Source organism: Marmota flaviventris, chromosome 2, assembly GCF_047511675.1.
Source record: "Marmota flaviventris isolate mMarFla1 chromosome 2, mMarFla1.hap1, whole genome shotgun sequence".
Taxonomy (NCBI): Eukaryota; Metazoa; Chordata; class Mammalia; order Rodentia; family Sciuridae; genus Marmota; species Marmota flaviventris.
Genome location: NC_092499.1, coordinates 95,811,432 through 96,077,204, shown reverse-complemented (window position 1 = coordinate 96,077,204; position 265,773 = coordinate 95,811,432). Strand labels below are relative to the sequence as shown.

The 265,773-nt window shown below is 38.3% G+C and overlaps 2 protein-coding genes and 1 pseudogene across 3 annotated transcripts; 1 reads left to right on the top strand and 2 right to left on the bottom strand.

Moving 5' to 3' along the window:
* Positions 1 to 23,570: 23,570 nt before the first annotated feature.
* Myef2 (myelin expression factor 2) lies at positions 23,571 to 60,457 on the top strand. Of its 2 annotated transcripts, XM_027925658.3 has the most exons (17): positions 23,573 to 23,846; positions 32,950 to 33,158; positions 34,407 to 34,459; positions 35,654 to 35,661; positions 35,767 to 35,860; positions 39,256 to 39,447; positions 40,117 to 40,270; positions 40,777 to 40,826; positions 40,947 to 41,010; positions 46,578 to 46,679; positions 48,153 to 48,203; positions 48,495 to 48,563; positions 48,877 to 48,975; positions 49,285 to 49,356; positions 51,332 to 51,540; positions 51,621 to 51,672; positions 58,979 to 60,457. In XM_027925658.3, exons 1-17 carry the CDS (start codon positions 23,686 to 23,688, stop codon positions 59,140 to 59,142), a joined length of 1,803 nt encoding a protein of 600 aa, XP_027781459.1. In that variant the 5' UTR covers positions 23,573 to 23,685; the 3' UTR covers positions 59,143 to 60,457. The 2 variants fall into 2 exon arrangements, with proteins under 2 accessions (XP_027781467.1, XP_027781459.1); XM_027925666.3 differs by lacking the exon at positions 49,285 to 49,356 and having other exon boundaries at positions 23,571 to 23,846.
* On the bottom strand, positions 49,959 to 50,059 carry LOC114085149 (U6 spliceosomal RNA; annotated as a pseudogene).
* Positions 59,724 to 244,216, bottom strand: Slc24a5 (solute carrier family 24 member 5). Its single transcript, XM_071607414.1, has 10 exons — positions 244,060 to 244,216; positions 81,757 to 81,906; positions 80,868 to 81,047; positions 67,430 to 67,513; positions 67,239 to 67,342; positions 66,789 to 66,889; positions 64,890 to 65,170; positions 62,504 to 62,710; positions 60,519 to 60,620; positions 59,724 to 60,046 (listed from the first exon to the last, which is right to left on the bottom strand). Exons 1-10 carry the CDS (start codon positions 244,214 to 244,216, stop codon positions 59,724 to 59,726), a joined length of 1,689 nt encoding a protein of 562 aa, XP_071463515.1.
* Between the last annotated feature and the right edge of the window lie 21,557 nt (positions 244,217 to 265,773).

Below are 265,773 nucleotides of genomic sequence, written 5' to 3'. Positions count from 1 at the left end.
TTTCAATCAGTATTGTATTTTATAATGATTTGGATTAAAAAAGATCACTATCTTCAAACCTTAAATTTCAGAAATATTCAATATATTCTGGAGTATGCTAGTTATTTGATCCTTTGTTTAATAAAAGAAAAAAAATGTTTCAAACTCTTCTGTTGAATTTTTCTGCCAAATCATTTTTATGCCCTGATAAGAATATCATGAAATTACTATTGTTAGAGTCTGTAAACAAGTCAGGATGGCACCTGGCATTTTGCCATAGAAATGTTAGGGTCTGTAAACAAGTCAAGATGGCGCCTGGAAAAATGCCAGAGGGAGTGGTTTGTGAAGTAACGCCAGCGAGCCATTAAGTGTGGAGATTCCTTATTGGTTGACTGCTGTATGGACTTTATGTTAATTAAGATAAGCTATGTGGAATGTATAAATACCTTTGTTGTCCTACAATAAACGGCTCCCACTCCTGCTGTATCAATGTACACAAGTTGTTCGTTGCCCCCTGGTAATTTTGCTGCAGCCGGACTGCAGCATACTATAATTTTTTTTTTTTAATTGAGTTCACTTAAGTGGTTCAGAATAATCTTTCAGAAGACCAGTTCTTGGGGCTGGCATTGTGGCTCAGTGGTAGAGCACTCACCTAGAACGTGTGAGGCCCTAGGTTCAATCCTCAGCACCACATTAAAATAAAGGTATTGTGTCCAACTACAACTAAAATATAAATATTAAAACAAAAAGACGAAGTTCTTGAATTATCTGTTGTGTAAAAGGCACAGGAGAGTGTACTGAATATCTAATAACCCTGAGACTTAACAGAACAATTTTTTTGTGACAATTTTGCGCGCTCTCTCTCTCTCTCTCTCCCCCTCTCCCTCTCTCTTTGCTTTTGTCAATTAAAGGTCATTTGTTGAGACACATAAATAATCTGGTCTATTTGTTAATGGATGGAGAAATTGAAAAGGAGAATGTCTCTACATGGAGATGTAGACCAAGCTTTGTAATAACTGACTGAATGTTTTTTCATTAGAAAAAATTCTTGCTATTTGATATTTCAGGGTATATGTGGTAAGAAGAGGCAATAAATATGGATTATTGGTGGACACTGTGGTGCACCCAATAGATTCTCTTCAATGAAGGATTCATTGCCCAGCAGCCAGAAATGTTGTTAGCAAACAGTCTTCAATGTCTTGCTCCTTTCATGGATTGTGTCAACCTCAGAGTCTACCTCACTTTAGGTCATGGCCATGTCCAGGGAAGGCCATCTTCAGTGACTGATTGTTATAATAGTATGAAGGCATGGCCATCTTGACTCAAAGGCAGGGTCAGTGCTGGAGATCCACATGGGATCAGCTGAGTCTGTCACTGGGTCCACATCACAATTCAGCTTCTGCCCACTCCTGCTTAATTCTCCATGCTTCTACAGGATAAACCTCTGGCACACTACCTTTGTCTCAGGGTCTGGTTTCTGGGGAACCCAGCACACAATAATTTGTGCTATTGAACCACCTGGGTTTTTTAAAATATCAGTTCATTTTCTGCTAGTTCATTTCACTATCATGTAGAAATAGCTTAAACTGATTGTTTTTATACTAGTAGCTAACTTTATTTAAATGTTTTTAAAAGATCATAGTACAGACTCAAATTCAGGGTCACTGAAAGAGTTGAATCACTGGAAGAGTTAAGTCAGTTATCTGTTGGCCAGTAATTAATCAACTATACTCTAACATTCTAAGTAAAACTTACCAATTGACAAAACAAACAAGCCAACAAAAAGAAGCATTTTCTAGATGTAGCAAAAAACCACTCATCTCATTTACTTCTATTAAATTAAACATATACCAGATAATGCTCTATTCTTAGAGTCTTAGACAATATGTGAATTAATGATATATATATATATATATATATATATATATATATATATATATATATATATATACACTAGAGACTTAACCCAGGGGCATTTTACCACAGAGCCACATTCCCAGCCCTTTTTTTGAGACAGTTTCTTCCAAAGTTGCTTAATGCCTTGCTAAGTTGCATTTTTAATGGAAAAATAAGTACTTCACATGTACTGAAGTACAGTTCCTGATAAGTAAGTACTGACTACAGTTCCTGGCACATTGTAGATACTTAATAAATATTTGAACTGGATTCAAGTAAATACATTGAGGAACATAATGCTTTATGTATAAAATTATCCTTAAAAATCAATCTAGGCCAGGCATGATGACACTTATTTATAATCCCAGCAACTCAGAAGGCTGAAGCAAGAGGATCTCAAGTTCAAAGCCAGCCTCAGTAACTTAACAAGGCCCTAAAGCAACTAGAACCTGTTTCAAAATAAAGAAAAAAAGGGCTGGGGATGTGGCTCAGTGGTTAAGTGCCTCTGGGTTCAATCCCCAGTACCGCCCCCCAAAATCTAATTTTATAATATCCAAAAAACACACACGCACACAAAAACATTTAGTTTAAAATAAAACAAATGAAAGAATTTGCATTTAATTTCAAAAATCTATCTTGAAACCAGGCGTGATGGTGTACTCCTATAATTTCAATGACTTGGGGATCTGAGGCAGGAAGATGACAAGTTCAAGGGCAGCCTTAGTAATTTAGTGAGGTCTTAAGCAACTTAGCGAGATACTGTCTCTAAATAAAAAATAAAAAGAATTAATAAGAACTAGGGATGTAACACAGTAGTAAAGTACCCCTGAGTTCAATCCCTACTTAAAAAAAATAGTCTTGAAGATTCATATCAAAATTCAACAGCTTTTTCAGAGTTCAGTGTTTCTGCTCTTTTCTATCAAATTGATTAACATAGCATTTACAGAATGTGATTTTTAGTTTTTAAAGGTAGAGAAAGTAAGTCTTTCCTAATAACTTTGTAAGTTTTCTTCTGTTTTTTTTTTTTTTTTTTTAAGGAAAAGTATGTAGTCATTATATTATTTTGGTGTTAATCTGTACCAGGCATTCTATTGTAGCAACTTTGGTTAGCATAGATTTCTGGCATAATTGTACCTCCCTTTGTTTGCCCTGTCCTTTATAGTACTTGGCTCTTCCCTTAGGCAAGAGGATTATTTTTTTGTAAGATACTTCCAAAATTTCCAGAATCAATAAATGAGTATACAGAATCACGTAGTAAATAAATAAAGCCACTAGTTTTGTTATTCCTTGGAGGAATAGATAAATGGCTATTTGATGACATTATGTATATTTATAAGCACTCAATCTCTATTATTGGTACAAATACAGAAAAAATGCAGTGTAACTAGGGTAAATACTGAAAAGTGACCAAAAATTTTAAATGTTTTAGGAATTCTAAAGAGTTGAATGAGCTTAAGGTAACAAATAATATGTTTTAAAACTTATTCATTGAACAGATAGATGTTGAGTTTCTGTTATGTGTCAATGCAGTCCTTGGTGCTAAATAGTTATGAACTTGATAACAATGTATACCTGCCATAATGACTGTTACATCCCAGTGGAAAAGATGAACACAATTTAAAAAAAATCTAACTCTATATATCTATATCTATATATTGTGCCAGGTGGTCATAGTTGTAAATGTGAAAGAAAGAAAAACAAGTTAAAAGGAAAAAGAATTGTGGTAGTGACCAAATGTCATTCTTTTAGTATCAAGGGTTACAAATATCTCTCTAGGGAGATAATATTTGACCTCAAACTTGAATAATGTCAAGGAAGGAGACATGAAAATATAGGGGGTGAAGAGCATTGAAATTTCAGGAAACAGCCATTGCAAAAGAATTGAAGTAGGAGGGGCGATTTCAAATATGATATGTTCAGATCAAGAAATAACTGATACAGGCTATGGCTCTCAGCATAGGCCCCACTTCCTAAAGGTTCCATCATATTCCAATAGGCCCACCATCTGGCAACCAAGCCTTTAACACATGGGCCTTTGGTTGACAAATGGGCTCTAAACTATAGCAAATGCCAAATTCATTTCCTCTGGGAAATTTTACTACTAGCATGGTGAGTCAGGGAAATAGCATGAACATGATTTAGAATTTTTGGCAATGCACTTAGCAGTCTCCCATGATCTTTGCAAGGAACATGGGAGATATTCCTGAATAATAGCATTTTTTATATAGATTCATACTTCAGTGTACTACCCTAATAAATATTTGGTTCTATAATCATGGAGATAGGTCTACAATGTAGTATCACAAAGGACTATCTACATCCTCTTCAGTGTTTTTGAATAGTAAGTAGGTTGAAGACCTAGAAGTGATGATTATTAAATTTGATACAATTCTTAGCTGAAACTATATGATAGCTCACAGAATCAAAACTTAAAAAACAATTCTGATGAAAAGAATTCTGAGTTGAAACCAGAAAATAGAATTTAACATTTCTAAAAATTCTGTGTTTATGTGGGAGGAACGAAGAGGTACCATTCTTAAATGGGGGAGACACAGCTTGGCCGTTTATGTGAAATAAGTCTGCAAGTTATCAAATATATTAGTATCAAATACTAGTATAAATTAAAGCTGTGAGGTGATTATTTAAAAAGCAGACGCTGGCCAGGAGCAGTGGCACACACCTGTAATCCTAGGAGTTTGAGAGGCTGAGACAGGAGGATTGCAAGTTTGAGGAACTTAGTGGGGCCCTAAGCAATTTAGCAAGACCCTATCTCAAAATTAGAAATTTTAAAAAAGGGCTAGGCAGGTAGCTCAGTGGTAAAGGGTCCTTGGGTTCAATATCTAGTACCACCACCACCATGGACAATAAATGCTGTTTTAAATTGAATGGAGATACAAATGATAGAAAGTAGCAATACTGTAATTATGCTTCAGTCAGGCAAGTATGAAATAATATATATGCACTATACTTTTACCCCCAAATATTTATTGCATTGCTACTATGTTGTACTAGGAAGGATACCTCTACTCAAAGACATTCCAACCAGGAAGGGAGAGGAGCCATGCTCAAACAAGAATAAAACAATGCAGGTTTCTACCAAGACAATAAAAAAAGGAAGAAAACTTGTATCCAACATGGACTGCGTATCAAATAGAGCTTTACGTCTATTATTTTATCCACACAACAACCATATGTGGTTGATATTATCTTCAACATCTTGATGGAAAAAAAGAAAGAGAGAGAGAGAGAGAGAGAGAGAGAGAGTCCAAGGGGATAAACAAAATATAGAGAGATCCGGGCACACTCCTGTAGTCTAGTGCTCAGGAGGCTAAGGCAAGAGGAAATCAAGTTCAAAGCCAGCCTCAGCAAATTAGTAAGGCGCTGAAGCAACCTAGAGACACCCTGTCTCTAAATAAAATATAAAAAAGGGCTGGGCTGTTGCTCAGTGGCTTAGCACCCTGGGTTCAATCCCTAGTACCAACAAAACAAAACAGTATTCTCTAATGTCGTGACACTAAGTTGAAGGGTATTTAGGCATGATAAGCAATGAAAGAATGGAGTCAGGTTGGTGGAGGAAACTTGACAAAGTAAGTTTTACTTGCACAAAAGTTAAAGGTGCAGAAGCTTTAATCATTAGATTTATCATTTTCAATAATAAAGACATGATCATGTATTCAGTTTTCAATAAAAAATCAAAGCCAGTCGTGGAGGTGCACATCTGCATTCCCAGCTACTTGGGAGACTGAGGCAGGAGGATAGCAAGTCCAAGGCCTGCCTATGCAATTTGGTGTGACTCTGTCTCAAAATAAAAAGTGCTAGGATGTAACTCAGTGGTAGAGCACTTGCTTAGTATACATGAGATTCCAGGTCTAATCGTAGGGGGGGGAAAAAAGTCTAGTACCTAAGGTTCAAAGGGCTATAAAATTTCCATTTTTAACATAAAATTGATTTGGGAAAGAGCAGATGTTTTATTAATACTTTAAAAACAAAAACTTAGATTTCTATTTCATCTTAAAATTATATTCCACACTAAAGATGAAAACAAAATACAGGTCAAGGAAAACAATTGAAAAGTAATATTTGAAGGTTGAAAAAAGGTCTGGCCATTGCTTCAGGCTGCTTCTACACAAACAAATAAAAGTAAAAAGTTAAACACTTGCTTAATAATAGAATCAGTAAATAGATGTTCTTGGTAGTTTAAGACAAGCATGTAGCAATTGAAATACTTGTATTTGAGGTCTAAATTTTTCAACTAATTGCCCAAACTTTTCATTTTATTTGACTTACGAAATGAACAACTTGTCTAATTTCAGCATGAAGTCTACAGTTTCTGAGAATATGTTACTAAACAGGGTCAGCTTTGTGCCTTTCTATTGATATGGAACATAATACAACATAAAAATACTGTTAGTAACATAAGTAAGTCTTTAATTACAACACTCATTCCTTAAAAATAAATAAGGAATCCAAAATATTTGACAATTATGGAAGTCAGATACATTTTTACTTTCTCTAGTTGCTGAAAGAGATCGGAAAGCAAAACATCATTAGGTTCTGCACAACAAAGATTGTAATGCCTACCTCAGGAGGAAACATCATCTTAACATCCTGTTTACTAGGAAATAGAAAAATGAAAGACATATGAGAGAAATTCAGATTATGAAGTAACAAAACCATAAATTTAAAAATATGAGAAAAATTAGTTGAGAAAATTTGATGAATAAAAAAGATCAAATGTAAAATTAAATAGTGGTAAAATTATTTTAAATATGCTAGACAACAAAAAAATTGATAAAATTATCAACATTGCACAGCTTAAATATCAGGGTTTCTACATATATTGATTAAAATGTTTTAATACATTTTTATAATACTACTAGAAATAATAAACTACTGCTTTGAGCCATGTTCATTGAAATTAATGTTTAGGCATTTTTGAAAGAAGCAACTGGGTTGAAAGTACAACATTTCTTTCATGGCAAATGTCAGGAACTGACATTTGAAGTTCTGATGAGTCATAGGATTAGGCCAAGGGTATACCTGTAGATATCAAAAGGCCCAAATTTCATGGAGGCTGCTTCATAATTGCAAATCACCAAATGAAAAAAAAAAAAAAACTAAATCCTCTGATTAGTCATACAAATCATATCATTGTAAGTAGTCAAGCAATGTTAATATTTTTATAGATATTTAGTCTTTCGTATACATGAATGTTGAAGGTGATGTTTATGTCTTCTGTGAAATATATTTACTGATAAGCAGACAAAAATTCATTTTTCAGAAACATAGTTATTAAACTTGCATGCAATACATAATTGTGGAAGCCAATGGTAAAAACATGGATCAAAAAAAAAAAAAGAACCACCTCCAGTATTTTAATTTTAATCAACAGGTTCCCCCCCCCCCTCTTGTTTATTTATTTAGTAATGGTATTCCAAACAGCAAATCTGAAATAGATATTATTAAAGTGAAGTATGATGTTCTGGATAATAATTTCTAATACCAATGATATGACATTCATAATTTCATGAAATGACATATAAGAAAACCCAAGCTTAAAAAAAATGAGCCCTCCCATGCATAGACACACACACCCTGCACCAAATATAAAAAGATTATTAAGTCCTGTTAAAAGTAAAGAGGAAAAAGACGCATTATTGAGGCCACTTTTGCATGGAGCTAGCTAATCATTAGTAATGGAATGTGTTGGAATTGAAAGAAAATCTTAAATTACAAACCCAGATGTCTTCATCATGGTGCATAGATTTCAGAGTTTCCCAGATAGCCATACCTTGGGATCTTCCAGAATTCACCCTTAAACCCTTCAGATTTCAATCTTAAGAGAATTTCTCTCTTAAGAGACCTTTTGGATGGCTCTTTTGACATTCCTTCCAAATTACTAGACAATCTGATCTGAAAATTCTCAAAATGTCTCACTAGAGAAGCCTAGACCATCATTATTATTCTACGTTGTTTGTCTCTAGTTCTCTTTCTAAATATTAAACTGAAGAAGCATGGAAACTTCCTACCAAATATTATGGGAAAAGCATCAACAATCCATACACACACACATTTTTTTTTTTTTTTTTTTTTTAAACAAGAGCATCAGCAGCTCCAGAAGCACTAGGGCCCTTTCCTCCTAAGAATTTGAACTCACCAGACCCGCAGGCTCCCCCCACCACCCTCCTCTGGCTCTCCTGTCTCAGAAAAGCAAGAGGATGAGGACAGGCTCCTCATCTGGACCTGTACTGGAACCCTGTCAGTTAATGCGGGGAGAAGGGAGAGAAAGTTACTTCGCAGGCAGCAATGTCTCACCTTCCATGCTTGTTGTCATGGAGATGAAATCCAGCGAGTAGACTTAAGTGTTGGCAGGTTTGTCTGTGTTCGCTGATCGGTTCAGTAAAAATGTAAAAGGCGTATTCTGGGAACCTGCGTGGAGTCACAGGACCGTGGTTAGCGCTTTCCTGGCCTACGAGTGTAAATGCCTGTGTCTGTCGGTGAGAGAGGACGTGGGCTCTCGCCGAAGTACGTGTGTGCGCGCGTACGGTTTGTAGGAAAATGTGTGTTGATTTCTTCGGTGTGTCACTGTAAATATTTGCGCGCGTGTGTGAATGTGACAGCGTCTGTGTATGTGTGTAAGACTGAAAGGAGGTGGCAACGAGAGGGGGAAGGGCATCAGCTACAGCAGCAACAGGCTCTATTCTTCAGGTCTGCTAAAAAGAAGAAGGAAATAAAAGGAAACAGGCGCTCATTTTCCCCCACATTACATCCTAAAGGTTAGCAATCAGGATTCATCATCATTTTTGCTTCCTAAGGCCGTGAGGATTTCATTAATTTATTGTGAAAATCCTTGATTTTCTCTCTTTGCTGCATCCCTAGCTATGCCGCGGGCATTTTGCTGCGCGTGATGACAGCAGTCTCTGTGGAACGGTAGTCTCTAGATTTTTACATTACATTTCATTTCATCGGATAAAGGAAAAACGGGAGTGAAGGGTGTATTGGTATAACTGGGGACTGAATGCGTCACTTGGAGTTTTTACCCTTATCCTTTCGGTTTTCTCTAGGAGAAACAAACCCAAACGGATCCCCTCCCATTGCAGGAGTAGGCGCCTAGGCGCTGTCCGTAGTCCTGAAATACTGCGTAGTGAGACCTTCCTCCTAAATACTAGCTAGAAAGCACCAAAATAGTAGTCAGGAACTCTTCAATAAAATCTTTAGGTAGCCGAGAGTCACGTTTTCTAAACAGCGTTGAATATGTAGATTGCAAGCACTCTGCTTTGAAAGCAAAGCAAAACAAATTTAAATAACAGAAATCTCCCTTATCCCTGATTTAGGTCTCTATTTGTTTCTCCAAACTCAGTTTTAACGTTTCCAATTTCTTTCCTGTTTTGCTCTATATCTAGAACCTACAATTTGCAAGCACCTGTAGGTTTCCTACAATTTATTAATCTTTTTTTTAAGATTAAGAGAGAGAGAATTTTTAATATTTATTTTTTAGTTTTCGGCGGACACAACATCTTTGTATGTGGTGTTGAGGATCGAACCGGGCCGCACGCAAGCCAGGCGAGTGAGCTACCGCTTGAGCCACATCCCCAGCCCCACAATTTATTAATCTTATGATCTAGTAAATTGTTGGCATTTGGGGGAAAATACAGATACAGAATTAGGACATAAACTATGTTAATAATAATAATTCTTTAAAAAACTGAGAATATATAATGTGTAATGAGTTTTAATTAAAAAAAGAAGACATTTTAATGGTTATTTAGGGTATTTAATAATTTAGGAAATGTAATAGTCTTAAAAAATTGGGCAAAGTATACCTGGGAGTTCATAAAAGGCCATACTGGAAAAAAACAAAAACAAAAACCAAAAAACAAAACAACAACAACATCAACCTGTTCTTTTTCATTTAAGACTATTAAAAATCCTGAAAAATAGGTGATGTCATTGCTTACTATGAAAGAGAGAAGAATATCTATCTTTTTCTAGTGACATTTTTCTTACTATGGTTTCATGAACTTGTTAAGGGCCACATACTTTATTAGCACTGTGGGCTAGGACAGTGCTTTTTGAAATTTAATGAGCAAATGAATCCCCTGGGGAATCTTGCTAAAAACAAGACTCTGATTTAGTAGGTGCGCGGTTTTGGAGTCTCAGATTCTTCATTTCTAACAACATTGTAAGTGATGTAAAAGGTTGCTAGTCTTGGGGCACTTCAACTAGCAAAGTGCTAGAAAATGTATTCTGGCAACAAAGTTACTCATACAGTGTGAGAAAGAAAGTAATTTTCTTCTATCTACTTTTCTACATTTCTAGACTGTATCAAAAATAAGCCATTCCAACCACTCCAGAAGTTAATCCTGGAATTATTTTTGCTAGCTACAACTGTTTATGAGTTTGATTCATTGGACTTTGATTTTGACACTGCCTAGACCCATGCTACAGTTGACTACATTTTATAATTCCATATTATGATCTGCAATTATCTATTTGTTTTGGAATTCTAGCTCAAGGGAACAGAGCCAAATTACATGATTCTGCTGTTGATTTATGGGCCCCATTCCAAGAATTTGTTACTTTGGTTAGGGATTTTGAATTATCATTTTATGACTTTAAATACAGCCCCATGATAAATGACCATAAGTTGATTTTTTAAAATCTAGAAACTACAGACCTAATTCTCACTTGGTTTAGAAAGAGGAATAGGGCTAGTTTTTCATAAATAATTAGTGTGAACACTGATCTGTTAAGTCACTGACATCATATGCACATACATAGATTTTGAAGTTTGCTCAAATGGATAGTTTTGTGCTTTTTTTAAAAAATTGTTTTAATTGTAGTTGAACACAATACCTTTATTTTATTTTTATGTGGTGCTGAGGAGCAAACCAGCACCCTGCATGTGCTAGGTGAGCACTCTAACCTTGAGCCATAACCCCAGCCCCAATTTTGTGTTTTTTAAAAAAATCTGTAACAATATCACTTTATGTTGTTCTTCCAGTTAATAATTTTGAATTGATGCCAAAGGAAAGCTTTAACTATAAATTAGGCTCCTTTGTGTTAGTACATGACCTTCACCTTTTTAAAGCTACATGAAAGGTGGCAATGTTCTCAAAAGTCAGGAAAGTATAATGGATTAAGAAATCCATTATGTTCTACTTCTTTAGCTAGGTGCTGGGATTCAAAGATAAATGAGATTTGTTCTTTGCCCTTGAGATACATTGTAGACCCACATGGCAAGTTTTACAAAGTTCATAGAAACACAGAAATTAATGTGTAATTTATATTTTATTCTCCATTGCTAAAGTAGTGATGAAGAATTGTATAAAGATAAAACACAGAACACTTGCTTGCATTTCAAATGCTTGCTCAATTTCTATAAAAAATTTCTAAAATGTATGGACTATATGAACGTTATTCTAAGGCACATGTGGTTTAATTTATACTTCCAGAGAGTCTATGATTTATTTTCAGAGCAATACAAATTATTAGAAAGGTAAATATGTGCATTGTTTTAACCTCCCAGACAGAATTGTCTTTCTTCTGTTTTGTCATTACATTCTTAGTTTATATACAAATATTCTACATAAAACAAGTCCCAGTTTATACAACCTTCTCTATGCCTATTACAACGTTGTCACTAAATCTTGGTCAACATATCACTTACCATTATGATTTGAATATGAGGTGTCCAAGCTCCTATTAATGCAGGAATATTTAGAAGTAAAATGATTATATTACAAGAGCTGCAACCTAATTAGTCCATCCAAGTTTGAATGGACTGACTGGTTAGTAAGTGTAGGCTTTTGGGGTGTGGCTAGAAGAGGTGAGTCCCTGGGGGCAGCCCTGGACAATTGTTCTTCTTGTTCTCTCTCTCTCTCTCTCCTTCCTTGTTGTCATGAGAAGAGCAGCTTCCCTCCACCATACCCTTCCTCTATGATGTGTTGCTTCACCTTAGTCCCAGAACAATGGAGTCAACTGTCTATGGATTGAGACCTCTGAAACTGTGAACCAAAATAAGTGTTTCGCCCTCTAAGTTGTTCTCACTGGAAATTTTAATCACAGGGACACAGAAGCTGATTGAATCAATCTAGTGCTTATTTGACTTTAGATGACATTAAGCAATTAGCTAAGTTAAAAAGTTGACTGCTTATATTTTTAAATGCACTCCTATTTTGAGTGTCATTTTTAGCTACCCATGCCTTCTTCCCACCTCTGTTGTTTTAATCTTTTTTTTTGGGGGGGGGGGGGATTAAAAGTGACTTTGAAATTTTAGTAAAAAGTATATGCCACCTCTCTAAAAATACATACATACAGAAGTTTTGCTCAAAACTCAGGCATTCATGGACACCCCCCATAAGAAGTTCATTTCTGTAATCCAACATAATCCCAAGAGAATACTTCAAAACTTCTTCTATAAATGAATGGACCATGATCTTATTCTCAGTTTTGCATTTAGATATAGAGTGGTTAAAGTCCTTTGTTTTGTTTTAAGAAAAAGAAGAAAAACATAAAAGTAATAGAGCAATTTAAAAAAACAAAACAAAACTCTGATATCTCAAGAGTAGCCAATGCTGAATGTGCTGAAATAGGATTAGAGAGGGTAGTAATAGCATGATTAGATATGATTAGAAAATGACTGTGCTGGATTTTGTCAACAGTGAAGAAATTATCTAAGTGAGTGGACTCATAAGTGAATTGAGCATGATGATACTTCAGTGCAGATAATGATCTAATGCCGGACTATTTGATGAATCCCATTGAAAATGAGATTTTATGTTTTGCTGGTAAACTTTTCTGCAAAGAAAAATACCCTAAGTGTTTCATTTCAGAGTGACCTATTTAAAATAAGTTTCATTTAATTGGTTTCAATTTTATGACACATAATCCTTAAATTGTTTCCTAAAAGTGTACTTCAAACCCTCTGCCACATTCACTGTTGAATCTAATTCATATGATAGGGTATCTTGAGCTCAATGTCCACAAATGTGTGAGTTGTCACCACAGTATAATATATAGAAATTGGCTTAAATTATTTTGCTTGGTTAAAGAAACAGAAACAAAAGCCATTATTTTTTACTCTGTTGCAACATATTCTTTTGTAATATGAGTCAGTTAATGCATAATTGAAAAATAGAAATGTGAATAGAATGTGGAAATCAATTGTTTTATGCACAATTTTACCAGTGTAATAATGTTTTGATTATCAAGCAGCAGCAGCAGAAATCCAAGTCCACTAAGACAGCTAATGCAGTAAGTTGTGGAAGAAAGCAGTCTTGTACCCATTGCCCATCCACTCCCCTTTTTATCTCTTGGCACATGCTCTATCTTGAAAGTGCAGGTTCTTCTTGATCTTTGTTTATTTGCCCTTGTTTTCATACTCAGTCTTTCTTTATATTTTCCTCTCATTTGTTCTTAACTAAAACAAATTTTCAGTTTTACATATATTGTAAATTATATTTGAACTTTTATTCTTAACTTTGCTAGCACTTTCAATAGGTTTGTAAATGTTTTTGTAGTGCTCTAGTTGTGATGTGGCATAGCTTTTTCATTGTTATGGTTTGGACGTGAGTTGTCCTCCAAAAGCTCACGTGTGAGATAATGCAAGAAGGAAGGTTCAGAGAAGAAATATTGAGTTATGAGAGCCTTACCCCAATCAGTGAATCAATCCCCTAATGGGATTAATTGAGTGGTAACTGAGGGCAGGTGGGGTATGGCTTTGAGGTATATATTTGTATCTGGCAAGTGGAGTCCCTTTCTCTGATTTCTGATTATCACGTGAGCTGCTTCCTTCCATCACACTCTGCGGCCATGATGGAGCCTGCTGTTCATGCACTGAGATCTCTGAAACCTTAAGCCCCCAAATAAACGCATCCTCCTCTACAATTATTCTGGTTGGGTCTTTTAGTGACAGTGAGAAACTGATGTGACTACATTTTTGAAAACAGCTTCTACCTCAAGGATTGTCCAGAGGGAGGGGGTGTGATCCTTGTCCTTGGAAAAACCCAATGCTGAGTTGTTTGTCTGCAAATAATAGGAGAGATCTGTGGCACCATGTGTCTCTGACTCAGGCTAGGTGAGGACCCATAGCAACCCCCTAGCAACCACCAATCAGCATGAGACAGTGAAAATACTTGGGATGCCAGATGACCCCCCCAGTAGTTTATGGTGGTTGATAAGATTTAGAAAACCAGGTAGTTTAGCATTACACCCCTCCCGGATTAAACCAATCAGTTCAAACGAATCCCCCTCTTGTACTAACCATATGATAGGGTATCTACCCAACTTGTTTCTGCAAGTGAATGTGCTAATCAATGTTAAGAGTTGTTGTTTGATTTTCCCGTGGTGTGAAATGATTTTCTGTGTGATGTTGTGACACATAGAGTATCCCCCCCAAACTTATAAAATCTCACTGAGCAAAGGACCAGGGCTCACTCCTTGGGACTGCTGCGTAGGAAATGGTTGTGAGTCCAGGCTTGAGCTTGCAATAAAGACTCTTGTGTGATTGCATCGGATTTGGCTCTTGGAGGCCTATTGGGGTCCCACAAATCTGGCATTACAACAGCAGTGAAAAAACTGACTGAAATATTGATTTTTCTCCTTCATGATTTTCCCCCCAAAATCTTTTCAGTTATTTTATAAATTAAATAGACTTTAGTTTTTAGGTCAGTTTTAGGATTACAGAATAGTCAAGAAGAGAGTACAGTAAGTTCACATGTATCTCGCTTCCCCTTCCCTCATAGTTTTACCTATTATTAACATTTTGCAATAGGATAGTGTATTCGTTAACAGTTGATGAACCAATACTGATACATTATTATAAACTAAATTCTGTGGGTCATGTTAGAGTTTATTCTTTGTGTTGGTCAGTTCTATGGGTTTTGACAAATGCCTAATGTTATATATCCACCATAATATTGTCAAGCAGAGTAGTTTCACATCCCTAAATGTGCTGTATTCATTCCTTCCCCTCATGAACACTTGGAAACTATTGAACTATTTTTTTAAACTGTCTCCATAGTTTTGTCTTTTCTAGGATGTATTTCTAAAGTCATAGAGGTTTTGTTGCATTTTCAGATGGGTTTGGTCATTTAGCAATGTGCATTTAAGCTTCCTCTATAACTTTTCACAGTTTGAAAGCTCATTTCTTTGTATTGCTTAATACTCTTATATTGTATGGATATACTGCAGTTTATCCATTCACCTAATAAAGGATGTTTTGGTCGCTTTCAAATTTCAGCCATTATGAATAAAGATGCTATAAACATTTGTGTGCAGGCATCTGTTTGGACAGTTCTCAACCCACATTGGAAAATAACTAAAAGAGTGATTGCTGGATTATATGGTAAGATTATATTTTGCCTTGTAAGAAAATGTCATATGGTCATCCAAAGTGGCTGTATTAGTTTGCATTCCTGTCAGCAACAAATGAATGAGAGTTCCTGTCACTGCACAACCTCATCAGCATTTGGAATTTTCAGTGTTTTGGATTTTAGCCATTGTAATAGGTACATAGAGGGATCACACTGTTCTCTTAATTTTCAATTCCCTAGTGACATATGAGATTGATGATTTTTTTTTTCATATATTTTTCATCTATACCTTTTCTTTGGTGAGTCTGTTTGGATCTCTTCCTAATTTTTTAATCTGGTTATTTGTTTTCTTATTGTTGAGTTTTAAAAGTTCTTTGCATTTTTGGGCCAGGGCAGTGGTGCACCTGTAATCCCAGTGGCTCAGGAGGCTGAGGCATGTGGATCATACAGGAGGCTGAGGCAGGAGGACCATGAGTTCAAAGCTAGCCTCAGCAACAGAGAGACGTTAAGCAATTCAGCCAGTCCCTATCTCTGAATAAAATACAAAATAGGCCTGGGGAGGTGGCTCAGAGGTTGAGTGCCCCTGTGATCAATCCCTGGTAAACCCCGCCCCCCCCCCCCCCCCCAAGAAAGCAACAACAACAAAACATATATAAATTTTGTAAAGAATTTAATACCTGTCTATGGCTTGTCTTTTCATTTTGTTATTTTTGGTTATTTTTAGTGCATGATTTTGTAAAATATGAGGGTTTTTTCCCCCTTCTTCAGGAATGCACACATTGTTAAAGAAGAAACATTTGAGTACTTGATATCAGTTTTCTAAAACTAGTCATATAAAACTCTCATATTTTAAGCAATGTTAAGCTAAATTAATACTTATCTAGTAAGATACAAAATTAATTGAGGTAACTATAGAAGACAATTAAAAAGGCCTAAGAAGGGGCATCATTCAATACTATCTAAAAATCAGTATAAAATAAGTTGAAGTTATTGGCTACTGTTTAAAAGAGCATTTAAAAATATGACAATTTTGAGGAGAAATTATAAACCTAATGTTTTGAGGACCAATTAATTTTCATAACTGTCATAAAATATTCTATATTCACAGTAGTTCTTACATGACTGTCCCTGGGACTTCAGCAGATTCTCAAAGCAATAAAAACTTGGGTAGAAAAAGGTCTGAGATTTCAGAAATGTTGACACTAGTATTCAGACAAATTAATAGTGCACATGCAGAGGTCTGGTTTGAAGTATGTGGACAACTAGCACCTACCTTTTCTCTGTGACTCTGGGGCTGTTGGAGAATCTATCCTACTAGTGCTACCCTGCCAGCTCCTTAGTGACCTGAAGGATATTACAGGGAACTCACTAGAGATTTGTTAGTGCACTTAAGAGAATAGTGGGTCACAAGTGTTGTTACATGTTTTACCTTACTGGAAGGTGCAGGTATTCATTTCTAAATCTAAAAGACACAATGAATGAATGGGTGGCTATAGCAAAGTATAATGGAGATCAGGCTTGAGAATCCCTGGAGAAGACCCGTTTGACTTCCTAAACAAAACATTACTTAGGTTGTTTCTTGTAAATGGCTCTGATAATCATAAATGAAACTTAAGTTGTCTTTCAACAATGTATAATAAAATCACTTTTAACAAATCTTCTGCCATCTGGTAATACCCAATCATTGAAAGAATGATTGAAAAAACTTTCTTGGGCTGGGGTTACAGTTAAGTGGGAAAGCACTTGTCTAGCAATGTGTGATATCCTGGGTCTGATTCCCAACACAGCAAAAAACAGAAATGACAAAACCTTTTTCTCATTTGTTTTATAAACCAGCCTGTGATGCTATGCCTCTGAGTTTCCTCTTACCATTTTCAGTTTGAGATCTCCCAGTTTGCAAACTGATTTCTGTTTGCATAATAAACTATTTTTTAAAATTTGATCTTGTTTTATTTGACAGGATAAATGAACAACTGAATAGAATAACTCCCTTTGTGTTTGAATACCTCAGAAAGTATGCTAAATGACTTAGGAACTATGCCATATGTTAACTCTTGATACTCAACATCATCCTTACACTTCCAAGCTTTCTCTCTTATGAGACCTTTCTCAAAATCTGTTATCAATTGTATTCCAACCTAAATTCTGCCAATGAGAGATACTGTTGCAAAATTTGGGAGGAAGAAGAGAAGGAGAAACCAATAATCTCAGCAGGAGCCACAGGTAACTTTGTGGGTATCAGCAAATGGCAGATGGGACCATTCTGCCAGCCTTTTCTGGATATCAGGAGTCCTGAGACCTACCTTGCTGCTGCTGGTCACATGAATTGATGTTGCTGGTTCCTTGTGAGTCCTGTATTTTGTAAATTTTTAAAAATCAAGCAATAACTCCTAGGCTGTGGTTCACCCAGTCTAATTGTTATAAAAATCTTTAAAACATTGTGCATTGAATCCTTTCTCACATAAAATGCATAAATGTTTGATTGAATTTAAGGGCAACCCCCATCTCTGACTACTTAAAAAGTTAGAAGTAAAAAAAAAGAAAATATATGTTATCAAGTTTGTTTCTATATGTATTATATGTATAGCATATACTTTCAACACTTTTTAACAGTTTGTGAATTGAAGTATATTGACATGAATTTCTTCAGTCTGTACTTCTGCAATATATTATGACAAAATAAATAACATTTTTATACTATTGAAAAACCACTACTTCCAAAATCTAGGCTGATAAGCAGCCATCAGGAATGGTGCAGTCCTTGCTGAAAAGGGCTGCAATAGTGCAAAAGGTTCACTTTTCTTGGAATTGAAATAACAAAACCTTTTTCTCATTTGTTTTTATAAACCAGCCTGTAATGCTATGCCTCTGATTTCCTCTTACCATTTTCAGTTTGAGATCTCCCAGTTTGCAAACTGATTTCTGTTTGCATAATAAACTATTTTTTTTTGAATTGAAATAACAGAAATCCAACAGCACTGCCTAAAGGCAATGGAGGTCATTTTTCTTACCAAACATGAAGTTTGGTTATGGGCAGTCCAGGACTGATGCATTCTTTGATGTCATCAGTTTTTCAGTTTCTTACCTTCCTCTCTGTCATCCTTAGCTTGTTTGTCCTTATACTGGTTGACTCAAGGTTTCAAGATGTATTATCCATCTTTGGACCTCATAGGAAGCAGGCAGGCAGGCAAGGAACTTATACAGAGGGCTGGGGATGTGGCTCAAGTGGTAGCGTGCTCGCCTGGCATGCGTGGGGCGCTGGGTTCGATCCTCAGCACCACATAAAAATAAAATAAAGATGTTGTGTCCACCGAAAACAAAAAAATAAATATTAAAAAATTTTTTCTCTTTCTCCTATCTCTTAAAAAAAAAGAACTTATTCAGAAAGCAAACACCTTCCAGAATCCCTAGTATAATACTCCTTAAAACTCATTAGATTTGTGTCTTGTGGTCACTACTGGTATTTCAGCTAGGCACATTTCTACCCTAAACAAAATTGTGGTTCTGTTAGTAAGGAAAATAAGAAAAATGGATATCAGACAAAAAAAAAAAATATTGTAGTGTTCTACAGCATAAAGCAAAGGAGCAAACAAAAACAAATGTAAATGATGTCTTCAGGACATTTTTCTTTTCTTTTTTTCTTGGTAGTAGGGATTGGGCACTTTACTACTGAGCTACATCCCAGTCCTTTTTACTTTTTATTTTGAGACAGGGCCTCAATAAGTTGCTTAGGCTGGGTTCGAACTTGTGATCCTCTTGCCTTAACCTCCCCAGTTACTGAACTTACAGGCATGCATCACTACACCTGACTTTTAAAAAGTAGTATTTGTTTGACATAGTATAGAAGAGACTTTTAAGCAAGTCAATCATTTCGATTAAAAATGATGGTCATGAGCATTAAGTTCAGCTGTGTATAATAGAAAAACCCTGCATCCAGAGCGAAAACCAGTTGGGGATAAAAATGTCAGGGTTGTTACTGTGGCTTCATGGATTCTATTTTCCTCTACCATCAGTAGCATAGCTTTCCATTACAAGTTTACTTCATGGTTCAACCTGGTTGCTGTTGCTTATAGACATCATTTCTCTACTCTAAGCTAACAGCAGGAGGAGGCAAAGGAGGAGAAGGAGTTGTTCTTAAAAGCTAAGTCAGTTTCTTTTAAGGAATCTCCTACATGGTCCTCACAACATTTCTGCTTATATCTTGTTGGCAAGAACAATTGTCACATGGGCAAGTGAAGGTAAGAAACATGGAGTTTAATAATATTCATCACCACTTATAAATTGGTTTCCAATCACCACATAAAATGGGGAAGATGGAGTGTGTCTGTTATTTTCTCTGTCATCATCATATAGGATTATTTTCAAATATGCAGAATGTATTAGGTTAAACCCTATTAATTCATCACTTTAAGAAACCTATTTTTTCTCAAATATTATAATTGAAAATAGAGAATAATGTTGCTAAGATGTGTAATTATTTAGGTTAAAAACAATATTTGACATAAAGCAAAATCTTAATACTCTTTGAGTTGGGATACTAAACTGAAGATAGTTTAAAAATGCTGCTGCAATATCCATGACTTTGAACAGAAAATATTCAATTCAAGGATTACTAAGGAGGAGGGCAGTAGCTACATAGGAAGAAAAATAGAGCAGGGTTCTTAGAAATTTATTCTTCTAATCTGCCTGTTAATTGTGTTACTAGGGTGAGACTGAGAAAAAGGCAGGGTTTTTTAAGCTAGGAAATTAGAAAGTAGTTAAAAAATGGAGACTCAAATAAATATCTAGGAATTATGTAGTCCTTCATCTTCAAAGAAAAAAATATATACTATTATTGCTTACAAAAATCAAATGTGAATCTATTACTGGATAATGATGCGAGGATTATAAATCTGAAAACAAAATAATAACCTAAAGAATTCAAGCAGTAACCTTGGGATCATCTGAAGTACTTGAATAATTGAAGTGAAAGTGGCTTTAGCCCAGATCATTCAGATGATTGTCTTAATTCTAAAATCATTTGGCTGATAGAGACCTTTCTTTAGGATGCATTTTTGGAATACTGAATGTTGAAGAAAAAAACCTCCTAAATTAAGCAGTGTGGTGGTGGTGGGATGAGGAAAAGACAGAGAAAAGAGAGATTTGATTGTCAGAATAAGATAAGATTTTTCTATCGTTATTATTTTTTCAATAGCTAACATCCACATTTTCATCATAGAATAAATAAACTTCTTAGAAAAAAAGGAAATCCAAATGGAGTTCAATATACCCCATAGTATTTTTAAAAATTGTAAAGTCTTTTTAAAGCTTTAGGAGCCTTGCCACAAAACTGTTTGCCAACCTCCCCTATAGCTGAATATGTCATGTGACTACATTCCAGTCCATCACTGGAAGTGCTATGTTTGACTTCTAAATAAGATGCTTTCTTCTTTTTTTTGGACAATTTCTGACCTACAATACAGACAAGGTGCCTGCATCTCCAGTAGCCATCTTGGATCATGGCACGAACTTAATAATGGGAGGTTTGCAAGAGAATGGTGGAAGAGGAAGAAAGTAGGAACCTGAGTCCATGATGACTATGGAGCTGTTATACCTTCCCTGGGGTGCTCCCTCTGCACTTCTTTTTTACTACAGAGAGTAATAAAGTGTATCTTGTTTAAGAAACTTTTGTTTCCAGTCACTGTTACTAGCAGGTGAACACATAAATCCTAAATGATGCATATATTAAGGTATGAACTGAAAAGATTTTGGAATTTTAGGGTTAAATTTCTTGATCAATGCCATGGTGTCTCTCTCTTTCCTTCCTTCCCTCCCTCTCTCATAAACACACATTCCAATTTGTAAGAAAGAAAACCAAATTGTTAGGTGACACTGTACCAGAATACATTTTGTGAAATTGTAAAGGAAAACAATTTTTAGTGGGAACTTCAGGAAGTGAAAAAAGTTAAGCATTATTTAAGAAGTTTTCAGTGTGCATACATACAGTAAAATAACAACAAAACATTGGGGAGGGGAGGAAAATGTAGAAATTGGATTCAGCAATAGATTATTAATAACTATTTTTTTTAACTTTTGCAGATTTAGTTTAATAGCAAGGGAGAAAGGAAATCAATATATAGATTAATGTATAGCGCAATTTATCTTCTCATCAGAAGCTTCCCCAATTCTCTCTACCTTTCAGGAGCCAGCTCTTCTAGTAAGCCCTTGATGATTCCACAGTAGGAACTACCTCTGTTCTTCCTGCATTTATCAAGACCAGAACTAAGATACAGCAAGTAAAGCATTTGTCTTAGGCACAAAATTTAAAGGGAGTGCCCCAAAGCTCAATAATCAAGATAAATATTTTAATTGGCCCACTATAATATGTGGTCCAGTCTCTTGTTTTTCTAAATAAGTTTTTAATTATATTTTGCTCTTATGGTCTATTACAGCACTCAAATAGTGCTTTTTATAAAAGCCCTCTCCTGGGGTTGGGGTTGTAGCTCCATGGTGAAGTGCTTGCCTTGTAGGGGTGATGCACTGGGTTCAATCCTCAAGAATACATAAAAATAAATAAATAAATAAAATAAAGGTATTGTGTTCACCTACAACCAAAGATATTTTTTAAAAAAATCCTCTCCCAGCAGAGCTCTACTTCTTTTGTGTTCCTTATGTATCTATTACTGTTTTAAGCATAAAGACTTCTTTAAAAATATTGAATTAAATTGATTAGAGGAGTTTTGCAAGAATCTACTGGACTGGGGACTGTGAGATCAAGTTTCATTGTTAAATTCAACCACAGCAAAAGAATAACAGAACGATGAATATTTTGAAAGTACTTAAATTTTAGTATCATAGGATCATTACCTGGTTTCTTTTTGACTAAAACCCTTCTGGATCCTTAAGATATAAAAAATTGTAATATTACAGCACTTTGCTCTACATAAAGTACTTCTTTTAATTCTCATATTATCCTGCAAGGCAGGTATTGTTGCCCTTATTTATCCTGAAGAGAGATTGAGAAGGAGTTATAGGCAGAAGTGGCAGAAGTGGGGCTCGAACCTGCATTCACTCTGCCAAACTCCAGTGCCCTTTCTACTACTCCAAATACTTTGTCTCAGAGATGACTGAGAAGAAACAATTTTTGTAGCAAGTACAATAGCATTTGTTGTGTTTATGAAACAATGTAGGCTATACCCCAACTGCAGCATTTTACCAACCATTCTAATAGATTAAAATGTTGTGATTGTGTGCCTATGGTTTCATGAAGTAGTTTAAGTCTTCAGGAATAGGATCTGATGTTTAATGGTATTTTTTTGGGGGGTAGAGGGCAGGTACCTATCTATTGAGGAAATTAAGTGTTGCATATTAGTTTCTAGCTACAACTTCATCGATAATGTGTGTGTAATATTTTGCAAGGCACACAAACTGTATGTTTGTTCCTTTATGAAAGGAAACGTTTGGGAATGTCTTTGAACTTTTCAGTGGAAAAAGGTTATTTTAGTGTGAAATGTAATTATAGTACTCAAGAGTTAGGAGTTAAGTTTAATGGGTTTTTCTCATACTTAGGGGGAAAAAATCTATGACTATATTTTAAAATCTCACATGATAATTAGATTTGAGAGCCTATAAGTGCTTCACATATAATTTCCAACAGCATATAATAAACACATAACCCAAACCCCAAATGTCCATTATCAGCCAATGTAGTAGAAGATTTCTTACGAAAATTATGGATTCCTCCCATTGATCACCGCCCAGAGAATTAAAAAAAAAAAAAAAAAAAAAAAAAAGCAAACACCAAACCAAAAAACTACTTCAATCTTATTCTAAACTGAAAACTGAGTTCCAAAGATTTTTTTTTTTTTTTTTTTTCTCACAAGAACCACCAATCCTCAAAGAAATTGAAAGCCATTCAATTTGGTGAATTGCAATCAGTGACCAATAATTACATATTGAATATCCACAGGGTGCCTGGGTATTGAAATGATAAGTGATTTATTTGCATCATTCAAAGGACTTCCAAAGGGGTCTGAAGATATGCAGATGTCTTTAGATATGGTAAGGTGTGTGCTTTTCTAATTAAACTTCCCCTACTCGAATGAATTGAATAATCTGGGTGTCAAGGTTCAGAGACTTCTAAATCGGTTTTGTAAGCGAAGACCCCATTGGGTGCCAGGTGACAAGCGGGATGGTGGTCAGAACTTACTTCCTTAGGGGCTTCGGGACTGGTCAATCCCTTCCTGCTAGTGCAGGGTCGAGGCAGCGAAGGCGTCCCAGACCCGGGTTCCAACCTCCTCTCTCATCCTCCCCTCCCCCACCGCACTCCCACCCCCCGCACCCAGCTCACACTATCTCCCAGTCGCCCAGCCTCGACCGGATCTCGCGAGATCCGGGCAACTGAGCGCTCGGGGCCTTTTCAAATCGGGATCCGTTACCGCTTCCCCGGCCGCCGCCATTGTCGCGTTCGGAGCCCCTCAGCGCAGGCGGCCGAGGCGGAGCCAGCGGCGGCGGGATGGCGGACGCTGACAAGCCCGAGGTGGTCGGGGCCGCTGGCGACGACAGCCCTCATCAGCTCCCCGCAGAGTCTCAGGGTGAACCGCGGCGAGAATCGCTCCCCCCGGAGCCGGAGAAGCAGCCTCCGCAGCACAGCAGTAGCTCCAATGGCGTTAAAATGTATTGTCTTTTCCTCCAGGGGCCGGGGCGAGGTGGGGGGCGGGGAGGCGGCCGGGGGGCCCGGAGCCGAACCGGGCCTGGATGGGGAACACCTGCCCTTCGGCCCGGGTCCGCCCCTCGGCGGTCGGCGGCGCGAGGAGCAGGTGCAGCGGGCCGCTCCTAGGCCCTTCGCTGCCTGCCAGGCCCCGCGGTTCGCGGCCCGGGAGTCGGGTTGGGGGCCGCGGTTCGCTCCCCTGCCGGGTTTGTTTGCCTTAACTTCGCCTGGAAAACCGTTGAGCAAAGCTCGGTGACCGCCATGGGTTTGCAGGAAAATGGTCCCCCTATTAAAGGCCAGTAGTTAGTGTTCATCACTAGGGAGTATCTAGGGATGACATCATCGGACATTTCCTCTTAACCACATACGACAAATTTAAAAGGAATATCTCCTCTCTCCGGCCCCATCCCGAGTTTTTCAAGTGTACTGATTGTCGTTGTTTTCAGAAGTGTATATTCATTTCTGAAATGTTTTGTACCGAGAGTAAGTTTAATAATGTGTAGTTATTGACTCCATTGTGTTAACATGGAGTTGACTCGAGGTGCTGTAAAGGGGAAATGTGCTTCCCTGCCCACCTGGTGATGTTTGTCAGTTGGGCAGGCTATTTTAAAAAAACTCAGTGTTTGGTGGCCTTAATTTTGGTAAATAAACAGTGGTAAAATAAGATTTTTTTTTAATTGAAGAAAACCCACTACTATAAGGTTGAGTCTATCATTAGTATCTGTAAAGAATTGAGTTGACTCAACTCCACCACAGTTTCAGTTTATAAGAATGATACAGAGGCATGTTATGCTCACCTCTTGTCATGTGGGGTGATATGAAGTCAAGCATTTATTTTCATATTCCTAGCTCTTTAAATCTGAAGTTGTAAGTACGTTAATAATTTAATGAAAACGCCCTTTTCCTTCTCTCAGTTCTGCCTTAGAGTAGAAAGCAGTAAACATAAGCTCATGCTAAAACAGGAAAGGTAAATTCTGACTTTTTTCTTTTGTATGAAAATGTTTGAAACAGTATGATCCTACCTGGACCAATCTGTGTTGGGGTTGATTGCAGATTAGATGGGATAGGTTTCTCCAGCTTCATTATTACAGCCTGGCTCTTAAGTGGGTTTGAATAGGCAGTATCTTCTAGACAGAATAGAGATGGCAGGTGTAAGAGATTGCAACTCTTGAATTTGTTTCTGCAAAGAAAGAGGGCAGGCACCTTGAGATATCAAGAAGTGAGTGAATCTCTTTCTCCATGTCTGCCTAAGTGTGGACTGTCAGGTGCTTGCATTAAAAATAGAATTGAAAAACAATAAACAGTAAACTTAACAAGTTGGCACCCAATATTTTTGGGTTGTGCCTTCATACATTTAACCAATGGTGAATTGAAAATGTTACTCTCCTCCACAGAAATGTTGTATCTGTATTGAACATATAACTTTTCTGGACATTATTCTTTGGACATTATTCCCTGAACAGTATACATCCTATACAACTGTTTACATTATATTAGGTATTTTAAGTAATCTAGAGATGATTTAAAGTATATGGGAGGTTTGTATAACTTACATACAATACAGTGCCATTTTATATAAGAGACTTGAGCAGCTCTGGACTTTTTAATCTCTTGGGGTAGAGTCAGGTCCTAGATCCAGGCCCACTTGGATACTGATGAATGACAGCTTAACATGGGTGTGCCACCCTTTTCTTCTTTAAAAAAAAAAAAAAAAACAAAACCCTTGAATTACAGAGAGTAGCACTAAAAATAGAATTGAAAAAAATCTTACACTTGGGTAAGATTAGTGTAGTGTTGGTACCAGTGAAGCTGACTTCTAAATCTCCATTAGATAAAGAACTCTAATCCTTTTTAAAGTCTATTGAAGGGTAGGAAAAAAGAGGGGAGAGGTGGGAAAAAGAAGCTTTTTCTAATTTAGGAAGAGAAAAAAAATAAGATAAAGTACAGGAAGTACAGGCCAATTTGTTCTATTTCTTTATTTTGTGGTGTTGGGAATTGAACTCAGAGCTCTCAACATGTTAGACAAGTTCTCTTCTACCAAGCCACATCCCCAACACACTCTAAGGGATTTCTTGCAGTGTCTATTCCATAAGAAGGTATGATGGTCCAGCATGAATCATTCACACTTAACAACCAGAGATCTCAATCTCTGAACCAGTAGGATTTGTTAACAACCCACTACCATGTTTTCAATGATAGAATTTCTTATGTTGTTGATAAAAATGACCAATATTGCCTTATAATATATTTGTTTAGAAATGAGAGTGCTATTTGTCATCAGGATTTAAATGACTTTTGCTTCAGTTAATTCATGGTCATTGAGGGTAGAGACTATGTATTATATACCTATGTACCTCAAAATCTTACATTTGGAAAGTTCCAGTGAATATTTGTTGAAGAAATGCAGAAATGAACCTTTACGATCATGGAACTCATAGAGAGGATTTGAATGGCATGTTTACATCTTTAAAGAAGAATTTGAAGTTATGTTTCCCTAGATTTATTCTTTTCCTTTATGCCAAATGATACAAGCTTTTCTTTTCTTAAAAGTGAATGCAAGGAAAACACTGATATTGTTAACATTGATTGTTATAACTCTTTATTATATATATATTATTAATAAAACCTGGAAGTATATGGAGATTTGAGAGTTACATTAAAGAACTTATAAAATATTAGGCATTAGGGCAAAGTGAAGTGTTTGCCAGTAGAATAACAATTTTTATCATATTAGGATTAAAGATTAGAACTGGGATTAGTTTTTTCTACCTTTATTTAAATATAATTGAAAAAATAAAAATTGTATTTAATGATGTTTTGATATACTATGAATACATTGTAAAATGGTTACCACAAATTAACATATCCATTACCTCATAGTTAGCATTGTGTGTGTGTGTGTGGGGGGGGAGTAAGAACACTTATAATCTACTCAGCAAATTTCAAGTGTATAGCAAATATATTATTATTAGCTATTATCACTCTATACTAGGTCTCCAGAATTTATCTATTTATCTTATAACTGAAAGTTTGTATCCTTAGACCAACATGTCTTATTTTCACCCATCCCCTGATGTCTGGAAACCATCCCTTTACTCTCTATTTCTATGAGTTAAGATTTTTAGATTGCACATATAAGTGATGGTCATGCAGTATTTGTCTTTCTGTGTCTGGCTTAATATCATTTAGCATAATGTCCTCCAGGACATAATATTCATCTAGGTTGTTGCCAGTGACAAAATTTTCTTTTTAAAGCCTGAATAATTCATTTGTGTGTGTATATGTGTGTGTTTACACACATATTCTTTAGCCATTCATTCATTAGAAACACAACACTTTGGGCTGGGGATGTGGCTCAAGTGGTAGCGCACTCGCCTGGCATGCGTGTGGCCCGGGTTCGATCCTCAGCACCGCATACAAACAAGGATGTTGTGTCCGCCGATAACTAAAAAATAGATATTGAAATTATCTCTCTCTTTGTCTCTCCCTCTCTTAAAAAAAAAAAAAAAAAAAAAAAGAAAGAAACACAACACTTAGGTTGTTTCCAAATCTGGCTATTGTGAAATAGTGTAGTGAGCATGAAAGTGCAGATAACTCTTCAAGACAGTGTTTTTTTTTTTTTTTTCCTGTGTATGGGGTTACTGGGTATTGAACTTAGGGGGACACAACCACTGTGCTACATCCCCAGCCCTATTTTGTATTTTATGTAGAGACAGGGTCTTACTGAGTTGCTTAGCGCCTTGCTGTTGCTAAGACTGGCTTTGAACTCTTGTTTCAGCCTCCTGAGCCTCTGGGATTACAGGTGGGTGCCATCTAAGGCTAAGACAGTGATTTTTATTTTCTTTGGATAAATACTCTGACATGTATGTAATTGCTAGGTCATCTGATAGTTTTATTGCTTACTTTCTGAGAAACTTTCATACCGTTTTTTCCATAATGATTGTACCAGTACACATTCCCACCAGTAGTGTATAACTTTCTCTCTTCCCATCCTTGCCAGTATGCATCATCTTTTGACATCTTGATAATAGTCTTCCTAACAGGTTATGTGATGCCTCATTGTGGTTTTGAATTGTATTCCCCTGATCATTAGTGTTGTTGAGCACCTTTTCATATACCTTTTAGCCATTTGCATGTCATCTTTGGAAGATTAATCTGTTTAGGTTCTTTATCCACTTTTTAATTAGGTTGTTTTTTGATGTTTATTTTTTGCTATTGAGTTGTATGAGCTCCTTATATTTTTGATACTGCTCTTTAATAAATGGTTTGTGAATACCTTCTCCCATTCAGTAGATTGCCTTTTTGTTTTGTTGATTGTTTCCTTTGCTGGTCAGAAACTTTTTTGTTTGATGTAGTCCACTTGTTTATTTTTGCCTTTATTGCCTGGACTTTTGGTGTCATACCCAGAAAAGTCATTGTTAAGGCCAGTGTTATGGAGTGTTTTTCCCCTCTGTATTTTCTTGAGTTACATGGTTTCAGCTGTTATGTTTAAGTTTTCAATCTAGTTGGTTTGATGATTTTCATGTATGTTGTAAGATAAGGATTCAGTTCCATTTTATTGAATATGGATATCCTCTTTTTCAGCACTATTTATCGAAGAGACTCTCTTTTCCTCAGTGTCAAGTATTAGTTGACTGTATGTTTGCATGTATTTCTGAGCGTTCTATAATCTTCCATTGATTTGTATGTATGTTTTTATGTCAGTATCTTATTGTTTTGATTACTCTGGCTTCATAATATAATTTAAATTAGGAAGTGTGATGTCTCCAGCTTTGTTGTTGTTCAAGATTGCTTTAGCTACTTAGGATCTTTTGTAGTTCCATATACATTTGAGATTTTTTTTCTGTTTCAGTGAAAAATAGCATTGGAATTTTAATAGGATTGCATTGAATTGATAGGTCATTTTGGATAATATGGACATTTATAACATCAGTTCTTCTGGTCCATGAACACAGAGTATCTAACCATTTATTGGTGTTGTCTTCAGTTTCTTTCATCATTGTTTTATAGTTTTCAGTGTGTTTCATTGCCTTGTTTAAATTTATTCCTAGGTGGTTTTTTGTTTTTGTTTTTCAGTGCCATTATAAATGGGATGTGCTGTTAATTTTTTGATAGTTTATTGTTGATGTATAGAGAGGCACATTCATTTTGGTATGTCGGTCTTGTACCCTATAATTTTACTGAATTACTTTTGGTGGACTCCTATTAATACATATTAATTGTACAAGTTAATTGGTTTCACTGTGACATTTCCATACATGAATGCATCATGCATTCATATGTCCACCCTCCCTTTTCCCCTGATTCCCTAACTGGTCCCTTTCCCATTGCCTAATAGTTTCTCTTCTACTTCTAGCATCTTTTTTCTTTTTTCGAGGGCCACTGGGGACTGAACTCAGGGGCACACAACCACTGAGCCACATTCCCAGCCCTATTTTGTTATTTTATGTAGAGACAGGGTTTCACTGAGTTGCTTAGCACCTCGCTGTTGCTGAGGCTGGCTTTGAACTCGGAATCTTCCTGTCTCAGCCACCTGATCACTGGGATTACCGGTGTGCCCCACTATGCCTAGCTCTTTTTTCTTTCTTTTTGGTGGACTCTATAATGGTTTTCTGTATATAAGATCACATTATTAGCAAACAGATAATTTTGGTTTTTACTTTCCAATTTGGATGCCTTTTGTTTTTCTTGCCTAATTGCTCTGGCCAGGACTTTTAATAATAAAAAGTTGAATAGTAGTGGTGAGAGCAGGCATCTTTTTCCTATTCCTGGTTTTAGAGGAAAGTTTGAAATTTGTAAAGTTCTTTTCCCAGATCTATTGAGGTGATCATTTGTTTTTTTTTACCTTCACTTTGTTAATGTGTTATATCATGCTTACTGATTTGCATATGTTTATCCAGCCTTACATCCTTCTAATGTGCTGTTGAATTCAGTTTGCTAGCATTTTGTTCAGGATTTTTGCACCTGTGTTCATCAGGGATATTGGCCTATAATTCTCTTTGTCTGACTTTGGTATCAGAGTAATGTTGGCCTTATAAAATGATTTGAAAGAGTTCTCTCATTCTGGTTTTTTGAAATAGTTTTTTTTAGTGTTTGGTAGAATTTTCCCATGAAGCTCTCAGGTCCTAGACTTTTCACTGATGGGAGATTTTGAGTACAGATTCAGTCTCCTAGTCTTCCTTCTTTTTATTGGTGGGTTGGGATGTCTGTTTCTTTAAGATTTGTTTTTGGTAAGTTGTCTGTTTCTAGGAATTTATTCATTCTAGATTTGCTCGTGTATAATTGATCATAATAGGTTTGTATTGTCCTTTGTAGTTCTATGTGGTCAGTTGTAATTTCTCTTCTGTTTGATGTTGATTCTTCTCTTTTTTCCTTAGTGTCTGACTTAATATTTGTCAATTTGTCTTTTTTTAAAAAATAACTTTTAGTTTTGTTGATCTTCTATTTTCCTAGTATATTTATTTATGCTTTGATGTTTGTTATTTCCTTCCTTTTATTAACTCTGTGGTTAGTTAATTTTTAATTCCTTAAGGTGTGAAGTTAGATTGTTTTGAGATCTTTCATTTTTTCTGTGTATAGGCTTTTATCACTATGAATTTCCCTCTGGTGTTTGTCCTAGAACTGGGATTAATTCTGGATCTCATTATAGCATTATGCTTTTAAAATCACATATTAATACTATGTTTCTTCATTCAGTGTTAGATATTAATTTTTTTCAGAAATTTGTTATTTGGGAAGGAATAATTTAGTCTTAAGAGCAGATAAATTTTTGTTTATTCTGGAGTCTTTTAAGAAGGAGGGGCTTGCAAAAGTGAATAGCTTGAGAATTAGAACATGGAATTCAGGAAATATTCTGGTAGCATCATTTCACTTTTTTTTTTTTAACTGTCTTTCTATAGTGTATTTATGGCATAAAATTCAGGACTGATATAATTATGACTTAATTTCTTAATCAAATTGTCCCTCTAGCCCCTAAACTAGTATGCCTTCCATAGATAATTTATGTGTTGCAGATGAACAGCTTAGTGGTATTTTAAAGATGCTACAAATTGGGGGAAAATTACCGAAATTGCTCTCTTTGGCCATCCTTTAAGTAAATATTTTAAAGAAGAGATATAATATTACTACTTTTAAAATGGAATTGTTAGATTATTGTAAGCAAATGTTTACCACATTCATTAACCTCCACCTAGAACAGAACATTATATACCAGAACTTCATGCATTTTCACAATTGATTTCCTTCAGGAAGAAAATAGGGGGAGGGATATTTATCTAGAGATTTTATGGATAGCTGCTCTCCTGAACAGAAATTTAATTATTTTAAAAACATACATTGAATTCAGCCTAAGCCTGTTGTGTAATTGGTCCTTTGGGGGATTAAAATGAAGGGGTTGTTGTTTCTTCTGTACCCAGGAACCAGAGAAAAGACTTTTAACCTCTCACTACCATTTTCAGAATGCCACTGTGTTCTGACAGGGAGGTACTTTTCTGAAGTTGAACAGTTAAGAAGACCTTCTAAGTATTGCCATTGCTTGCTCTTCCCCCAGCCCCATTTTTACTGGCAAATTATAGTTGTACATAATGGTGGTATTTATTGTTATAAATTTGTACACACATACAATTATATTATAATTCAGCCAATATTATTTCCCAGTTATTCCCTCCCCACCTTTCTTTTTCTTATTCTTCTCTGTCTTCTACATATGAGAGAAAAGATATGTAGGTCATGCTATTTCTGATGAGGGAATATGTTTGACAGTGAAGATATCCCTATCAAGGTCTGAAAAGGTGTCAAAATATGTTTGGTACTAATGTGTCTTTTTGATTTTAGCAACTTTTCTGGTAGACCATTTGTGGTGGATTTTTTTTCCAGTACTGGGGGATTGAACCCAGAGGTGCTTTACTACTGAGGTACACTCCTGGCTCTTTTTTTCCCCCCCATTTTGAGACAGGGTCTCACTAATTGGTGAGGCTGGCCTCAAACTTGCCATCCTTCTTTCTCAGTCTCCTGAGTTGCTGGGATTACAGGTGTGCTCCCTCATACTGGTTCCTGGAAATTTTTATTAGTATGTTTATAAAAAGTGCTTTAAAATTGATGTTTTGTTAATTAAATAATTTTAAATTCATCAGAGTAATGCCTTAAAAGAAATTTATTATAACTTCTGTAAAAAAGATCCTTTTGAAAAGTAAATTGCATTTTAAAATATAAATCCAGATTTATATCTATAGGGTTTGTCTTAAGTATATACCATATCTTAAGTTTGATATGTAGCATCATAATAGTTGCATTGTGATTATAATCTCATAAATGAAATGCTTTTCCAGTTAGGCCTCATGAAAAAGATTTATCAGTCTCGCTCATTTTGCATTCAGTGACTGCCTCTTTCCTCTACCCTATGCCCTCATCATAGGTAATCTTACTAATAAAAAAAAATAATTCTATGAAGTGCCTATTCTATTTTATTGTTTAAAACCCAGAAAAATTTTTAACATGAAGATATTAGGATACTTTATAAATTCTGCTTATCAGAGTTGGGAATAGAAAAATTTTGAATCTAAGTGAATGTATAATATGTATATATGTAGATATATAGCATAGCTATACATTTAGAGGAAGGTGAAATGGGAAGAAATTGTTAACCTTTAAGAGGTAAACTTTTCCAGTATCAATTTTAGAGTTTTTAACGAAGCCAGAAAGTTAATTTTTTATTAAAAGTGGCAGTTTTATATACTGTAGAATCACCCCCCCCCCCACAGTGTCCAATAACACTTTATTAAGTATAAGTACATGGAGGGGAAAATTGAGTGATTTGAATGATTGTAGCTATTTACTGTGTGTGGGGGGGGGGGAGTGATCATTGTTGCCCTCATGCCAAATCCTTGCTTTGAAAAGTCTTGGGTAATATCAAAGCTGTCAGGCTCACTTTCTAGTTGCTTTGCTAAAGTCTAGCTTAGTGGAAAGTTTTATGAAGTGATAAATATGAATTATTTAATATAGACTTCCATTCTTAGAAGCACAAATGAGGGTGTTTTTTGTTTTGTTTTGTTTTGTTTTTAAAATTCTTAGGGAGAATGATGAATCAGTGAAAGAAGAAAAATCTGACTTAAAAGAAAAATCTTCAGGAAATAAGAAGGCCAATAGATTTCATCCTTATTCAAAAGACAAGAATTTGGGCACTGGAGAAAAGAAGGGTCCAAATCGTAACAGAGTTTTCATTAGCAACATCCCGTATGACATGAAATGGCAAGCTATTAAAGATCTAATGAGAGAAAAAGGTAATTATCTCTGAAATAACCCACTGCTGGATGATCTTCATGTAGGAAGGGGAAGAAACTATGCAAAACTTTTTTATTCCTCTTAGCCACACAGACTCAAAAAAATTGATTTTTATTTCTTGATGTATGAATTAATCTTTTCCTCTTCTTTCACTTGACACAATTTCATTACACACTAGTATGGATAAAAGTATTTTTTTTTTTTTTTTTTTTTTGATATTTTAGTGGGATAGTAGTGAGCCAGCATTTGCATGCCACCAAGAATTTTGTTAAAGCGATTGCTTTGTCTAGTTGAAGTTTTTATAGATTTTTAAAGGATTATTGCATTAGTTAAGTAATACATTTAGAGTGTTAATGTATGAATAATAAGGTCTGATTATTTTTTTTCCAAAAGCTGTTTTGTTATTATCTTGATGGAGTCTGGAATCTGGCTGTGGAATTCATTTTGTTTGCATTGTCACGACTGCCATGATGCTGTCTTTGCAGTTCTATATTAAAATTGCGTTACTGCTGTTGCAGTTTTGTTTTCAGAATAATCTGAAAACCTTCATCTTATATACATGGTTGGTTTTGGGGAAAAATAACTTTAATACTTGATCTTGTAAAAGATAGTTCTGTTATCTCTTGAAAAATTGAGTTTCAACAGTCCTGCAAATTATGTACTTGGCTTTGAGGCTGATCTCTTCTAATAAATTAAAAAAAAATTGCATTGGTGTATTATCTGTTGTAAGGTGACAACTATTTGATTGGTTTTATTCATTGACTTTATTTAGAAAGTGTGTGGCTTGCTGTGAAGCATGACTTGTAAATTTAGTTTACTGATGGCAAACATGATTGAAGACATTCAGGTAGAAAGTCACCTTAAAACAGCTGTTGTGTGTAGGCTGATCAAAGTTATTTGAAAAGTGCCAATGTTGATGTTTTTTTTTTTAATATGATAGGCTAAGGGGCCATTTGTATGTATATGTGCATTTGTTCACCAACTATATCATGCTGGCCAAAATATGATCTGTAGTATGAATTAGGTTAATATGGTTGTTAGCTTTTTTTAGAGAATGTGGATGATGTACATTTCTGAAAATCAGTCAAATTTACATAGCCATTTGAGGAGGTATGTTGGTCTGGTTTTGATTGTTGGTGAATAATAGGTGCTTTTCTGTAGAGTTGTGCACAGGTGTGCAGTAAAGCAAGATATTGGTGTTTAAATGTATTGTTTCTTGGTATCTTCCTTTTGTATGTCTTATGTAGTTGGTGAGGTTACATACGTGGAGCTCTTTAAGGATGCGGAAGGAAAATCAAGGGTAAGTGCTGTGGGCAATATCTGCTTGAGGTGTAAAAGTTCCTCAGCAGTTTACTTTTTGTATAATACTTGTACCAGTTTTTGGAAACTTAAGTTTCATTTTGTTTTACTTTATTATGCAAGATTTGAGGCTTTATACTAGCAAGTTTGACACCTGTACCAACCAAACTAGCTGCCTGGAAGGGATGGGTTTTGTAAATGCTCATAAAGGGCATTCACTTTTCTAATGCTCTTAAGGTAATGCTTCTTCCTAGCCAGTAAGATTTTAATATAGGATTTTTTTTTTGTTGTATTTTGATGTCTTCAAGGATCTTTTAAAACTCACTGAATTGATAATATTCCTTAAGAGATTATGAGAGACCTATAGCTAAAAGGTGTTAATTCAGAATGTATTTTTGAAACTTATTGAAAAGCTTAACTTGGTAGCCTGCAGGACTACATAAGAGGCAGTGTTCTGCCAATCAGTATGAATGCTGTTGATGATTAAATTGATAGAGAAGGATTTGGTTGATAGTAGATTTTGATTTTTAGCAACAAGAGTGCAATGTATAGAAGAATACAGTGAAAAGCCCTTAACAATGTTTAACTATATTAGCATAAACCAGTTTGAATACATGAGAAATAAAAACTTTGTCATTACAATCAAATGGAATTTTTTGAACAGTAATGACAAGGAATTGTTTTTAAAAAAATGATTCTCTTCAGCATAGGTGATTTTTAAAAAAATATTTATAACTGGTTACTATTGTGTACAGCCAGTTTTAATCTAATGGAGAACTTTACTAAAATTATTATTTATTTGCGATTTTGATGTGATTAGATTTGAAAAATATATTATGCCCAGTGTTTCTATTGAAAATATTTGTGACTATGTCAGGTCATATACATGGGAAACTGGAGTTCCTTGAATTACTGTTGATTAATTTGTACAGAAATACTAGTTTTAACTTTTAAGAAATGTCCTCTGAAAGTAAAAATGTACTCCAAGTTTTTACATGTATTCTGTTGTTTCAATAGTTAGACTTAAAAATTTACAGAAAATTTATGATCACTTGCCTGGTGGTTAAAAAGATGAAAAGTGATTGTATTATTGATTATTTTTGGTAACTTAAATGTTAGAATCTGCCATTAACTTCATCTACTGATTGAAAACTTTTTTTCTTTTGCATATATTGACAAATCTACCTGGATATAGGGTTGTGGGTAAGAATTTTTTTTTTTTTTAAAGTATCTTAAGTCAAATTAAACTTCTGATTGGAAGCAAATCTTAGTACATAAACATTTCTTATAATCTTTTTCTCCATTAAGTGTTGTTGAATTCAAAGATGAAGAATTTGTAAAGAAAGCACTAGAAACTATGAACAAATATGATCTTAGTGGAAGACCCCTTAATATTAAAGAGGTAAGATTTCTTATATTTGAAATTTAAACATTTGACTATAGGATCATGCTTTCTTTGAATTTTCATTTTTGATAATGTATTTGTAATGTAAGCATAGATGCTTATTAAAGCATTATCTGTTAATAGTAGTCTTACTTGTATATGACTTCTTTTTGCCCTTAAGTAGGTACCTGTATTTGATTTATTCCAAGTTGTTACAGAGGTGCATAATTTTAGAAGAATTAAGAACTCAGAAATTTAAGCATGATAGACTTTAGTTGCTGACTTTAATTGATTTAGATATTTTCAGTTTTTAGATTCTGTTGTTTGAGAAATAGAATAGATATTTTTGTAGTTGACAGTGAAATCTTGCTTAATAATGCATACATTATGGATTTGAATAAAATTGTTATTCACTCTTTAGAATGTTTTTATTAGTGCATTATAGATATACATAATAGTGAGAGTCATTTGACATAATCACATATATGTGCAGTGTAATTTGCTCCATTTTGGTTTCCAAACACTCCTTCCTCTACTCCACTGGCCTTCCCCACATCTATTTATTGTTTTTATAAATTAGTACTTTATAGATATATGTAAAGGTGAAATTCATTGTGTTACATTCACACATGTGCACAGCATAATTTGGTCAACCTTATTGTGCTGTTCTTTTTTTTTTTGGTAACAGGGATTGAGCTCGGGGGTTAACGACCACTGAGCCATATCCCAAGCCCTATTTTGTATTTTATTTAGAGTCAGGGTTTCACTGAGTTGCTTAGGGCCTCACTAAGTTGCTGAGGTTGGCTTTGAACTCAAAATCCTTCTGCCTCAGCCTCCCTAGCCACTGGGATTACAGGTGCGCCATGGTTCCAGCATGGTATTCATTTTAATAAAGTTATTTAGAGATTAAAATTCAAGAGGAGTTATAATTCTATTATTGAAACCTGAACTAGAACCCTAAAGTGGAAGTGTTCTTTTTTATAGAATTTAGCAGTATAAGTTGAGGAAAGAGTAAGCAAAAGATACATTAAAAAACTACTTAGTTAGATGTAAGTGACCTTGAGAATAATTAGCTCCAACAATTAATATATGTAAACTATTTAATTAATATTAGCTATTTCTTATACTTGTGATACTATTATATAAAGCCCTTAATGCAGTGTTCAGAATACTTAACTATCTCATATATATTAGCTGTAAAAATAATGATTGTTATTAGTCCCGTCCAGGACTCATTGTTCTCTCTCTCTCTCTCTCTTTTTTTTTCCTTTCTGTTTTTGGTTTCCTGTTCTTGAGTTTGATCATAGATTGAAATTAAAGGCCATGCTATCAACTATATGTGTATCTCATGTCCCTTTATTGAAATTAGCTTCAATATTCTGAAATTGTTTAAGCCTAAGGGTTATTATTTAAATTTTTTTTTTTTTTTTTTTTGACAGGGATGTGGACAATTGATAGAGAAGGTTTAGATTTTGTAGTTTGTGCCAGCCATTTATTTGGTGGCTCTTTTGCATAAGTCAGTCTCAGTGCTTCAGAATTGTTAGCATCCTAAATAATTTTCCTCAATTTGGTGTTTGATTTTTCACTATCTCCTCTGGAGACAAATAATGGAATCTCAGTGTCTTCTGCTTTTAATTGAAAAAAAAAAAAAAAAGAGTATTTTGCATGCTAACGTGAGACCATATTATTGTGTTCTTATAAATTTTAGCATATTGTAGATCCTCTATATTTCAGATCCCAAAATAGAATTATATGGTCCAAGTTGATGTAGAATGCCTTTATTTTTAACTATTTTTCAGAGGAAAAAATGGTCAAATTTGGCCTCACTAAGTGATGGGGGATTTATTTAATTAAATTTTTTTGGATTAAAATCACTAAAGGCAGTCCCTTTTTTGGGAATATCTAATTTACCATGGGTGGTTGGGGTAAGTGATTAGAATTACTACTGGAATGGAAGTCCAAGAAAAGTATATATCCATGCTCCTTAAAAAAATCTAAAAATTACTTTTTTCCATTTAATTAAATAGAGATTAGTTGCAGTTGTAAATGTATTTATAGACCCTCTATTAGGTAGACAATAGCAATTAGTGATCGGCAGGAGGACAACAAGAGGAAAAGAGGAATAAAAACCAAGTTATAAATAGTAGGTGATTTGTTTTATATATACACCTGTATATAAAAGACAAAATATAGCCATATGTTTTATTAATGTTAAGCCCAAGCAACCTAACTGTAATAGTTCAAGAAGCATCTTCCTTCCTGTTTTTTTTATCCCATATAGATAACCACTATTTTAAGTTTTGTTTTTGTGTATATTTTTGCATCTTCAAACCTGAAACATTTTCTAACTTAAATTTTATTAGCATTGTTTGATAACATGTCTTTACTTTTGTAATCTTTTTTTATTTTTTAGTAGTGAAGTAGTTTATTGTAAGCCAGAAAAATTTTATTCTTGCATTTACTTTCTGGCCATCTTAGGGAATTTGTTAAAGTCATCCAACTTTGTTTTTATTAATATTTTCAGAGTGAGGCCAGCAGAGTAGAATTGATGGTCGTTTAACATAATTATTTGTCATTGCAGATGGTTATCTATCAGTGTGTTCATGTGTTTTTTTTTTTTTTTTTTTTTTTGTTGTTGTTGTTTGTTTGGGGTATGTATTGTTTGTATCCTACCTAGAGGGATGAGTGAGAAGTATTTTTAAACTTCTTGTTTTGTTTTACAATGGGATATTACTCTTATAAAATTAATGAATTTAAAGAAAAGTTTTCTATCATTCTTCACTGGACACTAGCCTTCTTTTACCTCTCCCTTGCTCCAGTCTCAGATCATAATCGTTGTTGAGGAAGATAAGAGGTTAGAAGGTGGATACTTGTATTTTGTTCAGTAATGAAATTTGCCAGTTATAATACCCTCCCACCCTGAGTTTTGTTCTGTTACACTACTGAAAGTCTTGTTTTGTAAGTCTATTCCACTACTGAAAGTTTTGGATTGTCAATTTGACATTCCATTGGTCATCCAGTGGTGAGACTTCACCATGATTGCATTTTGGAAAGAAAAGAATCATAGTAAGTATTTTGCTTCTCTTTGAGTTATGTGCATTTATGTGTATGATGTGTATATGTCATACTTGTACTCTAGAATGAGGACAAAATTAAACTAATTTCAAGTTCTTAAGTGACTTTAGTGCTTGGAAAGAGGTATTTAATTGCCATTCCTGGAGACTGAAATCTTTTGTCTGTCCACAGGTTTTTATGGGACTCAGTTCTCTGGATGAGAAAACAAAACAAAAATCTCACTTCTCAAGAGGGTCAATAATATGAGGGTTAGCTAATGTCAAATTTGAAGTTGTTATTTTAATTCTGTAGATTTACTGATATATTTAGTGGCATTTAACATTCAATGTGTGTTATAGGATCCTGACGGAGAAAATGCTCGTAGGGCATTGCAACGAACAGGAGGATCATTTCCAGGAGGACATGTCCCTGATATGGGATCGGGGTTGATGAATTTACCACCTTCCATTCTCAATAATCCAAACATTCCTCCTGAGGTTATCAGTAATTTGCAGGCTGGTAGACTTGGTTCTACAATTTTTGTTGCTAATGTAAGTTTTAGTCTAAAATTTTATTGTTCAGATGCATAGTTCCATTTATGAGATTGTTTAATTAGATGAGTGGTTTATAGAACATTTTGCTTATTTTTAACTAAAGTAAATGAAGTTAATTATTTTAAGCTCAAATCCAATTTAAGTCTACATGTGTGTGATTAGTCTAAATACAATTTAGAATTTTTTACACAGAGAACTGTGGAATTTATAATCATTTGAGCATTTCTTGAAATTATGTACTTTAATTATATGCCTTTTTATTCATATTGGTAAATGGATTTCATTCTTGTGGCCTTGATATTTGTGAATGTGCATGTCGCAGTTGGTTTATTTGTTCTAAGCTCTTGAAAGTCAGTGACATGGACAATAATTCCCAAATCTGAATTTCTCTTGGTAAAAGTAGATGTGCAAGTTTCATATGTAGAAAGCAGGATTGAGCAGTTGAGAGACAATTTTGGGAATTAAAATAATAAGAATATGGAATAATGTAGATGTGACTGAACTGATTTTTAAGCAACTCGTGTTTTATTTGAACATCATTGGTCTACTATTGAATGTGAATTATAGTTATTTATAGTTTGGGAGAGTTTAGAAAAGATTATTTTGTATATATAAATGGGGAAAGAGATTTATTAGGTGTGTAACTTTATACAATTTTATGTTAAGCTTGACTTCAAAGTTGGTTGGAAGAAGCTAAAGGAAGTGTTCAGCATAGCTGGAACTGTAAAGCGGGCAGATATTAAAGAAGACAAAGATGGAAAGAGCAGAGGAATGGGCACTGTCACTTTTGAGCAAGCAATTGAAGCAGTTCAAGCAATTTGTATCCTGATTTACACTTAGCATTGTTTAAAGAAGTTGGAGAAGCTTGATACCGTTTTGTGGGGGTTATGGAATTTAAGGTTGTTTAGCTTAGAAATTTGTTAGACTTTAGTCTCCAGCTCATAAAATATTTAGTATGTCCAACTACTAAAGTCACTCTTAAAACTTGAATTAGCCATATTGTACAGGACTGGTGTGAACTTTTTTCTGCTTTCCCTTCCTACCAACTAATTGTATGTATATACACATGCTTTTGACAGTTATGTACTACATTGTACATTAATGAAGTTGATTTAGATGAAGCCTTATTTTCTTTTTCAGTTAAAAGAATATATTATTTATAAAAATAAAAGAATTAGAGTTTTCTTTGTGTGGAAGAGACTAGTATGAATAAATATTAAAGACATTAAAACGTTAGAGCTAGTTGGAGACTCCTTTAATAATATAATTAGTTTGTGTTCAAGAATAATTTTACAGTCATCTGTCTTTCCTTGACTGAACCAACAGCTATGTTCAATGGGCAGTTTTTATTTGATAGACCTATGCATGTGAAAATGGTGAGTTCTTATATATCACTTTAAACCTTCAACATTTTAAAATCTTTTATCTGCTATCCTCAACATTACAGTCCTTATTTTGTAATATATTAATCATATAATAAACTTTTTTGCAATTAGGATGACAAGTCTGTCCCTCATGAAGACTACCGTTCACATGATAGTAAAACACCACAATTACCACGTAAGTAAAAGGAATTATTTAGAGACAACACACTCCATTGTTTTTCAGTTTTATTATGTACTAAGCAAAACTTGGTTTTGGGGCCTACATCCATATTGTTCCCTTGGGATTAGTTTAGAGTTTTAGAGATTAGTTTGGTGAAATTGATTAGGAGGACAGAATATAATGTTATGGTCCTTTTTTTTTTTTTTTTTTCTTATTTGGTTGTGTTTCCTGACTATATAAGCAGTGCATATTAAAATATTTATTAAGTTTATACATGTGAAGGAAAAAAACTCTTCTGTAATATTACCATGTTAACTCAGCCACAAAAATATTACCTTTTTAAAATATTTTGTTCCACTCTTTCCTTCTTTGTGTATATTTTTTTATATAGTCAAATTACTGTATAATTTTTTTTGTTGTTTAACAATAAGGTATAAGCATTTTTTTCATGAAAATTCTTCCCAAATGTTTTTATTGACTGTTAATCTGTTATATAGATTCTCTATAACTGCTTTACTGTTATATATTTTGTCTGCTTTGGCTTTTATTTCTCTTAATAACTAACAGAGTAACATGTGCCTTTTTGTATACAGATCTTTGATATGCTTTTGGTTACTTCCTTAAGATAGGTATCTTTTAAGTAGATTTATAGGTGTTTAGTTCAAGACATGCCCATCGATTACTGTTATCCAGTTGTTTTCCAAAGGATTATAAAACAATAGTGTAATGTACTTAACATCTTGTGTCTTAATGCCCTACTTGAACAATGGGGATATTAATGCTGTAGTACTTTCTTCAGGGGGTAGCATAAGTAGCATGTGAGTTAATATGTGTAAAGCACTTAGAATAGTTTTGACACAAGGCAAGTACTCAATAAATACTAACTATTGTTCTTATTTTTCACTACACCTTCTATGGTTATTTTTAAAGTTTTTAATATAAAATATTTACAATAAAATTATTCTTGTGACTGTTAGATGCTTTGTGTGTGTGTGGTATTAGGGATTGTATCCAGGGCATCGCACATACTAAGCAAGTGCTCTACCACTGAATAACACCCATAGCCCTTGATTTTTTTTTTAAACTAAATAAAATTTTTTAAAGCTTAGAATCTCCCTCCTCCCTAACTTCCTTCCAACATACATCTTGCCCAAAGGAAATAACTTAGGAATGCCATGATTATCATTTAGATTTTAATAATTTGTCTACACATTTATACATTCATAATGCATAGAATTGTTTTGTTGGATTTAAAATTTAGTGTGATTTTTGGTGCTATTGATACGGAAGACTTAAGATAAAATATATTGTTTCTTTTTGGTAGTTTTATCAGCTGTATATATTATTAAACCTGTGTTTTTTTTTTGTTTGAAATTGTTTTTGAGATTTTATTGATAGATATAGCTCTAGAGTCTTCACTTTAATTGCTAATACTGCATTTTATACATTTTTCTGCTTTTTAGATTATTCTAATTTTTAATGATTAGAAATAACAGAGTTGGGGAGTGCTTGCTTTTTTTTTCCTGGTAGATTTACCTGTTCTTAGTATTTGCTAAAAATTATGAGTAAAACTTTCTGGCCTTCATATATGTTTGGGGGAAGATTTTTTAACTACAGGTCATATTTTCTGTTTCTTCTTAAGTCAGTTTTGGTAATTTCTATTTTTCTTGGGATTTTTTTTTCCATTTTAAAGTTTATTGATCTAAAATTGCCTCTTAAAAGTTTTGCTATATCCATAGTTCTGGGTCCTTTTGAATTCTGAAGATTTATAATTTCTCTTTTTCTGTGTCAGTTTTACTAGAAATTTGTCATTTTTAGTTAGTATTTTTAAAAAGCAAAGTTTTTAGTATGTTTAATTTTTCGTTTTAGCTTTATTGTTTCCTTTCTTATAATTTTTAGGGGTTTATTCTTTTATCCTAACTAATTAAGTTGAAGGCTTGATTCAGTAATTTCTAGCCTCTCTTTTCTAATATAAGTAGTTAGAATTATAAATTTAGTTATTGTACCAGTTCTGCTGTGGACTATTTTTATAATAGTTCAATTTTTAAAGTATTTAAAAATTAGCACTATGACTTTTGTGGGAGAGGGGTGCCAAAGATCGAACTCAGGGGCACTCAACCACTGAGCCACCTCCTCAGCCCTATTTTGTATTTTATTTAGAGACAGGGTGTCACTGAGTTGCTTAGCACCTTGGTTTGCTGAGGCTAGCTTTGAACTCACGATTTTCCTGTCTCAGCCTCCAACTGCTGAGATTACAGGCGTTTGCCACCATGTCCAGTGCACTGTGACTTCTTGAGTCATTTGAAAATAAGATTTTTGAATTTCCGAATGCATGAGTTCTTTTTTTAAAAAATCTTATTAATTTATAACCTCAGTGTGGTGAGAGAGCATGGTCTATATGATTGTGATTCTTTGAAATTAATTTGGACTTACATTATGAATGGCCTATCATGTGGCACATTTTTATAAATATTCCAGGTGTGATTGGTAAGTACAGTGTTCTGTGTCCATTAAGTCAAGTTTGTTAATTTAATTGTTTCAAGTCCTTACGGGTAATATTGTCTGCTTGTGCTAGCAATTACTGAAAGATGTTTGTCATAAAATTCTCTCATTAGGATGACAGTTGTCTTTTTTTTTTTTTTTAATGTTTTGAAGCTAATTTAGTAGGTCCTTCCAAGATTAGAACTGATAATATTTTCTTAGTGAATTAATTTATCATTATAGCAATTTTTATCTTTAGTAATTACCTTTAAGTCCTCTAAGGTAAGTACAACAATTTTGTTTCGTATTTGTTATCTTTTTCTTGCTCTTTTATTATTTACTGTGTTAGATATACCCTTTATAAGCAGTATTATATTTAGGATTTGATTTTTAAAAATATTATTTTGAAAGTCTGTTCTATGAAATTGAATAGTTTAAATTATTCACATTTATTGGTTCATTTGGATTAATTTTCATTATCTTATTTTGTGTTCTGTTTTACAAATAAGTAATTTTTCTCCTATTTTTTTAAAGTAGTTATTCTAGATATTTTAATGTGTCTATATAAAGCTGAAATTAGTTTAACTATTCTCTAAGTTGTGGAATAACCTTAGAGTACTTTGTACTTGTAATCACTTTTTATATGCTATTGTTGCTCAGTATTTTCATTATATTTCTTTTTTTTCCCCCTTAATCCAACAAATTAGACATTTTTCCCCCTATTTTCTTGTCTCATCATTGCTCTGTTTTCACAGACCCTGGTACTAACTTTTTCCCTTTGAAGTGTATATTTTACAAGTTCTTTCAGAGAGGATCAGTTGTTATTAAGTTCTCTCAATTTTGATTTGCCTGTAAATGTCTTCCAAGATAGTTTAAGATTGATAGTTATTTTCCCTTAGCACTTTAAAAAATTTTCCAGTCTTCTGGTTTCCATTGCTACTCTTAAGTTAGCTATCTGTTGAATTATCTTTTCTTTTTGGGTGATGTATGCTCTTCATGGAGATGATTTTTAAGATCTTGGTTTTCAGTTGGCAGTTTTACGACATTGTGGGTCTGGATTAAGATTTGTTGGGCTTTCCCAATCACAGCATCAAGTTTTTATAAAGTAAATTCTGGACAATTCTCAGCCACGTGTCTTTTGAGTATTACCCTTTCTTTATCCCTTTATACGGCAGTCCTTCCCCCAAGTTTACCTAGTCAGTCAGGTGTCATCTTTTAAGATCCTTGTTTTGTGTAAGGGCTTCCAATTCACTTCTCCATTTTTGGTATTCTTCTATTTGTTTAGATCAAAAATGTCCTATTGTGTTCATACTTTAATATTACATTTATTCTTTTAGGGACTTAAATTTTTATATACTGTTTTCTATTAATATAATGTGAACTCGGATATTGACAGAATCCCTTTCTTTTCATTAAGCTAATTATTATGGGGGGATATATTCCAGATTTGTTTTGTCTCTACCTTCCTCTCTTCTACTCTTTCTTTGTTCAAATTACTGTAACTTGGCATGTGGCATCCTCCTCATTCCCCGTGCCTCAGATAGTCTTACTTTTTTTAAAAATATTTTTTAGTTGTTGATGGACCTTATTTATTTATTTATTTTTAATTTGTGTATGGTACTGAGAATTGAACTCAGTGCCTCATGCATGCTAGGCAAGCGTGCTACCACTGAACCATAACCCCAGCCTCTGATAGTCTTTACTTTTTGATAAAACAGTTTCCCAGATTCATTCTGATTTTTCTTATTCCAAAGAAATGGGACAGGGCTGTCTTTAAGAAGTCCTGGTTCCTTTTAGTGAAGAATGACAATAGAGATGAAAAGATGGTGTGTGGATAGGCATTGAATGAGGGTGAGATGTGCTGTTGATTTCAGGTAGACCATTTTTTAGGGATTGAATGAGAAAAGAATAATTTTCCTTATTTTGATCTTTACAATTTAATATGACATGCTTCTGTACTCTTAATTTTAAAAAATTAAATAGAGCATATGGTTTTCTCAGACCCCAAGACTTAGTAATTGCTACTTTGACTTAGCAAGAATGTTTTAAAACCATATCAAGATTTAGTAGAATAAAACAATCCCCATCCAAATGTTGTTAGTATTGTTGTTCATAAGGTCATCAAATTATACTTCATAAAGTGAATTTTCAATTATTTTAAGAGATGTAGTAGAAAAAATCCTGGATTTAAAGAAAGAAGACTTTAATTCTAGTCTTAGCTTAATCATATTGCTAAATGAAAATGATAAGTAACTTAAAATTTTAAAAAATTGCTAGTCTGTGGATAATAGATGTGAAAACACTAAAATACCATGTACACGTAAATAAATATTTATGTTGAAGATAAAACCAGGTAATATTTGCTTTATTCAATATTTTGCTTTCATGGTATTTTAATTTTTTTAATGCTAAGATTTTAAGTACTTATACAAATTTGGACAAGATGCTCATTTTCAGTATGCCATTTATAAAGTGATATTATTAAAAAATTCTTATGGCATTTTGTTGTTCCTATGTTCATAAAATATTTCTCATTAATAAATGATACATGGCTGGGGATATAGCTCAGTTGGTAGAGTGCTTGCCTCACATGAATCAAGGCCCTGGGTTCAATCCCTAGCACCACAGAAAATAAATGAATGAATGAATAAATGATATAGTAGTCAAGGCTTCAGTATGCGGTTTTCTAAATGAAACAGAACCAGAGCTCTTATTTACAAATTTGCAAAATTTTAGAAATACTACTATAGGTGTATATCTGTTTTTGAATATTGTGTGTGTATGTGTGTGTATGTATGTACATATGTGTGTATATATGTATATTTATACAGGTACACACACACATACACATGTATGTAATATTCTTTTCTTTTGGTGGGGGTAGGGTACCAGGGATTGAACTCAGGGGCACTTAACCACTGAGCCACATCCCCAGCCATATTTTGTATTTTATTTAGAGACAGGGTCTCGTCTCACTGAGTTGCTTAATACCTTGCTTTTGCTGAGGCTAGCTTTGAACTACTGATCCTCCTGTGCTGCTGAGACTATAGGAGTGCACTACTATACCTGGCTTACATGTAATATTCTTATTTGTGTTTTAGGTGGTCTTGGAGGCATTGGAATGGGACTTGGTCCAGGTGGACAGCCTATTAGTGCTAGCCAATTGAACATAGGTGGTGTAATGGGAAATTTAGGTCCAAGTGGTGAGTATTCTTTATTTCTTTTTAAATGATATGTTTGCTATATTATGGCTTACATTTACTGGTTTGTCATAATGTTTAAAGGACTCCTCTAGAGCTATTTAGGATGTCATTTCAGTGTGAAAAAGAAATGAGACCTTGAGAGCAGTTAACATGCAAGAGGGTAGGCAAAGTTCAGGAGTGCTTCTCTGGGACCAGTCATGTTATAGCTAGCTTTTTAGCACTGTGGATATTGAAATATGTTTAAGGCAGAAGGAGAGTTCTCAACATAGTGCTGTGTGTATTCGGGTATCTGGGTATCCTTTTTTTTTTTTTTGCAAGGGCTGAAATGCTGTTATAGGCAGTTTAAATTTGTTTATTTAGTTAGGAAGGTCGCCTTTTAGGTAGCTCTTTGATTGCTTTATTTGGGCTAACTTTTGTTTGTTTTTAAAGATTGGTTTTCAAATTTTTTGGTATCAGACCCTTTTATGCTTTTAAAATTTGTCAAAAACCCCCAGGTGATTTTGTTTATGTGGTTATGTTTCTCAATATTTACTATAAAACCTAGAAATTATAAAAATTTACATATTTGTTTAAAATAGCAATAATTAACCCTGACTGTAAACTTAACCTTAAAGATTACATTTACTATGTATAATACATACAAAAATATAATATAGCACATATTTAACAAACTATTTCCAGTACAAAAAAAAAAAAAGCGAGAAAAGTGGTATTTTTGTTGTGCATGTTTAGTTTAGTATAAGACAGCCATGCTATTATATCTATTTCTGCATTGTTTGCTGATCTATATCATCTAGTCTCTAGATATTTACACCTTATGTTATGCACATGAGAGAATGAGAGTAAAATTAATCAAATGATGTCAGTATTTGATGACTGAAGTGGTTTTGACCTGTTGGACCCTTGGAGGTCCCCATATCATACTTACAGTATTACTTTTTTATTTGATGGACTTACAATTGCTGTTAAATTCCTACTTTTGGTGACATGATAAAATTACACTTTAAATTATAAGGGTAGGTATGATAATCATTCTGATCCAGATTTTCTCCTTTACCCTTAGACTTATCATACCCTCACCTTCTTAAATACACACTATTTGTATTCTTTAATTTTTTTACTCTATTAACTATCTTCTTTAGAGGAGTCCTTACTTCCTCACCTGATCTCTAAAGCTATGGTAATATTTCTGTGTTATGAAAAAGTAAATGATTGCTCATTTATGAATAAACTGAATATTGTAGGTGTGATCACTGAATTTTGGTTTCTTGTCTATTGTTCAAAGAGGCCTTTTGGGAGACCTATGATTAGATAATCTACTCTGGCATAGCACTTTCCATCTCTTTGTATCAGGCTCCTTCCCTAGTGTTCCATTGTGACTAGTGATATCTGTTTTGCTATATAATACATTTTGTCACTCTTAGTCATAGAAATAAGATGCACTGAAAGTACATACTGTGTATTTTATTTGAGGTATGGGAATGGATGGTCCAGGTTTTGGAGGAATGAATAGAATTGGAGGAGGTATGTATAAGTATTTGTTTTTTGCATGTTCCCATCACCACTTTTTAGAAACTAGAAACTTTGTTGAGAATTCTAAGAAGAAAAGTCACAATTTATTTTTGGCTCATATCCTAAAGGATGCTAGAAGAAATTGAGTCAGGTGTATACTTAAGAGAAGGCAATCTATTAAATGAAGTAGCTACACAAAGTAGGGTGGATAAAGAGCTTATAGGTGAGACTTGACATTTATAAACTGTACCTTTCAGCTATATAACTGACAGTCAAATCTTAGAATTAATCTTTATTTCATAGGAATTGGGTTTGGTGGTCTGGAAGCAATGAATAGCATGGGAGGATTTGGTGGAGTTGGCCGAATGGGAGGTAGGTAAATATATATAGAAGGATGTATATACTATTTTACTTTTACTTATTATTGAAATTCCCCCCCTCCCTTCTTCACTTAGGAATGGGTGCTATAGATGTCTTCAGAAGGCATATGGGCACTAGGGGATAAGGACAGGCATGGCAGGAATGGGGATTGTATGTGTGGTGTGTGAGGTAAGTTGGGTAAATCATAGACTATTTTGTATTTATGACTTTTGCTTTTTTCAGTTTAGTTTAGATATGTTCCTGAATGGTTTACCATGCATTGATGTACTTGAAAAAGAGTTAATTTGTTGCACAATCTTTTCAGAGCTATACCGTGGCGCGATGACTAGTAGCATGGAGCGAGATTTTGGACGTGGTGATATTGGAATAAATCGAGGCTTTGGAGATTCCTTTGGTAGACTTGGTAGGGCTGGCTGAATGCTTCCTTTTCCTTTTTTCAGGTTATATTTTAAGAAATGGGGGTTCTCTTCATTTTTGTGAAAAATCAGAAGTTTATAATGTTCCATATAATTTATTACCTGAAGAAAACACTTTAGGGATTTTAATGTACTAGCTCTCTTTTCTCAGTATCTTATATATCTTAGAATCTATTTCTGAAATAATTTTTTATACTTTTCAGTTATTGTGTGTTTTCTGAGAGCTTAGTACCTTAGGAATTTTAAAATATGATTATTTAAATTAATTAGTATATTATCTTTCCATCCTTGTTTAGGCAGTGCAATGATTGGAGGGTTTGCAGGAAGAATAGGAGCTTCTAACATGGGTCCAGTAGGATCTGGAATAAGTAGGTTTAAATTTTACTTGAGTGCTTACAAAGACTTTGTAAGAGTTGTGATTATAGTATAGAAATACTTTGTTCTTATGTTTGTGTCTTCTTGTAATTTGAGAAACGTTAATAATTAATGAGCTAATAATAAGCCTCTCTGATCACTGTTTGAAATTTGTAAATTAACTGTTTAAATTTTACTTCTTTGATGTCTCCAAATTAACACCAGATTATGTGTTAACTATAAGCCAGTCCAAGAATCATCTTTCCACCTAAGGAATATGAGTTTTTCTCTGATTGTGTATCAGGAGCAACTTTTGCTTTAGTGACAACCTTGTTTGCATTTTATTTTCTGTAGCAGCTATTAGTGACTACCTTATTTTATCTATAAACATCTTGTGTGTTTTGGTAGATGCAGACATAATACTTGAGGGATAAGGTTTAAGGAGTTATTATTTCTTCTTTTCTTAAACCTTTTCCCATGATAGAATCAAGAATTCTGACAATACTGGAGAATGCTGAATATCTCCCATCTGTTTAAACTACCATATTTTAGGCCTTATAGTAAGCCTTAACACATGGCACATGGCTTATTTTTTGTTGTTTATTTATTTATTTATTTTTATATGGAATGCTTCACAAATTTTTATGTCATTTTTGCATAGGGACCGTACTAATTGTTTTGTTCCAATTTTAGTTTATGTGCTGTCAAAGCATGCACTTTTTTTTCTTTTAGGTGCTGGGGACCAACCCCAGGGCCTTGTGATTGCTAGGTAATTGATCTACCACAGACACACACCTCAACCTTTATTTTTTGAGATGGGGGTTTTACCTAGTTGCCCAGGCTAGCCTCCATATTGGGATCCTCCTACCTCAATGTCCTGAGTGCTGGAATTATAGGCATGTACCACTGCACCCAGCAAAGGCTTAGTTTTTTAACTGTGTTGCTGCCTGAACCTTCCCTACTTTATTGACTTTCTTTAATTGATTAAATTTCACAAGCAGAAAATACAATTTACTACACCTATTCTGAGAGAATTCTAAAGACCTGTTAGCTAAATACATTTAATTCATTGTACTTTCTTCTCGTTTTATTCATTTTTTTCATCATTTTTGTAGCTTTGGCCCTTTTTCTGTTAATTGTATCATCTTTACCTTCTTCTTTTATCTCAGTCTTTTACTTCTGTTTCCCTGATTTTTATACTTGCTACTAACTGAAAAAAGTAGTCAATTTGAAGGTGACATTTTTACATTTTTCATGTGTTAGATACAAGAAAGAAAAGATAAGTTTTAAGAATGAATATGAGTAGAATATTCAGTGAATAAAGTCAATGCTTAAAAATGAAGAAGGGATGAACCGGGAGCTAAATTCCCAAGCTTTGGTTAAAAGGAAACAATGCCAATTCTTGTTCTCACCACGTTTTGTATAATAGTGAAATTGAAAGTTTTTCTATATTGAAATTTGAATTGATATTAAAAGAATGATTATATGGGAAACAGAGGTGAAGATACTGAGATGAAAAAGTTAAAATTATGTAGGAGAGTATGATAAGACATATGCTGGAATTATAATAATTGAACTTATCTACTTAAATCTTTGTTCTAAGTTGTTATTAGTATGATTGGAAAGTAAAAATAAGGAGTAAGAATAATATCTAATAAAGCAATAGAATATTTACATAATATACTTTTATGATCAGAATATAATTTTATAGAGATATATGTAAATGTATTTATATGGTAGTTAGAATTAAGATGTCTCAACTAACCAGATATATATACCAAGTTAAATTCTATTCCTTTGAAAATTGTTATATTGTCTGTCTGAAAATAATTTTGTTTGTATATTATCTAATTATGTAAATGAATTTTTCTCTTCCCTTTTTACTCATAAATGATTCTCTCCTTTTCCCTTCCTTTCTCCTCCTGCTTTTGTTTTTGAAACAAAAACACAAAACTCTTAAAATCCCCCCTGCCCTTCTTGAAAATCCAGGTGGTGGAATGGGTGGCATGAACAGTGTGACTGGAGGAATGGGGATGGGACTAGACCGCATGAGTTCCAGCTTTGATAGAATGGGACCAGGTATAGGAGCTATACTGGAAAGGAGCATCGATATGGATCGAGGATTTTTATCGGGGCCAATGGGAAGCGGAATGAGAGACAGAATAGGCTCCAAAGGCAACCAGATATTTGTCAGAAATGTAAGCAAATAAATGGTAAAGGATACTTAAAATTCTTTTTTCCCCTGTATATGTGTTACTAATACCTCTTTTCATTCTAGCTGCCTTTTGACTTGACTTGGCAGAAACTCAAAGAGAAATTCAGTCAGTGTGGTAAGTATGCTAATGACGTAGATATGTTTAATTTATTGTGAAGGAAAAAATTGTTTTGAAATTTTTGAACATTGTATTAAGTCCTTTACTTGACCTAGTATCTATTCCTGAATAGTATGGATAGCTAGTATCTATTCCTGAATAGTATGGATAATGTTCCAGGTCTAACTTGATTTCAAATAAATGAATTATTTTCCTATCTTCTGACTTAAACAAGTGAAAATTACTGGTAAATACTGAAGTTTAGAGAATAGCCTGTTATCCTGTCAGTAAATCTTTTTTTTTTCTTCTTCTTCTTTTTTTTTTTTTTAGTTACCCAATTTTAAAAAGTTGAATATAGGGGTTGGGGTTTTAGCTCAGTGGTAGAGCGCTTGCCTCTCATGTGTTAGGTACTGGGTTTAATCCTCAGCACCACCTAAAAATAAATAAATAGAGTGTATCCATCTACAACTAAAAAAAAAAAAAATTAAAAAAAGTTGAAAATGTACCATTGTTTACATTAAAAGTTTTTTCCTCATGAAATATATTAATAAGCAGTGTATTAATTTCCTTCTTTAAGAGTAGAGTCAGAATGACCCACTCAGATGCTGATATCCAGTTGATATGTAGTTAATAAGTGAGAGCCATTCTGTACACACTGTTTCTACAAGACACAAGACACTTAGCTGGTAGTATTGAATCCACTGCTAGTAATGCTGTAAACACCATATGTTCTGGTGGCTCTTTTGTAAATCATTATTGGCTATAATGACACTACCTATCCAACCTTAATGTATTCCTTAAGTCTGTAGAAGATTAGATGGATTATTACTTTTAAAAGAGAGCCTTTTATATACCATACTTATTTTTGCTATCAAATTTTATTTGATAAAATTATCATTTTTGTTTTTGTAAATTATGATGAACGAATTAGTGCAATTAGCACAAAGAAATAGATTTCCTGATGTTACATGGAATCCCAGAATATATACTCCTAATAGTAAGATATGTAGGTAGCAAGTAATGATGAAAAGGGCTAAATATTTGGAATATATCTTTAATTTTTTTAAGGCCACAAAGGGACAAGTTTAGTGTTCTTCCATAAAAATAGCCTTTGTGAGCTACTTTCAGAGATAATAGTATCTACTGGATTCTTGATCTAACTTTTTACAGCTTTTATTGTTTGTTCACATTTTCTTCCATTGTAGATGGAGATCTTGAGGGCAAGAACTGTCTTTTTATCCTAGCACCTTTCATTGCCTCTGTACATATATTAAGAGTTTATGAAATGTTTTATAAGATAAGCATTCTGAGAAGATCTTTCATTTATTAATTATTTATTCATTCACTCTTTAAGCCTGAAAATATTATATTTTTGGCAGTCTGCTAGGCACTTTGAAGGTGAACAAAGTCAGATACCCCAGTCCTCAGAACATACAGTGTGAATTGTTTAGGATGTTCGGTTGGCTCCCTTTGTTAGTTGTCCTTTTATTTTGGACTAATTTAAAATTTATGGATGGGAAACTTAATATTTATTTTCATAAAAAAGTTGTTAAGAACAAATCAACTAGTAAATACAGCCAAGAGAAAGCAAAATAGTAAAGTTCTTTCAAGGTGTTCATAGTTTTTAGGAGTAAGTACATTTATCAGAATGAGTAAGTAGCATCTGGCCATGAATCCTATAGACCACAGTGACATGAACATATTAGGGCCTTAGTGTTATGAGGAACAATGGCAGCAGGTATAGGTAATCTCTGTTCTTGTATTTTCAGGAAAAGCAAAACAAAACAAAAAAAAAACTCCAAATACGACATCTTAAACAGTAGACATGAGTAATAAGATAAAGAGCAAAGCAAGGCAAAGAAATGACAGTGAAAATGTGAGCAGTATTGAGGTGACTGTTCTTTATCCTTTATAGACACATGTTCTTTTGTTTTAATTTTTTTAAATTTATTTTTATTTTTGCATTACAATTCTTAATACACCATTATACCATAATTTATCATATCTCTGATTATATATAAGGTAACACATGTTCTTTTGATGTCAGGTATAAGCAAGGCAAGGCTTCCAGAAAACTTTAGGGCTCTTGGTGGGCTTCTGGTTGGAGTGGCATTTTTTTTTTCTTCCTGTGACCAAAGGTCAATAATATATGTTAAAAATGGTTACTTTTGCTCAAATACATTCAATTAAATATTTATGTATATACGATGTTTGTGTCAGAATAAATTTCTATAATGGTAAACATTTTGGAAAATAATTGAAAGGGGTTGGCAAGGATTTGACCTATCACTTCCTATCCTTGAACCTAAGGTTGCCTGATTTGGATTTAGAAAAAGCAAAATCATATTACTGTAGGTGGCACAGTACAGAGGAAGAAACAAGGATGGGAAAAATTGATCTACATAATCTTTTTTTTTTTTTTAAAGAGAGAGAAGAGAGAGAAATTTTTAATATTATTTTTCAGTTTTCAGTGGACACAACATCTTTATTTTATTTTTATGTGGTGCTGAGGATCGAACCCAGGGCCCCGTGCATGCCAGGCGAGCGCATTACCGCTTGAGCCACATTCCCAGCCTGGACATAATCCTTTTATCAAGAATGAGACCAATTTTCTGTGCAGTATTAGTATTGCAAGTTGTTTCGTTATTCTGTTATACCACATTAATAGATCAAGGGTATTAGTAATACCTTAATTATTATTTCAGAAAACTTATTAAGTCAATAATAGATAAAGCAGATTTAGTGATGGAGTGGCATTGTTTTGACATGAGGTCAGCAATTGAAAGACATTTCCTGAAAAGAAAAACTATCCAAATCTACATTAAAAAATTTTTGTACAATATTTTGTTTATATAGAATAGTGGTTATAAATGATTATTTTTTATTTCATTTTTTAAAACTCTGTTATTTTTGTTTGTTTTAATTGTAGATGGACAGCATGCCTTTTTTTTGTTTATTTATTTTTTATACAGTGGTAAGGTTCAAACCCAGGGCCTCACACATGCTTGACAAGCAACTCTGCCACTAAGCTATAGCCTCAGCCCTTAACTCTATTCTTACATCCCTTTTTTTGATTAGTCTGTATATAAGACTAATGATTTTTACATTTTCAATTCTTTTGTAAAAGCTTCTGACATTTCTATTTTATAGTAAGCTGATGCCATACTTATAAATTTCCTATCATCTTCTCTATTTTTAACCTTAAATTGTATTGATAGCAAAGAAAATAAGTTATGATTATATGGAAACAAATATACAGATACTGACAAATATAGATATTACCCGTCTTGTTTGAATTGAACCATCCTTTTTTTTTGTTCTTTGTCTTTTTCTTCTTGTAGTATGAGAAGTTTCTTTTAACTTGCCTCAAGCCAGTAATGGCCTTTTTGACATTAAAAGGCAGCTTTTTTGTTGTTGTTTTCTTGAGCTTTGGGTGAATAAGTTTATACTTTTGCTTGCTTCTGAAAAACAGGTTAGTGGTATTCTATGCATCTCTCCCAAAGAATATCTTCCAGTAAATGAACCTACTGGCAAGCCCCTCTGCTATTAAAATGTCTCTAGTAGTTAATTCTCTTTGATGGAGCAATTATAAAGGCTGAGGAAATATTATATTATGGGTTGTATTACCCTCAATATATAATTTTCTCAGCTTTTATAATTCAGGAAAAGTTTTCAGATCTTATATTTAACAAGGGGAGAAATAAATAAGTATAATGGCTGTTTCCCAGTTCTTCCTCCTAATTCCAGTAAGCCCCTAAAAGGTGATGTTTTTGAGCACAGGCCAGTAAGACACACATTATTTTGTAGTAAAATCTCTTTTTATCCTGCCTTATGTAACATGCATTTATAAAGAAATGCATAAGAAAGTTGAGTATCAATAAATTAACTAACCTATTTAGAGTTGGACCTCACATTAGTTTGGTTTGTGCACATTTTCAGTTCTTGTTCAGTTAATGAGGTCAAATAGGTAGTTTTCCAAACTTGCTCCTTTGTTGTTTATATGCTTCTTTGGCTCAGTATGATGCAGGACTCTTAAAATTTTAGACTTGCAATGCAGGGAAGGCTCATTCTCAATTTTTCCTTCTAGAAACCATGTAAACAAATATAACTTTGTTCTATAGATTTTCATTGTGTAACATTTCTACTATTAGTGTGCTGGTTAACTGCATAGAATGGTGACTTGTGGTAGGTTTTATTGACTACAACATTTACTTTTTTCAGAATGATTAGTGGATTTTGTAAAATAATAGTAATAACAATCCAATAATAGTAAAAATAATAATAAGTAAAGAAAATTCATTGGTGGAAGCACTTTTTTTTTGTTGTGAAGAAACACCCAATTTTTTTTTTTTTTTTTGGTCCCTTGTGTCGTAATTATGCTTTCTTACGGAAGAATGTCTGATTTTGTTTTTTTCTCCTGTGGTTATGTTATAGCTTTATTTATTCAGATTTTGTTGAACTATTTGCTCATTTATAGCTGCTTTAATTTGATCTATATTTAGATATGCTCTTATCAGCAATTCTGAAAGTATACTGACGTTAATAGATTGGGTTAAATAAAGTAGAAGTTTCTTTTAATGTAAGATAAATAATGTCTAGAACTATTGTATATAACAGCAATGAGTTTAATCGTGTTATTGATTTCTCTAGGCATACTATTTTGTCCTACACTCTTATTAAAAGTATCAGTTTTATTTTTGTTGAGTCCTTAGAGCATTTAAAAAGTTAGGTCTGATTTCAATTGATTATTTGAAATTAACTTTTTCTTTTGAATTAATTAACTTTGGAAAATACCTCAATTAGCATTTTTATAACAGTAGAAAGAAACTTGGAAAACTTAACAAACATTTCTGCTTCTATCCTACTGGGATTTTGGGGGGATACACTAAACTGTGACACAAGTATCTGTGGGTCATGCTATATAGCTTTAATATCCAAACTGTAAAAAATTTCAGGTATCTTAGCTGAGGGGTCTTGTCATCTAGAAAGGCTGAAGATCATTATGAGGTCATTGTGTGGTTCCTAAACTTGAGGGACATAGTTTAAGAGAATTGTTTAAAAGAGTCTTGTCCTGGAGATGGAGAGACAGATTATGCAAAAAATAGGACACATTTTCCTTTGAAGTTTTTAAGATTTCTTCCTTGATTGAACCCTACTGTTGCTTAAAAATCTGTGTGAAGTACTTAGAAAAACCCTTAATTTTTAGATAAAATTAGAATAAAGAAGAACCTTTAATCTTAAAGCCCTTAAATTCTCTACAGTCCATTTCAAAATCACTATAAAATACTGCCATTTACCAAGGTGTGCTTCTGTAATTAGACTTGCTTTTTTTCAGTTACCAGCTTTCAAGGTGTCATAAGGACTGTGGAAATAGTACTACATCTTAAAGAGATCTTCATATATATGTAGATATATGTTTATTTCAATTTATGTGTGTGTGTATATATATGTAGATGTATACATATGTATACATATATCTATTACATTTATCTATCTCCCAGTTTAATTTTGTGTTTACTAAAAAGTGTGGTTACTATTTTTTAATTAATTTTTTTTTCATGTTATCAGTTGTGCACTAAATATTATTTGGATCTACTTTAACCATTAAAACATGATTTCTCTAGATAGTAGTTTTGTTTTATCAAAACTTTGAGGGCACATTAAGAATTATCTGACCTATGTTATGGTTTTAGCTTCGTGTAACAATTATCATTTGTTACATATTTATCATCATAGACCATTTAATTAGTGCCAAGAAGATGAGCAACTGACAACTAGTGGTTTTAAAAGGAAATGCAATAATATGGGGTAGGAAAAAAAAAAAAAAACAACAAAAGTAAAAAAGTAATTCAGGGTGCTACAGATAGGAGATAATTCAGATCAAGATTTCAACAAGAAAATAGTCTTAACCATGTATTAAGATTAAAAATTGATTCTCTCATCTGAAAAGGGATCATGCAAGTGTTTGACAGGCCTTTTTTTAAAAACAAAAAACAAAAAACCTTTACTCTTCTTCAATTTTTGCCCCTTTTTAGAGCTAAATATGTCTGGCTGTATGTTTTTTTGCCAGATTAAAATTAACTCATACTGACCTACCAGCTATAATATTTGAAGTCCTCTAGTTTGATTTGTTTTGACATATACATCTTGAGAGGAGGGAAATACTATTGTAGTCACATCCTAAATTTAAGACCTGTTCGGATTGGGTCATCATGACTCCCAAGTTTGCCTCAATATAGTCTTACTTTACATTTTTTATTTATGTATAATTATTAATAATTCCCCCTTTTACTTGCTAGTATTCTGGTTTCAAGTACAGATTTCATGTTTGCTTTATTTGGATAAAGGATATGAATTTATTTCAAATGCCACTTAAAAAAATATTTTTAGTTGTAGATGGACACAGCACCTTTATTTTTTTGTTTTTATATGGTACTGATGATCACCCAGTGCCCCACGGGTGCTAGGGAAGCACTCTAATGCTGAGCTACAACTCTAATATTGTACTCAAATGTCACTTTTTAGAATTAGCAGTCATATTAACTGTGTAAGGAACAATTGTGAAATGTCTGATTTTTCTTATATTTTGAGAAACTGCTCTGAGGTTTTTTCTCCTTTGTGTTATTAACATCATTGTTTTTACCTTTGTTAATTTTAATCAGTGTTCTCTTTCATAACTGCTTCCATAACACATATGATGCCATTCTTAAGATTTTTGAGTCCAAATTGTGTTAGTGAATAAATGGCTTTGGTATTGCTGTAAAAGAACAGATTTGGTGGGGCTTTTTGTGGCCTGATAGAAATTAGATTTTCAGCATTCACTCTTATTTCCATGAGATGAAGAAGCAAAGTGAAGATAAAGAGAAGGATGATTAGGGATTCTGGGCAGTGAGAAACTCTATTCTAAAGATAATTTTGATTAAATATATGTTTGGGGTCATGATGAGTTAATATTTTAAGCTAACTAGTCTTTATTACTATAAAGTTAATACTAGAAGCTAGGAATTTAACACAAATAAAACATATTAAGTCCTAAGGAAATTTATCTCAATTCCAACTTTATATATATTAATATATATGTACATTAGTATACATATGTTCATTACTCTATATGAATTGTATTCATAATATAAAATATGATAATTTCTTTATGAATTGTATTATATTCATAATACAAAATGATCTCATGTTTTATTGTTTTTATAACATTAATGTTTTAAGCCACGCTACTCATTACTTCATTGGCTATGAGGAATTTCAAATATGTATAGTAAAATGGAACCCATTTAAACTGACTAGTAATTCTGTAACTTTTCTTTTACAGGTCATGTAATGTTTGCAGAAATAAAAATGGAGAATGGAAAGTCAAAAGGTTGTGGAACGGTCAGATTTGACTCCCCAGAATCAGCTGAAAAAGCCTGTAGAATAATGAATGGCATAAAAATCAGTGGTAGAGAAATTGATGTTCGCTTGGATCGTAATGCATAATTTCAAACCACGGTTGGAACATTCCTTCATCTGTTTTGCTGAATCTACTAGTAAAAGTCATTTTTTTAGTAATACTGTATGCTTACAAAAGCTGTAAAAATGAACTTTTAAAATTCCCACCAGCTTTTAACAGTATAATGTTAAAAATATACTGTGATTTTTGTTAATCTCAAGTTTGGGTTTCCTAAAGACAGCAAGTCTGGTCATTCAGTTTAAATGAATGGTTATACTGTTTTTAATGAAATAAGCCATTTTCTTGTTGTTTTCAGTATGACATAGTAGTGTTTGTTCTAGTTTCCCCAGCCTTTATCAACTTATTGTACGGTAAATGATAAATGGTTTTTTCATAACTTGTGTTTTATAATATGTAATTGTTCATGAAAAGAAAGGGCTCAGACAAATTAGGATGTGATTTTGGTTGGTTTTAAATTGCTTTTCTGTGGTGATAAAGAATTACTATTAAGTAAGTTTTAGATTCTGAAATTTAGGATGTTTTTATTTGACTTAAATGAAGAAATGGGTTTTTCCTTCTCTACCACCCCCACCATTCACATTTTCCACATTAACACTATTAAGAATAATCAATCTCCACAGCCCCTTATTTTATTATTTCCAATAATTCCAAGTTCATATAGAACTGATAATGAAGCAAGCCCAATGTATAATAACAGGCAGACAGCTCCCAACCTTCTGTCTAATTTCCAACCATTAAAGTGAACTGCTAAAAAAAGAAAAATAATGGAAATGTTAAGAGAAATGGTTATATAAGTGAGTCCTTTGCTGTTTACTTCTACAGGAGCTGATTCATTTATAAAAGCAGTTTTAATAAGCCAGGGAACACCTAGGCATAGCATATCAAACACATTGGATCCTACAATGTTAGACATAGCCATGTCTCCTTTACCTGCAAAAGAAAAGCATGTTGTTAAAATGTGCATATAATACTGTTTTATTAATAATCTTCATAAGAAAAAAACACTGGATACTTTTTTGTTGTTGGTAGTTTTGGAAAATTGTTAGAGCAAGTCTTATTGAATTTGTATTTTTAAATTTTTCTTGGGTTAGTATTTAAGTTTAACATTTATTTAATAATGATTATCTTTATTTATTAAACCATTTTCAATAAGATATGTAGCTTACTCGTTGCTTTTCATTTTGATTTAGTTAATTACCATTTAATGCACAATTCAGTTAAATCATTTGGGGAATTAGATTGAATGAAATTAATTTGCTATGATATAATAAACTTGTCCCTTGAGTCAATTTTTTTTTCTTCAAAAGTATGTTACTGAAGAAATAAATATTTTCCACATTACCTTGACTCAAGTGTATTTAGCTAAGCTTAAAGAAAGGGCACTGCAGCTTCCAGGTCTTACCTTTTCTTGCAACCAGCACACTTGCAACTGTATCTGGTATGCTTGTTCCTGCTGCTAATAGAGTAAGGCCCATTACTGTGTCTGGAATTTCTAGTGTTTCCCCTGTAAGACACCATAGATATTATAAGTTATAAATCTTACAGATGAGCTAACCACTCTCTTAGATATTTCAGATATTTCCTCTTTGTTCAAAAACAAAATAGGCATGTTTAGATTTCTGAATCAATGTGTATTTACTTAGTTTTTAGCTAGCAAAATATTTGAATTGGGTTGGTAATTTGGGTAACCCAGGTAGTACAGATTTTTAATGACATTTGTAAAGATATTTAGCAGCCACAATTTTACCAATGAGAAATGTTCGTTCTCCATTTGGTATTTTTATAGAAGTTGTAGATGTTCACTGTTATTGGGGTTGTTGTTTACTTAATATATGCTAATGAGACTGATAATTTTCTTTTTTTAAAAAATATTTTCTTAACATAGTGAGTTAAGCCAACTCTCAATTTGAGCTACAAATGAGTAAACATGTATGTATTTTAAAAGTCCTACTTTAAACATATACCTTAATTTGGTGTTTTCTTTGGGAAAGTCCAACAATCTTAGAAGAAAACAAAAACTTTTTGTTTTTGAGTCTAACATATAGTCCCAACTCATTAATAATTTCATTATATTTGATGTCAGTTTAACATTTTTTCAGGAATGTGCTCGTTCTGGGAAACAGAACCAAAGGGTAGTTAATATGAAAAAAAGAAAGGGACATGTAACTAACTGAAAACACAGTTTAGAATATTTTTTCTGTATCCCCCCCCCCCCCCAATAATGCTAGTTAAAATAACAATTATAAAGTAGCCTATTTCTTGCATGTTCATTTTCTTGGTATTGGAATTGGTTGTTAATTTTTGTTACTAGTGTTGCTTGAGTTCATATGTACATAAATAACACTATTATTTATAATCTTAGGGGCTGTTCTGTGATCTCTTACTTGGTTTTGCTTTTTTCTATTATCAAATATGTTCTGACTGAGAAAATTTGGATAGACTTAATATGTAAGATATTTGGACTTTTTCATTTTCTTCATTAAAAAAAGAAAAAGAAATATTCTGCTTTTTCCTAACATACTATTTTAAGACGTCTATTAATTTGGAAAAGTCAGGGTCAGCAAATTTTGGGGGTGGAAGAGCCAGATAGTAATAATTATTGAAACTATCAGGCTATATGTTTTCTGTTGCAATTATTCATTTCCACCAGTGTAGTGTAAAAGCAGTTATAGATGACATGTAAAGAATGGGCCTGAATGCCTTCAGTAAAATTTTACTAATAAAAATAGGCTGGGTGATTTTGGCAAATAGGCAATAGTTTGTTTACCTTTCCTATCAGCCAATTCAGGTAAACTTTTCTTTTTTTTCTTTTAAGAGAAATTTCTAATATTTTGTCTATGTTTATATTCAGTTATTTATTTGGGAACTAGAGCAGATTATTTCCGAGCAGTAATAATTAAATCTTTATCATAGAAATAGTAGAAACCTAAAATGAAACTTTATTTTATACTCTTTTTCGTCACTTTATTTTTAAAGCAAAATGAAATATAATCTAGTTAAATAGCACTCATCATTTTCTCAAAACAGTGGCTCTTTATTCTATTTTTCATTATGGAATAGAATTCAATATATTTTATTGTGAATTCCTTGTAATGTGATTTAATTATTAGCATAATAGATATCTTGTGAATTTGGTTTCATTTATAAGATAATTTCTTGGACTATACCCCAAGCTATATAGTAGTAAGAATATAGTGGATACATAAGCTGGAACTCACAAAACCTGAATGATCTTGTTGTTGTATTAATATTTAATCTCTCTGTAAATAGCACTAATATTAGTCTTGCCGAAAAAGAAGTGTGCTTCCTAGACTACTTGAAGTGAACCTATGTAATTTGTTTTTACATGAAATTATTTTCTTGTGCTGTTATACTTAAGATACATACCAGTTATTGTGACCATCCATACCAGGATATATGTAAATGCAGATATCCATAGTGCAGACATGAAAAAGGTTATGACAAAGTAGTTTTTCCAAAACTTTCTTCTGCAGTCTGGTGTTGTTAGAAAAAGTAATGTAATAATAGGAAGGGATAATACCCAAAAAATTCTTTTTAAGTCTGCTTCAGGCATGTTGAAAACACTTGGTGGATCTGTTGTGGAAAAATTAAACAATTTTGAGTTTTCTCAAATGGCCAATTACATTGGAAATGCCCATTTAGAAAGCAATATTGAAATAAATTAGCTGTATCAGTTTCTAAAAGGCTATTTAAAACATTTGAATACCTCATTACTGATATTGCTGGCAAAAAGAAACTAATTGAAAGTTGAGGGCAGACAGTGTAAGATGTGATACTCAGCATTTCTTGATTTAAGGCCTTAAATCCATCAAAATTTCCTGGACCATTTGCTAAATATGTCAGAAACAATGTTTATGAAGGGGGAATTGGACATCTCTTGATTGCCTATATTAAGGATTGTCCTCAGGGACATTTTTGGGGGGATTAACCTGGCTTCTATCCCTGCTATTTCATTTGCCTCTCTTTCTAATATTGATCTTGCTTCTGGCCTGCCTTATGATAATGCTTACTTAGGGAGTAAAAAATAATTATAGCATAATCCTATTGTTGTATATTCTAATTCTTATTTTAAATTGGTTTTTGGGTCCATTTTGTAACTTATTTTATTAAATTTGAGCTTGACCACAAGTCCTAGGAAGAAAGGGCAGAGAGAGAGAGAGAGAGAGAGAGAGAGAGAGAGAGAGAGATAGATAGATATGGGGGGAGAGAGAGAGAAGGAGCTAGTAAATAATCTACAGTGTAACTTTTAACATTTGACTATGTTCTTTTTGTCAGTTTGTTTTAAGTTAGTGGAGGGTAAGGATAACAATATATTGGATAAAAATGAGAATTTTATTTTGGAATTGTTTAAAATTTGTATGGCATTTACAAAATAATGTACTCATTGGGACAAACTGCATTAAAACTAATACTAGTAAAACAACTTCAAAATGTTTACCAAGCTTCAACCAATATGACATTAGGTATTATTAGATATAATTTCAATGTAATAAAATAATCTGGACTTGTTCTTTTGAGTTTCTTGTTATAAAACTTAAGTTAGAGGTGTATATTTCTTGTACCTTGAAGACTAGAAACTAATTTTTGTAAAAAGGGGAAGAAGTCACATTGTATTTTTTTAAATGTTAGAATAGGCCCTTTAATCACTTAATTAAAATTACAATCTGTTTTGTACAACCCCTTTTTAAACAGTATCTTGAATTTGTGGCCATAGCTGATTTTGACTAAGCAAAACGTGTGTGTGTGTGTGTGTGTGTGTATTTTTTCCCCCCAACCTTAATGTTTTGCTAACTGCTTCACATGACACATTTAAACCTCAGTGGTTTTCCCCTCTTCCAAACCAGCCCTTTTATCTGAATTACCCTCTTTTTTTTTTTTGATCTCAGTCAAGATAAAAATCTTGGAATTGTCTTTGTTCCTTTTTTTGGCCCTTGCCAAATCTTAAAATTCCTTTACATTGTCTCACATTTATTACCTTTCATCCTCACTGTCCTCTATGTAGGTATCTATTAAGCATGTCAGGATGTTATAATAACCTCTCAAAGATCTCCCTGTCTCATATCTCAGATACCAGTTTTTCTGTGAATATTATTTCAGGATAATATTACTAAAGTACATTTCTAATAATTTCCCACCTCACAAACCTTCCAAGGTACAATGCTTACACTAGCATGTAAAACTCTTCCTACCCCATTCTTCATCCTACCCCATACCTTTCTACCCACCTTTCCTCTGCTTCCTTACTGTGCATTTACTGACTCGGCTCCATTTATGTTAGTACTCAATCAGGCCTTTTACTAATGTTGTTTCCTTGGCCTCAGTTCATAGAATATACATTACTTATCTCTACATCACTTATGTAATAAAGGTTTTAGTAGTTATTAATTCTGGATATAACATCAAGTCATTGAGTTAAAAAATCTTACTTGTCCCACAAGCAATTTAAATGCTTTTATACTTTGTGTTAATTTCCTATCTAGCTTCACTGAATTTTATACAGTCTGTCCAATTTATGAACCGTGGTTATTTTTATCTCTTTGTGGTATTTATTCCTTCATGTTTTAGCTTTTTTGGTGGAGAGATTGTTTGTTATTTAATAATGGAACCTCCCTAAGGCTGGGACTTTCTTTTCATATTCTCTGAATCTCCAATGTCTTTTATATAACAAGTACATAATACTTGCTAAATTAAAATGAAATTCTTAGATTTTTCTAGTGGAAAGATTTACTAGTGAGCAGAATGTAGTTATTACCTTCAGAAACCTGACTAAGTCCATGTAAACTTATAGAAAGCTGGGAATAACCAGAATCTTCATGAAATATTCCACTATCAGTTCTTGATTGCCGATGAATGAACAGTTGGCCCTCATCTTCCCATTCCATCAGTGTCTGTTGTTCACTTCTCTCTTCTAGAGCGTTGGCAAGACAAGTACAGCGACTGCATTTCTTTATAATATATTGGTTAATTTTAATGTCGAAACACAGGACCAAAACATATAATCCATATATCAAAAGTAGTAAAGTTCCTTCATACCTATAAATTAAAGAGGAGAAATTTGTACTTTTAAATTAAAAGAAGTCATTTTAGAGCTAATAACTTTTGGTCAGTATCTTTTGATAATTTTCTAACAAAAGCAGCCTAAGAACAATCACAGATACTAGATATATTTTTGTAGATTTTTCCAAACTTGGTTAGAGTGTTTTAATAAATTCATGGATAAAATTCTTGATACTTTTCTGTATTTAAAAAGGAGTATAAATCCATTTTCTACATTTATAGATTCCTTCCAAATGTTAGGCCTAAAAAGTGCCTTGAAAATTATCACTGGAGAGTTTCAGAATAAAACTAACGAATACTGAGCATTTTCCACCTCAGTTCATTGACAGTATGTTTCCCTCAAATATATAGTAATTATAAAAGAATATAACATTTGTTAATTTATTTGAAATGTCCCAAATTAAATTTTCTGGCATAGGAACTTTGGCTGGGGCTTTTCAATTTGTTATGCAGAAATTTTGGGGGGGGGGGCAGGGGGGTGAATTTGGCTTATACTCACAAGAAAATATAGTCTCTAAAAATAAGTACTGTTTCCTGCTTAAATGTAATTACTAATGCCATCACACTTGAACCTTGCATTTACTTTTTATTATTTTGTAGACAGTGAATCTCTTTGCTACAACTGAAGGAACAGAGTTCCTGGTATCCCTAAAGGAGGGAATACTCCTTAGCTTGGATAGTTTCACAGTCCCTGTCCCTTGAAGAAAACTGCTGAATTCCAGAGGATGTTATTATACTAGCTGTCTTTGGGAGAGCCACAGATATCAGGATGATTAACTTGGGAATTCTCTTCCCTATTAGATTTTTAAGTTTCTTGATAGCAGATATCATGTACTGCTGCTAAATTGAGTACTCCAGAGGAGTACCATTAACCTTGTTTTGTATTTTTTCTTGTGCTTTCTGGGAGTTACACAGTGTACATGTGTGGCCATGTGTTTTACATTTCTTTTATGATGCCTAGCATAATAATAAATACCTAGTAGATGCCTGGTGCTTATTTGAAAAAGTTTTTAGCTGTCCAGTAAGTCACTTTTTCCCCCCATTTTCTTGTACCAGCTAGGCATAGAGAGATTATAGGGAAACAAATAATTTTTAATATTGACACCTAAACATGGTTGGTTCTTTAAGGAAGAAGGCTAAATGAACATTGGAGAGAAATTTGAAGGAATACAGAAATTTTTTTCTATCATCTTTCTCCAATCTGTTGTGACCATGACCAATTCTTACTAAAGCAATAACCTAGTAGAAGAAAAAGCCAAAAGTTGGGGCTTTTTTTCAGACAACAAAACTTGAGGTGATTAATGAACATCAGCCAATGGGAAGAACAAAGAGTGGTGGTCTTCAGTGACTAGTGAGTGAAACAGGGAGGTTATGATGTGACCAAAAAGAAGTTGCAAAATAGTGAGGAGAACCCATCAGCAGTTGTGATGAGGAAATTAGCCCAGAGACTCATTGGAAAATAGTGTAGAAGTAGCAGATAAATGAGAAGTGACTGACATGACATTTCTAAAAAAATATTACTGAAGCATCAGATTTCATGAAGTTCTCTTTGTAATTATGTTTTACTTAAGAGTAACAATTATTTCAAGCTTACCAGTAAACTTGGTTGTCAAATATTATGCCAAAAACTGCTGCCACACTAATTGCATATGCTGCACAGTCTCTGAAAAGGGGCCAACATGATAGCGTTGAAACCTGTAAAATGATAGTTTGATTTACTGTTTCCATTATGGTGTAAGTAATTCAATTATAATGCTTAGTATAAAACTAAAGCTGTTTGTTTATTTGTAGTAAAATATTGTTACCTTTTGCATATTGCTTAGAGAGAAAGGAATTTTAAAGGAAAATTGTTTCTAAACCTACACTGACTTTCATAAATTTGAGCAAGAGCTATTTGTGGGTTAACTAAATTGAATAAATGTTTTTCTACTGATTAATACATTTGATTGAATGCATTACTATTGCCTTGTTGTTCATCCTAGACAATAAACTTGTTTTTAGAACTTGTCAAGACAATTTTATTGAATAAAGTTTTCTTACATACCACATTAGATAGCAAGCCACAGGCTGCACAGATGCCAAGGAGATTATAAATTGCAGATCCAAGAATAGTACTAATGCCAATATCACCCTTTGTGATAAATACACCTACGAACAAGATTGTGTACGTTAGTGTTAACTTAAAAGGAATAAAATCACGCTGAGCTAGCAAAAAGTCTTAGGAGCAATATTTACCTAGGAAAGCAGTAACTAATTCAGGAGCTGAGCTACCCGCTGCCATGAAAGTTGCGCCTGCAACATCCTGAGACAATCCAAGGGCTGAAGATAAATGAAATTATTATTATGCCTGGTAAAGTGACAAATGAAAGAGACTTAAACTATAGCTTCACATAAGACTAATATTGATTTAAGCTGCAGGTTATAAAATTTATATATATATATATATATATATATATATATATATATATATATATAAAATAAAATAGAAGGATCCAGTGTTATGCATTTTTTTTATGAATACATTAATTCTGTAGGAGAAGAAAGAAGATTGGGAGATTATTAGGAGGAAATGTATTGTTACTTAGGTTTGGGCTCATTTCCAATCCAGAAAAGACTCCTTTCTAGCTAAAAGCCTGTAGGTGAGTAGCAGCAACAAGACTTTGGGTGGTACCAGGAATTGAACCAAGGGTACACTATAGCCAAACACCTCTAACCTTTTTTAGTTTTTTGTTTTTAAACATGGTCCTGCTAAATTGCTCATGCTGGCTTAAAACTTGGGATCCTCCTGCCTCAGCTTCCCAAGTTGCTAGGATTATAAATGTGTGCCATGCCTGACCATAAGATTTTTTTTTTTTTTTTTTTAAATCAGCTTGGAAAGACCAAACTTGAAAAAAGATCAAAGACATTAGTAGTTGTTAAGATCTGTAAATGAAGCTTAGTTGAGCTTATTTGCAAATTTGCAATATCAACATTGTCTAATTATAAATGAGAGGATATTAGTTAACTAAAAGCCCAACAAATAAGATTTAATACAGTTTAAGTATAGTGTATTGATTTGAAAAATACTTGTTAAAACTTTTAGCAATATAGGAAAGTACTTGTACTATCATTTGGAAATTTTATGTGTATCTTCCAAACCTGAAAGCATGTAAGTATATTAACAATTCACAGAAGGAGAGTTAAAGCCATTTTTGGTCTTACTGTGGTAAGGAAAAGAGAAAGCCATAATGAAGAAACATGCCTCCTTTGCTTTGGGAATGCTAGGATAATGCTTTATAGATAAAACTAAAAACTAGTCAGTGCTAGCTGTAAGTTATCTTCCTAGGTTACAAAGTTGGTGTCAAAACTAGAATTCAGATTTTTTACTCTTGTAAATTCTTGTTGGTGATTCTTGATGATGTTAACTTTTGTTTACTAAACCTGTAGCTATTGACAGTTAAGTTTTCCTGGAGCTCAGATTCTTGTGTGCTTAGTTCAGTCCCTATCAGTATCTCCTTATCTGTGGAGGCCATCACCTGTTGCCTGCTCACAGGTCCACCTCATTTCCTTACTTCTTTGCTAGACATTGACTTTTAACTGTATAGATTCATTTTTGTTTGTTTGTTTCTTGGTGTGATAGATTGAAATGTATAAAAAAAAAAAAACTATAAATTTCCACTCCACATGCTTTTCTAGAAACTTCACTATTAAAAAAAAAAAAAAGCAAAAAAGTTAAAGTATGTCCTGTTGAACCTGAATGTGCCTTTATGACTGCTTTGACTAATACGGAATAGCCATGGCAGAGCCATAATATTTGAGGCTTGGATATTAAATGTGATAAAATTTCCTCAGTGTCCTCTCGAGATTTACTTTATAGCCCTAAGCCTCCACATAAATCCTTGAATTCACACACTGGAGTGACCTCATGAAGAGTCCATATAAAAATAGAGGTTTCATCCCCAATTTGTAGTCTTCCCAGCCTAAGCACCAGATGTGAGCTTTCCAGATGATTCCAGACCCATCTGGAATTGCATGAGAGACCCTGAGAAGAACCACCTAGCTGAGCCCAGTAAACTCCCAGAACTGAGGGGCAGTAAAAATGATTTAAGCCATTAGTATTAGGGTGATTTCTTAAGCAGCAACAGGTAATCACCTGGCTGTTAATTTGTTACATTTGCCAGGTACCTATTGTGCCAGATGCTTTTTTATGTGGTAGGAATATGGCATTGAACAAAACAAATGTCCCTACTCTCATGAAGTTTTAATACTAGGGGAGAGAAACAAGACAAGCTACGTATGTATTCTTTTAGGGATAAGTAGCAAGGAGTGAAGACAGGATAAGCTGAAAACTAGCCAGTGTCATTGAGGAAGGATTGAAAATTAAATTGGGTAACTCCAAGAAAGACTGAACCAAGAAGTTAAAGATTTTGAAGTGAGGAAGCTAGCCACTTACATGCCATGATAAAGAGTATGCTAGGCAGAATAAGTAGCTTCAAAGGTTCTAAGGTTGAATCTATCCATGTGTTCAAAACAGATCAGTATCTGGAAGGAAGAGTGTGAAGAGAGAACAAGTGGTGAGAGTGAAGGTAACTGGTAGAACATGTAAGGCCTTGTGGATCTGAGTGTAGACTTTTATTGTGAAATCTGTGGAAAGTACATGGAAAGTCATGCATATACTACCTGCTGATGATACCAGCTCCATTCTTTAATTTTATCTCTTGGGATTATTTGGTTTCAGAGGTTCACACAGTTTTAGTCTGAGCTGTTTCATAATCTGATAAACTTACATTGTGAAAGGCTCTTTCAGGATAGTTGGAATTATCTAATCTAGACCTTCACTATTTTTGCCTTTGACTATGTTACTTGGTAAACATTTAACTGTAGTTACTAATGAAGGGAGGGAAGTAATTATTTATGTAGTATATTTTACATTTCATAGCATTTATTTTACTAGTAGGGTGATTATATACTTATCAGCCATATATAATGCCTATATACAGTTGACCCTTCATTTCCATAGGTTTATATCCTCACATTCAACCAACCATCTGTGGAACAGACACAGTCAAAAAACTGCGTCTGTGGCGGGATTTTTTGGTCAATATTCCCTAAATAATAAATATACTGTAACAACTATTTTGTATTAGGTATTATAAGTGATTTCTAAAGTACTCAGAAAAATGTATGTAAGTTATATGTAAATACTGTACCATTTTATTTTATATAAGGGGCTTGAGTATCCTCAGATTTTGTTATCGGAGGGATCCTAAAACCAATTGTCCGTGGATACTGAGAGGATGACCGTGTTTATCTTATATGTATATAATCTCTCTAATCAGTATGTGTATATCACACATACAAATGCATACATTGTTATTACAATTCTTTGATGTGTAGTATGACCAACTGGCCATAAGATTTTAAAACAGGATAAAAAGACAGAGATTGCTTTGTGATTAATTTCTTTTTCTTTTTTGGAAGTAAAATCTTATGTATGGTATATGATTCATTCTCATACATATTGTCAACTATCTTTAGATGTGAGTGGTGGAATTTTCATTTTACAAACAAACATGTCCAGGGTAGATCAATTGCCTAGAAGGCATGAGGCCCTGGGTCTACTTCCTAGCACTGCAAAAGATTGTGTGTGTGAATGAGGGAGAGAGACAAGAAAAGAGAAATGGAGAATGAGCAAGCCTGGATGACTGAGTTTCAAAGGAGGTTACAGCATTCTAGATGGTCTGTTGGGTATTATATTTGTGTGTTAGCTTTTTGTAATGACCAAAATACCTGACAAGAACAACTTATAGGGGGAAAATTTATTTCAGGCTCCTGGTTTCAGAAGATCAGCCCGTGGTCAGCTGATTCCATTCTTCTGAGCCTGAGGTGAGACGGAACATGGTGGAAAGGCATGGCAGAGAAAAGCTGCTCAGCTTATGGCAGCCAGGAAAAATGGGGAGAGAAGGCAGGGAGGGGTTGGGGGAGAGAAAAAGGAGGAGGAGGAGGAGAGAGAGAAGGAGGGGAGAGGGGAGTAGGAGAGAGGAGAAGAGCCAGGAACAAGGCCATGCCCACAGTGACCTACTTCCTGTAGCCACACCTTACCTACCTAGTTACCACCACACAGTAGCCCATTCAGATTTATAATCAAATGAATTCACTGATGAGGTTACAGCTCTTGTAATTCATCTTTTTTTTTTTTTTTTTAAATGTAGAGACAGGGTCTCACTGGGTTGCTTAGCACCTTGCTTTTGGTGAGGCTGGTTTTGAACTCTATCCTCCTGCCTCAGCCTCCCAAGCTGCTAGGATTACAGGCATGCACCACTACGCCTGGCTATAATTCAATCTTTTCACGTCTGAACATTGCTGCATTGCCTAACACACGAGTTCTTCAGTGTACATTTTTAGAACCAAACCATAACAGATTGCTCAATGACAGTTTGGTGGTTGTGTGCATCTTACAGTTTCTACTGAAAATCTGAGATCAGTTTTTACTAAACATATGAAAATGTATGAATTAAAGGAAAGAAGTTATGTCTCAGCTTCAAATACAAAAATAGGTATGGATATGTGTGTTTTAAAGAGTGAAAAAATAAATTATAAGAAATGCTTGGAGCTGAGGACCCTTGATTTCAAAAGGGTCCTGGAAGGAAAGTAAATCAGTCAGGGACAGTTGGGCGGGGTGGTGCAGTCTTGTAATCCCAACTATTTGGGAGGTTGAGGCAAGAGTACTGCAAGTTTGAGGCTTGCATGGGTAATTTAGCAAGACACTGTCTCAAATTTTTTAAAGCACTGGGGATGAGGACTGGGGTTGTGGCCCTGTGGTAGACCCCTTGCCTAGCATATGTGAGACACTGGGTTTGATTCTCAGCACCACGTATAAATAAATAAAAAATAAAGGTCCATCAACAACTAAAAAATATATTTTTTTAAAAAAGCACTGGGGATGTAGCTCAGTGGCAGGGTGCTTGCCTAGCAAGTGGGAAGCCCTGGTTTCAATTTTTGGTACCATTAAAAATAAGCAAAAAGTCACATGGATAGTAAGGATCTTAAATGTAGGGAGATAGGGCGTAAATCCTGAGCCTATTGATTCTAAGTCGTATGCTATTTTTATTTCGCCACAGAAATCCAATATAAGAATTGTGCTTAGGCAGGTCAGTTATAACCTAGTGGGTGATTGAACTATTATTTTTTCCCTATTTTGTACCTTGGGTTCCATAATTGCCTCTATTCATTCTTTTCTAGGGGGAAAACAGGAGTCAGGAATACTTTGGAAGTTTTCTAGCATATTCCAGAGAATTTATAAATTTAGTGTTACTGGTTATTATCATGAATTGTCTTCCCAAATCAATTCAAGGCTAGATAATTTGTGGATGAAATTGAGAAATATGACATTTTATTTTGAAGTAATAGTCCAAAGTTGGTGCAGTTAAAGACTGGCTAATCTTTGTTTAATGCTAACTGAAAAGTGCTTCATTAGAAAAATTCAATTTCAAGAGAGAGAAAAGGTGATCTATTGGGCCATTGCAAGACAGGAAAATAGGTGACCCTTTAGAACATTTTCAGGCTCAAAAGGCAGTAAGAATAAAGATTGTTTCTCTTCACTGGGCTCTAATTGAATTATGAAAGGAAAGGTTCTGTATAGATGGATGAATAAAACTTCAAAGATATTTTAACAAATTATATCTTAAGGTTCTAAGAATATTTTGTAAAATGGTTTATACCTTTGAACTTTAGAATAGATTGGCTTTGTCTTCCTCGACCTTTGGGTAGCATTTTTCTCTGCTATAGTTTATTATTAAGTATAAATTGTTCTGTGTTTTTTCCCTCCATGACCATTATTCTCTTTTCTTCCCCTTCTTTTAATGTAAAAAGAATAATCACATTTCCTTTAAGATATAGTATATGTAGTTTTCTGTATAGATTTAGTTACACGATGTTTATATAAGGTACAACTTCATGGTAATGGGCTGATTCTTAAAATTCATCAGACATTCTCTTAGGTGTGTTCTGTTCTGTAATGCTGTATTGGAAAGTTTATAACAGTTTTTGAAAATATCTTTCTATATGATATAGTAGAAAAAATATTAAGCTAAAATGAAGATGTAAATTCTGGCCCTACCAGTGATTTGATATGAGATTTTAGTTAAGTCATTTAGACAAGCCTCATATTTTGCCATCTGTAAAACTAGAAGGTTGTATTACACAATCTTTAGGTGATTGTCTAATTTTTTCAATCTTTGCTCAAAATGTAGAATATGAATTCTATGCCTTAAAACTATGCCTACTGTTGTTTATTGCTAATTAAATTCCATTTATGATTAAAAAATCTAATCTTACATTATTGACAATTTGAAAAATGAACAGTAAAAATGGAGGAAGGGTCATTTATACTATTAACCATTGTATTTTAACTACTGCTATCATGTATTTCTAGTCCTTTTTATATTACACATTTTGATATAATCATAGGCTACACACAATTTGTTGTCCTCTGGCACAATTTTAAAAAGTCTGCAAATGTTCATGCTCTTTAAATGAATTAGAATATTGAAAACAAAAGTCATTCAACTCCAGTGACCCTGATGTATAGTTATGCTGAGTAATTCTATTTAGGGTCTGAATAAAGTGTGACAACGAAACAGATTTTTTTAAATGATTGGCAGAACTGGTTTTGAAATTAATTTCAAGTATATTTCTATGGATCTTTTTTTGTAAGATCAGCATCATTGGTACAAATACTTGGCTTCTCAATAATATATAACGATGTGTGTACACATACAAATATATGCACACCCTATATCTCTGGCATTTTTAACAATAAATAAAATAATTTGATTAACATATTTACCACCTCATATTTTATGTGAGCTATGCAGGAAGGAATTCTGAAACACCATATAATGCTTTTAAAGATATGAGTCCACTGAAAAAGAAGGCCCTCCTACCCACAATCCAACAGCTATAACATTACAGTGGATTCACACCTATCCCACTTCTGCTTTTGCTCAATCATATAAAGCACCCAGAATACACTTTGTCTCCAGTTGTCACTGCAAACTTGATCTTTTTGACACCAAAATGCTTTTATTTTTATTTTTTTGGCAGCATGATTAATATATAGCACAATGATTAATATATAACTATTATCATTATTATTACTAGCTCTGAATATTTTGGTAATATACCTGACTACTTAGCTCTTAGATCCATATTCCTTGTATAGATTCAGATGCAATGCAAAGGGACTACTATATAGATCAGAGAAAAAAGAACAACAAAGAGAATGAAATGCTCTTAGGATGCTGAGTGCCCATGTAGCATTGAAGAAGCACTATTCTTAGAATCTTTGTTCTTTGGGAAAGCTTTTGCCTCTGTAAATATCAGGAGGATTAAGAATCAAACAATCCCCTGAAACTGTAGGCTATCCAAATGCCATACCCATAGAATTATTTGACTCTCAACTTTATCAATTTAGAATCAATTCTACCTGGAATTAAAACTTATATTTCTTTCTTATTGCCTGTTTTTGAAATAAAGTAAAACACAAAGGCACACATTAGTCAAAGCACAGGGAGTGAAAATATTCTTAATAAAAAAGTAAATATTTAAGTATGTTTTCCTCAAATCTTATTAAAATAATTTTCACTTAAAACATGTTATAATTAAAAGTTATCAGCATGGTAGAAAGATTAGAATTTCCAATTGAATAGCATTTTATGAAACATTTAAAAAGAAAACTTTTATAACTCACTTATTTTGGGCTGTGTCAAGTGACTAATCTTAAAGGATTTTCAGAGTTTTCTGTAGAGATGTCTTGAAAAAAAAAAATTAAAAAGCAGCCCCAAACCCTTGTTCAGTACCTTTGGGCTACCCATTACCTATCAAAAGGATGTTGTTCTTTGTACTGAACTTAAGTGTTTCTAAAAATGAACATCTTATAGAGAATGATACATAGCAGTTCTATTTGGGCTTTAAGTTAATGCAGTTTATATTTTAAATATATATTAGTTTCTACTTAAATATAATTTAAAGTATCACTTTTTGAACAATTAAAGTTTCCTAAAGATGGAACAAAATGATATGGATACTAATGCAAGAGAAATGAAAGTAACTTTAAACAGAATATTCCAGAGATATTTAAGATGTAGTGTGAAGTGACCACATGAATTATTAGATAGAATAAAGGCCTTTATAAGCTTACTTCTTACTTTGTGAAATAGTACTTGCTTTCATGTATCTTAAACTGGGTTTTCAAACTGTAGCAGATTCATAATGGATTTGGTATTTGTTCCAAGCATATTCATATTGACCTTGCTCATTCACCTTCTCTATTTTCATCTCTCCTGGAGAAAGGTTTTTAGCCTTTGTAGTCTGTTCTTACATGATGGCGAACATTCAGTGATGTTTTCTTCTGCGCTGGTAACATGTGTAAGCAGTTTACTTGTATTTCCTCATGTACTTGGCACAAAGCTCTAGGAACTAAGAACCATAATTACCTTTTTCACAACTGGCATAACTGAGGCAGCGAGAAGTTAGGCACTTACCCAAGATCACAGAGCTAGGATTTGAACCCTGACTGTTAAGCACTTTCAGGCATTTCATAGAGTAATACACTACTAGAGCATATGACGGTGTGTCCCCTCCAGCTCTCCAAGGATTCTCCACATTATCACAGATGATTCAGCAAACACATCATTGCAAAGATTTAGAAAGCATGAAAAATGCCAAGCCATCAGTACAACATATGACTGACTACAAGACAATATGACCACCTTCACAAACCAAGTATGAGAATCTTAGACAAAGTTTTCAGAAGTCAGGCTCATGTGAATAACCTTTTCATCCTTGTTATTTGGAATCCTTAGCGTACTCTCTGGCTATTTGGTTCCTTACAGTATTCACTGACTAAGGGCCTAGAGGAGCACAATTGGTAGGAATGAGGGCGATCCCCTTAGGGTTTTTCCTTACTCCATTGCCTACCTCTATCTCCCTTGGCTCTAACTTGGTCTTCTATAAAGTTCCTCTCTGATTGTATCTTTTACCTCCTTTCACCAAATCTTATTTCTAACCACAGAAGCTATTAGTCTTTTCTCCAAAGTTAAAATGCTGTGAACAACTCTAGTGTGATATATTTTTCCCTATATAATATGGATTAATTTCACTTTTGCCCTCTGCGTTCAGAGAATCACCATTAGCTTTCTTTTGTACAGAACCTAAATGAAAAAAAAAAAAAAAAAAAGCAGCAACAGAAAACAGAATTGGAAGAAAAGGGTATTGTAGACAATAGCATTTTGTTATAATAGTTTCACACAATTAAGATGATGGAAAATAGTCTGCCTAGCGAAGATGTGTGCCTGCTATACCAGGGTTGGAGTGTGAAGGAGAGGTGGTGTGACTTTTTTGATTATTAATAGAATAAGGAGAAGGAAAAAATTCTTGCTGGAAGCCCCTGTGGCAGCAGTGCAAAGAGATATTGACAGACAACTATTTAGCAGTGAAGAAGGATAGAGCACTTGTGTGGCTAAGCTGGGGCCCTGCTAGGGTGTCAGTAAGAACTTCTGCCCTCTACTGTTTTCAGCTCATGGAAATTCCAGTGCTGATCCTCTTCTAGTCTGGCCTTGCTGAAAGATCCTACTTAACTGCTGACAAAATGAGCCATTGTGGTGGTTGAGGAGAGAGTAATGAGGTGGTGATAAGGCTGAGTGGGATGGGGGCCTGTTAATTCTTCCATTTTATTATTGATTGAAACTGAGAATATGTACTCCCACAGGAAATTATCGCATCATATATAATGATTAGGTTACACAGTACTGTACTATACTAAGATCTCATGTGCATTTTGGGCAAAATATTTAGGCGTAGGAACCTAATTTACAACCCCGTTCAAGTTGCCAAAAGTCTAAACTGATTCCTGTAAATAATTCAGTGTATTCTCTTTATTTTGTAATGTACTTCCTCTGTAGTTACAATGTTTATTTGATATATGTTTTTGTCAAAACTATCAGTGCCCTTGGGAAGAAAACCCCTTGAAAGGTTGTTCAAATAGAACAGGACTTCTGAAACAACTATTTTACAGAGGCTAATCTCAAACAAGGATGTGTAAAATTATATCACATAGCAGTTGAGCTCATGCTTGAGTTGTTTTTTTTTTTTTTTTTAATATTTATTTTTTAGATCTCCGCGGACACAACATCTTTGTTTGTATATGGTGCTGAGGATCGAACCCGGGCCACACGCATGCCAGGCGAGCGCGCTACTGCTTGAGCCACATCTCCAGCCCCTCATGCTTGAGTTTTGACACTAGAGAGATGAGGGCTCTGCTGCATATTGGCTGTGTGTCTTGAGAAATTACCCATCCTCTTAGCCTTGCTTATCTCATTAGTAAAATCAATATACTAGTTCTTATTTTGTAAGATTTTTGTGAAGGCTGAAGGAAACCATAATCTGTTCACATATATATGCGTACACAACATGTTAGGTCTTCTGTAATTGTATCATAATAAATAAAAGACTAATAACACTCCAGTAAATTGGGAAACTCTTCAGTAAACTGTATTGAAGATTAATAATTATTAGGTGACAAAATGGATGAAACTATTATGACTCAATGCTCGTCAAGGAACTATGGGGAAATGCGACACATTTGTAGACTTCTGAAGTGAGTTTCTATGGATGTAAACAAATTGTAGAAGTAATGTTTGTTATTGCTGATGTCATAATTTTAATGAGGCCATGCTAGACCTTGAAAAGAGAAATGACAGAATTAATGTATAGGCATTTAAAAATTAATTGAGCTAGCACTATTTCTATTTCATTTTATTGCTAGAATTTTAGGTATTCAAAAACCAGGGTCAATTCTTATTGGCTAAAGAAGATTTGGAAGTGGCATGGGTATCCATCAATCACACATTCATAATAGCTACTATATTTTATGCAGTGATTTGCTTGAGAAATGCATATTTGCTATTTGTGCTTCATAGTAATTCACATGTGGTATGGTGAAAATCATTTATAGACAAATAATTTAATGAAGATTATTTGAAGACATAACTATGTTTCAGTGTAGTAGTTTCTTCTGCAGGATTAGAAAAGTTTTTTTTTCAATTTTACTATTCCTAAAACAATTTTTATAAATAAAATTCTTAATGGATTTGTTCATTCAGTTCTGTCATTGTTGAGTGTAGTCATTGTTTAGAATTCATATAATACATTGAAATTTAAATTCCTGAGTCGTGTATGATTAACATTTTAAATTTTTACTTTAAAAAATATCTAATGTGTTGTACTGATACAAGAATAAACAAATAAGTTATTAGAAATGAGTTGGGATTATAGAAAAAGTATATGCATACTCAGCACACACATACATACACTCACACTTATATTCTATAGCAAGAGAAGTTTTTAGTGGAAGAAATAAATGTAGGAAAAAACTATAGGAAAAAGAATATGACAATTTTTGGAAACTAGGATTAAAATGATCTAAGTATAAAACCAAAAAAGAATCATAAAAGATATACAAATTTAAAATATTTATAAAACACACAAAATATAAAAGGAAACAACAAACCATGAAAAAATCATCTGATGTAAAATTGTATTAGAAAAAATTTATATATGTGTATAATATATATATATGCATATATATATATTTTCTTGAAATATCAATAAGAAAAAAACAAATACTCTTCTCTAATAGAACATGGGCAAAACCCCCACAAAAGCAAGATCATGAATGTCAGTAAATATATAAAATATTCACCTCACAAATAAATATAAATTTTATAAGGTAAAATTTTAGCTTAATTGACAAAGATATTAAAAATGATATTCATTGTTTTCTGGAATGTTATGCATTATGAAGGCTTAAATAGGCACACCCTTTGTGGAATACATTTTGACAATATAGATCAGAAATCTTAAAATATGTAGAGCTCTGCCTCCTAATCAGAAAATGATTAGAGAATTCAGAGAATTTATACACGTATAGGCATAACATTGTTTAAAATAAAAGGAAATTTATAACAAATCAAAGTCTCCAAAGAGATTAATAGTTTTACAATGATAAATTTCTACTGGGTGTCTACAATAAGTAAAAACCACGTTTGGTGCTCACATCATTCATAGAAATCATGGACTGTAATGCTACCATTGAAAATCATGTTTTTGAAATATCATGTGAAGAAAAGACCCCAAACTCTGTGTGTGTGTGTGTGTGTGTGTGTATAGAAAGATTGAAAAGATTGGAAGGAAATACTTTACACCAAACAGTAATTGTGAAGATTTTGGGGTAATGGAAATATAGGTGATTTTACCTTTTATTTCTATTTCTCTTGCATTTATCTAAGTAAAAACAAATAGAGATGTCAGTGTAAACTGTAGTACCATTTTACACTCTTTCCCTGTATAAAGAAATGGTATGTAGCAGGATGAGCAGATGCACATGCGTCCGTGTGTGTGTGTGTGTGTGTGTGTGTGTGTTTGTGTTTGTGTTTGATGATGTGTTTGTGATGATGATGTTATTTTTGTGCACTCCTGTGAATTTGGAATAGGAAACTCATCCCTTTTCTATGACGTAAACATGCCCAACATATTAAACTAACAAAACAGTAGACATAGATGGGAAATGCTGGTAATTTTATATATGGTATGAAACATCACTGATATCCTGATTTTAGATACTAGTACCTAATGAATATCTATACTCAGAATTCTGGACAATGTACATTGCTGGAGGAATTGAACTCAGGGGCTTGGACTAGCTGATCTTATTTTCAGAAGCCAATAATGAAATCTACTTTTTTTAAAAAATTATTTTTTAGTTGTACACAGTACCTTTATTTTGTTTATTTTTATGTGGTGCTGAGGATCGAACCAGGGCCTCGCATGTGTTAAGCGAGCGCTCTACCACTAAGCCACAACCCCAGCCCCATGAAATCTACTTTCTAATAACTGAATTCACATTATTTGATGCCTGAGGTCAGGTAACATAGGAGGCAGGATTTGTTTATTGGTTCTTAAATAACAGTTCATTTTATTAATGGCAGTATGCTGGGAAAGGAAGAGGGGGAAGGGTAGTCCGTAATTACTTCTTTTTGGTACCAGGAAATGAACTCAGGGGCACTCGAGCACTGAACCACATCCCCAGTCCTATTTTGTATTTATTAGAAACAGGGTGTCACTGAGTTGCTTAGCACCTCGCTCAATTGCTGAGGCTGGCTTTGAACTCGTGATCCACCTCTCAAGCTGCTGGGATTACAGGCGTGTGCCACCACACCCGGCTTACTTTGTTTATCTTTTAAGAAGTTATAATGGCCTTAGAGTAAAAATGAAAAAAGTTTTCTTAAGTATAAAATAGTAAATATTAGGAGGTCCATTTATTTGTAGTACACACTAAGTTCATAGATGTGAAAGCCTGGAACAGGCTTTGTTATAACAGCCAGCCAGGCAGTGTATTAGATAAACAGGAAGTTTTTGTAGATAGGCTGTGTAATAATAACTGCTGGGTATTAACTCTGCTTCTCTGCTGCATGTAACTACTGATAGAAACCACATTTGGCTAGTTCCTTAGAAAGCAGAACCCTGTGACACAGAAGTCAGTGCTCTGCAACCATTTGAGACTGACAGAACCATAGCCATGTCTGTGAGACGCAACTTTTCTGGAAGGTCATAAGGGAGTTTTCTGGCCACTTACATTCACTGATGATTTCCAGGGAGGGCAGAAAGTACTCATCACAGACGATGGACACGGCCATGAACATGTAAAGGATAATCAGGAAGTAGATTATGATACCTCCATCTGCACGTTCCTGTTTGGTGAAAAACCCTTCGGGAAACTCGGACGATGGAGAAACAACACATTGAGTGCTATTTCCTGAGAAGGATAAGGAGGTGAAAATTTGAAGAATGTTGGAGTCACACATCTCAAGTCTACCAAGAGCATTTCCTTAAGAAAACTGGAATATCTGGTTGGAATTTTTAAGAATCCAGTGAAAAATGCATAAAACATCTCTGAATATGTTGTAGCTGTGCATCCTTAGAAAATCAGTCTTTGGATTGGAAAGAAATTCTTTGAAGAAATAAACTGATGATGGTGGAAGAATTAAAAAGTGGAAATTATTAAATCACTCCTCCATGTCTCTTTCTAAAAGGGAAAACTGAACCTCTCTCCCTCCTCAAGTAGAAACCATGCTTCTGATGAATAAATATTTCTAATAAGTGTACAATTTCATTTTCTTATTTCAGAGCCCCCATTGTCCCCAGGCCTCCAAAGACTCCTCCACTGTTGCCGAGAGTGTTTTGGGGATGAAAGCTTTATGTTTTTGTGTTTTTCACGATGAAGTCTCCAACAATAAAAACTAGAGGCTTGCTCACTTTTTGATCTCTGTGAATTACTTCGGGGCTATCTTTGAGAACTTATTGGAGGGATCAGAATATTTGATATCCCTCTAAATACTAAAAATCAGAGCAAATATAGCAGGAAGCATAAGCAAAAGTGAATCAAGAAAGCATTTTCCTCCCTATCCCTTCATGTAGTGTGGTAGCAGAAGCAGCAGGGGTAGCTGACCCCAGTGTCCACCTACCTGTGGCTCTTGGGAGACGCTGGGGCAGGGAGGCCCCTGGGAGAGGCTGGTGTGCAGTGGCCCAGATGATGCCGAGCAGCAGGGCCCTTCTTGCCCATGTCGAGCCCCCTTTTGTCTGCATTTCTGCAGCGCGCTTTCTGCAGTATGCAGCTTTAGGAAGGGAGAAAGGGAGGATTATGCTGAATCATGTGAGGAATCTCCTTCCTGCCCAATGCCTGCCCAGGGCACATCTCAGCAAGGCCAGCACAGGAGAGAGGGTGATGGGAGCCAGCCAAGCTTCTCTTACCAGGGGACCCAAGCCCCAGGGAGGCTGGAGTAGGTAGAAGGGAGAGCAGACAAGCATTGTCTATAGCTGCTCCTGTGGCTCACAGTCTCTTGAGGGCAGATCCAGGCAGCCTGTACTTTATGAAAGTACACGTTTTTATTTAATATTTTCATATTGGTGCTGCTTTTGTCTTTCTGTACGTTTTTAAAGGCCTGGTTTGCAATTGCTTAACTCTCTCTCTCCTGCCGCTACTCCTAGAAGTTGTTGGGATTGCTATATATACATTCTATGTCTAGTTTGGCACCTTTTTTGTCTTTGTTTTGGCCTCTCATCCTTACTTTTGATTAGGGCTAGAGGCAGGAAAGTCAGGTGGTGTCTGTAAAAATCTCGCCAAGAAATGATGGTAGCTTGAATGACAACAGTGGCCGTGGGGATGGAGAGAAGCTCATAGCTTTAAGAACTATTAAGGAGATAGAGTAGATGCTACTTGATCATTGACTGATTGTGTTTCTGCCAAAGGGAGCTATCTAAAACACAATTTGGACAAGCCGGGTAGACTACTAGATTGTTGTCCTCTCTACTCCGGCATTTCTAAGGCTTGCCTAGATGTTAAGAACTTGGGTAGTGTAGTAACCTGAGGCTAATAACACAGGCTCTGGATTCAGATGGCATGGCTTGAATCCTAGCAGTGTTATTTGCTAGCTATGTGACATTAGGCAAATTATTTGACTTCTCTGCTTCTCTGCTCCAGTGTCTGCAAAACAGGGACCACTTTGTTTGGAGTGTGGTGAATGCACACAAATGAATACATTTAATGTGCTTAAAACAGTTTCTGCCACCAGTATCTGTTTATCAATCAATTACTCAATCATTATAACTCTTGATTGGAATAAAAGCTTTTTTGGTCATAAAGGAATTTTGTAATTTTGCAACTTTTGCAGATAAAGTTCAAAAACTGATGTGCTTGCTAAGTTTTAGATTTAGAAAATGGGTATATTAGGTGAAAAGGAGGAAGCTACTTCCTGATGTTTGTGGTCTCCAGTGGGTCAAAGGGTGTTCTCAAACACACTTTCGTTTTGCTAGGAATTTCTTACCCCTTTCAACCTCTCTGAAACTCATTTCTAGGAACTAGTTATCTAGATGTGTGGTATGGTGGTGAAGCTAGGACAATGAATCATAGAAGTGCAGTCCCATAATAGTGACTCCCTGAGCTCCCCAAAACAAGCTGAGTCCCATTGCCACCGTTCACAGAAGCAGCACCTGGACTGCTGGACTGTGGCCTCTGTGCCAACTGTGGCTAAAATAAGGCAAGAGGCCACTTAATTTTGTGCTGGGTGGCTGTGTCTTTTGGGCCTCTCCTCTTCCCACACACAGTACTTCAGTAAATTCATACAATTAAATATCACACAAATAAAATGTCAACTACAGCAAAATTCCACCCCACAGTGAAAACTTCTGCTGTACCTTGTCAACTATGAAAGGGAGAAGGTATCAGAAAGTATGAGCCAATAACAGAAGTGCATTTGCACACAATAGGTGCTCAATCAACATTTGTAGATTGCTGATGTTGTAATGGTTTATGAAAACACAATCCTAGAACATAGTCTAAACAAACTATCCGATTAAATATGGATTTACCAAGAAAAGAGAATGCATGAGGCTAAATTGAGTTGCTTTACATGTTCTTCATTTTGCAAAAGGATCTTAAGAACCTGTAAAATAAAACACAGACTTAAAGAAGTCACAAAAATGTACAGTTTTTATATTATTATTATTTTATAAGATGAATGTCCTATAAAAGCTCCACTTTAAGAAACAGGACTTTCACAGCTACTCTAGATGCCCCTTCATGTGCCTCAGTCTTAGCTCCTCCATTTCTCAAAAGTAACCTCTCTCAAGTGTGTGTGTGTGTGTGTGTGTGTGTGTGTGTGTGTGTGTGTGAGAGAGAGAGAGAGAGAGAGAGAGAGAGAGTCTAACAGCGCACCTTTCATTGGGTGCCTCCTTAGAATGCTATAGCTAGTCTTGCCTTAATAAATATCTTTTAAGTTTCTTTTAGACTATAGGTCTCCTCTCTTCCCTCTTTTTATAACTTAGCTGTTGGAAACCCCAGGGCATTTGATCTGTGCATTTCCCCACAGTCCTGATTTTAACAATCATGTCCTTGTGGCATAATTCAATATGCTCCCGTGTTTACCATACTTTTGTAAAGCGGCAACTAGCTGTGGAGATTTTATCAGACTCAGTTCCATCCCTTCAGCAGACTGTAGGTGGTGTGTTCTTTCACAGAAAAGCACACTATGCCTGCTTTGTGTGATGTGAGCAAATGTTCATGCTCATTACCTATCTGGAGTAATTCCTGGGGGCTGCAAAATGGTGGCTTTCTAATACTATAATTTCTTCTTTGTTTATTAGTTAGAATATTTTGCAAAGAGATGATTTCTTTTTTGTAGCACTAGGGATTGATCCCAGGGGTGCTTTACCACTGAGCTACATTACCAATCTTTTCTATTTTTATTTTTGAAACAGGAACTCAGTTGCTCAGGTTGGCCTCAAACTTGTGATCCTCCTGACTCAGCCGCCCAAATTGCTGGGATTATAGGTGTGTTCGGCTGCACTGGCTTCAAAGAGAGGATTTCTATCATTTACTCTTTGGATACCTAGAAGCACCCAATTTCTATAAGATAGATAAGAACCATGCTTGATTCTTTTCAGTTATTTATCAAATCTTAAGACAATTAATTGGTTCTCTCTTTTCCTCCAAAAATTACCAATTGGATTAGAAAGTTATTATGAATTAATATACTTATATTTGATGAGTTCCAATAAATTGCAATTATTATCCTGTTTTTGAAGCTCAGACAGTCTCATCTTCAGCCTTTGGGAGCCTCTTCAAAGTGATTTTTGTGCATCTCAACATGATCTTTATTGTCTTTGTTAGCTTCCTCATCACTTGGTATAAAAAGATATTCCAGACTTATTCGTGAAATCTGTTTCTCCAAAATGCTTCTTTAATTTTTCAAGTGGAAAGCATTTCAAGACCACAGTCTAAGTATCTGAGTTGCTAGAGATGCTCATTGTTACTGGGTTGGTCACTTTCTGTCTGTCCATGTCTCTCTCTCTCTCTCTCTCTCTCTCTCTCTCTCTCACACACACACACACACACCTCTTAATAAAATAACTCAAGGGTTCATATGATATTTCTCATTCAAATTCAGAGCTATAGTTTTTATTTTAAATTGAAGTTTTTCTATATTAACTCTTTATCCCATTTCTTTTATACCAAGGGTTCTGGATCTCAAGAACACACACACACACACAAAATAGAATTAAAGTGTCTGATATTTCATAATTGCTCATTTACGTGTCTCATATTACCTGTATAATAACCTAAACATAACAATACAGATATCGTCACCACCAAATTACTGAGAAGAGTTAAACATTTTTGCATATGCTCTTCTCTTTTCTCTCTATTCTTATTAAAATCTATAGTCTACCTGCATTGTCTAAGCATATAGTCATTAATGTACTGTTTTTCTCTTTTAGCCTTCCTTTTGGTCTTGGTTCTATAGGTCTACATGTATGTTTAATGCTCACCACTAGTCCTTGGATAGATGTTTCTTAAGATATTTTGATGTATGAACCTTATTTTCTAGTGGAACAAAAATCCCTGAGTTCTTTCATGTTGATAACAACTTGTCCATGGTCTTTATACTTGAAGGGCAACTTTGCTGTATATGAAACCATTGGCTCCCCCTTTTCCCTTTGAATATCTTAAATATGTTACTCCATTTTCTTCTACTATAAACTATTATTGTTGACAAGTTGATAATTATCTTTCTTCCCCTTACCTGAGCGTATCTAGATACCTCTTCTTTAAAGTTAGTTAATTGTACTAGACATATCATTGTGTTGATCATTCTGGATGAGTATTCTTTTTTTAATATTTATTTTTTACTTGTAGTTGGACACAATACCTTTATTTTATTTATTTTTATGTGGTGCTGAGGATCGAACCCAGGACCTCAAACATGCTAAATGAGCACTCCACCGCGGAGCCACAACCCCAGCCCTGGATGAATATTCTTAAGTATGTCATTTACTCTTTCAATGTGTCATCTCAAGTCTCTAAATTCAGGACTGTTGTCGTGAATTATTATTTTTAGTATTGATTCTGTTCCCTTTCTTTAATTTTTTCTTTAAGAGATTTCCACAATTGCTATGTTAAATTTCCTTTGAGTATCTTCAAAATTGTAAGTTGGTCACAAATCCTTTTATCTTTCTTCATTTCTTTTTTAATTAAAAATAAAAAAGTTTTCTCTTCCTATGTCTCTTAAAATGTCATCTGTTTTGTTTATTGCTTTTGTCTCCTTCTAGTTTAATATTCAGTTTTGAGATTTATTTCCCCTTTGGTATCTAATTTTTTCCTGAATGCAACTACTTCATTTCTGAGTTTTTTCCTTAATTCTGATTGATGTTCTTTACATCTGCATGATTTCCACAACGTCTTTTAGATTTTACAAGGTTACAGTTTTGATCTGATCCATGAGTATGTCTTCCCAGCATGCTCTTTTGAAGGTATGTTGTTCTGACCCTTATTTCTCATTTATTGTGACAATAACTTTGTGTAGGATTTGACCTCTGCACATTTCTTTTCTTGTTATTGCATGAAATTAATTTTTCCTGAACTTTTAGGAGGAGGTCTTGTTCACTCCAGCTCTTTTTCAATTTGCAGAGCTCCCCCTTCTATTGTTTTTCTTGTCATGTTAAAAAATAACATGCTTGTTTTCTAAGATTTCCTGGCTCTGTTCTACACCTGTAGGCACTCTTTTTACTCCTTCTGTGTCTATTTTCCTTATCCTGCTCAGATTTTATTCCATCAGTTGCTTCACTATGTCGTTTCAGATTCTATTTCTTGAGCCTTGTGCTGGAAGAACCAGGCTGATTAGTTTTGAGAGTTCATGTGACTCAGAGCTTACTGTGACCCTTGTATTCTCCCACTGTTGGCATGAGCCAACTTTTAAAAAAGTTTTAACTACTGTTCTCAAATTGTTCTATTATATTTAAGCAAATACCTCTCATCCCTTTTGGAGTCTCTAGTTCTCATGTCAGTCAGATTCCCTGTGCATTTCTTGTACTTTCTCCCACATAGGAGCTGACACCATGCATGTTTTATTATGAGTGTGATTTGTCCCTCCTTATTTGCATTTGAGTTCCATAGAGATAACTTGATACATTGCATTTTTTAAAAAAAATTTTTAAAGAGAGAGAGAATTTTTTTAATATTTATTTTTTAGTTTTTGGCGGACACAACATCTTTGTATGTGGTGCTGAGGATTGAACCTGGGCCGCATGCATGCCAGGTGAGCGCGCTACCACTTGAGCCACATCCCCAGGCCTACATTGCATTTTAAATGTTGTCGATGTGTCTGGTTTTGCTACATTTTGTTTGCTCCTATGCTAGGATTTGTTGAGATTGAAAAACTGGGCCACTGCTGTCTCCATCTTCAAAAGCTTTTTCTTTTAACCAAAGGGATTCATACTTGTATCCTTTATCTAGGAAATTCTTTTAGAAAATTGAACATATGGTTTGCTTTACAAAAACTATTTACATACAACCAGTAGGAAACCCATCTATTATGTAAAGTTGTACACAGACAAATTGTTATATAGGTTCATGCTGAGACCAAACAAAACAAAACTGTGAACATATTGGATATTTGAGCTTGGGAAAACCACTTGTTAGGACGTCCTTTTTCTCATTTGGAAAATGAAAGGCCTTGGCTGAACAAATTCTTTATTCTTTTCCTTATTAGCACTTGATAGTATTAAACTCCATAAAGCTCTGAATGGTTTGTACTAAAAATGGAAAGACAAAAAGAAAAAGAAGCACCAGAATAAGATATTTTTAAAAATAGCCAAGTGAGCTTACCATTAAAATCAGTGCAGGTGATTATTACATTGTGATCAAGTTATAGCTGTTTATTCTTTTAAGAAACAAAATCTTCAGAATTATCTTCAGCGCTCTCTTGCTCACTGACCATTTTCAGATTAACAGTCTTATCCCAGATACCTGGTCCTCTGTGATTACACAGCACTTGTTACAACCTGGAAATCAAAGCTAAGTATTGAAGGTTTACTAAGCACGAGTTGTTCATATGCATTATTCAAGGCAGTTCTCCCACCAACTCAAAGGAATAGAGGAGTAGTTCTCACTGGTTTCTTAACAGAAGTACCTGATGGCTTTTAAAATTACTGATGATCTGGTGCTTATGCAAACTAATTCAGTTGAAATCTATGGGGGTGCCTGGGCATAGGTAATGTTAGGAGGGCGGAGACTTCCTATTTTTGCTTTTACATGATGGATTGAATCAATTGCCTAAGATTTAAGGTTACATAGTTCCTATGTAATAGAGTCAAGATGTGACTTGTCAAAGGCCTCTCTAATGCCAAAGTACATGAGCATGCTTAACCACCCAGTTGAGCAAACTCTTTGGCATGCGTTTAATGAGGGTAAAACCATGTCAACTAATTTTCTGTTTGCACTTCCAGTATTCACTGCAGTGCCAGGCACATGCGGGCATCCAACAGATATTGTTGAATGAATGAATGAACAGAAGAATGAAATAGATAATGTATTTCACATTGAATTTTCCTTAAAAACATCCACAGGACCTGTGAGAATACATCAGGTCTGACTTTTTGTCTCATCCAAAATGCTATCTGTCCAGTGCTCCAGGCACTTTTTGAGTTGTCCCCCAACCCAGTGGCACAGTTAGCTCTCCAGCTCCACCTGCTGATGCATCAAGTAGATACCGGACTTCCCCAGCTTTCTGTTGGAGGGAATATAGGAAAATACACCAATAGGAGCCCTGTAAAATCTGTCATTTAAAAAGACATTTTGAATCTTACATGCAATGCTGATTACTCCTGCTCTTTATTATATATAGCCAATCCCCCAGACACAGGTTTTCAAGGCCAAGGACTCTGAGGACAGAGGAAGGTAAAGAAAGCAAAAAACTATGGCTGCTCCCATGCTCCAGCTTGTTAATATTACCTATTTATTTAAATTCTTATTGGAATACATAATACATATATGGAAACATATATTTTTCCATTGCTTTTTGCAACTTAAACATGCAGATCCAATTCCCATGGGCAACCTGAAATAAGGTGAGTGATTTTCACCATGTCATAAACAACTTGAGAAAACTGAAGTAGAGTGAGCATTGAATGTAAATGCATTGTTATATGGAGACTTTGGTGACTATTGCTGATTCCCTTCAGTGGTTGCCCTCAGACTCTTGAGTCTGAGAGCAGTTTGGGCATCAGGATGACTAGAAGCTTTAGCTCAGTCTTCTCATCTTCTTCATTTTTTTTTTTTTGCAACCATCACATGAGTTGCTACTCCAGCCTTAGCCATGGCTTTGAGTTGAGAGACGTTGTACTCAATGTTTTATTTGTTCCCAGACCCTCATCGTTCATGGACATTACCACTAAAGTCGAGCCTGAAACCAGGGTTGAGAACGGATACAAAGCCTGTGTGGACATCCCCAGTTTTCAACCCAGTTTCAATTGGTCTCACTGCACTTCTGTGTGGGTCTGAGTAATTAACAATTATTTAAAACATTTCCAATTCCTACAAAGCCTTCAGAATCTTCTCAAGGTTTGTGCTTTTTTTTTCTCTTTTATTGGAGGACATAGTCCAGTCTTCTGAATATATATGAGAGTTCAAGTTATTGGCTAGTGTTCAAGTTTTGTAGATCAAATATTATTTAAAACAACACTGTAGAGTGAAAATAAATGTAGAATTAGCCAAACCTGGGTTAACTTTTCCTTCCTCTATTTTTTTCTGAAATAGTAAATGGAGATATCACCACATACTTTTTGATTATGATTAAAGACCTAGAACTTTAAGTTCTAGATATTAGTCCTTTTCCCTCAGCACTTTAACTCCAGGAGAGCTCCGTTTATGTTACTAGAACTTGGCAGAGCATTTAGCTCTCAGTGAAATTGAACACACTGGGCAGATCATCAGCTGGGGATTTTCATTAGCTATGTTCACACAAAATGGAATTTGTCATTTTTGATACTTGTTTCTTCCACTTCTTTGGAGCTAGCCTTCCTCGGCCTTAGTTCTCAGAGTTTAAATGAAAGCCTTCCATGAGCGCTTCAGTATGCAGTAGTTCAATGAGGGATCTGGAAAAGGCCTGCCTCCAGCTTGGCTTTACAGTCTTCTCCTCCTGCTCTATTTCACTGGGGTGTCCAGAGAGGGGGGCAAATGAGAACAAGAAGCGGAGGGGCCCTGACACGATAGAGCGTGGAGATTTATTTTCTTCACTTTCATATAATAAACCCCCTCAGGGTCTGAGTTAGCATCATCATTTTTCCTTAGTCTGTGGTGTGAAGGCTGCCATCCCTGTGTGGGGAGATTGATGCCTCCTTTACTCTAAATAATCGGGATGAAGGAATTCATCAGAGATTCCTCAGATTTTGCTGGGCTTAGAATTTCTGCCCTAGGCTTGGAAATCAAGAGTCATAGAGCTCATTAGGACTGAACAGAAGAGAATCTGGTCCTGAGGAGAGAAGGCCCGAAAAAGCTTTGTAATTCTCTTCACGCTGGGATAGGCTGTCCAAATTACTTCAGTTACCGTGAAATTCTTCCTTAGCAATCAGAGATGAAAGTTGTCATATCTCCATGCTTGTGGGGGATACGGAAATGCAGAAGTAGGGGAGCTGGCCAGAAAGATGTCCATTTGGCCACTGTAATCTGAGCAACTTGGTACAGACAGCATGTCACACAGTCCAGGACTATTTCTGGGAGTAGGGACTACAGTCACTCTTAGTAAGTCCATCTCTTGAAGGCATGGCCTGCAGAAGTCTTTGCAAAAAGAGCCCTTGTGTTCCAGACAGTTGGGATGCTCAGTCAGCTTTATTTTGGGTTAGACTCCCAAAGAACTAAAGCTATTTTACTTCTTTCTTTAACTTGAGGATACACAGGTTCCCCCTTTGCCCTTCACGTCTTCATTTTCCAATTCTTCCTCAAACTGGAAGGACACTTTGGAATAAAAGCCCTCCAGATACCCTGGAGAATGGAATATTTCCCCAGCAGTCACAGTGATGGTAACCCACAGCCTCCAGCTCCTAGTTCTTTCATGGACTGCCTGGGCTGCAGAATGTTACGCCCTGGGGTCATGTCCACAGAGCTGCCAGGACAAGGGAAGGTAGGGACAAAAAGCCCCCCTGACACAGAGCTCCCTGCTGAGGCTTCCTTAGACTTCCCTCAAAGGTTGGTTTCTCCTACTTCCCAATCCTGCTTCCTCCCGCTTCCTCTCACAGGTGCCAAACCCTAGTATACACCTCGAAGCTCCCATTCTGGCTCCGTGATGGCTTTGGAAGAACCTAACTTGGATGACTCAGTCTCAGTGAGGGGTTCTAGCCCGGGACCTGGGCAGAGTTCTGTGCTCAGATCTCTGGACTTTACTCTTGATAATGTCAACAGTAAGTCTGAGACTTAGAAAATACTTTTTTCTTTCAACAAATCTTGGCTTTCAAAACTGTTGTCCTCTAGGGATAGAAGAAAAAAATGAATTTGAAACTTGAAGTGAGGAGTGACTGTTTTGTTCTAGGTCAAGTTCTTGTCAATGACCCACAGAAATGAAATGAACTGGGTTTAAAACAGCTGGCTGCAACATTGAGCTAAGAAAGTGGCCCAAAACCATGTGACACAGAGGTAAATTTTTCAGATTAAGAGAGGGACAGCTCTGCAACCTTAAGGACCAGCTTCCACACTGGAAAGAGAGTGTGAGCCCACGTTTATAGCCAAGATATCAGAGGGGGATAAAGTTTCAAGGGTGGAGTCTTGCTTCATGATGTCTTGTGGTCAGCAGATTGATTGACCTCTTTGCGAGTCATACCCATCTCAGGTGCTGCGTGGGATCTTCGGCAGAGCTAGAGGCGGAGGTGCACCTGCATCATGGGTTCAATCCTTGAAAGGGAGTTCGCAGAGCCAGGCCTATCACCCTCAAGAGGCTACTATGTCCAACACAATCCACACACAGCCCACAGACAGCTCGTGACACCAAGTCTGCCCTTAACTTGGAGTAATAAATGCCATTGATTCAATGAGCGAGTAGCCACAAGGCAAAAGGAAATGAAAAAAAAAAAAAGTTGGAAAGCATTTTGAAAATACAGATATTTATATCTGTATTAAGAAGTTTTGCAATCTCTGGGCACCAGGCAAAGACTGGTTGGTTTTGATGGATGAGCACTGTCCTTCAGCCATGTTGCACTGAACCTCTGGACTGGCCTCAGCAGACTTCACTGTTCCTGGTGGTTTGGGAGGCTGGGATGTATAATGGGAAGAATCGGCAGCTGTGATGGTAATCTAGCTGCAGTCTTTTTATTTCAGTGCCTCTCTATCATGTACCATATTTTCTGAACTTCTTTCAACTTACAGGCTTGTTTTTGAGGCTCTGGAGGATCCTTAATCCTGCAGCCTGCAGATTTTCCTTCTGGATACAAAGGGAACAAGAAGTTCAGTTTCAGAGGTCAGCCTCTCTTTTAGTGCCTTCTGTGCTTGCCTTCTGTTGGATGGCATGCCATTCATCTGCCTGCACAAGGACCTGTTATCATGTCGCCAGAGGAAGTGGCCACCAAGGAACCTTCTTGGATTCCTTCCTGAAAGAATGTGGCTTAACTGCACCATCGAGCATTCCCGGGCTCCTACCCCTTAGCACACTCAGCTTCCTCTGAGGTTGGTTTCGCCAACAGAAACATGAGGGGAGCTGCCATGAAGACAGAGTCTGCCAGCTGACTGTGCTTCATGAGTCCAGATCTTTGTGTGCCCAGTTGACTGAAGCAGAGCTAAGCAGTTCTAGTTTTCAGTAGATTTACTCCCTGAAGACTCTCTGTTTTCTTTTTTAAAATGTTGTACAAGTCATTTGGTCCTTTCCCACGACCAAGCAGAAGTTCCTAAAACAAATATTATTAACATAAGTATATTTTTTAGCATCTACTATGAGCCATGCCCTGTTCTAAGCCTTTACAAGTATTACTGTGTTTAATTCTCACAAGAACTCTTACGAGAAGTTGGCTGTGGATATGTACCAGGAGAGAGGCACAGAGAGGAGTCAAGTGAGAGGCGTCCATTCTGGTTCAGCAGAACTCTTCATAAAGTGCTAATGACATTTTTTTTTTTCAGTTGCTGAGAAACTGTTCACAGAGTACCTCTTATGTTATGGTTTAGATGTGGTGTCCCCCAAAAGCTCATGTGTGAGACACTGTGAGGGGGTTCAGAGGGGAAATGATTAGGTTGTGAGAACCTTAAATAAATCAATGAATCGATCCCTGATGGGATTAACTGAGTGGTGGCTGAGGCAGGTGGGTGTGGCTGGAGGAAGGGGTTCATTGAGGGTGTGGCTATGGGGGTACATATTTTGTATCTGGACAGTGGAGTCTCTCTTTCTCTGATTCCTCATCACCATGTGAGCTGCTTCCCTCTGTCACACTTTCCCACTGTGATGTCCTGACTCACCTCGAGTCCCAAGGAATGGAGCCAGCTGTCTATGAATTGAGACCTCTCTAACTGTGAGCCCCTAAATAAACTTTTCCTCCTCTACAATTGTGATGGTAGTGTCTCTTAATCACAGCGGTAAAAAAGCTGACTAAAACATGTAGTATGCTAGGTATGGTACCAGTGATGGGGGACAGAGTGCTGAACAGATATGTCCCTGCACTGCTGGAAGTCAAGGAAGGTCATAACATGTGTTGTTGATGGGCAATATCTCCTATTTTGGGGTGTCCTCCACCTCTAAAAATTTAAAACTCAAATTCTACTTAAAGGCTCACTTGGGAAAAAAACAGTTTTCTGGAAAATTTCTAAAGGACATATTCTATGCATCCCATCCTCTTTCCAAGTTCACAGTCTCAATGAATGACACCACCTTGGTTGTCATCCTTGACTCCAATCCTCCTCTCCCATCTCTTATCACATCTGTCAATAACCAAGTCCAGTTAGCTCCACTTCTTACATGCCTTGAGTCAATTCACTCCTCTCCATGCCCATTGCCACCATCAGCTGCCTTCCAGAGTTCTGTAACAAACCTGGGCTTTGCCCTGTCACCTCCCTAGCCATGATACCTTTTTGAGCCTCATAAATAAAGATGTTTTCCTATTTGTTCATTTGTTCATTCAGCTTTAGCACATATACATAAAAGGTGTGGTATCTGTTACTTAGGAATGATATACCTTTTGCTTTATCTGCTTAGCTTTTCCTGGTTTGTCATCTTGATGATTTCTTCTTGTGGCTTCTTTTTCTAGAATCTTTTAGAAAATACAATGCTAAAGTGTGTTTCTCTAAAGTTCAGCTGGGCGAGATGTGTGGGATCCATCCTACAGCCCACTGTCCTTTCACACCTGTGTGTCAAGTGGGCAGTTGAATGCAGGAATACATAGCTCAGAGATATGGCACATAAATTTCAGAGAGGATCACGGAGGTGGGTAGGAGGACACCTGAGGAAGGTGGTATTGCCAGAACAGAAGGGTGAAGTCAAAGGTTAAGGTGAAATACAAATCAACCCATTACATCTGGCAACACAGAGATCAGGGGCATCCTTGACAGAGCAGTTTCAATGGAATCCTGTGGGTAGAAGTAAAATTGAAATAAACTCTTAGGAAGAAGTGGAGATTTTTGAAAGCTGTATATGAAAGAGAAATTGAATAGCAAGCAGCTGGGGGGAATATTGACTGAGGGAGGTGATTTTTTGTTTGTTTGTGTCTGTTTTTTTTTTTTTTTTTTTTTTTTACCATGGAAAATTCTAAAGCATGTTTACACATTGGTGAGAATGATCCAGTAATGAAAAATTAATAAAACATGTGGCAAAGAGACAGGAATCCTGGAAGTGTTGGGAACCAGAGTTCTAGAGGAGATGGGCCTGTCTTGGAGGAGCTGAAATGGGGGAGGGAGGGAGAAAGGTCAAGATGAAGGTAACTTAGATTTGGTGTGGAGAAAGATGCATGCATTCTTGCCTGATGGCACATCTATTTTTAAAAAATCATAATGAACATTTAAAAATATTTTTAAATTCATATTGAAGGGGATTTGAGGAAGGAGAATATAGAAGGTATAAAATAATCATTTTGAGTTTGGAAAAGATAATGTATTAGAAAAACATAAAAGGAAAGTCTATCATTTGTTTGGGTTTTTATCATGAATTCAAAGTGAAATCGGTCAGCAGGATCGTGTGTATGTTTTTCCCCCAGTAATATTCAGCTTTTCAAATTCAATGTGGACAATCTGGGTTTAGGCAGGCTGGGTTTTAGTCTGGGCAAGAGTGAGAGAAGGAAGGGGAAAGGAGGAGAAATCTTTGAGAAGTAATTATAAGGATAAAACAAACCACCTACATGAATAAGAAAGACAATTTAAAACGAAGCGCTGCTTGGTGGCTAATGAGAAAGAGGTGAGTGGTTTGCAGATTTCAGGTTGTGTCAATGAGCTGGAGCTAGAAGAGGAGGTGGGGTCAGAGATTAGGTTTTCTAAAGCAGATTTCTGGAGGTGGTACTGATTTCTGTAAGAGAAAGGTAATATGTGCCAGTAAAACAAGATAAGCTACCATGAGGTGAAGGGACAAGCAACTGGACCAGAGAAAGCCATGGAGCTGAAGACCCAGGGTATACACACGTCCTGCCGCTATGCACGCATCTCAATGTTTTGTACTTGTTGATCTATCTTTATCAGATGTCTGTTCTCTGCTGGAAGGGACTACATTTGTCTTGTTGCTGCTTTCTCCCCAGTGCCCAGGATAATACCTGACCCATAAAAATACTCAATAACTATTTACTGAGTGAACAAATAAGTCCATTCTTTAAAAAAATTCTACAAGTTATTCCTGAATCAAGAGCTGCGTACTGGGACTCCATCGTCTCGACTCCACACGGACCACTTCTGTGAAAGGCCTTTGGGTAATGACATTTACTGCTGCTGTGGATGCAGTTAGAAGCACTCCCTTTGAACTCATTTTGATATTTAGCATAGGAGGTTGCTGGGGAAGTAGCTCACTCCCTTGCACAATAGTCCCTTCATTAACACCCACAAGGGAAATTTTTCTAGGTTTCATTGCTAGAAGTCCTGTGATTCTACAAGTAAGATGATTCTGTGAGTCTCATGAGTACATATGTTTTCTCCTTTGCTTTGCTCATCAGATCTAGCTTTGTGGTCCAGGATTAAGTACAACCAATTTCCAGAAAAATTTGATATCCTTTTTTTAAATAATTGAACTTTGTTTTATCTGATTATCTTTTCCTGACTTCCTCACATTGGTGATTTCTCCTTGTGCTTCCTTTTTTTTTTTTTTTTTTTTTTTTTGTTCTAGAATCTGATTTTCTCAAAGGTAAATGCTGAAGTATTTTTCTAAGATTTGGATGGGTGGCATGTTCTTTTGATGTTCTCTTGACCCCCACTTTCTCTGGCACAAGTTTCTATTATTTTAAACTATGATAGTGATGATACAGGTTATGACCATTTTAAAGTAAAACATGTTTCTGAAGAGTTATCTAGCTAATCTTTTTGGAGTTTAACTTAGAATTTCTACAATGCATATTGTTAAACATGCCACATATTTTAGGCTTAGTTCTCACAGGAAGTGAAAGCACATCTGGTCATTCATGAATTAAATCAAAGACCACTATCTGAGCCTCTATTCATTCAATCAAGAAACTTTATAATTTTTTTAAAGCAGATATTTGCTTAGTCAAATAATTTAAGATGTTTAAAAAGAACAAGCAATCTGGGGATGCTCTAAGAAACACAAATGCAAGAACGAAGCCAGAGATCAAGATGACAAATACTGACAGCGGCTACTGCAGACAGAGAAGAATGAGTGGGAACAAGAAGACAAGTGAAACTCTATAGAACTAATCACAAAATCTAGATGATCTAAAAGTAACGAAAGGGAAAACAGAGGAAATGTGTTACAGCCATGAGGTCAACAACGCACGATACTAGAGAGTCATTAAACACATTGAATAAGTACATTAAAGACTGTCATTATGGGAAGGTTTGTACCAGAACACTAGTTGAGACACAATATTTTACAAGGGTTGTTCTCAGCAGATACAAGTGCAAAGTCTGCAAGGACAGAGAGTGATACATGAGCATGGCTCAGCAGGAGCGCCTGCTCCAGAATGGAGTCAAGACCAAATCATCACCTGTGCTTTCATGAGGGATGACTGTGTGCTTCTTTCTCCAAAGTTTGGTCACTAAATTTACTAAGTGTCGCCTATGGAAAGAATAAAATTGTTAATTGTGTTTCCCATGAAATGTATGAGTAAGCAAATAAAATGCATAAAAATTCTATTAACTGTAAAAATCTTCTGGAACAGCATAAGTTATGTTGGTACAGGTACAATTTACATTTTTTTTAAGAGAGAGAGAGAGAGAGAGAGAGAGAGAGAGAGAGAGAATATCTTTTTTTTTTGTAGATGGACACAACACAATGACTTTATTTTTATGTGGTGCTGAGAATTGAACCCCAGGTCGTGCCCGTGCTAGGCGAGCACTCTACCACTGAGCCACAATCCCAGCCCCATTTTACATATTTTTATAAGTTACCTCAAATATTTTCTTGGGAGAAGCTGGGTTATTTGTTAAAAAGCATAAAAGATGACCACATAAAGTCATATTTTCACTACTGGATTTAAAAAAAAACCTGGTAATGCAATGCTTATCATTAGCATATTAGAACTATTATCTATCATACGTTGTGTGCTTCTAATATTTTAAGCAATATGCCAGACATTTTTTGTGCATTATTTATTTAATCCTATAGCAATCTGATGGTAGATGAAATTACCATCTTCATTCATTCATTCATTCATTCAACAACTGACAGAGTTCCAAATATGTTCGGGCCACTCTTGAGTGAATGAGACAAAAACCTTGTTCTCTTAGTGCTTTGCTACAAGCAGAGGACAAAAAACAAATAATCTTACAGAATATTGGTAGTCATAAGTACCAGGAGGAAGGTAAAGCTGCACAAGGAGATGATGGAGAGTGACAGTAAGTGCCACTTTAGACAGAGTAGTCTGGGACTGCTTCTCTGAGGAGATGACATATGAGAAAAGATATGTGGATGGTAGGAGAGTGAGGCAGTTTATACAAGAGGTAACAAAACTCAAAAAAGGTAACTTGCCAAGGGTTACACAAATAGAAAATGGCAAAAACTGAAATTAAAACTCAGGGGCTTCAGACATCCTGGACTAATTCCATTCTGGCCTAGAGGGCAGTTTTGAATGTAGAATCCAAATTCCTGGAATTCTACCTTATCCAAATCAGAACTTGCTTCCTGCTGATGCCCAGTGGTCTTGCTATGGCAGCCACAGTGTGACTAGGCTGCAATTTCATCATAAATAAGATAAACATGTCTTTGAGGAGGACAGATTTGAAAACCAGCTGAGACTAGGTTTTGCTGTGTGAAAATAATAAGAGGGGAGCGTCTTTGGGAATGGTGTTGAGCAGTGTAATGCACTTCTAAAGTCTTACTCAATGATGAGCCCAAAGAATATTCATGTTGCTTAAGAATCATTCACGTGTGTCCTTAGCCTGAGTTCCACACAACAGAGTTAACTCCAGTGGAAACATGTTTCCCTTTAATCTCCTCTCATTTATTTCCCCTCTTGTGCTGTAGTCACTGCTGGAAGGGAATGTGAAGACCCTGCCCACTTTACATTCACCAGCCCACCTTTGATCAAAGGAACCATGACCCAGTGCCGAAGGGCTGATCCCATTGCACTGTGTGTCTGGACAGGATTTAATCACCTCCTTCCTTAGTCCAGGGATGAAAAATGGTAGAAAGTGCTGGTTCATAAGGAGGAGGAGTAGGCTATTGAGAGAAGCCTAGATTTGAGATAAGCCCCAGTTGAAACCTGGGTCTTAGAAGTGCAAAATGAATCTTCAAGTGGATTTGATCAAATCTGTGAGGTTTTTGGAGATGCCACAGATGTACTTGGAGAAACTGTCACCTGTTCTTTCACTTGCTCAGTGCACATTTATCAAGTACTTATTAAGCATCTTTAATATGAACAGTACATGTAACCCAGGAGATACAGTGAGCTTATGGTCTTGTGGGAGAGACAGACATGAACAAGATCGTTGTATGCAGTGTCATACATGTAAAAGAGGCATAAACATGGTGATGTGGGAAAAACAGAGTGAGCATTGGGGAATCCAAATATATTTCACAGAAGTGGTGCCATTGGGGGTGGATCTTCAAGAATGAGGAGAAATCTGTCAGATCATATGCTGAGATAGAGGGAACAGCAGTTCAAAGACTCAGAAAATTCAGAACTGACCCTGCTTTCTCAGGAAAGCGCACCGAGGCATGAAGATGCCCTAAAGGGAAATAGAGGATGGATGGATGGAAAGGAGGCTGGGCCAGAGGAAGGACCAAGAACTTTTTCTCTTCCTCTGTGGCGTGGAACCATAGATTTTGGAACAGAGGGACCTTAGAGAACATCTAGTTAATAAAGAATGTGATGCACAGAGGGTGGGTTTGTCATATTTCTGTTACTGTAACAAAATGCTTGAGAAAATCAAAGGAAGAAAGATTTATTTTGGATCATGGTTTCAAGGATCTCAAGAAATCCCTCAGAGGGGCCAAGTAGTAAAGAGAGAGGGAGGAAGGTGCCAGGGTTTTACATCCCCTTTAAAGTCACTCCCCTGATGACTTAACTTGCTTCCAGGAGGCCATGCCCCTTCAAGCTTCCACCATTTCCCAATATCACCACAAACTGGTGATTAAACTTTTAACATATGGGCCTTTAGGGGACATTTAAGATGCAAATCATAGCAGATGGTGACTCGATAAATAATATTTTTAAAAATAAAATATGATTTAGGAGTTATTGCCAAATGAGCATTTCCTGAGGACTTTTGTCTTGATTAAACATGTATACATATTGTTTATTAACACAAACACTTTGTTCATGGGTGTGCTTCTGTGCAGAATGATAGACAATGTGTTTTAAGAGCTGACTATTTTTATAGTTATAAGAAGCTGGGTCTGTCAGTGAGTTGACTACATAGCATTAAGATTAATGTTTTGGACATTCACCCACACAACACAGGTGGGAGTATAAATTGGAATGGCTTTTCTGTATATTGGAAGAGCAATTTGGCAATGTACCTCTAAATAACCTATGAAATCTGAACAGTTTTGACCTCAAATTTCTTTCAAAAGAATTTGTCCTAAAGGAATGGCCAGAAATATATCTAGAGTATATTCATTTATTATAGTATTGTTAATAATGTCAAAAAACCGGAGATAACCTTGTATTTTCTAATAAAATAATTGTGGTACAATGGAGTGCTCTGTAGATGTTAAAATGATTAAATAGAAGTTTATTTGTTTTTGTGCAAATATATTTCTAAATTTAAAATAGGCTAGAAAATTATACATACAATGACCATGTTCTTCTAAAAGTTAGATATATTTTCTATTTATGTGTGTGCATGAAAAAATTCTAGGCAAATATATACAAAGATATGAATAGTAGTTATTACCCAGGTGATAGGATAATAGGTAATTCTTCATTTTTACTGTTGGCTTATCTACATAATTTCTAAGATTTTTGTTTAACAATAACCACATATTAGTGAATTACTTGTGCAATATAAAGTTATGTTACATTACTTCCCCACACATGTACAGATTGGCTGCTTGCCGGTTCACCAAACCTATTTAAGGATCTTCTGTTGTTCCATTCAGGACCATTTGGCTAACAACCAGAGGGAAAAGAAAGATAAAGTTTGGGGACCATATGTTAGGGTTGGAAAACTTTTGCCTTGTGTAGGCTGTATCTGTGATGGGAAAGATAAGCTAGGTTTATCTCCACTCCTTTTTGGAAAGCACTAATCTTTAGATTAAACATGGCTGGCCAACTTCCAGAATTTCCATTTCTTAAGTAACTGAGTGGTATAATAAATTGGATAATAGCATCTGTTACTTTTCAATCATCTTTGCTGCGTGAAACTTTCACTCAGACTCCTGGATTATCTTTCAAAGGCGATTTGATTTTCATATTTTGCTCATACAGATAGAAAAAATCTGGGTGGAAGCCATTCCTCTCAGAAGGAGTTGCTTATCTGGATTTGCCTATTATTTTGACTCTCTGTTCAAGTGGATGTCACTCAAACCTAGTGTCTGTTTTGAACACTTTTAGTAAGGGTTATAACTTGGGTTTTTATGAAAATGGTAAATTGAATGTTGAGAAAGAATCGAATCACCATTCACTGTTCTTGTGTACGCACTTTAGGCAGGGAAGGACAGGGGCAGCGATCCTGCCCTCTTTTTTTTCCTTCTTCTCTAGGAAACTTTGAGATCCATCTTTTGCTGGACTAGCTTTAGTCCAAATTGGTTTCTTTTCTGTATGTCTCATGATGCTCTTATGTGAAAAGGCCTGATCTGCCCTGGGATGTCTGCATGCTGGTTATGTCTTTATTACAGAGACTTTGCAGCAAAATAAAATATCAAGATATTATTAATTGGTGTGCATATTTCACTGTTTTTTCTTCTTCCCTGTTTCATGGGAGGCATGGTTATTTGTATTTTCTGAAAATACAAAATTTTTCCTGGAAATTTTTGCAGGGCAAAGAGGAGAAGCTGCCAGAGAGTTAATGTCCCCTGTGAACTCATCAAAGAGATGGTGTTGGATGAAGAAGAGTGTGGGGGACAAGGAGGGAGCAGGAGAGCCTCAATATTAAAAAGGGCATTGGGGCTGCCCAGTCCAGAGAACCACTGGGGTCCACCAGCATCCTAGGGAGGCACTTACAAGGGCAAAAGCTGCTAGAGCCTCTGGGCAAGATGGGCTTGGGTGCTGTGCTTTGGGATAATCAGACTTTGAGGGATCATGCTAAGCCTTGAAGATGTCAGAAGAAGTCACCAGAGAACTGGGGAACTGCCCTATTTTCAGGGTTCCTTGTGAATCTTCTAGAGGGGGGAAGAAGTTGGCATAAAGTCAGAGGTCATGTATCCCTAACCCTGAATGATACCAGCTTTGAGGTTGATTTGAGTTGATGAAAAGGAAACAAAGAAAGCAATATTTCTGGCTCTGATGTCACTAGCTCTGAGTCTATCAAACACATTTTTTTTTTAGACTTTGTTTCCCATCAATATTCCTCCACATGCTGCCTATGGTCATATAGATTTCCGACTTTTGTGGCTCTAAAAAGAGATTGATTGGACAGCTGCATTCCTTCTGTGAGGATTAGTAATTTTGAGACCAGAAGCTGAAATTTTAAGGGTTGTGGTTTTAAGGGCCATGGTTATTGATGGGGTATGTAACCTCTATGTGTGGGAAAAGTCACTTCCAGGTTGGAGCTAAGAATAGAGAATGCATTTTTGTAGCACCATGAATTTTCCCACATCACTTTATTAAACATCACCACTCCCCTTCAGAAGCTCCAGCTATAATGGTTTCCTGGCTTGGGAACAAACAATCCATTTTTAGTCACACTCCTCAAAACTATGCCATTGATTATTCTTTGGGTTACATCCTGGTTTTAAAGTTGTGGCAATGTAATCTCACCATGTCTAAGTCATTTTAAGTTTGGGTCTCATAGTTGCTGAGAGTCATAATGATAGCACGACATGAAAATGGACATGGGTTACAAACTGTGGGTGAGAAATATAGGCAAGAGCCCTGACCTCAGGTCCTTGACAGTCCAGAGGAAGAGTCAGAACACAGTCAAAACAACCATAGCACACAGATAACCTTACCACAAGGCAGGAACTAAAAATGTCTCCCATCAAGATATGAAGCATTTTGAGTGTTTAAAGAAGAGATAATCTATTTCTAGATGGAACATGTATAATAAAGTAGTCTTGAATAGTGAGTAGGATTTGGATAGGTAGAAGTATGGATAGGAAATCTCAATGTCTGTTTTTGATGAAGTATTGAAATTAAAGCTTGTGGAGTTAATTTTTTTTTGAGAGAGAATTTTTTAAATATTTACTTTTTAGTTTTCGGTGGACACAACATCTTTATTTTATTTTTATGTGGTGCTGAGGATCGAACCCAGTGCCCTGTGCATGCCAGGCGAGTGCACTACTGCTTGAGCCACATCCCCAGCCCTGGAGTTGATTCTTAAGACATCCCATGGGCAATCCCCTCCACCATATATTTCCATCATACCTTAAGTCTGAGTTTGAGGTAGTTTAGAACAAGGTGAAGTTGTGCTCCATTTCTTTTTAGGAGAGTCTGAATTTCATTTATTTTTCCTTTTAATTCTTTTCACTGAAGATTTAACCAAGACAATGTTCTAAGTCCAGGCATTCCCTAAGGATCCAGGATGATGGAATGTGGAGGCTGGAGACCTCCTTATCCCTTGGAATGAAACTGCACTCATCCTCTTAGTTTGCCTGTGCTGAAGAGCAGTGTCAGTGGAGTAGAGCAGAGAGAGGAGGGGACAGAAGACAGTCTATGTCTCCAGTGGATTCTTGCTGTGGTTTGAAGGTCTGTGTCCCTCTGAGATTCATGGAACCTAAAACCCAATGTGATAGCACCAAGAGGTGTAAGAGGAGATTAAGTCATGAGGACCATCATGACTGGGATTAGTACCCTTATAAAAGGGTTTGAATGGAGCTTTGCCCTTCCATTTTCTGCCACATCAGGACAGGGTGTTTGTCCCTTCTGCAATGTGAGGTAGCAGCAACCAGGTTGCATATTGGAAGCAGCCTCACAAGATAATGAGTCTGCCAATCCCTTGTTCTTGAACTTCCCAGTCTTCATAACTTAAGGAATACATTTTGGTTCTTAAAAATTACCCAATCTCAGGTATTTTGTTATAGGAGCATAAAAAGGTTAAGGCAATACCAAACATGAAACCACAAGGTAGAATGAGGCAGGGAAGTGTGTGGAATGGAGTGATCAATAGAAACTTTCTCTCCATGCATAGACCATTAATGAACATCACAAAATAGAGAAGGTACCTGAATAGACAAGGTCTCAGATAAACTAGCAATGAGTCAGTCTGCCGTATTATAATGTAAATATAATAACTAATATATTTGAGTGCTCATTTGCTGCCAAGTTCTTTAAAATACATTATCTTATTTACTCTACATAACTATCCCAAGAGAGAGTTACAACTGTTATCCCTAGATTACAAATGAAAAACATAGGCAGAAAAGTTAAGAAAATTGGCCAAGGTTATTGGTTAGTATCTAGTGTAGCATTAAAGTCTCATCCCAGTGTTTCTAAGTTTAATTCTTATGCCAGACTCACTGATTTCAACAGAAAGGATCAGGGGTGCACATAGAGTATTTAAACAGAAAGAATCAGGGGTGCACATAGTGTTCCCAGAGTTCTCATGGGTAAAGGAAATGTCGCTTACTTTACTTGCATCAGAAGATAATTTAATGACTGGCATTAGGACAAAGCAGTGGCAGTACTCACAGAAATCATGTCTTGCATTTCCCCAGACAATTTCTCTTTTATCTTCTGCCATCAAGAGGGTGGTGACTAGACAGTGGCATCTTAACAAAAGCATCAATAATGAATTAAAATAGCTTTCTGATGGAAAAACTATTGATGGCCTATAAAAAGAGTAACATTCTTATCACCTGCTTGGAGTTGACTAAAGAGACCAAATGAAACAAATTTGGAGCATGCTCTTTTGCAGGTTTAGCTTCTGAAAAATAAATAAGCTAATAAACCACTATTGTGAGGTTGTTGGTTGTGTGTCTTGAGTTACAGGACTGTATTATGTATTCAGCAATTAGGAAACATGAGCTTGAATATCTAAATATGTCTTTGCTTCTCAGACACATATTTTGATAATTCTTCAGCCTTCTAAAGGAGGAATAATTTTGAATCTATATCCTGTGTTCAATTGCTATTTACAAGTTCATAGCCAATTCTGGATTCCACCTCCAATATAACAAATAGAAAACACTTCTAAGAGAGCCATCTAATTTGATGTTGATAAAGCTATGACCCCTAAACATTGGAATTAATGAGAATTTTAGCTTTATACCCTCCTGGGCTTGATGTGTATTACTCTCTGGGACCCCCAAATGCACAGCATATGCTAAGGACATACAGTAAAGAAAACCTGTTTATATTTTGATGAAAAGGTAATTCACGCACACAATACAAAATGCAAAGAGTATTTGTCATATATACTGAAAAATGAGGGTCTCCCTCTCCATCCCAAAGCCACTGTGACCATTGTTTCCTTTCCTGTGTCACATGGCACGTGGCATCTTGATTCCAGTGATTTGATGTCAAAATACTTTTGACTTGACTGAGAAACAAACCATTAAATGTTCACCCTTTAGAGTCACCCAGTAATGCCTATGCTCAGTGCACGGTGATACTCCCTTACAATCTGTTCTTTCTGTGCCACAGCTCTGATCTTCACCTCACTACAGAGAAGGTGGTGGAAGTTAGAGATATTGTGAGGCTCCGTGAAGCGCAAGATGAATGAGGAATCCAAGACAGGCAGGGGTGAGAAAGGAGTAAGAATCAGGATTATGTATTGGGCCATTTAATTTTTAAGATCCAATTTTTAAAACTCAAATTGGCTGTTTCATAATGTCCTGTTTTATTTATGCAAAGCTTTAGTGACAGCCCTCAGATGAGCTTGGAATCTGATTAGAATTGGTTGCCTAAGGTAACCTAACAGGAGCTCATGACTAAGCCCTGATGGTGAGAAATTCCGGAGGGCCCTTGGCAGCAGTGGGCTTGAGCTGCTGCCCCATGCTAAAGCAGAAGAACAAGGGGAACGCAGGAGGCTGCTGAAGGATGAGCTCACAGACTCCACTGAAGGTCTTCACTGCCCATAGGCCAAGAGTATCTCTGAAACACCTTGCTCACTGCATGTTCTCCCACACCCCAAATGTAGCTCTGATTAATTGCAATGTGATGTAGTGAAAATAAAAGTATATAATATATGATCACATCTTCCAGAGGGACAAGAATAGATGACCGTGCCAGTAGGGGAACAGGATGAGTGCAGGCGTAGAGGAGGGATAGACTCCTGTGTGTTTGTGTAATGGACAGTCAGGGTGTGGGTGAGAAATTTGGAGCAGCCCATCTCTCTGGAAGAAATTTGGACTTCATATGCACTGGGGAGAGGAGACTTGGTCCATTTGAATCAGCACAGGAATGTGTCAGAGTTTAGAATGACCTCTTTGGTCATAGAGTGGAAGCTTTGGAGAGAGAAGTCAGGTTGTCTGCTTCCACCATACCTATTGACCAAGAGCCCCAAATGTCACACTAACAAGAATCCAGGAATATAATTAAAATACTCCTTCATCATCTCTCACCAGAGACATAAAGGATTTTTAATGCTAACTAGCATTATATGATATTGTCTTATATGATATTGGACTTAAGAAACCCATTTGACCTGGTACATGACTATCGGGAGGTCAGAACCAGGCACTTTGGGACTTTATGTTATGTCTTTATTTTTATCTTTTTAGATCTTTGTGGCAAGAAGTTAGTTAATTTCTGTGATTGGACAGGTCAAAATTGCCGTGTACCGGTAGATTTTCCATACCTTAAATAGGACAAAAACATGCCTATGCAGTAGGGTGGGCATGGTAGCAATGTCAAGATCTGGGAGGAGGTGGCCAATATTGGACCCTGCAGTGCCACTAACTCGCCCCTTCTAGCCCGTGCTGGTGGAACTCAGCTCCCCCAGCCAGGCATGTGAGGATGGTGACAGTGACAAGGTGTTTAGCTCCTTTATGGTGGGTGATAGAGCATGCTGAGAAGAAGTGTGACTTTCTTACACTTGAATTCTAAGAATTTCAAGTTGTACAATGCGAATAAGGAAAGAGGATTGAGAAGCAGTAAAACAGACCTCAAGTTGGCTTGCAGTGATCAGAGCTGTGTGGGTCATTCAATGGACTGCAAACATTTGCTGATCACCTACTGTATGCCTAATACACAAGACAGAGATGGGGGGGGGGAATAAAACACACATTCTGCCCTCCAACAACTTTCCACCTTAGGGGAAACAGACAGGAAGCCGAATAATTGTAAGATAGGATCGAAGAACGTAAGCGGTAAACAAGTATAAATAAGATGAATAATTCAGGATAATAAAAAATTAAGATTTAGGTAGGAAATGGAAGTACTTTAGAATGATGATAATAATTGAGCTAAGACTTGAAAAAAGAAAAAAAAAATGAAAAACTTGAGGGTAAAGAAGAAACTCTAGACAAAGGAAAGAGAATGAATAGAACCCTGGCTCCTAAACATGTGTGCTGTGATTTGGAAGTGAGACTTCCTCCTTGCAGCGGGTGTTGAGGGAGAGGAGATTGGACAGGCTGCCTGCGGGAAGATACACAAGAGCCTTTATTGCCAAACTAAGCAGCTGGACCTCATTCTGAAGGCAACAAGGGACCATTGCAGGATTTTGAGGAGAGGGATGTGAGAGAAAGCAAGGGTTGTACAAACCAGGAGCCCAAGGGAGTCAGGGAAAGAGAACGACTAGGTCTCATTTATTTTCTTGATAATAGCTAAAATGGCTAACATATATTGCATTTAATGTCAGGCACTGGTCTAAGATTGTTTTGTTGTTTAATGTTCACTACAAGCAAAGGATCACATAGCTAAAAAGGATAGAACCAGAGTATATACCTGGATCTTCTAGTCCCAGAAACTATGTGTTTTAGTGAGCCTTTTTCATTGCTGTGACTAAAAGATCTGACCAGAACAATTTTAAAGGAGGGAAAGTTTATTTGAGGGTTCACCATTTCAAAGGTCTCAGTCCATATACAGCCAGCTCCATCACTGCAGAAGAGTGTGGCAGAGGGAAGCAGCTCAAATGATAATCAGAAGCAGAGAGAAAGCCCTCCACTTGCCAGATACAAATATATATCCCAAAGGCATGCCCCAATTCCCACCTCTTGAGCCACATCCTACCACCTCAGTTACCACTCAGTTAATCCCTATCAGAATTAATCACTGATGGGGGTAAGACTCTCACAACCCAATCACTTTTCTGGGCTTGCATTGTCTCACATGTGAGCTTTTGGGGGCTACCTCACATCCAAACCATAACACTATGTTTTTTTTTTTTTTAAATTTTTTTTTTAGTTGTTGATTGACCTTTATTTACTTACTTATATGGTGCTGGGAATTGAACCCAGTGCCTCACACATGCTAGGCAAGTGTTCTATCACTGAGCCACAGCCACAGCCCTAACACTATGTTTTTATCCTCAGGAATTCAGTGCTCTGCCCGGTAAATGTTTGTTGAATTAATATGCATTTGAATAAATGGAATCATCTTGGATTTAGACAGTATAGTCAGGAACACCCCAACATCAAATATAACAAATACATCTGAGATTTACTTATTCACCCTGAAGTAACTGAAAAAAGAGAATCAGGCTGGTGCCAGAACTCTGAGTGGGGTTCAGCCTCTGCTCTTTAATGAGTAAGAGAAGGCAGACAACTGGATTCAAATCTAAAATCTGTAGGGTGGGAAAACAAGCTGTAGACCCAGGGAAGAGAAGGGCTAATGTTGCAGGTCAAGTTGGAAGACCATCTGCTATAGAAGTCTCTCTTGTTTGGGGAGGTCAGTCTTTTATTCTATTCAAATCTTCCACTGATTTGATGTGACCCATCCAAAACATCCAGAATAATGTCTGACCAAATATCTAGGACACATGGTCTAGCCAAATTGATATACAAAATTAACTCTCATGGAGACCCAGGCACAGAGCCCTGTGGGTGCTGTGAGGACAGAGGCAGGGATGGGAGTGATGTGTCTGGGGCTGAGCAGTGCTAAGGATGGCTGAGACCACTGCAGGCTGGGAGACAGGTGGGGTTGCCTTCTCCCTGAGACACACTGGAACCAATGCACCATTAACGTCTTCATTTTGGACTCCTTGCTTGAACAAAGTATATTTCTGTTAACAAGTATATTTCTGCTCTTTTAAACTATCAGTTTATGGCAATTTGCTACAGCAAACCTAGGAGAATAATACATAACTAAGCACTGCAGAGACAAAGCAGTAGGAACCGGGGCCTGATGTGCTTCTAAGAGCAGTTGGAGTATTCACAATGCCAGGTGCTGAAGAGCTTTGTGTGAGCACTGTGGAGAATCAGGGAGGGAAAAGATAGACCTAGATGTGCAGTTTTCTGGGCCCACCACACACAAAATCCAAGGGTAAGCCACACACTGAAAATGCAACAGGTGTGACAGAAAAACGGGGGTTCAGATCCTTAAATATGAAGAGCTGTTACAAAAAGTCAATAAGAAAAAAATATGAAATGTCTATTGGAAAAGTGAGTAAAGTTGAGAAGTAATCAATATAAAGAAAGAATGACAAATGACCACTGAATAGCCACCTGGTTGATCTGAGCTCATAGTTCATGTTGCCCTTTTAAACTAGTACTCAGGATTTGCTTTTTCAAGTGCATGCCAGGCACATCTATTTAGAAGCCCATCATGGGGGACCAGAAAGAAGGCCTCTATTGGGCCAGATGCAGTAAAGGCTGGTTCTATGCAACTTGGTCCATCAGTGGAGACATGCTTCTGTACAACATGGTGTCCCCAAATCTAGAACATGGAGCAAAGGAAATGTGAAAGCAAAATCATTTGACTAATCAAGACATAAGTGTCTGTGGAAGACCTACTTTGTCTTTAGCACTGTAAGGAGCACAAAAATCCCATGGAGAAATAATAGGACAACAATTCAAGGGGGAATGAACTATCTGGCCTAAATTATGTCAGTGGTTTCCAGTTCTGGCAGCACATTACAATCCCTGGAGAGCATTTTTAAAATAGAGATGCCTACTAGAATGTGCACTATTTGTAAGAGCTCCAAACTGGAAACTATCCAAATGGACATCCATGGTAGTATGGATAAATAATTATGGATTATTCACATAATGTAGTACCATTCAGCAATGAGAACAGAAGATCGACAATTACACACAGCAATGTAGATAAATCAAGTGTTTAGTGAAAGAAATCAGATGGAAAAAGAGTCACCCTTAAACATGCCATAGTTGGGTAAGATTTTAATGATAGGGGGACTGGGCACAGAGTATACAGTTACTGTCTGCATTTTTTTCTGAAAAACTATTCTAACATTTAAATTTTTCAATAAGTGTTAACAAGTCATAGTGGCTGGGGCTGTGGTGCATGCTTGCAGTCTCAGTGACTCATGAGGCTCAGGCATGAGAACCCCAAGTTTGAGGCCAGCCTCAGCAATTTAACAAGACCCTCAGGACTGGGGATGTGGGGATATAACGTAGTGGTAAAGTGCCCCTGAGTTCAACTCCTAGTACCCAAAAAAACAAAACACAACAAAAAGTCATACTGTATGATTGCTACAAAAATAAACAGAATTAATCTATTTTGTTAAAAATCAGGATAGTTACCTTGGGAAGAATGGGGACTGGTTGGGCAATTCAGGGACTTTTGGGGTATGGGTAATGTTCTGTGCTTCAACCTGTATGCTAGTCCCATGGGTGCGTCCCATTGTGAAAATGTACTGGGCTGAGCACTGATGTGCCCCTTTCTGCACTTGTATTTTATTTTAATAAAAAATTAAAAGGTATCCTGATGTCCAGTCCTACCTAGACTAAGCAAATTAGATTTTAGGGGGAGGTCCTGGCATTAGTATTTTTTAACACCCTAGATTATTCCAATGCACACCTGGGATATTGTACCTCTGCTTTTTTGGCCTGTAGGCCATGAGAGGAACCAGGAACCAGTCCAGGCTGTGGGTCTACGCTTCCTTTCTGCAGGAGGCAGAACCTGTGTGGATCCTCAAAGGCTGCAAGGGATTGACGAGGCCAGCAGGACTCCATAATTAATGAGCATCTTCAGCTCAGAAAACACTCAATTTCTAATTCTCATTTTCTGTTTTTCTGGTGGTGGCTACATTTCTTTGCTTGGCAACTTAATTCCCTATATTAAATGCTATTGTCGTATGTTGGTCCCTTAGGGTCAAAATTTTTGAACATTGTGTCACCAGTCTTTATGTAAATTGAAAGAATTAAAAAGCAATTAGTCCCGGGCACCCTAAGCATTATATTTTATCTAATTTGTACTCTTTCTTGTATTTCTATGCCAGACTCGGTCAGCCTTCAAGAAAGCCTGGATAAAATAAATGAGTAGAAAAACAAACGCCAACATTTAGGTTGATGGCAGAAGCACTCAGTAAGTAGCCTTAGAGATCAACTCCTCATATAAGACACATGGGCATGAGGGAAGACAGGCTTCTTAGGGGCAAGGATTAATGGATTCCAGGCCTGTGGCTGTGCCATGTCCTCTGCGTGAGTATGTGCTGCCCTGTACAATTCTTTATTGGTCCAGGCAGTAGACTCAATGGTAAGTTTCTTACTTAGAATGGAGAGGGGAGCTGTAGTATAGCTGTAGAATATCTGTTGGGAACACTTAGGAATTTGTACCTGACATTTTCATTCTGACAACACATACTTCCTTGGACTTATTCTGGGTTACAATAATACAATGAAGATCATAATGACTGACGTTTATTGAGAGGGCACATAATGCCAGGCACTTTCTATGAATTTTCATTTTTAATTCCCAGTTCAATCTTATGAACTCCCACTTGACAGATGAGAAACTTGATGCCCAGGATTAATAACTTGTCAAGGTTGCACTACTTGTCAGAAGCAGGGTCAGTTATGTCAAAGCAGTTGAGTCCTTAGACTACTCTTTTACTGTGATGGTGAACTGGTTAATAATGGGATGATATGACCTTATAATTGGTCCTTATAACCCTCCACTCCTGTCCTTCCCACACTAGATTCATTCCCACTAGGTATGGCAATTTGTCACCTTGCCCCTTCTACCTCTGTCTTTCTTTTTGCACCTTCTGACATTCACATTTAATCTGAGGGGTTGTTTCTCATTCTCTCTCTCTGCTTCTCATCTCTAGAAGAGTGGATGACAAATTAAGTCATGCTAAGATATTTGAAATCTGCTGTGTAATTTCTCTCAGGTGATTGGGCTTGAAGAGAAACTCCACAGGTGGACAATACTCATCACCAAAGGTGCTCATCAAAGTGGCTGAAGCTAAGCCACTCCGGCCTGCAGGCCAAATCCTGTTTGGGTAAAATAAAGCTGGCAACCACACAGTCTCACCTATGATTGCTTGGGCACCAGCAGGGCAGGGTGGAGGCCCTTGAAGGTCTTCCCTGCCTGGGCTCCACAGGAAGGCACTGCCTGCCCTGAGTTCACTGCAGGAGAACCTCTTGGGCACAACTTGGTGCACAGGCACTCCAAAAGTTCCAATCTTCTGTGCGTCGCAGCCCCTTTTGTGGGTGAATTCTGGGCAGGAGGATCACTCTGAAATCACATCACATGGGTCATCACTGCTCATGGTGAATGGCGGTGGCAACAATCCTCACTGAATATTCACTGGCACTTTGTCCAGTAGAAGAGTGACAAGCTTCCTCCCAGAAACAAATGATGTGTTATTCATTTTGCAGTAAGTGTTTCCTGGTTTGAAAGCAGCAGGGCCCTAGCTGGGGTGGGGGGTGTCATTTCTGTGCCAGGAAAGGTGAGCAGGCAGGTGGGGATGGTGCCTCCACGCCACAGACACAGGACAGTTATACGACCCGAGTGTTGTTTCCTTTGCCAGACACAGATTCTCTTTATTAATATGTTCAAAATATCCAAACTGGAAATTAGTCTTGAAACACCTGAAGTCAACTGCAGCATCTGCTTCTTTATTTGTTTTGCTTAGGACCATCATCTATCAAGTAGCCTTGTTTCCACTGGTCAGGGGCTCGGATGGTGTAGGATTGTTGTAGACAATATCAAATGGTGTAGCTGCAGAGGGACTGCCTCTAGCTCCATTCCAGGAAACCAGTGCAGGCAAATCCTCAGCCCCTCCACGAGTTCTGTTTTCTCTGGTTAGGGGGAAACAGGGGTCTTGCATTTGTGGGCCATTCTCCCTAGAGGTTCTATCTCCCTCCCTAGAGGGAACCCTTAAGTACTATAATTTCACCTTTTCTCCTAGATGATTTTGGAGGTCTTACCATCTCAGGTGCCCACAAGACTTGGTATCTCACTCTGTGCCTCTTGCCATTCTCAGTCAGTCTAGGTTCTGTGAAATTCATAGTGTGTGGAGATTCGGAATTAATAAGAAATTGGCCCCGATGCCTGGGCTCCCTAGAAGGCAGAGCTTGTGGACAAAGCTTATTGTATATCTTTATTCTCAGGAGCAGGAGCGAGAGCTGTGGGTGAGACAGGAAGGAGGAGAGGTTATAGATGTCGTAGAGCTAGCCTCCTCCACATGAGCTGGATTGCTCCATCTCATGAGACCATTTTCCAGGACATATAGACTGGGTCTCAGGATAGTCCACCTTGAGGAGACAAAGAGAGAAAAATTTATCTACAAGCACCCGTTATTCCCAGCAGCTCCTGAAAGGTTAATGCCACAGATTCTTAATTACTTGTGAGTTCTGGATGCACCACAGCCTCTGAATGAAGTCTTTTAGAGTCCCAGGCCTCAGAGGTATAGGGACAGCAGCTCTATGCTCTGTCTCTGCCCTCAGTGCTCTCTGTTTCCACACATATCTTGGCTCTCTAGGGCAGCACCTGTACCTCTCTGCTTAAGGCTTTTGAAGCACGGAAGACCTGCATGCCAGAGAGTTGGCATCTCTTGAGAGCTGAGAGGGACACATTCTTTGTCCCTTGGTTGAACGAACTATGAAGCACATGCTGTAGTCTCCCAGAGGCTTTTTGTTAAATGGTGTCTACTCAGCTGTATCCACCACAATGACCTGTTCATTAACACAACCTTTATTGGTTTTATTCTCATCACTGTCTCACTTTCTTTCTCCCTTATCCATGTTCCTAAGATACCACCAAATTATAATCTCAGCATCTGCATCTGGGAGAATGTACCCAAAGTCAACAGAGAGGCCCCTGTGGAGGTGAGAGGGGTACAGAACAGGCATGCTGTGCGTACTGCATACTGCACGTGTGTGAAGGTGCTCAGAGGCATGAAGAGATGGTTGAAGGCTTCTGGGGCAGCAGGCAGCTGAGACCCAGGGGATCCAAGGTGTTGGGGGGAGTGTCTGATCCACTTGGAAAAAGTTATAGTTCATTGATTTTAAGATGATCTTAATGCCTGGATTAAGTGTTTACCATGTGCAATGATTATGCTAAACACAACAAGTGGATCACTGCCTTTAAACCTCACCACTTGTGAAATGGGTACTATTATCCACATTTTACAAATGAGAAAACTAAAGCCCAGAAAGATGAGGTAAGGCCTAAAGGAATATAGCAGGAAAGGGTGGAACCAGAATGTGAGTCCCAAGCAGCTGGCATTTTTTAGTTGTTTGTTCAGGATGATGTGTCCTTGCCACTACTATTTATTATTGTTATTATTATTACTTGTGGTGCTGGGGATTGAACCCAGGGTTTTCCATATGCTAGGCAAGTATTCTACCACTGAGATGTATCCCCATCCCTTGCAAACTAAGTTGCTGTGTCTGGCCTCAACTAGTCCATCCTCAGCCTCCCGAGTGGCTGGGACTACTGGCATGTACCACTGAGCCTGGCAGCCATTACCACTTACATGGCTGTCAGGGCCAATTGGGATTCCTGTTTATTAACCTCTTCCAGACTCAGCCCCTTAGTTGAGTGTGTGAGTGTGAGTGCCTGTCTTGTGAACTGGTGGAGGGGAAAGATTAAAACAGAGACCACTTTCTTCAAAGTGGTACCCAAAGAAATAACCCCCCACTGTTTACAATCAAAGCAGAAACTGGGCCTGAGTGTTGGGTCTTGGTTTGGGTCTTTTTCCAGGTCCAAAGGCTGTTTTAAATTAAACTCTAACTTACTGGCCATCAAAAAATCACAGAGCAAAACAACTTTTTGGTGAGTTAAGTGTAAATGAGTCAGAGGCAGAGAGATTAAATTTTCCCTCAAATATACATGGGTTAAAAAAAAATTATAGTCTCCAGAGAGGTTGGCTCCTTGAGGACAGAGTTTTTGCCAAGTCAGCACATTGGAGAAAGAGTTTGTGAGTCTCTGCCAAACCCCAAGCACCACTGGCCTCCTGGCCTCAGCTTCTTGCTGAACCCAGGAGGAATCCATCTTCCTAAATCCTTGCTGTCTGTCAGAACTGAGGGCCCATTTCTGTGCAAATGATTCACTGTTATAATTTGTGCCACCTCCTCAGAGTCTCAGGGACTTTTTATATTTTACATCAATTCCTATGTAGTATTTCAACAAGTCTCTTTTTCTCCCCAGTCTGTTTCCCTGCTGCCCTTCCACCATCTCTTTGCCAACAGATTCAAAACTGGAGTCTGTGACAGGCTTTCTTTGAGTCTAGCCCTGAATCTCACTCTGCCTCTGGCAATATATTTCTGACAGGTGCAGAGCAGGTAGGAGAAATGACAGCATCATGCAGAATGCAAGCAAATATACTACTCCGAACCATCATTTCTGCTGCCTGCATCCCTTTGGGTTACAGTGAAATCACCTTTGGGGACAGTTTTTGTTCTTTTATTTGAACAAAGAATTCACTGTGGATATCATTCATTCTCCACTTCCTTTGGTAAGAATGCAACAATTAAAAATGGATTAGTATGATTTTGAGCACCTTGATGCTTCTCATTCCGAGTGTTTATGGTAAAAATTCATTCCCATTGCAGTGCAGCTATAAGTGAGAGTGCAGTAGGACCATTACAGCGTCCCTGCATAGGGGCTGTAGAGGGCAGAGGGACAGCATTTGCACACACAGGCTGCTTGATGTATGAAAACAGAGAGTCAATTGGACCACTTAGCTTCAATTTGTTCAATTGCAGGCAATTCTAGTTTTCAGGATGGATGAAATGAATAACCCAAAGCCAGGCACATAGACCTTTCCTCTTTGCGTTTTAATGCCAATCGATACAGTTTCCAAAACAGAGTCCCCTGGTACTTGGAGGTTCCTTTGCTTTTGGCTTGGGGTTTTAGGAAGGTCCAGAGTATTGTTATCTCTCATAAGCACTTTGCTGAACATACAGATAATGCCTCAAGAAAGTTCCACTTGTGGTACCTATGGCATTCTACCTGGGACATTCCAGAGGGCTTGTCCATTGAGGCAAGTTTTTCTGTGGGTCCTAGAAGGTGGTTGGATCTGAGAGCAGAACAGATTTCGGAGAAGATGCACATCAACCTGTCAAACGTTCTGCTGGTTGGTGGCATATGCTGGCTTAGAATAGTGCCCATGGAACAGCCTGCATACAGCTCATGAAAGGACTCTGAAGTACAGCTGCCCTGACACTGAGCTGTGTGCGTGGAAGCCATGGTAAAGTTGAACAGCAGATGGAAAACTCCTCCGAACCTTTTATTGGCCATATGTCACTTTTGAGTGTTGGCCAACAAAGTACATTTGCAGCTTAATATATAATGATTTAAACAGCAAAAAAAAAGAGCAGCTGCACTTTGATTTCTGATGCCATTCCTTCAGGCTCCCCTAGCTTGAACCTGGAGCTACTTTCTTTAACCCTGTGCTGTCTCCCTGCATCTTCACCAGGTGGCACCATCTTCAGAGCTACAATGCTGGCTCCCTGCAGTTAAGTCAGTACATTTCCCTCTTGCTTCTTTGTTGTGGGCTGAAGTTTCTAGATTTTTTTTTTTTTGTCATTATGCTTTCAATTTGATAGGACATGCTACAAAGCACAAGACTTCAGTATTTCTGTACTTCTTCCTGCTTGATGTTTCTCTTCCTTTTTTTCCCCCAAATCCCTTGTGACTACAGAGCCTTGCCTTTGTTTTGGGGCGCCTGGATTGGCCATCTGCTCAGCCCACAATTATCCTTGGAGTGGACTGTGGGAGGGCTGCTCATTCTGATTTATGAGGACATGACTTGGGAGGGAGCTCCCCTAGAAAAACTTCACTCTCTTGTTGTCAGAATCATCTAGAAGGAAATGATTGATGTGGGGAATAAGGAAAACAGGCCACCTTCTGGTTCTTTATTTTCTTTTGGCTCTTCTATTCCGCAGTTGAAGTGCCAAGTCTCTCCATCCAGCTGCCATGGGCATGCTCTGGCTGAGTACTTGAGGCCTCCTGGAAGGAGAGGTGCCTTGTGTTAAAGTGAATGGTATGCGTTTGTTTCTGGGGTCAGTCAGCCAGGAAAGGAGCGAGAATCATGTGACTTTAAACCTGCATGCCTGCCAACCACTAACTTGAGAATTTAGTTTATGAATATTTGATTGTCAACGTTGTATGATCATAAAATCACTTTACGGTTGTCATTCTAACCAAATCCAACTCGGGTTTCCTATGTATTAATTCCTGAAAAATTCAGCCACCTCCCCAATGTTATTCAAAAGACTTTGAACAGCATTGTGAATAAAAATTATAACAGTACATCAAACTCAATGATTTCTAGAACATCTGGAGCAAAGCATATTAAATGGGGAGTAAAAGGCACATTCATCATGGAGTTTGGTTTTGTTTGCTGATTGTATGAAGAGAGGAAGTAAAGAGACATCTTTCCTGGAGGGCTTTTCGTTATCTGTTCCTGGCTAGACTGGACCCCTCACAGAAGAATTATAGCTCTGGGTTTTGTATTTGTAGGAGAGGGTTCTCTTTTTAGGTCTAAGATTTTGTCCTATGGCAACTTCACTTTGGGGAATTTATTCTACAGCCAAATCCGCTGTGTGAAACAACAGGTGTATGTGGTTAACTGCTCCAGTATCATCTATAAACAGGAGACTGGAAACAACCCAAATGCTCATCAGTGGAGAACAAAGTTATAATATTTCCATACACCAGAATGCAGCTGTTTAGAGGAACAAGATGGTCTCTGCACACCAAGAGGGAAAGAGCTCCAAGACATCTGTTAGTGAAAATCGGGTGTAGAACAGAGTGTGCAGTGCACTCCCTTTCAGCTTGTGTAATATTTATTTATATTCACAAAAAGAAACCTTGGAAGGACACATAAGAGAATAGTCTGAGGGGACAGCAAGAACAGGTCAGAGGAGGAAATAATCTACTTCTTTGCCTCTTAGAATCTGGCCTTTAAAGCCACCATTCTGAGAAAAACTTTCCCCACTGGCTTACCTCTCATGTCAAGTGCCAAAGCCCCAATATCCTTGATGTCTCTGCCTACTGCCCATGCACTCCTTCAGAGTGAGGCACCTCCAGAGTGGTACAATTAGAACAGCCACTCAGCAGCCTGAGTGCTGGGGAGGGAGCTAGGATTTCTGAGTGTCTGCCGTCTTTGCAGAGGTATCTCTCTTAATCATTACAGTGGCCTGTGAGAGAGGTACTATTATCATCTCTATTTTCCAGGTGAGGAAACTGAGACTCAAAGAATTTAATTAGCTTGCTTCAAGTAATTTAAATCCTAGGTGATGGAATCATGATTTGAGCTCCAATACTAGTCTCTAATGCAAAGTCAGCAGAGCATTTGTCCATGAGAAATAGAGCAATGCTCTCACTCACCCCTTCTGTCTTCTCTTCTCCTGGATTCTGCATTGGCCTGTTTCTTTCACACTCTCATTCTCATGTGCAAACCCCTTTTGTGGTTCCTCCTTCTTCTTATCAAATGAGGGTGTCTTCAAAGTTCTGCCTTTGCCTTCCTACTTCCCACCTTTTGCAGGGAGTTTAGAATCTCACCTAATGGATTCACCTCCTAAGCGTATATTCACATATTCGGACATTCATTTTTACCTAGACACCTTCCTGATATCTCAGGGTCAACATTTCTCAAACCAAATGCATCATATTTCCACTTACAGGTTCATCTCTTTGTATTCCTTTTCTGATAATTCCACTTGCCCTAAACTTCCTATCTCTTAAACTCATATCCTAACTCCTTTACTGGTTCTTCTATTTTTCCTCAGACAAGGTGCAGCCTTTGTTTGAAGAGAAGAAAGAAGTTCAAAACTTTAGAGTAGATTTTTGTAGTCTTTTTTGGTCCTTTTCTCCCCATGTCCAGTAACTGAAAATTCTGCTTCTTCTGCTTCCATAGAGCTCATTCCATCTTGCTGGGAAGTGCTTTCTCTACTACCATGCTATCTCCAGGTGGGTCCTGTCTTACATAATGAATAATGCTCACCTTGTATGGCACCCATGAGATCCATGTGAGAAAAACTTTCAAATGCTGATGAGGAACACAAAAAGGTCTTCATGAGTGGAAAATCCAAAAGCACAAGTTATTTTAAAGCTGCTAATCTTATTAAATTAATCTATGAATTTAATGGGGTCTTGATTAAAAAAATAACAACAGGGCTTTTTAAGTATATTTTTATAACCAGACAACCTGATATGAGAGTTCTAATGGAAAAATAAGTATACTAGAATATCCAGGAAAAATTCTGAGGAGGAGTAATACAAAGAGAGAATCAACCCTAACATATTAATATTATTATAAAGTGATGGTCATTGTATAGGTTATATTTGTGCATGAATAAATGAACAGAAAATAGGATAAAATCAGAAATTGATCTCCATATTATGATGATTTAGCACTTGATGAAGGTTGAATATCTTTATCAGAGTAGAATAATTTTAAAATATAATAAATAAGTTTGGGACAATTGGGTTGCCATCTGGAAAATAATTAAGTTGTATTTCTCATATCTAATTCTACAAAAGTAAGTGCCAGATGGACTATCAACATGAAAGCTAAACTATCAAGTTTCTAGGGAAAAATTTTTTAACGGTCTCAGAGTAGAGAAGGCCTTTTGTAAGCATGATAAAATTCAGGAGCTATAAAAGAAAAGATTAATAAGTGTGGCTCTAAAAATCAAACATTTCTGCCTGGTAGGAAATACTATAAAATAAGGTCAAAACACAAATAAGAAATAGAGAAAAATATTTGTAACAAATACATCAGATGAAAGGCTAAATTTGTTATAATATAAAGAACTTCTAGAAATCAATAGCAAAAAGATCAGCACTCAAAGAAAAATTGGCAAAGGACATGAACCAATAGCTTACAAAAGGAAATGTGAATGGTATTTAGATACTTGAGAGGATTCCTAATTTCCACACAATAAATATAAATTTATTTTTTTACTTCTTTCCACGTTTTTTACTAGTACATTATGTTTGTACATAATGATGGTATTTGCCATAACATATGCATTCATGCACAAAATACAACAATGTAATTTGGCCAATTTCACTTCCCAGAACTTCTTTCCTCCCTCCTATCCTTGCACACCCTGGTCCCTTTCTTGTAGAGATCTCCCTTTAATTTCCAAGAGCTCCTGCCTTCCCTTTTCCTTTTTTCTCTCTAGCTTCTATATATAAGAGAAAACATGAGACCCTTGACCTTCTGGGTTTGACTTATTTTGCTTAACATAATAGTCTCAAGTTCCATCTATTTTCCTGCAAATGACATATTTAATTTTTCTTTAAGTCTAAATAAAACTACATTGTGTATATATGCCACATCTTATTTATCCATTCATCCACTGATGGACACCTAGGCTGATTCCATAGTTTGGTTTTTGTGAATTGTGCTGCTAGAAACATGGATATACATGTGTCACTGAAGTATGATGACTTTAATTTTTCAGGAATTAAATACTGAGGAATTAATACCAAGGAGTGGTATAGCTGGGTCATATGGTGGTTCTTGCCTAGTCTTTTGAGGAGCCTCTATACTGATTTCCATAGTGGCTGTACTACTTACAATCCCATCAACAGTGTAAAAGTGTTCCTTTCCCGTCCCCCCACATCCTTGCCAGCATTTATTATTGTCTGTATTCTCAATGACTGCCATTCTGACTGGCGTGACATAAAATCTCAGTGTATTTTTAATTTGCATTTCCCTAATTGCTAATGATGTTGAACATTTTTTTTTCATATATTTCATGGCTATTTGTATTTCTTCTTTTGAGAAGTGTCTGTTTAATTTATTTGCCCATTTATTAACTGGGTTATTTGTTTATTTTGGTGTTAAGTTTTTTGAGTTCTTTATGTATTCTAGATATGAATCCTGTCAGAAGAGTAGCTAGCAAAGATTTTCTCCCATTTTATGGGTTCTCTCTTCACATTCTTAATGTTTTTCATTGCTATACAGAAGCTTTTTAACTTTGTGCTGTCCCATTTTTTAAAAAATAATTTTTAGTTGTAGATGGACACAATTCCTTTATTTAATTTATTTATTTTTATGTGGTGTGAAGGATCAAACCCAATGCCACACATATGCTAGGCAAGTGCTCTACCACTGAGCCACAACCTCAGCCCAAGTGCCATCCCATTTTTTAACTCTTGGCATTACTCCCTGAGTTTTAGGTGTCCTATTGAGAAAGTTGTTGTCTATGCCTATATGCAGGAGTGTCAACCCTACGTTTTCTTCTAGTTGCATAGTTTTTGGTCTAATTCCTAGGTCTTTGATCCATTTTGAGTAGATTTTTGTAGATGCATGTAAATTGAATCTTCATTTTTTAGTTAACAGTTAAAGATTTTAAAAATTTATTTTTGGCTATCTACTTTCGACAGATGTGTGGTGAAATAGACATTCATATATATTTTAGGGATGTAAATTATAACTTCCAAAGAGGGCAATTTCAATTTTAAATTTTAAAATATCTGTGCCCTTTCACATATCAGTTGCATGTTTGGGAATTTTCCTTACAATTATGTCAAACTTGTGCCTGAAGAAATATATAAGGATATTCACTGTAGCACTGAGTCCAATAACATGTTTTATTATCTCACCAAAAAAAGAAAAGAAGAAAAGAAAAAGAAAGAAAGAATTAATAAAGCATGGAGCCCGCCAGAGCCCGCCATGCTTGCCCTGTCCTAGAAATGTCCTAATTTCTTCTCATCAATTTTAAAATGTTTGTAATCTGGCACAACATACCTTTGCTCTCCTGTATCTTACTTTTCTCTAATACTCCTAGCACTCTGGCCAAAAAACTGCATTGTTTGTTCTGTATGTTCCCATCTCCATTTCTTTGTACTGATCCTGATACCTGACCTGCCGTCTTCCCAATCTTTTTCCTTGACTTCATCTGGATGAATCCTAACCTGCTCATGTACTGCCTCCTTCTGAAGACATCTTTGAACCCTCTACAACTCTTCATCTCCAGGTAAAAATCTCTACCTGCTCTCACCTTGACATGACACTTCTGCCACAGTAATTTGGGGGTAGTCTCTGGAACAATAGTGATATTTTGATTCTCTTCCTTTGATGCAAATTGCTTTAATACAACCTACATAGATAACATTAACTTACATTTTCTCTCAAAAATGAAAATATGTTCATTGGTTCTTCCCTTATTGCATAAGTAATATGAATGTACTTTAAAAGTGGAAAACCTCGGAGCTCATTCCCATGTACGTACTTAGTGTGATGTGTGCATGCATGTTTACAATAGAATAAGTGAAAAATAAATTTCCTGAAGTATATTTCTCAAAGACACACACACACACACACACACACACACACCATGTTCTCTATTATATATATCAACTCCCAAATGGGCCAAATCCTCTCCTTTGTGCTAATAGTATTGTGTATCTTTCTTAGAATCATGCCAGACTCCATACAGGCAGGGACATGTCTGGCATTGCTCTCCATTGTGACCTAAGTGCCTAGCACATAACTCTTTCCACATCCTATGTTCTCAATTATATCTATATTTAGATATGGATCTATAGATATAGATATCTATAATATATCAGTTATATATTATATTGATATGTATCTATAGATATATAAAATCATATCAATTATATCAATATATATAAATTATATAATATATAACAATTGATATACTATAATATATTGATATAATATATTATAACATTATATTATATGTTATAATATTATATTATATGTTATAATATTATATTATCAATTATATATATATATATATATATATATATATATATATATATATAGTCAATTATATAAGATGTGGCAAGAACTATGTACTAGGCACTTAGGACAGTATGGAGAGCAATGCCAGACATGTCCCTGCCTGTGTGGTGGAGTCTGGCATGATACACAATATTATGAAAGAGACACAGTACTGTTCACAAAGGAGAGGATTTGGCCCATTGGGAATTCAAGGGTGACTTCTTAAAGGAAGTATCGTCTCAGGTAAGGCCTGAAGGTTAAGTGTGAACAGACTAGGCTACATCTACAGCCATATAAATGTCATTGGGCAGGGGTGGAAGAAAGCTTGCCTGGTTGGGGTGGAAATGAGGGAGAGATTGTGTGGTGAGGCTGAAGTTGGGTAGGCAGCATACCACAGTGGATTTGGAGGTCTTTTTAAGGATATTATTATTTGTCTTACCAGTAAGCAGGGGTTGGGGATCATATTTGTGTTTAGAAAGGAGAACATTGGCTGAGTAGAGAGAACTGACGAGGAGAGGCAAGAATAAAGACAGGTTGACAAGTTAGAAGGCTGTTGCAGTAATCCAAGTGACAAATGACAATGCTTAAACTACTCTGAATTACAACCTGAACCAGGATAGTCAAGGCAGAAGTATAGGAGAACAGATGATTTTATGATTTCACCAATTCATATAGTTACAGAAGTGGATATCATTACCAATGATTGCCCTTTGCCAATCCAAGAGGGGGTGTGTTTGCATTTGTACAGTACATATCTTATATATAATATATAGTAAAAATATATGATTTATAGTATTATATAATAATTAATATAAGATTTATAATATTATATATGTATTTTCCTTTCTTTGATAATAATTGTGATTGATTATCTTCTTTTATGTCATCAACTATTTCATTTTAATTTTTTTCTTTTGAAACATCTGTACATATCCTTTGTCTATTTTCTCATTGAATTGTATGCTTTTTTTCTTTCCAGAATGCAGGCAGGGATCCTATACTGTATTTCATTATCATGCCTTTGTGTCTTCACTGATTGATGACAGTTTCTCAGGAGTATATCTTTTAATTAAATATTCAAATAAACTATTATTATATTGTTGCAAGGCAGAACTTAGTGAGAATCCAATTGCAAAATCAAGGCAAACTTAAACCAATTTTAAAAAAAACCAAACAATTGGCAATCTGTGATATATACTGCAAATATTTTCCCTGTCTTTTGCTTATTTGTTAATTTTGTCTAAATTTGTGTACGTGTGTGTGTGTGTGTGTGTGTGTGTGTGAGAGAGAGAGAGAGAGAGAGAGAGAGAGAGAGAGAGATAGCATAGTCAAATTAATATTATTTCTGGCTTTGGTATGATGCTTATTGTAACTCAAGGTTACAGTGAGTTATCCTCTATCATTTTTACAACCACATATTTTCAGGTTATATCAAAGAAGATGCGAAAACAGACATCTTTATCCTATTCATTCTCTCCACCCCCACCTTTACCAGATGGGGCCATAAAAAGCAGTGCTGAGATGGTGCTTCTGATATAAAATCAGCATGCTAAAACTGGCCATGTCAGAATGTCTTGGATTACTTCTGCTTTAACTTTGCACTCACCCAGGGAACTGATCAAGGTTTTCCTACCAATTGCTGTCAGATCCCAAGTTTCTTGAAGGTGGGAACCACATCGATTTCATTTTGTGCAATACAAACGTAGGTGGGCCACCTTGACAGCCTCTGCCAACATAAGATTTCAGTTTGTTATTCCCACCTCCCAACACAAACTCTCAACACAGTGATAAAACAGATTTTTTTCCCCCTCAGTTTTATGAGGTAGTTTTTGGAAGTGAGGATCCATCATAAAACATACAGTAAGACAATCAGATTTCTACATTGGGTAGTATTTCTACTCACTCTCTTTTCTCTTCTCTTCACCTTCTCTCTAGGAGAGTAAAAAGCCTATTTAACAAAATATAAGCCACCCCACTCCTCCAACCAAGAAAGCCTGATAATGACTGCATATTTTTTCTCAATCTTCCCTTAAGGGTTTCATTTCAACACAGCTGTATCCTCTGACATTTTAATCAGGAAACTTTGGGTATGGCAGTGAGTTGGTAAGTGCTGTGGGAATCAATCAATTGGGTGGCAACCCTGTTCTTCTACTTGACTTATGCAGTGATTTAGTTGGAACCTAGGATGTAAAAATAATACTTCCTTTTCCATTTCCTCTTTGTTTTGTTTTAGGGAGAGAATTTGGAAACCCACCACCATCTTACAGGCCACCTGGTCAAGTTAATTATAAAAAGGATCCATCTTAAATTCTCACTAAAGGGCTTAGGTACTGAAACAGCATTTTCTAAAGTGGTCCCTTTAGCACAGAGGACAATATTGGTGCATGTAAGCAGATGCTAGGCATGAGCTGAAAATGAGGATTTCACCTTTCTGAGCTGAGTGGCCAGACAGATCCAGATCCATTCAGGGTAAAGTCATCAGTCCCCACTTGAGAAGTCCAATTCATCTTGGAAGAGTGAAAAGAAAAAAAGAGTTGAGATGCTTGGGCAACACTGGACAAAATCAACGTGAAAGATTTGTGTATAAGAATAAAGCTATTTTCACACAGGTGAACAAACAAGAGTAAGTTAGTTTCTTGGCTTCAGCTGACCTGATGAACTGGGTTAAAAGAGTAGCCATGGGACATCTGAATGTCCCCTGAGCACCAGTGAACAAGATGGGAGTCAAGAGCTAGTGATTAGGGGACTGATGTTTTGGTTTAGATGTGAGGTGTCCCCCAAAAGCTCCTGTTTGAGACAATACAAGAAGTTTCAGAGGAGAAGTGATTGGGTTGTGTGAATCAATCCCCTGATGGGATTAGCTGAGTGGTAACTGAAGGCAGGTGGGGTTTGGCTTGAGGAGGTGGGGCATTGGGGGCATGGCTTTGTGTATATATTTGTATCTAGCCAGTGGAGATCTCTCTCTGCTTCCTGATCATCATGTGAGCCTTTTCCCTCTGCCACACTCTTCTTCCATGATGGTCAGCATCACCTTGAGCCCTGAGGAGTGCAGTCTGCTGTCCATGGATTAAGATATCTGAAACCATGAGCCCCCAAGTAAACTTTTCCTCTTCTACAGTTGTTCTGGTTGTGTCCTGTTAGTCACAGCAGCAAAAACGCTAACAGATGTCCTAGCACCTAAATCTAGCCTAATTGTCAGTGGAGTCATTTCCCCTATTTTCCTCTCCTCTTTCATTTCCTAATAGCCCACCCTACTTCCTGAGGCTTTTCTCAGCTTTAATTCACCTATCACAAGCTTATTGAGATGAAACTATCTCTTATTGGCAATGTGATCTCAGGCAGTCACTGTTTGTCTCTTAGCCTCAGTTTCTTCAACTGAAAAAAAAAGAAAGAAAAGAATGAGAGAGAACATGGATAGAGCAACCAACAGACCACCAGAAAATCAGTAGATGTATCTGTGATTCATATTGAGAGCCCATGATTTTCCAGCTATCTATGTAGGTAAGGCTTCCTCTTTCTCCTGGCCTGTTGAAGAGGAGATGTTTTGAGCATTAGAGAAATAAGGAGCATGTTTTCCCTGACTTTTTGCCACAGTAGAGTTCTTGGAACAGAGATTTCTTGCCGTTTTGGAAGCCTGGCTGATGACTCCCTGGTATCTCTTCAAATGCTGCAGCCGGTGAGTTATGGCTTCCGCTGACCTCTCTGCAGGGTGGGACAACGGGCAGGCAACAGCTGTGCAACTACAGTAAAGAGCCAGCAGAATCAAAGCTGCAGCTGGGTTAATGATGCTGTGGTGTTGGGGTGGCTGTCTTGAGGACGATAAAAAGAAAAAGAAGGTAAAATAAGAAAAAAAAAAATCCCAAATCCCAAAACAAAGACAGATGTTTTGACTTGGGAAGAGCATGAAGAGATACCAGTTTAGAAATTTGTTTTCTGATCGGCAAATAAATACTTAATTGGGTTAAAATAATTTAAAAGATATATTTATATCAAAATTAACACAGAGAGGCAATAAAAGCTTAGTCCTCTCTATTCTTCTATTTCTCCTTTTTTATTTTCCTCTTTCCTCCTCTAATACAAAATTTTTCCCTCCTCATAATTATTCCTCGGGCTTAGCTGAGCTGGCCCAGTGATACGGTAAATGTGTTTTGTACATGGGAATCTTGGAAATTCCACCCCTCAACTTATGCTGCTACATGTACTTAAATCTGGCAGCTGCAGAGACCCCAGTCAATTTAAATGTGAGTTGAGTGCGCTAATGTCGTAAGGGGAGAACAATTATCGCCTGCATTTGTGGAATACTGCAAAGAGCTTTAGACTGGGATTCAAAAGATGTGGGCTTCCGTTCTGAATTGGCCCTTCACTGAGGTATATCTTTGGGAAAATAACTCAACTTCTTGAACTCCGCTTTCTGCTGTTTCTTCCTCTTCCAAACCTGAGCCTTGGGCAGGGCTGCTGTGTATGTTTGATGCCCATTCAGGGGCAAGTAAGAGTGGAAATCCAGCCTTTGATTCCTTTGCCAAGACTCTGCCTGCCCAGATGGGGTGACTTTTTGAAATAGGCTCATGGCCTATGTGCCAGCCGTGGTCTCTGAATGTGAGCCTGTGCAAAGGACCACCCTGAAGTGAGTAGAGATCAACAGAGAAAGCATTTCAGAGAGCCTGGGAGGTAAATGATGCTGAAAGGCAGATGGTGCAGCTACGGTTGCAGGACCATCAAGACTGACTGAAAGATATGAAAGTCTGCAGGAATCAACATGGAAGAGTTTAGGAGAGGGCAGAGGAGGCTGAGCATCCAGCGGGAGGGAATCCAGGAAGTCTGCAGAAGACAGGGAGTATTTTTTCTCCAAATGTCAAGGTGACTTGGAGTATAGCCCAGCCTCAATTCAATGATAAAACTTAGAGAAACCAGATGGGGAGGGCAATGCATCCCCCCTGACCTAGGGAGTTATGAGATGCTGTTTTGGCTTGAGTGGATGGGGAGGGGATGGGTTATAAGGAGCTGCAGTGGGGACCAGGCTGGGAGAAGGAGGAAATGTGGCTAGAACAAGAGAATGAAAGAGGCTCAGAGCCTATGCTTTTAGATGATGAATAGTGGCTATGTATCTATTTCTACATAGCCAACTAGTTTGTTTCTTAGAGTGTCTACTCCCTATAGCAAAGTGGTTTGCCTTGTCCCTGACCAAATCTGGTTGGCTGGCCTTGCTTGGTTATGAGGGTTTCCTGAAGTGGAGAGATGCTGGAAAAGTGATAGGGAAAATGGAAAGCTCACGAAGGTGTTACAAGTAAGAAAAGCCTCTGTACTCTGAATCCCTTCAGTCTTGTTTGTTTTAAAGCGTGAGATGAATTCAGATCTGGAAGAGAAGTGCAGGGAATGTGACTGTTTTTTTTTTTTTTTTAAATAACAATGATTGTAAAGAATGATGCTGGGAAGAGAGGGGCAAATTCTAGACTTACTAGAAGTCTTTAGCAGAGGCAAGAGATATCTGAAGAGAAGGTTGGAAGCAAATGAAAAAAAAAAAAAAAGAAAGAAAGAAACCTCTTTCCAAATACATTTAGACCATTTAGCTCTGGGAGAGATTCCATTTGAAGAATCCACAGGAATGAATCAGTGAAAGCTTGGATGGAAGCACTGTGGGTTTGGGGGAAGCACCTGGACCTGGGATGGGAAGGACTGTGGGTTGCCTGTGGAGCTCAGTCAGACAGGCCTGTTAGGACAGATGGGAGCTAAGAAGCAGTCAGCATAAGTAGGGTCACAATGCAGACTGACTCCATTCCATGCTGGGCCAAGCCTGATGTGTGAAAACCCCTATTATGGCTGTTAGTATACATGGCACCCTGGACTTTTCCAAAATGTGCCAAATAGGTTTTTGTGGGGAACTTAAAGTATGAGAGAGAGGGGGGGGAGGGAGAGGGAGGGAGGGAGAGGGAGAGAGAGAGAGAGAGGGAGGGAGGGGGAGGGAGGGAGGGAGGGAGGGAGAGAGAGAGAGAGAGAGAGAGAGAGAGCGCGAGCGAGCAAGCGCTGGGCAGCAATCCTGCTTTATCACCTGGTTTGGAGACTAAGTAAGACAAAGGAGGCATGAGGAGTTTTGCCAAGCAGTGAAAATGGTTCTAGATTAAGATGATTGGGTCTGGTCCTTCTTTGGCAGCTGACTTTACTTACCCAAGGGGTTCCTTGGTCTTTAAGGTTCTTTTTGGTTCTCTGAGACTGAGATAAACCTTATGCCGCTCTACTTGATACCTGCAGCTCAGTCTTCATGAAATGTCAAAGGCTTGAACATATTGGTGTAATCACAGCTGGGTGCCCTAATCACCCAATGTCAGGGTTTGATGTACCATCCCTGCAGCCCCTGCCCCTTGGCCATGCACACCACACCATTCTTGGTTGTGAAAGCCATTGCTAGTGCAACACCCAATACTTACATACCCAGGAAGCCTTACACATCCCTGTTAGGCAGAAATCATTGTCTTATTTAGTAAATGAGAAATTTAGAGTTTGGCAAAGGTAAATGGCCTGCCTGAGGTCACAGCCCCTAGGAACCAAACTGGACTGCATTTTTCCTACTATACGTTAATCTCCCTGATTAAGTCCATCTCCATATTCAGTCTTGGAATTTCCCTTATTATTTCTTCAAACTCCCAAATTATTTCACAAAACAGAATTCTGTTCCTTGTGGTGAACTCTCAGAACTTCTTGGAAATACTGGTCACTGGAATAGTTTCACTCACAGAAACTCACCTTTTGTCAGACACTGTCAAATAAAGATTGGTAAACCAGAAAAAAAAAATCAACTAAAATTGTATTATTTTCTGTGTTTAAATCTATCACAAAACCAAAAAACTCCAATGAACCAGAAAAATCTCTCTACAAAAATCATTAAGTTAAAAATAAACTTTAAAAATTGACAGGCAATCAACAAGAATAATAGAAAATTTAAGACCTTCAGACAAGAGCAGTAATTGTATTATTGATCTGAAGGATTAAGGCAAAGAGAAGACACTTGGGAATAGAATATGACTAAGATTGCTGCCCTTTGGTTAGGAACTCTGGAGTATGATGGGTGAAGATTTTGGACCTCAGGAAAAGGCCACCTTCTGGCTACCCCTGAAATGAAGAAATTTTTTCAACAGACTATTCCCCAAAGCAGTTCTGCTAGCAATTTATAATATGAGCATATGATAAAAGTGCTGTGAAGAGCTTTACAAAAGCAAGTGATGGCTTTGTCCTTGAGGCCAGAATTTAGGTCCCGACCTCGTTTGTGTCCTTAGAGTACCAGGACTCAGCAAGCATTTGTTGAATGAATGAGGCAAATATTGCACAAAAAACATCCTCTGATATTCTTAAATGAAAGGATATGGGGTGAGGGAGGAGCAGTCGTTTACCACCTTTTCACAGCCTTAAAACAACCCTGGGGAACTATGCTGTGTCCTATTCTGCTGTGAATAATCATATAGAGAAGGAGTCTTTTATTGAGAGGCAGCAGGAAAGAGATGCCATTGACGGTCCTGGCTAGTATGCAGGTTCTAGAGTTGTGGACTCACAACTCCTCTGGGGATATCTGGCATGCCCCTTACCTTACATACTGCCACCAGCCTCTGGTGGCCTGGCTGGGCTGTCTCAGATTCTTCATTTCAGAGCCTAGAAATTCAGGCATCATTTGATTTCTCTCATAGTCCTTTGGGTTTTCCCTCCCAAATCACAAACTACTCTGTGTAAAGTACACTGAAGTAGGCTTTTAGTTTTCTCTTGAGAGTAGACTGTATTCACTCATTTGTTCAACAGACAGTACTGATAATTGACCAGGAGCCAGACACTCTGCACTGAAGATCTAGCCCTGAACAGTACGGACACTCTCTCCTGTATAGAATTTGTATGCCAGGCCCTGGCAGAAGGACTCTGGTGGGATGAGATCTACTGTGACTGGGCAGGCTTCATAATAGGAGAGGACACAAGAGCCGGTTTGGAAAGTCCAGGTGACATTGTGAAGAACCTCACCTTCAACAACTTTAAGCTTATCCATGTTATGTTTATATGGCTTTGGAGACCTTTATATTCTGATTAGCCAGTGTCCTGGGCCACTGGTGCAGATGGTCACATTGGGGGTGGGGGAGAAATCACTTGAGCCTATTCCTGTGTGGCCCTTGTGCCTTTGCCCTGCTTCTCTGCAGAGCTGAACTGAATTGACTTCTGATACCCTCTGAAAATATTTGGGTTAAGACTTAGGGATAACGTTCTACTAACTTGATTTCAAATTGTGCCCTGATGTGAGCCTGTGCCTGGATACCTTCTGTCTACGGAGCTGTATAGTATGGTTAGCTGTGAAGCACCACAGTTTATATGTTCCTGGGACTCCTAAGGCCTCTTTTAGGGACAGAGGTAAAGTGAGGCTGTTCTCTGTCTGTGAGCACTGTGAGGAAGCTCTTGTGAACTCAGAGCCTAGAAATTCAGGCATCATTTGATTTGTGAAGCAGAGAGCTTTTGACCCCTTTGTCTAGGCTTTCTGCTTTTGGGGGAAGGTATGGCCCCACTAAGGCTCACTGCCTTCTTTGTTTTATTTGTTATTTTTAGATATACATGACAATAGAGTGTATTATACATACATGGAGTATAACATTCTAATTAGGATCCCATTCTTGTTGTTGTACATGATGTGGAGTTACACTGGTTGTGTGTTCATATACGAATATAGGAAAGTTATGTCCCATTCATTCTACTGCCTTTCGGATTCCCATTCCCCTTTCTTGAACGTGCAGGAATGAGCTTAGAGAGTACCACCCAACCCTCCCAAGATGTCTAGTGAGAAGAACTGACAAATATGTGCCTCAGAGGTTCTGTATGATTGCACCTGAATTCTGGGATAACTCTAGCCAAATCGCCAGTTTTACTTTTAGAACCCCTTGGTCTGACCTGGATCATTAGAACTAGTTTGAAAAGACGGCTTTATAGCTTAACCAGCTCCCAAGGGGCTTGGGTCATTTGGCCAAAGATTTGGGAATTGCAAGAGATTGTTTTATCAACTACCAAAATAATCAAACTAATTCTTTGAAGCTACTTAACATCCATTATGAAGCAAGGTAAGATTTTAAATATACAAAAGAATCAAAATAAAGAACTAGTTGTTGGTGGTAGGGGACCATAGGAAGAGTGAAAATTTCCCACAAGATTTGCTTTTGCCATAACAATAATTTATTTTGGAGATCTTTGTCTATTTCATCCTGTCTTCTTGCCCAATTATATATGCACTACCTTCCCCATACCTAGAACCCTGCTTTCTTTTTCCCCTTTTCTCACCCCTCCCTTGAAGTGGGGAGGCAAACAACCAAGACACAAAGGAACAAAGCCAAATTCTACAAAACATAAATGGAATATTCATTCCAAATGAGATTTTTAAAGAGGCACTTTAAATGCAGCAAAGAACTAAGCACTCACATCAATGTTCCTGTAAGCAGAAAATAAAATCTACAAATAAAGTTTTAGTGGAAGGTGTATCATTTTATTTCATTAATATTCATAATCTGAACCCATATGTGCAATTTCAGAGACTTTCATGAGACAATTTTGCTTGTAGGAAACAAGCAACAGCCCTAGACCAGTCTAATAAACATTCAAAACATCACCCACACTGGGCACAGGTGTTTCCCGATTGCTGCCTGTGCTGATATTTTTGTGGGCTAGAGTTCCAACCATCATCATAATTTGTGCTCTGATTTTGCCTCCTAGTTGCCACCGGAATAAAATGGGGCAATTTTTCTTGTCTCTGTGTTGGAGGGAATGTGTGGAGCTCATCCTAGCAACATACCTGTCCTCTGATTTTCCATATTTGTGGTTGGAACAACACTCATCCCAGCCTTCCTTCACTGTTCAAGGATATGTTAATTCTGAAGAAAGGTGATTGACCATCTCCTCTTTTCTACTCCACTCTCTGGTCCAGTCTCTGATTCACAGCCCAAGCACTCATGAGACCCTCCAACTTGAGTTTCAGTGACTTCCTCTGAGCAGGTGCAAGGTGGTTAGACAAAGGACATATTCTTTCCAGAACCAGTGGGTGTTTTATTTTTCAACTAACTGGCCTGGCTTTCTAGATGAAATGATAGCTTATATTTGCACTGTGCATATAAGTCATCATTTTATTCAACCTTCACAACGGTATTCCTTTTCACCTCTGAGGCATTGAGAAGCAACTTTTTTACTTTATAGGCTCCCAACACCGAGCTTTTGTTCCCAAGGTCAGGGTTGCTCCCTCATTCCACAGCTGCCCTAAAGATAAACTGAGAATCATTATGAATTCCCAAGGGAATTACTTCCACATTTAAAATTACTTATGGTCAAGTGGGGGTGAGACAGCAGAAGAGAATATCCAAGTTAGAGAGAAGGGGAAGGAACCCAAGGGAAAGGCAAAGACTTCAGCAGAACAAATTTGAAAGGGATAAAATCCTAAAGAAATCCTGGGGGCAGAGACCACAAAAGTTGTAGCTGAGAAACTGGAGAAGTGTCCGACCCAGATAAGTAGGGTTTGGATTAATCTCTAGATTCTGGCTGGCTGCTTAATTCTTAGACTGTTTGATGTCAGGTCTGCACAATCAATTGGCCTAAGGAGATAAGGGACCTGTTTAGATTAACATCAAAAAGGAAAAAAAAAATAGCACATCCTCTGGTGGAAGCACTAGTTTTTCTCAGCAAATAGGGAAGGTAGATTGAAGGGGAGGATGCTGGACAACTCTGTCACCTTCCACCTTTGTCCCTGGACAACCCACTGGATTCCTTGGGCCAAAGCTTCCTCCTGTCATACTGCTTTGCAGGGTGGATTGAGAGGGTGAAGTGAGCTGATGTAGAAAGCACTGTGCCTCCCTCCAGAGGGCCCCACAGAGTGCAGGGGATAAGCCTGGCCTTGTCATTCACCAGAGGACTCCAATCTCAAGGAGCAGAGCAGTGCAAAGCATAGGCTTTGGAGACAGCATCAGGTATGACACATACTTCCCGTCCTCGCCAAAACAATCCGTCTACCTTAAGCAAGGACCTTAACTTCTCTATGCCTCAGTTTTTCCTTCTGTAAAATGAGAATAATTGGGCTGATATGGATCAAATGAGAAATACTATGGCATTTACAAAGTGCCTGGCACATAGTCTGTATTCAGCAGATGGCAGGAAAGTATTGGGATTCCCACTGCTGCTAGATTTTCTGCTAGTCTTCTAACCAGGCTTCTTGAGCCAATTTTGCTGTGGGGGACTGGACACAATTTAGCATGAAGACTCTTCAACTACTCCATTCTCTGGCCACATCTTCTTCTATGACCATCAAGTCCCCTGCTTTCTCATCTTTGTGTGAGGAACTGCTGTCACCTCTGGGCACTTGGTAGACATCCTGGGTTCTGGCTGTACTCAGCTCTCCCTACTACTTCCAAAGCTCTGTCTTCCCCTTTCATGACCAGGCCTTCCCAATCAATGTCAGACATTTCTTCTTCTTTAGTCTTCTCCTCCCCTTCCCCTTTATCCAGTAGAATTTCTCATGCAGCAGAGTTAGCCATGGTTGTCTTCTCTTTAGGCTTCTCAGCTCACTGGCAATCTCATCTGAGCTAGAAGTCAGATTCCAATGGTGAGAAACTAGAGATCTAGTACACGTGAGTGACCACCTGGGGTTTCCTCATCTGTGATGACTGGGGATAGGTGACAAAATGGTCTTATTCCTTTACCAGTCACATATTGCACACACATTCATCCTCTCTGGATGTGTGATACATCTTGGACCCACACCCCTTGGCAAACTCTTCTCCTCTCCACACCTTGTTCCAGCCTTGTCTTTGTGTTTCATTTAGTTTTCCCTGAACTGGTCTGTTGCTACTCTGAATTCTCTACATCTCTGCCCACACAGGATGTGGGTCCCCTCTCCACTGCCTTTGCCCAGGGTTGGAAATAGCCTGATTGTGACCAATGTCTGTGGTCTGGTTGCCCAACCAAAACGGTGGGGGTCATAAGGCATTGTGGCCCTTGCTGCTCATGGGAGAGAATTCTGTCTGCACTCTGACACACTGCAATGACAAAGAAGTCAGAGATGAGGCTTGGAGTCATAGCCTAACCCCAAATGGAAGATCTCCCTGGAGACACAGGAACTGGCTGAATGGCAGCCAAGTGACAAACAGTCTTGAGTTTCTGCTGCTGTCTTTGCCATCCTTTGGGGTTCCTGCACATTTAAGTCTGTTGTTTGACCTACCTTTTAGCAGATCCTGTCTCCCTCTCAGCCCCTCCTGTGCCCTGTCCCTGTTGCAATGAGGATCCGGTTGGGGAGGCTGGCAGTGGTGGAGTAGGGATGTATTGTGGCTTTTGGAGTGTGCTGTTTATCACCCTGTTATGGCACAGGAAGCCCCAGGCTTGGAGCTGTGGCTGGGGAAGGTCTTCTTCCTTCCCACGTTGTCTGTTTCCCAAGGGTAAAGGGAGGGAGAAGGCACCAGTGATGGTGTTATCCCTGAGACTATTCATTAACTCTTATTGTAGATTCTATTCTTTCTCTAATCATCAAAGCTGAATTTTTTTGTAAGAACAGATATATGATTTATGCTTTAATGTATTCTTTTACCCAGTGGATATTCACTGTGGATATCCTCTGCCTGGGGCCTTGGGGCAGAGGTGCTGGGAATGAGGATGGGTGGAGTAGCTGGGACAAGCCCATGGCCTACACAGTGTCGGGGGTGGTGCAGGCCTCTGAGAATGGCTCTTCAATAGATTAGGCAACTCTCTCATAAGGAAACTGAAGGCCATGGGAGGTGCTACTAGAAACTATGAAGGGCTCAGAAAATCTTCCTTGGCTATCGTACCTAGGGGAGGTATCATGGTAGAGGTAGATCTAGAGTTGGCCTTGGAGGACAGGTGGGCCCTGGTAATCATACTGAAGAGGTGGACACACTAAGTGGAGTCAGCGTAAGCAGATGTGGGATGGAAAGTACTGGCATGCTGGGGAAGTACACAGAGCTTGCTTTGGCTAAAGCCTGGGGCTTTGAATGGGATTAATGGGTGAAAAGCCTGAGTTTGGCCAAGACAAGTCTGCAGAGGCTTGGCCTCAGAGACACAGGCAGGGGTTTCTACTTGATTTGGTCTCATACAGAACCACTGGAGGCTCTTTTTTCATAGATGGCTGAGTGAGCATGACAATAAACCATGCTTTGAGAGGCTGAATCTCGCCTTCTAGGCCAGGTAGACCATCAACATGACAGCTTGGGAGGAAAAGGTGGTGGGAGTGGGAACAGAAATGAGAATGTGAGATACCAAGAGTGATATGGAGGGAGACCCTGAAGGATCTGGCAACTTGGCTGGGACTTTTTTTTTTTTTTTGAGGGAAGTAGAGAAAGATATGAAAGATAGGTGAAATATTAGAAAGTCATTTAGTGCTTCTATCTACTGATTCCTGTTGACTAGAAACCTCCTTAGTTCAACATCCACAGACATTTATTATGCATACTGTGTATCTTGTGTAAGAATAAACAATACAGGAAGAGTAAATTGAACAAAACATAGACCTTGCTCCAAATGAAAAAAGAGATTTAGAGGACATCTTAGCTTGGACATCCCACACTATTCCCTTTGGAAAGAAAATCAGAGATGGTTGAATGTTTTATTTAATATCCTCTCTGAAGTACAGATGAGAGAAGGATTCCAGGTCTACTCATATATCTGTTGGGCTTTGACTTTTGGCAAAAATATATCCTTGGGAAGGTGACTTTAATTACTCACTGTCCATAGATAATTTAAAGATTTTATTTAACTTTGTTTCACTCATTAGTTATTTCTTTTTACCCTAACATGAGGCATATCTCAAAGAGTCACCGTGTAAAGAAGGGACTGTCCCTGAGCCCCCAAGACATCTCAGCTCTTAAGGATGATCTGAGGAGCACAAAAAGAACTGCAGGGGTCGAGTAAGGAAGAGAAGCAAGGATGTGGGTCTGGGAGGAAGGTCTTGTGCTTCACAGGGTTTTGGAAAACACTTGAGAAGGGTCTTTGTAAGAAAGAGGGCATTTAAGCTAGAATTTGGACAGCATAGGATTTCAAAAGATAGAAAGGGGAGTGAGGGAAGGGATTCTAGTGAGAGCAGCAGGCAGAGTGGAGGTAGAGGGGACAGAACTAGGAGGCAAGTCTGGTGATGTTTCGTCATTGCGTTCTGACGATGATGGCCTTGTTTATAGCCAGTGTTTGTTTTGTTTTGTTAATGAAGTAAGAAATAATAGTTGGAAATCTAATTAGGTGGTTTAGAAGTTGTGGTTTAGTTGTTTTTATTTATACAATGTTCTGAGCTTCTTCTTAGGCTTAGAAGACATCCTGACCATTCTGGCTTATTAGCCTACAGTCCCCAGAGGCCTTTGATTAGTGATTTCTCCATCCCAACCCGGAAATATGTCTTTTGGGCTTTTGAGTTTTGGCAATAATATATCCTTGGGAAGGTGACTTTAATTACTCTCTGTCCAAGAGGTGGAAAACACATTGCTTCCTTTATGGTGTCTTTATGGACATTGCGGTGTGTAGGCGACAGGACATATAGAGAACCATTGACATCACCAAGTTCTGTGAAGGTTTTCATGGGAATGCAAATGCTGAAAGGCAGGGTCAGGCCAAAATGAGTCTTTTGTATTCTTTTGCTTCATAATTCTGGGTCTTCCTTCTCTTTCAGAGTTGTTGATTCCTCAGAGTGCAACTAGAATATTATGACAGTAGTGTCTTGTTCACTCTGAATAAGAGGACAAGAAAGACCACCCAAGATTAAGAGGGACAGTTAACCAACGTAACTGTCAGTAGTAAATTGCCAGTAATTCTTAACTATGTTTTCCTGGTAGTGTTATGTGCTAGTATGATTAAAATAAATACAAGAATAGATTTTTTTTTTTTGGTTGTTGTTATTTTCTTTTTTGGCAGGGCATGGTAGGGTGATGGTGGTTGGAGTTGGGAAGTTGCTTGTCAAAACAAGAAGGATTTGAGAATCAGATCCTAGACATTTCTCCAGGCAAAGAGTCAGCTTGGTGCCTGCCTGCATTAGTTTCCTGGGGCTGATGTAACAAATTACCACAAGTAGTGGTTTAAAAATAATAGAAATTTGTTTTCTCTAAAGTTTTGGAGAACAAAGTTCAAAATCAAGGTGTTTCTAGGGCTGCATTCCCCCTCAAGAGGATGAACTTTCTCTGTCTTTTCCAGCTCTTGCCGACTCCAGCATTGAGCATCTTTAGGATGCCTAACTCTAATCTCTGCATCTGTATGACTTGTCCCTCTTCCCTGCATGTCTCTGTGTCGGAAATCTCCTTCTGTCTTTCTCTAGAAGGACATCTGTCTCTGTGCATAGTACCCACCCACACTAAATCCAGGATAATCTCTGAGATCTTTAGTTTAATTCCATCTCCAGAAATACTTTCCAATGAAGATGTAGGATCCAGGGATTAGCACATACACATATTTTCTCAACCCATGGCACTAAAGATCCATTCTCTCCTGGCATGAGGATATTCAATATCCTGTATTTTCAATAAATCTTTGTCAATGGACTTGTTATCCTATAGACAGTGGAGCAAGGCTGGACCAGATTCAGTGCCAGGAGACAGGAGGTTGTCATGAGTCTTACCAAGTGAGTGGCACTTGGAGTAAAAGGAGTTATGTATTTACTGGAGAGATTATAAATTCATTTTACTAAGCACAGTATGTTCTGAAACTTTATTAATAGCTTTCCTGATAGACTCTGAGGATGTGAATGAGAGATTCTCAAAGAAAGGCAGCCATATGATATATTTTGTCATTTAAATTAGACTTTGATATTTCTTTTTATTTATATTTTTCTTAAATTTTAAAAAAATGGATCTAGTTAGACACTTGAAACTCTCAAAACTCCAAAATACTGATATTACAGAATTTTAAAAGTACCTTTTAAATCACATCTTTCTAAAATAAATGGCAGGTAGTCCAGTAAATAACACACGTTTAAGTAGAATCACCCCATGAAGGTCAGAGTCCCCTTTTTATTTTAATGGGGTTATTGAGTCGTAGAATAGCCAGGGCCATAAACATGAAGTCAGCTCCCAAAACAATAACTGCATAGCCTGTGTTCTCTCTCACTGGCTGGGAAACAGCCGCCCACATGTTCCTGCCACTCTTCTCCAGTGTTTGAGATGGTGATGGGGAAATTGCCGGGTGAGAACTGACTCACCGGAAATGTTCTCCTTTCTAGAGTAAACAGCAAGAATGAAATCATGTCAGCACCATTTACCAATTTTATTTTTAATTGGCTAATATGCCTTTGATCACTGAAGGGGAAATAAGTGAATGAGGGCTGGCTCGAGCTTAAGGACCTGCATTATTACCTTGCATATTCGTTTAGATCATTTTCCACCATCCACCTGAGATGCGGTTATTTATTAGCATAATATGGTTACGGATCTATCTGCAGGGCTTAAAGATGGAAATTGAAACTCTGTGATGATTTAGTTGAAAGTTACTGGAGCATTCATAAAGCTGTCAGAATTACAAGAGAAACCACATTACGAAAACGCCAGCACTAGTTGCTATTAAATGGATATTCAAACATCGTCAGCACTGTTATCCACAGAAAGCTGGTCTAATTTATAAGCTCTTGTACAAGGGGATAATGGTAGCTGCAGGTTCAAAGGAAAGTGGATCATAAGAATGACATTAGGAAGAGTGATCACATGTTTGGGAACATAAATCAGGAATTACGACAAAGGATTCTTCCCTGATTTGTTAATTTACTCTCATCTTTAAAAAGTATCTTCACTTAATAAATCATGTTTCTGGTAAACAAAAGATCTGAAAAAGCGCAAACTCAACTTGCATTCATTCAACAGTTAGTTGTTGTGTGACATTTTGGTGCCAAGCATAGTTTTAGAGGTGGATATAGTATAGACTAGACCAAATTATTTTGTCAATAAATGTCTATGAAGGGGTTGCTGCACAGTAGGCTCGTGCTATGGTTGATATTCAGTTAATTCACAATCATATACATTTGTGTTCATATATACATGGAAAATGAGGGATTTTTTGAGCTGAGCTCTGACCTGAGTATTCCTGGGAGTGCCAAGGTGTCTCCCTTGAGTGTGTTGATCTCTCTTGGCCATTGTCTGTTGCTGTGCTATCCAAGTGACAGCTTCTCGACTTGAGTCCCAATGTGTAGAGCAAGTGTTCAGAGGTGAAATTTGGCTCCCATTTTCCTTGCTGCCTTCGTGTCTGCAGCCTCCATGCTGATGGTTCTGAAAATCCTTCTTGGCGTGATGTTGGTGACCTTGGAATGGTGCCCTGTAGGTGGCAACTGGCTTCATTGCTGTGGAAGTTCTTGCTGGCATGCTGAGGGCAAGGTGGTGGAGCCCTAGTGTTAGCTCTTCTCTTCTTTCAGTTCTCTTTCTGGAGCATGGCTTCATTGTCTCTCTGAATCATGCCTTCACCTGTCATGTCTGAATCTGATCTTCTCAGCACTACATAAACCTAAGGACATCAACTTGTCTAAGGGGCAAGGAGAAACTTGCTTCCACTCACTGTGGGCCCCTGAGATCTAGACCCATCAGACTAAAATACTCTGCTATATACACATGTATCCTTGAAAACAAGATTTTCTGAGAAAATATAGGGCTGGTAGCCTTAGAAATACAGCCACTAGGCCAAGACAATGACAGAGTTCAAGGCAGAGCAGCTAGTAATCAATAGAAATAAACAGGAAAATGAACCAGGAGCCCATTACAAAAGCAAGAAATAAATTTTGGTATAACTCCTATGTTAGAAATGGGTTGAAGTTAGGGTAAAATAATTAGAAGCATGGTTGTTTGTGTCAAAGATAAAATTAATCTGACAGAGAACTAAATGACAAGGGAGAATCATAACTTGCATTTGTTCTACCATTCAAGATGTGAACATTGTTGCCCTGCTCTGACACAGACTCTGCATTCAGCATGGGAGATGCAGGGATGAATAAAATCCTTTTCTGCCTTTAAACAGCTTAGAGTCTCAGACAGGGTCATATGGGACACATCTCCTGTTTTTAAATAGTTTGCAAGCTAAGAATAACTTTTATATTTATAAATTGTTGAGGGAAAAAAAACCCTTAAGATAATAATGTTTCTTGATGTGAAAATTACATGAAATTCAAATTTTAATGTTTATAAAGAAATTTTTATGGGTACACAGCCAAGTTCCTTCCGTCATGTGCTATTGCCCATGGTTGTTTTGGGTTTTAGCAGTAGGGCTGAGTTTGGGACAGAGACTGTATGAATCATTAAGTCTAAAATATTTACTTATCCCTGATCTAAAATGGGGAGTGATAAAATGTCTTATGGGGAAATATGAAGGTAAGGATGTACTCAAGGGCGTTCCTGGGCCACAGAGAAGGGCATTTTAAAAGAGGCATGATCTTCTGTTTCCGTAGAGTCACTGGAACAATTGTATAACCAACAGAAGAGAAGTTTCTGTTTTATTTATTTATTTTGCCACCACCTTAACAAGAAACTAAAGGAACAAGACAAAGAATTATGTTATTGTACTTCCTGTTTAACTATTTTCTACTGTACTTATTAGTAGTAGTAATAATATTTCAGCTTTTTCCCAATTCCAGTTTATACACACAGGTATAAATTTTGCTTTATTACAAGTCTTCCAGTATGTTTTTATTAAAACATTATTTGTGCAAGATATCCTGCATGGGATGGGGTTTAAAAAGTAAAGCTTCCTTAATTTTTATGTGTCTGAAAGCCATGGTGTAGAGCAGCTTGGCAAGCCTGGGGTTTGGGATGGTTGCCTCATCTCCTGGTTATGGCCAGGGGAAGGGTACACTCTAAGAGTTTCCTGCCTGTTGGGTCCTAGGATGGGAGAAGCAAGCCTGTTGCTAGTGGGATGGGCTGGGCAGAGACAGTCACCCATGAATGGCTGACCTCAGAGGCTTCTTACATGGGGCCTCATCCTTATCTGACCCAGGATTGCCGAGTTAAAAAACAGTTCCAGGGCTTTTGATTCCCATTTTACTCTTTCACTTTTGTCTTTCTCTGGTGAAAGTGTAAGCTCATGCTTTGATGGGCAAGGACAGGGTGATGGGTCACACAGACTTATTGAGAAGCAGCATAATAGAGATTATGGGTTAGCATGACTGGATTTGAGTCCCAGCTCTGCCATTTAGCAGCTTTGTGACTTCGGCTAATTTACTTACCTTCTATGCTTCAGTGACTTTTAAATGAGGAAAATAACAGCAGCTATCTCATCCGGTCATTGTGAGGATTAAATAAATTAGCCCACGAAAACCATTTAGAATGCCTGACACATAGGTGAAAACATTTACGATGATGATGATGATGATGATGACTGATGACTATTGATGGCCATTACTTTTCTCTTTGGAAACACTGGAGTCAACCTTAAACACTGAAGAATCTTGATAGTTTTCCTGTGACTATACTTTCATGAAGGGAATCTTTCTGTTGCTTTCTGTCTGTTTCTGTCTCTTCCTCTCTCTCTCCAACACTCCCCCCCCCCCACACACACACCTCTGTTCAAGTCTTCCTCTGAATTCTGGCTTCTTTTATTGCTATTGCCTTTTTGTCCAACCTCTGTCTTTTTAATCTTCACTCTAACAATCTAACATATGTGCCCAGGCACTAACTTTGATTGTCAGTGTGAGGGACAGCCTAGTGGTGATGGAATGCTCTGTAGCAACACCCTGATGTCCCAGTTTCTGTCTTAGAGCATCTGTCAATTCCTCTGCAGCAGAAAAAATGGTGACTACTAAATATTTGTTGGATTGAATTGAATCCTTTTCCTGCTCTGACAGTGATGAAGATCCCATTCTCAAAAATGTATTGCTTCCTTAAATTAGCTTAGAGCTTGAGAACTGGACAGGTGTCCATTTATTTACATCTAACTACTTGGTACCTTCCATTTTGACTGTTTTGCTCTGAAAAAAACAGCTTTGAATCTCTGGCACCTGATTTATACAAGGTATGTGTTATGATTCTTCAGGGAGATTGATCCTTGTCACCATTCCCTGGGAGACTTGCTTTAAGTGTATCCTTACTGGCCTCTTTATCTGTTCCCAGCTAATTTGTTATTGACTCAGCTTCCTCCTCTTCCTTGTATTTAGCTGCTCCCTTTGGTTTCAGAGATATTTGCAAAAAGGCTGATTTTGGATTCTAACAGAAGGTGAGTGTTTTAGTTATTTATTTCTGTGCAACAGATGACCCTAAAGTTAGGTGCTTGAAATAACAAACAGTTGTTATCCTACAGTTTCAATGGGCCAGGAAACTGGATGTGAGTTAGTTAGGTAGGTTATTAGGGCTCAATATCTATTGCAATGCACAATTCAGGGGTTGACAAGAAATGAGTCATCTGAGAGGTTGGAGGTCCACTTGCAAGATCATAAGTGTGGCTGTTGGCTGGAGGCTTCAGTTCCTTGCCATGTTGGCCCTCCACAGACTGTTTACCAGGAACAATTAGCTTCCTCAAAGTCAGCAGGAGAGTGGCCATGATGGAAGTTACAGATTTTATAATTCTATATTAGGGGACATACATACTATCATTTCTGTAGATTATTGGTCATATAGATCAACACTGCTACAATGTGAAAAGGGGACTCTTTAAGAGTCTGAGTTACAGAATGTGGGTCCCTTGGGAGCTATCTTGGAGTCTGATCACCACAGTCTGCCCTCTGGCCTCTAACAAATCACATTTCCACATACAATGCACATTTATTCCTTCTCGAGGATCCACAGAGTTTCATCTCACTAAAAACATCAGCTTGAAATTCAGAATATTATTACCTAAATCAGGATCAGAAGAAGGTGAGGCTCCTTGGCTGTTGTTCCTTAAATACAGCCCCTCTTCAACTATGAAATGGAAGAAACAAATTCCCACTTGCTACCCACACCATACAATGGTGAGAGAGACATTCTGTTCATTAAGGGAAAAAATGGGAGACATTAAAGAAGTCACTAAAATTTCTGCTAACTGGGCAGTTTCAAATATTCCTTGACTAAGTATTAAAGCCTGGGGATAGTTTGTTCCTCATCATTCTTAATCATAAGTTTTTGGAGCCTTTCTTTGAGCCGTCTTTCTTTCTTTTCTTTTCTTTTTTTTTTTTTTTGAATATGCTTTTTATATTAGAATAGTTCCAGGTTTGTAGAAATCTGGGCAAGTCGTTCCTCTTCTCCAAGCCTTGGTTTCCTCATCTTGATTTCTTGGTTGGGAACAACCTCCAGTATGTTTCACCCACTTGCTTTTTCCAAACTAGAAAACTCCTGAGTTTTCCAGTCACTTTGTTCAGGGGGCATTCACTGTCAACCCCTGCTCAGTGTGGACTTAGGGTCACCTGCCATGTATTCCTCCATCATCTTGTCATACAAACACACACAGTGATTTATTTTCTTATCTCTTGCACTTTGAGGGATGGGCTCCAAATCTGTGTGTGTAAGAAGGTATGCTATGGTACGGATATGGATTGTATGTGTTCCTCAAGAGTTCATGTGTTGAAATTTAATCCCTAAATTTATCAAGAAGGTGGAAACTTAGTCTGGAGTTTAGAAATGGGTCTCTGGGAGGTGATCAGGATGAGATAAATTCATTAGGGTGGAGTCTACAAGATTGAACCCTGGTGACTTTGTAAAAGAAGGAGGAGAAACCAGAAGACAGATATACACATATACATGCTACCCGTTTCTTATTATGTGATGGCCTGTACCTCCTTGGGATTCTGCCAGTAAATAGATCATTACCAGATATGGCCCTTCAGCATTGGTCCTCCAGAACCATGAACCAAAGTAAACCTCTTCTCTTTAGAAAGTAGACTGCTTCAGGTATTTTATTATAGACAAAGATTAAGGTAAGAAAATTCCTAATAAATTGAATATATTCAAAATTAATTTTTAAGTTTGTAATGATCAGACAGTAACTCTACAGATCCATGTAACTACCATCACGATTGGTATACACAACAGTTTCTTCATTCCATAGAACTATTGCTTCACTTATGCTTTCTATTCCTCCACTTCTAAAATCTGACAATCACCAATCTCTCTTCCATTCCTACAGTTTTCCTTTCCCTGGATGTCATATAAATGGAGCAATACAGAAGACTTTGATTAATCTGTTGTTTTGTGTTTCACTAGTCATGTCTTTTATTGCTGAGTAATATCCAACAGTATGGATACACCAAGTTTGTTCATCCATTCACCCATGGAAAGGCATTTGGGTTTATTCCATGAACATAGCTGTTACTGATATTCACGTAACAGACTTTTGTGTAAACATAAATTTTCATTTCTTTAGTCTGAATACATTGGAGTGGTACATCCAGGCCATGTACTAAATAGTTCAACTTTTTAAGACTGCAAGTTGTTTTCCAGGTATATCATTTTATATCCCCACAAGTAATACATCAGAGTACCTCTTTCCATGACTCTGTTCCAGGGCTTGGCATTGTCAGTATTTTTTAAAAACCTTTTAGTAGATGTGTAATAGAATTTCATATGGTTTTAATTTACATTTTCTTAATGATGGTGAACATATTTTCATGTGCTTATTTGTTATCCATATATTCCTCTTGTTGAAGCATCTGTTCAGCTTTTCTGCCCATTTAAAATTTTTTGTTTATATCTTACTGTTGAGTTTTGAGTGTTCTTTATATATTCTGAATACAGCACTTTTTTGGTGATATATTTAAAATATTTTCCCTGGTCTGTAGCTTGTCTTTTCATTGTTTTGATGAAGTTAAATTTCTTTCTTTCTTTTTAAAATGGATTGTCTGTTTATAGAGTTATATCCATGAACTTTTTGCCTACAGGCTTTTCCTAAATTTTCTCCTAAATCCTGTATAATTTTACATTTATATGTGCTATTTTGAATTATTTTTGTTTAAGATGTGAGTTTTTTTTTTTTTTTATTTTGCTTAAGGTTCGTTTTTTTTTTTTTTTTTGCACGTGGTTCATTTTTTTTTTCTTTCTGGGTGTAGAAGTCCAATTGTTCTAACACCAATCACTGCAAAGACCAACCTTTCATTATTGAATTACCTTTGTGTCTTTCCAAAAAATCAGCTAGCTACATTTCTGGATGCTCTATTCTGTTTATTTTATCTGGTGTCCATCTTACCACAATTATTACTTGATCCTGGTAACTATAGATTTATAGCGAAGCTTATAGCTTCGTAGTATGTGTGTCCGAATTTATTCTTTTTTTCCTTCAAAATTATTTTGGTTGTTTTATTTCCTTTGCCTATTATGTAAATTTTAGAATGAGCTCATTTATAACAAAAATACTTTTGGGATTTCTTTACAATTGTATTAAATCTATAGAGCAATTTGAATTTTCTAATCTACATGCTGTGTCTTTTTATTCCTTAGTTTCTTTTATCAGCATTTTGTAGTTTTCGGCTTATGCATTTTATTATATTTGAACATAAGAATTTCATTTTTAAAAGGAATTATTCCAAATGGTATTTTTAAAATTTCAGTTCTCAATAACTGTTTATCACCTATATAGAGAAATATAATTGATTTCTTTTTTGTGACCTTGTATACTGAGGATTTGCTCTATTTATTTCCTAGGTTTTTTTTTCCTACCAACTATATAGCAATTTGATCATCCATGAATAGAATATATGTCTTCCTTTTCCATTTGCATGACTTTTTTTCTTGTCTTATTGTATTAGCTAGAATATCCATCAGAATGTTGGATGGGGGTAGTAAAATTAGCCGTCTTTGCTTTGTTCCCAATCTTTAGAGGTGTGGTGGTTAATTTTGTGTTTCACTTTCACTTGACCATAGGATGTCCAGATAACTGATTAAAAATATTTCTGAATGTGTTTGTGAGAGTATTTCTGGAACACTCTCACATTAACATTTGAATTGGTGGATAAGAATGATAGGCTTCTCTCTACAGTGTGGGTAGGCATTAGGCAATATATTGAGGACCTGAATAGATTACAAAAGCTAAGGAAAGATGAATATGTTCTCCCTCTGCCTGATTGCTTGAGCTGGGAAAACAAATTTCTACCCTTATTGCTCTCAGTTCTCAGGTCTTCATACTTGGATTGATTTTTTGACTCTTAGGTCTTTGAACTATACCAATGGCTTTCCTAAGTCTCTAGAACGGAGACATATTGGAGATACATTAAAGTCTCCTATTGGTCTGTTCTTTGGAAGACCTCTAACACAAGGGGGAAAGCATTTAGTTTTTCTCAATTCAATGTGATGCTAGCTGTAGTTTTATATGTCATTCTATTCCTAGTTTACTGAGAATTTTTATCATTAATGTATATAGAATTTTGTGCAAACCTGTTCTGTATCAATCAATGCAATACTGTGGTTTTATTTCTTTGTTAATATGGTGAATTATACTGACTGATTTTAGGATGTGGAACTAACCTTTATTATTCCCATAATAAACCCAACTTGATCGTGGTGTGTTATAATTACCATTGTGATAATAGTACTGGATTTGATTTGATAAAATTTTGTTAGAATTTTTGTATCTGTATATATGAGAGAGATGGGGCTATAGTTTTCTTGCACCATTTTTAGAATTTGGTATCTTTGATTTTTGTTTTGGCTGGCCTGATAAGATGAATTGGGAAGTATTTCCCTCTGTTTTTGTTAAAGATTCTGTAGAATCTGCATGATTTCTCTTTTAAGTGTTTGGTAGAACACTAATGAAACCATCTGGATCTTTTTCTAAAGATTTTTAACATTAATTGAGTAGTTGTAGAATGTTTTGGGTTATCGTTTTCATTAAAGGTGAGTTTGGGTAGTTGGTAACATTGAAAGAATTGGTTTGTTTAATCTAAATTGCTGAATTATGTACATACAGTTGTTTGTAGTATGTCCTTATTATCCTTTTAATGAATAAGGAGATATGATTAGATACTCCCTCTTTGTTCTTGATATTATTCATTATTATATCCTTTTTGTCTGTCCAGGGACTTATCAATTCCATTATTTGGTTGGTTTCATTGATTTTTCTCTTTTTAGATTTATTAATTTGTCTTCTTTATTATTTCCTTCTTTCTACTTGTCTTGAATTTATATTGTTCTTCTTATACTTTACTTTTTTAAGGGGCAATCTTAGATGTTTGATTTGAAACTCTTCTCCTTTTCTAATATAAACAATGTTATAAATCTCTCTCTAAACACTGCATTAGTTATATCCCACACATTTTGATATGCTGTATTTTTATTTTTGTTCAATTCAAAATATTTTCTAATTTTCCCTGAGACTTTCTCTTTGACACATGGATTAATTAGAAGTATACGGTTTAATATCCAAGCATTTGGAGGCTTCTTAATTTTCTTTCTGTTACCTATTTATATTTTAATTCTGTTAGTAGAAGAGAGCTTATTCTATATGATTTCCATTCTTTTAAATTTGTAGAGGCTTGTTTTCTGACCCAAGATATGATCTTTTTTAAAAATATATTTATTTATTTATGTATCTTTAGTTTTAGGTGGATACATTAGTTTGTTTTTATGTGGTGCCGAGGATCGAACCCAGTGCTTCCCATATGCTAGGCGAGCACTCTACCACTGAGCCACAACCCCAGCCTGATATGATTTAATTTGGTGAATGTTTCATGTGCATTTAAAAACAGTAGGAATTCTGCTGTTGTTGGGTGGGGCATTCTATAAACATCCGCTATGTCAGATTGGTTGATGGTGTTGTTCAGTTCTATATTCTTGCTGTTCTTTGCATACTTGTTCTATAAATTACTGAGAGAACTATGAAATTTCCAAGTACAATTGTAGATTTACCCCTTTTTTCCTTTTCCTTCTTTATCTTTTGGTTTCACAGTTTCAAGCTCTGGTGTTAGACAAATATCAGTGAGGATAGTATTGTCAGATTTAGCAAAAACAATAACAGCAGCAGCAGCAACAATAACACAAGTCCAAGATATCCATTAAAAGAGAATTTTATACAAAGAATAAATTTTAGTGTAATTATACCTCATTTTATATTTTGTATAATGAGTAAATTTTAGTGTAATTATGTCTGGCAATTTAGGACTAATATGTCTTCATAGTGAGTTGACCCTTATATCAACACACAATATCTCTATTACTGGTATTTTCTTTGACCTGATGTTGACTTTATTTGATGTTAATAGTCACTCTGGTTTTCTTTTCCAGTCTCCAGCTTTCTTTCAATTGGTGTTTTCAAGGTTCAGGAAGACCAATTAAAAGACAGACATTGTCAGATTTTAAAACAACAGCAACAACAAATAGGTACTATCTACTAGAAACTCATTTTAAATATAATGATATTGATTATATTATTTGCCAAACACTACCCAATTTAAGCAAACAGTCACTGTGGTTATCACCGGTTCTGCCAGGTAGTACAGGAGGAAATTGGGTTTTGGTAATGATATAACTATTATTTAATGTTACGTGATGGGTAAATAATGAAATCAGCCTGTAAAACTTAATCTAGCTCCAAACACTAGGTTACGCCAGGAGTGGGCAAACTTCTTTTGGTAAACAGCCAGATAGTAACTAATTTAGGCTTTGCAGTTCATACAGTTTCTTTCACTACTATCCTACTCTGCCTATAACACAAGCTCAGCTATAGATTATACATAAATGAATGAGTATAGCTGTGTTCTGATAAAACTTTATGGGTTGGATTGGTCCTTTTGCTCAATGCTATTTGCTAAATCCTGCTTTGAGTTGTAGGTGGATCCTAACAGTTTCTGTTTCCTGCAGGTTGTGTTTATTTCACTCTTGTTTTGGGGGTTCATTCTAGAATGTCATAGCTAGTGATGAAGCTTAATTCACATCTTAAGTAGTTACAGATACCTTGGATCAATCCTACTCCCCTGCTTAAGATTTGTTTCTTTGAGAAGATCTTTTTAGCATTTTTTTCTTTTTTTGTTGGCTTAGCAGTGATGCAGATAAAAGCGTGATACAAAACCAAAAAAATAGAAAGGGTGATTTGCAAGGATCCAGTGGAATAGGGAGAAAGTGTGGAACACAGACCCAGCTTTCATTAAGCAGCCTGTTTGCTGAAGCTTGAACCTTGAAGATCATCTAATACACATCTGCATGTGATTCCAGCCTATCTCAGCCTTGAAAGCATTATTCAGCTCCTCTTCTGTGCTTCCAGGGCCAGGAGACTCCTAATCCTTAAAGATAGTACTTTCATCTTGCTTGGAGATGAAATAAATGGACCACCCTTGTTCTTGAAATGTGCACTTAGTGAACTAAAACATGATATTGTATAATCTTTTCTCTTGCCCAGCTCTAGCCCTTGAAGCTGCACAAAGTAAATGTAATTTCTTCTACAAGAGAGTCAAGGATTCTAAATTCATTTTTCACCATAAGGAATAAAAATAACAGATCTCAACTAATAATGTCAATGGCCGATGCAAAATATCCAGGAGCAAACCTAAAAGAGAAATTTCAGGGTCTATGTGAAAAAACTTCAAATTATTTTTAAGAATATAAGAAAAAATGGAGACAAATAGAAAGACCTATAATAAGACAATATTGCAAACAAATGTTATTCTTGACAAATTGTTAGATGTAATGTAATTCTCATTCATATGCCAACAATTTTGCTTTTTAGAGGGGAATGTTGCACGTTGGACTTTCTGAGACACTGTCAGAGCCTGGAGGGACCTTGCAGGGTGTTTATTTGGTAATGCTTGCGAGCTGAGGGTGAGGAGAGCAGGGTTGGAAAGAGGGGGAAGGGGGAATCTGCAAAGCAGTCCCAAACAGGATTTTTCCTGTTCCTGTGGGAGCACTGGCACTAGCTCCAACCTTGAAATGGCATTGGGACTGAGGACTGGCCTTAATAGTTTTCCTCCAGTCACCAGATGCAGGCAGCCTCTGGAAGGAGGCATGATCAAGGTGAGGTGATTTTCTTCAGTTCAGAGTTCACTGCTGAGGGCCATCTTCCCTTGGTTCTCCCAGCACCTGGGGAGATAAATCTTCATTCCTGAAGGAGGATCTGGGTGGCTTGCCCACAACATCCACCATATGGAGGAAATGGGACCAAATTTCTATCTGTGGAGTTTACCTGAGATAATAAATATGGTAGAATACTTCATACAATTCTGATAAAGAAGAGTGATGTGAAATATTTTCCTCATAAGATATTGTGGTATATTATGAAGCTAACTATACTCATTTAAAGACTAAATTGTTGGCATAGGGCCAGACAGACTCATCAGCAGAATAGAAATGCAAGACCAGAACCAGACCTTGCATGTGAAGAGCTTAACTGATAATACAGGTGTCTCAATCTAGTAGAGAGTGAATGTTTATTCAATAAATGGTATTGGGACAAAAATGAAGTTAGATTCCCTAACTCATAAGTTACACTAAAGTTAATTTCAAAAGCATTGAAAATTTAAATGTAAAATACAACAACAATAATAGTGTTAGAAAAAAAATATAATAATGGAGGTAAAAAAAATATAATAATGGTGGGCTTTCTAAGAATGACCCAAAGACAGAATCAAAAAAAGAAAAAAGAAAAAACTTCAGATGAGGTTAACATTTCACAATGGCAACAAACTTTTAATAATCATAAATCCAGCATTGACTGGAAGCTCATTATCTCTGAGACACTATTATGAGGGCTTGACTTGAGTTGATATCTAGTCCCCAGATCAAGATACTATTATGATGTCTATTTTATAGATGAGGAAACTGAGTTCTAGAAAGGGAAAGTAATGTACCTATGTGCACAGAACAAGAACATAGACAAACCAAGATTTGAGCCCATTCTGTTCAGATTTGTTCTGCTTTGAACATATGTGAAAACCAGTAATGACTCAGGAAAAGCCCTCACACTACCAATGGTAAAAGGTTACTAGTCCTACTTCTAAAAGGTCCATCACAACTCAGTGTTGAATATATAACTACCACATAGAAAATTCAGAACCAAATGTAAAGAATAACAATATTGACTGAAAAGTATGTGAGAAAAACTTCAATTTCACCATCTCACTAGTGAAGGGAAATAAAAAGAATTCAAATAATGAGAAAACTTTTTTTTTTTTTGGGGCCCTTAAGTAAAGATTGAGAAATAAAAGTGTACTGGAATGGCAGGAATGTGGAGAAACAGCCCCTCACACAGCTAGGGAGAATGTCGAGTAGCACGCGTTTTCCAAGGAGTTATTTGGCAATATTTATCAAAAGCTTTGACCCAGTAACACTACTGATAAAGATCTAACTTAAGAAAATGTACACCCATACATGAGCTCCTGCATTTCCTCTGGAGCTATGACAAAATTTTGTTTTTTAAAAAGAATGTATTTTAACTACTATACTGTCATTATTGATGATACCATGTCTAAATTAATATAGAAAGTTGTTCAGATTTTTTTATTGAGGGAAGAAAGATATGTACAGTATCACTTTTCTCTCTCTCTCTCTCTCTCTTTTTTGCAAATAGAGCTATAGATATAATTATTTGGAGGGATGAATTTTAAAATGTCAGCAGTAGTTACCTTCAGATGGTGCATTTATGGGAGATTTTTCTCTTTTTTATTAACCCTTATATTCTTATTTTTCTACCATACTATGTCTGACTCCTGTAATAAAATGCTAATTTTGATACTTGATGCCAGTTTTGAAAACATTTTCTTAATCTTGGAGAATTCTTGGAAATAGGCATCAGCAGTCACATTCTAGCCCTAGCATTTTAAATTTCACTAAACTGTTTCGACTTGGTTCATTTTTTTTTGTGTGTGTGTTTCGACCTAGTTCCTTTTCTGCTTGGCCTCTTGTATGCTTGCTCCCAGTACCTAGAAAACTTGCTGTGTCATTTGGTAAGGAAAGTAGTCAGAAAACAAAACCACCAATGTAATTTGAGTAGGTATGGGTCAGAATGAATTAGACTGCAGGAAGTAGCTTGGGACTGTTTTTCAAGATCTTTACTTTTTTTCAGACTTTTGTATTCAGGAAAGATTGAGAGCCCAAGTGGGAGAGGAAACCTTTCAGGTTCCCAGGGTTTTAAAATGCGGGTCTCGAAGGCCTTAGACTGAGTTTCCTCTGCATGACAAGAACAGAATTTGGTGCAAAATGCAAGCAAATTGCCTTGGCCCAGATATTACTCTTGTGGTCCCTTCCGCCTTCCCAAGTGTCCAGTTCTCCCTTGCCCTCCTCCTTTGTGGAAGGTCTCTCTGCGTTTTCTCTCTCTCTCTTTTTCTTCCTCCTCCACATTCTCTAAACTGCCAATGCCCTCAATTTGAACATCTTCCCAGAGAAAAGTAGAATCGGCTAAGGAAGTAAGGACAGAAAATGAGAGTTTACTTTCTATTTTCCGGGCACTGAGTTAGTGAGGTAAATAGCTCAAAAGCTGAGTTAAGTTTTCGTTTATGTGTTGCTTTGTTTTGCTTATTTTTATATATCTGCTGTCTGCTCCCTAACACTATCTCCACACTTCTCCTACCTGCAGGATATTCCTAACTGGGTAACAAGACAAGGAAAGAATGAGGCCGGTGGTAGTGTTGTTGTGGATACTGTGAGTATAAAAATGGAAAGACGGTATCAAGTATATCCTAAGTAGGTGCCTTAGGATATCAACGAACTTACAGATATCCCTGTCCTTTTCCAGTCCATGTGGTCATTTGCTCATTCATTTGCTTATCTATTCATTCACCAAGCATTAATTTTATTTCTATATGTGCCAGACACCATACCAGGCCAGAAGGATAAGTGGATAAACCTATTTTTAGCTCTTTAGTAACTCATAGCTAAAACCCAGAATTCTCAAACATGGATGTTCATCAAAATTGTTTAGAGACTTATAAGAGTATAGATTTCCGGGCCCCACGTCAAAGCTACTGTGTCCAAATTACCTAGGGGAGGGTTTAGAAACCTGTATTTGAGTCAGATTTCCTAGATAATTCTGTGCTGTCTGTTCTGGGCTGGTAAGGGCTTTGTAATGCATGAAAGAAAATAATGATAACTAGGAACCCATTTGCAGTGGCCAGCCAGCTCTTCTTCTCTCCCTTCCTCCCTACCATTTCTTCTTCAGTGAACACCCCAGTCAAGGATGGTGTTCAGTTTTCTTTTGCTTTGTAACCAGCCACTCAAAAACCTAGTACTTCACACAACAGGAATTTGTTATTTTTCACAATTCTATGGGGTGACTGGGATCAGTTGGGTGATTCTTCTACTCTGTATAGTGAGGCCAAGGTCAATCAGGAGGCTGCATTCAGCAGAGAGGTCCACGAGGTCCCTCATCCTAGAGAGGCACTCCCCAATAGTCTCTCATCATTCTGTAATTCAGCCCAAATCTCTTCATCACTTGGCAGTTGACCTTCAAGACAGAAAGAAAGAAGGAGTGAAGCTAAAGCTGACAGTTCTTTGAAGGCTTGGACTTGATACCATTTCTGAGCATTCTATGTATTCCATCAACCAAAACAAGGCACGGGGCCAACTCTGATTTGGAAGGAGGAAAAACAGACTCAACTCTTATTGAGAATAACAGGAAAAAGGTTGTGACCACCTTTAATTCACCAAAAGTTTTTTAAAAATCCATGTGAATTTTTGTGCTGATTTATAAGGTCTCCATACTCATTGAATTCACAGATGCCTTCAGGCTAGGGATCTCAGAGATGGTTCTAGAAATCAGTCTGCTTACACCAAGACCTTGGCTAGCTATATAAGTGGTCATAAATGAACAATAAAATTTAATAGATATAGGCTGCAAATGTAAGATGGGTCACTCCATCATGACTACATAAAAAAGAGCTAATGATAAATAATGGACAAACAAGGCACGAGAATGGAATCTAGCCTTTGTGCCAAAGTCTGCATGCTAGTGGGTGTGTCTAGAAACTCTAGGGCACAGCAAAATCATGGATGGAATACTTGCAGCTTTGGCTTTTATAAATAAGAGTCAGGGTTGTTTGAGCTAGAAACAGAAATTCTTTCTTTCTCTTATAAGTCCTGTGCTCTGGGAAATGAGGTGTGTGGATGAGTGGAGCTAGGGGCAGAGGAATGACAGTCACCCTTGGTCCCATAGAGCCATGGCTTTGACTGAAAGTCAGGCCATATTTCTTCTTGGTTTGAAATGCTCCCTTGGATGTTCAGCTTTCCCATAGTAAAGCCAAAGTCACTGTGAGGCCCACAAGGCCTGATCTATTATTCTAGGTTCCCAATTTGACATACTACTTGTTTCCCTGTTTGTATGTTTGTTTTTTCTTTCCCTCCAGCTAGCACATTAGCTTCATGAAAGCAGAGGCACTACTTGGTTTCCTGTTGTATCTCCAAGGCTTGTAGCAGTGCTTGGCACCTTGTGGATACTCAGTGAGGGCTTCTTAAGCAAACAAGTCTAACTTGTGACACTTGGGAACTGAATGCAAAACCTGGATTATAGTGGGCTTTCCATGAATGCTTATTGAATTGACTTCTTGGCCGGTGGGTTGCAGAGCAACTGGGTTGGGAGACATCAATGTTAAGTCTCTTTCCTGTCTCTAACTTCCTTGTGAGTTAGGTAAGTATTTAGTTTTCCCATGTCTCATTAGGTACTTCCTCTGTAACTCAAAATTAAAAATAATCATAGATAAGAAAGTGTTTTAGGAAAAACAATACCAATAATTTCCACATTTTTCTTTTAGAGTCTTCCCTGATGCTCAACATGAGAGTATTAGAGTTCACTCCTAGTTCATTTCTTTGGGTCCTGCTGGTGGGGAAGTACACTGCCATCTCAGCTCAATAGTCACACTTGAGGAAGTAAGGTAATGCTGGAACTCACAGAGGTAAAGAGGGGACAAAGCAGAGAGAGATGACAAAGTCTCTGACACTAGGAGGTATAGGTTTTTATCACTGTCCAAGTGGATTAGAACACTTCAGGAATACCTAGGCAGAGATTTAGTGGGTATTTGAATCCCTCTTCTGGTTGAAATTGTGGTTATTTTCTAAAATGATAATAAATATAACAAGAATGTGTATTTAGTTGCCAAATTACCCACGTTGGAATTCCATTTCACTATGTGTTAGATGTGAGGCCACAGGCCAATTACTTAGTATTTCTAAATTTCAGTTTTACCTTCTATAGAATGGGGATTTGAAAAACTACCTATCTTGCTAGGCTGTTATGAAGATTTGATGAAATAGTTCATGCAGAGTGGCTGGAACATATCCATGGTTATTATTATCATTATGATGACTAGCATCCAGAGGAGAAGTAGAGTAGTAACAGTAGTCCCAGGTCTACCATTTAGTAATTTAAATCTCCTGAGTCTCGTTTTCCATTTGACAAAATGGGACAGTAATCTACATTAAAAAGCTGTCATCCCAAGCTTGCTTTGTAAGTCACATGATGATATAGGTCAAAGAAGATGGTAAATGGCTAAACATTATCCAGATGTTATCCTTTCGCCCTGGCTTGGGCCCTCATTGTCTTCAGTCCCTCAGTTGCAGAATCAGGTCTTCCTGCAGACCTGAGGGACCAGGACCTTTGTCCCAGATGTAGGAGAAACACAACCCATTCTCTTGTCAGTTTTTCATGGAGGACCCTGGAGGCCACAATGGAGGGACATACTTTAAGAGCTACCACTGCAGACCCAACTAAAGGTCGTCAAAACCGTCAACAAAGAAGGTTGTCAAATTTTTCTCCCTGAGGTCTTTAAAAATGAGTCTTTCCTGAAAATGGAGTCTGAATTACATGACCTCTCAAGATCCATCTCATTAAGATTCCAGGTCACTCCCTGAGTTTGTCTGGCCTCGCTTTTGGAAAGTAAGTCCTTTCAGTAATTAAATATCTGAAGGCTGCAGGCATTTATTATCTTAAGCATTAATTCTGAAGGCAGATCAGGGGATTGTGCAATTTCAAATCATTTTGGTAAGTGGTCACTTGGTTATTATCCAGCTGATGGAATTAGAAAAATCTTTGAACTCCATCTTTGTTCATATCCCTGTTCTTAGGGTTTCTGTGCTTAAAGATCTTTGATTAACTTGCTGTGCAATGCTCTGGTGAATTTCCTCTGTAGGCATGTCTGTCTTTTCTGTGATACAGGGAACTTCTTAGGGGCTAGATGACTATCTTGTCCTTGTGTGTCTCTCACTGTCTGTCACGATTCAAGGCATTAAGAGTACACAGTAAGTTATGTTGTTGTTGTTTTTAAACAAATAAATGCATTTTCAGAGGAATGAGTCAATTGACCATGGCTAAATTTATGATCATTACTAAAAAATTTTCAGTATACATATGGAATTTTCTTTGTGATTGTCTGTCATACGTTAACAAAATAAATGATAAACATTTTCAAGTAGACTTTTCTGGTGGTTCTGAACTGTATTTTAATGAAATTAAGTCCATTTCTGGTATTTGCAAAAGTAATTTCATCAAGAGGTTTATCCACAAAAGGTTGACTAGGGTTATTTTTTTCAGATCACTCAATAGATACAACAAAGAAGTTTCCCGTTCCTGTTGATAGTAATGAAAGTGGGGCTAAAATTCATGTTCTGTGCTTGTGTCTTCGACTTGGTCCGTGAAAAAACAGTGTAAACATCCAGCAAAAATTGACTTGCCGAGTATGAAATATTTTTCTCAGCCTGGAATTTCTTGAGAAAGGGTGGCACACTGAAGCTACAAGGTCTGAATCCTGATTCTGACTTGGTTTAGCACTGTGGACCCCAGTTCTTTATGGACACACTGGGAAATGGCATGGAGGGGGAAGCTCTAATGATCTTTGGCTCAATGATCTTTGACTTTGGCTCTAATGATTTTTGGCTAGGTCTCAGGTAACACACAGCAAGAGAGTGGACAGAGGAAGGACCTGTGGCACAACTTCCTGGAGAACTGTTGCTCACATTGCCAAATGCAGAGAAGTACCAGGGATCTGTATGTTGCTGGGTAGGTTCATGACTAGGAGTTACTGTGATTTAGTACACCAATTCAGATGAAAAACTGAACAGGATTCTTTCCTTGAACTCTCTGCTCATTAGTTTCACCCCCTTATGTAGGTTAACATTTCTCAGTCTCATTGTAAAATGATAATATTTACATTTCACTGAGAAATGGAAATAAAAATGTGCTTACAGCAAAATAAACCTATAGGGTTATAGAAAGAACGAAAGTGATGTGATATGTAAGAAGCATCTGATATATATAGAAAAGGCTTAAAAGTATTAGTTGCTAATGTGGTGGGAAAGGATGGCGATGATGATAATCATGATGAGTCACTTCAAGAGACAAGGATGTCAGTTTCCTTATCTGCCTCAGGTTGCTGAGAGGATTAAATGAGTGCATTTTTGTAAAGAGTTTAGCAGAGTACCTGTCACATAGTCAGTGCGACTGAGGTGTTAATTTTAAAAATAATATGTAAATAAGTTTCCCACTTCCGTTGCATAAAATCAATTGAGAAGAAAGGTGTTTGTTGCCACTTAGATTTTTTTTTTTTTTTGAGCAATGTCATTTGGTTTCATGATCAGAAAGGGGCAATTCATTACCTCCTGAATGTGCTACGGTCCCCGAAGACGACAGGTTTCCTCACAGTACTGACCACCAAGTAATTCTTCCTTTTCTTTGGTCCTCATGCTCCGCCCCTTTTGGGCTCTTTTGTGTGTGTTCCTTTTCTGGGTTGCTTTGCATGGTATTCAAGCCACTTTCCCTCTGCTGTGATCTTCCCCCTCACATCTGCTCTTATCCCCCGCTTTGCTGCTACCCCACATGAGTCATGAGGCCGCTCTGACAGAGGTGCAACTGTTCTTTGGCAATCAAAGGGCTTCTCATGCCCTGCTCGAAGTCATATGGTAATGCTGCAAATGCCAGCTCAGATGCCAGCAAAGAGCAGAACCCCCTTTCATCTCTGCCTTTTGAAGACATCCTTTGTAGGGGTCCCCTCATGAATCCTGTCTTGACATGGAGTGCATTTTTACCCATTTGTCTTGCTTTCCATTCCCATTTTCCACCTAGGAGGGGAATGGAAAGTTGAATCTGTGAGAAAACTCCTTTCTGCTCAGTGGAGAGAGCCTCCCAGGAATTCCTACCACTAACTTGGGCATAGAAATGAGATTTCCGGTGGGCTTGTCACTTCCACTGGATGGTGCAGGAGGCTGCATCAGTTTTCATTTGTGTCTTACAGGTACTCTTGGAATTACCCCCAAAAGATCATGGGCTTGTCTCTAAAATCAGTGGGTTTTCTCTTTAGAAGTTTATGAATCTGAGTTAGGGGCATCATGTCAGATCTCGGTGTTTCAAATGTTTTAATCTGGTTTGCTGTGAACCACTGTAGATATCCTTAGCTTGGAATTTGTTTGGATAGTATCTCGATTTCTCGGGTAACCTGTCCTTCTGGCAGGGATTTGTAAAGAGCTTTCCTCTCATATAAGTAAATACCCCAGAACAAGATCAAGTTTCCCTCTAACTCCTGGTGTTTAACCCATCATTTTTAGTTGTTTACATCCAGCCTAGAAGACCTAAAATTGATGTGGTAATGTGGGAGAAATGAACTGTCTTAATTCCAGAAATGAGCTGATGTCTTTCTAGGATGGGTCCTTGTGAGAAGTGCCTGGGTAATTAGGTGGAGTCTGAAATAGGGACTTCAGCCTTTTGTCTTATTCTAGTTCTCACAAGTTTTGTTCCTTGTCTAGGTATGTCACTGAGAAATTCAGTAACTATCAGAGGAGCAATAGCTCATTTCTACTTTTCCAGGTCTAACCCCAAATGTAGGTCTAGAATTTCTTTTGAGTACCTACTCTGTGCAAACACATTATCTCTAAGCTTTATAAGAACTCTGTAGAGTTTATTGTCCTAGTTCTTCAGGTAAAGAAACTGAGGCTCAAAGCCTCAAGTTACTTAGCCAAGCACAACATATGTTAGTTTCAAAATATAGCCACAGTAGTATCTCCCGCCACATAGGCTCATCCAGAATCTTGCCAAACTCCCATCCAGAGGTGAAGTCCGTTTTTTCCTCCCTTGATACTTGGTAGGTATTTAGGGTTTTTCCAAGAAGGAGAATGTTGTGGAAACAATGTTGCATGACTTAGATTATATCAATAAAAGGTGACATTTTCCATTTAATTCTTTCTCTCTTTAGGAATATTTCCCACTGAAATGGTCACTGTGTTGTAAGGAAGCTCATGGCACAGGGAAAGACCACATGGAGATGTTCTGGGCCAGAGTCACAGGTAAGGTCCCAGCTAACAACAAGCACCAACTGTCAAACCTTAGGATGATATAGCCCTGTCTTGAGCCTTGCAGAGACAAGATAGGCTGACCCTGCCAGGTCCTGCCCAAATGATAGATATGCAAGCAAAATAAATGTTGTACTGAAATACCAAGCTTGATATATGTGTTTTATAGCAAGAAAACCAAAACATCCAGCTTCTGTAGCTGATCAATGGGTGATCCAGTTTCAAACTTGGATCTGTGACTTTTGCCACAGTAGTCTGGTTCAGCTGCCCTAAATCCTTATTCTCCCGAGCCTTGTTCCTGTCCTTCAGCCTAGGACCCAGGGACAGTCTGCCTCTCCTTACTGTATGCTCTGGTTTGAATGTGATCCCTCACTTGGCATATCAGTAAACATAACTTCTTTATTAGTTATTTCACAATGCCTCATTTTTTTACTTGGGTCATTGGACAGGAAAAATGCTTATTTATTTTGTTGGCTGTTTTCCTCTGTGGCTTTGTGTAAAGGCACTTCTGTTTCTTGTGGAAGGTGGGGCCAATTCTTCTGGACATTCATGCCCGGGTGGGGAGGACCCCCTTCCAACCTGGCCAGAAATTTGGGCATTTCCAAAGTTCAGCCGACCCTTTCTTTGGCTATATCAGCTGTTCTGCTAAGTAAGAGCTTTTGGTTTCACTGTTCATGGTTTGGAGTGTGTGTGAACCAAAATTCATTTTGTAAGACACTTGAGAAAATTTGATATCTTTCCATAAGGACTCAGGGGAGCCAATGGACAAACAGCATAAAAGATTGGGGAAATCTCACTGCCTCAATAAAGACAATAGAGGAGCATAAAGCACTGGAAAATTCAGGATGGTGGCTCATCATGCCAGTTAACACACAGGATTGAACCCCAGAAGAACTTTAGTCAAAACTTACTAACAGGTGATGGCCCAGGAGTAGAGCAACTACCCAGAGGTGGAACCACCTAGAGGGATGTATGAGCATGTGGCTCAATCATCTTGTGTCCCTGATCACCTAGGCCATTTGATTTTGGGGGCCCATCAATTAATTTAGATTATTCTAACAGAATGGCTTGGATTTTCCATCTTTGCAATTAAGTTTCTATTGAATTTTTTTTCCCTTGAAGAAAAGCTGAGGTAGACAGGTAGCTGTGACAAAGCAATGTATATTTAGAAGTGCCATTGCTGGAACTAGCTGAGTGTCAGAAACTGTAGGAAACATACAATTATTCAGTCTGTCTCAAGTCTGAGGAGCCCTATTGGTGTGATGGCTAAATTAGTTTTATGATATTATTTCTGGCTTCAGTTCAGGTGAATCTGGGATCTCCAGAAGGCGCATAAACCCTCTGCCGTCTCTCTATTTCAGGATCTATCCTTGCTATGCAGGAACAAATGTGGTATCAACAGGAAATATAAATTGAAAAGCTCCCCTTGGCCCTTTGTGTACTTCCTGGCCTTTTATATCAGTTACTTGATTTCTATCACTTGTCTGTCATGCTCTTGAAGGCTTTGCTGTTTCAATGTGCTGTTTAGATGCTTTAATGCCTCCTCTGTTGGAGCCCATTCCCTCAGAGCTGGTGTTAATGAGGTCCCACGAAGTGCTGCTACATTTCGCAGCACAATTCCAGTTGCCCAGAGAGATGGATGGCATGAGATAGGCAACGAGCTGCCTTCAAATAGGTTTGGAGAACAGGATCACCAGGTCTGCTGAATGGAATCCAATCAGAGGGCGCTCTGGGGTAGTGGGGTGGGACGAATGACACCTTTGACAAAAAAAAAAAAAAAAAAAAAAAGAAAAATCAGAAGAGAAACGCCAGTTTTTCAAATGGGGACTGGGAGTAGAGGGGCACTGCATTTGATCAAATCAAGGCACCACACTGCCTTGGTTTTCTAATATTCTAGGGGGCAGTTTCTATCTGACATTGTGCAGGATCTTGATTGCGGTGTCTCCTGAGCAAAGAAACTTTCCTTTGCACGTTTTGGTTTCCAGGATTAATCTCAGGTCTGATAATGGTCTGATGATGGCTGGTTAAAAAGAAAAATGTATAGAAGTTGTTGATCATGCCTCTGTCCCTCTGCTGTCAGCTTGCATCTCATGGCAGCTCTTTGCTGATAAAAAGTTGGCGGTAGGATTTCACTTTGTACACACATACACACACACACACACACTCCTGACCACTGGAAGACGTGTTAGATGAAGGTATCCTTGTTATTTTCTTAAAAGTAAAAATTGCACTAAAAGGTACATAGCACATCAGAGGGTTCTTTGAAACACTTTGCCTCTCTGCCTCAATGTTCTGTGCATTTCTAAGCAGGGAGAGCTCAGACAACTTCAGGAAAAAAGAAAATCTATCCAATGCCTTTAGATTTTAGCCAGTGAGGTTCTTCTCCTTCTTGGACAATTCTCAAGTCAGTGATTTCCCATTTGATGGAAGTGTGGACTAATGACTGGAAGAGTCAGACAACGTGGGTATAAATCTGGACTGCTCCATTTACTTAGCACGGGACCTTAGGCATTTTAATTAACATTGTGGAGATTTAGTTCCCTCAACTATAAAATGGGGTATTTAACATTGTGATGGTGTTGCTAAGGAATGGTAAGATAATGCATATAACTGTGTCACCCAGTGCGTGTCAACTCACAAGAGCTCAATAATCATTACCAATTTATAACAACAACAATAGCTGCCTGCTGTATTGGCCACAGTGGCACATATGAGGAAGCAGTTTTGGAGGTGAAGCCTGAGATCATGCACTATTAGCAAGAAAAAGACATTGAAGTATCAACTTCACCAAAAACAACCTGATTTAGAATACGAGGCTTAGTAATTATGGAGTACCTCATAGACAGTGTACATTAAAGCACTTGAGATAGATATAAGATATGACCAAATGAATTAGGTAATTTATGTTTTCAAAATGCCTGTAATGGGAGAATGGGCAGCAGAGGAGTGGGGTATTTATTTATTTATTGGCACTGGGGATTGAACTTGGGGGTGCTTAAACCACTGAGCCACATTCCCAACCCTTTTAATTTTTTTTTTTTTTTAAATTTCAAGACAGGTTCTCATTAAGTTGCCAAGGGCCTTGCTAAGGTGCTGAGGCTGGCCTTGAATTTGCAATCCTCCTACCTCAGCCTCCTGAGCTGCTAGGATTACAGGTGAGTGCCACTATGCATGGCTTATTATTTTTATAATAGAAATGAATAACCAAGAGAGAGAAGGTACAACCTGCACATCACTCTAGGACCTGCGGTAGATGTGTTTGCTCTGCAGTGGCTGTGACCACCTGCTTTCACTGCAGGGTGGTGCCGAGCTTTTGGAGTAGCAAGAGGTTGGGCTCTGAGATCATGGTCCCTGGCACTGGGAGTCCACTGATTGTTGCAAATTGGGTTGCTCTTGCTATATGGATACTATACAGTGTAGATGCAGAGTGTATTGAATAAAGGGGCCGCCCTTTGGCAGTGTATCCACTCATCACTCATTTGTTCAACTCATGAGCACCTGCTTATGCTAAGGACTTACATTTCCCAATTCACATGGTCTGCACTCTCCCCTGCCTCACCTCCACTCGTGGTGAGCAATGCAGCCATTTGGTAACCACCAGAACCAGACACCTAGGTACGTCCTCTGCTCTTGGCTTTCCCTTGCTTCCCCATTCCCAGAGAAAACTTCTCATTGACTTTCCCTTTCTTAATCCACTCCTCTCCTCCAGCACTTGCTGCCTTTTCCATGTTTGGCTCTCTAAGGTGACGTCCTATGTGACCTCCTTTAGAGACTCCCCTGCCTAGAGCCTCTTACCTCCTTCCACCAGAACAGTCATCCAGAAATGCACTGTTTTCACCTCCCACTTAAATCCTTCAAAGACCTCTCCCAGAGTGAGGGCAAGTCCTGGCCTGGAAGGCCATTCCTCCACGACCTCAGCCTCATCCCCCCTCCCTCCCTCTGTCCTTCTTTAGGACAGCTGGCACTGCATGCACCATCCTGCTTCTGCATCTTAACTGGATCTTCTTTCCCCTGCCCTGTCTACCTGGAAAATGCCTGCATTTCCTTCTAGATTTCTCTCAGACACCCCTCCTCTGGAAAGCCTTTCTTCTCTTCATTGCTTCTATGCAATTCTTATTACACTCTCCATAATCACCCTTCTCTAAATATTCCTCCAGCATTGAACTAAGCACATTGGACTGTGATGACTGGTGTTCGACCCTATCTTCCACATTAGGAAGACAAGGTCAGCCACCATGTGTCTGGTATTGCAATAAGAATTTAGGAAATTCATTAGGGAAATCATTTGGAGAAAAGTACACTGCAGGTATTCTCTTTGAAAATTACTTTTCCTCCAGAATGCCCTCTGATGATTGGTGTGCATATAAAGAATGTTTCCTGGCTCTAAGTAGTGAAGGTGATGGCTTCCCTGTTGTCCTACCCTAAGTTGTGAGATGCTTCTTAGAGTCAGAGAAAGGACTAAGATTCTTTATGATAGAGTAGTCAGATCCTAGAGGGCAGCCAATTAGAAAGGTTGTGGGGATCTGTAGTCCACATCCATTCCCTCATCAGCAAGGAAGTACAAGTCAGGGATGAAACCAGGAGGGTACCTGTAGGAGCAGAAGGTAAGAGTAGAAAAGAAAAAGAAGGGACAATGACACGGAAACACAGGACCAAACAAGATGTAGACAAGGCTGCCAGGAGTGGTGGCACGTGCCTGTACTCCCATCTATTCCAGAGGCTGAGGCAGGAGGACTGCATGTTTGGATCCAGCTCAGCAACTTAAAAGGAACCTGTCTATAAACAAATAAATAAATAAATAAACGAGCTGGGGAGGTAGATAAGTGATAAAGTGTCCCTGGGCTCAATCCCCAGTACAAAAAAAAAAAAAAAAGACTGTAGCACAATAGACGCTTCACCACAGCTTTGAGACAGCAGCAAGTTTTTACATCTGACTGGTACATCTCATACTCCCTTTCCTTTCCATCTCCCAGGGGAAGGGACTTCATCATATTGTCATTTCATCTTATTTTTTTTCCTTTTGAATTATTTCTTAGAGCAGTTTTCAGTTCACAGTCAAATTGAGTGGAAAGTATAGAGATGCTAAAGTTTAGATAAATGTCCCCCCAAAGCCCGTGTGTTAAAGCCTGGATTGCCAGCCTGGTGCTATTGGGAAGTGATGGAACCTATAAAAGAGATGCCCTAGAGGAAGGAAGTGTGGATGGGAGTATGCTAGTCCCTTCCTGTCTCTGCTTCCTGGCCACCATGAAGTGTGCAGCTTTCTTCACCACGCATAACCACATGCTCCCCATGGTGATGTGTTATCTTACCACAGGCCCAAAGGTAATGGGGCCAAGTGATGATAGACTAAAACATCAAAATGTGAGCCAAAATAAACCTTTCCTCTTTAAAAGTTTATTTACCTCAGGTAATTAGTCACAGTGATGGAAACCTCACCAACACAAGTGATTTCTCAGATATCCCTTGTTTCCACACATAGCCTCCCCTCTGTCAACATCCCATACCACGGTAGTTCATTCATGACATGCAGTGACACTACAGTAACCCAAAGTCCGTAGTTTACATTAGAGTTCACTATTGGTGTGGAATGTCCTATAGATGTGAATAAATGTATAACAACAGGTATAGGACATCTTGGTTGATTTCAAGTTCTAGCAATATGAGTAAAGCCAATCCTGTGTGGTGTTTTGTGTGGACCTAAGTTTTCAACTCATTGGAGTAAACACCAAGGATATTAGTGGAAGGATCACAGAGTAAAAGTATGTTTAGCTTTGCAAAGAACTGACAACTGTCTCCCAAACAGGCTACCCCACTTTGCATCCTCTCAGCAACCAGTGAGTCTCCTTTGCTCCACATCTTCACCAGCATTCAGTGCTGTCAGTGTTCTGGATTTTGGCCATGCTAATAGGTATAAAGGGCTATTTTATTGTTCAATTTGCTTTTTCCTAATGACAAAGAATAACGCATCTTTGCGTGTTCTTATTGGCCATCTTTCATCTTCTTTGGGAAGGTGTCCAGGTGGTTTGCCCATTTTCAAAATCAGACCATTCATTTTCTTATTGTTGAGATTTAAGGGTACTTTGTATATTTTAGCTAACTGTCCTTTATCAGATGTGTCTTTTGCAAATATTTTCTCCCAGTCTGTAGCTTACCTTTTCGTTCTCTTGGCAGTGATTTTTGCAGAGCGGAATTTAAAATTTTCATGAAGTCTAGCTTATCAGTCATTTCTTTTGTGGATCATGCTTTCAGTGTTCTTTCCGGAGAGCCATCACCAAACCCCAAGGTCATTTGGTTTTTGTACTGTTATCTTCAAAGAGTTTTTGAGTTTTGCATTTCACATTTAGGTCTGTGATCCATTTTAGTTAATTTTTGTGAAAGGTAAAAAGTCCGAATATAGATTCATTCCTTTTTTTTTTTTCACATGTGGATGTTTACATTTTACTTTTGGTGTGAATATTTTATCATTTGAAAAAATAAATGTGGAGATTTATAAAGACTCTTTAGTGTTTTAATTTGCCATGTTTCGTGCTACTGCTTAACAACATCAACCAATACCCACACTTTTCTTGAACAAGGTATGTTGTAACAATCTGAGTAGGTTTAGTATATTTCTGCTTTTTCCCCACCTACCACTTTTGACACATTAGATTAAATTTCAGCCCTGGGCCAATCTGTCAAAGAAACAGGAAATGTCTCTTGTGGTGACATATTTGCCAGCAGCTGAGGTTTGAGACCAGGTGGGTATTAGTTTTTACAGAGAAGCAATTTCTCTCCATCGGAAAGGCCGGATCACTGGATCAGTTCAGCCAAAACCTTTGCTTTGTGTGGATGAGTCTTTGATATGAAGAAAATCTTTTGATAAATATGTTTAACTATTTTGCAGAATTCCTAAGAAAAACTTAAGGAAATAAAGAAGACAATATTTTGCAGGGGGATGCTGGGGAAGCAAAACAGAATCTAATGATATAATACTTTTGTCAATATTGAAATTGTAGGCAAATTATTTTAACATGGTTATCAACTCCCTAAAATAGTCTGTAGGTGACTGGAGACAGAGTGATAAGAGGGGAAAGCATATTTCTCAGAGCCCCATAAAGCACTAGCATTCTGACAGATATCTTGAACTACAGGAGAGTCACCAGCTCAATTTCTCATCTCCTGTGAAAGATAAGGAGTTGCTCAGAGTTGCTCTGACTGTCACCCTGAGCCAGCATGGGGGAAGGGAAGCCACCTCTCTCTCTCCTTCATGCTCTCATGCCTTTGCTATTCCACTGAAGGAAAAATCAATATCTAACGCCAAGAACAAATCTAGCAGCACCAGAGAAGCACCGTTACCCTGGTGCCTGCCTAAAGAAGATATCTTTTGCAGGCCTTGGAGAGGAACTGTAATGGCTGGAGCTGGCCTGTGGATTTTCTATGCAGAGGGAATCGTTTATTGCTGTGGGTGCTGTGCTAGGCACCTCCCCTTTTCACCTCTCCTCACTGTCAAGTGCCTCCTTTTTTGAGCCCAAAATCTCCTCCTGTGGATCACCTGGGAACTCATTCCAAATCAGCATAGAGACATCCAGGTTGAAGCCCAGAGCAGAAGAAGGTGTCCCTCATTCTTAGAGCCACTGTTTCTTTCTCTCCATAGAGTCCCTTGTGGATCAATGGTGATTTTGCAATACAGATACCTGGATGGCTGCTCAAGGTGTGGCAACAGGGTGTACATTTGGCCTTCAGAATTTAAGGCACTTTCTTGATTCTAAGAGAAGCTAGAAAGCTGCCTGAGTGGGAAAGCAGTGTGGGACTGAGGCAGGAACTAAGCCAGAATAGCTTCCGAGCGAGCTGCCGGCTTCCCAAGGCAGCCACTGTTCTCTTTGCTATGTTGATCAATGAGTCCCTTTCCATTTCCCAAATATTAAAAAAGTTCCTTGTGTTTTACATATTGATTGATATGTAATCCCACGTATATACATACATTTCAAACTTAACTAGAAAGGAAGCTTTATGGCTTCTCCCAGCAATCAGCGTAATGGTCACCTTAAAGGATTGGCCAATGAATCTCTCAGCACCTTTCCTCTTAGGACTAATCATCATAATCATCCTAGTTATTGCAACAATAACAGCCACCACCCCATGTGGAATACATTCTATGTCCAGGCACAGTGTCGGTGTTTTGTATGTTCTTTCCTATTTCTTTCTTTTCACAGTTCTTACCAGGAGATCATATTCCCTGCATCTGTCAGAAAATAATAACAACAACAAAAAGAAAACAAAACAAAAAGGCTATATATTTGCAATCTACTTTTATTTTTGGCTTTTTTTTTGTCTTATACTTTTTAAAAACATGCTCTTCAATACTTTTGGGTCATGGTGTAGGTGTGTATGTAAAATGCATCTGAAAGCTGGCTGCCTATTTTAAAAGGGCACCTGTAGGTTTTCTTGTAAAAGTCAGTATTAACAACAACAGTAATAATGACAAAAGATGTCTAAAACTCCCCAGCACTATTTTAACTCAACAGTTCATGCCAGTTTGTTCTAGCCCTTTGAAATGGGTATTAATTTATCCAAGTATCGATAAGGAAATTTTTGAGCTTCAGAAAGGGTAGGTAACTTATCTGCTCTCAGCTGGCATATGGCAGCACCAAATTCAGAAGAAGGCTGGCCTGACCCAAAGTGCTATGTTGCTTGGCCTCTCTGCAGATCAGTGTGGGGCAGGGCACAAGCTCGTTCAGAAATGGATAGTGTGGGAAGAGCTATTACATCTGAAGAAGGACAGGAAGGGAGGATGCCTCTTGGGAGCAACACTGACTGACCTCTTTGGAGCTGAAGTCTTTCCCTCTTGGATAAAGCCTCCTTTGGCCTTAGGTGGCAATTACCTCCACGAGACTGAGTTTATAATGCGGGGAAGTCTTTACCTGCAGGGAGAAAGCCTTGAAGGACATAAGCTTGGTCGGAGGCCAACACTTGAGGTCCAGCTCTACACACATATGGGGCTGTTTGTTTACTGTCTGCTTTTTCTGGGAACTATCTCTCTGCTCCAGTAACTGCCGCAGCAAGCAAGATATATGACATGGTCCAGATCCACTGACCACAGCTGATTATCCAGGGCTGGGTCCCCAAGCCAAGCTGGGCCAGTCAGTGTTCCTCCTCTGGGAATGTGAACTTGGAACTCAGGAGTTCCGGCCTTAGAGAGGACGCTGAGAAGCTGAGAATATTGACGAGCACCAAGAACAGGTGATGCAGCTTTGGAAAAGTGCAGCGCTGAGGAATTCAGAATCCTGAAGGTGTTCTAGGTACAGGCTCTGGTCCCAGGTTTCCCCTGGGGCCCGGTGAGACCACACATAAAAATTAAATCTAATTTCAGTAAAGTTTCATTTTTGCTTAAATTAATTAGGTGGGCTTTTGATATTGGTAAACAAAAGGTCCTAATCTAGAGCATTAAAGGTACAGGCCCAGGTTGGAGGAAAAGAAGAGGTGGGATGGAGTGTGATAACGATGTGGGTTGTGTTACAGAGGTCAGAGGAAATGACTGTGTTCCTATGGTTTCAGTAAATTCCTGAAACACTAAGGTTATTTATAGTCTGAGGATGTGATTTCTAACAGATGGGGAAAGGAGGCTCACTCCTGCCTCCTTCCCCAGGGGCTGCTGGAACAGACTGGAAGGGGTGCCTATAGGCAGGAGGACAGAGGGGCAGGGAGCTGCAGCTGATCCAGGGAGGCCACGATGAGGGTGGGGGGAGAAAGTAGGGTCATTGCTTCCTTTTCAGGTCCTTGTGAAGGCTGGGGTGTCTGTGATCTACAGGAGGCCTGTGGGGATGTTTTATGTTGTTATTGTTGTTAGGATGCCACAGACTCCCCCTGGACTGATGTACCTTGCGTTGAGAAGGACAGAGAATGAATCTGGGCTCGAATGGAGGGTAACAAGCAGAGCAGATTTACCTGACTCAGATTTGGCAAAGACTGTATTTGAATGTAAAAATTTGTCTTTCTGCTAACAGCTTCTCTTTACCTCAGCCAGAGTCAGGAGACCAAAGGCTAACAGACACCAGAAACAGACCACCCCCCCCCCCCCCCCCCGCCACCGTCCTTTCTAAATGTCCCTCTACTCTCCAATCTAGGACAACTTTGGCTCAGCCCAACGGTCACATGCTTCCCCAGCAGCAGACATACACCTCCTGGTTTGCCTTATTGAGGATTCTCTCTGTGCCTCAATTTTTCTGGCAGATAATAGGGATCATTGGATCCTGGTCTCGCTCTTCCCTGCTTCATGCATGCTTCTTAATGCTTCAAAACCAACAGTGATCCTGAGTGACTGACTCCCCCCAAAAAGATAAAGCCCCCCAGTAAAAGTATGAAATCTAACTCAAATAAGGGAAAATCCAGGTACTGAATCGGGTAGGATTCTTGTAAGATTTTAATCCATTGGCTTTTCTTTCTTTAAAAAAGAAATGTATCTTCTTTGTAAGACTTGCTGAGAAATGCTTTGCTAGATTGAAAAAAAAAAGGAAAAAAATCTAGATATCAGGTATAAGGTATTTTTCTAAACAAGAATGTTTAAATTCTTCTTCCTTTTCCCTTGAAAACTCCTTTGTCTTTCTTAGAAAAAAAAAAAAAAAACCTGTGATCTATGAGCAGAATATTACTCACCTCAAAGGTTCTGGGTCATCTTGGTGATATGCATTTGTTTGTGTTTATGAGAAATTTGTCATTTATAAGTCATTGCACATGTTTTATAACTGAATAAAACAGAAATATGCACAGATGTCATTGTGCTTGATTGAATCCTTATGCATGATGATCTGAGAGTGCTTATGCAAGGTATTACCAACAATTAATGATTTACTCATCTCTGAGTTCTAGCGATGGGGAGAATATTACCTGGGGCTGAAGAAAGGCATCGTATAAGTGCAAAACATTATTAGTTTTTAGGGAAGAGATGATAAGATTTCAAGCCTAACCTAGCCCTGGTGAAATACTCATTCTTGGGTAAGCTGCTTGCAGTTGGAATTGCAGCAGCAAAGAGGCTTTTGGTCCCCACTCACATTAATCTTTTAAGCAGAAATGAAGCCTAGGAACTTGTAGATCTCCAAATGGAGGGGGCACCTGGGACACATACTGTAGGCATCTTAAGAATCACAGTGGGGGTCAAATAGGGAGCTGCACCTGTGGACTCTCAGGGTGACCTTCCAGCCGGGGGCTGAGTGGGGTGGTGGAAGATGGGGTGATCTGGGCAGAAGGCTCTGTTTGTCTCCAGGAGGCATCTCATCAGGAGAGGACAAGACACGCATCTCTGACTGATGGGCTGTTAGAGTTTTAAAATGTTTGCCTTGAGTGACCTTAGGGAAAAACACCATCCTCTCTGGCTTAATGTGAATTAAATTTTTCGATTACTCCAGAGGAAGGAAAGGCAGCAGCTCCAAGCATGCTTATTTGTGGAAAGTAAAATGAAATTAAACACTCCAGCAGAAGGAATCTTAGCAGCTCACTGATCCCAGGGCATTGCCCCCTTGCCACTTAACGGCAGTGAAAATTTGATTTGAGGGTAACAGATATTTTAAATGGAGTGTCCTGAATCCATCTCAACATGTTTTTATTCTGAGAGAATAGCTATACTAATTTGTATATTCTGGGACAGAAATGAAGCATTTTAATGTTTTTCCTCCTTGCAAGGGAAGTGCAGCTATAGATGTCTTGAGGAACAGAAAGAGAATTCAGTACAGGAAGGTCTGGTCCTCCTGTGGGATCATCTTGTGGTTTTCCATAAGTATATTTCATCCCCCTCAGTCATGGGATGTCTGGATTAAAACAAAAGAAAACAAAACAAAACAGAAATCCCAGGAACGGGAGAAAGTCATTATTTTTAGAAAAGTGAAAATCTAGGTGCTCCTTTCCTGCTGTTTGAAAGAAGCCAAAAAGTAAAATTGTGTGTATGTGTGTGTTTTTTCAGAGCATTGACAAGCAATGTTGATTATATGTCAGAAAGAACAGGGTGCAATATGTGTATTTAAAGTCTGAAGCTGAGAGTTGTGAATCATAATATCATTACCCTTGGAGGTATCTAAGAATATGCCAAACCCCCATGAGTTTGGGGGTGATCTGGACTTATTCTTAGGATAGGGGAACATCGAGTGTGTGCAGAGAAGACATGACCTTGGTACTTCTGAATATTTCTCATAGCCTTTATTTGGAGACTTCTTTTCTCTTTTTCTTCCTTTCTTTTCTCTTCCTCTTTTTTAATTTCTATCTTTCTTCTTTTTTTGTGTGTTGTAAGGATTGAACCCAGGGCCTCAAGCATGCTAAGCACATATTCTACCATTGAGCTACACCCACAGTCCTGTTTGGGGATTCAATGAAGAAAGAAACTAAGAAAGGATGAAGGAAGTCAGACACAACAAAAAGACATCTTATGGTATCTTGACTTTTAAAAACCGTGCTGTGATCTGATAATAACGCAGTAGTTTCTATTCTGGCTAAGACTTGAGCAGGCAGAGGCTCAGGTATGTAACCTCAAATATTTAGTCACCAAGCAAGATGTTCCAGAAGTGGAGAAGGGTACAAAACTACACAGTAGCCTACATACCATTGAAAACATGTGGTCATCTCTAACTTCAGGACTGCCTCTGAGGTGGCCCAAGGACCAGCTGGTGTGAAGCTATTGCCTCCACATAGGTGAGAAGAGAAGGGAATCTCTCCATAATCAGGAAGTTTTGGGTAACAGTCCTTTATGTCATTTGTTTGTTGAATAATTTTGTGAAATCCCTTATCTTAAAGTGATGTTTTTTGAACCAGGAATCCAAACAAAGAAAGTTCTTTTCTTTGGATTAAACTGGGAAATGACTGTTTTAGGTTGGAGGACAAATAATAATGATATTTACCATTTCCTGACTACTTCCTTTGTGCCCAAGACTAGGCCAAGAACTTTATATCTCACAATAATCTCGTGAGATAGATTTCTAAGTATTTCTGTTTTACAGGTGAAAAATACATTGTTTACTTTTCAGAGTTATATACAAGACTTACATCATGATTAATCACTGGTTCTTTATTACTGCTATTAATGTCTTAATCTATTTTCTGCAGGTATAATAACATATCTGAGATTGGCTGATATATATATATATAGAAAATAAATGTATTTAGCTTGCAGTTTTGGAGCTGAAAGTCCAATATAGGGAAGCCCCATCAATATGACCTGTGGTCAGGGACTCATGGTGGATGGCATCACAATAGGGAAGTGTATGTAGAAGAGATCACACGGTGAGGCAGAAGTTATAAAGCAGAGAGAGGTCAGTCTTGCTCTTTTATAACAACTCACTTTCATGGGAACTGACTGGGATTCCATGAAACTACTTTAATCCCTCCTGAAAGTGGAGCCTCCAATGACCTTATCACCTCCTGCTGGACTCCATCTCCCAAAGTTCCATCATTTCCCAGCATCACTACTCTGAGGACCAAGCTTCTATTGCATGGACCCTTGTGGGGAAAACCACATTCAAACCTTAGCAATAAAGGATATAGTTGTTACCAAACATTAAAACGTAGAATATAATCATGATACTACTGGTATGTTTTTAAGATGAGAACTAAGTAATAAGGAAGAAGAAAAGATGAAGGAAATAAAAGGAGGAAGAGGAAGAGGAAAAGGAGAGGAGAGATCAAACAGGAAGAGGAGAAGGTGAAAATGACAATGATGTCATATTTGGGATATGCAGTAAAAAAAAATACTGTTCATTGTTTATCTGAGGTTAAAGTTTAACTGGGTGGCCTGATTTTATCTGGCAATCCCAAGTATGTTCTAGGCAAATGCTAAGCATTTTTCACATACAATCTAATTGATTTGAATAAAACTATCAAGTAAGGACAGCTGTCCCTTAAATGAAGAAGCTAAGATTCAAAGAGTTGGATTGACTTATCCAAGGCCATGCGGCATGTGGGTGATAGAGTTAGGTAAGAACCTAGATAGAGCCTGCACTCTGCAACCCTAAAAATAGAAAAAAAAACAAAGTTAGGAAAGTAAAGATAATTTTAAACGACTGACAGAAGCTTTAGTGCAAAGACAGAGAAGGCAATTAGCAAGACCTGTGGTCCCCAAAGATTGCCAGCAACTGCTTCACTGTTGCTATGTAACTTCCTTTGGGGGAAGGAAATTGAAATCCCATTTCTTTGACAAAGGAGACGCCCTCTCTATCCCTTGTTGATAGAGTAAGTAAAAAATCTTCATATATTCTGAGTAGAAAAATGAAACCTTTGTGGCACATCTCATAAAAATGTGCCCTGAAGATGAAAAATTGCATTCAGACCTCAGCCATCTCCATGAATTATGAGAAAGGACAATGTGAATAGGGAAAGAGAATGAGTTGTGAAATATTTCTCAGTGCTGAGTGTTAAGGGAGACACCAATAAACAAGAACCCATCTGGATTGTGTGCTCAGGTTGCTGGTGGTTGGAAGACGGTGCACTTAGCATGGGCTAAAAGGCCCTTCAATTCATGGGAGAAGGAAGGATGGGGGAGTGTTCAGCCTGGAAATAGAGGACAGAGGACAAACAGTGCCTGGAAGTCGACAGCTATAGAAGACAGAACTAGACCAATAAATGAATATTTTATAGAGGTAGGTTTCTACTCAGCCCAGAGGAATATTTTCTAGAAAATAAAGTGGGCTAATAGTAGGATGGGAGAGCCTGGAAACAGCTGTACCTCCTTATAATCTAATCCTTCAAGCTGAATCTGGATGTCGACTCATCAGGATACTGAAGATTTCTGAATTAAGTGTTCTGCTTGTGCAGATATCCACCCTTGCACACCCACACATTGTGCACACATAATTCTGTAGAAATTTAAGAAACTATACTTTGATTATAAATGAAAGTTGTAAAGCAAAATTGTTTCTGAAGTCTGTCATGTCAGCCCATCTCCAGGCCATCCTATTTCTTGGTCCAGAGCCCCTCTCTTGGGTGATCATCCAAATCTTCCAATGAGTTTTCCACTCCCAAATCCACTTTGTAGAATCTATTTTTCACAGAATCTCCAGCATATCCTTTTCTAAACTCAAGCAGATTAATTTTATTCTCTCACTTAAAAGCCTTCCTAGGCTCCAAGCATTTATATGGAACACATTTCAAGTGCCTTGCTGAGGCCAACCAGCTCATCTCCAGCCATGGTTCCTGCTGTTCTTCTGGCATGTCGGTGGCCTCAGTTCCTCTGGAGTGCTCTGATTCTTCCCTCACATACTGTTTCTCCTTGTAGACTGCCTTCTACCCTGCAAAATCTAGCTCAGATTTCACCACCATTGGGAGACACTGTTGCCGAGGGTCTTGAGAGCCTTTGGCACACCTTCCTTTGTGTATCTAGACCTTGCACAGCCCCCTTGCTATGTGCTTACTTCTATTGCCCTCTGTCTCTCCTGCTCTGAGCTCATAAAGACAGGCCGTGGGTCTTGGACAGTTTATTCAACCGTACGAGAGCAAGGTGCCTGATACAAAAGCAGGTACGCAGCCATACAGAGATATTCTCAGAGACCTTTGGAGTCTAGAAAATCCATGCTTGCTTGCTCTGACATTGGTGGGACCCAACACAAGAGTACAAATGGAAGCCCACATGCCATATGTCTAAATGCCTAAACACTGTTCCATAAAGCTGGTTCTATCTTCCTACATGGCCAAGCATACCTTCACTGTGGTTATACCAAATATGCGAAAAGCTCTGTTTTTTTTTTCTTTTAATGAGTCAAAGTCAGCAAAATACCGAAGATGACTGAATTTAATTATTAATGCATGTGTCTGAGAATTCTCTTGATGAGTTGGTGACATTTGCATGAGAATAAAATGCAGACATACATAATTCATAAATTACCATATACTGATTCCATGAAATTTATTCTCTTCCTTTAACTTCAACAAAAATCACTAATCATGTGATTTTCACATAATTTAGGTCCTATTTATAGTGATCATCTAGAGGATTAAAAATGTAATAGTATTCAAAATATACAGAATTTAAATATATTTTCATAAAATGGCTAAAAATGAACATCAAAGTGAAAAGATAAAATTATTTTTTGTTCGTATTTCCAAAACTTAAACAAGCATAACATTTTCAAAGTTTCATTTTTGAAAAATTGACTCTCAGTAGATGTTTTACAAAATAAAACTCTTTACTTTTCTATTATTAACTGTCCATGTAGCTGCTAATGTAAAACCTCAATATCACACTTTATACATTATATAAATTATGCTAAAATATATATTTAAATATAATGTGAACTATTTTATATTGAAAAATATCCCTTAAAAGCTATGTGCAACTATTTTAAAATCCTTGGTAATTCATGAATTTATGTGGAACTACAAACAGGAATACGAAGAGCAACAGGACAAAGGACTCCCAGTACTACTGGGAAATAATACTTCATTATGCACAATTCTCTGCATTAATGTTACCTTAGGGAAAGGATTTGACAAGTTAAAAGATTTGTCTTTTCTCTTAGCTAAGCACAAATTATTTCCATGCCCCAAAGCTGTATATGCCTCCATTGTTGGACAAGTGACAAAACTCACAAATTTTCATGCCATCCAGGTAACGAGTTGCCCTGTTTTGAGGAATGAGGACCAGAGATATAAAATATTGTTTTTGTTGGCACCTGAATGGAGATAGTTATAAGAACAAATGTTTTTCAGTTAAGGATCATGCTGTGTCAGTGCTTAGTGACAGATCCGAGTGAGGAAGGTATTCACATGTTCTTTAACACGTTTTTTTTTTCCTTCTAATCCTTGCAAGACCCTCTATGTGAATGAATTTAAATGGTTTGATCTCTTCCCTACTTAAGGTACTATTTGCAATCTTGTTTGCACTACAGGTTCATATCCCAAAGGTACAAGACACTGACAATAAGCACCCTGGGGTAGGAATAGAGACCTGGTTTTAAATTCCAATTTTGGCTAATTCATTCTAGGAATTTAGGCAAATCTGAGACTCAGTTCTCATATCAGTAAAATGGGAAAATGAGGATAGTTACTAGGTTTAAGAAAAGTGAAGTGGGAAATGAGGGGAGCTGCTAGGATTAATGCAGTGAATTAAATGGTAGATATTTGTTACAAGCAAATAATTCATAAATTAGGGATCCATTCAGTGTAGCCTTGTATTAGTTGCTAAGGCTACCATAACAAATCACCAGGGCCTGGTGGCTTAAGCCACGGTAATTTATTTCCCTGAAGTTCTGGAGGCTGGAAGTTCAAGACTGAGGTGTTGATTGGCTTGGTTTCCTCTGAGACCTTTCTCCTTGGTGTGCAGGTGGTTGTCTTCCTCCTGTCTCCTCACATGGTCTTTCTTCTATGTGTGCCTGCATCCTAATCTCCTTTTTTTTTTTTTTCTTTTTAAAAATAAGGACAACAGTCACACAGGGTTAGACCCACCCTAATGAACTCATTTAACCTTAATTACCCCTGTAAAGACCCTGACTCTCAGTACAGTCATGCTGAGAGTTCTGGGGGTAGGACTTCCATGAATAAATTTTGGGTGGAACATGATTCAACTCATATCAAGCCTTTATTTCCTTTCTTTTAAGCGAATTTCAGATTGTATTTGCATCATCTTAATTCCAATGTAAGAATTTCACTTAATGACAATTTATCATGCTTATTCTAAAAATAGTTCCTGTTGAGGATAGCTATAGGAAGTACTGGAAAGAAGATGTTAAAAGGCCAGTTTAGCTGACACATCCTGAACAGCTTCTAGCAGTGAACAGGCCTTGGGCAGGAAAGAATGTTAGCCCTGCTGGGAACGGCCGCTTGCTCAAACTACAGGAGCACAGTCTTTCCTAAAGGTGGGGGAGGTGGGGCTTCAGCCCCCTGTGGTTAAGTGAGGGGTGGGAGGAGGTGAGGCTGTGAGCAGGAGTCTGAGGGTGCCTGTGGATGAGTCTGGGTGGAGTTGATCTTATAGCCTCAGTGGGGCGGGGGGATCCTGTGGGTGGCTATGTGAGAAGCAGGTATGGCTGTCCTGTGCCACTCTGTACTCAATCCTCCCAGGCCAACTTTGAAGCAGTGAAGGAAAGTCTTTAAGGCCTCAGAATTCTTTGCTCTTGAAGAATAAATATCCTTTTCAGCTGATTTAAAATTAGATCTGTGGATAATCTAAGAGTGTACAGAATATCACTTTTCTCCCCCTGAAAATCTAGAGGTCTATATGGGGACTCTTTTCTTTCTATGGATATGAAAGGGGAAATACTGCCAGACGTTGCTTAATGATAGGGTACATTTGGAAAAACACATTGTTAGGTGATTTTGGTCTTGTGCAAAACACATAGAGTGTGCTTATACTAAGGTAGCTATAGGATTGCTGGCAATAGAATCTCACGGGTCCATTGTTGTACATGCAATCCATCCTTGACCAAAATGCTGCTACGGAGCACGTGATGGTAGAATAATGTAATATTTCTTGACTTTGTGTGCTGACCCCCTTTAAAAGGAAAAAAGCATGTCTGTGGATCCTGTGTTATGAACATAATTACTGTGTTTTGACATAAAGTTAGTCATGAATTCTTATTCCTATATATCTCCTTTATAACTGCAATCAAAACAAATTTATACATTAAGTACAAAAAATTTGCAAAACCTAATACGTTCAAATTAACATTAATTTAACTTGAAAAGTAATGTTTTACTATGACAAAATAGTAAAATATGTCTCTAGTGTTTGTTTTAATGACCTTATTCTGTTGACTTTGAGGATGTTATTTGAGTTGCCCTCGTGACTATTTTTAATAGTGACAAATTTTATTCCTGAATAACAAACCAATCAGTTTAATGGCACATCTTGAAGTAAAGTTTAATAAGAATTCATCCTTTATCAAAGAAATTATATCACTTACATTTTATGGTTTACTCTAATAATGGCACCTGAACTACTATGGAGATGAGGCCCAGATTTGCACCTGGTCAGTGTGAATGCAGAACTTTGGGTTCTGAGAAGGCAGTTTGGGTTTTGGCACACTGATACCATCTTGTGCCTTGTGATAAATGACAGATTTCCCTCCATTCTATTGCCTTGCTGAAAAAATTCTTTTTGTGGGTTACGGATTCTCAAATTATGGGGTAGTACTTAATTATAGTCACATGCCTAATTTACAATAGACTTTCAATTATGTTTAATATTTCATTGAATGAAGACACAACTTAAATTAGATTCATATCAAACTCTTGTACCCCAAGATGACATCATCCACAGAGAATGAGAGCTCTAGAGAAAGTTTAAAAGGATCTTCTGAAAAACATTATCCCTACAACTCAATACATTTTTGGAAATTTATTGAGATATCATCCATATGTCATACAATATGCTCAATTAAATGGTGTTTGGAATATAACAGACTTAAGCAGTCATCACCACAATTTTAGAACATTTTTATCACCTGTCCCATTAACTGTCACTCCCATTCCCCCACATCCTCATCCCTCTTTGCCCCAGAAAACCCCTAATCTACTTTGTGTCTTTATAGCTTTGTCTATTCTGGACGTTTTATTTAATGGAATCTCACAACAGGTAGCCTTCTTTCACTTAACATAGGGTTTTCAAAGTTCATTCATACTGTAGAATGTGCCAGTGCCTTATGTATTTTGTTTGTTGAATAATATTTCATCATATGGGGCTGGGGTTGTGGCTCAGTGATGGAGCACTTGCCTCCCATATGTGAGGTACTGGGTTCGGTCCTCAGCACCACATAAAAATAAATAAACCAAATAAAGATATGTGCCCATGTATAACTAAAAAAGTATTTAAAAAATTTTTAAAAAATATTTCATCGTATGGATATCTCACATTTTATTTATCAATTCACCTGTGGATGGATGTTTAGGTTGGTTCCACTTTGGGGTATTATGAATAATACTGCTATGTCAGAGTTTTTGTGTGAAAGTTTGTTTCCATTTTCTCTGGGATATATGCCAGTGGGGAGTTGCTAGGCCATGTGGAAACTCTGTTTAACATGCTGAAGAACTACTGAGCTGTTTCCCATGGCAGCTGTGACACTTTTCCTACCCGAGATATATGAGGGCTGCAATCTCTCTGCATCCTTTTTGACACTTGTTATTGTGTCTTTTTCTATTATAGCCATCTTTGTGGGTGTGAAGAGCCATCTCATTGTCATTTCGATTTGCATCTCCTTAATAAATTGGTTATTAAGCTCAATGTGTTTTTGAATGGGTGTTCAATGAACATGAGAAGGTGAGACAGCAATGTACAGTCATTTCTGAAAGCTCAGACTGTGACCAATTAGCTATACATCTTAGCTAGGGGTTTAACATCTCTGAATTTTAGCTTCCTTGGTACAAGATGGGATTGTTATCTCGTAAGAGATACAGTGAAGATTAACTAAAATGATATGTGAAAGCTCTTGGCACATCACTTGGCTGGTGCTGAGCACTCCCAAGACTAATTATCCTGAACTTCATGGCTCTTCCTGGCATTGAATCCCATAGAACTTTGTCCTCTTTGTTAGTTTATTGTCTTTCCAAGTAGAATATAAATTTCCTAAGGGCATGAATGGTGTTTTTTACATTCTTCTTAAAATTCCCATGTTACTTTTCATAGTCTAAGCAGGGATAATTGGGAGAAGTTTCATGGATTCAGTTGTAAGAAAACAGAATTTTAAAGAACACAGAGATTTAGAACATGTACATATGAAGGAGATCATTTGAGGCAGAGAGAATGAGATGGGTAAAGGCACAGATACAGAGAAATGTAGTGGCCTCATAGGTCCCAACAATGAATTCAGCAATGAATTCAGTTTGAAGGAACTTTTGGGAATATGAAAGGGAATAAACTAGATAAGGCTGAGAAGGGAGAGGCTGGGAGTCAGCCTTTGTTAGACTCACATGTCTAGCCAGAGCCATAACTTCAGACTGGTTCACACAGACCCAGGGATGGTGGTTTCTGTCACTCAAGTAGAGAGGTTGGGATGTCAGGCAGGGAAGAAGAGGCCAGGCCTGTTGCAAGGCTCAGCCCATAGTTCCATGGAGCCTGTTCTGCTTCTGTGTCATTGGAGACAAGAACTGAGCATTTTCAGATGGTCTTAACAGACTTTCCTGAAGGATTTATGAGTAGGCGAGGCACAGGCTAAGGGAAGATTCATTGTGGAGCCTGGTCTCCTGTGGTTCTCAAAGAAGTCTGAGGAGGAAGGTAGCTTCCTCTTTTTGGTCTCCACACAGTCATCACTCATATGGGGTACCCAGGTTCATGATTAAAGGCTATGATGAATTTTTGTTCTTTCTTTCTTTCTTTTTTTTTAATATCCAGAGTGCTGTTGCTTTTCTACCTGCTCAGGTAGGCTGAGCAGCCTCCGTCACTGGTGACTGGGTGAGCGCACCAGCATGGCTTCACTTTTTCTTTGTCAGAGGATATGATGACCTTTCCCATCTCAAACCTAAGACCTCTCCATGATCACTCAGGGATTTGGTGGGGTGGCGGGGGGCGGGGGGAGGGATGTTGCAAATAGGGTCATTTGTTCTCTAAGCCTGTGCTTGTTCAAAAGACAAACTGACCTCTCTTCTATTATAAAGAGTAAGTAGACACTAATTTATAGTCACTTTACTTCCCACTAAATGACTATTGGAAATAATAAAAGGCCTGCATAAAGGCCAACCAGAAAATCCTCAATTGGAAATACCAGTGGACAATTGTCTTCAGACTCTTAAGTCCCATTTAGCATTTGGTGACTGTTTTCTTGCCTGTTGTCAGGTGCACCCAAATCTTTCTGTTCTTCCTGAGCATTGAAAAAGAATGTAGGTTCTCAAAAGGTAACAAGGAACGTGCTGGATTCAGTAAGCTGCCAGAGCTGCCTGAACATACCAGGATGAGCTGGGAGAGATTTCCCAGCATAACTTTCCCACCTGGGGTCCATTTCCATGGGCATAGTGTGTCCTCTGAAAAGGTCATGCAGCTATTGGCAGCAGGAGGTGTGCTTGCAGTAGCCGGGGCTCCTCTCACTCCTACATCCTGGCTCACCTTGCTCAGAGAGTCCTTGGGCCTTGGGGACAAGGACAAGAAAGTACAAATGAAGAAGGGTATGCTGAATAAAATTATATTCAGCAAGCCTAGAGGCAATGACTCTAGCTGGCAACATCACAGGTACAACCCTGGAAACATGTGGAGGGCTTGGGAAAGGTCAGCCACTTTTGCCCCTCTGCTCACTGTTTCTGTTTTCACTTTTTCCCAGGCTTGTGGGTGCTCACATTCAGGCACACATCATACTTCTTCTGAATTAGAGATGTCAATCAAGGAGACGGAGTTAGGGTTTGGAAAAGTTTCTTAAGAAGGATGTATGGAGGGCCCACAAGGTGGAAGTAACCTAGATTAAAGACTGATGGTTTCAAGGCAATTAAAGAAGAAGGGTGTGTGGAGTGAAAAGGAAACGGCAAGAGAGAGAAGATGAGTCAGGCATCTTATACATTTGGTCAATGGTAAATGGAAGGCAAATGATGGACAGCTTCCAAGCCTGCTGCTCAAAAGGCATCCTGAAGGAATCTTGGGCTCAGGGTATAATAACTGCTTTTCATGCTGATATTTCCTAGTGTTGTAAATGTGGAAAAACCATATAATATCCTTGAAACTCAATCACCTCAAGTGTAAACATTCATGAATGATAATATCCAACAACATCATTGTAGAGATCAAGTGAGATGGTGCATGTGAAAGCATTTTGTAAACTATAAGTACTATCTAATATAATGATTGTATACCATCTCACTCTCATTATTCACATGAACCCGGCCAGAGACTAGTTAGACTTGATCAAATGACTTTCAAAGAAGCACACATTCATTACTTTCTAGTTCATAGTGATCTGGACTCAGGTTGTGATATGGTAGTAGCCACAGAGGGCTTACTATAAAAAATGCTCATCTTCATGCTTTGAAAGCTTTTATGATGCTTCTTATGCAAGATACCCTATGGTGTTCACTTGGTAGAGATACAAATATTTCAGAAACCTCAGAGAGGAGTCCTTGTCTACCACTTTACCATTTCCCTCTACCTGGAAAGTTGGGTTTATGCTGAGTCATCCTACTTAAAGGATGGAGCTCTTTTGGGCAGAAATGTACTTTTGTGCCCTGTGGTTTTTGCAAGGTTGAATGAGAGAGTGCCAAGTGAAGCGCTAATGAATTATAAAGTGTGAAGGGTGAGTGCCACAGGGACATTATTGCTGCATTGCCCTGGAAACAAATGGAATCTCAAGTGAGAAGAACTGAGTTCAAGTCCTGATTCTGTCCCCAGTCACCATGTATTTATGGAACCTTGCTCAGATTACTGATCTCTCGAGGCCTTAGCTACGTTATCTGAAAAAAGTAGAAAATGCGGAAATACTCACCTTAACATAGAGCAGGATGTGGGGAGGACAAAATACATGACAGAAGGCTTTCTAAAACTGCAAAGTGCTAAATTAGTGCTCTTGTTGGTGTCAAGCATGTGAGCCATCTGTTTTCTCTTCCTCTTGTTCATCTCTCTGTCCCTCAGGGCACAAGCTCTGCCCCTATATTGCATGTATCTGAACCCCACAGAGGGCTGGTTTGCTGATTCAATAGTCATAGCCTTTCAGATCCACAGTGGCTCTCAGAACAAGAGCTGTGGAGAGGCAAGGAGTACAGAATCCCAGGCTGGACCTCATGGTTTGTGCTGTACTTCTAATGAAGGTGATTTCTGGTAATCATTGGTGTTGAATACCTCCATTGTGCATCCTCCATCATTTTTATGATAAGAAAGATGTCATCTGAGTAGCATCTGCAGAATCCTGGCTGAGAAGTGAGTTGGTTTAAAGCATTTCATTTCAGATTACTCATAAAGATTCCAGTGGCACTGTACCTTCATTCCACCTGGCAGTCAATTCTCTTCAAGCACACAATAGCCTAAGTGTCATCTTTTGAGCCTAACTACTGCAGTTTAAAAGTCCCCTGAACCCGAACAAAAACATTTGTTTTCTTCTAAGTGTGAGCTTCTTTACAGCTGGGTTTAAATTCCTTTTATGTCTGTTCTGAAATGCAGCTTATGTTAGCCAGTCACAGTGACAGACTTTCCTTGCCTTGCTTTTCTCTTAGGACCCAGAAGTGGTTCACCAGTTGACATACAAAGGGCAGTTGCAGGCTTGATCTGACTGACAGCTTATAGGCTGTCGTGGCCCAGCGTTCAAGGGGAGATGGAGCTCTCATTTAGTATGACGTCTTGCTATCTGGAGAAAATTTGTCCTGATATGGCCAGGAATTTTCACTCACCTGAGGAAAACTGACATCTTTCAATACTTATGATGCACCATCAACATGGGTTTTCTCCCTTTTTGGCCAGTGACAACAGGAAAGCATTTTTTACCTCGTGGAGCAAAACTGACATTTTTACTTTGCTATTATCTTTGAAATGTTGGGATATTATTTTTCTTAATACTAAATTTTTAGGGCATTGGTTACAAAGCCATCCATCTGAGGATTTTATTTAATAATAATAATGAGATGAGTATGATTTTCTTTTGCTGGGAAGGAGGGCATTGTGGAAAGAGCTCTAGTTCTAAATTCAGAAGATGTGGGCTTGGCTCTTCTACTAATTATCTTGATGACCTTGGGCAAGAAATTTAACCTTTGTAAGTCTATGAAGTGGGAGATAATAAGGATTATTGGAATTTCAAATGAGCCATTGCATATGATTGTTGAATGGTATGTAAGTGTGAAAGGTTATCATCATGGAATAATTATTGTTTTAGCTACTGTGAGATGGAAGGTACATTTTGAGTTTCTTGGGTTTAGTCAACAGGCTCTGTAAGATTCTTACTCTTGTAACTGCATAGAATGGTGATAATTCTCCATGCAACACAGCGACCTTCCCAGTGGTGTTATTGTCCTATGATGAGGAGGAGGAAGATAGGGTTCCTTGATGAATAAATTTACACTCAAATGGATGGTGACTTCCTGAAATTCTTCAAGTCCTGAAATCATAGTGATAATTGCTATGGTCTGAATGTTTGTGTCCCCCCACCTCCACGTTCATAGGTTGAAATCCTGGCCTCCAAGATGACAGTATTAGAAAGTGGGGTCTTTGGGGGCGGTGATTAGGTCATGATGGTAAAGCCCTAGGACTTGAATGGGATTAGCACCCTTATAAAATAGGCCCAAGGGAGCTCTGTCACTCCTTCCACCATGGGAGGACAGAACAAGAAAGTGCCATTTATGAACCTGAGAGTGGGCTCTCACCAGACACTGAATCTTCTAGTACTTAACTTTGAACTTCCCAGTCTCCAGAACGGTGAATAATAGATTTCTACTATTTATAAACCACCTAGTTTATGGTATAAAATACTTAGTTTATGGTGTTTCATTACACCAGCCCAAACAGACTAAGACAATGATTTCCAGCCTTAATAATTGCAATAAGTCTAAGGAATTCTTGGATCCTAGACAATGACTCATTCATTCATGTCAGAGGCAGTGAGGAGAGAACAACGAGGAAACAGGTGATACCATGCCTAGGGCTCGACAAATAACAGTTGCTTGGTTGTATCAGTTGACAGAATATTATTCTAACATCTCCTTGGGTCTTTTGTGTCAATTCAGTGTAACTGACACCAAGATAATTAGGGGCCCAAGTGCTATGCAAGAAAAATGTATAGAGCACATCTATCTCTGTCCTGAGGAGCTTACAGACTTGTTAATCTCGTCTTTTTTTTGGTGCTGCCACTCTATCGTCTATATCCATATTCATATATGCATCTATATTTATATCTGTATCTTGCTTAAATCTACTTTGGAGGGGATTGTGCTCTTTATGAAAGAGCTGTTCCACAGCTGTCTGACTCAGTACCCACTAGGAAGCAAGTCTGGCTGCCCCAAAGTTGGGCTCAGAGAGGACTGAGATCTGCAATTGGTGTATCAAGGATAAATGATAAAATGTGAGGAGAACATTTGGCCCTCGAGGTGGATTGGTGGAAATGAGGACAGTGTTTGGGATTAATGATAACTCTTGTGTGACTATGTCAGTACATTAGTTACAAAATGATCTGGTCCACCTAGTCATAAGGCTCCAGCCTGGGCAGATACTGACAGAGTAGGTGCCACCTCTCTTTTTCAACAGGAGGCCTTTGACACTGCTGTCTAAGGGAATATCAGATCCTCCACTGAGGCTATACTAATAGCTTCTGTTGTCATGGTCCCATGAATGCTTCCCGCTTGCTCCTTCACTCATTAATACATTTGTTCATTCAATAAATATTTACTGAGTGTCTACGATATTCCAGGGACCACTCACAATATTACTGACCAATCGTGATAAAAAAGACATGATCATTGCTTTCATGGACCTTACTTACCATTTACTATTAAAGAAACGTGAATGGGTTAAAATTATCCCTGAAATGGACATACATATACCTGCAATAAGTGCTACAAAGAAGGACAACCAGGTCCAGAGAAGGATGTCAGGGAAGATCTGAAGAGTGGAGGATAAGAAAAAAAGGTGTGCAGGAAGGCTCTCCAGTCAGAGGAGATACCACACACAAGGCCTCTTCTCTGTTGGTCTGAGGGAAGTCAGAGTCCAGAGTAGAAGAGTGAGCAGAAGCAGGGTGACCTGAGATTGGAGAGGAAGGGACGAGCCTTCGGAGATCAGGGCTAGAGCTAAGGACGTTAAGTATATAAAAATGAGAAAGAGTTTTAAGCAAGGGCACCATATGGTAGGATTTACAACTTGAAGTTTCCTTTGGCTCCTGGTTGAAGAGGAATTGGAGGGGGACCTGATTGCTCCGGCTGCAGGGTTGCCAGGTAAGCTGCTGTCTGGGTCTCTGGAAGAGAAGGCAGCGGCACAGTGGGCATGGATGGAGGGCAGTGGTGAGACTGGGAGACACTGAGGAGGCAAGCCTTGAGGGAGGGGTTTCTTATGAGGCTACAGAGAGAGAAGGAAGGAGGTGAACTCAGGACTCAGGCGGGCTGGTCAGGAAGAAAGAAGGAAGGCACAAGCTATACCTGGGCAGTCCCAGTTGGCCCACACCAGGAGAGAGCAGCAGGCAGGCTTTTAAGTTTTTTATTCGTTATACTTTATGAACACTGCACTAAGCCCAATTTGTCCAAATTGGTTTCAACTTTAAGAAGATTTGCTTTTGAGGTTAACTGTGTTGGGTTTATTGAACTCCTGGGTTCAGATCTGATTGATTTTCAGGTCTGTGTGTCTGTGCATATGTAGAAAGATGGATATTTAGTGCTTGGGCTCTGAGTTTCCACCCCCTTTTGCAATGTGGATTTCAAGGCCATGAATAGTACTTCCCTGGTCCTCTCTCTCCATTCCCCTTCACTGACTTTCACCAATGAACCAGAAAGTGCAGCTAGCCTGAGGCTATCGAACACCTTTCCAGTTTCCATTTTCAGTTCTTTGGTCATTCTCACCTTGGGTGTTAGGATGGGTTAGGCTTCTTTCTGGATGCATGATCTCACCTGTTTGTGAGGGTCCTTCAGGAATTGAGAGGGCAAGGACACCACTGTAGGCAGCTTTAATTTTATTTGCCACCCAACTGAGGCAAAACTGTGACCCACACCATCCCAGCCCATTGAAGTTTCAAAGTTTTAGAGCCAAGTACCTTACAATGATAGTACTTGTTATTTTTATTGTATGAAATGGAAATTGGTATTACAACAATCTCCTTTTCATATAATAGAAATAACAAGTACTGTCATTACAAGAATGAAGAGTTGTCTTGACATTTTCGGGGGGACCTGATATGAAGAAATGCTTTTAATCACATGAAATTTACTGCTCCTGAGTAGTATATCCAATTGTCTTTCCACCCAATTGACCAATAAATGCAAATTTATTGAGCATTTACTATGTGCCGGGCCTGGTGCTGGAAAGGAAGAATGAGAAATTCAATGATGAGTCCAGTCTTGGCTTAGCAGTGCTTCTCAAATGTTTCTGTGAAATACCCTGGTGGTCAAGAAGACTGAAGGAGAATGGGAAGCGAACTTTTGCTTGGGATGCTGCTGGTGGTGGCGGAGGCAGCGGGACTTGAATTGTCTTGTCATATCTCCCTTGATATTTATTTGAGGACTTTTGTTTTAGTTAAAATTTTATGCACATCTTGCCCTTGAGTCTATTATGTATCCATACTTGTTTAAATATTAAGTGTCCCCTAATGTAAGGAAAAAAAACCTGTTAGTCTTGTTTAAATACATCATGCTTATTCTGTAACCCCATGAGTTCCCTGGCATACACATGAGAATCCCCAGGCATAGGTACCATGAGAAAGACAGGGAAGAGAGCTCAATGTTAGGTGGGAGATAAGATACAAATGATAACAGCACAATGGAGAAAAGAAGTGGTGTGTAGTTTGAGACAATAATAGAAGACTTTAAAACTGGATTTTGAAGGAAGAATTAAGAATGAATCTCACTATTACGTATATCCATAAGACATTAATTTAAAAATGTAAATAAATAAATAAATCAGTAGAGGAAAGGGAACAGAGAGAAGTAGGAGGGTAAGGGTAAAGGTAAGTACTGGAAAGTTGATTGCAGCAAATTATACTCCAAGCATTTATAATTATATCAAAATAAATCCTACTATTATGTATAACTATAAAAAAAGAATTTTGAGGGGGCCAAGAGAAGCTTTCCAGGAATTGAAAATTGCATATGTAAATGGGAGGTTTGAAATAAAATGACTTGTTCAGGGAATGGTAAAGCAGTTCCCAATTCCAAGAGTTTTGAGTTTGTGGGAAGGGGAGGAGCTAGGAGAGGAGTTTGAAGTCAAATTGAAAAAGATATTAAATGTCATACCAAGAGTCTGAACCAAGTGCAGAGCCACTGATTCTGTGGGTGCTGAGAAATAGTTTAAATTTTTTTTTCACTGTGGAAGCATGGGTAGGTTCATGTCCTAGGAATATCACTGAATAGGACAATTAGAGCGGGAGGGTATCAACTCCAGAATCCCCTTTGTTCTCTGTGGGGCAGCCCACTCACTCCTGATTCTCATTAAATCTTGGGATGTGGTCTTGCAATCGGTATGTTCAGATATTTCATTTAAAATCTGAGTGCAATTTGCCAGAGTTGGGATTTGCTGATCTTTGGTGATCCTTTCACAGTGCACGTGAGAAGAGGTGGAGACCTGGAGAGGTGGAGCCATTTTCCAATGTCACCAGGTAATTATTGGCAGAAGCAGAACTCAAACATGGTCCTTCCACTCCCAGTCACGAATTCCCCCCACTAACACCGGCCAGGAGTTTTGACCCAGGTCGAATTTCTTGGTTCACCTTCTCCCTTGCATATTTCCCCATCCCTGAAAGGCCTGGGGGAGGACAGGGTTGTTTTGCAAGGTACTGAAAGTTCTGTGACCCAGCCAAGGTCAGTTCTGCATTCCTATTAACATACTGTGGATAATGGATGTCTAAAAGTCTGAGGGCATAAATATTTTAATGTAGCCATACTGTGTCGCTGTTTCTTTCAGACCTGCACTTCCATTTTTTATTTACTTTTATATGTTGCTGGCATAAGGCCACAAGGTTTTCCATCAACAGAAATGGCTGCTGATTGAAGCGATTTGCTTTCTCCCCTAGCGCTGTAGAGAGACCCATTCTCCAAAGCAGGTGTTTTTAGATCAGGATGGGCTGTGGGACGGCACAGTAGGGAATACACTTGGTAAAGCAATGCCATAAATTGGACTGGTGTCGGCCTCCTGATTTAATGCTTTGCTCTATTTGGTCATGAATTATATATTCTTTTTCAGATTGATCATTTCTCCTGCTGATAAAGGGACAGTGCTCTACCAAGTGGTTTTGGCCCCTGACCTAAGAAATATACTGATGCATCAAAATTCCCTGAGCTGACAACTTGGATGAACTCTGAAAACTGTAAATCTGCAAAGCCAGAAAGGCCAGGCAGGCCTTGTGTGATACAACTCTCCTCTCACTTAGTATTCATTGACTACCATCATGGCCATGCAATTCCTCGGCTGTTTTTACCCAACATAATTTGCAAATTGATTGTTCTTCCTTGGGAGCCTTTCTTAATTAAATAATAGCTGCAGTTATTACCCACAGACAAAGGAGACATATTAGTGTCTTGGCAGAGGACAGTCTCAGCTCAGTGGATTGTCATCCATTGCCAGTCTTGCCATGGACTGTTGTATGTGGAGCTCTGGGTGGTTCCTTCTCTAGGAATGGACTCGCGTTCCTTGTCCATAAGGAGCTAGAATCCAGTGAGTCAATGGTAATGTCTCATCATAATGCATGAATAGAGTGCCTTGCTTTTCAAGATATTTATTCCAAGCAAGTCCCCATTCCATTTTCATACTCTGGGTGAAAAACCACTGCAATCTCCATTTAAACCTGATGAGAAAACCAAAGCAGGGAGAATTTAGAGGTTTTCCCAAGCTTATCCAGAAAAGTGAGAACCAGGACTAGAATATTGAATGGGCAACCTGCTTCCTTGTTGACTTAGACCCAAATGTACTCATTCAGTACCATTTTCTAAAACCCAACTATGATTGGCTCCAGTGGAGGGAAAGTAAACAGATGGCTTCTAGGGGCATCAGCCTTTTCACCAGATCTGTGGTTCTGAATCCTTGATAGGTTTCAGAAACATCTGGGAAACTTGTTCCCAAAGTGCAATTACCTGAGCCACAACAGCCTTGGGTGCTGACAGGTCTGGGATATGCCTCCACATCCGCATTTTCAAAAGTTCTTTGGGTAATGAGATGGTCAGCTAGGGTGGAGAATACAAAACAAGGCATTTGTCTTACCCAGGCTCGCGCAGGGCATTGTGAAGTGGAACCTGGACTCCTGACACATGGACCCAGTCAGCCTGGAGATGTGTGGGAAAGCAGGTTTCATTATCAGGAGTAGTCCGGAACCCTGAAAAAGGAAGAACACAGTTTCTGCTTCCAGGAAACATACCGGTGCCCCTGAAACCATGTGTCTCTCTCCTGGGCTTAGGCTATGCCACTCTAGTAGCTGCAACAAGAAAGCCTGTCCCCGTATCCTCACTGGGTCTTTCTTATACTCCTCCCTTCCCCTCTCACATTTAAAATTCCCTTCCTCCATCAAAATCCTTGAGTCTCCTCCAAGGCTCAGCTCACATGCATTTTTCTCTACTTCTTCTCTCAGGGGACTCTCTTTCCTCTCTGTTCTCTATCACTTTGTACCTCCATGGATTTATTTTATTTTTATTTATTTATTTTTTGGTACCAGAGATTGAACTCAGGGGCAGTTGGCCACTGAAGGCACACCCCCAGTCCTTTTTTGTATTTTATTTAGAGACAGGGATCTTCCTGAGTGCTTAGCTGGGTCTATGGAAAGAACCATGTCCACTCATCTGGGATTACAGGTGTGAGCCACTGCACCAGTACTCAGCATATTGACACCATAGCTAACTTGTGTGGGAAAATCTTGGGTTTACAACTGATGACCTACTTTAATTACAGCTGAGATCTGTACCAATGACCTTACCCAATGGCCAATGTGAACTCATCATTGAAACAAGCAATTATTTCTCTTCTAGTCTGAGCTAATTTTGTATAATGATATTAGGTTAAGTATGTGGTTAAAAACTGGTCGAATGGTTCAAAAGACCCTTCACTGATTAAAAACAGTAATCAGTGATGTTCAAACTTAGAATACACATCTCCATCAATAACTCTAACCTTCGACAGTTTTAAAAATATAAACCTAATATCCATATACAAAATTAGCTCAGAATAGAAGAGGAAATAATTGCTGGTTTCAATGATGAGTTCACATTGGCCATTGGTAAGTAGGTCATTGGTACAGATCTCAGATGTAATTAAATGTTAGGTCATCAGTGTGAACCAAGATTGTCCCACACAGCTAGCCTGTGGCTGTTAAGTGCTGAGTACTTGTCCACCTGCATATTACCCTGGGGATGACCTTGGCTTTGTTTCTTCTCCCCATTTTATTTAGGGACCCTGTACTTGTCCACCTGCATATTACCCTGTCTCTAAATAAAATACAAAAAAGGATTGGGGGTGTGCCTTAGTGGCTGACTGCCCCTGAGTTCAATCTCTGGTACCAAAAAATAAATAAATAAAAATAAAATAAATCCATGGAGGTACAAAGTGATAGAGAACAGAGAGGAAAGAGAGTCCCCTGAGAGAGGAAGTGGAGAAAAAATGCATGTGAGCTGCGCCTTGGAGGAGACTCAAGGATTTTGATGGAGGAAGGGAATTTTAAATGTGAGAGGGGAAGGGAGGAGTATAAGAAAGACCCAGTGAGGATAAGGGGACAGGCTTTCTTGTTGCAGCTACTAGAGTGGCATAGCCTAAGCCTGGAGCATTTCATCAAGGAGACATCAGGAGGCAAAACCTATTCCTGACCCATCTGCTCCGTTAGCCCCACCACCCCCATCCTGAATGCTAGCAAAACATTTCACAGAGTTGTGAGCTGAGGGTGGCTGCTTCAGCAGAGTATGAACCCTTGCTTGGAAAGGTCGAAGGTCATAGCTGGTGTTAGGAGAAAGTTCTTCTCTCTCTTCCTTTATTCTCCCTCTTCCTTGTAGCTCCTGGAGACAGGCTTCAGGATTTGCTGCATTGGGCTGCTCACTCCTCCTGTACAACTTTTCTAGCCATGTTTTTCCGGGCAGGGCTTTAAGAAAAACTCAAGGTCAACTGTAGCCAGGCTCCATTTTTCATGTAAGGGTTACACGATCTTGTTAAGTCTACAGAGATGATTCATCCTGCCTAGAAAAGCAAAACTGTGGCAAAACTGCTTCCTGATCTAGTCTTGATGTGGCAATGGGCCCGCAGGGTGCCATATCAGCCATCTCACAGTGGGTAAAATCTTAGCTCCAGCATGGCCTTGAATCTGAGCTGTTGGTAAATAAGACATACCTGGGATTGGGTGAGTCACAAAGCTCCTCCTTGGAGCAACACTGAGGGTTGTTAAGAAAAGTAAGTCATCAAGACCAACAAATCTGTCCTCAGACATTTGAAGGCTCCCTGTGAGGAAGGATGAGTGAACTTGCCCTGCAAGACCCTATTGGGTAGAACTGGACCAGGTCACAAATATTTATTTCCCCAAACTGCCTTCCTTCTCCAGGTGCTGGCCATGCTGGCTGGCCTCTTATTCTATATGCACGCAGTTGCCTTTGCTGAAATACTCTTTGCATCCCTTCCCCCTGCCCGAAAAATCTAGACTTCCTTTGGGTACCAGCCTAAAGATCACTTCCCCAGAGCAAGAAGCTTCCCTTGAAATGTCTAGACCAGGGATTTTCTACATCAACACTATTGAGATTCTTGGACCTCTTAATTCTTTCTTGAGGGGAGGCTCTCTGGTGCACGGTAGGATGTTTCTTAGCAGCATTCCTGTCCCTTACCCACTGGGTGCCAGTAGCATCTGCTCTGTTGTGATAATACAAAATGTCTCCAGATATCTGAGTGTTTCTTAGGGATTAAACCACCTCATTCCTGTCCTCTCCCCATTAATTGAGAACCACTATTTTAGACTGTATGTCCCTTTGGTTACACCTGTGAAATTCTTCACCCTCTAGACCTCTTACTGCTTGTTTAATGTCTATCTCCTTCACCCTGTCAGCTCCTTGGTGGCAGGGACAGGTTCCAATATTCTCTGCTGCACCTGACCTTTCAAGTCATTACAAGTCAATGACAGGATGGACTGGTTTTAGCTCAGAGCTGTCCACAGCCAGCATAGCCTTCTCTAATTTTATTGAATTTCCTACAACCAGAGGGGTCTGAATGAGGCACAGTCATTTGTTGCGAATGTTGTAGAGAAGATTTAAGCCCTGAATGGGTGATCTTGAAATTTCTTTCCAGTTATGAGATTGTATGGAATTTTGGCTCTCAGCCACCCTATGGGTAACTAATTAAATCACAAGGAGGAGGCCAACTCTCCCTCTATGGTCAGGTGCTAAGTGTTCCCAAGAAGAGGCTGATGTAACAGGGAGAGTGACCTTTGAGTGGATCAAGAGTCACATGAATATGGAATGCTTTTCTCCCCTCTGAAGAGGTCATTTGACCCATATCCTAAGGGCTAGGATCATGCTTGAAGGGTTTAGAAAACATCCTGTTCAAATTCCCACCCTGCACTCTAGCAAGCAGAGCTGTGTGGCCTTCTGGTGTATGATGTGGGTGAGGGAGGGAGCCTAGCACCCTTCGCGGGCAGGGTGGAAGGTGCCTGGGACAGAATTCTTCAGACTTGAAGGTTACAGCATTGTACTTTATTGCTTTATTTTTCTTTCCTTCTAGCATTCCCCCCCGCCCCCATGGGACAAAGAAAAGTAAGCAGAGATAGATGTGCACTCTCTAGGCCTATACTTGAATCCAAGGGCTATAAAATAATTGCCTTTGACTTCTTTCTCATGCATGATCTCAATCTTCTTCACAACCCAATGAAGGAGGTGGGATTCCATGTACTTTCTGAAGAAGTAACTGAAGGGGTCAGCAACTTGCTTAATATCACATAGCTAGGGAGGAGCCTGGGGCAGAATCCATCCATATCTCCTGTGCCCTTTCCATGCCTACCAGGAGCAGAATAGAAACCTTCCACCCTAAGCCTCTGTGTCAAAAAAAGTCCCAGGGAACTGGCATCATCGTGATGAAAACTATCACTTAAACTCAAATTACTGCTGCTTTTGTGACTGCTTCTTAAGCTCTTCCTATGACTTGACTTGATTATGCCTTTGCAAAGCTCTCTTTATATGTCTGCAGCTGAACTTTCTAAAATCATCGTACATCTGAATTAACATAGTGAATTGAGCCTGTGTTTATTTCTCTCTAGAAGCAAAATAAAAGAAGAGAAATAAGGAAATGCTAATCTGCAAGGACAAGAAATGGAGAAACAGGATGACAGAAGGTGGGTAAAGTATGGGAATAAAGTGGGGTGCAGGGATGGAGGGGTTGGGGGAAGTCACCAAAATGCAAGGCAGTTCCCGCTGGAGAATCTCAGAAAGAATAAAGGTAGAGGAAGCAATAAGGTCATCCAGATTCTTTCCACCTCCCACCTCAGGTGGCTGATCCCTCCTCTTTGGCCTCAGCAGACCATCTGAGTGAATATGAACCTGAATATGAACCTGAAAGGCCCTGACTTCAGATATGCCAGATATAGCCAAAGCCTGGGCAGAGACACTGGGGGAAAAGAGGGGCTTCAATAAGTTTGCACTTGGAACAAACAGTAGGAGTCTACCAACCCTATTCTCCTGCTTGGCTTTTTGACTTCTAAAAGTCAGGCTTCTACCCAACACCCCAGGACAGAGATTAGATGATTATTCTCAGGGAAACTAAACCAAAAGAAAAGACCTAAAGAACTAGATATTTTGGATGTCCTTCAGTGGAAGATCTGAATCACATTATCTTCTATGGTGGCCCGTGGTTCACAAGTCCTACCCCATGCATACACACCATCCATTCATTGATTAGATGACTTACTCTAGAAGACCTTAAATTATAATATTGCTGAAATCAGATCTTTCTTTGTTACCAGAAAAATAATTTGATGGCTGATGAGACATCTTTGCAAACTTAATGTTTGAATTTGATGACATTCTAGTTGCAAAAGCCTTATTATTGTTATTATTTTAACATTTTGGCCTCCTCCATTACAAAGTTGCCCCTTTTCTGCTCCTACACTCCACTCCACACTCCACCCTCCACCTGATCTTCTAGTTAGGTTGTGTATATATGTTTGTTTTTATTCTCATGAAGATTAAAACTTGGATCCACTTCATGGGGACTGATAGACCTAAGTCTCACTATCTGTTACTTGATACTAGCTTAGCTATTTCTTTAGTTATTTTTGTTGTGTTGATGTTTTTTTGTGTTTCTTATGTTTTATGCCATTTTCTTCTACCTTAATCTTTGAAGCCTTCAAGCATGATCCTGGTTTCCTGGGAATAAATAACAAGTTCTTTGAAGCTTTTTGTACTCTTGCCAGATTCCATTATCTAGAAATATGTTGGCATCTCATGTAAACATATGTTTATATTTCAATAACTCAATGAGTTCTTATGTATGATTTATTATTATATCTGAAAACATCTATAAAATATGGCTTTATTTACAGGTGTGATCTGTTATAAACATTTACATTTTTATTCCACTGGTATGTGTGTCCAACAAAGAATGTTATTTTCCTTTAGGAATAAAACTGCATCATTTGTGAAGATTTAATAGAGATTAAATGAGTATGAACAGTATTTACTCTATTAAATAAGTACTTTCAACACAAAAAGCAGTCTAATGTTCAATGATGATGTTCTGAAACATTTCAAGATGACCCCTAGCTCCAGGGCTAAAACAAATTTGAAAATGTGGTCAAGTGCCGATTCCTGTGGATATTTTGCAAAGAAGGTGGTGTGGTGGAGTAGAAGTGGGATAAAGTTTGAAGCCAGAAAACTGGCACGCTCAAGGTCTGCATTTATCTGCTAATGTGATCTTAGATAAGTCACTTCCTCTCCCTATGAGTCCTGGGTAAAATAGAGGTCATACTAATCATCTCACAGTTCGTGAGGCATTGAGTTAACACAAAGACATTTTTTACTGTATCTTGTTATATATCTTTTAATTGCTCTATAGCCAACCTTGTTTTTTTCACCCTATTGGTTCCTGTGTTTTGGGCATAGTACTTTTTCAATAAACATTTGTTAGATGATAAATTAAAGAATGAATTTGTGAGGCAGCATTTAAAAATATGTTTGCAGACATTTGAATGATTTACAGATCTTTATTTACAGAGGTGAAAGTTGACTGCTCAGATTTTTTAAAGTCTTTCCTGATTTGGGACACTAAATGGCAAGATTGATTATGATAAATTGTCATCATCCCGCTTGAATATAAGTCACAGATTTAGGGAATCTTAGAGATAAAAATCTTCTTTTCACATACGAGCAAACTGAAGTTCAGAGGCCCTTAGAAATCAGTGAATTTATTTTATTTTCCCCTTCCATAGATGTAGAGTGATTGTAGATACATGCACACAAAACAAAACAAAACAAACCAAGAAAAAAAAAAACCCAAAATAAAAAACATACCTTTAAAACGTTTTTGGAGGATTATGCTAAGCATTGGAGAAATAATCATCAACAAGACAGACCACCTCCTTGGAGGAACTCATAATCTAGGCAGGCAAACCACACTACCAGCATGCTGTCGGTTATGTGACGTGGTAATGGAATCATTGGGGCAGAGGGAATTGCCAAGGGAAGCTTAGAGAAGAGGTGTCCAGAAGTAGACCCTGAGGTGAGGGCAGATGAGTCATTAAGGAAATGCTTCTGGAAGGGACTGAAAGGGTTGTATAAGGGGCAAGAGAGGGTCAGGAGAAGATGATAGTACAGATGAGATTTCTGCTCATGTCCTCTGGAGGAGAGGTTAGCCTGATCCTGCAGGGGAGCCCTCAGAGGAAGCCTACTCCTGGGCTCACTCTCATAGTCTCACGTTAATTGGCCACTGGCTAAGGGTCGTGATGTGTAGGGTAGGGAAGATATGTTGACCTATCCTCCCAGGCACATCATGCCTTTGAAATAATGAACAAACTAGCTCTAGGTGCCAGGGGTGTTGTCTTCTGAAGAGAGGTAGAGGTGTGGGCTATTAGAAGTGAAAGCATGCAAAAAATGGACACCAGGTATGCAGAAATAATAACAGAGATCTGAGGGCCTCTGGAGAAGCACTGGCAGCAGCCACTGCACCTGAGATCATGAGAGGGATTTGAAGTGGGTGGGAAGGGCATTTCAGGCATGAGTTATAGAATGAAAAAGGATCCTGAAGTATGTGGGGCGATATGGCCTTATGACTGGTAAGAAGTAAGAAGCTGAGAGATGAGCTTGGAAAGGAAGGCTTACTTCAGATTGTGTGCTTTTTTTTTTCATTTTTTGTAATTTGATGATTTAAGTTACAACAGATCCACTCAAGGTATCTCAAATAACAGATGGCTTTTTGTAAGGACATATGTGCTCAAGAACCTAAGAAAGACCTGACCCAAGGATGAGTAAGAAAAGTAGAAACAGGCTTCAAGTAACTATAACTACAGTACTAGCAGGACTCATGGACATCACCCTAGTGACGCTGCTGTGAGGGCTTCATGTGTCCGTTCTAATCTGTTTTAATTCCCATAGGGTGGTGGTTTTTTTTTTTTTTTTCTCTTTCTTCTCTGTATACCTTTTGCTTATCTTGGTTTCTGCCAACCCACGTTCCTCCCTCCTTGTAATTCGAATTGGCCTCTGCACTTATGGCCTCTTCTATACTCAAAGCATTTCTCTATCTTAACTTGTACTTGTGCACCCATTTCAGCCCACCTTCTTCTCTCAGAAAATCTGACTTCAGATTCCAGCATGAGCTGATTGGACCAGAAGGTATTTCCTGATATGTCATGGCATAGGTTTCTGTCCCAAGTTCAGATGCATAGTACTGGTCCAATTGTGCCCAAGTGAAGAAACAAAATATAATATAATAATGGTAGCTACAATTTGCTTGGCACTGTTCCAAGCATTTCACATCTGTTATTTCATTTAATCATACACTCATTTTATGAAAACATGCATTCTATTTACATCTATATTTATTTGATCATTTCATAGGTTGCCTAAAATTACCTTCCTTATGAGGAAATTACAACTTAGAGGGTCACCTAACTAGTATGTGGTGAACTTCCTCTTACAAAGGGATGTGAATAAGTCAACTTAGAAGAAGCTGTGGACAGGACAGGACCCAGCATGGGTGTGTCAAGTCAGTAGCCTTGGTTCCACGTGAAATATATCTGGAATATATCTGATGGCAGTCATTAAACTACATGTCTATTAAGGTAGAATGAAGTCTGAGGTCTTACCTGGTGCCAGGCTTGAAGTAAAGAGTTGCATCATTAATACTCTGATGCAAAAAAAAAAACAAGAATATTATGTTTATTGCCTTTCCTACATAATATATTCTACCAGTTTTGACACATTAAATTGTTTTGGGTGAGAAGCAAGGGTTTCTAGCTGCTGTGTAGACAAGTCAGGAAGTCAGGAACCAGTGGCGATGGTCTCCATGAACAAAAGCTTTCTGTGTTTCCTGCATAATTGACAGCTAGGTCTGTCTTGGTCACCAGGGATGAGCCAGACTTGATGCATGAGGCTGAAGGTACCTGGCTCCCTCTTAGGTGAAACAAAAGGCTCAAATTAAGGGACTCTGTAAGAATGGTAAAACTGATTTGGCTACCTGGAGACAGGGAGATGGGTGGTAATTATATCTACTTAGGCATTTTCTTAAAAGGATATAATTGAGTACTATATTTCTTGTTAAAAGAAAGAACCACAGGAAGAGGAGACTAATCCCCCACCACCAACACACACAAAGGCTTAAGCTGGTAGGTACAGGTTTTTTGTTTGTTTTTGCAGTGCAGGTGATCAAACCCAGAGCCTCACATATACCAGGCAAGTGCTCTATCACTGAGCCACATCCCCAGGCCTAGCTCAGCCTTAAAAGTCCCAAAGACTGTGGGAGAGGAGGAGAGAAGGTAAGTGTGGATCCTACACAGGGCCTCTCCTTGCACTACGCTGTTAGTAACTCAGCGCAGATCACTTTCTTAACCCAATTCCAGAGATTCCATGAGCACTTTAAGTCTGGGACCTGAGTCTGAGACATGACCAGTCTGGTTACCCACCACTATCCTTATTTTTTATTCCATCACAGAGAAAAGAATCATACACATTCACTAAAGAGAAGGATGAAACTCATCCTGAAAATAAAGGGGAGAGATTTATATATCCCATGCTGTTTTACAGTTCTCCTTAGATTGAGTACTTGTGGGATGTTGGAGAAGAACCCTGGTCTGAAGGAACTGACTTCTTCGGATCTTGTCAGCCTCTAACCACATGTCTGTGCCTCACTTGCCTTGTCTATAAAATGAGACTTTCAAACTCAATCTCTTAAGCCCCTTTCAGATTCTGTAGAAACACAGAAACATCTCTAAATATGGAGGACCTGGGCAGCCCAAATTCCCAGAAAAAAATTAAAGATGTAGCAGGAGGGTTGAAAGTTCTGTTAATTAAGTTCAGCATCAGTTATATTTCAATGTGTACTTTGGATGGTGTGTCAGCTTTCCATTGCTGTGACAAATACCTGAGAAAATCAACTTAAAGTAGGAAAAGAGGGTTTTTTTGCTCAGTTTTAGAAATTTAATTGCATGGTCACTTTGGACCTGTGGTGGGTGTAGTACATCAAGGTGGGAGCACATGGCTGAGTTGGTGCTTACCTCATGGCAGCCAAGAAGTGAAAGAGAGAGTCAGGAAGGGCTCAGGGTCCCAATATCCCCTTCAGAGGCACACCCCAATGACCTAACTTTCTTCCACTAGGCCTCACCTCCTAATGTTTCCATTACCTCCCAGAAGTGCCACAGGCATGGACTTAAACCTTCAAAATGTGGGACTTTGGGGGACATTCTAGATCTAAACTATTACAGAAAGCTTTGAAAACTACATATATATATATATATATATATATATATATATATAGAGAGAGAGAGAGAGAGAGAGAGAGAGAGAGAGAGAGAGAGAGAGAGAGAATACATTGTTTTAACTCCCTACTGAAGGTCCCCCTTTCAGGTCACCCTGGCTCCTGGCATCCTCTTTTCTTTCTCATAGTACATTCTGGAATGTAGACACACCTAGACGTAGATAGTACATTCAAGCCTGGCTGAAGCATGCCATGACACTTCTTAGCCTGGAAAAATAAGTTTGCTCTTTACAAACTTACATAACTTGCAAAGATCTTTCAAGGTTCTTTAGTCACTGATCTGGAGCCTCCGGCTTCCTTTGGAGATGCAATTGGAAACACTGTGGGCCTCCTTCTTCTGTTCACTGATCTTCTGCTTCCAGGCTCTGTTTAGCCAAAGGGCACATGGTCCCTTCTTCCAAGGAGGAGAGAAGACAACTCAGGCAGATCAACACAGCCTTTCTGTGACCTCTATTTTCTCAGGCCTTTCCTAAGGCAGGCATTTTCTCACTCTTCTTGTCCTTGCTACTGTGTTTACCCTTGTCTGTTTCCCTCTTTCTTTTTTATGCTTTTATTTTGTTGAGATGTGGGTCCACTGTGTTGCCCAGGCTGGCCTCAGGTGATTGAGCCTCCTGCCTCAGCCTCCCAAGCATGTGGGACTATAGACATATGCCACCATACCTGGCTCTCTTTTCCTTCTGTGACTAGCAAACAACTGGCCTTGCATAGATTTGCCTATTCTGTGATAAATCAAAGAATAAGAGAACTGCAGGAAAAGGAAGGAAAAAGAATAAAGGAAGCGAATGAGAGTTGAATCCCTGAGTCCCACAAGAGGACAATAATGGAGCCATCTCCAAGGTCTAGAGGGGTTTCCAGGTGAGTGTGTGGCACTGGGAGGCTTCCTTTGGGTTTTCATGGCACTATTAGCATCTTTTCCACATTGTGTACCTTTCATGAGAAAAATTCTGTCTCTAGTTAATTTTCTTTGTATGAAAATACACACACAAAAGGCATACAGAGAAGCAAATAATGATTGCTTTTTGCTCTGGCTGTCTTCTCTGAAGATCTGTGATAATCTTGGAAAATGCAAATATTAATTTTCATGCTCTTCTCATCTACCACTCTAGGATTTCACTAGAGAACAAATTTAGGCCTCATGGAAGAATAGAGCATGCTCAGGGAGACAGTCTCAAGCTTAACTAAGGTAGACTTTACAGGTGATTGTTAGTATTTCCAGTTCTCCTTTTTCTAAAGATGATGACCATGTAGTATGATGTTTCCCATCTCCCTCTAGATGGTTTCCTTCAGAGACAATAAAGCATCAGAGCTCATGTGGGAATGCAAGGACCATGAGATCAATACAGCCTGGATCACTAAGTCACTACGCCAGGGAAATCTCCCTGGATAGATTATCATACTTGCAGCAGATTTTTTTTTGTGTGTGTGGGTGACCTACTAACTTTTCTTGCATCAAGGCACTGAGATTTGGATTTCATTTGTTACTGCAGCATAACAAACCTATTTTGACTGATATATAGACTCAGTCTAACTTGCTCTAACTAAAGTGTGCACTGAAACCACACTATGTGTTGTAAAATTCATTCCCTAAACTTCTGACCAGATCCATCTGGAGTGGGGCCCAGGAATATGCATTTTTAATTTCCTTTATGTGGTGCTGAGGATTGAACCCAGTGCCTCACACGTGTGAAGCAAGTGCACTACCACTGAGCCACAACCCCAGCCCCCAAAGAATGTATATCTTAATTGTATGTTAAATCACAGAAATTTTGGTCCAAATCTATGTATGTGCTGTTTCCTGAGGTTCGTACATGGAGTAACACCAAGGAGGGTTGAGGAGGTTAATGAACGGTGCTTGTTCCTAAAGTTGAGCTGTATTTCTCCTCACTTTGAAGGCTTCACTTACTTTCCTAGTTTCTTCACCATCAGAAGAATAGCAGAATGGGGTGCAGGAAGGTGGTTAACCAGGAATGTTCTTGTTAACCAAGATCACAGGGAAAAGGAGTGATACCTACCTCATAAGTGTTTTCTGGGGGTTTTGGGGAGATAGTTCAATAAAATATGTAGGTCACTTAGCCCTGCAAAACTCAGGTTGACAGTGAGTTGCCACTGGAACAGTATTAAGAGGCAGGACCTTTCAGAGGTAAAGAGGTCATTAGGGCTCCACCTTCAAGAATGGATTAATGCCACTATCACAGGAATGGGTTCTTGATAAGAAGAATGAGTTTGCCAGTTTCCTTTCTCTCTCTCACGTGCTTGCTTGCCCTTCCACAATGTTGTGATGAGTATGAAGGCCCTCACCAGGAGCCAGTGCCCTACCCTTGGACTTCCAAGTTTCTAGAACCATGAGACAACGAACTTCTAATATTTATAAGTTACTGAGTCCATGGTAGTCTTTTATAGCAGCAGAAAACAAAGACAAGCCCCTTGCCTGGAATAAAGAAAGTAGTCAGTTATGTATTTTTTTTTTGGAAAAGGAGAAGTAAAAATTGTTTCAGGTATGCCTGCATTTCAGTAAAAGCAAACCCCATGGATGACCTTCACAGGGCCAGGCACAGCTAGAGATGACAAAGCCACACGGTCTCAGCTGCCATGGAGCAGAGAGCAGTAGGGAGCTGGGTCGAGCGTGTGCAGAAATAACCCAGCACCGAGCGCTGCAGTGATAAGGCCTGGGAGAATCGTAAACCCAAAGTACTACGGGAGTTCAGAGCAGGGAGAGATTTCAATTTTCTTTGAATATTGACTTGCTTACTGCCTAGTAACTGTAATATCTTCTAAGAATGACAGTCAGACATTTCTCACAAGGGCTAATGAATCACTCCATTTAGTTGTGACAACAGCAAGGCAAAGAAATATCTTCAAGGCCCAGACGTTATTTTTCCAGCCTTGTCCCAGGGATATAGTGTTCTTAGAAGTTATGACAAATTAGCTGCTTGTGGCAAATCTACATGAGCCCTTTTATAAAAATGGAAGTCTGGGCCTGAGTTAATGGGTTATTATTGGCAAGGGAAATATAGTTGGGCAGGGAGGGTAGAGCCTGGCAAAGAGAGACTTTGAACAGCAGCAGGAAGAGTCCAGCCGTGGCTCCATGGCAGCTGCTCCAAAGGCACAGGCTGAACCTCCCTTTAGTCAGAGGCCATTCACATTTCGGTGTGCAGCCATTGTTTTGCGCACAAAGGCTGAGGGTGAAGCCACTAGGCAACTGCACAGAACAATGGGAAGTAAGTACCACAGAAGTAATTAAAAATAAAATGAAACAGTAGATGTGAGGAGAATGCATTGCTTTGGTATGCTTTAACTGGGCTAATTTTTGTGTCACTGATATTGTTTCCCTAGAAGGGAGCCACCATTCATTCCGCACTGCCATGTTTATGCTTCTATGTATCTGAGTTACATTTGGAATCGTCAGCCTGTGGGGTGCTTCTGTGCCTGTGGGAGGAAGAACCCATCCCTAAGTCAGGATGCTTAGGACTCAGAACCCTGTCTTGATCCAAAGGAGCAGATAGGCTTTTGTGGTCAAAACCGTAAACAGAACTGCCCTCAAGTGACTTTACATACGGGGTCTTCTGTGGTCAGGATGAAGGTGCATAGGGACCTAAGGAAACCAAGCCCCCTGGCAGGGGAGGAGCAGGACCAGACCCAAAGTGGAAGTAGCCTTATTGCAGATCCCTGGTCTTCATTCTTGCCTCCCCACGAATAGGATTCAGCTACAGTTCCAGAGTCTATGGTCCTCTAACTCTTGAAGGTGTCCCCTTGTATGCCACTGGCTTTGTTGCTCTGCACATTGGTATTATTACCTCCTCATTACCTGGCTTCTTCCTGGCCCACAGTGGCCCTTCAAGTCTCATCTTCAAGTCCCATGGCCTTTCATGCCTGCTTATTTATGTTTTATTTTTTTCTCCCCAATTTCAACTTCCAAGAGAGAAAATGTGATTGGGCCAACGTGTTTTATTACCAAGTTACTTGACTTTGTTGCTATAGGTCACTGCCAAGACCATGGTGTGGCTCCCTGTGGGTTACGTGCACAGAATCCCAGTGGTGGGCCCTGTGGGAGAAGAGGCAGCTCAGTCCCATATGGTTAGCACAGGAGTGTCCTCCAGCAGGATGGTGGGCAAGTGGACAAAATGTGAGTACACAAGACGCAAGAGGTACATTTTTCCAGGTTTTCTGACTCATCTATTTCTCTAGCCTCTCTGCCAAATGGAGGGCTCTGATCCAAGCCTTCATGTGCTTGGAGTGGTGGCTCCAGAAGGCTCTGGTATTCTTTCTGCCCATCCTATAGCTCAATAGTTATGGCAGATGGCTATAAAAGATAATGGCTCCTAATACTAGAAAGGACATAACTGATCAATTTAAATGAATTTGTCACTGAAATGATAAATGAAAGAACAGGGAGTTAAGGATGTCACCTGTAGAGCTCCTTCTTTTGCTCTACTTCTGAGATGTGAGTGCCATTAGTGGTGGGTGGGCCAAGGTGGTGCCCTTGGTACCTGATGAGGGAAGTTTATTACCAGCAGCATGCTTAGCATGAAGGCCCAAACACAAATGCTGCCTTATTTAATTCAGAAAGATATGATCAAGTAATAGCAGGAAGCTCTGGGAGCCTCTGAAAAGCGTAGAAGCTGCATCTTCTAAGGCATAAACAATTGTCAGTGAAAACCCCTCTCTTATGGCCACCTGGCACCAGGGATCAGCTTGCTCCATGACACCACAGCCCTGGATTCTGCTGCTATAACCGTACTTATATCTATTTCCAGAAAGTAGTCATAACTACTTCCACCCTTTGTCTGAGTGGGTTCTCCAAGGTTCAGGTTTTTTCCAATTTAAAATCTGGGGGGTATACTACCTGGGGGTGAGTACTAGGTTACATACCCAGGTCCTATTAGCAAGAAAAGCTGGTAATACAACAATCTGGTACTTTCAGTAGTGGGCTCTGCTTCTTAAGATGGAAGATGGCCCAAACTTGGAAATGGGGGTTTGGATACTGGGCAGTAAAGAAAGTCTATCCTGAAGCTTTGTCCATTCTTGAAAAGGGGAGCACTTTTAGTCAGTTTTGCATCATTGAAATCAAAAGACCTTGTTTTAGCCAGCCTTTGTCTCTGCTGTGACTAAATGACCCAAACAGCACAATTATAGAGGGGGAAAAGTTTATTTGGAGGCTCACAGTTTCTGAGGTCTTAGTCCATAGAAGGCTGGCTCCATTCCTTAGGGCTCAAGGTGAGGCAGGACACATGGTAGAAGAGTGTGGAGGAAGGAAGCAGCTCACACAATGATAAGACAGCAGAGAGAGAAAAGTCTCCACTTGCCAGATACAAACAATATATACCCGAAGCCACACTCCCAATGCCCCACCTCCTCTAGCCCCACCCCCTTGCCTTCAGTTACCACTCAGTTAATCCCTTTCAGGGAATTAAATTACTGATTGGGTTAAAACTTTTATAACCCAATTTCTTCTCCTAACCTTCTTGCATTGTCTCACACATGAGCTTTTGGGAAGCACCTTATATCCAAACCATAACAAGCCTGGTAAGATAAACTTAGAGAAGAAGTTTATTTTGACTCAAAATTTCAGAGGTTTGGTCCGCAGATATCTGACTCCATAGCTCTGGTTTGAGGTGAGGCAAAACATCATGGCAGAGGAATAGCTCAGGAAGTGATATCAAGAAAGAGAGAGAGAAAACACACACACACACACACACACACACACACACACAGTGTGCTCTGCTTGCTAGGGACAAATATAAACCCCAAAGGCACACCCCCAGTGACCTACTTCCTCCAACTACACCTTACCTGTCTATAGTCACCATACATTACAGTAGTCCTTTCAAATCACTAACCCATCAAATGGATTAATACACTGATCAGGTTACAGCTCTCCAAATCTAATCATTTTGTCTCTGAACATTCTTGCATTGTCTCACACATGAGCTTTGGGGGGAGACCTCATATCCAAACAATAACAGGATGATGCAAGGAAAATGGTATTTTAGGGAAGGTGGTCTGGCCAGAGTTTGTAGTACAGATTTTACGAGAGAGATTTAAATCAGAGGGATTATCTAGGAATGGTTAGGAACAATTTTCTGAGCTCACTCACTTACATTAGGAGATCTGATTACCTTATTATCATAACTCACTAAGAGAAGAAAACTGTAGATCTAATGCAGATAATAATTTCTAAGCAGTTTCAGGTAGTTTTGAAAATAAGCTGAGATAGACTGATAAGCACATGGACAAATGCACAGCTGTAGAGAGGTGTGGGGACTTCAGGAGGTGGTGGTGTCCAGTAGTTGAAGGGAGATTTGCTCCTGCCATCTGGGCTCCAACCCGCTACTAGATTATCTGTTAGTCAAGAAAAATTAGGTGGATTAATTCATCTATAAGTCTTAAATTAGTCACTTAAAATAAGGGTCACTGGACCTATTATATAATATCACAATGAGAACTAAAGAGCAAATGCATAAAGAAGTCTTAGCAGAGTAGCTGGTTCAAGCCAGGCTGCCAATAAATGATGGGATTAATAATGCCAGTTGAATATGAGGTCATGAGGGCTGAACTATTTGGTAGTCATGGAAGTAAGGAAAGGATGGTGATTTTGAGCATGATGGGAAAGACCCAAACAACACAAAGATATATTAAGGAAAGAAAACTACAGACCAATATCTCTGATGAATAGATAGATGCAAAAAACCAAACAATCAAAAATAAAAACAAAACAGGACTTTGTGATAGATGGGGTGAAAAGGGCAGTGAAGAATGAAGGATCAAAGACACCATAATTTACTGATGAATCATCTTTCTCATTTGGTTCTTGGCATTGGGTTATTTTGATTTGGGATAGCATTTTTAAGATAAAAGAAAAAACAATTGAGAATTTGATCTAATAAAATGAAATTTCTGAAAAGTTGAAGAATGGTTGGGCACATCCACATAGAGAAGCTGAGGAAAGGGCAGCTCCTTCCCTTTTTTCTTAATGAAAAGAAGATGACTAGAAACACAGGAGAAATTTTTACACATGACTTGATGAGTCAGATACCCAAATATTTAATGGATCTCATGGCCTTAAACCCACTTTAGAAGGAGATAGAAGATAAATTACAAATAAAAAAGTAAATACGCAAGTCAACTCATCCACTCTTGGGATTGATTCATCAGCAAAATAGACCCGACCTCTTATAATTCTCTTTAAGGGAATTAAGGAACTGGTCCTAAGAAAAGACTCAGGACAATAGGGATTCTCATCAGAGTTCTACCAGACCTTTAAAGAAGAACCAATGCCAGTCTTCCTCAAATTACTTGAAATAGAAAGGGAGGGAACACTCCCGAATTCCTTTGATGAAGTAAGCATCAGTCTGATACCCAAACAACACAAAGATATATCAAGGAAAGAAAACTACAGACCAATATCAATACCAATATATAGATGCAAAAATTCCTAATAAAATATTAGAAAATCACATTCAAAAACACATTACACATTACAAGATAAATTGTAACTATGATTAAGGGGGTTTAATCCCAGAGATACAAGGTTGGTTCAACATATACAAATCAATAAATGTAATTCATCACATAAATAGAATTAAGGACACAAATCATATGATCATCTCAGTAGATGCAGAAAGGGCATTTGATAAAATCCAATGTCCATTCATATTAAAAATGCTGGAGAAACTAGGTATAGAAGGAACTTACCTCATAAAAAGACTATATATGACAAAATATATAGAAATGGAACTTTCTAGGTATGTGTAATATGTCAAAATATACTATACTATACTATCATATATATTTAAAAAGATCAAATAAAAAATAGTCGTACTAATAACTAGCATCATATGGAATGGAGAAAATCTGAAAACATTTCCTTTAAAATCAGGAACAAGACAAGGATGTCCACCCTCATCACTCCTAGACAATATAATTCTTAAAACTCTAGCCAGAGCAATCAAGCAAAAGAAGGAAATGAAGGAAACAGAAACAGGAAAAGAAGTCAAATTGTCTCTTTTTGCTGGTGAGATGATCCTATAAGAACCAAAAAATTTCACTAGGAGACTTCCTGTATTTATAAACAAACTTAGCAAAATAGCAGGATACAAGATCAACTTACAAAAATCAATAGCTTTTCTATACTCCAATAATGAATCTTCTGAGAAAGAAAACTATTCTGTTCATCTTAACCTCAACAAATATACTTGGAATAAATCTAACCAAGGAGGTGAAAGACCTCTACATTGAAAACTATAGAACCCTGAAGAAAGAAATTGAAGACCTTAGTAGAAAGAAGGACCTTCCATATTCTAGGATAGGCAGAATTAATATTCAAAATAGCCATCCTATCAAAAGCAATATACAGAGTAAATGCAATCCCCCTCAAAATATCAATGACATTCTTAGAACTGGACAAAAAAAAAAAAAAAAAGTCCTAAATTCATTTGGAAGAATAAAAGGCCCAGAATAGTCAAAGCAATTCTGAGCAAGAAGAGCAATGCAGAAGGCATCACAATACCTGATCTCAAATTATAATATAGAATTGTAGCAACAACACTAGCATGGTATTAGCATAAAAATAGGAATGAATACTGTTGGAATAGAACAGAAGACCAAATAGACAAACCCAAATATATAGTCATCTGGGAAACTGAATATCCATATGTAGAAATAAGCTGAGATGTAGAAGAATGAAGTTAGATCCATGTCTCTCACACTGCACAGAAGTCAACTCAAAGTGGATGAAAGATCTAGGATTTAGACCAGAAAATTTGCAACTGGAAAATAAAACATAAGGTCAACACTTGAACGCATTGACATGGGCACTGACTTCCTTTTACAAGACCCCTAAAGCTTAAGGAAAAAAAAAAACAAGAATCAATAAGCAGGACATCATCAAATTAAATAGCTTTTGAAGGTCAATTGTTTTCTCTGATATGTGGAAGCTAACCCACAATAAGCAGGAAGAGAGGAAAAATAGATATTCAGTAGACTAGACAAAGGGGAATGAAAGGAAGAGAGGGACATAGGAAAAGGAAAGACAGTGGGGAGAATCTGAAATAATTTTCCTATGTACTTACATGAATACACCACAGTGAATCCCACCATCATATGCATCCATTAGAATGGGGTCCCACCTAGAGTAAGATACATTCCATGCTTGTACAATTATATCAAAATGAATTCTACTGTCACGTATAACTAAAAAGAACCAATAAAAATTAGAAAAATAAAAAGCTTCTACCTAGCAAAGAAAATAATTAAGAGCATGAAGAGAGAGCCTACAGAATGGGAGAAAATTTTTGACAGCTACTCTTCCAATAAACGATTAATATCAGAAATATATAAAGAACTCAAAACATTCACCACCAACGCCTCTCCCCCAAACTCCCAAACAATCAATAAATAGACAAAATAACTAAACAAACATTTCTCAAAATAAATACAAATGGCTAACAAATATATGAAAAATGTTCAACACTGCTGGCAATCAGGGAACTTTCTAGGTATGTGTAATATGTCAAAATATACTATAATATACTATCATATATATTTAAAAAGAACAAATAAAAAATAGTCATACTAAAAAAACCCCCACTACATTGAGATTCTACTTCATCAATTAGAATGGCAATAATCAATAATACCGATAACAATAAAAGCTAGCAAGAATGTGGGGCGGGGGAGGTACAAACATTGTTGATGGGAATGCAAATTAGTATAACCACTTTGGAAATCAGTATGGTGATTCCTCAAAAAACTAGGAATAGGCTGGGTGAGGTGGTTCATGCTTGTAATCCCAGTGGCTTGAAGCAGGAGAATTGCGAGTTCAAAGCCAGCCTCAGCAAAATCAAGGTGCTAAGCAACTCAGTGACACCCTGTTTTAAATAAAATACAAAATAGGGCTGAAGATGTGGATCAGTGGTCAAGTGCCTGAGTTCAATCCCAGTACAAAAAGCCCCACAAAAACCAACCAACCAACCAACCAACCAACCAAACAAACAAACAAACAAAAAAAACCCAGGAATGGAACCAACATATGATCCAGCTATCACCTCCTTGGTATTTATCCAAAAGAACTAAAGTCAGCATACTATAGTGATAAAGGCACATCAATGTTAATAGCGGTGCAAGTCACAATAGCCAAGTTATGAAAACAGCCCAGGTGCCTGTCAACAGATGAATGGTAAAGAAAATGTGATATATATGCACAGTGGAGTTTTACACAGTCATAAAAAAGAATGAAATTATGGCATTTGCTGGTAAATTCATGGAACTGGAGAACATCATGCTAAGTGAAATTAAAAAAATGCATAAAGTCTAGGGTACAAAGTTTTCTCTCACATGTGCAAGCTAGAGCAAAATAAGGAAAAAAAAGTGGTCTCATGAAAATAGAAGAGAGATCAGTGGAGTAGAGGAAGTGGAGGGAGAATTGATGGGGAGGGAGCAGGGACGGGAAAAGGGAAGGAACTGTGGAATGAAACTGACCAAATTATGCTGTGTACATATATGAATATACCATGGTGAATTCCACCTTTATATCTACAAAGCACCAATTTAAAAAGCAATAGTTAAATAGAAGACCTGTAGAGTAGAGGAAGAGGAACAGGGGGAGAGAGGTGTGGAAGGAAAGAGGAAGTCCTGGGGAGTGAAATGGAGCAAATTATATTTCATGTATGTGTGATCATGTCAAAATGAACCCCACTATTATGTATAACTATAAAATACTAATGAAAACATTTTTTTTTTTTAAAAAGAACTGGCCCTAACACCAACATTTTACTTTTCAGTCCCTGAATTGATAGTCTCCATCAAGGGACCCGTGGAGTCCTGCACATTCTAGCCTGTTATTACCAAGGAACGTAGAGGTGGCTAAGTTCACATATTACCAGCAGTAAATGCAATTTTCTATTAGCATCCAGTTGTACCTAGTGAAAGAATTACTAGGAAATAAAAGGTAGGATTTATAAGTAATCTGAAAGTGTCTCAAATCATTGAATATCTTGCTACTCAGAGTGCAGCCAGGGACCAGAGGCATCAACATGCCCCAGAATCTTGGTAGAAATGCAGAGTCTCAGGCCCCACTACATCACACCTATTAAATCAGAGTCTGCATTTTAATAAGATCTCCAGATAATTTAGGGGATCATTCAATTTTGGAAAGCACTGACGAAAGGTAGGAGAGAGAGGGAAATGGATTTTATGGTAGGCAGAAAGATGAGGGATTTAGAAAGCAGAAGCATCATGAATTTTACCTAGAGCTGGTTTGGGTTTGGTGTTTAGAACGGCTACTCATGACAAAATCTCTTGCAAAGCAAAGGCAGCAGTGAGGCTCAGCACAAAGTTCTCTGAAACCTGCAGCCAGCGTCACGTGGGCTCAGCTCCAGGTGCAGAGCTGCCTGATGAGGACAGGTTTATTGAGCTGAGCGCGCGCGGGGCACTCACCCTCTTCTGTTAAATTGGAAACAGATTGCAGTGCTGGAGGCAGTGACATTGAGAGGAGGCAACTACCTGCTGCATCCCCAAAGTCACTCAGAACCAGGCAGCTCCTCGCTCACTTCAGGCCACTCTGGCTGGAATTTCAGGCTCCGTGTAGAATTACTTTCTAAACAAGGCCCTTTCTTCAGATGTCATGTCATAGGAGGAACATTTCCCTACCAGGGAAGCAAGTTTCTCTCATGCATTCTGAAGTCCTTTGGTGTTTTTGGAGGCCTGTAAAATTCCTTTTGATGTTTGCTTCTTGGAGCTGGTGTGTCTTCAGCCCTCTCTAAAGAAGGGGTTCCACTCCCTATACCTGCCTTGTTTTGCCTTGGCAGGAGATTTAAGAGGCTGGGCTCTACTTTAAGAGGCAAGACTCTAGTCTTTTGAGGACATTAGTGTGACTTTGCTGCCACCAAGATAGTCACCTGAAGGTAATGTCCTGCTGCATTGTCGGTCCCCTCACCCCCAGAGTGTGCTATGACAAGTGCATATTTGACCTGAGGTGGAAAGCAGGTGGGACCATGAGTGACTGGACAAGGGATGGGTATAATGCACCCTTTCTAGACTATAGGCCTTGTGGCCACAGGGTCTGCAGGTTCCGAGAAGCTGCCTAGCCTAGAAGGAAGAGAGTTTAACCAGGATGAGATATGGCTTCTGGTCCCACATCTCTTTATTTGTTTACTCCACGAGTTTGAGAGAATCACTTAAGCTCTTGGACCCTATTTTCTTCATCTATTAAACGGAGACATCAACGGTGCCCTGTGTATTTCACAGAGGTGTTCTGAGCCATAGAGAGTCCTGTCCCTGAGAATAATCCATCACCTGGGGAGGGCTGGGCATACTGCACAGCTCCTTCAGCTGTGTTCCCCACCCTCAACCCCTCAGGGAGAACTCTGGGCCCTTCTTGCGTGGGAGCACGGAATGTCTTTCAGAGGGACCTCATAAGCTTCTCAAAACAGGGCTGGATTCTTTAGCTGTGTCTTTGTTTGCCATGACTTGGAGCTGCCCAGAGGAACCATAGAGGGTCCCTCACCCCTTGGCACCCACGAGACCCTGCAATGAGTGCCCCCTTCCCACCCAAAGCACAAAGTCAACCCCATGAAGACGGTTTCTGTTCTCAGACACATATCTGCCCTCCATGAGGCTGAATAGGGCCTATTCTGACTTCTGCACCTTTTATTTCAAGAGGATTTCAAAGGATTCCTGAGCAAAAACACACTTTACCCTAGTCCTCTGTCACTAGACAATAAAGGGTCTTTCACTGCCTATCCTGGCTGAAATGCCACTACCTCCGCTTTGCAGCTGCCAGACAGCTGCTGTGGGCTGTGCAAAAAACATCTCTCAATCCAGATCATTGAGAACATCATATGCGGAGGAGAGTCCAGCACAGCAGCATCAAGACTGCAAATTATAAAGTGTGTGTTTTTATAAAATGTGCACATAAACCCAAACCAACCTTCTAATCAATCCTAAGAAAACCAGAATGAGTCCCTTAAAATGTTGTGGCCTCATTTCTCATTGAAGAACCAAACTTTGACCCTGTTCAGTTTTGTTCTACTCCAAGTGGCTTTTTTTCCCCTTCTTTTTACTATAAACAAGCAGGCCTCTTAAAACGGGAGGTGGATAAATAAAATTTAAGACTGGTAGAATAAACTTTACTTGTTTCTGTCCCCAAGTAACTATGGGTATTAGTGTGTTTCGCCTAACTCAGTTCAAAAAGGACTTAACCATGTGTCAGATCTGGGCAGCTAACATGAAGTGGACAGTTTCTTGGTCTCAGAGTCTGGTGTGCTTCTCAGATAGGAAGAGAAAAAGAGTGTGGAAACACCATAAGGTACATTCAGATGTTCACATCCCTTATGTAAAGTGAACCAACTTGGGATAACTTCAGACCTTTCACTCTTCTTCTTAATGGTAGATGGGCCTCCTTGTGCAGTAGCTCTGATAGCCAAAGGCTACCTTGGTCTTGCCTCAGTTTCATTTTCCTACTAAAAGGAAACCCTGAAAAATTCAGGGAGGTTTCCAATAATTATTTCATAAGTAAATTTATGCTTAACAATACTAAAAATGACTGCTGATATTTGGGTTATTTTTCCAGTACTAACTATATTCAAGCATAACTTTTACTGTTTTCTTCAAAAGGATGATTCAATTTTTTGTTCAATGTGGTTTATAATTTTTTTTTAGTTACCCAAATAAACACCCCACAATAGAGGAAATTTGAGTGACCAGGTTTCATTAATCTACACAGGTAGGTCTGCAATCATGCTTAGAAGTCCTTGCCATCTCAACTCTTTTATTTCTGTGCCCTTTGTGGGGTTTCGCTCTTTTTAAAATTAACATGACCCTTTCACAGAATCCCTTGGGACACCATGGGGGAAATATAACGAAAATAGTGATGGCTTAAAAGTTGCTCAAAGACTCAAATTGTTTTTTTCAGAGAATCATATAAAGTCAATCACCAATTTATTAAACATCAATTAGTGCCAGAGCTATGCTAGGAACTTGCCAGAAGTCTAGGGGTGAGTATATGAGCTATATCAGCAGGAATCCTTGGGGAGCTCTGGTGATGTGAGGTAGTCATGGGGAACAATTTCAGAATGCCCCAAGATGATTAAGTACTCATTTTTTTTGTTTGTTATGAATGTTATGGATCAGAGATTCAGATAGAAAGAGAAAAATAAGGATTTGAATGATTCACAAAATTCTTTTTTGGAGATAAACAGAAAACCTAGACTTTGAAGGAGAGTATTTTATAGTTGGGGCACAGCCAGTGGGAGTACATTAATTTATTCACTCATTACCAAAACAGAGTGATGGCCCAGTACACTTCTGTGTGGATGGAGTAGGGTGAAAACTCTTGGGACAGTAGTTTTTAGACATCCAGTTGAACATACAGCTGATCCATCAGTGGTGGGATTACCATTTAGTAGAATGGTGAATGTCAGCTGCTTCTTCAGATGCAAGTTTCCCCCAACTGCCCCAAGGCACTCAATCTTCCCAAAAGATGGCTCCTCCACAGACAGGTGGTTGAACCATAGGTGACATCACTCTTGTGGTAAGGAATTGCATACTGGATATTTACAACCACCTAATTCAGGGGTTGTCATGCTTTTGTGCATGTCACAATCACCTGGAGAGCTTGCTCAATTACAGTGCTGGTTCCGCCCTGGGGATTTCCATTTCAGTAGATCTGGGGCCTGGGATGAGGCCACATCAAATTTAAGTATCTAACAAGTCCTAACAGCTGCCCCTGACACTGGTTTGGGGAACCACACTTTGAAATCCACTCATCTAGTTCATCACCTCAGTTTACAAAAGAGGAAAATGAGGCCCAGAGAGTTCTCAGAGTTTAAAGAGTGGGCAGGGAGGCAATTACCCACCATCCCTTCTCTAGTCTCCTGTACAAAGCCCAGATTTCCCAATGGGCGAGTCTGACTTTGGTTAGATTTTAATTGTCTGAGAGCTGAGCTGCTCTAATCTCAGTTAAAATTCTTACATATTTAGGAACAAATCTGCTTGAAGGCAGGAGGATAAACCATCTAACTTTGAGGCTTTTAAGGCTATGAAAAGTTACATTAATAAAATAATTTTTCTATAAATTAAATATTAATTTATTATGTCCCTAATTTTACAACCTGTAGGTGGCAGTGCCTTCCTTTTCTATACCCAGTGACAGGCAGGGTTTCGGTTCCTGAGTAGCTGGGAGGGCTGCAATGCACACTTATTAGAGATCAAGCCATTTACCATTGTCTAGTCAGTGCTATCAGAAAACAGGATTCAGAATTCTGAGAACTGTGTTGTCCCTGACTTGAGGGTTTTAAAATTCTTTTAAATGTTTTTTTAAAATTTTTTTATTGGTTCATTTTAGTTATACATGACAGTAGGACTCATTTTGACATAATTATAAAAACAAGAATATAATTTGTTCTAATTCAGTCTCCAGTACTTCCCCTTCTCCTTCCATCATCCACCCCCTGATCTGATCTTCCATCTACTGATTTTTCTAGTATTTACCTATAATTTTGTTTTGTATTGTTTTAAAATTAGTGTGTTGTGGATATACATGATGGTAAGATTCACTTTGATATATTCACATACATACAAAGGAAAGTTAGGTCAGGTTCATTCCACTGTCTTTCTGTATCTCATCCCTTCCTTCTTCCCTTTCTTCCTCTTTGTCTACTCCACTGATCTTTCGTCTATTCTTTTATTTTTTATTCTCCCCTCCTTTTTAAAAACTAGACACATTTTTATCCTTTGCAAAAGATTTTAAGACTTAACATCTGTGAAAAGCCAGACACAGGAGACACAGAAATGTGTAACTGCTGAAATGCTATGAATTTACTCTAAGAGAGCATTCTTCACTGAAGAGGCTTCTAGCTGCCAAAGCACCCTTTCATTGGTGCAAGTCGGGGGTGAGGAGGGAGAAAAAAAAGTATGATTCTGAGAACCACATTGCAGAAATGCCAAAGGGAGGGAGAAACAAGAATAGGATTGTTCATTAGCTTCTGTCAATGATTAAACATGCATCCCCTATTTCCATATGACCCAGGACTTGCAGATGACCTGTTTGTTGGTGCATGATTTCTATTTCATCAGCAGCTATTAATGTGAAAATTCATTCTACTTTCAATCTTAGGATGAAATGATATTGTAGGAGCCTGAGATGTGCATTTGCAAACATCCAGAATGGTCTCCCCTTCCTCCCAAAGACCCCATGGCTGGTCCCTTTCCCAAGTTTATTTCTTCAGCCTCATCTCAGCTGGAGCTATGGCCAAGAAACACTCTGATCTAAAGCCCTTCAACCTCCTTTCTATCTCCACAGAGGGAGCCATGATTTCCTGATGCTGGCTTCTCTCTTAAGCCATGCAAATATCAATTAATTCCATCTCAGTTAATCTTTCTTAGTTCTTCCAATGTGCAATCACAAATTGAAATAGCTATCTCCAAAGTTTCTCATGGAAATGAGTTTAAAAGTCTCATTTGGTGTTCAAGGACATAGGATTCATTTTCAGTCTTATTTCTTCAGCCTCATCTCCCTCCATTTCCCACCCTCCTTCCTTGCATTTACTCTGAACCTCACATCATTTCCAAAATGATTTTATGCCTATGCTTCTATACATTTTGTTCCTTCTGAAAAAAAATCCCTATTCAATTTGAGAGATTAAATGTCATTTTGGGAAGCACTTCCAGATTCCCCTAAACAGCACCTGGCTTGTCCTTTAATACAGCTTTTCGCACACAATAGTGTCACTTGCTGATTCCTGGCCCCCTGCCTCATCTTGTTCCACTGTCTGCTGCAATAGGTGAGTGCCATGATGATGATGACTCTTTTATTCATCTTCATATCCCTGAGACCTAGCATAGAGTTGGGTAGATAATGGATATGAAATGGATGTGTGAATCTTTAATCAATTAATCCTGTTCAAGATACTTCTTTTGAGAAGACCCTCTTTTTTTTTTTTTACATTCAATCCGTCCCTTTCTCCATTTTACTTCATTTTGTGAGCCAACAAATAACTTCAATTTTACAAGTTATGTGTTTATACAAAGAAAAAGAAATGCTGGAAGGATGCATCACAATACTTGATCCAAAATTATACTAGAGAGCTATCATAACAAAAACAGTATTATATTGGCATCAAAATAGACATGAAGACCAATGGAATGGAATAGACAACCAAGAGGCAAATCCACATACCTACAGCTGTCTGATATTTGACAAAGGTGCCAAAAATATTTTTTGGAGAAATGACAGTCTTTTTAACAAATGGTGCTGGGAAAACTTGATAGCCATATGTAGAAAAAATGAAACTAGACCCCTTTCTCTCACTCTGCACAAAACTCAAATAGAAAAATGGACCAAAGACTTAGAAACTTTACAATTTCTAGAAGAAAACCTAGGGTGAACACTCCATCATATCAGTGCTGGTACCAACTCCTTAACAAGACCTCTTAAAGCATAAGAAATAAAACCAAGAATCAATAAGTGGAATGCCATCAAAAGGTTCTGCACAGCAATGAAAACAATTAAGAGCATGAAGAGAGAGCCTACAGAATGAGAGAAAATCTTTGACAGCTACTCCTCCAAGAGGGGGTTAATATCCAGAATATACAAAAGACTCAGAACTCTTAACACACATACACACACACTCACACATACAACAATAACAACAACAACAATCCAATCCCATCAATAAATGGGCAAAAGAACTAAACAGAAACTACTCAAAAGAAGAAACACAAATGGCTAACAAATATATGAAAAAATGTTCAAAATGTTTAGCAATCAGGGAAATGCAAATCAAAACTACACTAAGAGTTCATCTCATGCTAGTCAGAATGGCAATGATCAAGAATACAAACAACAATAAATGCTGATGGGATGGCAGACTAGTACAACCACTGTGGAAAGCAGTAGGGAGATTCCTCACAAAACTAAGGATGCAACCACCATATGATCCAGCGATCCCACTCCTTGTAATTTTTCCCGAAGATCTAAAATCAACATATCACAGTGATCCAGCCACCTCAATGTTTGTAGCAGCACAATTCACAATAGGTAAATTATGGAATCAACATAGATGCCTATCAATAGATGAATAGATTAAGAAATTCTGATGTTTAATGGAGTTCTATACAGACATAAAAAGTAATGAAATTATGGCCTATGCTGGTAAATGGTTGGAAATGGAGACTATCATGCTAAGTGAAATAAGGCAAATTCAGAAACTTAAAGTTGAATGTTTTGTTTTGTTTATTGTTCGCTCACAGGTGGAAGCTAGAGTAAAATAAAGGAAAGCAGAAGGGAAGGATGGGATAACATAAAGGTAAAAGGAAGTTCAGTAATGTAGAATAAGGAAATCAGGAGGTGTAAATATGTAAATATATGACAGGGAACCTCACATTTATGCATAGGTAAAAAGAACCAATTAAATACAAATTAATAGGTGAGTGAAAGGGAGCCTAGCGGAGGAAGGAGAATAGGAGAGGGGAGGAGAATAAAGGGAGGGTGAAGGGTAGGAATCATAAACTCAAATTAAATTCTATGCATGTATGAGTTTGTTGGGACAAACCCAACTACTATGTAGAACTATTAACCTCTAATTAAAAAAAAAAGAAAAGAAAAAAGAAAAAAGTGCTAGAGCAAAAATCTTGAATAATAATGATGATTCTTCTTCTATTACTAAACATCAGTTTTACAAATCTTTGAAAGTTACCTCAATTTCAGAACATTTACAAGAGTTTTCTCCTACCTTTTTGTTTCTCCTAGATAAATTGACCTTACTGAAAGCATTGGAGTTTAAATAAACTGAAAATGATCTTATTTTGTACTTTTTTGCTGCTATATGTTATATTTTATCAGTGGGCAACAATTCTGTGTTCCTATTTTCATTGCCATCATATGCTTTTTTCATGATACTTTGTGGGTTGGTTAGAGTGTTAGGGCCAAGTCTGTGGTCAGCATTAACACTACAATCACTGTTTTTAGAGGAAAATGAGTTTCACATTTCAGCAACTGACCTAAAGATGAACTTTTTGAACATGCCCCTGTGTTTTAATGTGAGAAATTTGGTTCTGCATACATTTGGCACCAATCTGTAAGAGTGGTAAATTCTTCCATTATGTCATGTGGATGGGGCAGATCATGGGGGACTGAAGACATGTATATCTTAGAATGTGCTGGAAAATCTCTTACGATTCCTGAGAATATAATCCTTGATAATACCCAGTGACATTTCTTTGTGTTTCCTATGATAATGGGGATGAAATGGACAAAAACCAGGGTAAACAGGAGGCTGACCTTTAGGGAAGGGCTGTCCTGCCCCTTGCAGATGATATTGGAGAGGAATCATAGTGCGGGCCAGACTTGGTCAACCAACCTAGATAGTCAGTGTCTGTGACTCAAAGAGCCCAATATGTCCTCTCACTGTGGCCAGTGTGTTACTGGGGTGGGAATAAGTGATAACAAAAATTTTAAGAAATGGTCTTTACGTAGGAACCCATTGCTCTTGTATTTAGCACATAAGCAGCAACTGTGATGAAATGCCTGGTTGTTGGGAAGTCAGTACATTAATTTTCCTAAAACTTCTAAGTTGAGTGTGTAAGAGAGCAGGGAATAGCACAAGAAAGCTTTCAGGCTTGGTTGCGGTGGGGGCAGAGAGGGACTGGGCGACAGAGAGTCGGATAGAGATCAATCCCACAGTGACAGGAGAGACCCAGGATCCATGGCTACCCCTGCTCCTCATAAGACCCACTGGAGGTAGGAATTAAAATATTAAATAGCACAAACCCTGCAAAAATGCAAGTGGACAGGTTTTATCCACAGCTGCTGAAGCCAGGTGGTACGCTTGATAGTGTGACACAAGAAATCACCATAAAGAACCTCAGAGTGTGCAGGAAGAGCCTTCCCGATAGCACTCCTGTTAGAAATTATTTTCTTTTCATCCAAAAGCTAAGATAATTTATAACACATTCCCAACATAGTAATGCAGAAGAGAAGCATTTATAGCAATTATTTTGCAGTGACATTTTCATGTTGGAGTAAAATAAACTTGGAGAATTTCAGTTTTGTGAGATCTATAAAGTAGCAAATAGTTACCAAAATACTTACAGCAAGAGAAATACATTAAAAACATACAAATAAACCCTACATTCTTGGTAGAGTGACTTCTAATCATTGCTAACTATACTGATAAATATTTCATATTTACATATGTAAGATATATTATGCATAATAAAAATATATTCACATTTATATTTTTAAAACATAGTATATATTATAGAATGTGTGTGTAGTTTAAAAATTATGAAATTAACTTGTTGATTCCATCAACAAGTTTAAGAAATATAATATCTGATAGTCCTTTGTGTTTATCCTGCCCTGATCCCCTTCTATTCTCCATTATCTTAAATTTTATTATTCTCTCACTTTTCTTTATAGTTTTTACCACACTGATATCCCCAAATAGTCTAGTTTTGAACTTTCTATATGCTCACAGATTATTTCCCTCTTCCTCTTAATGCTTTGGGGTTTTTTAAACTACTGTATAGTATTTCATTATAAGCAAATGCCATAATTTCCTTATCCAGATTCTTTTTTTTTTTTTTTGAGTGAACTATTTCAACTTTATTTCACATACCAACTATGGATTTCTGAAGTAAAGTGAATTGTTCTTTATTACATTATTTTTATTGCATAAGTTGTTTTCAGAATTCTAGAAATATTTCCTAATAGCAACATAGTTTTGAAATTTTACAAAGTTTAGTGAGAAGTTTTACACTCACCCATGGTTTAATCATATCAATTAGGCAAAATTTTATTTTGAATCCTTAGACATGGCCTGTGTCTTAAACATTAAGGATGAGGATAAAACAACAGATAAGCTTTCTAAATAGCAACAAGTTTACCAATTAATAAAAGAGACAAAACTTTTTTTAAGTTTCTTTTTTAATTTGTTGTTTTAATGGTCACCTTCCCCCTGCCCCAAGGGAAATATCTTTTAAAATCTTAATAAATAAATAAAAGCAGAATATAGAGTACAAGTTGGTGTTGCCATCTTGTATCCCTACCTTATCCCCTCTAAATCCAAAATCTCTCTCTATTTCTTGAGAACCAGTTTTAAACAGCTGCCCTAAGTCCCTTACACAGAATTTAATAATAATCATGCAGGCAATTTCTGGGATGACGTCTTTACTATCTACATCTATCCCTATCCCTTTAAATCCTTTGTTCCTGAATCATACCATATAGAAAAACATTCCTCTGTTGTAGGTTTTTTGCTCAACTCAGTTGTGTGTCTATAATCTTAAAGTTTTTTTTTTTTTAAATTTTTTATTGTTGGCTGTTCAAAACATTACATAGTTCTTGATATATCATATTTCACACTTTGATTCAAGAGGGTTATGAGCTCCCATTTTTACCCCATATACAGATTGCAGAATCACATCAGTTACACATCCATTGATTTACATATTGCCATACTAGTGTCTGCTGTGTTCTGTTGCCTTTCCTATCCTCTACTATCCCCCCTCCCCTCCCCTCCCCTCTTCTCTCTCTGCCCCCTCTACTGACATTCATTTGTCCCCCTTGTATTATTTTTCTCTTTCCCCTCACTTCCTCTTGTACGTACTTTTGTATAACTCTGAGGGTGTCCTTCCATTTGCATGCAATTTCCCTTCTCTCTCCCTCTCCCTCCCACCTCTCATCCCTGTTTAATGTTAATCTTCTTCTCATGCTCTTCCTCCCTACTCTGTTCTTAGTTACTCTCCTTATATCAAAGAAGACATTTGGCATTTGTTTTTTAGGGATTGGCTAGCTTCACTTAGCATAATCTGCTCTAGTGCCATCCATGTCCCTGCAAATTCTATGATTTTGTCATTTTTTAATGCAGAGTAATACTCCATTGTGTATAAATGCCACATTTTTTTATCCATTCGTCTATTGAAGGGCATCTAGGTTGGTTCCACAGTCTTGCTATTGTGAATTGTGCTGCTATGAACATCGATGTAGCAGTGTCCCTGTAGCATGCTCTTTTTAGGTCTTTAGGGAATAGACCGAGAAGGGGAATAGCTGGGTCAAATGGTGGTTCCATTCCCAGCTTTCCAAGAAATCTCCATACTGCTTTCCAAATTGGCTGCACCAATTTGCAGTCCCACCAGCAATGTACAAGTGTACCCTTTTCCCCACATCCTCGCCAGCACTTGTTGTTGTTTGACTTCATAATGGCTGCCAATCTTACTGGAGTGAGATGGTATCTTAGGGTGGTTTTGATTTGCATTTCTCTGACTGCTAGAGATGGTGAGCATTTTTTCATGTACTTGTTGATTGACTGTATGTCCTCCTCTGAGAAGTGTCTGTTCAGGTCCTTGGCCCATTTGTTGATTGGGTTGTTTGTTCTCTTATTGTCTAATTTTTTGAGTTCTTTGTATACTCTGGATATTAGGGCTCTATCTGAAGTGTGAGGAGTAAAGATTGGTTCCCAGGATGTAGGCTCTCTATTTACCTCTCTTATTGTTTCTTTAGCTGAGAAAAAACTTTTTAGTTTGAGTAAGTCCCATTTGTTGATTCTAGTTATTAACTCTTGTGCTATGGGTGTTCTATTGAAGAATTTGGAGCCCGACCCCACAGTATGTAGATCGTAGCCAACTTTTTCTTCTATCAGATGGCGTGTCTCTGATTTGATATCAAGCTCCTTCATCCATTTTGAATTAACTTTTGTGCATGGCGAGAGAAAGGGATTCAGTTTCATTTTGTTGCATATGGATTTCCAGTTTTCCCAGCACCATTTGTTGAAGATGCTATCCTTCCTCCATTGCATGCTTTTAGGCCCTTTATCAAATATAAGATAGTTGTAGTTTTGTGGATTGGTTTCTGTGTCCTCTATTCTGTACCATTGGTCCACCCGCCTGTTTTGGTACCAGTACCATGCTGTTTTTGTTACTATTGCTCTGGAGTATAGTTTGAAGTCTGGTATCTCTATACCGCCTGATTCACACTTCCTGCTTAGCATTGTTTTTGCTATTCTGGGTCTTTTATTTTTCCATATGAATTTCATGAGTGCTTTCTCTATTTCTACAAGAAATGCCGTTGGGATTTTGATTGGCATTGCATTAAACCTATAGAGAACTTTTGGTAATATCGCCATTTTGATGATGTTAGTTCTGCCTATCCATGAACAGGGTATATTTTTCCATCTTCTAAGATCTTCTTCTATTTCTCTCTTTAGGGTTCTGTAGTTTTCATTGTACAAGCCTTTCACCTCTTTTGTTAGGTTGATTCCCAAGTATTTTATTTTTTTTGAAGATATTGTGAATGGAGTGGTTGTCCTCATTTCCATTTCAGAGGATTTGTCGCTGATATACAGGAATGCCTTTGATTTATGCATGTTGATTTTATATCCTGCCACTTTGCTGAATTCATTTATTAGCTCTAATACTTTCTTTGTAGACCCTATTGGGTCTGCTAGGTATAGAATCATGTCACTGCAAATAGTGATAATTTAAGTTCTTCTTTTCCTAATTTGATGCCTTTAATTTCTTTCGTCTGTCTAATTGCTCTGGCCAGCGTTTCGAGAACTATGTTGAACAGAAGTGGTGAAAGAGGGCATCCCTGTCTTGTTCCAGATTTTAGAGGGAATGCCTTCAATTTTTCTCCGTTCAGAATGATGCTAGCCTGAGGCTTAGCATAGATTGCTTTTACAATATTGAGGTATGTTCCTGTTATCCCTAGTTTTTCTAGAGTTTTGAACATAAAGGGATGCTGTACTTTGTCGAATGCTTTTTCCGCATCTATCGAGATGATCATATGGTTCTTATTTTTAAGTCTATTGATGTGGTGAATAACATTTATTGATTTCCATATATTGAACCAGCCTTGCATCCCAGGGATGAATCCTACTTGATCATGGTGCACAATTTTTTTGATATGTTTTTGTATCCGATTCGCCAGAATTTTATTGAGGATTTTTGCATCTAGGTTCATTAGAGATTTTGGTCTGTAGTTTTCTTTCTTTGAAGTGTCTTTGTCTGGTTTAGGTATCAGGGTGATGTAGGCCTTGTAGAATGAATTTGGAAGTTCTCCCTCTTTTTCTATTTCCTGAAGTAGCTTGAAAAGTACTGGTATTAGTTCCTCTTTAAAGGTTTTGTAAAACTCTGCTGTATACCCATCCGGTCCTGGGCTTTTCTTAGTTGGTAGTCTTTTGATGGTTTCTTCTATTTCCTCAATTGATATTGGTCTGTTTAGGTTGTCTATATCCTCCTGACTCAATCTGGGCAGATCATATGACTTAAGAAATTTATCGATGCCTTCACTATCTTCTATTTTATTGGAGTATAAGGATTCAAAGTAATTTCTAATTATTTTCTGTATTTCTGAAGTGTCTGTTGTGATATTGCCTTTTTCATCCCGTATGCTAGTAATTTGAGTTCTCTCTCTTCTTCTCTTCATTAGCATGGCTAAGGGTCTGTCGATTTTGTTTATTTTTTCAAAGAACCAACTTTTAGTTTTGTCAATTTTTTCAATTGTTTCTTTTGTTTCGATTTCAATAATTTCAGCTCTGATTTTAATTATTTCTTGCCTTCTACTTCTTTTGCTGTTGTTTTGCTCTTCTTTTTCTAGGATTTTGAGATAAAGTATGAGATCATTTATTTGTTGGTTTTTTCTTTTTTTAAGGAATGAACTCCAAGCAATGAATTTTCCTCTTAGAACTGCTTTCATTGTGTCCCATAGATTCCGATATGTTGTGTCTGTGTTTTCATTAATCTCTAAGAATTTTTTAATTTCCTCCTTGATGTCTTCTATAACCCATTGATCATTCAGTAACCTATTGTTCATTCTCCAAGTGATGTATGATTTTTCCTTCCTTCTTTTATCGTTGATTTTCAGTTCCATTCCATTATGATCAGATAGGATGCATGGTATTATCTCTACTCCTTTATATTATCTAAGAGTTGCCCTGTGACATAATATATGATCTATTTTTGAGAAGGATCCATGTGCTGCTGAGAAAAAAGTGTAACTGCTTGATGTTGGGTGGTATATTCTATATATGTCAATTAAGTCTAGGTTATTAATTATGTTATTGAGTTCTATAGTTTCCTTATTCAACTTTTGTTTGGAAGATCTGTCCAGTGGCGAGAGAGGTGTGTTGAAGTCTCCCATGATTATTGTATGGTGGTCTATTAGACTCTTGAACTTGAGAAGAGTTTGTTTGATGAACATAGCTGCACCATTGTTTGGGGCATATATATTTATGATTGTTATGTCTTGTTGGTGTATGGTTCCCTTAAGCAGTATGTAGTGTCCCTCTTTATCCCTTTTGATTAACTTGGGCTTGAAATCTATTTTATTTGATATGAGTATGGACACTCCTGCTTGTTTCCGAAGTCCATATGAGTGATATGATTTTTCCCAACCTTTCACCTTCAGCCTATGTATGTCTTTTCCTATCAAATGCGTCTCCTGTAGGCAGCATATTGTTGGGTCTTGTTTTGTGATCCATTCTACTTGCCTGTGTCTCTTGATTGGTGAGTTTAAGCCATTAACATTTAGGGTTATTATTGAGATATGGGTTGTTGTTCCAGCCATATTTGTTTATTTATGTTACTAAACATGGTTTGTTTTCCTCTTTGATTATTTTTCCCCCCTTTACTGTCCTACCTCCACTGTTGGTGTTCATTATTATTTTCCATTTCCTCTTCCTGTAATGTTTTGCCAAGGATGTTTTGAAGAGATGGTTTTCTAGCTGCAAATTCTTTTAACTTTTGTTTGTCGTGGAAGGTTTTAATTTCATCTTCCATCCTGAAGCTTAATTTCGCTGGATACACAATTCTTGGTTGGAACCCATTTTCTTTCAGTGTTTGAAATATGTTATTCCAGGATCTTCTAGCTTTCAGAGTCTGTGTTGAAAGATCAGCTGTTATCCTGATTGGCTTACCCCTAAATGTGATCTGCTTCCTTTCTCTTGTAGCTTTTAAAATTCTCTCCTTATTCTGTATGTTGGGCATCTTCATTATAATGTGTCTAGGTGTGGGTCTTTTATGATTTTGCACATTCGGCGTCCTGTAGGCTTCTAGGATTTGGGATTCTGTCTCATTCTTCAAGTCTGGGAAGTTTTCTCGCATTTCTTTCATTGAATAGATTGCTCATTCCTTTGGTTTGAAACTCTGTCCCTTCCTGTATCCCAATGACTCTTAAATTTGGTCTCTTGATGTTATCCCATATTTCTTGGATATTCTGCTCATGGTTTCTTAACAGTCTTGCTGAGCTGTCTATGTTCTTTTCAAGTTGAAATACTTTATCTTCATTGTCTGATGTTCTATCTTCTAAGTGTTCTACTCTGCTGGTAGTATTCTCAATTGAGTTTTTAAGTTGGTTTATTGCTTCCTGCATTTCTAGGATTTCTGTTTGTTTGTTTTTTATAACCTCTATCTCCCTGTATAGTTGATCTTTTGCTTCTTGGATTTGTTTATGTAATTCATTGTTGAAGTGATCTTTCATTGTCTGATTTTGCTGTCTGATGTCTTCCTTGAGACTCCAGATCATCTGAAGCATGTATATCCTGAATTCTTTATCTGACATTCCATCTGCTGCAGCTATTACCTCTTCTAACGTTGAGTTTACCTGCATTGCTTGTGGTCCTTTCTTTCCTTGTCTCTTCATACTGTTCGCGTTCGTTTCTACTTGGTGAAACTGTTGTGTTATTGAATTTTTCCCCCCTATATATTTATATTCGTCTTGTATAGTTGCAAAGTCTCCCTCACAGGCGCGGTCGGTGGCTCTGCCCCTCCTCCAATTGGGGCAATGTGCCTACCATGCCGGCAGGCCGCTGGGCCTGCTCTGCTGGTCGGTAGCAGGTCCGCCTACCTTGCAGGCGCGGGCTGTGGTTCTGTGTCTCTGCGGCCACTAGGCTTGTTCTGTCGGTGGTCGCAGTTCTGCCTACTCTGCAGGTGCAGGCAGCGGCACTGCCCCTCTGCAGGCCTCTGGGGCTGTTCTGCCAGTGGGTCACAGGTCCGCCTACCTTGCAGGCGCGGGGGGGGGGGCGGCTCTACCCTTCCTCAGGCCACTGGGCCTGTTCTGTCTGTCGGTTGCAGGTCTGGCCTGTTCTGTTGGTGGTCACAGTTCCGTCTACCTTGCAGGCGCGGGGGGAGGGGGCGGCTCTGCCTCTCAGCAGGCCACTGCACCTGTTCTGCCGGTGGGTCGCAGGCCCGCCTACCTTGCAGGAGTGGTTGGAAGCTCTGCCCCTCCGCGGGCCACTGGGCCTTTTCTGTCGGTGGTCACAGTTCCGCCTACCTGGCAGGCGCGGGGGGTGGGGGGCGGCTCTGCCCCTCAGCAGGCCGCTGGGCCTGCTCTGTGGATGGTTACAGTTCCATCTACCTTGCCGGCGCAGGGGGAGGGGCCGGCTCTGCCTCTCAGCAGGCCGCTGCTCCTCTTCTGCCCTCCAGATTCTTATCAATTGGTATTCAGGCTCTTTCCCGGTATAACAATTCTCCAAATGTTGATACAAATACTCATGTCCATGTTTCTTGGAGCATGGGTGTAAATGTCTCTCAAAATCAGAAGACTGGTTATATAGCTAAGTGGTAGAACATTTGCTCAGCATGCCAGAGAGCCTGGGTTTGATACCCAGCACCACACACACACACACACACACACACACACACACACAAAAGTGATCACGTAGGAAAAATTGTTTCCCAGAATGAAGGAATCCATTTATTCCCCTATCAACAGCACATAGTATTTCTGGTTGCCTTATTCCAAATTCTATACTAGCCCTTATCAGACTTCTATATTTTTGCCAATCAAGGAAGTGTAAAATATTTGAGATTCTAATTTATACTGTCCTTTTTTTTATACATTTATTGGTCATAAGTATTTTTCCCCCATAAAATGCCTTCAGATCTTATGTCTAGTTTTAATGGGATTCTTTATAGATTTTATGTAACATTTAAATATCCTGTATCTTCATTGATCATAATATGTGGTGAATGTCTTTTACTAGCTGTGAATGAAGTTTTAATTTCTTTTACTATTATGTTAATATTTCTACCATTTTTCGTGTGTGTATACCAAGATTTGCTTAGAAAAAGTAAATGTTAAAGCATAATGTAGTTATTTTATATTCTAGTGTCTGCCTTATAGTAACAGTGTTCGTTTCAGTTGGCTACAATGAAATTTGAACAGCTAAGGCTTTGTCCTTGCTGTTTACATTCTAGCTAAAGGAACACTTGATTGGTGCTGTTTGGTTGTCTGGAAGAGGAGAAAATTGAAACATCATGACAGTTCTCATTTTTCTATTAAGGAGCAGTTATATCTCAACACAAAATTCTTTCTTTTTATTCCTACTTCAAACATTCTTACATGCCCCCAAAACTAAGCAAGTAAAAGATAAGGACTAAAGCTACAGGTTGAGATGAACAAGGACCACCGATGTGCTCATACCTACCCTCTCTGCACTTGCTCAAACAGCCGATGCCATTTACCACATTAGGTACATGGTTTACCATTTACTCCAACATGCAAATTGTTTGTTTAACATGTTTACTCCATTCCAGCCCAGATTACAAATCTCCTGGAAGGGTTTATCTTTCTCTGGTTACGGTGTCCTCAGCAACCAGCATAGTGCCTGGCATAGTGGTTCTCAAAATAAGCAACCAAACAAAAAAAAAAAAACACTATTATGTAGATAAAACAGGACTTCTGTATCACTTACCCATTTCTTTCTGTTCCCTCTGGTTGTTACTTCATTTTGATCTTTGGAAGGATGATATTTCTCTGTCTACATTGTTTTGGAAGATCACCTCAGCATTTTTTTAAGGGAAGATTTATCATCTATGGTTTAGCTTATAAATACACTCTGATATTCTGTCCTGTTTTCAAACATCACTGGTTTGACAATGGCATTGATGATGTCCTGATCAAATATGCATAGGCATTGGAATACAACAGGCAGATTTGATCAATATAGGAGCTAATAAACAAAAATGTAGATCCCTTCAGTTGGCCATAGAAAGATTCGACTGTGCTAACTACAGAGAGAAATTTGTACTACAATGGCAAATGTGTTGTTTAGAGTGCTGCTTCTGAGCCATCTGGTCTTATCCATAGGCTTTTAGTAACTTTCATCACCTTTGAGGTATTTTACAGTTATATAAATTGTAGATAATCATACAAGTGCAAAGTAATTCTTGTCTATAGATGAGAAAATAATTATTGTCTGTATCTTGCAAATAAATTCTGTCCTGTGGAAGTTCAAGAGATATTGTGGATTAGCCAGTTAACTTCATATTCATTTACAAATTCATTTCAATAATCTAGAAATGTGACTGTTCTTTATATTCTCCTTTGAACAGGTGGTAATATATGCCCAATTCCCTCATTAAACAAAGAATTAAATAAAAATTTTTATGCATATTCATTTCATATTTATATGTGAGAACCATTTGGGGAGTTATGTTTTAACAAAATAGAGAATAGGAAAGATTTGAGTAAAGAATACCATATGTGAAAAAAGATTTGAAGTCCTGGTTAATAGTAAATTTAATGCACCCTACAGTGTAATGTGGCTGTGGCTATTTGGATATTAAGTTCTTCATTAAGAATTACTATTAGAAATCACTGGTTAACTTTCTGATTTTAAACCCAATAACTGAGTATTTTGATAATTATTATTATAAATCATGTTTTTAAACCTGGTGTAGCAAGTCATTACAATTATCTTTTATAAAAGAATACTAGAATTTTCTTGATAGCTTATTCTTCTAGATGAATTACACTGTAGGTTTGTCAGCATCTGCAATGTATTCATTTGGGATGTGGGTTTTACATAAAATCTATAAATACTTACTTGGAAATTATTGTCATTACTAGTGTACTTGGTCTTTCCAATAAGAAACTGTGTGTGTGTGTGTGTGTGTGTGTGTGTGTGTGTGTGTATGTGTGTGTGTCCAATTATACCTCTTATCTTTTATTTTTCCATTAGGAGTTTTAAATTTTATTTGAATAATTACATCATTTATGTCTTGAATTAAGTAGATACGCATTTAATGGGTTCAGTTGAAATGGAATCTTTTTTATTGTATTCTCTACTTATTTGTCACAGGTGTGAAAGATAGATTTTTTTTCCTAAAAATCACTACCAACATTTTGGGAATTTTAAAAATAAAATATTTCCAGTATTTTTAGTGCTATGTTTTGTTTGTTTTAAAGCAGGTAAAAATGGGCTTAGGTAACTTTGCTTTGAAAATAGCCTCTATACATCTTGAGGAAAACCTGAGTGAGAAAAATTTTAGATCCTACTTTTCCTTCTTAAAAGATAGTTTGAGTAAGATATTTTCTTGCTTTTATAAATCTACCATTTTCCCTCAAATCTGACAGTGATTTTTAGGTCCTGTTATTTTGGGACAAGGTAGGTAGAAATACCAACACGGTTTATAAATCTTTTATTAGTCTCTATACTTGACCAAAAATAATTTAACACACATTGTGGGTTCAATCTGTTAATCAGTGTTCCAAGACCTGGAAGTTTATCTACTCAAGGATACTATTAAGAAATTCCACATGATCTCTAAATTATTCCTTTGGGTGTGAGCAGCATGAAAGAGTCCAAAAGTTTGAAAATAACATTAAAAGAAAAAAACAGAATGATTTTTTTCCCTAAATGCTAATAAGCTTTCTATTGACTTCCATATTGTCCTTTCTTCCTCTTTGGTATTTACCAGCAGTCTTAAAGGATCACTTTACTCAATTTCCTCTCGAAGTCTTTAGTATTGTCTAAATTCCATTTGTTTGATCTTGAGAAAATACAAAGCCCTTCTGAGACTCCATTTCCTTATTTTTAAAATGGGGGTTAAAAAGTGTTTTGCTTGTCTCCTTGGGTTGGCTATTGAAGACCATTTCAACCAATTTCAATAAGAATATGTTCAATCCAATTCAGGACTGTTACGGTTTCATGTGATCACAAAAAGATGGGAACATGAGGTTTCTTTCTCCTAGAGAAATGTCTCTCAAATACTTAATGCACACAAATGCCCCAAAGTCTTGTTAAATTGCAGAGGATACTTCAGGAAGTTGAGGGTGAAGCCTGGGATTCTGCATTTCTAACAGCTCCTCAGATGATGATCCCATGATCTTTTTTTTAAAAAACATTTTTTAATACACACACACACACACACATATATTTTAGTTGTAGATGGACACAATACCTTTATTTTATTTTTATGTGGTGCTGAGGATGGAACCCAGTGTCTTATGCATGCCAGGGACGCGCTCTAACAATGAGCCCCCAGCCCCAGCTGGATCCCATACTCTTAATAAGGCAACAAGTCATACACATTAGAAACAGAGGTCAAGTAAAACTTGATATCTTTGCATATCCAAATATAGAAAACTGGAAAGATCCATGTGGGCCAGTGCATGGGCAATTTCATGGTCATAATAGATGGAACAGGATTCAACTGGCGGTACTTGAATCTCATGATTCAACATGAGATTACTTCCACTGTTGTTATGGAGACCAAACAGGTTCAGCATCCCTGTCCCCTGCTGGAGAAAAAGTGGTTTTATCAGATTCCTTAATCAAGATGCTTGAAATTGCTGCTGAAACAACATATGTATGATGGTGCTTAACTTAGAAGCAATGATGTTAAGTTGCTGTTTGGAACTTAATAACTTATGTGTACATAAATCAGGAAGTTTTGAGAGCTCATGTATTCTTGTGAACACCAACGTTCGCATCTTCTTACATATGATTTTATCACCAATCAGGATATTTTCTGTGCTTCCCTGTAGACAAATCACACACTTTTATGTTTGCAATATTATTAAAGGCAGTATTTAGCCTTCATTAAGCACCAATTAGGTTCCCAAGAGAGTAGAAGCAATTCTTTCCTACATGCTGATCAGCTTACTCTTGAATGAATGCATTACTGGCTTCTCTTCTCTTCCCCAAGGGTGGTCTACAGCAAAGCTATAAAATTGGATACGTTTATCTTCACAGCCCACTGACTCCTTTGGTGTACCCATCCCTTGGGGACCCTGTTCTTGTAGGCTTCTCCCTAATGATCTTGATCACTTTCCTGCTAATTCTCATGCTCACAAAAATGTCCCATTCTATGTCTAGGCCCTTGAGTTGGAGCTACTGTAATGAACTCATCTCTGACACTGACCACACTTGAATCCCCCATTCTGCCAAAGGTTTACTCCTTGTTGCTTGAGCACACCTCTGCTTTCTTCCTGAGCTTTTACCTTCTCCTGCATTGCTCTTCTCTTCATTCCTCCTGATGAGGCAGACAGCTCCTACCTATCTTGAGCCCACCTCCAATCCTACCTACTTTGTCAGGCATTCCAAAGCGTCCCCCTGTATACTGTTTACACTATCCATTGACAGTCATTTGCTGCTTTTTACTGATTTTCTATTGCTGTTCTCCATTGCCATTTAGAGCTTATATTCAGCTTTTTAAAAACTCTGCTCCCTTGCTACAAATGCTCCTTGAAATTAGAACTTGAGTTATACATGTTTTTGTATGTTATGTGGAAGGTTTCAGACAAGGAAAATGTTTATAAAACGTTGTGTTGATTTGATAAACCAATGATAAGAATTTCCAGGATAATCATGGTGAATATAGAAGACTATCCAGGTAAAATGTTGATTGGGGCTTCCACGGGCATAACTTTAGAAATCTGGATGAGGCCAGTGGAAATCTTTCTGATTCCCTTCCAAATAAACCCCAGAGCTGACCTCTCGCTGAAGCCTGCCCCTTCTATTAGGTCAGTCCTGTTGCCCTGGCAACTGTTCCCTCAGCTGCAGTCCAGGTTTCAAACTGCCAAATAAGATGGAGGGGAGGGCCCTTCTTAGTGCTCCTTGGTTGGCCTAGTTCCACTCCTGTTCCCTTTCCAACTAGAAGCATGGGACCTCTTCATGGAGCACACAGGCTGAAGCTGGGACATGAAGTGCAGCTGGAGGAACAAGCAAAACAAAAACAAATGAAAAACACTAAGTGGGGCATGGAGGAGGTGTCCCTTCTCTGAGGAGTCCATGTTGGGGATGCATGCACATCCCTAACCCTCAGCACCCTTGGGCCTGTGGTAGAACATGATAAATAGCTTTTTCTTCCACTCTTCTTTGGGAATCTTGGACAACTAGGTGAGAGGGCAGCCCTGGCCACTCTTGTCTGGTTCCCACTGAGTAAATAAGTCCCCATAATTCATGTGGATGAGAGAGCAGGGCAGGCTCCCAGCCTGGGGAGGTAGCTGAGCCACCACCATAGCTCCCTCCTAGGCAACAACTAAAAACCTTTCTGTGTGGGTCCAGCACTGATTTCACATCACTCTTTCTCCCTTCCTTCCACCCCAAATCCTTCTATTGTACCCCAAACCTAGTTACATCATAACAAAGACAGGGCTTTAAATAGCTACCTTTGATCATTGATATATGAGATACTTCAGTTCTGAGAAATCATAACTGCCACCCAAGGAAAAAACTGGGGAGAAGCCAGCTTTCTTTTCTGCTTTGTTCTCTGCTGGCAGCCTCAAACCAGCAGTGGCCATCTTGCCCTATGAGGTCAGAGCTGGGCTTTCGTCCTAGTAGCCCTGCCCTGGCTACTTGACCCACAGGCTTGGCTGCTCTTTCCTCTGCCCATTCCCTCATCTGAGCCTTGGAGGCCATTCCTGGAAAGAGAAATGCTCACAAATGCACCTCCTTCCCGATAGAGGGAGGTGTGGGGGAAGGAAATTAAAGGAATAAAGAAAGCATAAATGGTTGAAATGAGAGATTGAGGTGAATCAAGGAGCAGTGCTCATGTTTGATTGCCAGCACCCTGGACCCTTATTGAGTCAGAAGAAAGCTTTGGGCCCTACAGACAACTATGTAAGGAGAGCTGGTAGGTAGAAATAGGAGTCTTTGGGTTGGGGACCTTCCATCCTATGAACACAAGGGACAGTGTTAATTAAGGATGCACTTGTGCTTTCCTGAGTCAAATGGGCATGACCTAGACCTTAGTCCTGGTAGAGGTTCTGCTTTAGAATGTTGCAATTCACATACCTCCCTCTCCTTTATGATGTTTGATCATAGATGTAAGAAAAATAATGACATGAATGTCTACCCTCAGGAAACATATTTAGAGCATTCTTGAAATGATCTGACATTCTAGGATAGCTGTCCCCTCTTTTGAAAACAATGAAACATAACTCATTCTTAATCACAGGGTCTGAAATTTTGTGTTAAGGACTTTGGAGGGTTAAGTTGTCTCCTGAAATGTTTACTTAAAAACAGCATCTCTTAGGGATGGTCAGGGCATGAGGCAGGGGATGATGATAGGGGAGAGATTTAGAATTATTTGGATATTTGGAAAAAAAATTAAAATGTGACTCTTGCTTAGTAACTTCATAGAACAAAATAAAATCGAGACTAGTATAAAATTTAAAAGTTAAAAGGAGGGGCTGGGGTTGTGGCTTACGGGTAGAGTGCTCACCTAGCACATGCGAGGCCCTGGGTTCGATCCTCAGCACCACATAAAAATAAACAAATGAAATAAAAGTTAAAAGGGAAAACAAGTCCTTAAAATACAAGAAAAATGCTGGTAAATATTTACTTAATTCCAAGCCAGAAAAACCCCTCAGTAGCAATGGATGAAAATATGGGGAAGAAACACAGATATAATTACATATTAACTTAAGAATTTAGTGCTCCAAGATAGATTAGAAACACTACAAATTGGGGGACTTGCATTAAGTATAGTAAAGGGCTGATATCATAAAATGTATGAGAACTTTTCCAAATCAATATGAAAAACTCCAAGACCTTCATTGGAAAATTAGCAAAAAGATGATATGAATAGAAAATTCACATATGAGTAAATGGTCAGTTCAACAAGCAAAGAAATGCAAAATAAAATGAGAAGGAGATACTATTTGGATATGAAGTTGACATTAAGATGACAGCCAAGTGGAACTCAGTGAGATGAAATAGACACTCCCAAATTTGGATGGGTATATTGCTGGATACTTCCCAGAAATGTATTTTAGTATTAAGAATCAAAAATTTTAAATGTCCCAGTGAGTTGTTCTGGTAATTACACATTTGAAAACCATTTCCAAGAAAATAATAAGCATGTGGACAAAAAATTTACATATGAGAATGCTCGTTATAACACCATTTATAAAAACAAAAAAATGAGAAGTAGCCAAAATATGTCAGGATGGGAATAGCTAGATAAATAATAATAAACCCATGTGATGGACTACTTTAAAGCTATACAAAAATATAAAATGGGACAATACTCCTGATAATTTTGTGTTAAAATATCAAGAAAAGAATATATAGAGTATAACTCAACATCTGTGTATTAGTTTTCTGTTGCTGCTGTGACAAATTACCAAAGTCTTAATGGCTTAAAGCAATACAGTTTATTATTTTAAAGTTCCAACCCGGGTCTCAAGAGGCCAAAGTCAAAGTTTGAGCAGAGCTGGGCTCCTTTCTGGAGTCTGTGGGGGCAAATCCATTTTCTTGCTTATTCAGATTCGGCAGAATTCAGCTCCCTGGGGTTGCAAGGGCAAGATCCTAGTTTTCTTGCTTTGGGTTGATGGCTGTTCCCAGCTTATAGAGCCCACCCACTTTGTTTGGTTCATGGCCCCTTCCTTCATCTTCAAAGCTAAGTCAGATCAGGTTCCTTAACATACTTTGAATCTGTCCTTTTTCTCTTCTCTCTCTGACTAAGCAAGCAAAGGTCCTCCTCTTATAATAACTCACATGATTAAATTGGGCCCACCTGGAAAGTCTGCAATGAAATCTCCTTTATCAAGGTCCTTAACCTTAATCATGTCTGTAAAAATCACAGCAAGTCTTTTTTTGCCATGTAAAGTGGCATCTTTACAGGAGTAAGGGAAAAGATGCAGTCATTTTTAGGAGACCATCCTTCTGCTTACCACACATGTAAAAACACATTGCTAACATATGTATGTATGGATCTAGCAGAAAGAAAGTATATATAAAATGTTATTATGGTCATTTCAGAATGTAGAATTAAGAGTGATTTTTTACTTTAAAATTTTTCCTCAGTGGATTTTGAATTTTCCTAAAATCAGGGAAAATCTTAATGCAGTGACTCAATGTGGGTTATTAGCCTAATATGATGAACAATTAACACACTCATATGAATTAACCTGTGAACTTCCTTTACAAAGGGCACTTCGAATGGAGGAGAAAACCTTGGGAGAATGATAAGATCCTGTTAAATGGGAATGATTCTTTTACTTTTCAGTGTGTTGCACAAGCATTATTCCTTTCCTATGGCCTCAGATCTCTACTGGAAGGTACTGGTTCAGGACATGGGTGTTATTATAGAGGGCAGATATTTCAGTCAACAAATATTTACTGGAGATCTTTTATGTACCAAGCGGAGTTATTGGTTTGAAGATAAGACCATGGATCCTAGTATGCCCACACAGGAGATAGAGAAAGGAGTAGACCAAATTTTGCTGAGACTAATGTGTTAAATAACTTAAGGGAAATTTAAGAAAATTAATATTCTCTACTCAACTTTGTGAGATACTATTTAGAACATATTGTCTATTTTTTGTTCCTTTATTCCCAGTTCCATATCTGGTCCACTGTATCACCTTATTCTTTCCTTCTCTAAATTCATAATCTATTGATACAGTCCTCTCCAAGTCATAGGAGACATTTACTCTATATACCTGGATCCCAAAGACACCATTGTCTACTCTACCCAGCTCCTTCTGCCATCCCCCATGCTTCAGAATTTATGTTGTCGTCCTATCTATCAATACTGATGTCACCGATACTTACCCTTACCCACTTCAGGGACCAGCATTCCCATTACAGCGTGATTTAGTGCTAAGACTACATACTGATGTTTCATCTTTTCCAACAGACCCTTTTGCCATTCTGTCAGGGAAGAAAGTTGTCCTCAGCATCTCTGGGTCTTCTACTCTCCTGAATAGTCTTATCTTGTTTTGAGGCTTTGTATATGCAATCAGAGTGGCATTGAGAAAGAGGGACAGAATGGAGGAAGGGAAGTCTGAATAACTCCATTCAATTTTCTAGTCCATTCCTTTGCTCAGAAGAATATCTCACACCTACTCCAGGGCAAATAGCCTTCTGTTCTCACTGCCAACTTTAATAGACACTACCAGCAGATAGTGACTATCATAGCTTAAGAGCCATTAACTCTATCCTTAATAAATGGATGAGAATTACTCCCTCAGACTGTAATCAGTCCATTAGCCCACACTTGGCTTCTCTTGATTCCTTGCCTGGGTGGGAATCCATATTTGGCTACTGCAACATCCTCACCACTACTCTAGACTCCTGTCCCTTAACTTTGTGTCCTGTCTACACTGCTTTTTCCAAATCCCTAGGGACAAATTCTTACTTTTTCTGCTCTCTGCTTCTGTGCCTTGCTTGCTAAAAAAAGACATATGACCACATTGGCTATGCCCACTCTAGTCGTGTGATGTACCATGTGCATTTCCTAATGACTTTCCAGTTTACTTTCATGACTGCAAGTCTAGACACATTATGATGTCTACAAGGTTCCTCCAATAACAACATTATTGCTGTTAATAATAAAGTAATAAAATAAAATGTTATTATTGTACAACAATAATACTATTATTAGCAAACACTACTATTATGGTTTGAATATGTGTGTTCCCTGAAAGTTCATGTATGAGACAATGCAAAAACAATCAGAGGTAAAATGAATAGATTAAGAGAACTGTAAAAATGCAAGACTTTTCAGAGGTGAAACAATTGAGTTATGAGAGCCTTAATGTAATCAGTGCATTAATCGACTGATATGGATTAAACGGGTGGTAATTGTAGGCAGATAGGGTTTGGCTGGAGGAGGTAGATCACTGGGGGCATGCCTTTGGGGTTTATATTTTGTCTTTTTGCTTCCTGTTGCCATGTCCCAAGCTGTTCTGCCATGCCCTTCCACCATGAGATTCTATCTTACCTTGGATCCAGAGTTATGGATTTGGCTAATTATGAACTGAACCTCTGAAACCATGAGCCCAAACAAACTTTCCCTCCTCTCATTGTTCTTTTTTTTATTTTTATTGTTGGTTGTTCAAAACATTACATAGTTCTTGACATATCATATTTCACACTTTGATTCAAGTGGGTTATGAACTCCCATTTTGACCCCATATACAGATTGCAGAATCACATGGTTACACATCCACTGATTTACATATTGCCATACTAGTGTCTGTTGTATTCTGCTGCCTTTCCTATCCTCTACTATCCCCTCTCCCCTCCCCTCCCCTCCCCTCTTCTCTCTCTGCCCCCTCTACTGTAATTCATTTCTCCCCCTTGTTTTTTTTTATCCCTTTCCCCTCACTTCCTCTTGTATGTAATTTTGTATAACCCTGAGGGTCTCCTTCCATTTCCATGCAATTTCCCTTCTCTCTCCCTCTCCCTCCCACCTCTCATCCCTGTTTAATGTTAATCTTCTTCTCATGCTCTTCCTCCCTACTCTGTTCTTAGTTACTCTCCTTATATCAAAGAAGACATTTGGCATTTGTTTTTTAGGGATTGGCTAGCTTCACTTAGCATAATCTGCTCTAGTGCCATCCATGTCCCTGCAAATTCTATGATTTTGTCATTTTTTAATGCAGAGTAATACTCCATTGTGTATAAATGCCACATTTTTTTATCCATTCGTCTATTGAAGGGCATCTAGGTTGGTTCCACAGTCTTGCTATTGTGAATTGTGCTGCTATGAACATCGATGTAGCAGTGTCCCTGTAGCATGCTCTTTTTAGGTCTTTAGGGAATAGACCGAGAAGGGGAATAGCTGGGTCAAATGGTGGTTCCATTCCCAGCTTTCCAAGAAATCTCCATACTGCTTTCCAAATTGGCTGCACCAATTTGCAGTCCCACCAGCAATGTACAAGTGTACCCTTTTCCCCACATCCTCGCCAGCACTTGTTGTTGTTTGACTTCATAATGGCTGCCAATCTTACTGGAGTGAGATGGTATCTTAGGGTGGTTCTGATTTGCATTTCTCTGACTGCTAGAGATAGTGAGCATTTTTTCATGTACTTGTTGATTGACTGTATGTCCTCCTCTGAGAAGTGTCTGTTCAGGTCCTTGGCCCATTTGTTGATTGGGTTATTTGTTATCTTATTGTTTAATTTTTTGAGTTCTTTGTATACTCTGGATATTAGGGCTCTATCTGAAGTGTGAGGAGTAAAGATTGGTTCCCAGGATGTAGGCTCCCTATTTACCTTTCTTATTGTTTCTTTTGCTGAGAAAAAACTTTTTAGTTTGAGTAAGTCCCATTTGTTGATTCTAGGTATTAACTCTTGTGCTATGGGTGTCCTATTGAGGAATTTGGAACCCGACCCCACCGTATGTAGATCGTAGCCAACTTTTTCTTCTATCAGACGGCGTGTCTCTGATTTGATATCAAGCTCCTTCATCCATTTTGAATTCACTTTTGTGCATGGCGAGAGAAAGGGATTCAGTTTCATTTTGTTGCATATGGATTTCCAGTTTTCCCAGCACCATTTGTTGAAGATGCTATCCTTCCTCCATTGCATGCTTTTAGCCCCTTTATCAAATATAAGATAGTTGTAATTTTGTGGATTGGTTTCTGTGGCCTCTATTCTGTACCATTGGTCCACCCGCCTATTTTGGTACCAGTACCATGCTGTTTTTGTTACTATTGCTCTGTAGTATAGTTTGAAGTCTGGTATCGCTATACCGCCTGATTCACACTTCCTGCTTAGAGTTGTTTTTGCTATTCTGGGTCTTTTATTTTTCCATATGAATTTCATGATTGCTTTCTCTATTTCTACAAGAAATGCCGTTGGGATTTTGATTGGCATTGCATTAAACCTATAGAGAACTTTTGGTATCGCCATTTTGATGATGTTGGTTCTGCCTATCCATGAACAGGGTATATTTTTCCATCTTCTAAGATCTTCTTCTATTTCTCTCTTTAGGGTTCTGTAGTTTTCATTGTATAAGTCTTTCACCTCTTTTGTTAGGTTGATTCCCAAGTATTTTATTTTTCTTGAGGATATTTTGAATGGAGTGGTTGTCCTCATTTCCATTTCAGAGGATTTGTCGCTGATATACAGGAATGCCTTTGATTTATGCGTGTTGATTTTATATCCTGCCACTTTGCTGAATTCATTTATTAGCTCTAATAGTTTCTTTGTAGACCCTTTTGGGTCTGCTATGTATAGAATCATGTCACCTGAAAATAGTGATAATTTAAGTTCTTCTTTTCCTATTTTTATGCCTTTAATTTCTTTCGTCTGTCTAATTGCTCTGGCCAGTGTTTCGAGAACTATGTTGAACAGAAGTGGTGAGAGAGGGCATCCCTGTCTTGTTCCAGATTTTAGAGGGAATGCCTTCAATTTTTCTCCGTTCAGAATGATGCTAGCCTGAGGCTTAGCATAGATAGCTTTTACAATATTGAGGTATGTTCCTGTTATCCCTAGTTTTTCTAGAGTTTTGAACATGAAGTGATGTTGTACTTTGTCGAATGCTTTTTCTGCATCTATTGAGATGATCATATGGTTCTTATTTTTAAGTCTATTGATGTGGTGAATAACATTTATTGATTTCCGTATATTGAACCAGCCTTGCATCCCAGGGATGAAACCTACTTGATCATGGTGCACAATTTTTTGATATGTTTTTGTATCTGATTCGCCAGAATTTTATTGAGGATTTTTGCATCTAGATTCATTAGAGATATTGGTCTGTAGTTTTCTTTCTTTGAAGTGTCTTTGTCTGGTTTAGGAATCAGGGTGATGTAGGCCTCGTAGAATGAATTTGGAAGTTCTCCCTCTTTCTCTATTTCCTGGAATAGCTTGAAAAGTATTGGTATTAGTTCTTCTTTAAAGGTTTTGTAAAACTCTGCTGTATACCCATCCGGTCCTGGGCTTTTCTTAGTTGGTAGTCTTTTGATGGCTTCTTCTGTTTCCTCAATTGATATTGGTCTGTTTAGGTTGTCTATATCCTCCTAATTCAATCTGGGTAGATCATATGACTTAGGAAATTTATCGATGCCTTCACTATCTTCTATTTTATTGGAGTATAAGGATTCAAAGTAATTTCTAATTATTTTCTGTATTTCTGAAGTGTCTGTTGTGATATTGCCTTTTTCATCCCGTATGCTAGTAATTTGAGTTCTCTCTCTTCTTCTCTTCGTTAGCATGGTTAAGGGTCTGTCGATCTTATTTATTTTTTCAAAGAACCAACTTTTAGTTTTGTCAATTTTTTCAATTGTTTCTTTTGTTTCGATTTCATTAATTTCAGCTCTGATTTTAATTATTTCTTGCCTTCTACTTCTTTTGCTGTTGATTTGCTCTTCTTTTTCTAGGATTTTGAGATGAAGTGTGAGATCATTTATTTGTTGGTTTTTTCTTTTTTTAAGGAATGAACTCCAGGCAATGAATTTTCCTCTTAGAACTGCTTTCATTGTGTCCCATAGATTCCGATATGTTGTGTCTGTGTTTTCATTTATCTCTAAGAATTTTTTGATTTCCTCCTTGATGTCTTCTATAACCCATTGATCATTTAGTAACCTATTGTTCATTCTCCAAGTGATGCATGATTTTTCCTTCCTTCTTTTATTGTTGATTTCCAGTTTCATTCCATTATGATCAGATAAGATGCATGGTATTATCTCTACTCCTTTATAATGTCTAAGAGTTGCCCTGTGACATAATATATGATCTATTTTTGAGAAGGATCCATGTGCTGCTGAGAAAAAAGTGTAACTGCTTGATGTTGGGTGGTATATTCTATATATGTCAATTAAGTCTAGGTTATTAATTGTATTACTGAGTTGTATAGTTTCTTTATTCAACTTTTGTTTGGAAGATCTGTCCAGTGGTGAGAGAGGTGTGTTAAAGTCTCCCACAATTATTGTATGGTGGTCTATTAGACTCTTGAACTTGAGAAGAGTTTGTTTGATGAACATAGCTGCACCATTGTTTGGAACATATATATTTATGATTGTTATGTCTTGTTGGTGTATGGTTCCCTTGAGCCGAATGTGGTGTCCCTCTTTATCCCTTTTGATTAACTTTGGCTTGAAATCTATTTTATTTGATATGAGTATGGACACTCCTGCTTGTTTCCGAAGTCCATATGAGAGATATGATTTTTCCCAACCTTTCACCTTTAGTCCATGTATGTCTTTTCCTATCAAATGCATCTCCTGTAGGCAGCATATTGTTGGATCTTTTTTTTTTGATCCATTCTACTAGCCTGTGTCTCTTAATTGGTGAGTTTAAGCCATTAACATTTAGGGTTATTATTGAGATATGGATTGTTCTTCCAGCCATATTTGTTTACTTATGTTACTTAACATGGTTTGTTTTTCCTCTTTAATTATTTTTCCCTTTACTGTACTACCTTCCACTGTTGGTTTTCATTGTTATTTTCCATTTCCTCTTCCTGTAATGTTTTGCCGAGGATGCTTTGAAGAGATGGTTTTCTAGCTGGAAATTCTTTTAACTTTTGTTTATCATGAAAGGTTTTAATTTCCTCTTCCATCCTGAAGCTTAATTTCGCTGGATACACAATTCTTGGTTGGAACCCATTTTCTTTCAGTGTTTGAAATATGTTATTCCAGGATCTTCTAGCTTTCAGAGTCTGTGTTGAAAGATTAGCTGTTATCCTGATTGGTTTACCCCTAAATGTAATCTGCTTCCTTTCTCTTGAAGCTTTTAGAATTCTCTCCTTATTCTGTATGTTGGGCATCTTCATTATAATGTGTCTAGGTGTGGATCTCTTATGATTTTGCACATTCGGTGTCCTGTAGGCTTCTAGGATTTGGGATTCTGTCTCATTCTTCAAGTCTGGGAAGTTTTCTCATATTATTTCGTTGAACAGATTGCTCATTCCTTTGGTTTGGACCTCTATACCTTCCTGTATCCCAATGACTCTTAAGTTTGGTCTCTTTATGTTATCCCATATTTCTTGGATGTTCTGCTCATGGTTTCTTAACAGTCTTGCTGAGCTGTCTATGTTCTTTTCAAGTTGAAATACTTTGTCTTCATTGTCTGATATTCTATCTTCTAAGTGTTCTACTCTGCTGGTAGTATTCTCATTTGAGTTTTTAAGTTGGTTTATTGCTTCCTGCATATGTAGGATTTCTGTTTGTTTGTTTTTTATAACCTCTATCTCCCTGTATAGTTGATCTTTTGCTTCTTGGATTTGTTTATGTAATTCATTGTCGAAGTGATCTTTCATTGTCTGATTTTGCTGTCTAATGTCTTCCTTGAGACTCCAGATCATCTGAAGCATGTAAATCCTGAATTCTTTATCTGACATTCCATCTGCTGCAGCTATTACCTCTTCTAAAGTTGAGCTGACCTGCATTGCTTGTGGTCCTTTCTTTCCTTGTCTTTTCATACTGCTTGTGTTTCTTTCTTCTTGGTGAAACTGTTGTGTTGTTGAATTTTCCCCCTATGTATTTATATTGCTCTTGTATAGTTGCAAAGTCTCCATTGCAGGGGCAGACGGGGGCTGTGCTCCTCCTCCAGTTGGGGTGATCTGTCTATCTCGCCTGTGGGCTGCTGGGCCCCTTCTCCAGGTCGCGTGGTCTGCCTACCTTGCGGGCAAAAGCTGGGCCCCTCCTCCAATAGGGATTATCTGTCTATGTTGCAGGCCGCTGGGCCTCTTCTCCATGTTGCAGGTCTGCCTACCTTGCCAGCGCAGTCGGCGGCTGTGCCCCTCCTCCAATTGGGGTGATCTTTCAACTAGGCCGGCGTGCCACCGGGCCCCTTCTCCGGGACGCGCCGTCTTCCTACCTTGTGGGTGGCCGCTGGGACCTTCCTCCAATTGGGGCGATGTGTCTACCATGCTGGCAGGCCGCTGGGCCTGCTCTGCTGGTCGGTTGCAGGTCTGCCTACCTTGCAGGCGCGGGCGGTGGCTCTGCTCCACCCCTCCTCCAATTGGGGTGATGTGTCTACCACGCTGGTGGGCCGCTGGGCCTGCTCCGCTGGTCGGTCGCAGGTCCCACCTTGCAGGCGTGGGAGGCGGCTCTGCTCCGCACCTCCTCCAGTGGGGGTGATGTGTCTACCACGCTGGCAGGCCGCTGGGCCTGCTCCGCTGGTCGGTCGCAGGTCTGCCTACCTTGTAGGCGCGGGCGGCGGCTCTGCTTCGCCACTCCTCCAATTGGGGCGATGTGTCTACCCCTCCGGCAGGCCGCTGGGCCTGCTCCCCTGGTCGGTCGCAGGTCTGCCTACCTTGCAGGCGCGGGCGGCTGCTCTGCTCCGCCCCTCCTCCAATTAGGGCGATGTGTCTACCACGCCGGCAGGCCGCTCCTCTCATTGTTCTTGTTAGGTCTTTGGATCACAGCAACACGAAAGCTGACTAAAACAGTGCTGTAAATGTTAAACAATGTTTAAGTCACTGAATCCTCCTGGTAACCCTATAAGATAGGAAGATGTTACTCTCCTTCCCATTTGCAAATGAGGAAACTAAGTCACAACATGTTTAAGGAAATTCACCCTGGTAGGTCAGTCATGATGCTAAAATTTGACAGTGATATTTGTGACTACTCTGCTGGGTCACCATCTTAATATCCAATTCCCACTTTCTCAGTAGACAATTTTGCTTCCTATGTCACTGAGAAAATCAAGGCCATATAACACATGAGCTTCTTACTCATATTCTCTTTCCATATTTTATCTTTTGATCTCCAAGAGTAGTCTCTCCCCCTTACTCCAGTCTTAAAAAAAGGTTTTCTGGATCAACTAGGGAGACTCACATTTGTGTGTCATTGGCCCTAAGTCTTCTAAAAACTCAGGCTTTGCTGGTATCCACCCATGTTTATCACCAGGATTGTCAGAGCTGTCTTCTAGTGGGTCTTTTTTTCCAAAACCTTCAAAAATGCCTGGGTCTCACTCAACCTGAAAGAGCTCTCGCCTTTGTGTGTAGAGCTTGGAAAGCTTTATCTTTTTTTATTCTTGTTTAGACCATGTTCATTCCTAGGGCACTTATTTGGACCTCCCCAGGTGCTGCCTTTGAGCTTCATAGCCTTGCATCTCTGAGCTCCTGTATGTATTCAGGAACCTATTATACCAGTGTGTTGATCAGCTTATTTCATCTTTGTCTCCTGGAGGAGATTTAGACCCCTTAGAAACAGAACCCTTTCATCTCTCCATCGATTATTTAGCTAATTAATGTTTTTATTAAAGCAGTTTCTCAAGCACCTACTGTGTGTCAGAGACCCTGCTTAGAATTAAGAATATAAAATAAATATGGCAGCCTTGAAATTGAGACTTGCACAGGTGAAGAGTAGCAAATCACCAACTCCAACACAATAACCAAAAGTTTGGTGGAATGTCCACAGTAACGGACACTGAGCAAAGCCACAATTGTACATCATTTAAAATTCACGTACATGAGAAGTCTTCCACAATTTAAAAATGAGGCAACTAACGCATGCAAATAGGTTAGGCAAACTTACCCAACATTATACAGCTACATGTGAAAGCAGGGACTCTAAGCCCACTTACTTTTGAAATTCTACCATGCTTCCCATCATAGACCTATCTGTAGGATGGTATGGGAACCTAGAGGACAGAAAAACCAAATATCTGGGGAATGGGAGCCACTCTGCAAAGTCTTCGGCATGGAGCTAATACCTAATCTGTGTCTTGGAGGAGGAATAGAACTTTTCCCAGCGGACTGGAGCATGAGTCGGGGAAAAAGGAACCCTTGATAGAAATACCAGGATACAGAGTGGTGAAGAAAATACAGTGAGATTAAGGAAGTGCAAAATTACGTCTGAACCTTACATATAGTTTATAAGGAAGGAAGACTACACATACAACTTGGAGGTCCTTAGACAGTGGTTGTGTCATAAAGAAAGTCACACAACATGTAAAAAAATGTGACTTATATTTAATGAACTGTATAGTGCTTAGCAAGATGATAACACCGATGAATTGTGCAGCTAATCTTTTTTTTTTTTTTTGGCATGAGGGTACTGGGGATTGAACTCAGGGGCACTGGACTACTGAGCCATATCCCTAGCCCTATTTTTTTGTATTTCATTTAGAGATAGGGTCTCACTGAGTTCTTAGTGCCTTGCCGTTGCTGAGTCTAGCTTTGGACTCTGGATCCTCCTGCCTCAGCCTCCTGAGCTACTGGGATTATAGGCATGCACCACCATACCTAGCTGTGCAGGTAATCATTATAAAAGTGAAATTACAAGAAAGTGTGTGTCAGGAGACTCCAAGCTGATACCTGCAACTTTCTGAGGAACTTGCTAGGTTAGAAGCTGGAGTGTTTTAGCTCCTTTGCTGATATACTATTACCTAGCCTTCTGTGCTATTATGGTTTAGATGTGGTATCCCCCAAAAGCTCACATGTAAGACAATGCAGGGAGGTTCAGAGGAGAAATGATTGGGTTATAAGAGTCTTAACCCAATCAGTGAATTAATCCCCTGATAGGGATTAACTGAGTGGTAACTGATGTGGTAGGGTGTGGCTAGAGGAGGTAGGAATTGGGGCATGGCTTTGGGGTATATATTTTCTATCCGGAGAGTATAGACTCTCTCTCTGCTTTCTGATCACCAAGTGAGCTGCTTTCCTCTGTCACAGTCTTCCACCATGATGTTCTACCTCACTTTGAGCCCTGAGGAATGGAGCCGGCCTTATGGACTAAGACCTCTGAAACTGTGAGTCCTCAAATAAACTTTTCCTCCTCTACAGTTGTTCTTCTTGGATCCTTTAGTCACAACAGTGAAAAAAACATGACTAAAACATGTGCCTTCCATCTTTTCAGGGTATTCTGCCATTTCTTGTGTAGCGTGAAGTTTTTCTTCCTTGCTCATAGGGAAGATAAGGTAATCCAAGTAACTGTGGGCTATGTTTGGAAATCATGCTGAAACATTCACATCTGAAAGAACCTCCTTTCTTGATTTCTTGAGCATCAGAATGGGTATGGACTGTAATGGCTTCGGAAGAGCCAAATGGCTATCATCCTGGTAGGGGAGAGAGTGACATGCAAACAAGGGGCCAATATTTGGCCCTGCTCTCTGTAGCTCAGCAACGTGAGCCTCAGCATCACCCATACAAGTCACTAACGAGTGGGCCTGACAGCTTTGGCAGGTGCAGCCTTAGGCTACGAAACCTTTCCATGCTCCCTGCTCCAGGGTTATTGCTCGCCTCTCCTCGGAAGTGTTGACTTACACAGTCTGAATCTGTCTCCAACATACCGCAGAAAACCTGCATTTCTTTCCCTTGACTTGGTCATCAGCATGAATATCAGCCAGATTTCTCTAACCTGTGTTCCAAATTACATCAGTTCCACAGGATATTAACTAAATCAGGCCAAATAAGGCAGGATTGTATTCTGACTTTTCAGAGTCTTTAACATGCTAAAATACCTCTTAAATCTCCAAGAAGGATGGCATTTTAAAAAATGCTTTGATTAGAAGCTATTTCTTTCTGGGCCAAAATCAGAATTCTAAGTGTTCCCTGAAACAGGCTTTTGGACATGCTGCTCAATGCCATTATAGGCTTATAGTAACTCAGCCTTTATTACTTAGGTTGCATGAGACTAAGCTATTGCACAGCTATGGTTTTACCAGGAACCAAAAATTAACTCTCTTTTGAATACCGTATGGACACCGGTGTCCCTAAGACATATTTACATATGGGGTGGGATACAATTCTGAGATATTCACTACTTTTTATCTCCCTCTTTTTTCTTTTCCTATTCTAAGCAGCATTAACCTTCCTCAGTTCATTGTCTCAGAAAAGGAAAATGACAGGGCAGAAGCAAGAAATAGCCTGTATATCCATTGGGCTTTGTGTTCCAAAGATCTAGGCTCTTAAAACAACTCAGAGGATGCAGAGAGTTCACAAAGAGAGAGGATTTGGACTGTAGACATATGAAAGTGGAAGCATAACCTCCAGATTGAAAGCAAATGCACCCTTGGACAGAGGGAGGAGAAGTGAGAATAGGTGGGAAGAAGAGGATGGAGGAACACAGGAATGAGGAAGGAAGGCAGAAGAGCAGAAGGTACAGAAAAAGAGACAGACAAACAGCCATATGACACTGGACAGAAATGACTGAGTGATGCATCCAGGCCCCAGGAACCAGCTGTGGCTGTGCAGAAAGATCTTTCATCTTCCAGGACTTGATCAGAAGCAGTAGTGACCCAAGGCTGGAGGTGGAAAGCAGGCCAGCCTCTGAGAGCTTATTAATAACCCGTATGTGCAAGGACTCAGGGGCCAGCTCACTGTTTGCCCCATGTTTCAACATTATTGATATTTCTTGGAACCTTTGACATATCTGTGGAGTCTGGTGGAGGGGTACTGTGAAAGCTTGACATTTGAATTCCTAATTGACTCAGTGGGATAGAGGTTCCTAATAGAAGCAGTTGTGGACTATAAAATGTTAGATTTCTTGCAAATCTTACTTTTGTGATGCCTTGTACAATCTTTTCTGTGGTTGGAGGTGGCTTACAGTTGGGTCCTAAGGGTCTGTTGAGGAGACAACAGCTTTACCCCATGCCAACATTGCAAGTTCTGGTGACTTAACAGTTTTTATGTGTGCTGTCTCTATAGCTTTCCCATCATTAGCCCAGCTTTCACATCCTGATGCTTATCACAGGTATACACAGCTCTCCCCTTCTCCCTTCCTTCTCCAAATTTGCTCCCCTTAATGTACTTAGGCTGGGAAGCCAGATAATGAAGCATCTTAGAATTCAGCATAGAGAGGAAATTGGTTCTGAGAACCAGCTTGTTTTCCTCTTCTTCTACAAAATGAGGGAGCTGTAATCGATCATCACTAAGATCCAGTCCAGCTCTAATATTGTATGATTCCTCTGAATAAAATATGTGAAGTTTTATGCACTGCTTTTGAAACATTTTTTTTCCATTTCCTTATTCCCAGCCATGTTCTCATGGATGCAGTGGCTTAGTTTGTGACCTCGTGAAAAGTGACATGATCTAACTTGGCATTTGTTACTCAATTCACAATTAATCTATTCATTTACAAAATTATCGAGCATCTACTGTATATTCTGTGGTTGGAATACAAAGTTTACTACATGATTTTTTCTCTCTCTTTCTCTTTCTCTCAATAGGTTTAAAGACTTGGGCATTGATTCTCAATCCCTTCTGCAGTCATGAAACCCTTGGGGGCACTGATGAAAGCCCCTTAGATTAGAAGCCAATATTTATTGAGCACTACATGCCAGGTCTGTCCCAAGTGTTTCAAAAGTTACTTATTTTCCTCAAATATTTAAGAGATAACTGTTACTATTATCTGCTTATACATGAAGAGGTGGCAACTCAGGCCTTATGACACCTGGTTAATATGTTAACATGTGGTTGGGGTCAGGAATCATACCCACATATCTAGAACTTATGTTCTTCATTATGTAGCTGAGATACCTCTGAAAGGAGCAGCCACAACAGTAACCATGTGGTTGCAGCAGCAAGAGTTTCTGAGATTCTATGCCATGTACCAGGCAGTGGGCCAAATTTGCTATATTATTTCATTTAAAACAGTGACCTCAGGCCAAGCACAGTGGTACATGCCTGTTCCCAGTGACTCAGGAGGCTGAGGCAGGAGGATCCTGAGTTCAAAGCCAGCCTCCACAACTTAGTAAATGCCTGTATCTAGAAAATACAGGTTGAGGATGTAGCTCAGTGGTAAGGTGCCCCTTGGTTCAATTGCCAGTACTTAAAAAATATTAATGGCAGCCTTATAAATTGGTAATTTCATGACCTATGATTGCTGATGAAAAACTCTTGGCTTAAAAAGATTAAATAACTTGCCCTAGAACACACATTTAATAATGAGAGGAGATGGGGCACAAAGTGCATTTTTGAGGTTTAGTTTTAGATGGTCCATGAATTTCTTGTCCTCTGACCAGGTGGAAGAGACAGATAAGAAATGTATTGATCTGTGGTAAGCACACAGCAAAGTTTTATGGGAACAGCATGAATCAGCCTGTAGGATGAGGTAGAGCTTCCCAGAAGTGGCCCATGAGCTGAGGGTTGAAGGTGAAGTAGGAACATAGATTAAACCCAATGTTGAGAAGGGCATAGAGGGAGCAGAACATGCAAAAGCAGGAACAGGAGTCAGAATGTAAGTCCAGGAAGGAGCTAGGGCATGCAAAGCCCAGGGAGCTAAGCAAAGGCCAGGGACCATCACCTCCTTCACAGAGAGCCCCAGAGAGCTCTAAATGTGGGAGTGGCTTGTTCAGATGTGCATTCTAGGGAGATGCTCCCAGAAACAGGGTGCAGGGAAGACTAGAGGTGGTTAGCAAGGGTGGTGGGGACAAACGGAGATGACCTGGAGCAAGGAGAGAAGCAAGTTAATCTGTTGTGATTAGGACCCAGTGTGATAAGATTTGAGCACTAGAAGCAGAGGTTAATTGGAAGAATATTGAAGAGATAAAAATCAAAAGATTTATGGAAACAAATGGGAGAAAGTCTAGAACATTCCCAGGCAAAGTATGGAAAGTGGGGCCTGGTTTGTCAGCTGTCTGGGAATCAATCTGAAAGTGTCTAGAAAACCTAATGGAGAATGAAATGAAATGTCCACCGGCTACATGAGGTGGTTAAAATGGGGCTGGGTGGTTGACACTCCTAAATAATCCAGGCAAAGTGTTATGGATTGAATTGTGTCCCCTCAAAATTCATGTGTTGAAGTTATAGTCCCCCAGAAACTCAGAACCTCACCTTTTTGGGAACAGCATCTCTATAGAGATAAACAGTTAAGAGGAAGTCACCCTGGATTGAGGCAGACCCCTACTCTGGTACAACATGAAAGAGGAAATTTGGACCCAGACACATGCACAGGAATGACACCTTGTGAAAATGAAGAAAGAGATCAGGGTGATGCTCTGCCATGCCACAGGTGTCCAAGAAACCACCAGAAGCTAAGAGAGAGGCATGTGACAGACTCCTTTTCAGATCCCCCAAAAGGAACCAACCTGGATGACACCTTGATCTGGCTTCTGGCCTCCAAAACTGTGAAACAACACATTTCTTTTGTTTAAGCTACCTGGTGAGTGGTATTCTGTTTGATAGCCCTAGCAAACTGACCAAGAAACCACAGGTGGTTTCCAAATTGCCTTCAAGGAAAGGCAGGGTGACCAACTATCTTAATTTGTCTTGGGTTGAAGAGTTTCCTGAGACAGGATTTTCTGGGGCAAAATCAAGGAAGTCGTGGGAAAATTACAATGAGTGGGTCACACTAAGGGAGTGTGTCTGCTTAACTGTAGCTGGTAGGTAGGAGGCCCAAGCAGAATTGCTCAGGATAGAGGATGGGGGGGGGGGGGGCAAAGCCACAAGCAACCCTCCTCCCCCATTCTTCCTGCAGGGAGCTCTTAAGGACTCCACTAAAACTGTCAGGAAAATATTTAACAATTGCTACTTTGAAGGGTCATCAGTATAGGCCTGTCTTGGTCATTTGGTCGCCTGGCTGAGTAGTGGGATCTCTCTATGAGATAGGGAATGCTAGTGATGGAGGGAGCCTGGCAGGGAATGTGGTGTCTTCTCTAAGGTCTGTTCATTTTAAGGTGACAGTGATAGAATGCAGGGTGGTGAACCAGGCATCATAGTCAGATAGAACAAAAAAAAATGTGACTTAAAGAAGTATATCTGCACTCTGAGTCTTAAAGGGAGAGAAGCTGGGAGAAGGTGCAGTGGTTCCAGGAGAAGAATGCATAGGACCTGGGGCCCAGAATTGCTCCAAATCATTAATAATGAAGATATCATTGTGAGGAGGAAGCCAGGGGCAGGAGGGGGATGACTGTCTGGTCAGGCAGGAGGCAAACAAGAGGCAGCCCGCCCGTTCTCAATAAGGTGAAAGAGCTGTGCATATGGAACACCTGTGCATATTCAGACAAACACATGGATGCTATTATGTTGTCCTGCTGTGAATGACATTCATTCTCATTGTCTCCTTCAGCCCATGAAATAGCTCCCCTGATCATATTAAACTGTACCTGGCTACCTCTGAGCTTCAGGAAATGCCCTGTGATACTAGCATTAGGTTTGCAGACCCATTCCAACATTTTCATCTTTCTTCCGTTTCCTGGCCCAGGAGACAGTCTTAGTTTATTGACTTACAACTCAAGGAAGAATGAGTGACAAAAAGCCTTTTTCATATGGAGTGAATTTGAGGCATAGTCAAAGCCTGTCTATCACTTCTTGGTGATCTAGTACTTGTTCACTTCTGGGAGAAGCATATGCCCTAAGTCATGAGAACAACAGGGTAATACCTTCTGTTTGCACAGGGCTTTACATGTACCAAATGCTTTCACATGCAATACCTCATATGATCCTTGCACCCATTGATGTGAATTCTGGCATGAATTTGTACAATCCCATCACAATTAGAGCTAAGACTTTAATTTGACTCAGTAATAACTGGAGAGTCCCTCCTGTGATCTTCATGGATACTTTGCAGACCCAATAGTTGTTACATTCTCATGCACCAGAAAAATAAAACTTTCAGGGAATTAAGAGATTTTGTTTTTAGCCTATAATTTGAGCAAAACAATGGGCTGGGCCTTGTGGGAAGATGCAAAGAGACATTAGGCAGAGCCTCTACCCTCAGGGGGCTTAAGATTTGATTGGGGAGCCAGAATGTACAGATGAGGAATGATGACTCAGTAAGAGGAACTTACAGGGCAAATGTGTGAGGCAGACACGTCGGAAGGCTGAGGGTTGCTGTGGAATACTCTCTGGAGAGTTTGTTGAGAAGGTGGGGCTGAAAGATCCTCATCCTGTGGGAGATCAAGGAGGAATGTCCCAGCAGAGGGTTCCTTGCTCACCCTTTAACAATGCAACTTGTTAAACTCTGATTTGCTTGTGGAAAGAATACAAGGTTTCAGACGTGTGTGAGCTTTGGGAGATCTCTCCATCTTCCTCCAAAGCAAAGATACATGCTAGAGAAGATAAGGTAGAATAGTGGGTGGGTAAAAGTTCCAGATAGATGGCCAGAAACTGAGGGGGAGGGAGGGAGAAGGAGAGAGACAGAGAGACAGAGACAGAGACACACAAAGGGAGAGAGGAAGAAAAGAAAGTGGAGGGAAAGGGAGAGGAGGGGAGAAAGGAAGAGGATCTCATAAAAATTAAGAATATCTGACTTCACTGCAACTCCAAGAATCTGAACCTGTTTTAAGGCTGTCTTCAGTAGGTACATTAAAGGCACTTAGTTATTAGGATCTCAAACTCTGTCTTTATACTCAACAGTATAGAAAGATGGTTCTATTCATCACGGCACAAACCTACACATCAATTCATATTATTATTTCTCTGCATGGCTGTGTTTTAGCTGCAACTTACGACTCTAGGAATGACCATCCTCCCGCTCACCACCCTCCACAAGACAGCTGGAGCCACTCTTTTGCCCTTTGGGTTATTTTGTGGGGAAGGTATCTTGATTCTTTGAAACTGGAATGGGCATCTGGTGGATAGAACGAAGGAAGGAAGAAAAAACGGAAGGGAGGGAGAGGGAGAGAGGCAGGCTGGCAGAGGCTTTGCAGACAGATGTGGTTCCTAATTTAATTTACCTCTCAGAGCCTATATCCTTCTTTATAAAAATGGGGCCATAAACAGCAGGATTTTACCCACCTTCTAGGTTTCTGAAGTTTATTATTATTGTATAATTTCTAGATTATGTCATACACATGGAAAATTGGACTGGCACATTGAAGGTATTCTCCTCCAGAAAGCAAGAGCCACATGAATGCTACCCCTACTCTCCACAAAGAGCTTATTGTCTAACTGAAGTCACTCAACCTCTTTGAGACTCTGCTTTCACATCTGTATCATGAAACTCAGCGACTAGATGCTCCCTAACATCTTTCCCAGGTGTGTCTACTAAATGCTATGTGTTCAAACAGAGCACATGCAGGGATGCTCCCTCATACTCCACCCATCTGTGCTCCATCCCTGCTTCCCAGGCCACCCTTCAGGCCCTCTGTCTCTGAACAGAGTCTTGGCAGCTCAGAGGAGCTTTAGTACCATTTCTTAAAGGACTGATTCCTGAGTGAACTCCAGAGTGGTCATAAGCACTAACATAATCAGGACAACTCATAGGAGATGGCTCCACCAGGCATCCTTGGCTGCCAATGTGGAGAACCAGGCTTAGCTGCTCCCTTTCCGGAGACATTATAATCCTACTTAGAGACAATGTAGGGATCCCAAGGCTTATGTTACTCAAAAGGTGCTCAGCAACAAGTTGTTCTTCATACCACAACTGAAGCAAAGCCTTTTAGTCATGGGGCCGGGTTTTATGGGGAAAGTTGCGGTAACTTGCACATTATGGAATTAGGAGGGTTTAAAAAAAAAAAAAAGGTCATGTTAACTCCAGTTCTACATGGTAAAGTTGGTTCAGCAATTTTGCTTTTGGCTGGGGTTTCTTGAAACAGAAGAGTGCCTGCTCTGTGGTTGGGAGCTGCTGGGGGGCACACAGCCAAGGCTGTTAATCTGGGTTTTGTCTTTCCTGCTGACATGAGGATTTCACCTGAGCCACTGTGTTTTTCTGGTTCTTTCTGAGGCACAAAAACAAAACAAAAACAAGGCCCAAGAAAACAAAAACCAACTGGTTGTTTCTTAGAGATTTGCATCGGAGGGAAAACAAGACTTGGTAATTCCTTTGCTCCAGCAAGAGTGTGTTCCCTGCTTCTGAGACTAATCTCCTGCAGCTCGGGTCTGCTCTGTTCTCCCTCTTCTCTGTCATACATATACTGCTCCACCCATGCCCCCTCCAGGATTTCTTCTTTGCTTGAACCATGTCCTCATCCTTAACACCATTTCCTGTGTGAGGGAGGCATGGCTGGCCTACCACCTTTGGTAGCAAAGTAGAGCACTTCTCTAGCAGGAAGCTTCTTCAGGGCCAGAAAGGCCGTTCGTCCCACCTCTGCCTCAAAGAAGAGTTGATTTCAATTTCCGGTTGTTGTTCTGAATTTTAAAAGAAACAATGGATCAATATGTCCATAAATATTTATCAAGCACTCTCTTCCAGCTTGTCAAAAGAGTGACAGAGCAGTGATCTCAAACATGACCACAGGATCACTAAGTGCAGGAGATTGTAGACTAGGGCTCTGGGGAGAGTTGGTGCAGGCCTTTGGGGAGCAGGTGGTGTGGTGGGGTAGCCTGAGAGAGCTGCTGCAAAGGTGAAATTTCATTCAGGTTTTATCTTACAAAACAATGTGGTTTTCTCTTCTACTCTTTAAAATATCTATTTGCTTTCAGGTAGGAATAATGGGTAGATTATTTGGCATGGAATAAAAATCTATGTTCCCAGAAAATATTTCCTATGTGCTTTTCATCTTTCCAATAGGCATCATAGACCACAGCAGTGTGTTGGCTCCAGTGTGAGAGTAGAATCTCAGGAAGCAGGAGCATAGTAACCATATGGATGTTCAGAGACAGCTCAGATCTAGAATGTTCTACCCTGTTATTCTCATACTTGGACTTGTCCCTATAGGCTCACATGAGCCTACATTTTCATTCAGAAAATAAGGTTCCCATCACTTAAAAAAATTATATTTGTTCTGCCTTCAAAGAATAACTAATTTGGAAAAGTAGGATTATCATGTGTAACCAAAGGACAACATGAACATTAAATAATTACCTGGCCCATTCACAAAAAGGGCCTGAGATGAGCAATTTGTCCATTTGCAACTGGTAGTGAAGATAAGAGATGTGAAGGGGTTCAGGGAAAGAAGGATCAGGGCAGGGAAGTTGGGAAAGGTGCATCATTGAGGGACTTCGCTTGAGCTGAACTGGCAAGGGAGTCATTTGTGGCTTTCAGAATCATGGTAGCTGTAGCAGTTATCAATGAAGAAGCTGAAGGCATGAGATCAAGGGCTTCTTACTTTTTCCTAAAAATCCTTGAGTACAGAGGCCCGCCCCTGGACTGGGAGTTGGTAGGATCATCCCTGTGTTTTTTTTACAAGCTCAAGTGTCCTCATTTACTGGAGAGAGAAGGGTTTTCAGATGATTTGTGGAGTGGCTGTATCCCATTCTGTTCCACCCATCTTCATATTACAGAAGCTCCTTCTTCCTGTATCGTTAGAGCCTTTTTGGCTTTTCTGAAAGGATACCTGTTCGTTTCTTGGATAACACCCCACAGGGCTCAATCTAGCTCGGTCCCCCTTCATTTCTTTTATGATACAGTTTTGTGAGGTGCCAGGAAGTTTTGTATTAGTTTCTACCCCAAGAAGAAATAATTGGATCATAATTTTGTGCCCTAAGAAAAGGAGCAGGTATGACTATCCTCCCTGTGCTAAACCATAATCTACTCTCGGGTGGCAGTCATTTTGTGGCAGAAGAGTCACACTCAGGTAATAGCTGGTCACATAGATTCTCTGATCCAAGGGTATTTCTGAAGACTAAAGTCCACAACGAAATGAAAGTGGGGGCAAATACCAGGACTGTCCACCTCTTAGTGGGTTTTCAAGCAGAGCTACTTCCAAAGAGCACAGTAAAGTAGGTGGTATGTGTTTCTGGAGTCTCAGTCTGTGACCCCACAAGAACCATCCTCATGAGCAACTAGCATTGTAATAGAAATAAAAATGTTATAGAAAGAAGGGGAGAACAGGGCTCCTGCCTTCATAATATCAGCCTGATGGGCCCCAGGGCAGCTCTCCCATTGGCAGGGAAGCCATGACAGGAACATGGGGAGGGCAGTGCTTTCTCCTTTACGTACTGAGTGGATTTCTTGGCCATGCTTACTTGGGCAGCTCCGTTGGGGAACATTTATTTCTCCTTTTTAATGCCCTCCTTATATCCACATACAGCAGAGAATGCTGGGCCCCCAGGGCCTGGATAACAGAAGGAACCTAGAGGGATGGAAGCAGTAAAGGCACTGGTGAAAGACTAAGCGAAGACTGAGCACCTTCTCACCCAGACCCTGTTCACTGCTGTCCATGGCCAAATGGACAAGGCCTTGTGGAATGTCATGTTGTGGTGCGTCCTGAAGTGACAGCAAAACCCACATTAAACAGGTCTACTTATCCATACTCTTTGATAAACCCTAGAAATTACTGGGACCACTTTCAGTTTCAGGGAATTCAAGTTTAAAGAAAATACTATAGCCCAGTGTGGTGGTGCATGCCTGTAATCCCAGCGGCTCAGGAGGCTGAGGCAGGAGGATCATGAGTTCAAAGCCAGCCTCAGCCACTTAGCGAAGCCCTAAGCAATTTAGCCAGACCCTGTATTAAGATAAAAAAATAAAAAATTGCCTGGGGATGTGCCTCAGTGGTAAAGTGCCCCTGGGTTCAATCCTCAGTACCACAAATAAATAATACAGGGTGTGGGGATGATTCCTCCCAACATCTTATTTACAACCAAAGGCTTGGGTTATGACATATATTTTTGTTTTGTGCATTTATTTCCCTCTCCCCTGTGCTGTAGTCTTTCAGGGCAAAAGCAGGGTGCCCATACTCACTGCATTATCCATAATGTCTAATGCTGTGTCTTATATATAAAAGGCATCATAAGTATGTGTTGGGTGGATGAATGAATGGGAGAGGATCTCACTTTCAAACCATTATATTTTTATTAAGTGGACATTTACCAAAACAACACGGGGGCTGGGGCGTAGCTCAGAGGTACAATGTGTGCTTAGCATGTGTAAGGCCCTGGGTTCCATCTTCAGCATCAAAAATAAAAACAAAAAGCAAAGTAATTTTATGAAATTACACTATCCTTGAACAAATAACAGACAGGCATCATTGAAGTTTTTGAATGAAAAGTCTGGCTAGAGTTACATGAAGTTTGTTTTGCTTTATGAGATATTTTGAGTTTTCTTGTTTGAGAGAAAAAAAAAATCAGTCCCCATATCCTTGGATATCCTGCCAGTATTAACAGATTTGACTCTAAGTGATGGTGCTATCTATGAGAATTAGTGTGGGTTGCTTTGCTGAGTGTTGTTGGCAGTAATCCTGGACCCTACTTTAAAGGACACACCTACCGTGGACCTGAGGAAGAGAAGAGGATGGGAAGGGTCCTGATGACCTCATAAGCCCACCAAGGCCCACATGCACATGGGCCAGGCCCCTTACCCCTACCTGCTACTTATTGGAGTTTGATGGGAAGAACACATACAGTAAAAGACAAACCAGAAAAAGAGGGCAGGAAGAAAGATGGCAAAGGGTGGAACAGAGGTGCAAATGACTGCAACAGGCCTTGGAGGGAATCTTGCTGAATAGAGGCAAGATGGAGCAGACGGTGACAGCCGCTGGAATGTAACCATGCAAAGTGGATATGAGGAGATGCGTGAAAGGAAAATGCAGGAGAGGACAGAGCGGCAAAGGGGCTGGAGACGGGGCAGATTCATTGTGTTTGGCAGTTTTCATTGCTGTGTGTGACAAATAATTGAGAAAAGCAATTCAGAGAAGAAAAGATTTATTTTGGCTTATGTTTCAGAGGTTCCAGGACATGTCAGCTGGCTCCATTGCTTTGGGCCTGTGGTAAGGCAGAGGATCATGGCAGAGAGGGTGTGGGTGGTGGAACAGAATGCTCACCTTGTGGTGAACAAGAAACAGAGGAAGGAGAAAGGGGCGGGGCTATAACCCTTAGGGCCACCCCTACTTCCTCCAACTAGGCCCCACCTCCTACGAATAATGTCATCAAATTATTAAAGGACCATTACTGGTCCATTCATTAATGGACTAATAGGTGATGAGGTCAGAATTTCACGATCCAATCATTTCCCAAGAGTCCCACTCCTGAACACTGGTGCTTTGGGGACATGAACATGAGCCTTTGGGGGACATTCCAGATCCAAAACATCACAATTAGCAAGGAACAGAGAATACTCAGGAAGGATATCTGGGGCAGGCCAGAGAACTGACTCTGGCCACCAGTAACAATGTATAGGGAAGCCATTGTCCCTAGTATTGAAAGCACATTTAACCAATACTGAGGAACCTGGTGAAGGGAAAGCACAGGGCTGGGCAGCCCAAGAGGAAGGCCCATCCCTTGGGACAGATCCTAACAGCAAAAAGACTAGATCATTCAAAGCAAGGAACTATCCAAAGAACATTTTAATACAGTATATAAAATTGTATCCCATAAATGCATTTTCCCTATCCATTTTGAAAAAAAAATTACAACCTTCATTCATTTTTTATTTTTTTTTGAAAATAGTAAACATATCTTTAAGAGTTAAAAAAAACAGGGTAACAAGCTGAACTTTGGAGTCATTTAGTTCTAAAAAAAAATCAAGTTTCTAGCTCTGCCACTTTTTAGTGGTATTGCTTTGGGTAACTACTGCTTAATATTTTCAAGCTCTCATTTCCTTATCTATCATATAGAAACAATAAATAATGCCTACCTCTTATGATTATAGAGAATTACATAGAAATGTACTCAAAGCATCTCGGAGGGATTGAGCTCCATAGAGCACTCAAACTTGAGCAACAGTGTCTCTTAGTGCCCACGGCCAGTGTCACTGGTGACAGTCGGTTGATGCCAATGAACTTGTTTTTTCAGAGGCCAAGGATGGGAAATTGTGAGAAGACGTAGCTTCCAATTACCTCTGTCACTGATTGTTGGGTAACTCTGGGCCAAATGCTGTTCTTTAATGAATGGGGGTATGAAATTTATTAAGATTAATGGCTGTCACAGCTGGTAACCAGATGTTTACATGATTCCCTCTGTTTCAGAGCAAACATATCAGAGAAAAGGGGTTGAATGATAGAATTAGGCAAATAAGCACAATATTTAGAGAACAAATAAATGTTGTTTTGGAGGGCAGGAGATTAAGATCCTAATGTATTTTGATTAGGCTAATATTAAAAATTAACATCCATAAACCATGAGTCTAAATGAGGAGGCTTTGGATACAGTGACTAACAGAGGGAACTGGCTGGGAGAGAAAACCTACAGTAAGGCCTCCATTGATTAAACGGTCCCCTGCAGACCATAGTTAAATGTGTCTTTAATGGCCTGTAGTATGAAAGGGCAAATCATTTCTTTTAATTGGGGAAGGATAAAATGTTTTTGCTCTACATATATATTTATGTTCTATTTTAGCATCGCAATTATTTTCTCAGCTGTCAGAATTTCAGAAAACCTAATAGGAAAATAAATCTGAATCCAGAATAGCTCAATACTTTCCCGAGGAGTCCAGTAAATAAAAATCCTACAGTGACTGACCGACCTCATTCATGTCAGTGCTCCTAAGCTCAAACCCTTGAGTGAGTAGGAAAGAGGTTAATTAGTTGGAATAAATTCATGGGATTTTTTTTTTTTTTTAAAGAAAGGACTTGAATTGGAGTGATTAAAATAACACAAATGGATAAAGGGTAAAGGTATGAGAAGACAAGTTTTGCATAACTGAGTGTTTTGATTACGTAGGGAAGAAGGGAAAGGGATCTTGCCCATTCTGGTCTCGAACTACTAAATCCTGAAAAGGCCAAGGGGCACAGTCACTAAAGCCAGAAGTGAAGTTGGAAACATGACTAAGCTGGCCATATGGAAGAGCATGTGGTCTCAGAGGGTTTTTATCAGTTGTGTGGGTTAGAGTTCAGAGGCTCTAGTAATTACGTCTATTTTCAGCATTAATAAAGTCAGGACGCTGAGTATTAACACTTCATTTTCTCCTCCACACATTCATTCATTCACTTAGCAAATGTTTATTTCTAGGTACTTATTGGTACTATATGTGCTGCCAACCCAAAGTTGCAAAGATGAGATCAAACACGGGAGATGTGATAGAATCATGGCCTCTCTGGAGGTGTCAGTGTGCTAATCCTGAAATTATGCGCATGTTATGCTACAGGGGAGAGAGGATTTAAGATCTGCAGATGGAATTAAGGTTGCTACTCAGATAACCTTAAATAGGAATATTGTCTTAGATTATCTGGGTGGACTCAATGTAATCACAAAAGTTCTTAAAAGATGGAAGAGGAGGCAGAAGGGTCAGTATCAGAATGACCCCGTGTGAGAAAGACTCACCTGGTCTTTGTCATCTTTGAAGATGGCAGGAGGCAAGAAGGAAGGAAGGAACGCTGCAGCCCCTACAGCTGCCAGAAGGATGCTTGCCTCCCAACACCTTAGCCCAGAAAGACCCATGCTGAATTGTGACCTCCTGAACTGCAAGAAAATAAATTTTGTGTTATTGCAAGCCACTAAATTCACAGTGATTTGTTATTGCAGCCAAGGCAGTGGAACAGAAAAATAGCCCCCAAAAATCACAGCAAGAAGAGGAACAAAAATGTCCTAGGAGAGGACAGTGTTTCTGAAGGAAAGTTCATCAGCAACTTTCATTTGAATTTCTCAAGAACATTTCCCTCATTCAACCACAATCCCAAGACTATTGCTTTGTCTTTTCTCAGGAATGTTTTATCCCCCTTTGAATGAAACTAGGGTCATTGTGTTGACACTGCATTATGGGGTAAGGTTGGCTGGGAGGCAACAATGTAAATTGGGGAAGGACCATGTTTTTTCTACATAGTCTGATCACATTGCCCCTAAGCTGGCATATGCCTTGCTCTTTCTAAATCTTAGTTCCAGAGCTTTCATAACTACAGACTTCCTGGAGGTTAGATAAGAACAAGAGTTGTGCTACAGGCTACTGCTCCTATTATCATTTTTTGTCCTGCTGAGCTCTCCCACTTGGTTACTCCAGGACCACCCACTGGGTAGATAATGTACAACCCATCAGGAAATTCCCACTGCCCATCTTGGAGGAAAGTGCTGCCAGCTTGGATTGTTTCTGGAATGCCATTTCTTCCCTGTTCTTTCAATATTCTTCTTAAGCTGTTCCTGTGATCACTGCCAATCTACAGAAAATTACAGAATGAGTTTTTACAAAGGACTGAATTCGCATAGCTTGTCTTTTGTTGTTTACTGTGGGGTGGTGGAAGATTCTGCCTTTTGCATACTTTTGTGTGTGTTTTATTGGAGGTTACTGGGTTAGATTCATCTTACTCATTCACTAGCCTGGCATTGCTATGCATGTGCTGTTGGGGATTAGGATTATACCATTTTCTTTGTTTAGATTTGAATTGCTGTCTCTGCTTGCAAATTATTTTTCACAATGACTCTCTCTCTCTCTCTCTCTCTCTCTCTCTCTCTCTCTCTCTCTGTCTCACACACACACACACACACACACACACACACACACAGGGTTAGATGCAATTTAGACATATTTTTCCATTGACATATTCAGGACTCACCTTTTCCAAGTTCAGGGCTGGGATAAGTCTTCTTCACTTTGGATTCTGATCATCATGCAGTCGTCGTGTTCCATTAAATCAAACTATTAAAAGAAGACACAGAGCCCCTGAGCCCAGGTCTGTGTTTTATTAGAGCAGTTACTTGCTCTATCTCCATGACATTTTGGGTCAGATAATGTTGTGTTGTCTGAGGCAGTCTGGAGCTTCATGGGATGTTTAGCAGCATCCCCAGACTCTACCCTCTAGATGCAGTATCAACACTGTTTTGGTCAGCTTTCTTATTGGTGTGACCAAGAGACCTGCCCAGAACAATTAAAGGAGGAAAAGTTTATTTGGGGGGCTCACAGTTTCAGAGGTCTCAGTCCATAGAAGGTTGGCTCCATTCCTCGGGGCTTGGGGTGAGAGGTAAAACATCATAGAGGAAGAGTGTGGCAGAGGGAAGTGACTCTGGACATTATTCCAAGAAGCAGAAAGAGAAAGAGCTCCACTCATAAAATATATACCTCAAAAGCATGCCACCAATGACCTACCTCCTCCAGTCACATCCTACCTACCTACTGCCACCACCAGTTAATCCCTTTTAGGGGATTAATTCGCGGATTGGGTTAAGGCTGTCATAACCCAATCATTTCATCTCTAAACTTTCTTGTATTGTCTCAGACAGGAGGTTTTGGGGGACACCCTCACATTTAAACCATAGCAAACACCTTCCCAGTCATAGCAATAAAACATGATTCCAGACATTGTCAAAGTACCCTGAGAAGTAAAAATCACTCCTGGTTGATAATCAATGGAGTAGAGAGATCATAAACACTGAATCCAAGCAACTTGTCAAGACAGTCTCTAAGAGCAAGCTCAGCTGCTCACTCAGCTGTGGACCACCTGTGGCCAATCAGTTTGACAAGATACGTGAGTTACAAGGCGTGGACACCTTGCCTGAGCTGTAGGGAACTATATGCGTTCTGTGGGGTGGATCTACTGCAGGGCTTGGGTTACACACATTGCACTTTGCTCTGCTCTTCAAGGGCTTAAAGGGAGCTCAAGTTACTTGCTAACTGACAACGATGACAGTTTAGAACAACTCTATGACCCTAGTGAATATGCTAAGCTGAAATAGCCATAATCACTTATAGTTCAAATTATTATTGTTGTTATTTCAAAAGGAAAGTTTCCCAAAGTTGGGGAATGACACAATGTTTTACGGACATCTTCTTTAACAACTAAAGATCTGCTTCTTCACTGGCTGCTAAATGTCCTGTTGGCCTCTTAACTAGAACTCACTTAAGTCCAAATTTATTATTAATTAATCCTAAACATTAAAGAAAAACTTTCCATTAACACCCGAAAAACCCCCAAATAACCCAATCAATAAATGGGCAAAACAAACAAACAAAAAAAAACCCCAAACAAAAAAACTGAACAGGCACTTCACAAAAGAACTGGTCACAATACAAATGGTCAAAAAACATATGAAAAAATTTTCAACATCTCTAGCAATTAGAGAAATGCAAATTAAAACTACACTGAAATTTCATCTCACTACTGTCAGAATGGCAATTATTAGGAATACAAGTTACAATAAAGGTTGGCGAGGATGTGGGATAAAGGCACACTCATACGTTGCTTGTAGGACTGCAAATTGGTGCAACCACTATGGAAAACAGTATGGAAATTCCTTAGAAAACTTGGAAAGGAACCACTATTTGACCCATATATTCCACTCCTCATTTTATGCCCAAATAACTTAAAATCAGCATACTATAGTGACCTAGCCACATCAATGTTTATAATAGTTTAATTCACAATAGCTAAGCTATTGAACCAATGTAAGTGCCCTCAACAGATGAATGGATAAAGAAAATGTGATACACACACACACACACACAATGGAATATTATTTAGCTTTAAAGAAAATGAAGTAAATACATGGAACTGGAAAATACCATGGTAAGTGAAATAAGCCAGTCCCCAAAACCAAAGTCTGAATGTTCTCTCTGATATCTGGATGCTAACCTACAATAAGAGATGGTAGGGAGGAGAAGAATAGAAGTTCATTGGATTAGACAAAGGGGAATGAAGGGAAGGGAGGGGGATAGGAATTGGAAAGACAGTAAATGAATCAGACATAACTTTTCTTTGCTCATAAATGAATACACAATCAGTGTATCTACACATTATGTACAATCATAAGAATAGGATCCTAATTGGAATGGGTTGTACTCCATGTATGTATAACATATCAAAATACACTCCACTGTCATTTATATCTAAAAATAACAAGCAAACAAACAAAAAAAACCTTTCCAGTTTTTGCAACGTTCTTTTATTAGCTAGCCTTGGCACAGCACATGCAAGAGCTGTCTAATTCAGGTAGTTTCCTTCAAATCTTCCAATGTACCATTACTAGGCTATTTTTCATGGATTAAAACTACATTCATAAACATGAAATAGCTCTTACTGAGTTCAAATTTTCTAGCTCAGTAATTAGGACTTTTCAATATTTACCTGTATTTTGGCCTTTCAATATTTGTATTTTTTCTCTTTAGCTTGTAATTTTTCTCTTCTCCCTTCCCTCTTTTTTTCCTTCCTCTCTTCCTCCCTCTCTTCCTTCTTTCCTCCCATTAATTTTCCCAGTGTTATCTTCTAATCAATTATTTCTCAAAACGTGGCCCGTATTTTCTCTAAAGAAGAATCCACAAGATACTTGTTATAGTGCAGACTTTTCATGCTAGCCTCAGAATTTCTAGGAGTAGGGCTTGATTATCTCAATAAATTAAAGTATTCCCATTCTGAAGACTCAGTTCAAACTTTTCTCTTTGAAGTTGTGCTTTTCTTCTGCTACTTATCACATTCTAACTTGTGGGGGAGAGGTAGGTGGAGAAGATGAGAGGGAGTAGTGACTACAGATTACGTGCTGGAAACTGTGCTAGGCACTTGACATTATTTCATTCGATCTTACTACCATTCGCTTTATAGATGTGAAAGCTGAAGCTGGGAAAGGTTCATTTACTTGCTCATGATTTACACTTTGAAAGTAGGAGAGCCTCTCACTCTTGCTCCACAAAGTCAGTACTCAGCTATGACCTTGCACTTCACTCTGATGTTTCTTGGTAGTTGTCTCATGTCTTTTCTTGAGTAAACTGTGTGGAGGACCTTGATTAAATGGCCCAACAGAAAGAACATTGAATCCACAGTCAAACCCATCTCTGCCTGAATTCTGGCTTTGACATCTCTGGG

Excerpts from the sequence above, each read along its gene's own strand:
- Myef2 (XM_027925658.3), top strand. The coding sequence starts at position 23,686 with ATGGCGGACGCTGACAAGCCCGAGGTGGTCGGGGCCGCTGGCGACGAC. Across the intron at positions 41,011-46,577 it reads TAAAACACCACAATTACCAC|GTGGTCTTGGAGGCATTGGA; the intron begins GTAAGTAAAAGG and ends TTTGTGTTTTAG. Across the intron at positions 49,357-51,331 it reads TCCAGTAGGATCTGGAATAA|GTGGTGGAATGGGTGGCATG; the intron begins GTAGGTTTAAAT and ends TTGAAAATCCAG.
- Slc24a5 (XM_071607414.1), bottom strand. The coding sequence starts at position 244,216 with ATGGTAGACACATCGCCCCAATTGGAGGAAGGTCCCAGCGGCCACCCA. Across the intron at positions 67,514-80,867 it reads CCTGGAAATCATCAGTGAAT|CCCTTGGATTGTCTCAGGAT; the intron begins GTAAGTGGCCAG and ends ATTTATCTTCAG. Across the intron at positions 60,047-60,518 it reads TGTGCTGGTTGCAAGAAAAG|GTAAAGGAGACATGGCTATG; the intron begins GTAAGACCTGGA and ends TTTCTTTTGCAG.